Source organism: Tiliqua scincoides, chromosome 3 (assembly GCF_035046505.1).
Source record: "Tiliqua scincoides isolate rTilSci1 chromosome 3, rTilSci1.hap2, whole genome shotgun sequence".
NCBI lineage: Eukaryota > Metazoa > Chordata > Lepidosauria > Squamata > Scincidae > Tiliqua > Tiliqua scincoides.
This window is the reverse complement of record NC_089823.1, coordinates 219,059,008-219,347,365: the sequence shown is the minus strand read 5'-3', so window position 1 is coordinate 219,347,365 and position 288,358 is coordinate 219,059,008. Positions and strand designations below refer to the sequence as shown.

Genomic DNA, 288,358 nt, shown 5'->3' with positions numbered 1-288,358 from the left:
CCCACAGCCAGCCTCTTGTCCCCTGAAAGCCTCTGGCCCACTCAACTGTACATGACCAGAACTATGCTCCGATTGTGTCTGAAGAGTGTTCTGAGGGCCAGAGAGGTGGAATGAATGAGCCCATTCATTCATTTATTCACTCAGCTAAGTTCCAGCTCTTATTTATTTAAATTTTATATTTAAATTTTTTTTCCGGCCCTCCACACTACGCCAGATATTTGATGCATCCCTCTGGCCAAAATGTTTGGAGACCACTGGTTTAAATGGAGGCTGTTGCATCGCAGAGTAAGAATTCAATCTTACCAAAACATATTTTGGGCGGGGTGGTGTACCTGCTGGCCTGTGTTGGCTATAGTCCTGATGCCAAATGTTATGCTGGAAATGGGGAGAAAACTAGTGGCAGCTTGTGACTCAAAAGCTGTGATCTGAAGTCACAAAGAAGGCACTGAGCTGGCTCTTAAAAAATACAAAGACCTTCTTAAAAGTTGCCTTCAAAAGAAGAATCTGTAGCTGGTAGTATTGTCCCACCATTCTGACACTTGATAGGAAAGAAAGTAATTCAGTAATGAAGAGTTCAGTGTAGCTGTTTCTGGAATTAATGTTCATGGAAACTAGGCCAACAACAACAACAACAGTATTTATATACTGCTTTTCAACAAAAAGTTCACAAAGCGGTTTACAGAGAAAATCAAATATCTAATGGCTCCCTGTCCCAAAAGGGCTCACAATCTAAAAAGATGCAACACCAGCAGATAGCCACTAGAAAAGACACTGCTGGGGTGAGGTGGGCCAGTTACTCTCCCCCTGCTAAATAAAAGAGGAGCACCCACTTGAAAAAGTGCCTCTTAACCAGTTAGCAGGGGTTAATCTAGGCCAATCAACAGTTTGGAAAAGAAAGTAGCTTCAAATGTATTTGCTTACAACAAGTTAAGTAAAAAGAGAAATAAATTTGGGGAACATTATTAATAACCTAATAACCACACTAATAACCTGGTGACACTTTGTGCTACACGTTATATTTTATTTCATGCACTGCTAATGCAAATATTGCTATCTTATATGCCATGCTCTTAATTATAAAAAAAAAACCCAACATGACCCATCCTAGTAGTGTAAACAGTTGTGGTGAAGCAGTAACTGCTAACTTCGAGTAGCAACAACAGATCTTTAGTGGCAACTCAGCATTCCTTACCAAAGTAGCAGAAAGTAGGATATTGACATAAGCATAACACAAAATGGAAAGTTTATAAATGACAACAGGAAAATATTGAGGTCCTGGATCAGTAATAAGCTATAATTACTGGTCCCATTACACATATTTACACTGTGAACTTAGATTTGTAATTACTATACATAGGCTTTTAAGGTTTAGTCATGTGCCTGGTCATAAAATTGGAGAATTTTAGCAAAGTTGGAGTTAATGGAAATTAATATTGCAGGGCCAGCCTCATACCTAATTTTTGTCTACAAGAGTATAGTCAAGTCTTCAGCTTGAGATTCCATTTTGGTCAAGGAATGGAAAAAGATGAACTCCACCCTATGTCTACCAGGATCCTCTCTACCTCTTACTGGCCATTTGCTGTGGAATCTTCTGCCACTTTGTAAGCTGTCAGCTGGGAGCGCACACACTGTATTAGAAGCAATGTTTTGCTTCTTATTTTTCTGATTGAGTGCTTTTTGTATATGATTAATTTGAGTTGCCAGATCACCAGTTTTTTGGGCTGAGATTCAACTCAGGCTCTCCAGCTGGTTTTGGATTTTCATCTCCAGGGTTTTTCCTTCCAATGTTTTTAATTTTCCATTTTGTGGTTCTCCATTCTAGCCCTAGTTTTTGTTTCGGTGATTCAAGAATATGCAACTAATAGGGCTTCCCAAGCAATACCACCTGAATCCCAGGTTTGGAGTGTCTCTGACCTACAAATCTAAGCTAGCCTGTGTGTTCTGGTTTTTTTTCTTTTGGGGGGTGGGGGTGGGAATAGATTATTTCAGCTTGGCCTATTTCACTCTGTCAAAATGCCAAGTTAACTGTTGACTAAGTTACTAAGAGTACATTCATGGCCTGCTGGCCTATGAAGTGTGGTATGCCCAGAGGCTGCCTCACTGTACTATTGACTACCCAGCCATCCCTCTCGAATGCTTCTCAACAATGGTACTGTTCTCAGCCTCCTCCTTGGTGTAGTTTATCTCATTGCTATAATAGGAAGTGTTTATTTGCTGATTACTGGCCTGTTTCTCCAAGGAGCCATCTTCCTTTTTGAATATGTTTGAGGCTTTACATGGCCTTTAATTCAGTTTGTGTGGATATTAAGAATGGTCGAGGACTTCATGAGTGTAACCACAAAGTGGTAATAAATGGAATATACAGGGCACCTTGAGAAAATGTACATATGCCAGATCCTAACCCCCATTCGCAGGCTTTGCAGGCTTACACAAGCTGCTTGGATCCAAGTAGCCCCATAGGGCAGGCTTGGATTTGACTCAGGGTAAGGGGAAAATATCTCCTTACCCAAAGGTGACCTCCAGCCACCTTCTAACCTGACACTGCAGCCTGGCTGTACCGACACAGGTTGGGATTGGGCTGTTAGGTATTCAAGTGCTGTAGGTTTTCTGCAGTGAAGTATGTATGAATTGGAACTAATTAAAGTGTGCATGCGTGTGTGTGTGTTTGATACCCTGTATATCTATCTAAAATCAGTTTGGGGGGCATATTGTCAGCAGTTGTCCCTTTATAGGAGAGGATGCCCGAAATAAATGAAATACAGAAGTATTGTTATTTGTGGTAACAAATTCAGCTCAAAAAGCTGAATATAAACTCTGGAGGTTTTTAGACACTTAGAGGTTGCAAGGCTCTTCACAAAGTTGCCCACATTGTTCCCCAAATCATCCTGGTGGACAGATTGGTGGGATGTGGGCTAGATTATGCTACTTTTAGGTGGCTCTGTGGCTGGCTGATGGACCATACTTGGAGAGTGCTTGTCAATGACTCCACCTTGATCTGTAGGTAAGTTATGAGTGGGTTGCCTAAGGGCTCTGTTGGGCTTGGTGGTGCTCAGTATCTTTATAAATGACTTGGATGAGGGTGTAGAAGAGGATGCTCAACAAACTTGCTGATGACAGCAAACAGGGAGGAGTAGCTTATACTCCCCCCCTACCCACCAGACAAGAGCAGGATCCAAGAGGATTCTGACAGGATGGGAAACTGGGAAAATGCAAACAAAATGAACTCCAGTAGGGATAGGGATTAGTATAAAGTTCTTCATTTGGGTAAGAAAAACCAGAAGCACTGGGGACACTTGCCTGAAAAGTAGTACAGTGCTAGTGAAAAAGATCTGGGCATTTTAGTAGCATCTAAACCTTAGCTGGCAGTGTAATGGTGGCAGAGATGGTGAATGCCATCTGAAGTTCTAGGCTGCATCATTTAAAGAATAATGTTGAAATGGCGAGAAGTATTGGTACCACTGTATTCTTCTTTATTCAGTCTGCACCTGGAATGTTGCATCCAGTTTAAGAGGGATATTGACAAACTGGACCAGGTCCAGATGAGAGTGACTAGGGGCCTGATCCTATTCTGGGGCAGCACCAGTGGCTGCCTCACTGCCCCAGCAACCACCATTGCAAAAGTGCTGTAAAGCACTCCTGAACCAGCAATAAGCCTGCTGAGTTGGCACTGGGCCTTATTGCTGAGAATACACCACTGGAGTGGCTCTGGCAGTAAGTCCCCCCACCAGGTGGCAGTGAGGCTTTTTGGGGTGGGGGAAGTGGGGGAGTCAGAACTGGGTGGGGAGAAGATGGGTCAGAGGACGGGGTGGGACAGTAGCAGACTCTGCTGCAGAATCCTATGTCCCCTTTCTGGCTAGAAAGCCTGACATGGGCCTCCTTGGTTCTGTGCCAGCTAAATAGCTGGTGCAGCCCTGAGGAGACCCATTGTCCCTACTGTGTTCTACCCAGGGTAATGGGTAAATGTTCCTTTACCCCAAGAAGACTCTGAGGCTGTCCTCACCCCATGAAGCAACAAACATTTTGGTGTCGCTGCTCCTCTGGGTGTCACCAATACTTAGGATTGGGCTGCCCGATGGTGAAAGGGCCAAGAGACCATGCCCTATGAGGAAAGGTTGAAGGGTATATTTAGTTTGGAAAAGAGGTGGTTAAGTGGTGACATTTTTATAAATATCTGAGGGGCTGTCATATGGAAGATGGAGCAGATTTGTTTGGGGGGGGGATGGCTAGGAAAATGAGTTCAAATTTCAACAAGGGAGAGGTGAAAAGTGGTGTGCCCCAAGGATTTGTCCTGGGACCGGTGCTTTTCAACCTCTTCATAAATGACCTGGAGACAGGGGTGAGCAGTGAGGTGGCTAAGTTTGCAGAAGACACCAAATGTTTCCAAGTGGCAAAGACCAGAAGTGATTGTGAGGCGCTCCAGAAGGATCCCTCCAAACTGGCAGAATGGGCAGCAAAATGGCAGATGCGTTTCAATGTAAGTAAGTGTAAAGTCATGCACATTGGGGCAAAAAATCAAAACTTCACATATAGGCTGATGGGTTCTGAGCTGTCTGTGACAGATCAGGAGAGAGATCTTGGGGTGGTGGTGGACAGGTTGATGAAAGTGTCGGCCCATTATGTGGTGGCAGTGAAGAAAGCCAATGCTATACTTGGGATCATTAGAAAAGGTATTGAGAACAAAACAGCTAATATTTCAATGCCCTTGTACAAATTGATAGTAAGGCTACACCTGGAGTATTGTGTTCAGTTCTGGTCGCCACATCTCAAAAAGGACATAGTGGAAATGGAAAAGGTGCAAAAGAGAGCAACTAAGATGATTACTGGGCTGGGGCACCTTCCTTATGAGGAAAGGCTAAGGCGTTTGGGCCTCTTCAGCCTAGAAAAGAGGCACCTGAGGGGGGGACATGATTGAGACATACAAAATTATGCATGGGAAGGATAAAGTGGATAGAGAGATTCTCTTTACACTCTCACATAATACCAGAACCAGGGGACATCCACTAAAATTGAGTGTTGGGAGAGTCAGGACAGACAAAAGAAAATATTTCTTTACTCAGCGTGTTGTTGGTCTGTGGAATTCCTTGCCACAGGATGTGGTGATGGCATCTGGCCTGGATGCCTTTAAAAGGGAATTGGACAAGTTGCTGGACAAAAAATCCATTACGGGGTACAAGCCATGATGTGTATGTGCAACCTCCTGACTTTAGAAATGGGCTATGTCAGAATGCCAGATGTAAGGGAGGGCACCAGGATGAGGTCTCTTGTCATCTGGTGTGCTCCCTGGGGCATTTGGTGGGCCGCTGTGAGATACAGGAAGCTGTACTAGATGGGCCTATGGCCTGATCCAGTGGGGCTTTTCTTATGTTCTTATGATTTCAGTGAAATTAGGAAGAACTTTCTGGCAGCAATAGTGTTTTGCAATGGAACATTCTGCCCTACAACATGGTGAAATTAGTTACCATTAGTTTACTCTCTCGGTGAAATAAATCAGTGTTCTCAAATTTTTTAGCACTGGAACCCACTTTTTAGAATGACAGTTTGTTGGGACCCACCAGAAGTGATGTCATTAACCTGGAAGTGATGAAATGGCTGGAAGTGACATCATCAATTTAGGCTTCAAACCTAAACCACAATCAGCCAAACAGTGCACTTGTGCTGTTATTTTGTATCGCTCGGAATTCAAACATTCTAGCTTGGAAGTCAAAGTGGAATGCAGACTTTGATCCTTCTCCAACACAGCCCTGCCCCCTTTCCAGCATCCCATCTTCCCACTTATTCAGGGCAAAGTACTATACCTCTTTCCTACTGGGAGCCCATCCTGCCCAGCAGCTCTGTATCCTGTATTTTCAATGGCAGCTGAGCAAGGTACTATGCAAACCACCTGCAATTGGCCTGTGACTCACCGAGTGGTTCCTGTCCCATAGTTTGAGAAATGTTGAAATAGATGTTTCAGGGCTTGTTTGCGCAGGAGTGTCTCTTGGTTTGATATTTGGCTGAGAAAGTAAGTAAAGTTTTGCCATTCCTTGGGTGGTTCAGGCAATGTAGCCCATGTAAGCTCTGCCTTTGTTCTTGATTGAAGTGGAAAGATACAAGGTTGCAACACAACCCCATGTGGCTTGAGTGTTCACATAGTCTTGCTTAAAAGGTCCTAGCGTTGCATCAAAAGTGAAGAATGTAGAAAAGTATGCAGGTTTGAAAATGAATGTTTTCCAGTTCACTTGAACTGCAACTCATCAGGTAGTAGTGAGGGTTAAAGAAGTGTAATCCTGTATAGGTGGAATACATGAGGAGGCATGGCCAGAAACTTATTTATACTTTTGTTTGTTATGGAGCTGGAGCAATCTTAATTGATAGCACAAGAGGCCCCTTCTTATCCATGGGTTCAGCAACTCGATGTGGGTGCCATACACATGTCTGAAGGGCCTCAAGGACCTCTCAGACAGGACCAGAAGACACTTCTGGTCACATCCAAGAGGTCTTTTGAGGACTTTCCATGGATATCATTATCAAGGGCCCACTCTATATAGCTTCTGAAGTTTGGAGACCCTCTTCCTAGACATTTCATGGAATAGATTTATGAATGTGCTTGTTAGGGGGTTTGAATGCTTTTGTTCACTTTTTCTGTATATTTTAGGGTAGTGTCTATGGAAAGTGATGTTGGTGAGGAATTTTTAATTCAGACAAATCCTTTCTGGATCAACTGCAGCAGTTTTGCTACTGGCTTCACTAGAAAGAGGATCAGACTCTTACTGGTCTCACTTCCAGATTCGTATTTGTCACTTGGACACTTGTTTCTTATAAAAGCCTTGCGGTGTGTGTAGGGCTGCTTGCTTGCTTGCTTAGAATGCCAGTGCTCTGATTTCCCAGTTTCATGGTGTATTTCCCACGCTTTGGGTTACTGAGACTAGAGCGGTGCTGATAGTCTGGATTAGAAGGCTGTTTTCTCAACAGAAGTGAAACTGGTTAATGAAAGTGTGTGCATTCTTGAAAACACTTTCCAGGTTTTTATGAATGGAAAAAATTGTCACTTTCTTTTGTGCTTTGTATTTTCTAATGGACGGAGTTCTTCTGGGGAAATGGCTACCAGATGGTCAGACACAATCTATAACCAGATAGGAATAAGGGAGAGATGTCTTGGCAATTTTTCTGAAGGAGGAATGGGTGTCATGGTAACTTCCTGAGTGAGCATTACCCAGTCAACAGGGGAATGGGAATGATGGTGTGGGAAGCAACTACTTCATTTCCTTCTTCCACAGGATTTCAGTGTGGTCATGTTCCTAGGGTGGTGGGGGGTAAAGCTAAAGGGCAGCAGTAACATTCCACTCATCAGATTGAAAGTGATGGAATGGGACTTGGTTTTCTCATCACTCCTCTAAATATATGTATGAGTGTGGTAGATGGAAAATCTTTACTCTTAGGAAAGTCCCTATGGAAAGCTCCTGTAACATAATGTGGTGCTCGCATACTTTCGAGCCCAATCCTGGGCTCAGTGCGCCAGCCCACCGCCAGCTTGTACTGTCGCAAATGTGTCATATGGCATATTTGTGGGCACTAACACCAGGCGAGTGCTGGTGGTAGCCCAGCACTGGCCAACACCAGGCGGGCACCCAACTTCCACCACTTAGTGGTCGTGTGGACCACTGAGCAGTGGAGAGGTAAATGGGGACATGGGGGGGAGGCAGGGAGGAGGCAATCTGGAGAGGAAGGTTGGGTGGAGGGCAGGGGGAGGCGTTCTGGGGAGGCGGGGTGGGGGAGGCGTGCCGGCGGGAGGGAGGGAGGTGGAACCGGTGGAGCAATTCTTCACTGGACCCAAAGCCTCCGTGTTGGGCTGACCTTTTCGTTGGCGGTGAATTGAGTAGCCCCATTGTGGGGCTACTGCGTTTATCCAGGGGAAGGGGACAAAAGTCCCCTTCTCCCAAGGTGCCACCCGCAGCTGCTCAAAGTGCGCATGATGTCGCAGCACCATTTTCGCCGCAGCCCTGCGCAGCTCAGGATTGGGCTGACAGTCAGCTGTGGGCTGCCATTATGACCTCAAACCTGAATGTCCATGAAAGAGACTGATTGTGTGTATACCTACAGAATCACAGTGGCTGACACCTAGTCTAGGTAGAGCAATGAACCAGGAGGAAAAATAGTGGCACCCTGCTGGATTGTGTTCACACCTGTCTTATTGATCAAGTTGGTCCACCTGACAATGGCCAAGTTGTAGGGGCTGGCCTAAGATTTCCTGCCACTAGAGGAACTCATTGATCCTCCTGAACACCACAAAAGGGGAGGACTGGATTGAGAGGTACTGTAATGTGTTTTGTTCCTGTGCATGCAAAGTTCACTGTTCTGCCTCTCCAAATCCAGGAGGTGTTGTATCCTTGCTTTTTTGAAGTGCTGGTTCTTTTAAGGCACTCCTGTATGCTAGTTCAAATCCATATCTGCAATGTATAAATTTTTCACAGATGCAGTGACACTTCCCCTTTTGCTGTTTCTGGGTAACACCTGAAGTCCTTCTGTGTCATAAAACCAAAACAGTTTGGTATTATCTATGATGGAGAAACATGAAACAAAGATGGATTTGTAACCAACATCATGCAGCAACATCCACACCAAAAATATTGCTCATGTAGTTGCTGTCATTAATTTCATCTCTGCCAGTTCAGAAGTTTACTTTCTTTGGCACTGCTTTAATCTGCAGTGACATCAGGAGTACCGGAAACTCATTTTCTCTTAAAAGGGAATATGGTGACAGCAATCTAATAACAAAAGACATATTTTAACATTGCTAGGAGAGGAGTTTCATTGAACTTATGCTTTTAGGAAAACTCTTAGTTGACTTCATTGTACTGAAATCAAATGCATTTGTGGTAACATCTCATTGTTTTTTCTTATGTTTTTGTGATACAAGAACTTCTTGCTCAGGGTCATTTCAGGCACTTGTGAAGAATCTGCATAAGTACTCCTGGGACCAAGAATATAGGCAGTTCAATGGGAAGAGCTTGACTGGCTGAATATTACTGTTTCCCTAGAGCAGGGGTCTCCACACCCCAGCCCGGGGGCCGGATGCGGCCTGTGGCGAGCCTCTATCCAGCCTGCAGCCAGCCTCTGATCCCCTGAGAGCCTCTGGCCCAGTTGACCAAATGCAACCAGAGTTGTGCTTGTGGGGTGGGGGGATGGGGGTCCATTTAAGTGTGTGCTTTATTTCTTAGGCTGTGTTTGTATTTGAACAAGGCCTGGACATTTGAGCTCATTCATTTATTTATTCATCTAAGTTCCATCTCTAATGTATTTATTAAAATTTTTATATTTATTTTTTTTCCAGCCCTTGACACTGTGCCAGATATTTGATGTGGCCCACATCATTTGATTTGATGATTGATTTTTCAAACTTGATTTGAAAAGTTTAGAGACCCCTGCCCTAGAGCAAAGCTGTAGTCTTGGAGGGGGGTGGGGTGGAATAGAAGTACTCCAGCTTAAGTCAGCTGCAATGAGATGTTCAGCAGGAGCACTTGGGGGGCTGCCTTTGAATTCTATTCCCCCTCCCCCAAAGGACTTGGGTCTGAGAAGCATCATCAGATAAGCAAGCTGACATATTAGCCTAGGGGCATATGTACTAGTCTGCCCTGCTCTCAGATGTAACAAAATGATACATCTCCCCCCCCCCCCCAAAGTCTTGCAGGCATTGGAACATCCACATTTCATATCAGAGTGGATTGTACATATATATTGTCTTCTGGTCCTTCAAATGATACTGCCCTTTCTCCCTCTTATGCCTAGAACTACTGTACCTCCCAGAACACTTGCCGCCTTCAAATCTCCCCTCAAAACCCAACATTGTCATGAAGTTTTTGGCCCAACTGTCCAGTTCACATTCCCTAGTGTTATTAAGCTTAATACAAATACTTCAAATAATTGCATACGCTTCCTGTGTCCACCAGCCTCTGTCACCTTCCCCTTTCTCTGTTTTGCTCCCACATTTAGTTCTAGGTTGTAAGCTCCTTAGGTCAGGGATCTGTCCTCTTTTATACTTTTTTTTTTTTTTGTAATGTACTATGCACATTGATGGTGAATGTGTGTTCGTATGATGCAGTCAGTGCTCTTTATATGCAGGTTCGCTATTTGTGAATTTGATTATCTGAAAGGTACAGAATTGCTGCCTTCTCTTGCTATCTGTGCATCTGTTCTTGTTATCTGCTATGCAGAGACCTTTCAGAGGCTGCAGGGACTTTCAGAATGTTGCCTGTGACCAGCACAGGCTCCTTTAAAATGGCCAGTGAAAGCTTCCACCAGTCATTTTAAAGGGGACTGCGCTGGTTGCAGTCACCAATCTGAAGGTCCTTGCAGCCTCTGGAAGGTCTCTGTAGCATTTAGAGATATTTTGGTACTTCCTGCTGGCTTCCTCAAGGTCTCTGCTGAAGTCTTCTGATGGTACCCCTCCCCCCCCGGGGGGACCCCTTGCACCTAACCCCATTGATTCCATAGGATCAGTGGTTTGTTATTTGTAAATTCACTATATGCTAGAGTTTCCAGGAATCTAACCCTGGAGCAGAGTTATTCAAACTGGGGCATCACAGCGCCCCAGCCTGACAGCCCTGGCCTCTGCCCCCTTAAGGAGCGGGGGCACGGGGAATGTAGCAACTAAGTAGCTAAGGGGGGGGGCTGCAGGGACTGGGATGTACTCACCAGTCCCTGTAGAAGCCTGTTGGGGGGTGTGGGGAGCCCTGCACGAGCATCTGCAGGGCTCCCCAGCCTTCTAAAAGTGAAAGCGGGGTGATTGCACTCCACCTCTGCAAAACCGGAAGTGGGGTGCGATTGCTCCACTTTCACTTTTAGAAGGCTGGAGAGCCTTGCAGATGCTCGCGCAGGGCTCCCCATACCCTCTTTCCTCTTTCATTTTATGAATCCTCTTTCATTTTATGGTGGTACCAAATAAAAGGTGCGTTGGGGCAGGTTCTGATTTTACATAGATCTTCATTTTGACCTGACATGACTTTGATGTCAGCAAAGTAATTTGAAATTTATGTCTGTCATAGCGGATCAGAATCTGCTTTGGACCAAGGAGATCTGCTGAGGTTGTCGGAACAGTTTTAGTGGAAGGTCACAAACTGGAATGCTGCTAGTTAAGACAGGAGAGTATAAGGAAGGATAGACATAAGTAGTCTTTGCCATTGATTTCCCTCCGTCATGTTCCAACTGCAAACAGCTTCCTTTATGCATCCTTCCTATGCAACCTCCTCTATTTCCTAGGGAAAGCAATTCTCATCCACAAATTCTGGTGGGCATACTTATCTCCCCTCCTCTCTTGGCATCTCTACAAGAGCAGGGATGGCCGATTTCTGTGTTTTGGGGGCCACTCTGGAATGCTGGTATTAGCATACGGACACCTGCAGTATTTTTGTGGAAGCTTTTATAATTGGGACTCGCTTTGTATAGAGTAGACTGTGGTTGCCAATGTAGCCTGCGTGCAATCAGTTCTTGACAGTAGGGGCATGTCTGTCTCTGTCTTGGACAAATCTCCACCTTCTGTTTGGAAGTAGCGGTGTAGTCTGGTGTTCTTGCAGTTAATTATTCTGCAAAGTCTTGTCATCTCACCTCTAACTACACCCAATTACACAGGGGCAATTAAAGTTTTATAGAAGCATATTTATCTCTTACCGCACTAAAATATACACCACCCACAGATAGAGGCTTCTCTTTTCCCCCTGGCGAAATAAGGTTACAAGATCTGTTTAGCTAATTGCTAGGCTGACTAATCCCTAGTAACAAAAGGTAATGTGATTCCAAAGGCTTGAATCCAAAGACATTCTTGCTGAGCATCTTAGTGACATCTAATGTTTTCATTCTGAGTCACATTTCCATGCCATATCCCAAACATCCTTTCAGAAGTTTGAAAAGCAGTTTGAGATGGCACAGGAATCTGTGACTGTAAAAGAAGAAGTTGTAGATTTCACTGAAGATATCTAAGCACATCCTTGGAGCCAAAACAATGTCTGAATCTGATCCAATCCAAAGTATATTCACCAAGCCCAGATGAGGTTTCTTCTCAAGCATAAAGTGCCTCCCAAGAGGCGGTTTGTAAGTGTCCTAAATAAACACAAGCAATATAATCTGATAAAAGCAATCTTTATTTGTGAGGAGGGGGGAGAATGCAGAGAAAGCGGTTGATTAAGAACATAAGAACATAAGAACAGCCCCACTGGATCAGGCCATAGGCCCATCTAGTCCAGCTTCCTGTATCTCACAGCGGCCCACCAAATGCCCAGGGAGCACACCTGATAACAAGAGACCTCATCCTGGTGCGCTCCCTTGCATCTGGCATTCTGACTTAACCCATTCCTAAAATCAGGAGGTTGCGCATACACATCATGGCTTGTACCCCATAATGGATTTTTCCTCCAGAAACTTGTCCAATCCCCTTTTAAAGGCGTCTAGGCTAGACGCCAGCACCACATCCTGTGGCAAGGAGTTCCACAGACCGACCACGCGCTGAGTAAAGAAATATTTTCTTTTGTCTGTCCTAACCCGCCCAACACTCAATTTTAGTGGATGTCCCCTGGTTCTGGTATTATGTGAGAAAACCTTTTGTGTAAAACCTTCTATATTTGGGGAAAAGGCTGGAAGCATTTGGATTATTAGGCAGTCACTTTTCCAGTTGGATTCAAGCAAAGTATAAAGCACTATCAGCAAGCTTTTTATTTCATGGATTAGGCTATAAATAAATATGAATAGCGGTACCCGCTCAAGGTTATGCTTTCTCTCCTCTTTGTGTGAACAATGTAACTTTCAGCTATAGTTATTAGGTGAGACAAGAATATTATCGGCATATATTTTTGTAGACATGAATTTTAAAGTCTCTCTTTATACTGATGACATCACTTTAACTCTCATGTAACTTCAAACAGCATTTCCAGTTCAGTTTTGCAACTTAGGCACACCTGGCATAATGTGTGGATAGAAAGTAAATCACATAAATCTGAACGACTGAATTGCAATGATTAAAATGAATGTACTACTAAAATAACACGTGTGTGACTCTTCATCTAAATAATATGTGATCTAATGACACTTAACATCTAGAAAGCATTTTGTGATTTTACAAAATCCTACTGGAGTGGCTCCAGAGGCTTTGTTCAAAGAAGAATTAAGAAGGAATTGGTCTTCCCAACATAGAGCTAGATCAGTGGTTCCCAGATTGGTGGGTCGTGACCAGGAATGGGGATTCAAATCACGAAATGTGCGTTTTTTGCTGACTTGTGGACTTGTGTATCACAGATGGAAGACTTCGAAAAACACTTGAGTCAAGGGCCTCTTGACACTCGTCCCCATGCGTGCAGGGGATTTTCACACTGCCATCATTCAGACCGGGCGAGCAGCAGGGAGGTTCCAGCCATGAAGCAGGGAAGAGCTAATGTCTGTGTCTGCACCAAGGGTGGGAGTGAGCTCTTCTGCCTCTCTGAGAGAAAGGAAGGAACCAATGATCATTGGACCAAAGGATGGACTTCTGATATTTTCTTTGGCTAAGGGACGGCAGAAGGAGGATCCCAAGGGGGTTCTCGCCTTACCACTGGCTGAAGAAGCCCAGGGAGTAGGAGGGAAGTTTTCCCCTGGACGAATGAGGGGAGAAAGCAGGGGGGAAGCAGTTCCTAGCCATCCTGGAGAAATTCATGGCATGGCTCCAGTAGGCTCATTGAAAGACCAGCTGCAGTGGAGCTACTTCTGAGTAGAGTTGCCAAGGCTTGGGTTATCTTGGTAAGCCCCACAGCTGCTGCGCATTACCCTCCTCCCTCTTGCTGCTTCTCTCTTGGCTCTCATGCAGTCTGTCCCACCCCCTCCTGCCTTGTTTACAGATGGGTGGGGATAGCAGGGGAGTTTTTAAAGAGAACTCTCACTCACTCACTCACTCACTCACTCGCGCACACGCGCACACACACACACACACCCACCCACCCACCATTAGAACTTGTTTCTGAGTCAAGTCATGGGCAGCAGAGACTCTTGACTCAACCGCAGTCAAGCCATGCTGGATTTGTCTATCCCTGGTTGCGACCCACCAACCAGGGAAGCACTTAGTTTTGGCCCCGTAAGGGGCGGGGCAGGAGTATTGCAGCAATGCAATCCCCAAGGTCATGCTGCTGTTAGGGAAGGGGGAGGGGTTTCCTGGCTTACCTGAAGCCCCAAGCCTCAAAAATTTAAAACGAAAAACATGATCGGAAACCAGAAGTGACATCCTATCACATTTTTTATTTTCAAGACTTGGGCTCCCTGGACCAGGTAATCTCAGGTAAGCCAGGAACCACCCTCTTTCCTTAGCAGCAAGTGAGAAAATTGTGTTGGTGCAATCCCACTGCCTCCACAAACACTTAGGTTGTTCCCTCCACCAAAGGAGGACTTTGGAGCCACTCAACTAGATTATTAGGGCAGGAGGTCTGGTCTAGAGGGTTGAGCCTCCATTTGCCTGAAGATAACATCCGAAGGTTGCCAGTTTGAGGCCACTGGCACCGTGCGACCTTGAAGCAGCTGACAAGCTGAGCCGAGCTATTCCATCTGCTCCGAGCGTGGGAGGATGGAGGCCAGAATGTGCGACCAGATCAAGAAAGAAACATCTGAATGTTGTGGTTTCTTGAAAGATAGAAACCTTCTTTCAAACTGTAAAAATCCCTATGGGGATTTAATTTGCCTATGTAAACCGCCTTGAATAAAGTCTAAGGAGAAATCTGAGGACCAAGAAAGGCGGTATAGAAATACCTGTATTATTGTTATTGTTGTTGTTGTTGTTGTTGTTATAATTCTGCAGTGCATGCCCCATTGGCACAGCTGCACCAGCACTAGAAAATTGGATAGGATTTCTCACTGAGCTGAGAAAAAGAAGCCTACAGTATTGATTTATATTTGATGTTACTTAACAAATATGATATTCAATGCTTTAGAGGAGTGATCCTGTGCTTTTTAGCACTGAGACCCACTTCATACAATGACAATCTGTTGGGACCCACTTGGAGTGACGTCATTAAGCTGGAACTGATGTCTTGGCCAGAAGTGATATCATGTCAAGGAGGGAGTTTCTCCTTATCAGGCAGAGTAGCGGAATGCGGCTTCAAGGACGGAGCTGGCCACAGTGGTCCATGCCTTGGTAACATCAAGATTAGACTATTGCAACGTGCTCTATGTGGGGCTGCCCTTGAAGATGGTCCGGATGTTGCAGCTAGTGCAGAATGCAGCGGCTTGTGTGGTTGCTGGAGGTCAGCGGTTTGACTCTGTCACGCCGCTGCTCTGGCAACTGCATTGGCTGCCTGTTCTTTTCCGGGCCCAATTTAAGGTGCTGGTTTTGACCTTTAAAGCCATAAACGGCTTGGGACCAGTGTGTTTGAGAGACTGCCTTCTTCTGAATAGGCTGGCCTGTCCTCTTCGGTCATCAGAAGGGGCCCTGTCGGTTGTGCCGTCATCAAGAGAGGTTAGAGGGATGGCGGCCAGAAATAGGGCCTTCTCAGTGGTGGTGCCTGTATTGTGGAATTCCCTCCCCTCTGAGTTAAGAACAGCTCCTTCATTGTTAACCTTCAGGCAAGGCCTGAAGACGTTTTTATTCCAGCAAGACTTTGATGCCTGATGGCTGCTTTTAATTGCTTTTACTGCTGATTTTATTGCTGCTGGTGTTCTTCCCCCCTATTTTATTGCTGTTGTTTTAATGTATTTTATGACTTTTAAATGTTGTTAGCCATCTTGGGTGCCCTCTGAGGAGAAAGGCAGATTACAAATCAAATAAATAAATAAATAAATAAATAAAATAAAGACAGTCCCTCCTAACTTTCCTAAGCACTTGCTGATATATTAAAAAGAAATTCTGCAAACATGCCAAAGACTGCAATCCTATCCACATTTACCCAAGAGTAAGCCCTTTTGTCTGTCATTGTTAAAAGCATGTACATAGTAGTCTATTAAATGTACAGATCTGTAGTGTTTCCTCAAATGCAGTCACATACCATGGTAGCATCATTTAATATGTTAAAAATAAAATGCACATTGAAATAAATGGAGTCTACTCTTCAATGGACTGAGGACCTTTTAACTTTATCAACATTTGAATGCATGGCTTATAGAAGACAATTACATACAGATATATTTTTGGACACTTGAAAGCCCTTTAAAGAGATTTATGTATAAACTGGTTATTGATAAGTTTTGTAACCTATATTTCCTGCACATTGTATTTTTTCTCCTTTTTCAATTTCTTATGGTTTTGTTATTTTCTAATCATAAAGAAAGGAGGTTTAAAAGATAATGGGAAGGTGAGAATGAGGCGTGCCTGCTCTCCGCTTCAGAGTGAGTATTCATACACACAGAGGCAGCATTCAGAGTGGAATTCAGGCCCTGTGGGGGCATGTGCCACCCCTAAGAACATAAGAACAGCCCCACTGGATCAGGCCATAGGCCCATCTAGTCCAGCTTCCTGTATCTCACAGGGGCCCACCAAATGCCCCAGTGAGCACACCAGATAACAAGAGACCTGCATGCTGGTGCCCTCCCTTGCATCTGGCATAGCCCATTTCTAAAATCAGGAGGTTGCACATACACATCATGGCTTGTAACCCATAATGGATTTTTTGTCCAGCAACTTGTCCAATTCCCTTTTAAAGGCATCCAGGCCAGATGCCATCACCACATCCTGCAGAAAGGATTTCCACAGACCAACCACACGCTGAGTAAAGAAATATTTTCTTTTGTCCTAACCCTCCCAATACTCAATTTTAGTGAATGTCCCCTGGTTCTGGTGTTATGTGAGAGTGTAAAGAGAATCTCTCTATCCACTTTATTCTTCCCATGCATAATTTTATATGTCTCAATCATGTTCGCCCTCAGGTGTCTCTTTTCTAGGCTGAAGAGGACCAAACGCCATAGCCTTTCCTCATAAGGAAGGTTCCCCAGCCCAGTAATCATCTTAGTCACTCTCTTTTGCACCTTTTCCATTTCCACTATGTTCTTTTTGAGAGCTCAATATGGCACAGCACAAAGGTTGCATGTAGATCTCAGCTTTTTTAGTTAAATGATCTTGGGATCATAGAGATATATTTGCATAATGAACGAGTTGATAATACCTAAGGGACAATATCCTGTATTTTAGTTAAAAATATTAGGTGCAGAATAAAATCAAAGGAGGACATCTAAGGAGACCTACTTGAGCATATTGTAGCAAGAAACTATTCTTTAAAAATTCCCATTTTGATTACGATCACTGTGATTAGAGTTCTAGTATTAGAACATATTTTTCAAACCAGAATTGATATGATTAAAAACATAACAGATAGTGAGTGGATGTTTCTCTGGAAAAGAGGATTGACATTTTGCCTTGTACCGCCTTCATGAGAATTACTGTAAGATAATAGTAGGCTGGCATTTAATTCTTGGAAGTTGAAACAGATTTATCCCTCTGCATTGTCCAGCTGTTGGTGTTGCAAGCATTGTAAAGTGGGTCTAATGCACAATGGACTTGTCCTGAAGTATATGACTTCTGGACTCTGACTGGAAGAGGAGATAAGACAGATGACAGAAATTATTTCTTCTGGTCTGCTAGTACAACAGTTTTTAATCACGGTGCCATGGCACATTAGTGTGCCAAAAATGGTCTGCAGGTGTGACACAAGAGTTTGGAGGAGGGTCATTTTTTAGTAGGGCAATTGGGGGATGTGAGCCCCATTGCTGGCAGCATGGTGTGCCTTGTCAAAACAATTTATTTCGTGCCTTGACAATTTGACAACACACCTTGTCAGTGTGTTGTGAGATGAAAAAGATTGAAAATCTCTGCCCTCGTACATGTTCTCAGAATTTTGGCACAGTGCAAGATATCGCTTGAGATACCATACCACTTTTTGTTGGTTGCTAGGGTTCTTGGGCTTTAATATGAATGGTTAAGGCAGTGGTTCTCAAACTTTTCCAGCTCACGCCTCCCCTGATCCTTGTAGCCATTGGCCATGGTTCCCCATTTCAACACCTCACCTCAGTTACCCCCAAAATGGGGATGAAGGTGTAATAATTATACACTAGAAACAAGGCTGCCAGCACTCTGAGGCTGCAATCCTAACCACACTTACCTGAGAGTAAGCCCCATTGAACAAAATAGGACTTACTTCTGAGTAGACCTGGTCAGGATTGTGCCCTGAGTTTGTTAGCAGCACACTCGGAGGGTTTTGGAAATGGAGGGAGGAAGTGATGAATTTGCAGGAGGGGAAGACTTTGTTTTGTGTGTATCTGCTAATTGCAAACTGAGACCCAGAGACTGTTTGGCTGGAATCCTAACCTCACTTTCCTGGGAGTAAGTCCCATTGAACACAATAGGACTTCTGAGTAGACCTAGCTAGGATTGTGCCTTTTGTCTTACAATAGCAGCCAACAGAGAACCCCTCCCCCCTCAAAAGGAGGCAGGAGAAAAAAGGGGAATGGCTAAAAAGGAATGGGGATTTTTATTTTCAATCAATTTTTGGAGACAAAGCCATCAAGAGTGGCTTTTTTCTTTTTTGAAGGGGTGGGAAAGAGAAAGGTGAAGATCCTGGGTTAAGCTGACACAGACCCCCAAGCCTATGTGGGTCTACTCAGAAGTAAGCCCCATTTGAGTCAATGGGGCTTACTCCCGGGAAAGTTTGAAAAGGATTGCAACCACACCCAGCAAGATTATAACTCACCCCAAAGTAAATGGGGGCTGCTCGCTCACACACACACACCTAGCATGCAGATGCCACCCCTGTTCCCCCAGGCAAGACAGAGGGATGCAGGCTGAGGCATTTGGCCCCCCCACTAGGAGCAGAGGAAAGCGCTGCACTGCCTGTACTTACTCTTCCCTCCCAGTTTGAAGCCTGCCAGGAGCACCCCTGTGCTGATGAGATGCAGCACCTCCACACAGTTCTCTCCTTCAGCCTTGACTAATCCTTCAGCCCAGGGTGAGGAGCACACTGGGAAATGTAGTCCTTGGGGCAAGGTTGCACATGGAGAGAGCTCCATGATGAGATGCAGCACCTCTGCCTGCCCAGCCAGCCTTTTCTCCCACCTCCCCCCCACCATGTTTCACACTGCCCCCCCACCTCGTTCTCAGTTATGGAAAAGCAGCAAGTCAGGAGGCAGCCAGTGCAGCTGAGCTGAGCAGAGCTGCTGGCCACCTCTCTCCCCGAGATGCCTGGCGATGCCCCTGGAGGCTAGCCACGCCTCACTAGGGAGGTCGGACACACAGATTGACTATCTCAGGGTTAAGGGGTCAGCATTGCCTGATGGGTGTGGGCCCTTTGCCATTGCTCAACCTAACCAATTCCTTATGCTCCCCCATGGGGTAAGTGTTAGATCTTAATTAAAAGTTTAAACTTAATTATGGAAAGGTAGAAATAAAACCTGTATAAAATGTGGTTTGAGGTTTTTTTTCCACAATGGAGTTTGTTCAGTCAGTTCAACATAAAAAGTTAAGCTATTAAATTAGTACTAAATATGATTTTGTTAATGTGCAGTCAAGTATGTTAATAGATATTTTAATTGGATGTAAATCATGTGTGTAATGCAAATTTTTATTTAAAAATCTTCTGCACTGATTAAATTTTCTAAATGATTAATCAGTTTGTAGTCCTAGAAACTATAGCTTTCCTACTTCAGGAGTGGGATCAGGTTTTGGCCTTAGCAGTTTCTTTAACCACCTGCTATGTAGATAGGACAAGGAACTCTCTTGCAGTCTTCAGTATTACTTGGAATATATTCCATCATGAAAATGTTGCTGTCATTTTACAGAACACATTTTTCTAAAACTGGAACATTTCTTTGTGATTAACTAATGCTTAGATTAAAACAAGTGAAGGTCAGGAAGCAACTGTGCACCATAGTGGAAAAGGATCAGGGAAGAAACTTATGACTTGTGAAAAATCACAGTGCAAACCTTTGAGTCTATTAAGCAGCTTCTATAGAGAGTCTTCTTGAAACCAATATTATGGTATTACAATTACTATAAGTGTAATACACACAAGTAAGCAAGGGTGTAGTGATACATTTTGAAGTGCAGGAACTTTTCAGAATGTGTGACTAAGATAGGATATACATACACGAAGAAGAATTGCCTTTATTAATCAAACCTGAACAATTTCAACTCAACAATTCTAATTAGGTCTTCTCTCCTGGTTAGCAAGTCGTCTAGAATCACCATTATCTCCAACTAACCAGTACAAAGTGAGAGCCAGGATGGTACAGTGGTTTGGGTATTGGACTTAGAGGATCCAAGTTCAAATCCCTGTTCAGACATGAAACTTCCTGGGTGACTTTAGGCTAGTCACTATCTCTCTACCTGACAGGGTTGTTTTAAGGACAAAAGGACTGCCCTGAGTTTCTTGGAGGAAGGGTGGTATAAAAATGTGAAAAACAAAGTGTGTGGAGGTACACATCTGTATGATGTTTTATGAACACAGAATTCATGGATTCCCTTACCCCAAGGCCAAAAATCCATCAGTTCAGTTTCTGATAATGGTGGTGTTATCATTTTTTGTTGGCATCCTTCAGTCTCGGAAGACTATGGTGTCATGCTCTGAATGGTGGTTCTGGAACAGAGTGTCCTCTCCAGTGCGCGAAGCCTGGGTAAAGTAGGTATGGAGGATAGGCTGTTACCCATGCAGCAAATCCCCCCTCTCCACGTCGCTGAAATGGTCCAATGGAAAGGCAGAAGCCAATACGGTTGGTTCCAGCAGCGTCGCAGGAGTTGCCAGAACATGACTGTGTTCAGCCGTGAACCGCTTCAGGGACTCTGGCTCCTGATTTTGCCTCGAGGTTGACTCCTGAAGCCTTTTCCATAACTGGATGTAGCCACAAGGCAGTGGAGGTTTGGGATCAGAGTTTTCCTTCTCTCAGATGAGCTGCCTTCCCAGGCTGATGAGTCCCATCTACCCGGTGGCTGTATCAATGGTGTGTGGATATATGTGTTGCATGAATTCTGTCTCTGCTCCTCTTCATTTTGAGTTACTGAACCTGCTGAGTAAGAGTGCATTTTTTAGCTGCTAATTTCCCCTTCCAGCCAGTCCTAGGCCAGGAGGGGAGGCTCTTTTGTAGCCACCATCCCACTCTAGGGACCAGGCTCCTTCTCTGAGACTGGCATGCTGAAGTGAAATATGCATTGTCAAGCTGGCAGAATTTGGTGGCAGGGAGTGGGGAGATAAGAATGGTGCCAGTGGATGGGTGATGAGTTGAATACTGAGGGAGGGGGCATACTGCAGGAGACACTGGTGGCAGCAGGTGGACATTGCTGTTCACATGCTGTTCTGGATGTGCATGGACAGTCTGTTGCAGGCAGGCTCTCTCACTCACTGCAGGTGTAGGGAGGTGAGTTGGGGAGGGGCAGTAGGGTACCCTTATACTCTCACTTTCTGTTGCATGAAGGCCATTCCTGGAGCAGGGTGGGGGAGCCAGGAAGGAATTGGAGGACAACGGGAAGGGAAGGCAAGCTGTGGTGACAGTAGATGAGCTGCTCTGCTTTCTCAGGTAGTACAGGGTGTTGTACCTTCCCCCCCTCCACTCCACTCAGCTGTGAAGGAGAGCTTGAAAAATGACATTCTCTTCCCACAAGAAAAATCAATCTAATACAAAGACTCTCTCTGGTTCAGTTGGGGCCTTACTTTAAGGGTAGTAAAAAGGGGGCATTGCCCAACTTGCTCTTGTGCTTCCCTGGATAACACGTGAGTTGGTAGCACGTGCATTTCAGCTGCAGCATTTTTCATCTCCTTAGTCTTAGAAATTTAGTGCAGCATTGATCTTGGAAGGTATCTACAGAACAGTTCCAGTATCGCTTCTCACCAAGCCTTGCTTTAAAAAAAAGTGCCTGAAAATTACACTTTGCGATTATAGTACAGTGGTACCTCGCATAACGAATGCCCCCCACAGCGAAAAATCCGCAGAACGATAGCATTGTGCGAAGTTTGGTAACTCGCACAACGAATTTTTATGACTTATGCTTCGCATAATGAATTTTTGTTTTGTTTTGTTTTGGTTTGTCTTAAGGGGGGGATCTTCATGTCCATTTATGATCCCATCCACCCTAGTAAGGGGCGGATCTTCATGTCACTTTATGATCCCGTTCACCCTAGTAAGGGGCGGATCTTCATGTCACTTTATGATCCTGTTCACCCTAGTAAGGGGAGGATCTTCATGTCAGTTTATGTAAGTAAGTCCCATTGTGCTTGCTCCCAGGAAAGTGTACACAGGATTACAGCCTTCAAACTCTCCACTCAGCATCCCCCCCCTCTCACTGCCCCATTTCCTTCACGTTTCCCCCCATGATCACGGCAAAAGCAAGCAATTGAGTGCAGCTGCTCTGTCCTCCCCAGCTTAGAGCACAATCCTGTGCGTGTCTCCTCAGAAGTAAGTCCCATTGTGCTTACTCCCAGGAAAGTGTGCACAGGATTACAGCCTTCAAGCTCCCCACTCAGCATCCCCCCATTTTTGAAATCCTCTGTACAATATGTATGCCTTTAAAGAGCACTTAATAAACACTTTGTAAACCAAATTTGACTTTGTTCTGACTTTTCTTGCCCATAGGAACGCATTAATAAATTTCAATGCATTCCTGTGGGAAAACGCGCTTCGCAAAACGAAAAACTCGCATAACGAAAGGAGTCACGGAACGGATTAATTTCGTTATGCGAGGCACCACTGTACTTAGTATACAAGACAGCATGTTTTGGTTTTTAAATACTTAAAGTTAAGCTTATTTGGAATCCTTGCCACAGCTTTGATCCTCTTCATATCTTGTGGCAAATGGGAATGCACCAACAAGCCCCACCCTTTGTCCCCTCCACATTTATTTATTTTAAAAGTATATACCCTGCCTTTCCAGTTTTCTGGATTTTTTTCTTTTTGAACTTGCAAGTTCTGAATGTGTCTGTGTGTGTGTGTGTGTGGGAGGGGGGAAACTGAGGGCCAAGGAGTGGTCAGTGTGAGAAGTGTGACTTAAATAGCATGCTCATGTTTGCTGTTCCCCCCATTGGTCCTTCTCAGGGCTATAATGTACAAGGAAGGCTCTTTTAAGTCCATATTATTCCAGTGTTGAAGATAGCAGCTTAGGAAACCATTAAAAAAGAAATGAATAACCAGTGCACAAATGAGCAGAACTAGTGAGTTGGTAAAAAATATAGATACTCCTGGGGAGTAAAGAGTTGGGTTCTGAAACTGGGGACTGAGGTGGGATATGGGACAGCATTTCTCTGCCTTCCTTAAAAGGTGCAACTAGGGTTGATGAGGTTAACCTGAAGGCAACATATTTCTTCTGTATTGCGCAGAATCCAGGGGGATGGCAAATAATTCCTAATTCTCCACATGCTGTTTTTCTATGTGCAAAGGCTCGACTGACCTCCCTGCCATGCTAATGTTGAATGTTCAGGGCTTGGGGAGGGGAGCAATAAAAATGCCGCATCCACCTTCCCACACAACCTGTCGCCTGGTCTTGTCCAAGAAAAGCCTGGATAAGCCTTTCCTTCTTGATTCTCTTGGCTTTATCACTGGTGCTGAGCATGTTGTGCATGGAACAAAAATAAAGAGGAATATTTGTGTACAGGAGGTGTAGTACTCCTAGGTTAACAATGAGCCTCGAATGAATACTGCTACATTAAACTTTGAGTTCCCTGATGTTTGCTGGCCTCCTCCTCCTTTTTGCATCCACAAGTCTCAATCTGAGAAATGTCTCTCTTGTTCCCACTGCTAGGAGGAAGTGAGAACCATCTGCTAAGCCACAAGATCGCGTGTCTCTTTTGACTCATACTTTCTTTGCACTGCCTGAAAACTTAAAAACCTGGGCTGCTTTTTTCTTTTTTCCTTTCGTATGGCCAAGACAAATGAAAAGAATGGATTTGTGATAAATTGAAACTACCAAGCAAAAATGCTGCTTCCAGCAAACGCTCAAGAAGTGTGGGCTTCCTTATGGGAAACACACAGACACATAACGCCTTGTCTATCATGATGTCAAGAAACTTCCGTCTGCCAGCAACTAGAACAGCATTTCCCAAATTTCTTATAACTTGAGCCCCTTGCCTTTGTTGTTGTTGTTGTGCTTCCTGATTGCTGTGTTCTGATTGCAAAACAGCAAATGATGCAAAGGTGTCATGGTCAGTCTGCTACAGCTCTGCAAGAGGAGTGCTTGAACAATTCATCCAATTACACTGGTTGCAGAGACCCAGGTCTTTTTTGGAATTGAACGCACGGGAACACCGGCACCTTTTTTTCCCCCTCCTTTCTGCCACCACCTTTTTTCCCCCCTGTCTGCACCGCCCGCCCCCTTTTTTTCCCTCCTCCTTGCCCCCACCTTTTTCCCCCTGCCTGCACCACCCCACTCCACACTGCTGGTTAGGGAGGGATTCAAACCTCCAACCTTGTGCTCCACAGCCCAGCACTCTCTCCATTGGGCTATAAGAAAGCTTATTGTTAAAGTGTTCAGAACTAATATATAAGGTCTTCAGCCCAGCTGGTGGCTATCAGTGCCTCAAGTATTAGTTCCAAACACTTTGAGCCTAAGAGCTCTGGTGGCTCAATGGATAAACTGTAGGTCTGTGGAGCCAGAGGCTAGGGGTTCAAATCCCAGTGAGGAATAATATTTTTTTTTTAAGGTGGGAAGGTGCTCCATGGCTGCAAAATATAAAGGTTGGTTGCTAGTTGCCAAAAGGGGGGCCAGTTGAGGCTGCAAAACTCCTCAAAGTTCAGTCCCAGGCAGGCTCTTTTTTGAACTTTTTTTTTTTTAAGTCCCAGGTAGGATTTAACCCACAGCCTCCAGCAGGGGGCTCACTCCAGGAGCTTAACTGTGGGTTAAGTCCTAACTGGAACTTAAAAAAAAATAAAGGTCAATGCCTGTCTGGGACTGAACTTTGAGGAGTTTTGCAGCCTCAACTGGCCCCCCTTTTGGCAACTAGCAACCAACCTTTATATTTTGCAGCCATGGAGCACCTTCCCACCTAAAAAAAATTATTCTTCATAGGGATTTGAACCCCAAGCCTCTGGCTCCAGAGACCTGCAGTTTATCCATTGAGCCACCAGAGCTCTTAGGCTCAAAGTGTTTGGAACTAACACTTGAGGCACTGATGGCCACCAGCTGGGCTGAAGACCTTATATATTTGTTCTGAACTCTTTAACTACTGTATAGGCTTTCCTATAGCCCAATGGAGAGAGTTTCCTATAGCCCAATGGAGCACCTCCCCACCTAAAAAAAATGGGGTGTTTCACTTCAGCTGTGGCAGGAGTGCTTTTGCTATCAGGGAGCTCACACGGGATGGACGTGTGTGTGTGTGTGTGTGTGTGTGTGTGTGTGTGTGTGCGCGCGCGCGCATATAAAAAATGGTTTATAAATAAATAAATAAATAAATAAAAAGTTGTGAGTTCCTGCACCTATTTTTTTACAAAAAAAGCACTGCAGAGACCCATCCCCAAAAGAAGCTGGTGGGAGACATAAACTACCTTGATCATTTGGGTACTTTGAGCTTGTAGGAGTCTCCTGTGTGTTTAATTTATCTCAGTGTGCTAACATCACACACTGTGTGTCTGGCTGCAACAGTGTGCCCCAAGTTTGGGAATTATTTGATTAGATTTTTTGAATAGTTCTTGTCAGGGCAGCAGGGGAGGATAGCCCTTGCTTTCCCGATAGCAGAGTGGCATGGGAGTGTAGGGAGATGGCACAAGCAGCAGGCGATCCCAAACAGAGCCAAAGGAGCAGACACAGGCTTGTTTGTTGCAGAAGCATGTATTGGTAAAGGAGCAGGCAGAAGAGTAGTCAGTCAAATGGTCCAGGAGTCAGGGATACAGCAAGGCACAGGCACGATAAGCAGTCCAAGTCACAGAACAAACCAGCAGTACAACACGTAGAAAATCCACCACAGCAACCCACATTTGGCATCTGTTCTTGCCCCCATATATACCGGGGCCAGCCAATCAGAATAGGGCAACTTCATCGTGACAAGACAGTCTTGTGACCCACTCTGATTGGCTGTCCAGTGGTGCATTGCACCACTCCACCATAGCCTACGTGACTCTGCACTCGTCTCTCCCCAAGTCACGTGACTCCCACCTGCAACAGGTGCAGCTGATTACTAATCACATACATGTGCAGTGCTGCTGTTCCTTTGTTTGCATTTCATACCATGCCTGGACATCAAGGCCCCTCCTGCCACATCCTGGCTTATAAGAATTCAGGGCCTGGGATGCCAAAGGCCTGACAGTTCTGGATGTGTTTGTGAATCTGCTGAGACATGTTTCTAAAAAAAGCATGGTTTTAACTTAAGGCAAGCCTACACATGTTGTACGATCCAACATAAAAGCAGCCCACTAATCATGTGTTGTGGTCTGATGGGTGCTTGATAATCTCACAGCCCAGTCCAGCTCAACTTTCCAGTAATGATGCAGCCATGCCAACCAGTAGAGCAGCCAGAGTGGCCTTCTCTGTGCAAAACTGGGGTGTGTACATACAGGGACAGCCCATCTGTAAGCCTGACTGAAATGGTGGCTTTCAACATTGATTTGGGGGAGGCGGTAAACTGGCACAGGGTGGTACTCTGCCACCTCTTCTAACTGGTCATTTGCTTGTCCATTCCACCTTGCCACTGCCCCATCCTGTTCTCACATGCTCTTATTTCCTTCTCTGTATCCACCACTTCTGCACTTCTCTCTCCTTGGGTGGAGAGAAGGCCCCTGCCTTTTCTTTTCTTGTAAAGTGGCAGGATGCTGGGAGTGCAGAGATTCTGCTCCTCGGATCCTCCTAGCATTTTAAAAGAAGGCACAGTAGTCAAGAAGGAGGTGGTATTTGGAGGGTGAGGAAGAAGAGGGTGAGGTCAGTCTCAACTGCTGCGAAGTAGATTGCATGCCAGGCAGGGTCACATGCAGGTGCATACTAAGGAGAGGGACTTCTCTTTGGCCCCAGACCAGCCCTGCCTGGTATACAACATGCTCATCTCCTACAGAGTCTCAAAACACAGCAACATTTTCCACTCTCCCCCTCTCAGATAGGGCAGTGGGAAAAGCAACAACAGTGGTGGTTGCTTAGGGCAATCCGTCCCCCTTAGCTCTAGTGCCCTTCCCTGAGTGGCACCTCTGGAAGGGATGAAGAGGATGGCCATTGCACAGGCTTGGCTCATTCCACCCTGCTTCTCCCCCCATGGCCTGGTAGTACCATTTGCCCAGCAGTAATCATACACGGTGGTAGAATGTCCAGATGAAGGCAGAGCCTAAGACAAGGGGTCTCCAAATTTTTTGGCATGAGGGCTGCATCTTATATCTGACATGGTGACAAGGGCTGGAAAATAAATAATAAATACATGAAAAAGGAGGAGGGGAGAAGAGGGCAAAATTGTCTTGCACAGGAAGGGGGGGGGGATGGATTTTGAAAAAGGCTTCAACATCCATTGAATATTTTTCATCATTCTAAAGCAGTGATTCTCACACATTTAGCACCAGGACCCACTTTTTAGAAAGAGAATCTGTCAGGACCCACCTGAAGTGATGTCATTATTGGAAGTTACATCATCAATCTGGAACATTTTGAACAATCCTAGGCTGCAATCCTACCCACACTTACAACAACAGTATTTATATACCGCTTTTCAACAAAAAGTTCACAAAGCGGTTTACAGAGAAAATCAAATATCTAATAGCTCCCTGTCCCAAAAGGGCTCACAATCTAAAAAACCCAGGAGTAAGTCCCATTGCCTATCATTGTTAAAAGAATATACATAGTAGCTTGTTAAAAATTAAAAGGTCTGTAACATTTCCCCAAATGCAGTCACATACCATGGTAGCATCAAGTCTAATACATTAAAAATAAAATATTGAAATGAATGGAAACTCATCTAATGGGTCCTGACCCACCGTTTGAGAAACACTGTTCTAAAGACGAATGTATGTCAGGTGAAACTGGATCAAAAATTGTTGAATTATCAAATAAGGAAACTCCATTTCAAAGTGACAGTGGTTTTCTTTCGGAGCAGGGGCACCTAGGGTGAAGACTACATCATCATGTGGTATCATCATGTCACATGATTTTTTAAACCTTTCCTGAAGAATAAAAATGATACAGTAATAAGATCTTAACAAACTATGCATACAAAATAATAATGAAGAAGAAAAAAGAAACATAATCTGAAAAAGAATATAATAAATGCAGAAACCTTAGTATAAATCAAGAATCAGTGATGAACATTTATAAATGAATATACCCCTGCTAACTAAGTAAGAGGCACTTTTTCAAGTGGGTGCTTTTTTTAGCAGGGGGAGAGTAACTGGCCCACCTCACCCCAGCACTGTCTGTGATCTTTTTAGATTGTGAGCCCTTTTGGGACAGGGAGCCATTTAGTTATTTGATTTTTCTCTGTAAACCGCTTTGTGAACTTTGAGTTGAAAAGCGGTATATAAATACTGTTAATAATAATAATAATAATAATATTTTTAAAAGGTTTCCAGATTTCCATGAATTTATCCATACAAAATTGTCTTGTATAGACAATTGATTCAACTCTAAAGGAGAGTTCCTCCATCCATTGCGAAACAGGTTCGCATTAATCTTTCCAAACCTTCAATAAAAGTCTTTTAGCAGTAAGCGCACAGAGAATCTATTTTCACTGACCATCTGATAGCTTTCATAAAATAGGCAAGTAATTCAAGATAATATACATATCCACAAACATAATGATCTAATATCATATTCAAATAGTTCTACAAAAGGGCATACTAATTCACTTAGACATTGTCCACAAAGATATGTGTAAACAGGCAGGGAAGCACAAGGTCTCTTACAAGCAGGTGAGCAAATTGTTCTACTGAATGGAAGAGTCACCTGTGGTTCATAAGAGCAGAACATGTCACAAAAGAATCAAGTACCACTTGCTTCACCACCACTGTGAAGTAGCTTACAGCCCAATCCTATCCACACTTTCCTGTGAGTAAGCACCACTGACTCTAATGGGGCTTACTTTTGAGTAGACATGTATAGGATTGGGCTTTCAGTGAACTGATTCTGGGTCAAGCTGAATGGCAGCTGACTCTATAGCAGGGCTTTTCAAACTGGGGTGTCGCGATGCCCCAGCCTGAGCACCCTGGCCTCTGCCGCCTTAAGGGGCAGGGGCAGGGAGGAAGCAGCAACTCTTTCCCCAGGATCGTGTTGCTCAGGGGGCTGCAGGGGCTTGGCTGTACTTACCAGAGCCTCCTGGGTGTGCAGGGAGCGCTGCGCAACAGACTGCAGGGCTCCCCGAAGCTTAAGAAGTGAAAGTGGAGCGATCATGCTCCACTTCTGGTTTTGCAGAGGTGGGGCGCGATAGCTCCACTTTTGCTTCTTAAGCTTCAAGAAGCCCTGCAGACGGTCACACATGGCTCCCCGCACCCCCAGGAGGTTGCAGGAGGCTCTGGTAAGTAAGCCAAGCCCCTGCAGCCCCCTGAGTGAAGCAATCCTGGGGGTTGTGTCGCTGCCTTCCCCCCGCCCCCGCAAGGACTTAGAGCGGCTCAAACTCTCCCAGCGAGTTTGAAAACCACTGCCCTATAGTATTCGGTTAGTCCTCAAATATTTTGGGACAGTATGGATGAATCTGTGCACATTGTCTGAGAATCATCAGGTCAAGAGTTTCTTAAGGTTTTTCTCAGTTCAGGTTTGTGGGGTGGATGCACTGACTCAAACCTGGTGTTGTGCAATTGGGAACCAGTGCTTCCCAAACTGTGCTGCAGAGGCAAACTCACAGGGGTGCCATGGGATTTTTCCAGAGTTCCAGCTACGTGTAGGCCCTACAGCAATGGAATTGTATTGACACTGAGAAAGAATTACTGCAATGCTAAGGACACCATGACATGGTGTCCTTAGCCTGGGGGAGTTTGGGAACTGCTGCTATACACTGTTCTTTCCATTTTCCCTGATCGCAAAAATGCCTTAGATTAGAAGATCAGAAAACAGCAAGCAGAAGTGGTTTGCATTGCTCCATGCTAGCCTGGCCTTGAGACTGTAGCTCAGCCATTTTCAACCTCTGTGCTGTGGCACACTGGTGTGCTGCAAATGGTCCCCAGGTGTGCCACGGGAATTTGGGAGAGTGTCATTTATCAATAGGACCACTGGGGGAAGTGAGCCCCCACTGACAGCACAGTGTGCCTTGTCAATTATCAAAAAGCTGATGGTGTGCCTTGACCGTTTTAGTGCCTTGCCAGTGTGCCACGGGATGAAAAAGGTTTAAAATCACTGCTGTAGCTCATGGACCTAACTGAGATGTTACATCAGCTGATGTAGCATCTGCTGTTCCAGAAGTATCTGGTATTACAGGTCCTGGTTCATGACCATTAACCAATATATTAAGGATCACTTCATGGAGATTGTATAGAAGTAACTACAACCTCCAGCTACTAAAAGGCTGTCACTAGGACTCTACTGTTGCCCAAAACGAATTCACCAATTGCTTGTACAATACCACCTGGCATAGTGTCATCTCAGTGTGCTAGAATGTAGTGAATATAGTATGATCCTCCAGATATTCATCATCTTTTAGAGTTTCACAGGACAATCTCTAATATGATGGGTGTAGGTGCCTTTGTGCTTGATTTTGACCTAATTTTATCATTTTATCAATGGTTGTATTTGATGTATAACTGGATCCATATATTTTATCTTATCCTATTGTGATGGCTTTTAGCTAATACAATAAACAATTTTGACTTTGACAGGACAATCTTGACAAAGAGCTGAGTGCTAATGATCTGAAGCAGGGGCAGACCCAAGGGGGGGCCATGGGTGTGTGCCCCCCAACTGTCACACCAGTGGGAAGAGCACACACCAGGATGGGGAGCTGCTGGGTGCACAGCTGGGTGCCCAAGCAGCAAGCACAGCCGGGTGCCCAGGTCTACCTGGTAGGTAGTAGATCTGTGCTCCAAGTCTAGGCAGGAGCCCAGGTCTACCCGCTCAGCAAACATCAGCCAAGGAGGCCGGTAGATGTGGGCTTCAAGTCTGGGTGGAAGTCCAGGTCTAGTTGCCCAGCAAACCTTAGCCATGGAGGCCAAAGTTAAATTGGGAGCTCAGGTCTACCTGCCTGGTTGATCTGAGCTCTAGAGTTAAGGTAATACTCATACCCCCCTCCCCCAAACACTGAATCTTTCCATGCCCTGAAGAGCCAGGTGTTAGCCATTGCTGGCATCACTGCCTACAAGGAAGGCAGTATCCTGTCCTCTCATCCACACTCCTGGAAATTCTTAAAGGGGGCAGCCCTCCTGAATCTTCCATCAAATCACCAGTTTCTATCTTGAAATCTTAACTTGGTCCTCAAGTCTTTGACTAAGTTTCCCTTTGGTCCCATGTCTCCTAGAGTGGACTTTCAAGATGCCCTCACTGGTAGTCATATCTTTGGCTTGTGGAGCATTGGACCTCCATGCCATTGTCAATATATTTGCCATGGGGACAGGGTAGTGCTAACAGATGACCTGGCATTCATCCCTAAGGATGAATTTAAGTCTTCATTGCTAGGAGCAAAAGAAGGGTAAAATGATTGTGTCCAGCCTGTTGCACACATGGGAAAGGGACTGGCACACCTTGTCAAGTTCTTGTCAAGTTCTTACTTTGTATTCTCTAGAATGGCTGTGGGACAGTATTACAGAGGTGTATAAAGTCCAGAGGTGTATAAAGCACCTACAGGCATTATGACACATTATCTGTGGGGGAGGAACGGTCTCTGCAACAGAAGTTGTCTGTCTGTTGAAGAGTCTGCAAGGTGGCACCATGGAACTTTATTTGTGCCTTCATGGAGGTTTACTTTGTTAATGCATTTGCTGCAGCTGCTTCTGCCTTTGGCAAGTGAATTCTTCAGCAGGTGGTGCAGCCTTCCTTCGGCCTTCCTGCTCTAGGGTGATGTTGGTTTTCCATGTAGAGACTGTCCCAATTCAGAACCATAGGAAAATGGGGAAATTTGAGCTTACCTGGGAATTCCCCCTCTTTGTGGTTTCAGGGTGGGTCAGTCAACCCATCCTGGCTGGACTGGAGTAAGCACAAAACTACAGAAAATTTTGGGATAGGAAAGCGCTCCAACCTTTAGGCAGTTTGAGTCCAGTGGGAATGTCCTTTTTCCTGTTCTTTCATTTTTTCTTTTTATTGAGGTTGTTACTTTATTTGTTCCTATTACTACAGTAGGGGCTTTCCGGATTCTCAGTTCATCTGGGGTCTAGAGGGGAGTCCCACTCTTTGGTGTTAAGCTGCATAGGGCTCTTGTGGCTATCAAGAGGAGGAGCTATATCAATCTACCTTCAGAATGTTTCTAAAAAGCAACATATTCTCCTGCTGCAATGTTCACTCTATCCTTATGTATGCTGACTTCTTACTTCCACAGAAGTCTGTGACTTCTTTTCCACAGACTTCCAGTCCTCAATTTAAGATGCTCCATCCTTCATATCCCATCACAGTTGGACCAGCTTCATTGCCTTAAATGACTGTTAGCCCAATCCTGAGCTGCCCGGCACGCGGGGCTGCAATGGTGCAAAAAATGGCTGCTGCCGCATCCAGTACACTCCAGGCAGCTGGCAGCAGCTCCTTGGGAGAAGGGGACTTCCGTCTCCTTTTCCTGGGTAAAGTGAGTAGCCCAGCAACAGGGCTACTTGATTCTACGTTGACCCAAAGGTTGGTGTAGAATCAAGAGCCTTCGTGTCAGGTGGGCAACCCGATACGGAGGCTCTGGATCTGGTGGAACAAAGCTCCACTGGTCTTGCCTCCCTCCTGACCTGCTCCCTCCCCCCAGAATGCATCCTCCCCGCTCTCTCCCTGCCCTCCCTCTGCCTCCCCCACCCCGGAATGCCTCCTCCACGCCTCTCCCCATGTCTCCACCTACCTCTCTGCTGCTCGGTGGTCCGCATGACCCCAAAGTGGTAGAGCTCTGGCTCTCGCCCAGCACTAGCCCAGCGCTAGCCAGTACTGGGCTAGCACCAGCAGAGGACTGGTGCTAGGGCCTGCAAACATGCCTTATGGCGTGTTTGCGTCAGTGTGTGCCTGTGGTGAGCCGGCGTGCTGAGTTCAGGATTGGGCTCTGTATCATTGGTTGCTGTTTAACCATAGTAGCCAAACAGAACTTCTGTGGCCAGAGGCATGATAGCTCCCAGTTGTTCACTGCATCTGGCATTCAGAAAGATCAAGCTGTGAGCTTCCAGAGGCATCTGACTGTCCATGGCTGGAAACGGAATGCTGCGCAAGATAGCACTTTGGTGTGATCCAGTATGATGATGCTTATGTTCTTGTGATAGAAAGTGTCTCCATGAGCTTGCTTTTGCAACAGAGAAATGCAGCATTTAGGCTTTTCTTCCTTGGACTTCTCTTGCACACAAAATAGTAGATGGTGCAAAGTGGACTGGTGTACCATCATGTAAGGGTAAGAAGTAAGTGCTGCAGAAAAGAAAATCAGTGTGTAGAAGCAAGTTTCTGTATGTGTGGCTGATGTAACTGTTGATGCACCTCCACTTGCCATGTAACTGTCTGAATGCAGCTATTCATGTAGGTGCACATTCTCCCCCCCCCCCCGCATCACTGGTAGTTTTGTGTATCTGGTTGTGTGCAGATGGAGCTAGACTGCATCTAAGGAGTTGAAATCTAAGCTTCATTCTCTTGAGATAATAAAATGGCTAAGTAACTGTATTATATTTCCTTTTAAACATAAAGGTGCTGATAAATAATTAGTAACAGCAACTGTTACCCTGCACATGCCCAATCTTGTCTGATCTCAGAAGCTAAGCAGGGTCAGGCCTGGTTAGTATTTGGATGAGAGACCGCCTGGGAATACTGGGTGCTGTAGGCTTATACCATAGTCTTTCGAGACTAAAGGTTGCCAACCAGTAGTATTTCAATAACAAGAAAAAAGGGAGCTGCATCTGAATGAGATAAAAATTCAAAGGTGTCAAGGCATTGATCTACCCACTCAATGGGCAGCTGGCTCTGTAGAGGTTCAGCTGTAAATATGTATAAACTATATATGTACTATACAGTATTTCTAATGTATGGGACAGTTTAAGTTAGCATTAAACAGAACTAGCAGTGTTACTACTTAGTGGATGGTTCTGGAGTGGAAATACTCCATACAAGTAAATGTACTATATACTTATATTATATATTATGTTCTGTAGTGAAATAATCCTCCGTGTAGGTTTCAGTTTGTCTTACAGTAGCAAAGAAGTGAAATTTCCACTAGCCTTTTCTTAGAGGACTGAGAAATCTAAACTCCCCCAATCTGTGTATCTTTCCAATCAAATTTTCCAGGGGATGCCCTTTTGCTCAAGCTCTGACAGATACTGAATCCAGATCTCTCCAAGAAAGGACAATGGACTGAGGGCAGGCGATGACTTAAAACTGTGAGGGTGATTTGCCAGTGAAACAAGTTGCTCTGAAGTGTTTCGGTATCTGCCTGGTGCTGGGAAGTTTGCTAAAGATAGCTCAAGTTTAGATCATTCAGTTGTGGCCAGGTAGGGTGAAGTAGTATTCCAGGACCTTTCATCTCCTCTTAGCCTTAAATAGCTCTTCTTGACAATGTCCATCACAGGATGTGGTGATGGCCGCTAGCCAAGTTGGTGGCAAAAGGAGATTAGACAAATTCATGGAGAATGAGTCCATCAATGACTACCAGGCTCAAATGCAGCCTGTCTTTGAATACTAGTTGCTGGGAAACAGCTGTGGGTGAGAGCTGTTGTCTTTGCTTATGGACTTCGTAGAGGCATCTGATCCAACAGGGCTATTCTTATATGTCCACCTTGCCATTATTCCTTAATCATCAAAAATTGCATAATGCAATGCAGGCAATCATACAAACTCTTGCTCCTTTCCCGTAGATACTCAGCTGGTCACCCTCTTTGTTTCATTTCAAGCAATTATTAAAAACTAATTTTTCTCTGTTGTATTTAGTTTGATGTCTATTTATTCTTTTCTACTTCTAGATTAATTGTATTCTTTAACTTTTTCATTCTCAGCCAGTGCAAGGTTTTCCCCCTTCACTCCAACTTCCCCATGAGCTTATGAACCTGAAGACAGAAATTTGTGTTTTCTGTTTTTGTACAGTGTCTAGTGTACATTGTATATGTTTATAAAATAACAGATCGTCATGATAGGGGAAAAAGAGTACCTCAACAGCACCCATTCTTTCCGAGAGTTCGTGATGACAAATATTTCCTCTAGTGAAAAGCCTCTGAGAGAAAACTGGAATACCAAAACTCTTAAGGGCTGATGCTCCTGAGTCATTATGCTTGATTACTCAGCCCACATTAGCTTGTAGTTTATGAAAAAAAAAAAAACGGTGTGATGAATTCTCCTTGAGGAAATGGTGCACGTCTTATGTTCTTCTGCAATTTTTTTCCAAATTTAACTGATGGTTCAGACCACACACAAGCAACTTATTGGCAATTGGAGGATTGCACTTTGCCTGTCTGTTGACAGTATTTGCTATTGAATGGGGTGTCATTTAGGAAGGTCTGGAGTGGACAGTGGTTTCAGACAGACCACACATGATGACTTCTATAGGAACCCTTTGATTTCTGGGCAACTCACTGCTTCTGCATGCTGACTATTATTATAAACCAGAAATAGGAAGCAGGTACACCACTGGTAGAACACAGCTTGATTTCTCATAGGCTACCTCGTGCTTGTTGGTGGTTTTGAATTCTTGCAAATATTGACTCTCTCTGCAGAAGTGCACGTGGCCTCTGGGAACAAAGTGCCTCCAGATCAAAGTGCCAGGCAAGGCACAGCGAGTTTAGCCTCTGTGTGAGGAGAAGGCAAGTGGACCTCTGAGTTATCTGATGTGCTCCCTGGGGCATTTGGTGGGCCGCTGTGAGGTACAGGAAGCTGGACTAGATATGGCCTGATCCATTGGGGCTGTTCTTATGTTCTTATGACTATGCAGAGGCTGATCCACCAAAGTTCCATTTTTCTTCTTGTTTATGTACTGCATTTCACCCAAAAAATATTTGCAAAGCAGCTTACAGAGAATATCATACAAGGGTTCTCTGTCACCAAAGGAAAAGTGCATGCTTAATTTTACACAGATAACGTATGCCTTGATTGTGGAAAGATTCTAATTATGCAGTCTTAAAGAAAAACATTGTTGGATCAAGTGGGTTCTAGTAGCAAAAACCCAAAGCCACGCAAAGCTCAAGCCAGCCTACCCTCCCCCTGTTAAACCCTCCATCCACAGAAGGGAGGCTCTGAGGGCTTCATGCATGCCTTTTGTGCTTTTTTTTAAAGGGTGCTTATTTTGAACATTAATTAAAAATGGACTACTAAAAAAATAAGAAATCATAAGAACATAAGAACAGCCCCACTGGATCAGGCCATAGGCCCATCTAGTCCAGCTTCCTGTATCTCACAGCGGCCCACCAAATGCCCTCGGGAGCACACCAGATAACAAGAGACCTCATCCTGGTGCCCTCCCTTGCATCTGGCCTTCTGACATAGCCCATTTCTAAAATCAGGAGGTTGTGCATACACATCATGGCTTGTACCCCATAATGGATTTTTCCTCCAGAAACTTGTCCAATCCCCTTTTAAAGGCGTCTAGGCTAGACGCCAGCACCACATCCTGTGGCAAGGAGTTCCACAGACCGACCACACGCTGAGTAAAGAAATATTTTCTTTTGTCTGTCCTAACCCGCCCAACACTCAATTTTAGTGGATGTCCCCTGGTTCTGGTATTATGTGAGAGTGTTCTGGTATTATGTGAGAGGGTATCATTAGCGAGCGCTCTATTGCCTTTTCCAGAATGTTAACCTTGCATGCATCTGAGAGCAGGCCGATGAACCCAGGTGAAAATTGTTGCCTCTTCCCTGCCAAACTAACTCATGCATGTCAAACGCTTATATGCAAGTTTTCCTGTTCTCAAAGCAGTTTACAAATTGGATAAAAGGAAGGAAGCTGCTTGAACCATTCACTAAAGAGGCTATGCCATGTCTCCAAAACTAGACGTGATAGGGCAAAACAGATGCCATTTTTGGAATCAGTACCCCAAATATACCCAGGAATTGGTGTAACGTTTAAGGAATTTTTGGAATCAGCACCCCAAATTCTTATCAAACCACCATAAAGTTTGGGAAAAACTTTTCTGACCCTCAGTTTTGTAGGCCTGTGTTACCTGAGAGAATGGGTTGAATTGAATGGAAGGAGGCGGTCCCTCTCATATTCTGGATCTGAGCCGTACAGGGCTTTAAAAGTCAAAACTAGCACTTTGAATTCAGCCTGGAAATGAACTGGCAGGCAGTATAGCCACTGAGGCAGCTGAGTCAATTTGATAGGAAACGGTAGGATTTTAGATAGGAGAATTTCATCTCATTAAAATTAATTGTAAGGAGGTTGCCATGTTGTAACCATACTCTGCACACACTATGGAGGCTGGCATGTTCCTGACAGGTTTCTCCATTTGTTTTAATGGAAAATAGATAGAAGTGGTGTTAGCGTGGTGGTGGCTATGTTTTCTAGCTCTGAGCTCACCTGGAGAAATTCTAGCATGTCTGGCATACTAGAACCTGAAAAAAGAATATGACTTGAGTGCGCAGGAAGCACAAAAAACAAAAACAAACAAACCACCAACCTCTGTAGCTTTTCTGGTGCTAGAAGATTAAAAAAAACACCAGAGTTTTAAATATGGTGGTGTTTACGCTAACTGCTTCTGTTCTATATAAGATTGTTTCTCAGTAACTTTAAGTGAACTGCAGGGAGATGTGTTGACTTGCAAGCCCCCTTTTTTTCTTAAATCCTTCCAAAGCCCTCTTGCCAATTTAGCATAGTGAAGCTGTTGGCAGGAATGGCCTTCCCTTTACTCTCTGTGTGAAGCACCAACCACGGAAGGCCTATAAAATGCAGCAGAAGTAAATCCATTAGTCTCCAATTAGTAATGGGAGAATAGGTATGTGAACAGGGCAGATTTAAACCAAGACAGGAAATGGCTTATCAAGACTGGTCTATAGAGAGTACTTGTGAGGTACTAGAGTTAGGGAATGAGGGATTTCAGAAGCAAGGTTTTATGCATAGCTGTTTTCTCTGTGCAACTGAAATGACGGCAGTAATAGTATGGCATCTGTAGCTGGGAGCCGTTCTGGAATCCATCGAAACAGCAGGGAAAGTGCCATGCACCTTATAAACAAACAAAAAAGTTTACTAAGTGTTGCACTGACATAAAGCAAAATGACCCATCCAGAAATGGGATAAAATGATCTGCATTCCAGAAAGAATCATCATTAAATCATTGACAAAATTTTTCAGCTCCTCACCAGAGACAGTTCTGCTTCAAAGAATATTTATTTCTGAGTGCTTGTGATGGCAGAAGTCATACATGATAGAGCTGTTTGACTCTCTTCTGCTAACTGAAACTGCAGTTTGTGCATAAATCATCTGCGGATTGTGTTTTTGTACATCACATTTAATTTCAACCATTTCTCCAACAATGAATCTGACAGTAGATACAGTTTCTTTTGCCCAAACTAACAATGAATATAGAGATGTGGATTTTTCTTCCTTTGCCTATACAGGTTGAGACTAATTATTCATGTGGGTTCCATTCCAAGCACTCACGTGGACAACAAAAAACGCACTATAGCAAATCAATTTCAAAAACAAAGTTTCTTTGCTCCAGTGATTGAAAAACAGCCTTGCTGACCTTTTGACTCTACGATAAGAGTCATTAAGAAGACAATCCATCAGCACTTCACTCAGCCCCTCCCTTCACCAATGCAAAATGATAACCTTTCTTTCACATGCTGGGGGAAGGGAGGGGTCCACAGGTGAGAGGAGGATTGATGGATTGTCAGCCAGCTGCCCTCTCTCTCTCTCTCTCTCTCTCTCTCTCTCTCATTAAGGAGGCTGTTGTTAAAGGACTGTTCAGTTTTTAAAACTGATTTTAAAGAGATGCATTTTTCCCCTTCTCCAGGGATCAGCACGTTCTTTCTCATTTGCAGGGGCCATTTGTGTTGAGTCAAATCTGTGTATAAAAAATCCGTGCATAAATAGGCTGGACCTGTATGCCAAATTTTCAGAAAAGTGTTTCCTGAGATGCAGCTGCTTCAACTCTCTCTTTGGCTCCAGTGGTCTACATCCACATCTTACTGTTCTATCGTGAGTCCTTTGGCAGAAGCAGGTGCCATGCAACAACCGCCATGAGATTCCAGCTTCAGTTCTTCTTTACTGCCGTGTTTTGCGAGACCAAAGATAATCCCGCTCAAGGAGCGAGAGGACAATTCACAGATGATGTTAAAGTAGCGACTTGCTGAGAACATCTGCCAGCAGCCAAACATTAAACTAGGCTTCACCAGCTTTCAGGGAATTATGGTTTTCCCCTAATAGTTTTCAGGCCTGCTTCATGTACTGTTTAGTTGTAACTTTTTAAACACACTTAGACTGCAATCCTAGACATGTTTACTTGGGTATAAGTCTCATTTAATTCAGTGGGGCTTACTTCTGAGTAGACATGCATAGAATTGCATTATAAAAATCATAGAATGTTTATTTAAAGAATGTATGTTACAGCTGAAAAAGTCTATGAAGGTTATCTGTTCCCACACCTGCTCAATGCAGACAATTACTACAGCATCCCTAACTGGTGGTTGTGAACAAGAGAGGGCCCACAGCTACACAAGGCAGACTGTTTCAGTGCCAGGCAGCTCTTACAGTTAGGACTTTTTGCTTACTGTCGCACCCACGTCTACTTCCCTTAGTTCCAACTCATTGGTTCTGGTCCCCCCATCAGTGGTCACAGAGAATAAGTGGCCTTACTTCTCTATGATAGCCCTTCAGATTCTTAAAGGTGCCTATCATCTCACCCCTTATTCTTCTTTCCTCCAGGCAAAATATACCAAGCTCCTTGAACTGTTCTTCATGTGATTTGGTTTCCATACCCTTCTCCATCTTTGTTGTTGTCCTCCTTGAAACCCATTCTAATTTATGACTGTCCTTCTTGAAGTTTGGTGTCCAGAACCTGCCACAGTATTTCAAGTGAGATCTGAATAGTGCAGAATATAGTGGAACTATTACTCACATGGTCTGGACTCTATGCAAAGCGATGAATTTGTTCTTGAATCAATGAATTTGCAATGACGTTGTACTACAGTCTCATGTTTGGATTCTGAACACAAGAAGGGCTCCGCTGGATCAGGCCAAGGGTGCCTATCTGAGAGCCCAATCTTGAGCTCTTAGTGCCGGTCCATCGCTGGCGCTGAGTGTGGCAAACGTGTTGTAAGGCATGTCTGCAGCCCTCAGAGCCGGTCCAGTACTGGTGCTAGCTAAGTGCTGGCTCTCGTTGGGCTAACGCCAGTGGACCACCACTACTCTGCCACTCTGCGGTCGCCTAAACTGCAGGGAGGTAAGTGGGGGCGTGGGGGGGAGGCAGGGAGGAGTTCTGGGGCATGGGGAGGATGGGGAGGAGGTGTGCTGGGGAAAGGAGCAGGAGGCAGGACTGGAGGAACTCTGCCCAACATGGGGCTTCTTGATTCTACGGCAGCCCAAGGGTTGCCGCAGAATCTAGTAGCCCCATTGCAGGGTTACTTGCCTTACCCGGGGGATGAAAGCTTAGCATTGGGTTGCCCGTCTAGTCCAGCTTCCAGTATCTCACAGTGGCCCCCCAGATGCTTCTGGGAGCACTCAAACAACAAGATACCTGAATCCTGTTGCCACTTGTTTGTACATGGCATTCAGAGATAGGCTACCTCTAAAATCTGGAAGTTGCATACAGTCATCTTGACTTGTAACCTGTGATGAACCTTTCCTCCCATGAATCTGTCCGATCCCCATTTAAAGGCATCTAGGTCAGATGCCATCACAACACCCTGTGATGTTCCACATACTCATTACACACTGGGACAGGATCTTCTTCATAGACCATGGTGTGTTGCCCCAGTTGTGAATGATCTGTCCATAGACACTTTACTGGGGCTATCATTTGGCATCTGGTGAAGACAATTTTATATTTCTGTGTTTTGAATGGATAATTGTCCTAATTTGTTCCGCTGCCTTTATTGTTGCACTTACTGTTCTGATTTTTAATATTGTTAGCATTTGATTGTATTGTGTTAATGTTAAGTTGTTGTGAGTTAAACAGTCTTTTTGTTAGCTGCCTTGAAAGAAACCTTGTTGAAAGGCAGGATAGATTTTATTTTATTTATCCCAGCTGGCTGTGGCCTCCAGGCACTGTTTCAGAATTGAGGCTGCCATTCCTGGCTTCTTAGCTAATGAAATATAGGGCTGAGTGGCATCAGCACGGCAAATGACATTCACAGCATCACTTATGAAATGCACCCATGTGTCTAAGCAGCTGTTTTTGCTTGCAAAATACACACAAACAGCGACTAAGGCTGCACTCCTATTAGCCTTATCTGAGAGTAAGCCCCATTGACTATAGTGGGATTTTTGAGTAAACATATACAGTGGGAACCCAGCATCCGTGGATTTGATTCACCGAAGATACCAGCATCCCATTTTAAATGTCCTTAAAATACAAAACAAGTGCAAAAATTGAGTTTCCTACCTTCTCATGACAAAACCAAAACACACTAGATGTAGACAGACGCTCTTTTCCATCTCACATAACATCAGAATCAGGGGACATCCACGAAAGTTGAGTGTTGGGAGAGTTAGGATAGACAGAAGAAAATATTTCTTTACCCAGCATGTAGTTAGTTTGTGGAACTCTTTGCCACAGGAAGTAGTGATGGCATCTTGCCTGGATGCCTTTAAGAGGGGATTGGACAAATTTCTGGAGGAAAAGTTCGTTACAGGTTACAAGACATAGTAGGTATGTGCAAGCTCTTGGTTTTAGAGGTAGGCTGCCTCTGATTGCCAGATGCAGGGGAGGGCACTGGGACGCAGATTGTGTCTGTTGTCTTATGTGCTCCCTGGGGCATTTGGTGGGCCACTGTGAGATACAGGAAGCTAGATTAGATGGGCCTTTGGCCTGATCCAGCAGGGCTTTTGTTATGTTCTTATGTTCTTAATGAAATTATTAGTGGCTGAATGCGGTATAGCCCTATACTGATGCATTCTGAGGCAATGTTGGGAGACCTGGAAGAAGGTCTTAGAGCTATTTTTAGCCCAAGAGGCATGGAAATGGTGCAATTTTGCCATGCAAAATTAGGAAACCTGGTTTCTGTGTGCTTTTTTGTATTTAAAAGGACGTTTAAACTGAGACTGCAGTATCTGCGGATTTCAGTATCAGTGGGGGGTTCCGGAATGGAAGCCCCACAGATACTGAAGCCCCACCTGTATAGGATTGCACTGTCAGAGAGGGTTTTGCGATGAGCGCTGTGGTTTGTAACATGTGAGCACCCTTCATAAGTGACGTGATGTCTTTATCTTTCATGTTTTATCATCTGTTTCTGAGCACAAAATGAAATGAATGAGTAACCCTCAGGGTTTGGTGTGGAACAGGGGTGCCCAAACCTCGGCCCTGGGGCCACTTGTGGCCCTCGAGGCCTCTCAGTGCGGCCCTCAGGGAGCCCCCAGTCTCCAATGAGCCTCTGGCCCTCCAGAGATTTGTTGGAGCCCACACTGGCCCGACGCAACTGCTCTCAGTGTGAGGGCGACTGTTTGACCTCTCGCGTGAGCTGTGGAATAAGGGCTACCTCCTCTGCTTGCTGTTTCACATCTGTGATGCAGTAGTGGCAGCAAAGGAAAGGCCAGCCATGCTTTGTGCAAGGCCTTTTATAGGCCTTGAGCTATTGCAAGACCTTCATTCATTCATATAAATTCATCTTTAATATAGTCATTTATGTAAACTTATGCAAATTTATGCAAATTTTAAATGTAAATAAATTCTTTTTCCACCCGGCCCCTGACACAGTGTCAGAGAGACGAAGTGGCCCTCCTGCCAAAAACTTTGGACACCCCTGGTGTGGAAGAAAGAAAACTCCTCCTTTCTCTTTTAGTGTGCTTTAAGCTGCTGCTCTGATCTTTTGGCACAAGGTTTCTTGTAACCTACATGATTTTGTCACCAACAAAACAGGAACTTCTTATCACAAAGAATTCTGATCTTCCTCTATGCAGCACGATCTCCTTAAATCCCTTTGGGGAAATTTGAAAACACATGTTCTCTGTGAAACTGTACATGCATCTGACGCCTCGGTCCTGAACACACCTAGTCGGAGGCAAGTCCCAATCATGTGTCTCTAAGCAGTTGGTTTAGTTTGCAAAATGCACCCAAGCAGTGACTAACAGCCCAATCCTATGCATGTCTACTCAAAAGTAAGCCCATTACAGTCAATGAGGCTTACTCCCAGGTAAGTGTACATAGGATTGCAGCCTAAGGCTGCACTTTATTGCCCTTACATCCAAGTAAATATGTTTTAAATTGAAGTGCTAGTCATTTAAAAATAAAGAACTTTACAATATGTCTAGTTCCATCATCCTTTTTTTGCATTTTTTTTTTACTGGAATGCACCCAGTGAAGCTGTACTTCGACCACCTCCAGTCCTGTGGGGGTGGGAGAGACTTCTTGACTTCTTAACCTTTCCCCCTCAGGCTGCTGTTCTGCTTTTCAGTGGAGAAATGGCATGTGAGGAAGGGGTTATGAAGCCTCTTTCCAGTTCTCTGCTTCAAATTATGCTGTATTACAGAAAAGAAAACCAAAAAGGAGGGGGGGGGCAATCTGAGAACTACGTATAAATCAGCTTGCAGACAACTATTTCTGCTTCCTGTTATAGCCTTAAAAAAATGTACAGTGTACATGTACAAAAAAAAACCACCCTAAAACAAAACACAGGCAGCCTAGTCCTATACCTCAGAAGTGGTGTTCTGAAGAGGATAGGATATACTTCCAGGGTTCAGAGGATTTGCAGCTTGTGGAGACTTTGACATATCAACTCCCAAAAGGAGTCTCTCTGCACTAAACAGAGGACACCTTAGTAGTTAAAACACCCCAATATTTATTGACATGGGGGGGCTGTCTATATGCAACTCTAGGGATGGGCAATTTGTGGTACTTATTATTATTGGGGTTTTGATGAGGGTTTGGGGGGCTTCTGTTTTGGTGTACTAAGGTGTGAGCTAGTGGATGAAAGGAGTCTGGGTAAGCACTAACAGGATAAAGGGCGCATTTCTCAATGGTGACAGCCAAAATGCAAATGTACAAACAGACAAGAGGTCGAAATTTCCATTTGTATTAGGATACCACTGCCCCCCCCCCCACAAGTATGTGGCAGGCATGAAGTTGCATCTTGCTGCAAGCAGAGTCCAAGATGGTGTTTTGTGAGCCTTACCTGAGCTTTTGATAAAACAAGTGTCCAGAGTTCATATTATGGTCCATTGATGTTTATAGAGCAGCCTTTCCCAAACTGATGGGTCGTAATCCACCAGGGTAACCAGAAATGGGCCATTCCCTCTTAAAGGAAGTGGCCCAGGAATAGGTGCCCTGACAGTATGCGCTTTATCGTACCTGGGAGGGGGTGGTCCTGAATCAAACTGGGCTCTGATTGGCTGTGAGAGCTCAGGGCAGCCACATGATGGCTCACAGAGGACCCCAGGATGCTCAGGGAGGCTTCAGGACTCCCCCATATGATAAAACGCCCCTGTGTCTCTATGGTGCCGCAATCGCTGCAGTGCTATCATGGCCACCCCCCGCTCCCGCCCCACAGCTCATAGCGTTCCCAGCTCCCTTGGAGGAGTATGGAAACCACTTGAGAAAATGTTCTTGAAAACAAGAAAAAGCTGTTAAGTTCTATTTCCTGTGAACCTTTGTTTTTTTATATTAAGTGACCTGGCTGCCAGGAGGCAGCCTGAAGGACACTGTGAACTACTTTGCTCATAGCAACCTTGTTTAAAGAAGAATCTGCAGCTGTGCGGGGTAAGTCTTTGATGAATAGGGTGCAGGAGGATTGCGGGGCCTCTGCTTCCACGGAACTTCAATTATAGGATCCACGGATACAGGCCCCCCCTTTAAACTACAGGTAAATAGTTCAAAAGGACATGGATATTGGCAAATGCCAATGATTGTTGCAGTATAAAATTAATTCAGTTAATAACTTCACCCAAAAAAGTATTTCTGAACAAGACCAAAGCTTATGTGTAAGAGGTGCATTCCAGGTATTGCATCACCAGCATTTAGATTATGTAAATAACTTGTTACTACAAAGACACTAAAGTGTCCAATAAGCCCTAAAATAGTTTTTTGTTCTATTAAATACAGTATAAGATCTATAAATAATGTTAATATGTTATTTAATGTCTTTTTCCATTGGTTATACAAGATAGAACAATCAAGCTCTGCATTCTGTCTTGCTCAGTGTGGGGTGCGAACTTCACTAGGTGACACTGTCAGGGGGGTGACACCAGTATGACTTGTTGTAGCCCTGCCACAGTTGACACTTTCTGTGGTCGAGTGCAGCAGACTACATTTCCCAGCATGTCGTTTACCTCATGGTGGGCATGAATGGGAAGAGGTTGCCCTTGGGACAGGGGCTTCCTATTTCTTAAATGACACCAGATATTTGTACAAATATTGCAGGCTTCTTTTTTCCCCATTGAATTTAGGAGCATTTCTAAAAGTAATAGGTAACTCCTAAGAGTAACTCCTAGGAGTCACTTGTGGGGTGACTCCAACCTATGCCAGCTCTGGTTTACATAGAGTGTCTCTGGCCTTGGGGTGTGTTCGTTTTCTGAAGGGGGATTGTTGTTCTGTCGTTAAATTGTGTTTGATTTTTTGTGATCCCATGAATCACAACACCCCAGGTCCCCCTGTCTACCACTAACTTCTGGAGTTTGTCCAAATGCATTGCCTCTGTAACATTATCTACCTGTCTCATCCTCTGCCATCCCCTTCTCCTTTTGCCTTAAGTATTTCCCAGAATCAGTGTCTTTTTTGAGCCCTCCCTTCTCATGAGATGACCAAAGTATTTAAGCTTCAGCATCTGTCCTTCCAATGAACAATCAAGGTTGATCTCCTGTAGGATTGACTGATTTGATTCCCCTGGACTGCAAGGAGATCAAATCAGTTAATCCTACAGGAAATCAACCCTCTGTTCATTGGAAGGGGGTTAGGATATGGTGTATGTTGGCTCATCTTTGTAGCTACTAGCTCCCTCCCAAGTCACAACCCAATCTTTTGTCTGTTTTGTCTTCTCTACTGATGAAATTGTGCTGGTATCTGAGTGCCATCCAAGCTATGTTGGTGTAGCATTCTTCTGGCATAGCACCAGCATCTGTGGCATATCAATCAGTGGGCAGGCTTCTACACTGATAGGGCTATTGTGCTGTCATATGTGGAGATAACACTGCCATATCTCAAAGATATGGGCTTTTAAATCCTTAGTCTTAAAAAAAAAATCTCAGACAAATTTATCAGCTCTGGACTCTGTTGGTGTGGATGTGGTCAAAAAGGAGGCTATCTCTGCATCTGAACTCATAATCCATAATTGCTAGTTAGACATTCTAACATGTACATGATATCACAGTTATTATTTAGTTTAGACTCCTAGAATGATTGGGTGAAAGTCTTAGGGCGCAATCCTAACCAACTTTCTAGCACCGAGGTGAGGGCAGTGCAGCTCCAAGTTACAGGAACAAACATTCCCTTACTTTCTCCGTGACTGTGCCCCAACTGCAGGATGCAGCACATGCCCCACTGGCACAGCTATGTCAGTGCTGGAAAGTTTGTTAGGATTGCACCCTTAATGACCCAAAGGAGAACCCCTGTCATAAAGAACTTACTGCAAGAATGACCACAATCAGTCATTGGAAATAGGGGATTTTTGGGAAAACTTTGGTTGTTGCCCAGATAGAACATTCATAATTCATCAAGTACAACAAGTAAGTACAAAAAAAAGTTCTTAGAAATTTACTTTCCTTGGCTTTTTTTCTGTAGAAATCTTACCTTGAGGTCTTTGTTCACAACAATATGAGCTCTATTCTGATCGTTGTTAAAAACACACTTAATAGTTTGTGGACTGCTTTACATCATGGTTTGAGGAACGGTGTATGTAAACTACTTGTGCTTACTTCTTAACCCAGTTCAGATGATAATCTTAAACCATGATTTAGGTTAGCTCCCTCCAAACCCTGGCCTCCAGGCCAGATCTGGGATTTGGGTGAATCCTTCCTTCCCATGACCAGTGCTTACTGTTCCGACATGCTGCTTTTCATGTCCCCAGATAGGGATGACGTGATGCTCTGGGCAGTTCTGTCTGCCCGGAAATTCGGGTGCATTGCACTGTAGACGCAACTGCCCAGCGTGTCACATCGTTGCTATCTGGGGATGGGAAGAGCCTCAGCATGCTGGAAAGGTAAGTGCCAGTCACGTTGGAAGAAGGCGTTCCCTGTGTGCAGCAGCCTCCAGTCTGGAGACCGCTGGTTTAGATAGTCATTAATGAGCCTTGGCAAGCCTCATGCTCACATGCCCCCTCCCTTCTTAGCCCTGAAGAGATGGAATTGAATGCTTTACATAAGAACATAAGAAGAGCCCCACTGGATCAGCACATCTAGTCCAGCTTCCTGTATCTCACAGTGGCTCACCAAATTATTCAGGGAGTGCAGAAGACAACCTGTGTCCTGGTGCCTGCCCTGCATCTGGCAACCTGAGGTAACCTACTTCTAAAAACCAGGAGCTTGCACATAACTACCATGACTTGTAACCCCGATAAACTTTTCGCCCAGAAATTTGTCCAATCCCCTCTTAAAGGCATCCGGATAAGATGCCATCACTATTTCCTGTGGCAAGGAGATCCACAGACTAATTACACACTGGATAAAGAAATATTTTCTTTTGTCTGTCCTAACTCTCCCAACTCTTAATTTTAGTGGATCTCCCCTGGTTCTGGTGTTATGTAACAGGGAAAAGAGCATCTCTCTATCCATCCCCTGTATAATTTTGTATACTTCAGTCATGTCCCCCCCCCCCAGGTGCCTCTTTTTTAGACTGAAGAGGCCCAAATGCTGTAGCCTTTCCTCATAAGGAAGGTGCCCCAGCCCAGTAATCATTTTGGTTGCTCTCCTTTTCCATCTCTATTATATCCTTTTTGAGATATGGTGACCAGAACTGAATACAATACTCCAGGTGTGGCCTTACCATCAATTTGTACAATGGCATTATAATATTAGCCAATACCTTTTCTAATCATCCCAAGCATAGAATTGGCCTTCTTAACTGCCACCGCACATTGGGTCGACACTTTTATCGAGCTGTCCACAAGCACCCCAAGATCTCTCTCTTGATCTGTCACAGACAGATTTCATTTTCTGCTTTGAATAAACTTCAGATTCCTGTTACTTCTGCACTAGGTTGCAGGGCATGATCTGAGTGCATGTGGTACAGTCACTTTGCTAAAGTTAAGCAGATCTTCTGAGTAAGACATGCATCAGGCAACACAGGAGCAGGACAAAAAGCAGGGAAAATAGTAAGGAATATTTTTATAATAATCTATACAAGATAGGATGTATGAATGTGAACATCGTAGTATAAAATTAGTGACTTCTCAATGTAAGAAGTAATAAAAACCCTAATAAAAGCCTAGGTATTGCCATTCTGCTAATGATAGGAGTAAGCTGGCTGGGTAGGCTTCACTGGGTTGAAAACTGCATGGAGTATGCCATGCATCTGATTGTTATCCACCACATCTCAAAGATTCTGAAGATTTCTGAAGATTCCAAGGCTTGGAGAAATGTATGTCTGCCCACCAGTTGAGACCCAATGAACAAGCTCCATGCTTGGCAGATGCGTTGCTATCCATAGACAACTATGGATAGCAAAAGAACCTTTGTGGTCATGGCCTCCAAACTCTAGAAGCTTCTGTCTGAAAAAGTTAGGAAATCGACCTCTGTGTTAGACTTTCTGAACGTGTCCAAGAGCATTCTTTTCCCGTCAGCTTTAATCTCATTTGGAGTTCTCTGTAGCTCCTTACCGAATTTGTTTTGTTGCTGCTGCATTTTGGTTTTATTCTTATTTTATTTTCATGGTATAAACCATTTTGAGCTATTGGGAAGGTAGTATAGTATATGCATATTTTAAATAAATAAATGTCTGGCATTTTTCCAAACCTCTGAAGACCTGTTCTGGATGTAATCCAGACATTTAATGTGAGACATTTTGTATTTTTCAAAGTGGGTTCAGATAGTAATCAAAACACTCTTTAACTTCAAACAAATGCGAAATGGAAAAGTGTAAACATTTACTACCAAAAAGTAATAAATGATCTTTTAGTGTAGCAAACCGGCAGTACCATGGGAGACCATGAGATGGCATAAGTGTATAGAAATCATTTGCAAGATTATAATGACAGAGAATGATATACAGTCACAAACGATATTACCACATCAACTAAATTTTTTGATATAATTAAAATTTTAATTAATTTTATTGTTATAGTAATTTGACAGCATGGTTGACATACAAGCCAGTGCATTATGTTTCATACACTGGATAATCACAGGAAGATGCAATTATTTAACTTTTTTCAGAACAGAAAACACTGTTTATAATGTATTTGTATTGGCAACCTTCAGTCTCGAAAGACTATGGTATCGCGCTCTGAAAGGTGGTTCTGGCGCAGCGTCTAGTGTGGCTGAAAAGGCCAATCCGGGAGTGACAATCCCTTCCACACCAGGAGCAAGTGCAGTCTGTCCCTGGTCTGTCTCCCTGGCTATGGGCCTTCCTTCTTTGCCTCTTTGCCTCAGACTGTTGGCAAAGTGTCTCTTCAAACTGGGAAAGGCCATGCTGCACAGCCTGCCTCCAAGCGGGCCGCTCAGAGGCCAGGGTTTCCCACTTGTTGAGGTCCATCCCTAAGGCCTTCAGATCCCTCTTGCAGATGTCCTTATATCGCAGCTGTGGTCTACCTGTAGGGCACTTTCCTTGCACGAGTTCTCCATAGAGGAGATCCTTTGGGATCCGGCCATCATCCATTCTCACGACATGACCAAGCCAACGCAGGCGTCTCTGTTTCAGCAGTGAATACATGCTAGGGATTCCAGCACGTTCCAGGACTGTGTTGTTTGGAACTTTGTCCTGCCAGGTGATGCCGAGGATGCGTCGGAGGCAGCGCATGTGGAAAGCGCTCAGTTTCCTCTCCTGTTGTGAGCGAAGAGTCCATGACTCGCTGCAGTACAGAAGTGTACTCAGGACGCAAGCTCTGTAGACCTGGATCTTGGTACAGATCTTGGTGCAGTACAGAAGTGTACTCAGGACGCAAGCTCTGTAGACCTGGATCTTGTTTATAATGAACAAACGTTAATTCAGTGACTAAAAATCATTATAAAATTTAATGGCACTTACCAAAGCAACAATACCAACCTCAGCTTGGTCTCCTGCATCCAGTCTTCTTCAAATGAAAGAATCTGTGAAACCTCATGTCGCAGAATTATGTCTAGTAATTTTAATAACTTTAAGATTGCATAACTAGAATTACCTCTAGTAATTTTAATTATGTTTAGTCATTTTAATAATAATTTTAATAACTGGGAACTTGGGTATCCAAAACTTTGTCCTGCATGTACTTGCGTGCCAGTGAAGATCTTCAAAGTTTCTTCTGCTGGTCCTTCCACACCCAAAGGTCCTTACACTACCCTTTTGGTGATTAGATAGGTGGCTACTTGAAGAAGGACCTTTTCAGTGGTGGCACCCTAACAATGGAATTCTCTCCCTCTGCATGATTGCTAGGCACCTACTGTATCATCTTTTAGTTACCAGACAAAGTGTGTCTGATTTTTCTCAGGGCTTTAATAGCTTTTTATAATGTCTGTCTCCTTTTAGTTGGCTGACTGGCTCCGCCTTTAGGCTGTTTATCTTTTAGCTCCTGGCTTATTAGTGGCTTTTTAATTTGCAGCTTTATTTTCAGCTGTTTCATCGTGGTCTTGTTTATGGTTTATTGTATTTTTGATTATTTTATTGTTCTCTGACTTGAGACTATTGTGAAAAGCAGATTGAAAATTCCTCCAATGAGGAACAACAAATAAAATAAGGGCTCTTGAGGTGACTCTTGACCAGAGAGTTTAGTGTGCAGGCTGTCTGAACAAGCCTTTGTGGTGATGGTCTCTGCTAAGCCATTTGTGGTGGTTCACTGTTTTTGAGACCATCTTCTCTGTGCCAAAGAAACCTTTTCCATGGGTACATTCATAACAGGGAGCCATTTCAGCTGGCTCTTCTGTGAGTTATCCGAGATAACTCTGGATTCTGGGATGATTTGGGACTATTTTGACAGGGAAGTTTCACCACAAAGCAGGCAAATCCCTGTATTTTCATCCTTGGCACTTATTACACCACCATAAGGAGAGAGCAGCAACTACATGAAACCTTTCTGCTTTTTATTTATGTTTCACATTTTTATATACTGCACTTCCTCCAGGGTGGTGTATGTGTATCCCCTCTTCCTCACAACAACCCTGTGATTAATCATTGTTATCAAACCCTTCCTCTAATGCAGTGGTTATCAAACCTTTTAGCGTCGGGAAACACTTTTTTGACAGTCTGTCACAACCCATTGGAAGTGGTGTCATTAACCTGGTAGTGATGTCATGGTCAGCAATGACATCATTGTATTGGCAACCTTCAGTCTCGAAAGACTATGGTATCGCGCTCTGAAAGGTGGTTCTGGCACAGCGTCTAGTGTGGCTGAAAAGGCCAATCCGGGAGTGACAATCCCTTCCACACCGGGAGCAAGTGCAGTCTGTCCCTGGTCTGTCTCCCTGGCTATGGGCCTTCCTTCTTTGCCTCTTAGACTGTTGGCAAAGTGTCTCTTCAAACTGGGAAAGGCCATGCTGCACAGCCTGCCTCCAAGCGGGCCGCTCAGAGGCCAGGGTTTCCCACTTGTTGAGGTCCATCCCTAAGGCCTTCAGATCCCTCTTGCAGATGTCCTTATATCGCAGCTGTGGTCTACCTGTAGGGCACTTTCCTTGCACGAGTTCTCCATAGAGGAGATCCTTTGGGATCCGGCCATCATCCATTCTCACGACATGACCAAGCCAACGCAGGCGTCTCTGTTTCAGCAGTGAATGCATGCTAGGGATTCCAGCACGTTCCAGGACTGTGTTGTTTGGAACTTTGTCCTGCCAGGTGATGCCGAGGATGCGTCGGAGGCAGCGCATGTGGAAAGCGCTCAGTTTCCTCTCCTGTTGTGAGCAAAGAGTCCATGACTCGCTGCAGTACAGAAGTGTACTCAGGACGCAAGCTCTGTAGACCTGGATCTTGGTATGTTGCGTCAGCTTCTTGTTGGATCAGACTCTCTTTGTGAGTCTGGAAAACGTGGTAGCTGCTTTACTGATGCGCTTGTTTAGCTCGGTATCGAGAGAAAGAGTGTCGGAGATCGTTGAGCCAAGGTACACAAAGTCATGGACAACCTCCAGTTCATGCTCAGAGATTGTAATGCAGGGAGGTGAGTCCACATCCTGAACCATGACCTGTTTTCTTCAGACTGATTGTCAGTCCAAAATCTTGGCAGGCCTTGCTAAAACGATCCATGAGCTGCTGGAGATCTTTGGCAGAGTGGGTAGTGACAGCTGCATCGTCGGCAAAGAGGAAGTCACGCAGACATTTCAGGTGGACTTTGGATTTTGCTCTCAGTCTGGAGAGGTTGAAGAGCTTTCCGTCTGATCTGGTCCGGAGATAGATGCCTTCTGTTGCAGTTCCAAAGGCCTGCTTCAGCAGGACAGCGAAGAAAATCCCAAACAAGGTTGGTGCAAGAACACAGCCCTGCTTCACTCCACTTAATGACATCATTAAGCAGGAAATTGCTTAATACCCCCATATGGCAAAATCAAATTAAGTAAATAAAAAATTTACTTTTAAAAATTTGTTTAAAATAAAGAACCACCCTCCTTACCCTCCCAAACAGTTGCAGATCTGTTTAAAAAAAATTCTTCAAACATCCCAAAGGCTGTAATCCTTACCCGAGAGTGTCGGTAACATTTACTATTGTGGTTAAAAGCATATACATAATAACCTGTTAAAATTGCAGATCTGTAATGTTTCCCCAAATGCAATCACATACCACGGCAGCAACAAGTCTAATAGATTAAAAATAAAATACCCATTGAAATGAATGGTGATCTACCTGAAATTGGCTTGCAACCCACCTAGTTGGTCCCAATTCACAGTTTGAGAAACACTGCAATAACAGTGTCCATGGTTCTCCCGCTATCCATTTAATCCTACGACAATCCTGTGAATTAAATTAGTCTGAGAGATAATAGTAACAGACTCATCCAATCAATCAGTTTTGTGACTGAATGGAAATTTGAATCCACTTCTCCCTGATTCTAGTCTAGTACTCTAACCATTATGCCACACTCACTAGTTCATGATAATTTACTGTGTCCCTTCTGTGATTGTCTATTTTACCTTCTCTGGGCATATGTGTAAGAACAACCAACTGTCCATTCAGTCATTTCAGACAAACACAATATTCCAGCAGCAGTGACAGCTCAGCTTTGTAACCCAGAAGCCTGGTGAAATAAGCAGGCCTTGAGCACTTTTTTAGACCTGAAAGGGTGGTCTCTGAATGGAAAGAGGAATAATTGACAGTGACTTATTCCCCTCATAATGAAATCCCTTTATAAAATTGCTTGTATGAACTAACCCTTCATCTCTATATCTTAAACCGTATTGTTATCTTGGTCATTGATACCACAAATTCCTCAAGGTGCACCATGTTATCCTGATTTGAGGATGAACTAATGATTTTTGGCTGCACCTCTAGAAAAGACAATGGCTTCCTTGTACATTGCAGGAGAGGAATGAGTTCAGGTTTGCTGACTCTCACCTCCTTCCCTTGCTGTGCCTATTGATGGAAGAAAGTAGCATCCAGGTGAGAGGGGCGGGATCAGATTAGATAAACCAGATCCCATCTCTGATTGGAGTGGGGTTCATTCTACCTAAGCAATCCTGTCCCACTTGGTTGCTACACTCTTAGGTTACAAGGAGCAATATGGGATAGACTCTAAGAGGAGTAGCAGCCACACCACTTCCGTAAGACCCAACTTAAGTTGTGTGTTTAGCTCATAATTGTCTTTGTGGCATTGGATTGCCTCCTTTAACTGGTCCTCAGCTCTTTCATGTGCACTTGTTTGTTTTGTGTGCTAGCGCATCTGGGATCCAGACACTCTGGTGATGCAGTAACATTGAACTTGTAATAGCCTGGGAGTCCTGCAATGTTGCAAACCTGTGTCAGAAACTGGAGGGACCGCCTCCTTCCATACAATCCAACCTGCCCACTCAGGTCAAGGGGGGGGGGACCCAGCAGAGTTGAGGGGGGTGGTGGCAAGAAAGAGGGCCTTCTTGGTGGTGGCTCCCCGTCTGTGGAATTCCTTCCTCCTGGAATTGAGAGGAATCCTTGCCTAGACTACTGCCTGTTCCATGCATCTGCTACCACCCAAGTTGCTGCTGCTTCTCCCCCCAGCAACCATGGCAACAAGGTGGGAGGAGTAACTGGTGCTATGCTGCTGGCAGTGTGAGGGTGTCATACTCCCCACCCACAAGTTGTGTGACCCAACAGGTGTGGCTTCTTCACTGGGTGCATGCTCAGCTGTTCCATTTGGCCACTACCACCCAAATTGCTGCTGCTGCTGTTGTCGCTACTTCTTTTCTCCTGGTAATGGCAACAAGGTGGGAGGCGAAACTGGTGCTATGCTCTTGACTCCAGCTTCTCCTTCCTTCCCTGCCAGCATGTGGAGGGCTGCTGTTGTAAGTGTTGTAGGGGGTCTCTGTGCTGCTTTCTAGATAAGCACCAAGGACCAAGAGCCCTTTGGATCTTGCCTTTGGGTTGTGCCTCTGGCCTTGCCAGAGGTTTTGTACCTGGAAAAGCAAGGCAGGGCTCGTACATCAGTATCGTTTTCATCCCGGACTTAGCCTTAGCCCTAGGTATTCCTGTTCTCCCTTCCAAGCATTAATAGGTAACCCTTCCCCCTGTTAGTCTGTTTAATTGAGGGTTTGCTGTATTTTGACTATACTCCCTGAAATTATGGTCCTAATTGTCCATATTCATGCCATATCGGCTGTCTTGGTTTAAGACTACTGGTTCCATGGAAGTTTTCTCAGATTTATGGCAGAGAAAGTCAGAAGAGAGTCAAAACCTCAGGTGTCCTGGCCACAGCTGTTCTGCAGTGACTACCGATACATCACACTGCCTCAGGCGGAGAACTCCTGACTTACCAGAGACAACTCATTACTTCTCATTTGTGCTGATGGGCCTGTCTCTCACCTCCCTTCCAATTATTTCAGTGCCAGTGAACCATGGCAAATAAAGCGGAGCCACTGCCTGCCACTATAGCGGTGCTGTACTCTGAATGTCTAACCGCTGCACACAAGGCCAGCGGGTTAAACAATCTCCTGCAGCTTGAAAATGGCTGATTTGGGACATGGTTGGAGGACTTCCTGCCCTTTTCACTCTCCAGTTGCAGGGCTAAAACGGGACTTAGTGGTAGGCATTAGTGCCTACATTTAGCTTGAATCCCAGGAGTGGGTATTTCATGCAGGATTTAGTGGGGTAAGGTATGAAAAACTGCTGCTGCTACCACCCAAGTTAGCGCTGCTGCTTCTCTCCCCAGCAACCAGAGGGCCAGTTGGTATTTTTATGAACATTTATATACCATTTTCAGCAAAAAAAAAGTACCTTATATGTTACCTAATTTGTTTGTGTAGTGGAGCAGCAGCCCCCCTTACATCACCTGCAAAGTGGAACATATGAGCTAGGACTTTTACAAATGCCTGACCACATGGAGGCCCTACTTGTGTGATTTCCCCCCCCCCCTATTGTTTTAGAATGGAAATTGTATAATTAGGTATTCAAATGAAGGCCCCTTCATATGCAAAGACATCTGCACTGGGGAGGGAGTGGTGCTTTCTGAACGTGTTAATTAATAAATTGTACTGTATAATGGAAGTGATGCACCAATAATGCAGATTTTGTCACAGGTGAAAGCAACATTGGTGAGAATCTGGCAAAAATTACTATTTACACTGGGATTGTTTCTTTCTGTGGGTCGCTTAAAACCTAAGGAAAACATTTACAAGCCGTTGTGCTTTAGCAAAGGTTTAATCCTAGCAAGGTTTAGCAAAGGTTTAATCCTAGCAAAGGTTTAATCTTTTAGCAAGGATTAATATCTTAAAACACTATGCCTAGGGAGAGTTCCACTGAACACAGGGCAAATGACTTCCAAGTAAACATGCATAGAACTGTGCTGCAAGTCATTGATAAGATTACAGAATGAGTACAACCCTTTCTGTGCCTTTATGTTTGGAAATGTGCAGATACTACTTATGCATGAGAATTACTGTCTGCCCAGAGAAAGTCTGTGGTACATGTACCTCTAAATTTAGACACTTATTGAGTTACCAGAGTTTTTTTCCCCAACCTAGTATTTTATAAGATAGAATGAGCTGAAAAGATCAGCTGTAACTACAAAGGTTGGATCAGGAAATTGGGAGATGTATACAATGCATGCACAATGCATTCATTCTGTACATGTTCAGTAAATCAGGGTGGGTGAAGCAAGGTCATAACAGTGGTGTGAATTCTCCCTAAGTCCCTAATGTACACAGGGGCTTAATCAATGAATGAATGGAGCCTGCCTCCTTGCATATGTACACATGTGCAGCTTGCCCATGCAATTCAGAAGCCTGAGCGCCCCAGGGTTCCCAATTGTAGGGAGGAGCTGTGTCTCCCTGTGTTCTGCTGGACATAAATACATCACATAGGGCATGGCTGCTGTACATGATCCTGCTTTCCCTCATGATTTCACTGAATGTGGGCGGGGGCCTGAACGTGAATGAGTACTCACACAACATACATACCAAACAAGCAGTTTTATTCACAGATTCCTTTTTCCTTCTGATCAATATCTGTTTAGATGATTCATTATAACAAAATAATAGACATGAAGGACAAGAATGAAAACTAGCATTCATTTTAGAGGCCATCCCATTGGTAGTTTTCAGGCTTTTGCAAACTCTGAGTCACTTTCCAAAACAGACATTTTCCTCCCTGAAAGGGATCTAAAACATTTTGATTCAAGGAATAGACTGAAAACAGCATTTTCTCAGGACAGTGTGATAGTTGATCTCTGTGCTAGTTAGTTCCTTATTCAGACTGTACCCAAGAATAGTCACAGATGATGTTTTGCACCATTCATGCCAATGGATGCATCGCTTACACAATCCAACCAAACGCTCCTCAAGTTCAGCTCCAATAGCCTTACTCAGAGTGATCAAACACTGTTGGAAATGATTGCTTGGCACTGCATGATGGAGTTACCTGCTGCTCATTTTGTTTACAGAACCGGCTGCCCGTAGTCTACTATCTACAAATGTACTCGTAGATCTACCTTCTATAAATGCAGAAGTTTCATTTTTAGTAGTTAAGATTTGCTGATAGACCTCCACAAACATGAATACAGTAGTACCCCCCCGCCCATATCTGCAAGGACTACGTTCCAAGACCTACCACGGATGCCCAAAACCGTGGATAGTAGCAAACACCAGGGATGCCAATGTCATACAGAGTGCTGAAGTTATCATTCATAGTGCTGCTGAAGGCCAGGAATGACATCATTAAGCAGGAAGTAACATCATTAAGCAGGTGATGGCCAGAAATAAGTACTTTGTTTCACATAGAAATTCATCTGCAAATGACAGAAGAAAAAATGTGCAATTCTCGTTCATATTTTCAAGATATGAGAGAGCCCAATCACAACAGGGCACAGATAAACTGCTACCAGGGGGCAACATTCAGCCCGCAGGCCTTGTGTTTGATATGCCTGCTATATTCAGTATAGTATTTGCAGATTGAGGGCTTTACGTCTCTGAGGCATCATGCTTGATGGGCTGGTTGGCTGCTTCTGGTTTACAGTCTCTGGGCTGGAGGATGTGAGCTGCTTCAATCTACTTTTGAGGAGGAAGAAAGAACTTCCTCTAATTTTTTTTTTCCATTTTTGATCCATGAATAACTGAAACCTTGGATACAGTACTCACAGATACTGAGGGGGTGCGGGCCGGCGGGCTACTGTAGTTCTTAAGTCCAAGCCATTTATATGACCAACAATTGTGTCATCTTGTGGTAGTGACTTTCCTAAATTAAGAATTGCCTAACTACATATGTTTGTCTTTAAATAACCATCAATCTTTTTTATTGGATAACCCTAATTCTGGTCTGTTTGTTATATATTTTTCACTATTTACTTTGTCCTTAACATTGGGCAGCTTAGTTGTTTTCTTCTTTGCAAACTACAAAAACAAATCATTGTTTTTAAGCTCTTCATCATGAAAAGTCTCTCCACCTCCTGCTGTTTTAGTTGCCCCCTTATAAAATATTCTTTTCAGTTAGGCAGGACCGAACTGCAACAGTGTTTTAGATCTGGATGCACTACATCCATTTCAAAGTTGATTTTTTTCCTCTTTAAGATAGAAAAATCACATATACCTGCACCAATTTTTATCTGAAGAGGTTCTTTTGGAACTTTTCACAGTCAGGGTTTTACTATCTCTGACTATGTAGCATTATCTTCCAATGTGAACACTTTGCTATTAATAGCTGTTTAACTTACCATTAAGTGTTTTTTAAAATAGCACTGGTCTCAGCACAGATTTTGGATGTGGTTGCCATAGTCCATGCCTACTCAGAAGTATATCCCACTAAATTCAATGGAACTTACTCTCAATCCTGAGCTGCATCCAACATGTCCCAGGCAGCAGCTGCTGCCTCCTCAGGAAAAGGGGACTTTTGTCCTCTTCCCCCGGGTAAAGCGAGTAGCCCCGCAATGGTGCTACTCAATTTTATGATGACCTGAGTATCCGTGTAGAATTTAGAGCCTGTGTGTTGGACGGTCAGCCCGACATGGAGGCTCAGAATCCAGTGGAGCAAAGGTCCTGCCTCCCTCCTTCCTCCCTCTGGCACACCTCCTCCTGCCCTCCCTCCTCCGCAGCAGGCCTCCTCCCCACCTGCCTCTTTGCTGTCCGGCGGTAAGCCGGCATGCACTCTTTAGGATTAGACCCTTATTCGCTTATCTCGTAGCTGCCGTTCCCTTAGGAACCTTCCATAAGTGACTTTTCTTGAAATTTTTGAAGTCCAATATATACTGACTATCATATTGCACCCTGTTAGCCTTTAACATCAATTCCAAAAGGGCAGGGCCTTTCCTTGCAAGACTTCTACTTGGTCTATATTTTACAATGTGCTCTTCAACAGATTTCTCTTATATCACGTACAAAAGCATATGCTTAATAACAGCACAATCCTAGGCACATTTACTCAGAAGTAAGTCCTACTATTTTCAGTGGGGTTTACTCTGAGTATTGCAGGTTTGCAACCTAAGTTGCAAAAACACAATTTCATTTTAAAAGTTTAAAAGTCTGAATGAATTTTTTTTAAAATTGTTAAAAAGAAATAGATACACAGGCCATCTCAGAGTAACATGTGTAAGCAAGTCTGTTTGGGTGAGGAGGGGCACAAACTCTGGAAAGCCCTCTAAAATGCTTCTGCTTTGCCAGTGTCCTTCAGTTATCCTCAGTATCTCAGCAACTCTTATTTCTCTCCACGGTCCTTGGTGAATTATAATTGTGAATCAATTTGTGACCCTTTCCAATTTGGCTTTGATGTAAAGCCAGACTTTGGATGGGAAGTCCAAAGACAAAGAATTCCCTTTTGGGATTAAAGATGAAATCATGACTTTAACTTGCAATGAGAAAGGAAATGGCTGCTAGATGGATATTTTTGCAGAGGGCAAGTAGATTAGGCTAAAAAATCTGCTGCTCACTCCATGCTTTTCCCTGTAAAACTATGAAGGGCTGTTTCCAAACTATTTCCTTTCTTCTGGCAAACAAGCCCCTGCTGGTAGTTCTATTTCATAAAACACAGACTTTTAAAATACAGATTTCTTAATAGTAATGCTGAAGAGGGGCATAATCACCAATTTCCTCTCTCCTCAAGCAATTTCTGGTCAGATCTGCAAATGTAGGACAATGAATGGAGTGGAAATGAGGAGGCAGAATGGACTGTGGTACTGCAGCTGGCAGATGGGGAATACCAGGCATGAGAGAACTGACATGTTAGTTCCCCCTTAAATAAAATACTTTGTTGAGTTAGTGCACACACAGATCTCTTGCTGACAAGGACTACTCAGTTCAACAAACCTGCATAGCTGCCCGCTCTGCCTGTGCATGGAACAGATGCACTATAGGTTTGGACTCTATCTGTGGGTTTAGCACCTGCAGAATTGACTCAGCACAGGTGCTGGATGGCACTACCTGCAGAGTGACCAGATGTCCTCTTTTCCCAGGACATGTCCTCTTTTTTAGTCTTGGGTCCTGGAAAAGAACGTTAATGTCCTCCTTTTCCCCCTGTGAGTGGCCCCTGCAAGCAGGGCATAGCTGTTTTGTAATTAATAAATTATATGTAATAAATTATACGTTATATAGTGCTTAACCACATGAAATCAATATGAGTGTTTTTAGCTTTTATTTTGTCATGTCCTACGTTTTGGGGTGCCTTGTCCATGTTTGCAGTTAAGAACAGAAAAACAGCCCCACTGGATCAGGCCATAGGCCCATCTAGTCCAGCTTCCTGTATCTCACAGCGGCCCACCAAATGCCCCAGGGAGCACACCAGATAACAAGAGACCTCATTCTGGTGCCCTCCCTTGCATCTGGCATTCTGAGGGTACAATCAGGAGGTTGTACATGCACATCATGGCTTGTAACCCGTAATGGATTTTTCCTCTAGAAACTTGTCCAATCCCCTTTTAAAGGAGTCCAGGCCAGATGCCATCACATCCTGTGGCAAGGAGTTCCACAGACCAACCACACGCTGAGTAAAGAAATATTTTCTTTTGTCTGTTCTAACTCTCCCAACACTCAATTTTAGCGGATGTCCCCTGATTCTGGTATTATGTGAGAGTGTAAAGAGCATCTCTCTATCCACCCCCTGCATAATTTTGTATGTCTCAATCATGTCCCCCCTCAGGCGCCTCTTTTCTAGGCCGAAGAGGCCCAAACGCCTTAGCATTTCCTCATAAGGAAGGTGCCCCAGCCCAGTAATCATCTTAGTCGCTCTCTTTTGCACCTTTTCCATTTCCACTATGTCTTTTTTGAGATGCGGCGACCAGAACTGGACACAATACTCCAGGTGTGGCCTTAACATACATTTGTACAACGGCATTATAATATTAGATGTTTTGTTCTCAATACCTTTTCTAATGATCCCAAGCATAGAATTGGCTTTCTTTACTGCCGCCACACATTGAGTTGACACTTTCATCGACCTGTCCACCACCACCCCAAGATCTCTCTCCTGATCTGGTTATGACATCTGGTCACCATGCTCACCTGACCTCCCAGATGCAACCAGAAGCGCCTTCAAGTCATGTCAGGGAGCCTTTCTGAAGCCCAGGGAAGCTGCATGTGACCTCTCTGGACCTCAGAATATCTCTGGGCATGATTGGAAGTTGCTTCAGGTCATGTTAAGAGATCCCCTGAGGGCTCACACACAGATTCCATTATACACTGGTTTTGGTATCTGTGGAGTATTTGGGAACTGATCCCTAGCTGATACCAAGGGCCAACATGTATATATCTGGACTGTAATATTGGGGTAACTGCCTTTCATTGTCACTGGATTTCTCTTCTGACTTTAATCCAAGGCAGTTTAAACAGGCAGACTTTTCTAAATCCCTGTAAGGCAGCAGTTCCCAAACTCTCTGGCGGTTCAGGAGCTGCTGCTGGCGAGCGGGAATGCAATAATGCAATTGGAACGATCGTGCCGCTACCAGGGCTTTCAGGGGCATTTTTGCACTGACCTAAGCTTGTGCGGTCCTCTGGGGGGGTGTAGGGAGGCCCATGGACATCCCCGCAATGCTCCCCAAGCCTCATAAAAAAGTAAGATCGCAACCCACTTCCAATTTTTTATCATGAAACTGGAAGGTGCACAGTTAAGAGCTTTTTTGGCTGGGCATTATGATGCCCCAGTTTGAAAACCTCTGCCATAAGGAATTTTTACAATTACTGGTTCTAATCTTCCATGGAACACCTTCATTCTAGGTGGAATCCTTCTCAGTCTGGTATCTTTCTGGCTGCATTTGCCTCCCATGCTTAACTGATGGCAACTCCTTCACTCTCACTGAAGGTGGTCATTTCGCTCCTCTTGCCAACTCGGGTGACGTCAGCAGCTCTCCGATCCTTTCAGTCATTTTTAACTACATTCCCAGCTGTTCTTTGGGCTTTCATAGGCGATAGCTCTACCAATTCAGCCTGACCTCCTCCCCACTAACCTCCTGCCCACTAAATGAACTAACATGTCCATCTCAGCCAAGGCAAAAAAAAAGTGTTTAGGTACCCAATTGAGAAATGGTCTGTACCTTGGGCTGCAGGCATTTCACGCGTAGATGACTGTATCACAGGTTCTCCACTATGCAACAAAAAGTCATATCATATGAAAGAAATTTTTAATTTTTATTTTACATATTTATACATAAAACTTACAAGGTAACTCTTTGAACCCAACTGCATGTTAATAGCACATCTAAAAATGAATGTCAGGTAGTCAACATTCACAAAATGTTGAAAACTGATTAAAATATACATATTACTGAAAGCTACAACTTCACTACGAGGCAGGCATGTATGTTTCTTTTACTTGTATAGCACCGTCAAATTACAGTTTCGTTTGTTTAAAACTACGGTGAAACAATAAAAAGTAGTCAATGGTAAAATACTGTTCAACTTAAGTCTCTAAATAAACAAAATAAAAAGTTAAACTACCTTCTTTCTTTTTCTTCCACGTTTTGCAATGTTTATAAGTACTGTACATTTTGTTCTACAATAAGATTATTGAACTGCCCCAATATTTAGTGGCACAAGTAAAAAAAACCAGCAAATAAATTAAAAAGCATAGGCCAATCACCGGACATAAAGCTTCAGACATCGGGAACAATTCACCAAGCACTGTTGCTGGGCATCCACCATTTGTTTCAAGGGGGGCTCGTGCAGGGTTCCTGGTGCTTGGCAGACTGCACCCAGAATCAATGACTAACACTGATTTTCTTGTGCACCACCCGTGGAGCGTCAGCGTTTGTACAACCACAGAAGCAGAAAAGTTCTAGTTTGTTCTTTAGTCTGATGGCTTCCCATTTTATTTTGCTGGCATTTTCTCCGCCATGTGCTTCTGCTGACTTTCAGCGTGTCTGAAGGGAATTAAAGAAATCCACATTAATGCAGAGAAGCGAAACAGTGTTCTTTTAAAATGCAAAACTTCAAGGCTTCGTGAAAGAATGATATCTAGAAAGGAAGCATGATGGCTGTTGAGCCCAATTTAGTGCTATATTATTTTGTGATGCAATTATCTACCCGGCTGAAATGTTCTTATTAATCAGATTACTCTGGGCTACAAATCCAACCTAGGAAGAAATAATCACAATCTTCAACAACTTAAATTAAGATGAACACCACAGGGATTATACGGAAATTGCTTTAAAGAAATGCAATTGTAGGATGCAAGAATATCTGAAGGAAGTTTGTTTTTGAGTAGTGTGGGGAAGAGGAGAGCTTCTTTTCCTTCCTATGGAAAATTAAACTTGTTTGTCTTAACACAATTCAAGGATGTGACAAACTGACGCTGGCCTAGAATTAAATGCCTTCACACTGCAGCAAAATTTCACACACACGCACCCCCCCCCCCAGCCATCAACAATCTGTCTTGGCAAAACATGGTGTCATTCAGAGTATCTGATAGGCTAATTAAATATGTAAAACAATTTCATTTACAAAAGATGCAAACTGCTTTCAGCATCAGTGGGTGTTTTTTTTTTTTTAGCTGAGGAAAGAATTGATAGTGCATCAAACAAGTGCTCCTCTGATTAGAACAATCAAAAGTGCTACTTGTGCTGCAGGTTTCGTTCATGTATCAGTTTCTGAGTGCTGAACGCAAGCACTTACTGTGTTACTGAACCATTCATGATGCTGGTATAGAGGAGGGGAAACTGCTGCTTAGGCAACCAACAGGTTTTGACCGATTCAGGAAGATAGCGTACCATTTTCACATTTTGCTGCACTCAGCTGCAATCTGATCCTCAAAGTTAAACATATTCTAAGAAAATAAATAAAACACTGGCCCATATCTCTCTACTAGTTATCAACACCTGCCCAATCTCTGCATCTGTGTAGCGTGTTTTTCATTTTGGTTTCTACAGTCCTAACAAGCTCAAGAGCGGCTTTGATTCAACTTTGTTAATACTGGGGCAATTCACACCAGCCTTATAATGAGGCAAATGTGGGTACCCTGCCTCTTATAGCTCCCTGGAGGAAAAGCAGGCCTGCCTAACCCCCAACGATAGACAGTTAAGCGGAGCAACCACCACCCACAATGCTCCCAGAACTACTGGCTACTGCTCCAAGCGGGTCTGCTCTTTCCCCAGCCCTCAATAAAAATGAGAGCAGCAGACAAAAGCACTTGTGGAGTATGTTGTTGGAGGCAGCTCCCTTTTTGCAAGGCATTGTGAGAAGTGTAAGAGGGTGCAACCACTCAACTGTTCATGAGACTCTGGGAAAGAATTGCTCTACACACATTGCTACACTGTGAGGCAGAAGCATGAACTGGACTATTGTTGGTCTTCAGATTTGCAGCTGAAGATTTATGCAGGAATTGGCACACATGATTGCAAGTACAGTGACCCTTTGCTCTGGAAAGAAGCCCTCCAGTAGACATCAGTTTGGGGGGCACGGTATGCAAGACAGTAGGACAGACACATAACCACACACACGTTCAGGAGGCTTCCCAATAATCAGTGAGAGGCTTGCTTGAAATTCCATCTCTACAAATTCTTGTGAGCAGGAAGGCAGAGGAAAGGCAGCAAAGGTAAAGACACGTGCTGGAGCTGAGCTTGAACAAGGAGGATGTGCTCACAGGGCACAGATGCACTTTTTCAATTGGTGTTCATCTTATACTTAGCAGGGCGAGAGTAATTCTGCCTTTTTGAGTGGCTGTTTGCAAGTGTTTCTCTCATCTTCTCAGACCGAGAGCCCTTTTGGGACAGGGGACCATTTATTGATTTGATTTTATATGTAAACTACTATGTTGAAAAGCGGTATATAAATATTCTTAATAATAGTGTTTTGCAAATATATATAATACTAACATGGCAAAAATGAAGGGAGTTGTGCCGGATCGGGGGTGCAAATATAGTGCACTGTATCTAAAGAAGTGCAGCAGTACAAACCATCTATTACATTTTTACACTGCTGCATTGCTAATGCAAGATTTTTCAACTAGATGGATCTAAATTCAACTTTTACATAGGTAGCAGAATAGGTGGAACTAAACCAGGCCAGGACCTTTATCTGCTGGCATAGTTTAATGCCTTTAAAATACTCTGGCAACAGGATGCATTCATGAACTTAGGAATCTTCATCCTCCCTACAGTTAATTTTTGGTAAAACTCAATGACCAAATGAATGTTTTTAGTTGTTAAGACCCCACTAATGGTAGCCTTGTAAACTTACACGTTTGCTTCCAGCTGCCTCAGACAATGGTATTTAGTTGTGGATTTGGGTTTATTAGTGGTGGTGTATGCATGCGTGGACATTGCTTTTATCATGGCCACAGCCACACACAGACACACACACAGATAGTTGTGTGTAGGGTATATGCCATTAAGTCATATTTTACAGTCAAGAACGCATTGCTTAATTGCTACCCATAGATGGCATGTAAGCTATTTCTAATTAGGGCACCTAGTTTATATCACAGCATAGCCTACTTTTTTTTTTTACTTCTCCATCTCAGCAATAGTTATCACAGGCTCTGCCATTAAAAATTTTTTTTTAAAAGATCTGAACAGTTTTTTAAACTATTCAGCCCAGATTAACCACATGCCTATAGCCTCTGCTTCTGGTATGAATTAGAAAATGTACTTCATGTTCAGTGTATATTTTCATGGTTGAATGCTAACACACGTAAGGCAGGTTTGTGTGGTTATACTTGTATTTACTGTGCAAATACTATAGCCCTGCTCCTAAGTGCTGTAACCATGGAGAGTTTCTATGGTTACAGCACCTCTGTAAGCATGCTAGTAAGCCATACCCCCCACAGCTAACATGCTTCAAGTTCACCCCCCCCACTGTGCTTCTCTGATGAGGCATCGTCTCTATGTGGGAAAGACATCTGCACCTCTCATCTGGGAAGGGTGTGCGAAACTTCAAGGACATTGGCAACAGGGATGTGGCTTGCTGAGGTGCAATAATGTGGAAACATTACAGCACTTCTAAGCAGGGCTACTGTGACCCAACATCAGCACCCGTACTACAGGTCCTGTAGCATGTTTTGATGGTGAATATGAGCAAAAATGTGGTTGCCTTACATATTACAGAACTCACACTGAAAACACAGAGTGTGCCTTGTCAGAACTTAGATCAGTGGAAAGTGTAAGGGTAAATTTTTTTTGCAGCATAAAACTACTTTGCCTCCAACTCTGCCAGTAAGATCTTTGTGTAAAGAGTACTATATGGAAGGCTCAAAACTCTTTCAGCTCCTAAGCTACCAGGCAATTGGGGGAGCCTCAAAAAAGAAGGGGTGAGGGAGAAGAGAAAAATATAAATGGGTCTGTTGCATTTATGGCAGCCACAGCGGTGCCCCCAGTCAAGTGTTCAGCTCATCAAGGAACCCAAGTGTAAGCAGCAGGAGAACAAATTACAGTCATGTGAATCCAGTCTATCATTCTTTAGCTAAGAATGGGATTCACTGCATGCAAAAATTTAAAATATAGGGTGAGGGTTAGGGTGAGTAAATTTATATTTTTTAAAGTTCTGCAGTTTGGTATCTGAAGTTGCAAAGGTATAAATGCAGCAGAAGAGCTGGCAGACATCACATGACAGGAAGCTACAAGAAATGAGATTTAGCATTTGTTGCTGCTGTATTATTACAGAACCTTCCCTAACCAGACAATCCAAGGAACATAAAAGTTGCCTGGAACAGAGGGTGACAGAGGATTGAGAGAAGGGAAGAACATGAGGTATATACTGAATAAGGAAGGGTCTGGATTAAAGAGATCTGGATAAGCTGAGGTTTCACTGGATTTTACCTTGTCTGCAGCAATGGCGCTAAATTATCATGGTATTGATAGGGGGCCGCACTGTAAAAGAAATATTACAGATAAAATAGTTGGGTTTGTTTTGGTTCAATTAAGTCTCATCTGTTCGCAGATGAAGAATACATTTCTTCATCTAGGGTTTAAAAAAAAAAACTGGCACATGATGAAAAATGTTTATGGTCCAGCGATAGCAAAGTCATTAATTCTGAGTTGTTGCACATCTAGATGGTTGGTAAACTTCTGTGAATTAAAATGGAAACAAAAAACTTTACCCATCAAACAGAACTGTATCACTGCTTGTATTACGAAAGATATAAACTGCTAAATTTACCCCCACCCTAGTCCTATTTTTGCTTTAGACTCCAGTCTCTGGCACTAGAAATAAAACAGCTTTAGGACAAGAGACACACACAGTCACACTGGCCTTTTCACTTTAGCCCCTTGGAACCAGAACACCCAAGACTTTATTTTTCTGAGTCTTTCTGGGTTCTGAAGTTATGGATGATAGTCTTGCATTTAATCATTGCTTTGGATTAAATTTTTGCACCTTCGGGTCAAGAACTGGAAGTGCTTTGGTCTTTGTATTGCCAGCCATGGTCCCAATGGTTGAATTTGACAAATCCAGCAATGTTTTTTCCCAGTAGCAACAACATCCCAAAAGAAAGAAATCCAGGGCCATTTCAGTGCAAACAACTACAAGAAATAACCAGGTGCTGGATATTAGATATACATTAATACAGTGACCCAAGAAGCTTAATTAGGCATCTGGTAGGAATGTGTGAATCACCCAGAAATATTCCATCGTCCAAATCTAGAGGACATAAATGTCAAATAGCCACAGTGAGAGGCTACCCATACAGTTAGAAAAAAAGCAGTAATTGCAAAAAGGTCCTGCAATTGCTGGAGATTTGCATTATCTACACAGGTGTATATTTATGATCGAAGCAGGCATGTACCAGAAATAGTGTGATCTAGCTGTTAGTTGAGGATGTTGTAGCACTAGTAATTCAGAGAGCAGTTTTTCCAGACCAAGGATAAATCATTATCATCAAAACATCTTGAGATAGAGCTTAGGAAGAGACTTTATCAGAAAATATTACTAACCTGGTCAAATCTTCAATGTCTACCAGCATGGCATCCTGTTCTGTGTGCAATTCATCTCGGATAAGCAGCAGTTGCACCAATTCTTCATTCAAACCTGACACCAGAAGGGGAGGGGTGAAGGGAGAGTTAAATGTCATGATTTCACCATGTTTGCCTCCATGACTAATGTCTTGGTTTCTGCTGGTCATCATGGTACAGGAGGTCAACCATTCACTCAGAGAAACGTTAAGGTTCTGAAGGGTTCACTAGCGTTTGGCTGGCATATAAACAAAGCAAGCTATGAAGTAATGGATTCAGAACAATGACTAGCATTGTTAAAAACAAGCCTCAGTAAAATATCAAAACAAGCCCAAGTACAAGGGCTTATGACATAATCAAGTATGACTTTTTTAGTGTGGAATGCTCCTGTAACATTCTGTGCCTTAGAAGCAATTAACATCTGCCACACCCCAGTTGAGGAAGGCGACTGAAAATCCTCAATACTGGGTGTAAACCACCAAGGCTGTCCTTGCTTGGGGCTCTATGCTGGGATGATTCCCATATTTTTGCATATTTTTTCTGTATTCTTGGACACCTAACTTCCCAGAAACACCCATGTATGTTCTATAGAGCTTTTGCTCCTTCTGCAACAGCTGCTAATTAAGTGAGGAAGGGCCAGTTTTGTGATAGAAGAAAACTAAATGAATTTCACTCTGATCAGAAAATGTCCTCACTATGACCAGACAACAGCTGTTGTCAAATAGACTGCAAATAGTTACAGCTACTTAAAGTCCATTTGATTTCCATAGCATTTCCATGTGCCCAGATGTGATTTTAGTTCTTCTGTTTAAGAACATGCAAAGAACTAACCTTGAACTGTTAGGTTACCAACTACTACCAACTACATAAACAAACTCGTATTTATGCAGTACAATTTAAGACTGTTGGGTGTTGATGGCACATGCTACATTGCCCTAGTTTGGTTTTAAACTATTAGTAAATGGGTCTCTAATGTGTTAATTGAGAATATCATCAACTTATCTGATAGGAACATTGTCAAGACAAAGCAGAGGGCTGTATTGCAATGTGATATATTGGGAAGAACCAACACATCATTGGCATCCTTTAGTCTCTGAAGACTATGGTATCAAGCTCTGAAAAGTGCGCTCTGAAAAGGGAAGAACCAAACAGCCAAATAAAAAATGCAAATGTTGTGTGCCAGGATTGCTACTTGTTTATGCAGTCAGACAGCCAGCAGCAGGGTGGGGGCTATCCAGTGTTCTGCATCGAGTGCCACATGTATGATTATATGCCACTGGGGCATAAGTCATGGGTGTGTCCTCGGTGCAAGGAGCTCCAGGGTCTCAGGGAACGCGTCCGCTCCCTTGAAGCCTTGGTGGCTGACCTGGAGAAGCGCAGGCAGCCAGAGGAGGACCGTGGGGAGACTTCTGGGGACGATCAGGCTTCGTCCCAACCTCAGGCGTGGAGCTCCTCGGCTGCCCGGGTGGGAAGTCTCGGGACTGGAGGACGTCATCCTGGGGAGGAGGGAAACAATCCCCTAGGGGGGATCCCTTCTCCAGGGGATGGGCCCGTATCCGAGCGCACTCGGGATACTCCTCGGCGGGAGGGGGGTCGGGGGCTTCTTTTAGTGGGGGATTCGATTATTAGAAACATAGAGAGGGGGGTTTGCGACGGATGTGAGGACCGCATGGTGACTTGCCTGCCTGGTGCGAAGGTTGCGGACATCACTTCTCGTCTAGACAGGCTAGTAGACAGTGCTGGGGGAGAGGTAGCGGCTGTGGTGCATGTCGGCACCAACGACGTGGGCAAGTGTAACTGGGAGGTCCTGGAAGCCAAATTTAGGCTTTTAGGCAGGAAGCTGAAAGCCAGGACCTCAAAGGTAGCGTTCTCTGAAGTGCTACCTGTTCCACGCGCAGGGCCAGCTAGGCAGGCGGAGATCAGGGGTCTCAATGCGTGGATGAGACGGTGGTGTAGGGAGGAGGGGTTTAGATTCGTTAGGCACTGGGGAACATTTTGGGACAAGCGGGGCCTGTACAAGAGGGACGGGCTCCATTTGAACCAGAATGGAACCAGACTGCTGGCGCATAACATTAAAAAGGTGGCAGAGCAGCTTTTAAACTGATCCCTGGGGGAAGGCCGACAGGAGCCGAGGGGCATCCGGTTCGGGACTCCTCATCCCTATGGGATGAGGATGGGGAGGTTAGAGAACAAGACAAAGGCAGGGTAGGAGAAGAAATTGGGAAAGGTAGGGAGATGGGATGTGATAGACGGTTTGGCAAAATGAGAGGATGCGGGGACAAAGGAGCGAATAAGCAGCCCATCCTGGGGCATTCCGTGTATAAATGCTTTTATGCGAATGCCCGAAATCTACGAGCAAAGGTGGGAGAACTGGAATGTCTGGTGACAAGGGAAAATATTGACATAGTGGGCATAACGGAAACCTGGTGGAATGCGGAGAATCAGTGGGATACCGCAATCCCGGGCTATAAACTCTACAGGAGGGACAGGCAGGGGCGTGTTGGAGGTGGGGTGGCCCTTTATGTTAAGGAAGGGATAGAATCCAGCAAAGTAGAGATTGAAGGTGGGTCCGACTCCACCGTAGAATCTCTGTGGGTTAAATTACCAGGCTTGTGCAGCGATGTAATACTGGGGGCGTGCTATCGTCCTCCAGACCAGAAATCTGATGGGGACCTTGAAATGAGGAAACAGATCAGGGAGGTGACAAGGAAGGACAGGGTTGTAATCATGGGGGACTTCAATTATCCTCATATTGACTGGGTCAATTTGTGTTCTGGTCACGATAAAGAAACCGGATTTCTTGACGTGCTAAATGACTGTGGCTTAGATCAGCTAGTCACGGAGCCCACCAGAGGACTGGTGACTCTGGATTTAATTTTGTGCGGTACGCAGGACCTGGTTAGAGATGTAAACGTTACTGAGCCATTGGGGAACAGTGATCATGCTGCGATCCGTTTTGACGTGCACGTTGGGGGAAGAATACCAGGCAAATCTCTAACAAAAACCCTTGACTTCCGACGGGCGGACTTCCCTCAAATGAGGAGGCTGGTTAGAAGGAGGTTGAAAGGGAGGTTAAAAAGAGTCCAGTCTCTCCAGAGTGCATGGAGGCTGCTTAAAACAACAGTAATAGAGGCCCAGCAGAGGTGTATACCGCAAAGAAAGAAGGGTTCCACTAAATCCAGGAGAGTGCCCGCATGGCTAACCAGCCAAGTTAGAGAGGCTGTGAAGGGCAAGGAAGCTTCCTTCCGTAAATGGAAGTCTTGCCCTAATGAAGAGAATAAAAAGGAACATAAACTGTGGCAAAAGAAATGTAAGAAGGTGATAGGGGAGGCCAAGCGAGACTATGAGGAACGCATGGCCAGCAACATTAAGGGGAATAATAAAAGCTTCTTCAAATATGTTAGAAGCAGGAAACCTGCCAGAGAAGCGGTTGGCCCTCTGGATGGTGAGGGAGGGAAAGGGGAGATAAAAGGAGACTTAGAGATGGCAGAGAAATTAAATGAGTTCTTTGCATCTGTCTTCACGGCAGAAGACCTCGGGCAGATACCGCTGCCCAAACGGCCCCTCCTAACCGAGGAGTTAAGTCAGATAGAGGTTAAAAGAGAAGATGTTTCAGACCTCATTGATAAATTAAAGATCAATAAGTCACCGGGCCCTGATGGCATACACCCAAGGGTTATTAAGGAATTGAAGAATGAAGTTGCAGATCTCTTGACTAAGGTATGCAACTTGTCCCTCAAAACGGCCACGGTGCCAGAAGATTGGAGGATAGCAAATGTCACGCCTGTTTTTAAAAAGGGAAAGAGGGGGGACCCGGGAAACTATAGGCCAGTCAGCCTAACATCCATACCGGGTAAGATGGTGGAATGCCTCATCAAAGATAGGATCTCAAAACACATAGACGAACAGGCCTTGCTGAGGGAGAGTCAGCATGGCTTCTGTAAGGGTAAGTCTTGCCTCACAAACCTTATAGAATTCTTTGAAAAGGTCAACAGGCATGTGGATGCTGGAGAACCCGTGGACATTATATATCTGGACTTTCAGAAGGCGTTTGACACGATCCCTCACCAAAGGCTACTGAAAAAACTCCACAGTCAGGGAATTAGAGGACAGGTCCTCTCGTGGATTGAGAACTGGTTGGAGGCCAGGAAGCAGAGAGTGGGTGTCAATGGGCAATTTTCACAATGGAGAGAGGTGAAAAGCGGTATGCCCCAAGGATCTGTCCTGGGACCGGTGCTTTTCAACCTCTTCATAAATGACCTGGAGACAGGGTTGAGCAGTGAAGTGGCAAAGTTTGCAGACGACACCAAACTTTTCCGAGTGGTAAAGACCAGAAGTGATTGTGAGGAGCTCCAGAAGGATCTCTCCAGACTGGCAGAATGGGCAGCAAAATGGCAGATGCGCTTCAATGTCAGTAAGTGTAAAGTCATGCACATTGGGGCAAAAAATCAAAACTTTAGATATAGGCTGATGGGTTCTGAGCTGTCTGTGACAGATCAGGAGAGAGATCTTGGGGTGGTGGTGGACAGGTCGATGAAAGTGTCGACCCAATGTGCGGCGGCAGTGAAGAAGGCCAATTCTATGCTTGGGATCATTAGGAAGGGTATTGAGAACAAAACGGTTAGTATTATAATGCCGTTGTACAAATCGATGGTAAGGCCACACCTGGAGTATTGTGTCCAGTTCTGGTCGCCGCATCTCAAAAAAGACATAGTGGAAATGGAAAAGGTGCAAAAGAGAGCGACTAAGATGATTACGGGGCTGGGGCACCTTCCTTATGAGGAAAGGCTACGGCGTTTGGGCCTCTTCAGCCTAGAAAAGAGACGCTTGAGGGGGGACATGATTGAGACATACAAAATTATGCAGGGGATGGACAGAGTGGATAGGGAGATGCTCTTTACACTCTCACATAATACCAGAACCAGGGGACATCCACTAAAATTGAGTGTTGGGCGGGTTAGGACAGACAAAAGAAAATATTTCTTTACTCAGCGCGTGGTCGGTCTGTGGAACTCCTTGCCACAGGATGTGGTGCTGGCGTCTAGCCTAGACGCCTTTAAAAGGGGATTGGACGAGTTTCTGGAGGAAAAATCCATTATGGGGTACAAGCCATGATGTGTATGTGCAACCTCCTGATTTTAGGAATGGGTTAAGTCAGAATGCCAGATGCAAGGGAGCGCACCAGGATGAGGTCTCTTGTTATCTGGTGTGCTCCCTGGGGCATTTGGTGGGCCGCTGTGAGATACAGGAAGCTGGACTAGATGGGCCTATGGCCTGATCCAGTGGGGCTGTTCTTATGTTCTTATGCTCCCTTCAAAAATGAATCATTCAGCCAAGTTATGGTAGAATTGATTTCTGAATATTCTCTAAGTCTTTTACTGATGTTCTAACATCCCAGTGGCAATTCAAAAGCAGCAGCCTGTACTAAGAGACTTCCGGGGAGATTCATTCACATTTGGTTGAACATGGCTGATCTTCTCAGCAGCAAGCTGCAGGGAAGGTGCTTTGACTAATTAATAAGCACACATGGACATGGACTGTGGTTATTTCCTTTCTTTTTTTCCTCCACTTAGAGCCTTCCCAGTGCTCAACTACATTAATTTGTAACTCTGAAAGAGAAAAATGAAGTCTAGCAGAAGAAGCTCTTAGAGACAGAAAGACCTTATAATGAAATGAATGCTGCAAAAGTGAGAAAGACCACTAATATGAAGGCACATTCATTGATGCCTTTTTCTGAGATGCCTGAGATGGAAATTGTGAGAGATGGATACATGACTGCTGTATCCTCTTCCCAACAAACTTCCATGGCAAGATACACATCTAGCAGCAAAGGAAATAAGTTCCCTTATCATGCAAGCTTGAAAATGAAATAACCCATATCCAAGGTATTTTAATCCTATGAGGATTGTACTGAATACCCTGTTTCAGTCTTTTAACTGGTTCCCAATCATCTCAGCAGTTAAACTGGTGCCATAAAAACAATAGAAAATTGCATGCAGAAGAACTCTATTTCACTTACTTTCTATCTGTGAATGTAGATCATTGACTATTACTTGTAGCTGCCCAATGGTCATATCTCTCAGGTCTGTGGGTTTCAAGCTTCTTTTCATCAAGCATTCACTTATATGAGGCATATGTGGCAGCTAATGATAGAAGTGAAAACATTTTAGTTCCATGTCACTGCCAAGTATACATTTTAACATGAGTAGAAAGTTTAACAAACTTGCTAAGCAAGTTTGCTCTTATGAAATAACAATATAATGTGTTTTGAACACTGAGTGCAAAAGGGACATGACAATAATGTTGTGTCTATGTGCATTTTAAAACTGGGGGGGGGGGGAGATCAGGAACATAGCCACTGACTATTCCCCTCTGTGGTCACACATTTAGCACTGATGTGTAATGCCCCTACCATGCAGACAGCTGCCTTGGAGCTAGCTGACAAAAGGCAGCACCAGAAGCTTCTTACTATTTGGGAAGGAATGGGGTGGGGGTGTCTCTGTCTTTTTACAGGGAGTTTTTGGAAAATTAAATTTCACATTGTTCAACAAGTTTACAGACAACATAAGAACACACAGAAGCTGCAATGTGCTAATGCACAGAAGTAAGGACACACGTTGCTGCTATGACTGCAATGCCAGGGTACATTACTATAAAATCTGATTTTCAAAAATAGCAATGCAAGACTTTTTATGGCATGAAATGTATTTTCCCTGCATGATTTTACTCTAATGTGCTTATATAGATCTAAGAATTGCCTTCTGTCATATGAATGTATCCATCTCTTAAGATCTTCCGAGAGGCTCTTTTCCACATGTTGTCAATGAGCGCGGCTTGTTTGATTTACATGCAGGACACAGCCTTCTCTGTCACAGTCCACCTATGATATGAAACTCCTGCTTCAATAGCCCCCACCCTGTCCTCACTTTTAAAAAACCCCTGCTCTGTCAAATTTTGGGGTTGGAAAGCTGAGCTGCTCCCATATGTGCCGCTGGTGGAATGTCGTATATTGGTTGTATGTTTTTGTGCTTTCATTAGTTGCTTTGGGCCTGTCCAGTGAATGTGGAATAGAAATAAATAAAATAAGCTCTGCTTTTAATATCTTATTAAAGAAAATTTTAATTTTTTCATTATAGCTCATTTCTAGAGATCAAGGGGAGTGACAAACCTTTCACATCTAAAGAAAATAAAAGGAGTTTATGAAGTGTTGGTTGACATTAGAAACAGAAACCATTGGTAGGCATTTATTGTTTTGTTGTAAAATACATACAAGATCAGCTACGGGAGATTTTTTCCTGTTCTGCTTTTCCACCTCCACTTGCATCTTGGCCATGGGTTTTGCCATTGCCAAGGCCATTTTGGCTTCAGCCTGAAGTTTCTTTTGCCTTGTGAGAAAATCCATGTCATCAAGGGATTCAGATTCCTCTTCAGTAGTGTCTCTATCAGAGTAGGAAGAGCTCTGCTTGCTCTAGAAAAGAACACATTATGCACACACCCAGAGGTTAGCTCCAAAGTTTGATACATGCAACCAGAAACATGTAATTTAGCAGCAGACTGATTATTTCAATTAATAATCAAAATAGAATGATGTTAAAATAAACATCATCTGCAGGAATGGAAATGACATTTTAAATTTGTCCTTATAAACTAGAACTGAACTGGTGTGGAGGGTGGGTGGGTTCAAATGTGCTGAACCAGTTACTAAGACCAAACCAGATCTTAATCCATGTGAAACCATAGTAAGCTAAAGAAATAGTTAAAGATTTGATTCCTTGGTCGCAAGTTAGACCTCCTGGCAACTCTGATTAAAAGGATTTCAAGTACCAGTGGAAGGAAAGACCTCTCCCCGAGACATTAGAGGGGCATTTTAATATCTCCCCAAGACATTGTTAACTCTACAGAGAAGATTTATCTACTCTATTGAGTTGATAAGAATGAGGTAGATGGACTACTACAAGACACAGTATAAGGCAGCTCCTCATTCAGTTTGTATATGAATTAGACCCCTCCCCTTGCCTAAATTAACCATAGTGAGAAAAGTGCTTTTCCCATTATGAAAGTGATATCTAGTGCTGCCTAGCAACACTGGAGGGGGGCTATTTTCCCTGGACACACTGTCCCATGAAGGCAGCAGCAGGAAAACCAGATAGTTGAAGAGAACGTTTAATATCATGTTCCCCTGCATCTCTTAGCTGTCCCTCCATCAAAAGATGAGCCAGGCGCTGCATTTTTACAAAGTTACACAGGCTCTGTATTACATTTCCTAATCTGTTTTAAGACACCTTGGAGACCATTTAGGTTGAATGGCAAGATATAAATTTTTTTTAAGTATTAGTAATAATAAATGAATAGTATCATCATGACCTTAGTGCTAGTTACTGCGCCCTCTACAAATAACTTGTGAACCAGGGCCTACAAGTCACACTACAGATAATACACCCAAACAAGCCCAGGGCCCTTAATTATCTAGGTATGATGGTAAAAATATATTTTAAATAACGAGATTGTTGCTGAATTACCAAATATTTGAGCAATTTCCCCACTTCAACTTTTTTCCAGAGCTGAAGACCTTCAATAAGATTGCTATAGAGACTTACCATGGGGGACAAAGGGGTGTCCAGACTTGTTTCAGTCTTGCTGTCATCTGCATCACTATCTTTGTCACTACCGCTGTCATTTACAAAACAAATCTGCAAATTCATCCCACTTTGTAACCTTAAAAAGAGAGAAATTGGATAGGTGCATCAAAGCAGAAAAATACTCTGTCCCTGCTTTTCACAAAGACACAAGATGCATTTGTCCCTAGAAAAGCATTGTGAAGGCAGCCTTCCGATCAAGGAGGAATACCTCTCCCAGCTACATTACTCTCTCTCTCTCACTCTCACTCTCCAAGGCAACAGTGGTTTCAAAGCAGACAATCAGCTTAACCTTAACCTTCCAGTGGCACTATCAGATTGGCTTAGACTGAAATCACACAGAAACCCTAAGAGGAAAAACAATTTTTCTATTTAAAAGCATGGGAAATCAATCAAGAATGCTTACACAGTATTTGCCCACTATGGTGCCCATTGTTGCTGCTCTTAGATAAAGAAGGAAAAGCATAGTGTTTTTTTTTACCAATTGGTAAGTGAAATACAACGGACAAGCACTGCAGCAGCATTTTTAAAAAATCCTTTCTCTCTTTAATATGTCTCCAGTCTCTCTCTTGCAAGACAAGGTATCTGAAAAGCCCAAGCTCTACTTGCCTGTCCCCAGTGTTGGGAACTTGAGTCAGGTGACTTGGACTCAAGTCACGAAAATGCTTATTTTTTGGCTGACTCAGCGCCTCATGAGTCACGCATGGGAAAGACTCTGAAAAAGACCTGAGTCAGGACCCCCTGAGTTGGCACTTGTCCCCATCCCCACTTGAGTCTGCCTGTGTCTGGGGATGCCTGCTTCCTGTTTTCACCTCATGGAAAACTTCATGGGGTAAGCATTCTAATGGCAAGTTCCAGCCGGGAGGCAGGAAAGGGTTAATGAATCGGGCAGGAGGGGGGGAGGTGGGAGCAAGCTCTTTCCCCCCCCCCATCTCTGATAGGAAGGAACCAATGATCATTGGACAAACTATAGGCATTTAAATATTTTCATTGGCTGAGGGAGAGCAGGAGGCAGAGCCCAAGGGGGTTCTTGCCTTACAACTGGCTGCAAAAGCCCACAGAGGAGGTAGAAAACTCTTTTGCCCAGTGCTGCTTTCCATCCTTATGGCTTCTCTTGGCTCTGCTGTTGCTTGGGGGAGGAAGCCCCACTGAATGATCTGCTGCAATGGGACTACTTGTGAATAGAGCTGCAAGGACTGGGTTGTCCTGATAAGCCTCCCAGCTGCTGCTCATGATGCTACTCCTCCCTCTTGCAGCTTCTTTTCCGGCTCTTACGTGGTCCATTCCACCTCCTCCCACCTTGTATACAGATGGGCAGGAACAGTAGGGGAGTGTTCAAAGAGAGCTCCAACACACACACACACACACACACACACACACACACCCCAGCAGCAGTCCTGTTTTTTCCACTTTTTAAAGGGGGGCTTTTTAAGGGGGGACTTGACTCGAGTCTTTTAGAGTCACTAAAGGGTGACTCGGAGACTTGGAAAGTGCCCCCATTAGGACTCTTTATCGAGTCGAGTCGTGGGGGTTGGTGACTTGGCGACTCAACTTGAGTCAATATGACAATAAAATATGATCAATATTTTTTGTTCTGTCACCTCCATAAGCCTTGACTCTTTAAGAATGCTTTGGGAGAAAACGGAGTGGGCCTTTTCTCTGCTGCTATGCTGTGTGGGAGGCTAACTCCCTTTCTTCTGTTTACTGTAAAACAAGTGCTTCCTCTATTGTTAGCTGCTCTGAATTTTTATTTTGATAAGAAAAGCAGGATAATTTTGCTGAAAACAAATAACATATGACAGCAAGCAAGACAGCTTCTTTGGAAGTGAATATCACAAAGATGAGGCTACCACTGAGAAGGCCTGATTTCTTGTAATCTTTCACCTTAATCATAGAATTCAGAGGTGATTAAAGCAAGACCGGAGGAGGAAATATGGGGTCCATTAAGTATTCTCTGTGAATCAAGGGACCTTAGAGCTTAATAATCTGTAACAGCCTTATGAAGGTTCCTGAGCAGAGTGTTGGAGCAAAGAACCATAGCAAACAGTCCCAATAGTGCAGGACCTTAGTGCAAAAATATTTCATTTCCAATGAACAGCTACGTACTGCAGATGAAACTTGCAAGTTACCTTAGAGACACTCTCACACAGTCAGATGAAGGCAGTAAACCTCACAGAAGTCAACAGGACCTACGATGCATAAGTGTGGCTTTCTGTGAAAGACCCATCAGGCTTGGGATACTTATCAAGAACACTTTTCCAACACATATTTGATGTATGGGCTAGAGACAGATCCCATCACTGATGATACTTTTTCATCGGTTTCACAGACATTCCCTTTAAAGATAACATGTCCTATTGGATGTTAAGCTTCCACACTACAGGTGATGCAACTCAGTGTAAACTTGTTCATTGGTAGCCTTATAATGAAGCAAGACAAATCTCAACTTGTTTAATGTTGCAAATTAATTAATGCAGCAACTGAGCCACACAAAGCCTCAGAGACTTCCACATCCTTGTACAGTATATCTGTACAACCTCTTCCCGTTGCCCTTTTCTACCAAATATCTTGTATTTTTCATTTCAAACTTTTCCTCCCCACTTGTCCCCACGCATTCTGACTCAATTCTGCCTGTGCCTGGGTGTGCTTGCCTACTGTTTTCATGGTGTAAAAAACCTCATGGCGCCATTATTCAGACCAGACGAGCAGTTGGGAGGCAGGGAAGTGTTAATGTTTGCTTTTTCAGAGGGCAGGAGGGGGGAAGCAGGAGAAGGTCTCTGATAGGAAGGAAGGAAGGCTGGATGATCCTTGGATCTTTGGCTGAGGGAGGGCAGGAGGAGGAGCCCAAGTGGGTTTTTGCCTTACGACTGGCTGCAGAAGCCCAGGGAGGGAGCCAGTTTGTAGTGATCAAGCTTGCTGACCACATGGCATGGGCGCTGTAAGTTCCGTTGTTACTTAGAAGGACGGAGCCTCATTGAATGACTGGCTGCAGTGGAACTATTTCTGAATAGAGCTGCAAAGGATCAGGTTGTCCTGGTAAGCCTCATGCTGCATGTGACCCTCCTCCCTCTTGCTGCTTCTGCTTCTTGCAGTCCCTCCCACCCCTCCCATCCAGATGGAATGAGGCAGCAAAGGAGTCTTTAAAGTGAACTCCCACACATAAACACACTCACAGGGCCCAGCAGCAGTCTGGTTTTTTCGCGGAGGGCTTTTTAAGGGGGGGGCAACTTGACGAGTCCTCGACGAGTCAATAAAGGGTGACTAGGTGACTTGGAAAGTGCCCCCATTATGACTCTTTTTTGAGTCAAATCGCAGGGAGTGGTGACTTTAGACTCAACTTGAGTCAAGCCCTGCTGGATTTTCCCATCCCTGTCTAATACTTGCCAGTGCCCAGAGGAACTGCAGTGCCAAAATGGCAACCAGTGTATCCCGCAAACACTGGCAAGCTGCTGGAGGTCTCCTTGGGGGAAAGAAACTTTCGTCCCCTCCCCCTGAGGAAAGCCTCAGGCCCCACAATGGGGCTTCTCATGTCTGCACTGACTATTTTGCTGGTGCATATGAGAGTATATCAGGCTTTTCAGCCCAAAATGGAGAATAGGATCTGGCAGAGCCCTGCTCCACCAGTACCACCTCCCTCCCAGGCCAGTTCCTCCCCCTGCCCCAGAATGCCTCCCCCAGCCCCAAAAGCCTGCACTACCACCTAGAACTCTTACCTTCCTCTGGGCAGCGTTCTTCCAGCACTGGCACTGCTTTCTCTGAAGGTAGCGTAAACATGTGTTTACAACACCCAATGGAGCTCAGCACCAGTACTATGGCCCATTAGGATTGGGTCCTAAGTCTGCCCTAATTGCATTCTCAAGAAAGGACAGTGATTATCAGCACTTGAACAGAAAAAACAGCTCACGTATGTTCAGAGGACAGTTTAAAACTTTTACAGCCAAGAATTGTGCGATATCTATTCATACTGCAGCTATTCCATTATTCAACACACATCAGCATTTATCAAGTGTGAAATGTTGAGAAGCAGGCTATTTCCAAATTGTTATTTTCAGATATAAATCATGATGCAAAGTACGTATTCAATAACCATAAAAATGCATCTTTTTCTAGTCTAAACCCTGAGACAACGCAAATGCCACATCAAAAATCATAGGATACACTGAGGCTCTGAGACTAAGGAGTGGATTATGCATTTAGCAGAATTATATTATAAATCCCAGGCTTTAATGCTTTTGTTCCCCCTCCCCTCCATGATATTTGTGAATACTCATACTCCAAGAAAACCCCATTACATATATAAAAACAAGTATGTCAGTGAGAAGCGTTCTGCTCTGCCTTCGTCTAAGGATGTTATTTATCTTGGGCAAAGTGGAAGGTTTTAGGGATTTTAGCTAAGAAGCAGACTCCACCTTTTGACTTTAACAAGTGCTCAAGGAAGTTTATAAATACTTTGTTTTAAAAAAATCAGTAAAGATCATAACATGAAGCAACTAGAAGTATATTAAGAACAATAAAATGATAATCATAATAAAACAGCAGCTATAATCAGGAACTGTAAAGCAGAATAAACAGATCCTATGTACTATTAAAAGTCAAGATTTTTAAAGGCAAATATTTTCCTTTTTTAAAAAATTAAAATCAACCTGCCTTTAACCCATTGTGCAATTGGCCTCTAATCTCTATTGCTTTCACACTCTGTGCAGGGAAGGCTTGTGTGTGTGTGTGTGTGATTGCATGGAGATATGGGGATGAGAGGGGGAGATATGGGGATGAGAGGAGGAGATGTGTAGCAGGGATGCTCATCCAGGTGCTCCCCCTCCTTTTCCCTCCTCAGATAACTCAGTGCAAGGGCTGTTGGTTGGCAACTTGGTAGGTAAAGGGAAGAAAACATGACCCTTATCGTTCCTGGCAGCAGCAGGACCTACTTCAGTGTGCAGGTTGGGCAAGACAGTACATGTGACAGTACATTGATCACAGCATGGGGGGAAGCACCAGATTTCCCAGAGAAGAATGAGCTACTTCTTGGTGCTATCCTGGAGATCACCACTGTAAGGACACATTGGAGTTTGTGTGCTTTGCTCTTGATTTGCTACCCAGCTTCTTCTGCCAAGTGTTACTAGTTATTGCATGCAGTTTTGTCAAGATTTCTTCGGTGTCCATCCAGCCAAGTGAAGGCATTTTTCATCAGCCTGCTTGTGATCCAATAGTACAACACACACACCCCTTTTCCTTTGCTGTTGAATTCTGACTCCTTGCCTGCCTAGTCTATGTTCACAAGTAATTCGGTGAGTTGTCCTGTCTGATAGCTTGTGGGCACTACTGCAATTTGAATTTAAACAAGAATCATGGGGTTCTGTGCTCTCCTGGGAGAAGCAGTTTTTTTTTCCTTGATGATCCCCCTCTTCCTGGTCTCCTTAGCCTGGGATAGCGGGCAGCAGACTTTAACACTACCATTAAAGTCACTGACCCAGTAAAAAGGGAAAGTGGAGAGCAAGCAGGGATGTGCTTAGTGTGAACCACTGTTCCTCTTGGTCAGCCTCTATCTAGGCCCTGACCTCTGTAATTGCTTTATTTTCTCTCCTGGAAGTAATAATCAACACTTTAGTGCAACACTTTAGAAAATTTGCTGAACTCTCCAATCAGAAAATGATATTTCAATGTCTTTTAAAATTATCTTTTTGAAAGGGTAAAAGGTCTTACTATGTTTGCGGCTGTGTTCTGCTAATACACATTTTAGATATGAGAGGGAGAGAAGATTCTTAGCAGTTTATTATGGTAACATATCCCCTTTTAGAGCTATGCTTAATTAAAACACATGCACTTTCTCCAAATGAGCATTTATTTATATAAGTGATTTATATCCTGCCTTTCCCTCCAAATAAATGGAGTGCTCAAGACAGCTATGCTACATAGAGAAAAAAAATGCCACAACAGGAATGAAATATAAAGTGCAATAATCATAACAATAATAAAGAATAGCAAAAATTAAAACAAAATCCAGAACAGAAGCCCAAAGCAACTAATTAAGAAGGGAAGGCCTTGTTTGCTTTTGTCTACCTGAGCAGGCCTATACTTCATAAGGGTGCATTTGTATGGAAAGATATGACAAGTGGCAGATCATAGATGGAGCCAGCTACAATTGTTTTAACTTTAGCATCTGGAAAAACTAACTCTTAATGGAAATTGTCTGTGACCAATACAACAATCTGCCATTTCACACAATCAGTTTTTGAATGAAAACGTGAAAAGCTGAACTACTCAAACTGACCACATACACAAAATGTATTCGTGTGAGCTGGCCCACATGCGAGGGAGTTCCAAGGAATGAGCACCTCTGAGCTCTCCTCATGCCCGTTTTAGCGCTACATTTAACGTTTTAATTAAACATGCCTGTTTAAATACTACATGGCTAGCAATAGGCTGTTCAACACTAGTTCTGGCAGACTATTTTGGAGGCCAATAGAACAGTGCATTGTTTTCCCTCTAATTTTAAATGTACTCCAGTTTGGCATTTCTGGAAGCTAAAGTCACAGCAGAACTATGCGTTTATGCAGGTCTCAGGGCTTCCACCAAAATGGAATCCTCATAATGAGCTCTCCACTCTTCTCCATATCACTATGTCAGCACACCGTGCATTACTTCATTCCTACTCCACATTATGAACTGCTGTTGGCAGAGATAGAAAGTGCACAGCATGACTTCACCACAATACAAGGTACATGATACTACACTTTAGGGGGAAGAGGGAAAGAACTTGAGATGGGGGTACAGTTTTAAACTGTGTTCTGTCCAATAGCATAGCTAGGTCATTTGACGCCTGAGGCCCATAAATTTTTTTCACCCTCCCATATGACAAAATTAGTTAGTGGGTAAGGATGCCAACCAGGATGGGGAGGAAAATCGAGTGCCAGTTAGAATGGAAGCCCAGGTCTACCTCTCTAGAAGAGGGCTCCAGAGGGCAGTTGGAATGGGAACCCACATTTACCCAGCAGGTGGACCTGGGCTCCTAGTCTGAACAGGAACCCATGTCTACCTGCTCAGTAAACCTTGGCCACAGAGGCCAAAGTTCAACCAGGAGCTCTAGCCTACCTGCCTGGTTGACCTGGGCTCTGGAGTTAAAGTAGTGCTCATGCTCCCCCCCAACACAAACACTGGATCTACCCCTGGTTTCACCTTGCTAACATCTTATTTGTTCCATGCTGTGTCATAATAACATCTTATTGGTTCTTTAAACAATCAGTCTCATTGGTCCATTCTGAGTTAAGGAAATTGTACTTTTTATTACAAAGGACAGTTGTATTTTTGTTTTCTGGTTTTTTTGGCCATAACTTCTTATAGAACAGAGCTATTTCATTCCAGTTTCTTTTACTGCATTCTGCTGTAAATTACACATCAAATGGTATATAACATGATGATATTATTCCTAACAGCCGCAATTTTAGCAATTTTGATCACTAGTTGTGTCAGCCCCCTAGGGTGGCACCCAGGGCGGACTGCACCCCCAGCTACACCACTGATTCTGTCTAATATATAGTTCTACCCTTATACTACAGGTTAAAGTGATCCTACTCCCTACTTTTTCTTTTCTCATCATGTCCCAGACCAGAATATGAATGAGCCTCTGCAGGAAAGCCTCTTGAGCATAATTTCAATTACACTGGAGAGGCTAGAAAACATTAATTATTTCTGGTTTTACTTCAGCAGTCTTATCCTAACACTTTGAGAACCCTTGGTCTAGACAGATAATTTACTAGATTAGCTCAGAAAAGACATTACCAAGCTATAGCTATGCTAAATTTTGCATTTTGAAATAGCGCAATCATTCTTTTCAAGAAGGCAGATGAAGAGGGGGAAAAAAGTATTCATGCCAAGTATAGAGATTTCTACTCTGAAAACAGTTTACATGGTTGAGCAATAAATAGATGAATGTTTTTAAAACTTGAGCATCCAATTAACTTTTACCTTTTGATTTACAAGTGACTATAAAAGGGGAGACAAGCCAAGATATCTCCTCTTTACCTAGTTTTAGCTGTTGTCCCTGTGTCTTAAGCAGTAATTTTCTGTTCACCCAATTGGAGTGATCTTGACTTGGGCAGCAAGGCCAAAAACTTTAAAGAGACATTATTTTCTTTCAACGTTTTAATCTCTCCTTTTTATAGAATATTGAAAGTGGCAAACAAGTGTATACCGTATTTATCGGCGTATAACACGCACTTTTCCCCCCTGAAAATAGGGGGCAAATGATGTATGCGTGTTATACGGCGATGTCTCTTTAAGGGATCCCGTTCCCAATAGTGCCTAGCGGCGGCACAGCGTCGTGACGTGATGTCAGCGCTGCGCCCGCCGCATATTATCACAGCCGCTGGCAGCTGATGAATATGGTAAGTGGAGACCCTTTCTTTGGGGAGGGGAGGGGGAGGGATTGAGGTGAGGTGGCATAAGTAATGCTTTGGATGGTGAAGAAGATGAGCTGATTTATGAAGATAGTAGCAGTGAAAGCAGCAGTGTTCATTGCGATTTTGAAGATAGCAGTGAAGATGAAGAGTTTCTTGGTTTCCCAGATAGTGATTTCTGAGTAAACTTTTGTAAAAACAAAATATCCAAGTTTCTTTTGTTAAAACAGTTGCTTTTACTGTCCTTTTACATTATTTACCTTATATGTGGTAATAATATTAATAAAAAAAAGTTCTGAGCTACCCTTATTTTTTTCCTGAAATTTCCCTCTTAAAATGAAGATGCGTGTTATACGCCTGTGCGTGTTATACGCCGATAAATACGGTATATGCTAATAACAAAACAAAAATTATCAAGATAAAATTACCCTAAAACAACATCTAAAGCATACATTAAAATTCAGACAGATGGAATCAGGGTCCAGTTTAAAAGACACAACATAGCCACAAAATACCCGCTGAGAGAGGATTAGCAATAGGGCCAGGCACACTATTTTGGTAGGCTGCATTCCAGTATCTCAGCATAACAGAAAAAATGTTTGTGCATCACTTGTTCTACCTCAGGCATCTAGACCTGGGGTCGGCAACCTGCCATTCTGGAGCCGTAAGCGGCTCTTTCAGCCTTCTGCTGCGGCTCCGTGCGGGGCCAACCCGTGGGAGGGAGGGGCTCACCCCTCCCGCAACACACCTGCCCCTCACCAGCCTGAGCGCACTAGCGCAGCTCCCACGCATCCTGCGGCTGCGCCCCATAGGAGAGGGCGCGAACGGGCTGGCGGAGCAGCTCCTGCCCAAAGAGCCCGCACTGCCTGTTCCCTCCTGCCCGAGCCACAACGCAAAAGCAAGCAATTGAGTGCAGCTGCTCAGTCCTCCTGTGCAGGTCTCCTCAAAAGTAAGTCCCATTGTGCTTGCTCCCAGGAACGTGTGCCCAGGATTACAGCCTTCAAGCTGCCCACTCAGCATTCCCCCGTCACTCACTCACCCTCTCACTGCCCCATTTCCTTCACTTGTTTCCCCCCATGATCACGGCAAAAGCAAGCAATTGAGTGCAGCTGCTTTGTCCTCCTCCAAAGCTCAGAGCACAAACCTGTGTGTGTCTCCTCAGAAGTAAGTCCCATTGTGCTTAATCCCAGGAAAGTGTGCCCAGGATTACAGCCTTCAAGCTGCCCACTCAGCATTCCCCCGTCACTCACTCACCCTCTCACTGCCCCATTTCCTTCACTTGTTTCCCCCCATGATCACGGCAAAAGCAAGCAATTGAGTGCAGCTGCTTTGTCCTCCTCCAAAGCTCAGAGCACAAACCTGTGTGTGTCTCCTCAGAAGTAAGTCCCATTGTGCTTAATCCCAGGAAAGTGTGCCCAGGATTACAGCCTTCAAGCTGCCCACTCAGCATTCCCCCCTCACTCACTCACATGGTCACTGCTCCATTTCCTTCACCTGGAAACTTGAAAGGGTTTTGGAGACCCCTGCACCAGATGGTATTCTGTATATGTTTGTATACTGTATGTGTAACATACTGTATATGTAGCATCAAAGCATATTTCATTGTTGGGAAGTAATCACTGTTAGTATGCCTTTTATTTTATGCAGTTTTGAACTCTTAGCTTGTTTGTTCAGGAGCACCTTTGTGAACAGTGTTAAGTAGTACTAAGTGGTCTTGTTCAGAGGTAGTATTGTGCGGAAAGGCATTTACAGAAGTACAGAAGTAAATGACAGTAAAGAATGACAGTATCCTTCACAAGCAGTTCACCTGTGCACAATCTAAAACAGTTGTTCTCCAACTGTGGGTCTGGACCTGATTTTTAGTGGGACCTAGAAGAGGGAAGTGTATTATATAACTGTGACCTATAAGAGGGGAGCACAAACTATATATGCAGTGTATATATACTCCCCTGGGAGTGAGTCCCGTTGACTCTACTGGGGCTGACTTCTGAGTAGACAGGGAGAGGAGCCACTCGCAGGCTGCACTCCTGTCCATGCATCCCTGAGATGAAGCTGCGTTGACTCTACTGGGGCTGACTTACCTTTCCCCCTGTTTTTGCACTGGTATGTATGGAGATCTGCCCCCCCCCCAACTTCCATCTGTTGGTTCTGTGTGCAAGGGGTTTTGCAATGGACTTGCTGTGGTGATATCTATACAGAGATCTTCCCTCCCCCACACCTTTCCCCTGCTTTTGCACTGGTCTGTATAGAGATCTGCTCTCCCCCCCCCCCCCACTTGTATTGGAATCGAGGAAGATCTGGTGAGGAGGTAGATGTGGTGTCAGCAGTGGCCCCTTTAAGGGTAAGCCTGGGCATCCAGCAGAGTGTGCTGCACAGCTGCAGCCACTTGAAGGCAATAGGGCCCTCAGGGATATAAGAGCACCTGAGGCAGGAAGGGTTTGTGGGTTGTAGAAGGAGTGCAGGTTGACTTTGGAATCTGACCTGGCTTATTGACTTTGTACTTTGACTTGGATACTCTGACTGATTTGACTGACTTTGGAATCTGACCTTGGACTGTGACTTGGCTTATTGACTTTGGACTCTGCCCTGGATACTCTCCCTGACTTTGTGACTAAGGGACTGCTAGAGACACTGGAGTTTGAATTGCGGCTGCTGTGCCCAAGACCTGCTGACGATCCAGGGTCTGCTGTAGTGGTGGGAGGCTGCTGGCAGGAGAGAGGACCTCTGCAGGTTGAACAGGGGAGCTACCCTGGAGGTGGGGTCCAGCAGGACTGCAGGGCAGAACCAGGGTCATTTGTTGGGGGAAAGGGGAGCTAATTTGCTTAAAGTGGGCATAATTCTCCAGGCAGAGAATGGCCTTGGAATCAGGCAAAACACCATAGAGGACCAGGTGTCTGAAAACACAGGACAAGAATATATGATAAAACTAACTAAAAGCTACAAGAGGGGGCTACTTTATAAAAATGGGACCTATAAGAGCATAAAGGTAAAAAACAACAACTATATATGCAGTGTTATCTTCATTTTAGGTGTCAAAAGGGTTTTGTGGCTCCCGAAGTTTTTTTTCCTCTGGAAAATGGGTCTAAATGGCTCTTTGAGTGTTTAAGGTTGCCGACCCCTGATCTAGACTATTCCAACATGTTTATACTCAACCTCTAATAAGCGTATCAATATAAGTTCAAAACGCTCTTTTCTTACATCATTGTCAGGCATGGTTCTCTTTATTATATTTAAAAAAGGAGAAGGAAACTGAAATTTAAAAAAAATTGCCCCAACAGATATTTAATAGGAGTACCTGGAAAGTTTGGCCACCTAACTGAATTAATATTCTTTTAGAAAACAGCAATGGAAATCATGTGCCCAGCAGCTTCTATGAAACTACTTCTGCCTTGTGGCTGTAAACATCTTGGCAGTCGTTCAACAGCTCACTTTCTCCTCTTCATTCAAATCCCCTGGAGATCTCCCAAAGTGTGTCAATCAAGAGGTCTTAGACAGTACACATGTATTAAATCTGTTCACACACCCTCTCATCAGCTCTTATCACAATAATGACATGCAAATGCTCCTTGCCACATGACCTTTCCCTAACATCTTATTGTTTTACTGACTGTCTTCCTCATCCTCCTTTCTCCTACCTCCTCCCCCTACCAACATTGGCCATATCTTTTTTCTTTTTGACTGAAAGCTTTGGGAGCAAGGAAATACATTCTCTTTAAATGTATATATTTGACTCACATGTAGCCCCTCTTTTTTGCACTACAAAAACCTCACAGCAAAGGGATTTGATTAATGCAGTGTCTGAAGAGAGAAATCATTTTAGAAGCACTTTGAAGAGGCTGCAAAAATTAACAGTGTTCAGAGTTGTGTTTCTTTATCTGAGGTATGGGGTTATGTTTGTGGGGTACGGATTAGGATTATTTTGCATATTAAATCATATAGTATAACTCACAGCCATGCAGTATAGCAAAATGGGCTCTATGACTCACCAAAACTGGATGGTATAAAAATACAGTATTTTTCAGAAATTAAACTTTTCATTTAGTTCTGTGTCATGATGAGTGTACAAAAGCATCATCTAGTCGTGAGAAGCACCTCTCTATGTAATGAGACTAACCAGGATGCAAGTTCCCTATAAGGTACACTATTCTCCTAAGACAGGGGTCTCTAAACTTTTTGGCCAAAGGGCCGCATCAAATATCTGGCACAGTGTTGAGGGCCGGGGAAAAAAAATTGAATATAAAATTTAAATAAATATATTAGAGATAGAACTTAGATGAATGAATGAATGAATGAATGAATGAATGAATGGGCTCAAATGTACAGGATTTCTCCAAGCACCAGCACAGCACCAAGGAATAAAGCATACATTTAAATGGACCCCCATCCCACAAGCACAACTCTGATTGTGTTTGGTCAGCTGGGCCAGAGGCTCTCAGGGGATCAGAAGCTGGCTGCAGGCCAGACAAAGGCTCTCTGCGGGCCACATCTGGCCCCCAGGCCGGGGTTTGGAGACCCCTGTCCTAAGAGATGGCTCTTAAGAAACACCTGAGGACCTAAAAGAAACACCTAAGGCATCTATGTAGAACACGTTAAAGTGTTTGAAAGATCATCTTAGTCATTGTTACAACCACCATACAGACAAGAAGGGCCAGAATTGTTCTCTCTCTGTTTCAACCTCAGCCCCCAGTCTGAAACTAAAGCCTTCCTCGTTAAGAGCTGCATCTCTTACAATTATGCTTTACTAGCTGGAACTACAGGACAGTCTTCCAATGTTAGTGGATTATCCAAGGATGAAGAAGCAGAATCTTTGTGCTTGTTTAATTAGCAAACAATGCTCTAATATAGTCTAATGTTTACATGTGCAATGATTTCACTCCCAAAGTTGACCTTGATTTCACCCACAAGGCACTTTGTAGTGCTTCCCTCAACTTCTGAAATCCACTTCTCACGTGCAGTGTGTGGTAAAGGAACCCTAGCACTCATGAAAAGTTTAAGATTTACCTATCACACAGCTATTTGCTCATAGAGAGTGCATCTGCTAAAGTACTATTAACTTGCACGTAAGCTGGAAAAAAAGGTTCTTCTTAAAAGTGTTACTTCTTTGCTTAGTACTGATAGTCTGTCTAGTGCAAAAGTCTGTCTAGCGCAAACCCATTCTTCCATAAAGGTGCTTATTATTATTGTGGTGCTGTTATACTTCTGGCCATCTGGAGTTCCACTCAGCCATCTCTCTTGACAAAATTCCAAAACTGAATTATGCCAAGCCATAAAAATGCTAACTGTGATTTATTGCCAGTGATACATTGTAGACAATACAGAAGCTTACATTTTCCCATTCAGATACAGGATATCCATATGGTGATTGGGGTTTACAAGAAAATTATTCCTAATTTGTTATTTCATTAAGAATTTGAAATATTATGGAAAACTAAACATATAACAGATAGATATTACACGTGTAAGTAATAAATATAGCCTTTGATTCATGTGATCCCTTCTCAGCTTCTCCCCCTCCGCCAGATTTAATCTTGTATTACTCTTCAGTGGAAATGGACAGTAAAATATTATTTTCCATTTACTTTAATGGTTCTTTGGATGCATTATTAATATGCAATATATAATGAATAATTACATACTCACATTTTTATGTCATGTCTTTTTCTGCTGCACAAGGCTTTCAGTGGAATTTAGGCCTGAAGCATAGATTATAGCTACCTGGGTTGAGTATTTGGCAGTATATGCTGCTGTTCTTTGCTTTATTACAGTATTGTTTGAAAAGGGAAATAGGTTAACTTCTTGCTCCTTTGTATGAGTCATAGCATCCACTCCTATCTCATGCAAATGTGTGCCCACACCACAAAGCTACAATGTACAACATTTCAGCAAGCACAGTATAAATGAGAATGAAACTGCAATCCCATGCACTCTTACCACACAATGCAGTGGTGCCAGCAGAGCACACAATACACTGTATGGGGGGGGGGAAGACCAGATGGCCTAGGAAAGGTAAGTAAAAATATTTTTTACTTACTTCTCTGTAAGCTGCCTGACTGCCAATGCATCTCCAAGCACAAGAAGCCTCAGACTGGGACTGGGAAAGGGGGGATAGGATGCCAGCATGCACAGTTGTCGCCGAGATTCCACCTCCTCCTGATTCCAAACCCCCTGCCCACCTCCACTCCCCTTGCCTTGATCCTCCCCAGAACTACCCATGCTGCCTGTCAGAAGGTACAGCTTGAATAAATTGCACCCACAAAATCCTTTTCCAGGGATATGCATTTTGATAGTTCTGTACAGTATCAGTTCACCACATATGCAGAGATGTTCTCACTTTTTACAGTTATTTTAGAATAAATTTTCATCAAGAGTGAGTATTCATATATTTACTTATCACACCTACATGCAATTTTTGGTTTTTTTAAACGTTAACACGGACAAATGCCTTGGCAGCCACCATGTGTATGACATTTGCTGTTTTGCGACACAGGCAAGAGGCTGCATTTCTCAGTACAAGAGAGATTTGCATGCTATAAGGTTGCTATCACAAGTTTTTGTGATAAATCCCATAAACGGAAATTGAAATGGAATTATTCTGATCCAACTTAGTTCAAGTTAAGAATGAAAAATTTGGCCACCTTCATGAAAAAACCTTCATACCAATATAAAAATACAGTGTTCAAAACCCAGTTTTTCTTGTGATGGCTAATTTTCCAAGGCAGATCCATGGTCATTGAGACCATTAGCCACCATCTTCTCAAGAAGCATGAAGTTCCTTCAGAGCACCTGGATAAGAAGTGCTTTCACTGTTCATGCTGAAGAAAACCATATGTCAGGGTAAGGCTGAGGCACTAAGTGATTGTACCTGAAAGTAGATTGGGAGCCGGGGGGGGGGGTGCATTTCTCACCCACAGGTCAGTTGCTGGAGCTGAAAGCTGAAAACTGGGATATGAAGCCCAGCAGCGATAAGGTACTGCACTATGACAGAAGCAGAACCCAAGATTCCAGTATTTACACTAGGTCTAGCCATCAGAAACCCATGCTGCACTCCCCTGTTCCAATGCTGGCCCATTCATGAGGTCAATGGAAGCTGTTGCATCAGGCAACAGAAATGGTAGAGGGCAGTCTTCTCTGTCCACCTGCTTGCCTCCACTGCTTCTCCTTCTCTCCTTAGATTGGAAAAGGGAGAGATGAAGAGAAAATGTGGATGGGAGGAAAATGCTGAGTTAAGACATTGGAGAGGGAGAAGCAGAGGCTGGCACCTCATTGATAAGGAAGGGCAGCACTTGGATGCCACCTCAAGCAGCAGGAGGTCTTGGATTGGCTTTCCCTGTTCTCTCTTTTTTTCTGAGGCCAGACCAGAGACAGTGTTAAGTAGTCTAGGAAATTTAAAGCACGGCATGAGTTGGCATCAAGGTTATGCTGAAACCGTCCCCTAGCAAAGCAGCCTCTCTCAAATTGTTCATCTTTTTCCCCAGTGAGGTTCCAAGAACAAAAGCAATTCTTGCTGAGAGAAAGCAGCAAGCATGAAACAATGGAGGAGAGGAGGAACTGCAAATAGGGGAAGATTTGGCACCCCTCTCCCATGCTCTACTTTAAATCACACATTCCACCACAGCTGTAAAAGAATTTGACACAAGCTGCATCACATTGCTCAATCAATATATCTGGCTTGGCCCTTAGTTATGGGAAAAGGCTATAGCTTATTGGTAGAGCGGTAGCTCAGTGGCAGGTTGCCGGTTCAATTTTGGCATTTCCAAGTAGTTTTCGAAAGGACCTGGGCTGAAGTCCTAGAGAGTCACTGCCAGTCAATGTAAGCTGAGTAATACAATGTAATACCATGCTGGATGGACCAATGGCTCAGCATATGTCTCAGCCTCAGACTATGAAGTCCCTACACGAAGATCCAGAAGTCCTGGCACTATACATAGCTGATGGCTACTCACATACAAGATTATTTTTAATTCTGATTTTTTTATCCTGGAAGATGCCGACTATAAACCTGAGTATCAGAAGCACCCATGTGTTTGACTTTTAGCTTTTCTTACAAACAAAGCAACCAAATACAAAAAAAGAAATATGTGCAAACATAGTATCTTCCTAAACTAACAAATCCATTGTCTATTTTTCCTTGTTCTAGTGCAGGGGTGTCCCATGGGAGGCTGTGGAAGCTCTTTATCTGACCTGCAAGATAGTTGGGCCCTCTCCCAGCACCACCATCAACTACTGAGCTGTGAAGGGAAGCCTCAGCAGATGTGATACTGCCAAAAAGGCAGCCCGTGTGATAACTGGGTCTTCCATATCTTGAAAATACAATCAAGCTTTGTGTATTTTCTCTTATGTCATTTGCAGCTAATAAATCCCTAAGTGAGAAAAAAGTGCCTATTTCTGGTCCTCATTTGCTTAATGATGTCACTCCCTGCTTAATGATGTCACTTCTGGCCCTCAGCAGGAACCATGAATGTTATTCAGCCTGCTGTTTTAAATAAGCTTGACACTCCCATTCTAGAAGGGCCCCTAGAGGGAGTTGAAAATTAGATTCCAATTCCTGGAATTTGCTTGGTTTATTTGAAGATTTAGATTCTAGTGTTGAGAAGCCTCCTGTGTATCTGAGAAAACACATGTTTTCATGTGTGTCACTGGCAAACGCTTCAAGGCTGTCTCGTGTACTAGAATGGAAGTGTCCTTTACATATTACCAAAGTGGTATGAGAGCTGCTTTTTCCTGGATTTATCCCATGTTGCTATTATAACATATAAACACCAAGGGTCATTATCATGAGCTTGACTGAAATCTGGAGCAGGTAGAATGTACTCATGCAACTCACATAATTCACACTGTTGTAGGCCTTTAAACATTACAGCTATATTGTTTTGTGGTATGAACCCATGGAAGTCTGGCTCCCACATCACTGTGCTACACCTGAAGGGTACTCTAGTGCAAAACTATTTTGTGGAACTCAGTAAAAGAAGAAACTGCTTAAATATGTTACCATAATTCCAGTCCTTAGCTAGAACGGAATGAAGTTGAGTAAGAATTACAGGGAAGGGTCCTCCCTGCTTTCTTTGCACAACATTGTACAGAAGCTGTATTCTGATGACGGTAAAGATAATGGTGCTATTTAAATCTGTAGTAGGATTCTGGCTGGGGCTCACCACTATCAGCACAACGGACACACGGTCCTTTAGCAGATCAAGATGATAGGTAGAAAGACTTCCTAATGCTTTATAAATAGTTTTTAAAGCACCACTACATATTTTTAACTCTTCAGGAAAACGGATAGATTAATGATACTCTAGAACAGGGGTGCCCAAACCCTGGCCCTGGGGCCACTTGTGGCCCTCAAGGCCTCTCAATGTGGCTCTCAGGGAGCCCCCAGTCTCCAATGAGCCTCTGGCCCTCTGAAAATTTGTTGGAGCCCACACTGGCCCAGTGTAACTGCTCTCAGCTGAGGGTGACTGTTTTATAGGCCTATATTAGAGGCCTTGAGCTATTCCATGACCTTCATTCATTCATATAAGTTCATCTTTAATATATTCATTTATGTAAACTTATGTAAATTTATTCAAATTTTAAATGTAAATTAATTATTTTTTCCTTGGCCCCCGACACAGTATCAGAGAGATGATGTGGCTCTTCTGCCAAAAACTTTGGACACCCCTGCTCTAGAACAGGGGTGTCCAAACATTTTGGCAGGAGGGCCACATCATCTCTCTGACACCTTGCCAGGGGCCAGGGGATAAAAGAATTAATTTACATTTAAAATTTGAATAAATTTACATAAATGAATTTATTAGGGATGGAACTTATATGAATGAATGACGGTCTTGCAGTAGCTCAAGGCCTATAAAAGGCCTTGCATAAAGCAAGGCCAACCTTTCCTTTGCTGCCACTGCTGCATCACAGATGTGAAACAGCAAGTAGTGGAGGGAGCCCTCATCCCACAGCTCAGGTGAAAGGTCGAACAGTCGTCCTCATGCTGAAAGCAGTTGTGTCAGGCCAGCATGGGCTCCAGCAAGTCTTCGGAGGGCCAAAGGCTCACTGGAGACTGGGGGCTCCCTGCGGGCCTGATTGGGAGCCCCCAAGGGCCACATGTGGCCCCCGGGCCGGGGTTTGGGCACCCCTGCTCAAGAAAATAGCTGTCCCCCCTCCCAAAAATCCCCAAATTAACTATACAGGAAGTTCCATTCTTCATTTATACTTTTATACCTTACTTATCAGTCTCTCTGTATTAAGAAGTGCAATGCAGCAAATCTCATTTTGACAAGTGCTACCGACATTAACACCATGGCTGAAATCCTGTGCATGCTTTCCTGAGATCAAGCACAATTGAGCTCAATGGAACTTATTTCCACTGAGCTAAAATACTTCCACATGCCTAAGACTGGCTGCACAGCATTGCACAACAGACAGATTTGCAAAAGTGGATAGAACTACACTAAACGGAATAAGCGATGCTGAGGTTCAGCAGCAAGAGGCTGCATGTCCTTACATAAGAGTTGCAATGCGTAACCCAGTGGTTCCCAAATTGTGTGCTGTGGTGCCCAGGGGTGCTGTGAGATTTTGCCTCAAGTTCTAACTGCATGCAGGCCCTATAGCAATGGAACTGTAGTTGCACCACAAAACAATTACTGCGACTCTAAGGGTACTGTGACCAGGGTAGGTTTGGGAACCACTGGACAGCCCAATAAAAATGTCAAAAGGCTGTTAATCCAGTTGACAATTCAGAATAAATACCCAGAATCCAAACTAACACACTGAACATTCCAAAATACTGAAGACATTATTCACTGAAATATTACTGGCATTCCTTAAATATTTATATTCCACCTAGTTTTGAAAATATTTGCAAAAAGGAATACAGAACACAATTTCACAACACAGAAAAGCTCTATAACAGGGGTGCTCAAACCCCATCCCGGGGCCATTTGTAGTCCTCAGGGAACCCCAATCCAGCCCGCAGGGAGCCTCCGGTCTCCAATAAGCCTCTGGCCCTCCGAAGACTTGCAGGAGCCCGTGCTGTCCCAACACAACTGCTCTCTGCATGAGGAAGACAGTTCAACCTCTTGTGTGAGCTGTGGACCAAGGGCTCCCTCCACTGCGTGCTGTTTCATGGCTGTGAAGCAGCAGTGGCAGCGAAGGAAAGTCCTGTCTTGCTTTGTGCAAGGCCTTTTATAGGCCTGGAGCTATTGCAAGACCTTCATTCATTCATATAACTTCCATCTTTAATATATTCAATTATGTAAATTTATTCAAATTTGAAATGTAAATTAATTCTTTTTTTTTTCCTGTCAGAGAGATATTGTGGTCCTCCTGCCAAAAAGTTTGGACACCCTTGCTCTATAGAAATGGTTTATAGTAATGGCCACAAAATTTCAGATGGTGACAACTAGGTCACAGTTGCTAGAAATAAAACTGGTCAGAAGCTCACAAAGTGTTCCCGAGGACGCTGAAGAGTTTCTCTGTCATTAAACCCCACAGTGTTGAAGACGATGCCAGGCACTCTCAGATGCTTGGATGAAAGCTTTACACATGTGGTTGAAGCTCTCTGATAATTTGCCACATGGAAGCTATAAAAATGCAAAAAATGTTCACAGTGCTATTTTACTCACCGAGAAGAAAGGCTTGGCTTGCCACTTTTACTACAGCTGGTATAAATTCCTGGGCCATCATCAAAGAAACTTCCAAGTGCCAGTTTTTGCCTGATAGACTCCCGCTCATTTTTTTGAGCCTGGAAATACAGAAGAAAACAATTATCAACCCACCAATAGCAAACCACTTTCTGGAAAAAGGAGTAAACCAAATCCAGTGCTTGAGCTAAGATGAACAGATACAGAGGCATTACATATACCAGGCTACAGCATCATTAGCTCCCTTGACTGCTTTTAAACTTCGTTAATACATACCGAGTATTTTTCTCAGACTATTCACTCCTTGAAGATGATCACTGTCATCAGTTTGGACTTTAAAACAAAAACAAAATATCTGAAGCGCCACATTGCCAACCAACCAACCACACAGTCCATGCAAAGTTCTAAAAAAAATAAATCTTTTTTTGCAGCATCTTTTAGCCCTTGAGCTCACCCCAACCCACATTCTTCAAGTCCCTTCAATTACTGTTTTCCTCTATTGCATCCCCATCTTCATATCTACAAACTGGACACTTTCCAGGGAGTAGGTCCCACTGAAAACAATGAAACATACTTCTGAGTAAACATGCATAGGATTGTGCTGTTACTGTCTTTGTCCAACTCACTTCTATACTAAAGGCCAAGCCACACTTACAAAATACCTATCTTATAGTTTCCATACAGTAGGTCTACAGAGCTTGCGTCCTGAGTACACTTCTGTACTGCAGCGAGTCATGGACTCTTCGCTCACAACAGGAGAGGAAACTGAGCGCTTTCCACATGCGCTGCCTCCGACACATCCTCGGCATCACCTGGCAGGACAAAGTTCCAAACAACACAGTCCTGGAACGTGCTGGAACCCCTAGCATGTATTCACTGCTGAAACAGAGACGCCTGTGTTGGCTTGGTCATGTCATGAGAATGGATGATGGCCGGATCCCAAAGGATCTCCTCTATGGAGAACTCATGCAGGGAAAGCGCCCTACAGGTAGACCACAGCTGTGATATAAGGACATCTGCAAGAGGGATCTGAAGGCCTTAGGGATGGACCTCAACAAGTGGGAAACCCTGGCCTCTGAGTGGCCCGCTTGGAGGCAGGCTGTGCAGCATGGCCTTTCCCAGTTTGAAGAGACACTTGGCCAACAGTCTGAGGCAAAGAGGCAAAGAAGGAAGGCCCATAGCCAGGGAAACAGACCAGGGACAGACTGCACTTGCTCCCGGTGTGGAAGGGATTGTCACTCCCGGATTGGCCTTTTCAGCCACACTAGACGCTGTGCCAGAACCACCTTTCAGAGCGCGATACCATAGTCTTTCGAGACTGAAGGTTGCCAATACCTAATAATAATAGTTTCCATAACAATTATTATTAACTATTATTATTATGTCCCTCAAAGTATCATGGAGATTAGATATGGCAACAGGGGCCAGCTAGGATGGGCGCTAGCTGAGGGCCCACCACTGAAACTTAACTACTGGTGGGAATGATAGTATCACATGCACCATTGGGGGGGGGAAGATACCATAGCAGGCCCAGAACAGCGGTTTGCCCCATGGCCTCCAGCAATCCAACTTTGGCAGCGCTGGGGAATAAGGTCTGGTGAAAATGCTTGGGGATTAGGTTTGGTGAGAATTCTGATCAAAATGCTGAGCACCATCACAGATTTACAGTTCCCAGGTTCCCTGCAGAAGTGGAATAATGTATAGATATATATGCTTTAGCAGTTGGTATGTCCTAAGAACTTCCCCACTGAGCTGCAAGTGGATTTTATTGAGACTTTAGAGGTGTGATGTGGCCACAGGATTCACACAATTCATGCACTCTATTATTCAAAAAGCATGAAAGTCAAAGGAAAAATATGTACATTTTTACCAAAACAAGTTTCCAATCCTGTACACACTCTACAGTTGTTCTCAAACTCTCTGGGAGTCTGAGAACCCAGGGTACATACTTGAAGGGGCAGGGACTGGGATGGGAAGGTTGCCTCGACAGCGCCGCAGTGACTGTGGCGCTGCAGGCACCTAGATGCATTTAAACATACCTGGGGGGACTGTGCAGCCTCCCTGAGAATCCTTGAGGCTTGCAGCCCCCTCCATGAGCCTCCCCTCCGCTGCAGTGGGCTCTGATCTGCAGTTGGAGCACACTTCCAGTTTGTGGTTGCAGTTTCAAGGTGCGGACCGTCCGAAACTGGAAGTGGGCTCTGACTGCAAAACGGAGCCCACTGCAGCAGAGGGGAGGCGTGTGAAGGGGGCTGCAGGCCTCCAGGCCCATCCGGGAGGCTACACAGTCCTCCCAGGAATGTTTAAATGCACCTGAGTTCCTGTGGCACCTTGATTGCGCAGTACCTTTTGGGCACCCATTTAAGGGGCACTTCCCTTAAGAGGAAAGTTACCCATTTTAGGTTCCAATGGTGGGTCACGACCCACCACTTTGAGAACCACTGCACGATAAGATGATCCTAAGAAACAGCCCAGAATTCTGAGCAGATGGAGAAGTAAAAGAAAAGAAGAACCGTGCAAGACTTGAAGCTAAAGCTCACTGACAGAGCTGCGTGCAGGCCTGGCCCATCCATTATGCTGGGGGTCACTTCAGGCAGCAGATTGGAGGGGGGCAGCATCCATCTCTGTCTGCCAACTCACCCACTCCCTGGATTTGGAAAGGAAGAGGCAGACAGAATGGAACAGGAATTGTCTCGGATGCTGTCGTTCACTAGTCTCTTCTCCTCCATGTTTCTTCTTCCGCCCTGCTGTTCTCTTTCTTTTCCAATTCAGAAAGTGGGAGGAATAGAGGCTGGTGCACCACCAAGTAAGGAGGAACAGCAATTTGCACGCCACCTCAGGTTCCAGGAGGTCTGGACCAGCTCTGTGTGTGGGTATACTTGTATGAAATGGTCTTATTCATTGTACTCAGTATTGTTCATATTCACTGACTTCAGCTCTCCAGGGTTTCAAGTCAGAGAGAAGCCTTTTCTCAGCCCTGTTACCTTCTTCATGCATAGCCTGTCCTACACTGCTGAGCTATGGTACTTACCCATTAGGAGGGAGAGACCAGCATTTGCTTCCTAGCATTGCAATGTAAGAGACGGCAGACCTCAGGGCTGGAAAAAACCTCTGCCCAAGACCTGAGTCTGAGAGCCTCTGCTCATCAGGTTTTGAGGTACTTGACTAGACTAGCTACTGACCCGAATTCTACTAGTTAACCTGAGGAATATAATGTCTGAATCCCTACATGGTTTATTACAGTTGGAAACAGATGAATTTGGAGTAATTACAGCAATTACTTGCTTAGTTACTCTGAGTAGAATCACCATTAGTAGCACTCAATGATTTGATGCTACACCTAACTGAATTCATCTGCAGCAATATATGGGTCTTCATACATTTGGCATAGAGCTTTTCTGTCTCAAAAACTGCAGAGGTAAACAAACTGCAACATGAGGAAAAATCAATAGCTTTAAAAGCACATTTGCTGAACTTAATAACCTGGTATATTCATTTTTACTTTGCCACTACTGATGCTATGTCATCAAAGGAAACCTCAGGGGACTTCCTCATTAGATTTTTTCCCCACATCCAATCTCTTCCTTGTAATGTAAGATGCTTCTGTCTGCAATTGTGAGCCGAGGATGTGAAAAAGACATTGACATGCTACACCGGAAGGCAACCTAGATTGCTTTTTGTAAGTCAGTAACATCAGGACAAATACCGGCTAAATCACTCACTAATGGCAAATTTCTTGTGCTTTAAAAAAAAAAGGTTTTTTTAAAAAAATATATAAATTAAAATTACATAAGTACAGAAATGATTTATCAATTTCATTACATTTTCTCCTAGTTTTCTTCTGAGGAGTTAAGGTGAACATACCCTCTTCGGCCTCACAACAATCAAGACATATATTTCCATTTATCATATTAAAATCATCTCAAAATATCTGGGTAAAAGACTCTCAAAGGAATTATAGTACGTTTTGTTATTTTAAGAAAATGTTCTTAACATTGGATGCATGCATGCCGACTGAAGTAGCAAGTCTACCTTTTTAACACTGATGCCACTGAAGTAGTCTAGAACAGGGGTGTCAAACATAAGGCCTGCAAGCTGAATGTGGCCCCTGGAAAACAATTTATAATTGTTTATAACTGGGCTCTCCCAGCATGATAATTGGGTTCCGTCTTGAAATTATGAACAAAGTCTGCACAGTTTCTCTTCTCTCATTTGCAGTAATGAGTTTCTATGTGAGAACAAAGTGCTTAATTCTGGCCATCATCTTAATTTCATCACTTCCGGCCCTCAGCAGGCACCATAAATACTTTTTGGCCCACTACATGAAATGAGTTTGACACCCCTGGTCTAGAAAGTTGACATGTATTTGGTGATTTTGTTCATCATGTCCACAAAGAATGTTACTTCTAACTACCCAAGTCCATACATGAGCTTGATCTGCTGGAACTTTTGCAGACAAAAGATTTTTGTAATATTTGTAGACAATATGTTCAGGATATTACAGCCGAATCCTAACCTGCCCTGGAGCAGAGCATTCAGAACAAGGCTGGGCCTGGCCATGGCGCAACTTCCCCTTACCCCGAGTAATGTGGCAGTGGGCCAAAATGGGGCTACTTAGATCTGTGCCACCTAAAGAGGTGGTGCAGATCACAGATCTAAGCAGCACCGCAGAAGGCCATGCTGCCCAGAAGGGGGGTTACGATCGGGCCTAAGTGATGGATCCTGGTCCTGCCCCCTCCCAGGCCCGGTAGTCCCACTGGCCAACCTGCTGCCCACTCTACCCTGCCCTGGAATGCCCCCCATACCAGCAGCCCATTGCCAGCACAAACTTACCTTAACCCATTTCTGCCAAGCCCACAAGTGTACACATTTAATCCATGTCGCGTATATGCAACGTTGGGCAGAAATGGCAAAAGCTGGTGCTGTGGAGGTCTGATTCTGCCTCCAGACACCGGTGCACTTTTGTGTGATGGCCTGCCAACTCCCATGGTGGCGCAGAAGTGCTTAACACTGTACTTGCACTGGCCTAAGAATCCTTTGGATTGATTGATGTCAAGACATCCTTGATGTTTTAAATATTTTTGGTTTGTCTGCATTTTTAAACAAACAGAATTAAACGGTATTGAAGTTTTACCATCTGCATGTTCATACCTTGGCAACTATGACTTTAAATCATCACAATCAAATCATCACAAGGAGCTCATAATGCTTCCATGATTCCATAACACACATATTAATCCTTGCTTGCAGCCTTTGCACATTCATCCGTACTAGTCAGAGTACACAAGATTAATCCTGTCAGCTCTAAAAAAAGACTGTGGGAGACAGATTTCACTTTTCAGTGAAAAGTCCTGCTTTACTATATTTTCAAAAGGTTTCCCACACCATATTAACAAAGTGATGTAAGCCACTCCTTGGAGGCTTATAAGGGAAATAGTGTGGTCCAGGAGTGGATTCAGCAGAAATCAATAGCAATGGCTGACAATGTCACACACAAAAATGGGGAATAGGGTAGCACATAATGCTATACCTAGAACAGTCACATGAATGGCTCCGCATTTAAGGCAACAATATAGCCTGACCAACTATGGTATGGCCACAGCTGGAGCTTTTGCCCTGTGCTTTCCTCTTCACAACTAGACACCAAGTCTTACGGCACTTCTAAGGGCGCAATCCTAACTTGTGCTGGAGCAGGTAGGCCAGTGGGCCTGCGCTGCAGCCAGTGCAAGTTTGGGGGAAGAATCAGTGCAACCCAAGGTAAGGGGAAAACTCCCCCCTTACCCTGTGTCGTGCTGCACTGGCCCCAATGGTTCTCTTCGGATCTACTTGCAAATACAAGTAGAATGTAGCAGCCAGAGGCTTCCCCTTGCCACTCGGCAACAGGGTCAGGATCTGGTATAACCACTGGATCCGGGCTGTGCCTCCCACTCCCCGCCCCAACTCGGCCGACACAAACTTACTCCGCTGGGCCTGGATCTGGCATGGGGAGGCCAACACAACTCTTTGCGCTGGCCTCCCCGACTCCTGAGTCGACACAAACATGAATTTCAGCACATTTCCAACACCCCCGGTCTTGTGCCAGCCTAACCTGGGGGTTAGGAATGAACTGTAAATCAAAGAAAATTCCCCCACAAGCAATGAAATTTGTGGCCCATTGGAACTCTCCTTGCTTATCAACCTGGTATTTACAGAAGCAAGAACCTTTCAATTTATCAAATTATATGCACAATTCCCACCATTCCAGTCCATCTATAATGAAGAATTCTCCGTCAGTATCCATTGCAGATATCCAAAAGCATCAAATTGTCCAGCTTTCTTCTTTTTCTTTTACTGGCTTCCAAACAGGAATTTGTGATTATCAAAAAGCCACATGTTATTTGTCAGCTACTTAACAGAGCTTAGCTGCCTACCTCATAGCCCATGTATAGGCCAACTCTCCACTATAAATGCTTGTTTCAGTATCAAATTTGCATATTTCCCACATGTCCTCATTGTAAATTAAAACAAAAGGTGATGATGGTGGGGGACTCAATGAACTGGTTAGCTAGGAGTATGCCTGACCTGGACTGAGTTCATAACATGGGGATATTGGTAGACCCAGTTTTGTTCCTGGATTTCCAGCTACAGTGTAGTCAAAAGTACCTTCGGCTGGTATGCCAGATTTGTCCACTGCTAAAAGATAAGAGACTAGGCCACTGTCATTCATATTCTGGTGACTCAGACTGGACTATCATAATGTGCTTTACATGGGACTGTCTCTGAAGATGCTTTAGAAAGTTCAGCAAATGCAGAATGCAGTGGCCTGTCTTTTAACAGGTTTCAGTCAAAGTTATAATACATCACCTATTTTGAAGCATCTGAATTGGATGCCTATTTCTTTCCAGGGCCAAGGCAAAGAGCTGGTTTTTACCTGACATAACTTTTCTCCCTCTTGCTTTATAATTAAATAAAAGGTTTAAGGCATATATTGACTAAGGTTGCATTCCCATTATAATTACATGGCTGTGAACCCAACACTCTTACTTTGTTTATTATGGCCACAGATTACAAGATTTTAGGCCCTAATCCTGGGCAAACGTGTGTCATTATAGGTAGGGCTGTGACCTTAATATGGAAGGTATCAAAATTTTCCCTGCAATTATTAGCTCTAATTGCCCACCTGAACAATTTTCCTATCCCCATGACTTACCTTCAACAGATCTTGAAGTGAACAAATGTTCTCTTCAGTATATTTAGAATTTAAATGATAAGACCGAGGCTGCAATCCAATACACACTTACCTATGAATAAGCACCATTGAACATGGTAGAACTTACTTCTGAGTAAACATGCATACGATTACACTGTAAAAGAGCAAGGTTACTAGACCAGATGTGCAACATACAGAGGAAGCACTTAGCATTGCACTATATTGTGACTGAGGAAATGGAATATATGAAGCTGCCTTTTCCTGCATCAGACCCTCCTGGCTCAGTTTTGTCTACACTGACTGGCAGTTGCACTTCATGGTTTCAATCCCAACAAGAGATGCCAAGGGTTAAACCAAGAATCTTCTGCATGCAAAGTTCTTTCACCAACTGCAAGACCTTGCTTTATATTTCCAAAAAACATTCCTTGGTCTGGTCCTTCATGGTGATGCTTCTAACAAACTTTATTGGATGAGCTTTGCAACTTAGCTCTGTTTTATTATTCCTTTTTATGGTGTTTCAGAAATGCTGCTGACTTATTCCCATCATTTTGTCTGTTTTGTTAAGGGGAGTCTGAAACCCACAAAAGCTAGCAGGATCATTAACTGATTTCTCATCCAGCAGCAATAACACATCAGAGGATAATTTTATTGACCCTTTTAATGTACACTTTATTCCATATATTACCAATAAATGAGTTTTGTATTTTTAACAGTAAAATTCATAGTGAGCTTTATATTATATACATGCACACAGAACACACCAAGCTGACATTTAAGAGGACCTGGTAAGCCCCTTATTGGGCACTACTGTACATTTTTCCCCCTATACAAGGCTCTTTTGGATAGAAATATTAAGTGGATATTTTCACGAGCACATTCTCTAAAACACTTCAGCAGTCTGGCATTTACGGCACTTGAAATATGATCACATGTAGACTAATAAACAGAAATACAAGCCTGAGAATTTAGACCAAGTACAACAGCGTTCTTCTTCTTGTTTTTGTATATAAACTGCATTTCAATATTCTCTCTGTGTTAATGTATGTAGAAACAAACAAATAGAACCAGCACCCATATTAGAATGTCTGTTTAGCCATGTGGCAACACAGGGTCTATTTAAAAGCTGACAGGTTCCACCTTCTAGCTTAGAACCAGTATTCAAATTCTTACAGCACAGTCCTAGGCATCAGAAACAACTCCCACATAGTTCAATGGGGCTTATTCTCAGGTAAGTGCATATAGAAGAGATTCTCAAACTAGGGCGTTGTGATTCCCCAGCTTGAGAAACCCTGCCTCTGTCCCCTTAAGGGGCAGAGGAAGGGGGATGCCAGCAATGTGATCCCCAGGATTGTACTGCTTCCGGGGACAGGAGGGGTTTTTTTTTTCTTACCTGCAGCCAGTGCAGGAGTCCTGGGGGGCCCCTGAGAGGTCAAAACATCTAAAAAATGAAAAAAGGCGACGGTTTTCGTCGCAAAACTGTAAGTGCTCTTTTTTTTGTTATTTTTAGGTGTATGGAGTGTATGTGTATAGGTGTATGGACCCCTACATTGGCTGCAGGTAATTTTAAAAAAAACCCTCCTCTCCCCGACAGCAGCACAATCCTGGGGATCATGTTGCTGTCTTAGCTTCCCCCCCCCCCCACCTGCACACTTACCTTGGGTCTCAAACATCCCAGGAGTTTGAGAACCAAAGGCATACAGAATTGCAGTGTTGGGGTCCAGAATCAAAGTTTAAGAGTTCAACAACAAATCATTAGGCATCAGTTCTGGGAAAAAATAAAATCATTGGGAAAATTGCTTAGAATCCAGCATCAGAATTTGTAACACTTGGATCTTTTCCAACTCTGTTTTCTTGTATGGGAAAACATTTATTTTGATTCCAAAATTATCAAAATAATTTTGATTATTTTGATTCCATTTTGATTTATTTTGATTGGAAAGAATAAAGCTAGGAGGTGTGAATTGCCCCAAACAATGGCCCCTCCCAAAATATATAGCAAGCTCACAGTCAGCAAGGCAAGTATGAAAGCATTACTTGAAACCAAGGAGATTTTATAGTGTATCAAACTTCCACAATGCTGTCTGTAACCAGCGTAATAAGCTTTTAACAGATTTTCAGGCAACAAGTGTTGCTTTTGGAAGAAAAACATCAACAGTGCAACTTAGTAGTAGTATAAGGACAAACAGATACTTGTAATTTCAAGTATCAGTGAAGGCTTCAGTCATGCAACTAAAGTTATTTTTGAGTAGGTCTGTTATTACCAGACATAGACAATTACTATATTTAAAATTCCACATTGCAGCTGGTGTGCTTTTTAGAGACATGCCAATGTGGCAAATCTATATAAAACCCACCATTCTGGCAAATGCTTGGTGCCGTTCAATTTTAAAATGTTCTATTAAATGGGGGAGAAAGAAGGGGGGACAACAAAAAGAGAGGTTGATGTGCAAGTCTCAAATGTTTATCAAAGCAGGATCACAATGTGACTTCCACAATGTGGAAATTGTCTAGCTGATTACAAAGCATACCTGACACAATTACAATTACAAATAAATTACAAATTTATTGCTGACACAATTTTAATCTAGCATAGACAATGGCAGACAGATAAAATGTTTTATATAACATAACAAAAGGCAAATGGGCTGCACTTTTCTAAGCTGGAACTTAGCAGAAAGTTGGCATACATGTTCATCCTGACAACATTTCATTATGTAGCAAAATAAAGGGGCACTACAACGAACACACACATTTATCGCTCTTTTTTCAGCCTTCAAGGACGTTTTGAAGCAACAGGATACTGTGAATGCCTTTTCTGTTATGGACACCTGCTTAGTTTGATTTCACCCCCTCCCTTCTGCAAAAGCAGGCTGATTGTTCCAAGGCAAAACTGCTCTTTCTGTCTCTTACCTTTTTATAATTCCCCTCCATATCCAGTGTGGATACTTCAGTGATGATGTCATCCATTCCACCACTGTCCAAATGCATTCTTTAACTCTTAAAGGCCCCAAAGAAGCAAAAGGCCACTTTCACCTCTGTCTATAACTTCTTGTCCTCTACTCCAAATCTGTTTTTCCCCATGGATCATTCTTGGAACAACAACATCAGGTGGCAAGTAAGAATTATGCCTTCAATCTTCTTTTTCAATCAGGAAACTGACCCATGTATATCCCCTTGTTCCTTTCACCTTGATATGAGGATAACTGCCATTCTCCGAAGTTAAAAGTTGCTTCTTTGTTGACACTTGGACCTGTCAGGAGCCTGATCTTCTCACCAGCTGCCTACCACCTGCCTCTGAAGTGGGCTGCTACAATCTGCTCCAAAGCATGCTTCTTTTTTCCCTAATAAAGTAAAAGCTGCCTTTGAGCTATAGCCAGCTGATTACACTTCTGAGTTCACTGGTTTGCAGGGTGTGCATTACAGTTACCCAAGGAAAGCAGCAATCTTCCTCTGGCCACTGGTAGTGCAGGATAAAAATAGATGGAAGCCTGCCTAGCAGACTACATCACATCCAGGGGGGAGGGAGGGACACAACCCTGCTATTTTCAATGATATAAAAAGCCAAGGCCATACAGGCAATACCTAGAGGTGGAGAACCAAAACGCAAAGATAACTTATATGAGTGAGAGCATGCAATGGATTTCCCCAGGCTATGCCTTCCACTGGAAGCTCTCCTCTCTCCCAGGATCACCAAAGCTTGGGGCAACAGCACTGGAAACCTCTGATGCAGCATTAACTTCAAAAAATACCACCCACCCACCCACCTACACCCCCCCCTATGCATATACAGAAGCAAATATGAAGGTTCTTTTTTATTGTGGCTACAGAGATTACTATTAGACTTTTTAGAACCTCAGCGTCTTTCTAACTTAAAAAAAAAATCTGGTTTCTTAGACAGATCTACATGATAGTCAGTGCTTTATCCAATTAATGATAGCAGAAAGAAAACCAAGATGACAGGTCTAAAACTTGGCCCAATGTCACTCCAATTTGCAGACATTTCTTCCCTATACATTACTTCCACACACATAACCTTCACCCCTTTCAGGCATTTTCTGCTTCGGTTACTTACCCAGAAAACCGAAAAACTTAAAAAAAATCACTATTTCTCTTGCACAATAAAGGCATTTTTGAAAGGAAATGAACTTCAAACTGCAGCTCAGAACTGTTGTTGACAAATACAGCAGTGTTTTCAGAGGCAATGAGAAATCAACTCATGAAAAGAAAACACAGATACCCTCTGCCATTCATAGAGAGATAAAAACCTAATCACCAATAAGGCCTGAGTGATGAAGCGCTGAAGGGGCAACCTGTGAAAAGCACAGGGGCTGAGTGGGGCAGCACAGAGATGGCCGATGAGATCAGCAAAGCCCAGGTGGCCCAGCCAGGCAGAGATACCATGTTCAGGAAAATCATCAGCAAAGAGATCTCAGCTAAGATAATCTTTGAGGATGAGAAGGCGGGCAGGCAGAGGGGGATGGGCTGTGCAGAAGGGCAATGAACACACCTTATATGGACTTCAGAATGAGTCCTGCTGGGCTGGACTAAAGGTCCATTCAGGCCACCTTTCTAGCCTCATCAACAGTCAACCAGGTGTCTTTGGAAAGCAACATCAGTCCCATGTTTCTTGCTCTGTACCTCCTGGCATTCTGAGATATATCACCCTTGAACTCGGAGGCTCCATTTAGCTATTGCAGTAATCACAAAAGGTGATGTTAAGGTAGAGTGATGTTCAAGACTCCACATAAAAAGTGGCACATGGAATGCTGTGGCTTGGCCTCTCCTGTCCTAGTGGCATTAATGGGCAAATATATGCAGTTAGTTAGTTAGTTAGTTAGTTAGTTAGTTAGTTAGTTAGTTAGTTAGTTAGTTAGTTGGCAACCTTCAGTCTCGAAAGACTATGGTATCGCGCTCTGAAAGGTGGTTCTGGAACAGCGTCTAGTGTGGCTGAAAAGGCCGATTCGGGAGTGACAATCCCTTCCACACTGGGAGCACCCCCTGGAATTTAGTGAGAGTATAGGACTGCAAGCCTTAAAGCCAAAGACTCCCACATTCCCTGCTGTGTGTTTGGAGTCCATGTGATTTCTCCATAAAATTTTGGAGTCTTCTTGGAGTTAGGCTATACAATAATGTTGTAATGGTGGCTAGCTGATACCATGTCCCCTTGTCCCTTTCTTGTTCTCATGAAAACTCAGTTTTGAAATTTCAAGACGATCCTGGGCATGGTGGATGATGACAACATATACCCTTCTCATACAGATTCAGCTTGATGTTTAAATGCCAGCAGGGGACAAAAAAAAAAACGCGCTTGCAAGGAAATAACATTTATACCATGTGAAAACTCTGCAATATTTTCTAAAGGAACTCGACAGGAACTATACCATCTTAAGGGTAATCCAGGTGTTAGTAGTTTCAGACTGGGATATGGTCCCAGGCTTTAATGTGTGTGTGAGTGGCTAGCTCAGCCATTTTCAACCTTTTTCAGCTCACGGCACACTGTCAAGGCACTAAATTTGTCAAGGCACACTCCCAGCTTTTAACTTACATTAATTACTACATTACAATTAATTTTTAATTAATATAATTAATACAATTAAATCATTACATGACAAAGGGCACAATCATAACCAGGTATACTCAGAAGTAAGTCCTATTTTGTTCAATGGGGCTTACTCTCAGGAAAGAGTGGTTAGGATTGCAGCCAAAGACTAGGGGGGAATGTGCCTGTGGGACTTACTTCTGACTAGACATGCCTAGGATTGGGCTTTTGGTTGCACTCTTTTTTCTCAAATACAGGAGCTGGCAATTGGCACTTCTCTCTCTCCTCCTCTCCCCCACCCCACCCTGTCCCACAGGCACATTCCCTCCTCTTCTCATAATTGCAGTTAGCACCTCTCCTACTGTCCCTCCCCTCACTGGTCCACACCTTCCAAAGGTCCAGAATCACTTGCCTCACATTCCCCCCCCCCACAATTGCCTGTTCCTGTATTTCCAAAAAAAGTGTGACCAAAAGCCCAATCCTAGGCATCTCTACTAAGAAGTAAGTCCCATTATAGTCAATGGGGCTTACTCCCAGGAAAGTGGTGCTAGGAGAGGATCCTGAGAGCCAAGCTAAGCACAGCCCAGACATGTCTACTCAGAAGTAAGTCCCATTATAGTCAATGAAGCTTACTCCCAGGAAACTGTGGATAGGATTGTGGCCCAACACCCCTCCTCTAAAAGGCAAAGGCAAGGCAGGAGGGTCCCTTTGGGGAGCTGCAGGCAACTGGCAAGGAAAAGGGCTTTTGTGGCTGCTGGTCTCAGCAGACTTGCTGGCTTCCTACCTGCTCGCCTGCCCCCCCCCCTCCTTCTCACTCACTCCACCCAGACCTCATCTAGGCTCCTCTGGCTGCCCAATCAGCACATGGGGCAGGCAGCAAGGGACTTCATATCCAATCCTAGGCATGTCTACTCAGAAGTAAGCCCCATAATAGTCAACGGGGCTTACTTCCAGGTAAATGAGGATCGGGTTGCAGCCTTCCTCTTGCTGAGCAGTAGGAGAGGCAAAGCTGCTGCCGCGTAAGTGTCAAAGCAGCCGCTTCTCCGGCCCAAGGCTGCTGCCTACATCCTCTGGCCCTGCGGCACACCTGAGGCTGCCTCGCTAGTGTGTTGCGGCACAGCGGTTGAAAACCGCTGGGCTAGCTAGAATTATTTTTACTATACTGAGCATGTATGTAGTCAGCCTGTTTATGGTGGCAAAGATTCTAATCTAAAAGATTTCAGAATGGATTTAGGAGACTGATGTGTTAGGCTTAGATCACTGCCATGTGGAGAGGCTAGACTTCCCTCTAGTCTTCATAGCCTATTGTAATTAACAGCCCAATCCTAACCAAAGTCCCCTGCAACAATGCAGCAGCACCAATTCCTATGGGGGAATTTGGCAGGCTGGTGGTCTATGTTGCCCCATATTAGTGGATCAGGCCCAGAAAGGGGGGCAGGATTTGGCATGAACAGCTGCTGCCAATCCTGCCACCTCCCAGACCCAGTTTGCCCGCACTGCCCATTATATCCCCCCCCCCCACTAGTCAGTGAGAAGCTTACCTTCTCCGGTGTGCATTGCAGCCAGCACAGGTGGGATGGCACAGGCCTTCCTCACCAGCAGGCCTAGATTCTGCGCTGTTGCAGTGTGCTTTATGGAATGTTTGCAACCGCCTTTGCCAGCACGGGGCGGGGGTAGGATTGGGTCATAAGTCTAAGTACTTGAAATTGAAAAATTGTATATTCTTCCTGATCATTTTTGTCACCATTCACTTCCTTTCCTCTGTTGTCACCTCTACATTGAATTTTAGGTTGTAAGCTCCTTGGGACAGGGACTCATCCTCTCATATCCTGCAAAAGGTGCCATGCACACTGAGTGTACTACACAAATAAATAGTACTAATAAAGTTCCTTCCTGCTCTATGAAGAAACATTTATTTATGGATAAAACCTTGGAAAGGAGTCTTCCGTGGGAAAGGGTTAGAAAACCTAATGAAAGGTATTTTTAGTCACCACAGGAGAATGTATAATAGTATATTATATGTATACTGTGTATAATATGAGAGGATCACTTGCCACAGCTTCAGGGGTTTTGGTTTTGGTTTCTTTACTCAGCATGTGGTCGGTCTGTGGAACTTCTTGCCACAGAATGTGGTGATGGCGTCTGGCCTGAACACCTTTAAAAGGGGATTGGACAAGTTTCTGGAGGAAAAATCCATTACGGGTTACAAGCCATGATGTGTATGCGCAACCTCCTGATTTTAGAAATGGGCTATGTCAGAAGGCCAGATGCAAGGGAGGGCACCAGGATGAGGTCTCTTGTTATCTGGTGTGCTCCCTGGGGCATTTGGTGGGCCGCTGTGAGATACAGGAAGCTGGACTAGATGGGCCTATGGCCTGATCCAGTGGGGCTGTTCTTATGTTCTTATGGTTCTACAGCAGCAGCAATTGGAAATTCCACCAACTCATATATTTCACCAACTATATACTGTATTCCTGATAAAACCATCTATAATCAACAATGGCAAACTATGGAATCAGTTTGCCATTGTTGATTTGAAATGGTTTTATCAGGAATATTCTCAGGTCAGTAACAAGGTAAAGCACTTATGCTGCTGCCTGATAACATCTGGTCAGCCTTTGCTGGACTCCATAAGGACATTAATGCTCCCCAAGGTGCTTTGCAAATGTCTGTATTAAATTTCAGCTTCTCCCACAAAAGCACTTAAGATGATGAGACTACTTATATCTATGTATAAGTGCCTCAGTATTGGATAAGTGCCTAAATTTCTAAGGAAGCAACATTAAGGAAGATAATTTGGATGACCCACCCCAATGAAATGGTGTGACTGCATATCAAATTAATGACAACGTTGCCTTTGGAATCCCTAAAAAAATAATAATTTGATCCTACTCTAGAAAATACCAGCAACTCTAAAGAAACAAGACTATTTTAAAATCACTCAAGTATGCACTATTCAAAAATTAAAAAGAAGGCATGCATTAATATACGGGGCTAGCTAAATTCAATTATTTTCCTCGTAAGCTTCTATGTAATTACTTTCTGCACATAGGAATTATGTGTTAATATGCTTTACTTTTTTATGACTCCCATCCTCACAGCTGACTCAGCATGTCATTTTCTAGTGTTACTAAAATTAATTCTTTTTTTCCTTCAACGCAGTTCCTGTTCTTTCCCTGATAACACTGACTTATACCTAAAAGCCAATTATCTTCTGAACAAAAGGAAAATCTATTCATTTACTGGCTTGCAGATTTACCCAGCATGCTTTAAGTTGTATTGTGTAGCTGGGAACTTTAAATTATGACACAATGTTCACATGATGTCATCTCCCACCCCCCCAAAATGCTAAGTCACACCTCTGCCTGCACATAATAAGGACAGTGGGGGGGGGAGTAAGGTTTGCATTTCTCTGTGGGAGGGAAAAATGAGACACAATTTAACATGCCTGCATTATACAATTGAATTCATCTTTCACATATGTTCAGCTGACAACCTAGTTAGTAACCGTTAGAATCATCACACAGAACACTAGAAAAATACTGCATTATTCACTGATATTTGTCCTTTGAATATTGTGGGTACAGGAGCAGAAGCAATGACCTACTAAAGTAACTTAAAAACAGCATACATCATAGTTGGGATATGAAGAGGCCTATATACCCTTCACAGCCTGTAAGATCAGAGTAGGAAAAAAAGGGAAGTCACTTAGTGTGGGCTGGTTCACACATATATGCATGTTATGTGATCTTTCATCATCTGACTGGTCACTACTTAGGCTTCCCACTACTTGGGGCCTGGATTGTGCAAGGAAGGACCTGACAACAAATGAAAAAGTGGATCAAAGACAGCTATAAACTCACAACATACATAAAGATAGGACAGCTGTTAGGACTAATGTTTCCAATGTGTTTAAAGCCAAATCTTTATCAAGGGAATATTTAAAAACTTTATAAACCAGCACAATAAAATTGCATTGCAGTGACCTCTAAAAAACTGTTTGTTAAAAGTTACTGCCATGTGGGGAAATTACAAACTAAATTAAATTGTTTAGTTCAAATAAGATTGGGGGAGGGACATAACAGAGACATAAAATTATACATGATGTGGGGAAAGTGGATAGAAAGAGGCTGTTCTCTCTCTCTCATACTAAAATTTGAGGTTATTCAATCAAACTGGCTGGCAGCAGATTCTGGATATACAAAAGAATGTACTTCTTCCCCCACTGTGGAATTTAATATATTGAATCTACTGCCACTAGATGCGTGGATGGCCACGGACTTAGAGGACATTAAAAAGGGGATTTGAGTATTTGTGGAAGATAGGTATGCCAATCACCATTAACCATGATAGCTAACCCCTGCTAATTGGGTAAGAGGCACTTTTTCAAGTGGGTGCTCCTCTTTTTTTTTTTTTTTAGCAGGGGGAGAGTAACTGGCCCACCTCACCTTAGCAGTGCCTGTTCTAGTGGCTGTCTGCTGGTATTCTTTTGCATCTTTTTAGATTGTGAGCCCTTTTGGGACAGGGAGCCATTTAGTTATTTGATTTTTCTCTGTAAACCACTTTGTGAACTTTTAGTTGAAAAGCAGTATATAAATACTGTTAATTAAATACTGTTAATTAATAGCTAAGTAGAACGCTCATGTTTGGAGGGAATATGCTACTGAATATCAGATGTGGAGAACAGAAAGGAAGGGCTTCTGCATTCAAGCCTTGCTTGTGTGTTTCCCAGAGACATCTGGCTGGGCAATGCGGGAAGCAGAATGCTAGACTAGATGGGCCCTTGGTCTCATCCTGCAGAGCCATTCATATGTTCATAATACAGGCATGCAAAACTTAACAACCATTCACTTAACAATGGACCGCACATATGACCATATATGACCAGTGGTCAGTAAAGATGCTCTTAATGAGGCAATCAGGTCTCCCATAGCCTGCAGCAGTCTGTTTATACAACAAAGAGGCTCTTGATGCAAAGAAGAAGCAATCTCCAGGAGCCTGTGCAGTCAGCTAGTGTCTGACAGGGAGTGTCTGTTTACACAACAGGCTGGACTGAACATTCATTTAATGACCTAATTGCATAACAACAGGGATAGGAGAACATATCCGTGTCATTAAGTGGTGCACACCTGTATACGAATTTCTTCTATGGGCACTTTTAGCCTACTTCATGTGATGCAATATATGAAAGAGCATGTCTTACTTGCCCACTTGGCATGCTTTCCAATTTTATTAACTGTGGAGGTTGGGATTCATTGACCCCCTCCCCCCCATGCAGTTAACTAAAACCAGAAGCCATGCTCTGAAGGGAGCAAGTCATGCTTGTGCATGTCCTGTATTGAGAGTGGGTGAGTGGGAGGGCCAGTCAGACAGGTATCATTTAAACTGGCCTGGTGTTTGAGATGTTTTGTAGCTATCACCCAAACGTGAATAAAATATGTACAAGCAATTTCTACAGGCTTTTAAGGAAAAAGCACTCTTTCATAATTCTCTCCAGATTCAGAACACAATTAAAACCTCAGCATGCATATCAAGTCCACAAGTAACACATCAGCTTCCCTTCCAAAGAAAAAGGAAAAGTTCTTGGCTGTGTCCAGAACCAACAAATAAGTGATCCATAAAATTCATATGCGCTACTGACAATTCTGAAGTCAACATTTTTTAGTCCATCATTTCTGCTATCATGGCAAAAGAATCACGCCTCAAAAGGATGAAACATGTAGATAGGTAAATACAGAGTGTCTGAAAAAAAATGTACACACATTTTAATGAACTCTAAATTCACATATATTTCATTGCAGAAAACCTACAACATTTGAACATCTAAGGCAGTGGGTCTCAAACCTTTAGCACCAGGACCCACTTTTTAGAGTGAGAATCTGTAAAGACCCACCGGAAGTGACGTCATGATAGGAAGTGACATCAACAAGAAGGAAAATTTTTAACAATCCTAGGCTGCAATACTACCCACACTTACCCAGGAGTAAGATCTATTTACTATTATTGTTAAAAGCATATATAGAATAGCCTGTTAAAAGTTGGTTAAAATTTCCCCATTGTAGTCACATACCATGGTAGCATCAAGTCTAATATATTAAAAATAAAATATTGAAATCAATGGGGACCCACATGAAGTTGGCTTGCAATCCACCTAGTGGGTCCTGACCTACAATTTGAGAAACAGTGATATAAAGGAAGCAATTGAAGAGTTGTTTGGAACCATCCTAGCACATATGTTGGTGGCTGCCTGTAGATCCCTTAGTCAATGATATCAGCAGTGTATATGACACCAGTAGGGAAAATTTTGGGCACTTGGCTTAATTCATTAACTAATTAATTAACTGGGTCAAGAAACTGCTTCTGTGTACAAATGCATTATATGTGTGAATTATATAGCACAATAAATTTGACACTATAATGTATATGTACATCTTCTTGAGAATACCCTGTAGATCATGCCCACTGTCACATCAACTTGAATCTTGTGAGAAGTTGGAGGTCATATGGTAGAAATAATTAAGGACTACATCAGAGATAATTTATTGCTGATTAATGTGTAGGACTGCAATCAGGAACTTCAAATGGAGAACAAAAGGGGGGTATCTATTCTGCATATATTAACAAGTAGAGTTGGCAGTCATTTTGTATTAATAACGATCTAACCTTGGTTATGTGGCATTTGTCACCACAGATCTAGAACAGGATTCAAACTGAAATCCTAGAAGACTACATTTTTTTTTGGTCCAAATCCACAATAATGAATGCACAGTCCTTTTTAGATGTCTAAAGAAGACAGATATTAGAGTTTAAGGTTATAGTTTAGCCTTTTCAGTAGCAATAATGAGTTCTAAATACAGGCACCCATATCAGCAGATTCCATACCCACAGTTTCAATGATCTGCAGTTCAAAAATTCCCCCATCACACAAATTTCCACCCTCCTCCTGTGGCTGTCTCCTGTGTCTCTTGGCTGTCTGAAAATGCTAACAGGAAGCAGTTGGAGGGCTGAAAATAATAATCGTGTTATTTTTCAGCACTCCAGCTTGCTTCCTGTTAGCATTTCCTGCTTCCTGTTAGCATTTACAGATAGCAAAGAGCCAGTGAGACACAGAAGACAGCAACTGAAGGGCTGAATCATAGCCAGATAAGTTGATGGGGGATATTTTGAACCCCCCCCCATCACTTTAAGTAGGATTCACTGCTGTCTGTGGTTTCCTGTGTCTGCAGTGGCAGCTGGAACCTATTCCCTGCAGATAAGGGAGGGGGGGCTATACAGCTGTGCGCCGCTTAACAACAGGGATTGGGACCGCAATCCCATTGTCAAGCAGGGTTTGACACAATCTGGTCTCTCTGCAGGGAAGGGAATGCTCTGCTCCCCTCCTCTCCCCTCTGGAGGGTCGTCTGAGCATCCCAGAGGCAGTGCGCATCCGCACAGCTCAGAATGAGGGAAATCATGTCTTTTGTACAATTTCCAGTTTCACAAAGGAAACCAGAACTCACGTGAGAGATGCGATTTCCCTTAGCCTGAGCCTTGCAGAGACAGCTCACGGACGTGCGCTGCCTCTGGGAGGCTCAGACAACCCTCTGGAGTGAAGGGGAGTGGAGCTCCCTTTGCTTTCAGAGGGTTGGGGTGTGCGCCCCTGAGGACCATGTGACCACATGTGGTCGTCGGTTATGCGATCTCAGTGTAAGCTGGAAGGTCGCAATGGCACACACCTATATATCGTATTTAGTAATTAGCAGTTTTTCTTAAAATCATCAGCTTTTTACAATAATTTGTTAAAAGAAGTTTTCCCCCCCTTCTGGAAAAAAAAGCACATGGTACAACCAGAAGAAGGGTCCTTAGTGAACCGTACAACTACAGAAGACTGTTTACGTGTCTTGGAGCACTGAGAAGACTCTTGGCCACGGAGGGACAAAGTGACCCAAAACAGAACTAAAATAAATGGATACAGAGCATGTATATTCTGCACTATGGCATCCTTCAGTCTCGGAAGACTATGGTATTGCGCTCTGAATGGTGGTTCTGGAACAGAGTGTCCTCCAGAGCACAAAGCCTGGGTAGAGTAGATATGGAGGATAGTCTGTTACCCATGCAGCAAATCCCCCCTCTCCACGTCGCTGAAATGGTCCAATGGAAAGGCAGAGGCCAATACGGTTGGTTCCAGCGGCGTTGCAGGAGTTGCCAGAACATGACTGTGTTCAGCCATGAACTGCCTCAGGGACTCCGGCTCCGGATTTTGCCTCGAGGTTGACTCCTGAAGCCTTTTCCTTAACTGGATGTAGCCACAAGGCAGTGGAGGTTTGGGATCAGAGTTTTCCTTCTCTCAGATGAGCTGCCTTCCCAGGCTGACGAGTCCCATCTACCCGGTGGCTGTTTAGTCGCCTCTTACGACAAGTACAGCCAAACTGAGGGCCTATTCTTATCCCCCAGCCCCCAGGGGTCTGCACAATATATAACTGTGAGAAGAATGCTCACTGTACCAAGGGGACTCCTGCTGACAGAAAACTGCCATCCACTGTCTGGTCCTCAAGTTTTCTAATACTATCTTCAAGATGACTACTTCTAAAATGGTTTTGATAAAGTTCCTCACCAAAGGCTCCTGAGTAAAAGTGAGCAGTCACAGAATAAGAGAACAAGTTCTCTCATGGATGAATAGCAAGTTAAAAACAAGAATAATAGTACATGGACAGCTGACACAATGGAAGGAAGCAGTGCTAAAATTACTTATGGATTATCTGGTTTTTGATCAAACACAGAGATAGCCAGCTTTGCTGATGGCACCAAATTATCCAAGAAAGACATGTGGACGCTTAAGCAAAAGGATCTCTCCAAACTCAGTGAATGGGCAACAAATGGCAAATGAGATTCAATGTAGGTGAGTGATAAAATGTGAGGAGATGCACCTGGGGGCAGAATCCTTCTAATCACATATAAACTGATAGAATCTGAATAGGCAATGATCTCGGACTCAAGGTGAGAAGCTAAATGAAAATATCAACTTAGTAAAAACATAGGAAAAGCACTGCTGGATCAGGAGTGTATGCTGCCTGGAGTTCCATTACGGAGGACAAAATGGACATAAATCTAATAAATGACTGCATTGAAGGATACAATTGGAGGACACCCTGCCCTCATTACTTGTCCAATGTTTTTCTCCCTTGTTGCCTTTTCTGAAAGCATGCACAGTTTCTTCTAATTCCATCAGGTTTTTGACCAACTGTCTTGGGAGACTCTCACAGTTTTAGGAGACTCTCTAACAGGGTAACAGTGGGATATCCCCAGTGGCCCCACTTACCGGCTGAGTTGGGCATCACCGTATTGTGTAAAATCTTGTGACATACAAGATAGCAGCACCCAAATATCATGATTTGGATGCTGTCATCTTGGATCACTTGAGATCTCACAAGATTTGAGCACCACCATCATGGATCATTTGAGATTTGGGTGCTGCCATCTTAGATTAATCCTACTTGTGATGGAAGGTGGCAGGTAGGATGACCAGGGTGACATAGCATTTGAGTAAAAGCAAAAGCCACACTGCAAAAGTATAGAAAAACACAGTATAGAAGAGGCTGTTTGACTTAATTTAAAGGAAAAATTGAATTCTCACAGAGCTGCTTAGGCGTAAACACCTTGGAATGCAAATAGATAAAATTGCCAGGTAACGAGCAGATAGGCCCCAACTTGGCAGCCTTGGCAAGGACAGTCTGTCTGTGTTCATTTATAGTTTTAAATTGTTGTTCTTCCATGCTTTCAAAGGAAAAGACACATATAGGTAAAATAGTCTTTGCCCTAAAGCGTAACCAACATATATGGGGACATATATGGGGACAAAGTATGGGACAGTTTACTCCCGTACAATCCGGCTCGTCCTCTCAGGTCATCAGAGAAGGCCTTTTTACCAGTGCCGCTGCCTAAGGCGGTATGTGGGGCGGCGGCAAGAAACAGGGCCTTCTCAGTAGTGGCACCAACGTTATGGAACTCTCTTCCCCTTGACTTGAGAATGGCTTCCTCTCTTGAGACTTTTTGGCGAGGCCTGAAGACCCTGCTGTTTAACAAACAAGCCTTCTGACTTCATGGCCTTTTTAACATCTTTTATACATTTTAGTTGTTTTTTTTACAAGCCTGATTCCTCTATGAACTGCTGTTTTATGCTCTTTTTTATTCTGACCTTTATCTGACTACTGTTTTTATGGTTTCTGTTAAAGTGTTTTTAATATGTTTTTATCTGTTTGTTAAATTGTTTTAATCTGTTTTTAATATGTTGTAAGCCGCCCTGGGTCCCTTTAGGGAGCAGCGTGGGATAGAAATAAAGTTTATTATTATTATTATTAGTATTAGTATTAGTAGTAGTAGTCATTAGAAGTAAGTCTTAAGCAACCTTTGCTGCTTGATTTTAGAAAAGTCTTAAAAACAGACAAAAGCTTTAACATTGCAGGAAGGCTTCACAGGTGTTTCTATGTTGACATTAGCATAGGAGAAAGGCATGCAGAGAGAGATAACACTACCAGTCAAAGTACTTTGTGTCATCTCTCTAATAAGGATGGTAAGGAGACCTGTCAAGGAAGTCCCTAATTGGATTGAAGGATGTGAGTAAGGGTCAGTACTGGGTCAGTACTGGATAAAATGATATTATAGCATCCCCTGCTGGTTCTTGAAAACTTTGTAATTCAATATGTTTAATTGTTTAATTTCACCTTTTTTGGAAACCTGTAACTTGAAACTCACCTATGAGATGTCTCTAAGGTTATCTCTAGCCTATTAAGAGTTAGCCCCATCTATGATGTCAAATCTTCAGCGAATTAGAAGTCTAGAATTGAGGACAAAGGGCTGTGAGAGGTATAAAGGTTAAGGACCAGCATTCAGATGGAGCTCCATGCTTTGTGACATGAGTCCCGTGGGCCAATTGTATACAATTCAAACAAAAGTCTGTGAACCTTCACCCTTGAGTACCGAGTCGTTCTGAGTTGCTTTCTTCAGCCTTGCAATACATGGTGCCCGAGATGATCTTGTCACCCATCTTGGATTGATTCAAGAAGGCATGATCCAATATGGCACCCAGCTGAGCTGGGAAGAAGTGGCTGTGAGGGTGCATGACCCCAGTAAGTTTGGGGTCTTAACTCAATCATGTTCAGAAATATCCTAGCTGCACACCCAGAAGAAACTCCAGGCACTATTGTCGAACCAGGAATGCTTATGTTTGCGTTTGTAGAAAAAAGTCCTATCACTATTCCTGCTCTGGATACAGAACTCTGTCATCTTTCATTCTCTGAATGTGGCCATGATGCTGTGTGTTTTGGTGATCTCTTCCCCTGTGGAGGCCTCTTCCACTTTGTGGTGCTTTCTGTGCCACTGGGAGCTTTTATGCTATCTGCTTTGGCAAGGCTTTCCCTGCTCTGGGAATCATCTCGCTTCAGTAGTCACCCTCACCCTCAGAGGAGCTACTTTTCTAGGTCAAAGGAGTACCTTTTTGCTATGTTTTTCCTTTTTTGCAGAACCTGAAGCCATGCAGCCCAGTCTCACTGCACAGAAAGGCATTGTATGCTAGTCTAAACAGCAGATAAAAGACTGGTAACATCTCTTCTCTGTCTTCCTTTGATCCTTGTAATAACTCTCCCCCCTCCCTTCTGATAGCCTCCATTCTTGGTGCTTGTGTGTAAAGCCTCCTGCTGAGTTTTCCTTTTTGCTCATTGGGTCATCTCTGACTGAGAAGAAAACTGTGCAGGTGCAGCATGACTGTCACTTTTGCAGAGCAAGGCCCCAACTGGATCAGGGCCTTGTTCTACTCTTTATTATCTGTATTATTATTGCACCTTATATCTTCCTATTTTGGCATTTTACTGTTCCCCTCCCCTCTATATTATATGCTACACTGAGCATTCAATTTATTCAGAGGGAAAGGTGGGATATAAATCACTTAAATAAATAATAACTTTTGAGCTAAATGTGCATGTTAGTATTGAACTTTTCTGCCTTCCTGCCCCAAACCCACCAATCTATGTAGCTGATGCAAAATCTTACTAACATTTCCCAAGAGAACAAAATGCATTCCCAATGAATTCATTCAGAAGCTTTTTTCATATACGGATTGAACTCTAGTACAGTACTTAAAACACTCTAAACACCAGACAGTAAAAATTTTCTTGCTGCAAAGATGCACTAAGTCTAATGATCTTTCTAATGGCTGAAAGCTGCTCACAAGCAGGGCGTTAAGGAGTAGTCCCCACTCTCTTGTTTGTCCCCCAAAATGGGGAGCCTGGGGAATATGGCCCCTGATCACATAGGTTCCCTATACGTATAATGGCATGTAGATATAGATAAGTGGTTCCCAACCTTTAGGAGCTTGTGGACCACCAAGGCAAAAATTAGAATTATTATGAACCACATGCAATCCTCCCACCCTGATGCACACAAAAAATACAATTAAATTTGGTAGTCTGTGGGTTAGTGCTGCATGGACTACCAGAGAGAGTGGAGAACAGTTGCATCCGACACTTCACTGCCAGCTGTGGCTGCAGGTGGTCCATTCTCCTCCCTCCCTGGTGATCCATGGCAGAGCATCCTCTGAGTGAGTAGTCCCCTATGGACTAATAGAAAGGGCAGAGAACAGATCACCCACAACCGTAACTGAACCAAATGGGCAGTCCATTCTCTGCCTTCTCTGGTGGTTCATGGGGGAGTGTTCACTTGGCAAGATGCTAGAAGTGATAGAAGGCAATCTTGTTTTTTCCTAAGACCAAAAGGACCACCTCTCAGGGTCTCACGGACCACCTGTGGTCTGCAGACCACAGGTTGGAAGCCACTGCTATAGATAAAGACACTTATAGATATGTTATCCCCAAGTGTCCAGTGCTTTCTAAAGCCACCCAAGCTAGTGGCCTTCATCATACCTTGTGGTAGTGAATATCAGAAAGTAAGTCCTTTGTCAGGTCTGAGTCAACTGCTGGCGAGCATTACAAAGTGGCTTTGGGGCTTAGTATTATGATAGAAGGGAGCAATGTCCTGCTCTCTAAACTATCATACATTTTATAAAATGCCATAATTGTTAAGTCCCCCTTTAGCGCCACTTCACTCTTTACACCTACAAATGTAATGCATCATGCAAAACTCATCCCCATGACGTGGTTATTTCTCCTGTAAGTGACTATTTGCTGCAAGCAGTAGTTTTGGGACAAACCGATGCTTCATGGAGGGCATGTTTTGGCATTAAACTGGTAGGGGAGAAAGATTTCATTCCCCTATCTTGGTGTCTTCTTCCTCCAGAGTGCTGCAGCCACAGTTTGGTTCAGGTTCTCCCTCCCCCTAGGCACTTTTTCCTCAAAAAAGAGACATTTACACTTTTAAGAAAATCTCTTACTGACAGCTTTGTTATAATGCCAAGTCTGGCCCAGGTTGCTGACACATTATGTGTGCACAGGCACTTAACCAGCTTTATTTTCTAAAATGCAAAACAAAAACAAGGGCCTAAGGTTTAAGCTGCATATCTCTAAAAGGTGCAGAGCTCTGAGGTTAAAGAGCCAAAAGATGCTGCTCTCCTACGTGCAATTAAAAAGCTTCAATCTAGCTTGTGGTATGATGCAAACAAGGCATTTATTATTTAACCACAGATGGCACCAGCAGCAGCTCTTGACATTTTCCCATCCCCCACTGGGAGAAGCCGCCCTCGCTGCCTGGCCTGCTGCAATCCAATCATTTATGGCTTCCAGTTTCATCCTAAAATCCTAGATCCCACATAACAGGTGGATTAAAAACATGACCACAAGGTTAATGGGCTTGTTGGCTTTGTGTTTTTCCTTTTGCTGAACCACATCACCTAGACAGCGAGGTTTATGACAACAACTTTTTTTTAAATGTAACTCTCTTTCCACAAAGAATTCACATGTTATTAATATGCAGCACTCAGCATCAGAGAGTGCACAGAGAGAAGCCACATCACAGTGCAGCTTTGTCCTAGTCACACAAAACTTAAAGCACAAAATGTGTCATGAAGCTATCCATTCCAATATCAGAAATTGCTCTTGATGGCATTTGAGGTATCTTCTCTTAATCACAGTTCCCAAAGAACTGACTCCCATTTCAAAGGAAACAATAGGTGACCTTTAACCCCTCCCAGATGACAAAATGTGACTGTCAAAGCATTCTTTGTGTCACAGCAACAGTGCAATTTATTAAAATGCCAAGGGATGTCAAACCAAAGTGCCTATTTCAAAAGAGGCTCATGGGCAAAAAATATTTAGAAATTCCAAACTGGAGGAATAAAAGTGTTAAGAGACAAAGAATTGAAGAAGAAGAAAAAATCTTATGGCTAAATCCTATGCATGTCTACTTAGAAGTAAGTCCCACTGTGTTCAATTGAGCTTATTGCCAGGAAAATGTGAATAGGATTGCAGCCTTAATCCATTTCTGCTCAGCCCACAGGTGTACATATTTGATCCCTGTTGCATATACGCAACGTTGGGCAGAAATGACTTAAACATGGTTGCTTTAATGGAAAATCTGAAGTCTCAAAAATTAAAATAAAAAGACACTACAGTATTCAACTAACGGTGTTTGTAAATCTCATTAGTTTTTCATTTCCAGCATCACACTGTATAGAAACACACACACATTTTCTCGGTAGCCAGACCAAACATTCTGTTAGAGCAGTCCCTAAAACAACTCTCCATCTTGGGTCATCTTTTCCACTCTGTGCACTTGCAGTCTACTCCAAAATAACTGATAAACCCAGGATACTCTTACATGCATTTTATTCCTGTCCAAATGATACACAAGGGGGTGGATGGGAACAATACGCAACAAACATTTGAGTCAAAAGTAGCACTGTACTTCATTCCCAACATACCCTTTGAAGTACAAATAGGAACTAGATATTCTGAGCTTTGCTTTACATTATATATTGCTTTAACTCAGGATGTAGATGGGTAAATTCTCCCAGTCCCCAGATCAAACGAGACAACAAACACAAATCCAAGCAGAACCTGAACGGTTAACTCCTACTGGAATTTGGAAGCAGCTGTGTGAATGTACTACACAAACACCTAAGGTGGTAGTACACCACTTCTCAAAACAGGCTGGATGCTATTTGTTTCTTGGGCTTTTACAGATATAGCAAAGATGTAGCATTTTTTTTTTAAATCATCTTAAAAAGAAGTATCCTTTAGGAAACAAAAGAAAATGATTTTTACAAACGTAGTAATAAGTATGCTAAAGTAGTTGCTGTTCTACATACACAGTATGTGGATTTGCAAGAGACTATAAACCAAAAATATACATTGAGATATGGGCATCATATACTTAAATTGCTTTATCTCATCACAGTAAGAGAGTACATCACTCTATACTAAGTGTAAAGAAAAATGTAATGCAATATTCTGATTAAGACACATTTCTAAATGACAACCAGAGTCCGTCAGTTAACTGTTATCATCCTCCCCACAATATCATCCATTATATTGTATACGCCAAAGTCTATATAGTTTTATATCAGAACAAGATATTTTCAAAATTCTGTTTTGAAGTGGAAACGATGGTTTATAATGAGACACAGAACTGCTTCTCTTCCCCATGAAACAGACTCTTCAATTGGTGCTTAACAAGCCACAGTTTTAAAGCAAAGTAAAGATTCTTTGCTTTCTGCTCTACTGATTGCACCAAGGAGAGCGGCATTAAAATAGAACAAACAAAAACACAGCCCAGAAACCTTTTATTTAGAAAGGCAACCCAATATTGCAGGAGCTGAAGAGAAGCAACCTGCTGCATTGAAAAAGGCAGGCCTCTCCCCCTCTCTTCTCTTTGGAAAGGGCTGATGCCGATTATGGCAAAAGAGCTTTAATTCTTACCTGATACGAACAGTTTTCCTGGTGTACCATCTCAGTGCATCATACAGAAAGCAGTCACCAAAAGCCGGGAAAGGTTACAGAAGCTGCACACTTAAAATTTACAGCATCTGAAGGAGAAAAGAACGCCCTTGTAAGGCGAGAAGCTTCCTGCAGATTAAAATGGATGCTGTTTCTGCTGTTTCAACCTGCGCAATGGCACTGCCTTTGCTAGCGAGGAGTGTAGCAGAGCTGCTCTCCTCGGGGAACTCGGAATGAGAGTTAATAACATGTAGCCAAGACCGCTCTGGGAGAAGGGGGGCTCACTCATCACTAGCACAATCAGCCAATTATTTTATAGGCACAAAGGAAAAGATCACTGTGAAGGCTGGTGTGACCTTCTGGTGCTTTATGAAGGCAGTTAACTGATGTGGAAATATTCTAGTCCTCATTAAAGAGAAAAGGGGAAGCAAGAAGATAAATCGATACATTCCCTTGAAATGCTCACACTATTTCCCCTACAGTCATTTTCCTGGTAATACATAAGATCATTTGTGAACCCCGTACTACTGCAGTTCTAAGAACTATCAAAAAGGTAACATTAAACACACCAAAATGGAAACTTCATAGACTTTTTTTTTTTTTTAATCTTCCCATACATGTGCTCAGAGCAGTGGTATAGCTAACTGCACTGGGCAACAAGCTTTAGGGGGGCAACAAGCTGAGCTGGACACTAGTGGTCAAAACTGTGAAAACTTTGGTGTGTATGAATAATACCATCATGTTATATATCATTGGAAAGGTAATTTAATGCAGAATGCAATGAAAAAACTTCATTGGAATATCTGTATTCCATCAAAGGTTGTGGGCAATTAACCAGAAAATGAACATACAACTGCCTTATGGAACAAAAAGTGGATTTCTTTAACTCAGAACTACCTATGAGACTGATTGTTGAGAGCCAATGAGATATTATGATACAGCATGGAACTAATAAGAGGTTAATGTGAGTCAGCTCTCAATTCCATGAATCATAAGACACCCTTGCTAACTAGATAAAGAGGCACTTTTTCAAGTGATGCTCCTCTTATATTTAGCAAGGGGAGAATAACCATCCCTTTTCACCCCAGCACAGTGTCTCTAACCAATAAGGGACACACTTTGTATTAATTTACTTAATTTAATTAAAATGTGATTTTGTTGTGGGGCGAGGCTACAAAGTCTTCTTTGACTCCAGGTAATAGATAGATGCCTTAGCTATGCCATCGGCTGGGGGGAAGGCAGGATTTTCCCTGATTTTCACTTTTTTAAAAGCCCAGGTGTGACATCACTTTTGGTTGTGCTGTCACTTCTGGGGCATAATTTTGAGCTTAGCACTGGGCTACACAATCATTAGCTATGCCACTGACTCAGAAAAATGTCATAATAAGGAACAATTTTCCATTTGTAAAAACTCAGAAATTTGCCTGCAGCAGAACAATGGTATGGTTTACCAATTAACAGCAAATAAATTAACTAATTCAATAGTCATCAGAAGATCATGGTTGCTTACCTGTTACTATAGGAGTGGTCATCTGTACAGACACATGTAGCTGAGTTATGTGCATGTGCAGAGCCAACTTCAGAAGCTTCCAGAACTTTGTCTAGTGTTCTACCCCTGTTCTCGAGTGAGGGAAGCCCTGTATTCACTGTGTGCTTTGAAGGTAGGAAGAAAGACCAATCCCACAGTTACTCTGAGAACAGAGAGATCCAACAGTTGGAGCCAGATCTGCAAGGTGGACAATCAGCTGGTTGTGGGTCTAGGATACCAGCAAAGCAACCTGACCTCCTCAGGGCCGGCTTCATGCCAATTTGACCAATTTGGCTAAATCAGGCCCCGTGCCTGGAAGGGTGCCGTGTGGGGCAGCGTGCAGAGCACCCACACCTGCAGCTGGCACCTCACACTATAGCCGACACTCTGGCATGGAATCTTCCATGCTGAGGCATCACAAAGAGAGAACAATGAGTGGAGCATTGCCACGTAAGTGGCTTTCCTGCCTGTCCCTGGATTCAACTGGCTCAAAATCCCTTCCCCGAAGCAGTGGGGAGGCAGCGACATCATCACATCATTCCCACCTACTACTGGGTGCCATGCTTTGCATGGGGCACCATCAGCCTTGGGCTTGCCACTGCCACTCGTCCTGGTGAGTAGGGGGCCCACAGGGGGTGGAGGACCTGCAAAAATTTTTTGCATTGGGCTTCGCAGCTCCTAAGGCAAGCCCTGACCCTTCTCCTTCACGGTCTCTGTAGGCACATGTAGTGGAGACTAGTTAGCATCCCTTTACCTAGAGGTAGGTGCAGATCAATCAGGAGATATTCTGCAGAACAGCATTCCCAGAAAAGGCATTAGCTCTTGACCTCATGTCCAGGGTGCTTGATAAAGGTGGACAGACTATGTTGCTGCTTTGCAGAGCTCTGGGAGTGGGAACACCTCTCAGGCTCATGGCAGAGGGAGAGACCACCGGTGGAATGTGCAGCCAAGGGAGCTGGTGGCTCCTTCTTAGCTGGCAGCTACATTTTCTTAGCTGGGTAAAAACATTCTGCCTTCGAGGGGCCTGTGGTAGTAGATAAACAGCCTGTTGTCTGGCCAGAAGGATGTAGTTCTATTAGCATACAAAGAAGGGCTCACTAACATCACCTGATTAAAATCCACCTTGTGTAGAGTTCCTTCTCTTTCCGAAGCCGGGTTTTGACAGACCACAGGGATTATCAAGTCTTAATTAATGTGGAATGTTGGGTACTTGATTAGGCAAAAAGGCAATGTCAGGCCTCAACATCACTTTCTATGGCTAGAATCTGAAGAATGGAGGGTCAGAATGTAGAGCACACAGTTCACTGGTCTTCTGTGCTGAAGTAATGACTATTAAAACACTACCTCAAAGAAGAGCAGGTGTAAATTCACCATAGCCGTAGGCTTGAAAGTCTTTCCAGAAAACAGAATAAGGCCAGGAACAAATGCCATTATGGGACGTCCGAAAGATGGATATGTATTGGGTGCAGCCAGCGTGAACCTACCTCAATTTGGTGCAGTGGAGGCTGGATGCAGCCTCCGTGGGCCAGTGTGCATCCCTGCGCTGGCCCAGCTGATACACAAGGAGGCGCAAACATGCTTTATGGCACGTTTGCGACCCTTCCAGGACAGCACAAGAGACTTACACCAGTCAGACGTGAGGTTTGGATTGCGCCCTTAAATATGCAATGCATTTCCTCACCCAATCAGAAGGGGGAGCAGGGTACAGAAATACATAATATGATGATGTCGCAGCACAGTAGGCGATACCACATGTCACGGCAATGGGGGGGGGAGAACTTGACTGAGGAATGCAACTTTCGGTGACAGCTCTGTAACTCATGTGACATGCAGCTCTGTACAGTGTCATGTTCATGATCCTGCCCTCCCTCAAAGAGACCAGATGTGCAAAAGACATAGGCCCAAGATAATTTTCATCCAACGCTTCCTCTCATTAACCTGCAGCTTCTAAAAAGCAACCAGCCCCTGATTTGTTGCAGCCTGGCATCACTGCAGTGCAATGTTGGGGCTGCTGAGCTATGCCATGCTTACTCCCACTTTTCACTCCCATCAATAGGCAACCTTTGTGCAGGATGGGAGTGGAAGTCTACCACTGCATGCCTGGCTGGACAATACAGGGTCTGTGCCTATGTCATGGCCTCACATGCTTGGAATTCTGATGGGGGTAGAAAGGGATAGCTCGCCACTTCTACACTGCTCTCTAGCTCTGGATCAGTTCGGATCTGCGGAATCAATAGGGGAAGGATTACTGAACCAACTGCGGTGCATCTTATACATTTTAACAAAAAGTATCTTTTGACCTACAGAATTATGAGAGTACATTTACACTCCCTTTTTCTAACTTACAACCACCACAGTGATTCCCCCCAAATTCTTATATGGTTCAGAATGGCTACTTTACATAGTAACTGTGGTCGCAGAGGGCATACCAGCATTTCCTGAGGTGAACATAGAAAGTGTGCATGACTGACACAAATGCACACGCCTGTGAGTACCTAGAAATTTTCACGTGGGCACCTACGAAATGAAATTATTTTTCATCTCTGCAGAGGATGTAAGAAAACGTAAGAAAAATTACGTTGGTTCCTAAAATGTGATGTGCTCTAGCCATGAATATATCTTTTGTTTGTCACACAAAGAACAAATGTATTGTGTGTCATTTTTTCTCTCCAAACAGAAGTGCCTTGATCCAGAGATCAGAATACATTTGGATGTCTCAAGCATACACGGACCATTCAGTCACCCCACAGAAGGGTCAGGTCTGCATGAGTGATGCTTATACAAATACACACTCAAATTCACTGAATGAACATTCATTGTCACTTTTAATACCCTTGGCTTTAACAACCAAATTGTATCCACAAACTTCAATGCTGGCATTAGATTGCTGATGGCCCTGGGTCAAACCCCTGCACTGAGCTCCTGTGGGGTACTGGGTGCTACTTCTTTCACCTATACTAAGGCTCTAGGGGTCAAGTCCACTTGTATGGATTCCCTGGTAGATGTGCATCTTGGACAGTGCCCAATTTGGCAGATTCCCAACAATCAGAGATTCAATTTTACAGTAGGGACTGTAAATGGGGGCACTTTTTCTAGTTAGCAAATGAGTACTAGAAGAGACCTGTATTGTTGAAGCTCCCAAAAAACTGCTAAGCAGCATATCAACAAAAAAAGTCATGAGCTTTAAAAGGATCGGTTACTGTTGCCAAGAAGCTGATTTTTGAAAAATCTTGGGCTTGATGTAGATAGTATAATTCAAATCACTGCTAGCCCATGGTTGAAGCAAATCACAAGAGAGAGAGGAACAGGGAGAAGCACATAAACCCTGATATTCTCCTAGGCTGCAATCCTACACACACGTCTTAGGGAGTAAGTCCCAATTAACTCAGTGGTACAGTTGGCACTCCTTGCCCACAAGTTTGGCACCCAGTAGTAGTTGGCAACCTTCAGTCTCGAAAGACTATGGTATCGCGCTCTGAATGGTGGTTCTGGCACAGTGTCTAGTGTGGCTGAAAAGGCCAATCCGGGAGTGACAATCCCTTCCACACCGGGAGCAAGTGCAGTCTGTCCCTGGTCTGTCTTCCTGGCTATGGGCCTTCCTTCTTTGCCTCTTTGCCTCAGACTGTTGGCCAAGTGTCTCTTCAAACTGGGAAAGGCCATGCTGCACAGCCTACCTCCAAGCGGGCCGCTCAGAGGCCAGGGTTTCCCACTTGTTGAGGTCCACTCCTAAGGCCTTCAGATCCCTCTTGCAGATGTCCTTGTATCGCAGCTGTGGTCTACCTGTAGGGCGCTTTCCCTGCACAAGTTCTCTATAGAGGAGATCCTTTGGGATCCGGCCATCATCCATTCTCACGACACGACCGAGCCAACGCAGACGTCTCTGTTTCAGCAGTGCATATGTGCTAGGGATTCCAGCTCGTTCCAGGACTGTGTTGTTTGGAACTTTGTCCTGCCAGGTGATGCCGAGGATGCGTCGGAGGCAGCGCACGTGGAAAGCATTCAGTTTCCTCTCCTGTTGTGAGCGAAGAGTCCATGACTCACTGCAGTACAGAAGTGTACTCAGGACGCAAGCTCTGTAGACCTGGATCTTGGTATGTTCCGTCAGCTTCTTGTTGGACCAGACTCTCTTTGTGAGTCTGGAAAATGTGGTAGCTGCTTTACCGATGTGTTTGTTTAGCTCGGTATCGAAAGAGTGTCGGAGATCATTGAGCCAAGGTACACAAAGTCATGGACAACCTCCAGTTCATGCGCAGAGATTGTGATGCAGGGAGGTGAGTCCACAACCTGAACCATGACCTGTGTTTTCTTAAGGCTGATCATCAGTCTAAAATATTGACAGGCCTTGCTAAAACGATCCATGAGCTGCTGGAGATCTTTGGCAGAGTGGGTAGTGACAGCTGCATCGTCAGCAAAGAGGAAGTCACGCAGACATTTCAGCTGAACTTTGGACTTTGCTCTCAGTCTGGAGAGGTTGAAGAGCTTTCCGTCTGATCAGGTCCAGAGATAAATGCCTTCTATTGCAGTTCCAAAGGCATGTGTCAGCAGGATAGCGAAGAAAAACTCAAAACAAGGTTGGCGCAAGAACACAGCCCTGCTTCACTCCACTTCGGATGTCAAAGGGGTCTGATGTGGAGCCATCGAAGACAACAGTGCCCTTCATGTCCTTGTGGAAAGATCTGATGATGCTGAGGAGCCTGGGTGGACATCCAATCTTGGGAAGAATCTTGAAGAGGCCGTCCCTGCTGACCAGGTCGAAAGCCTTCGTGAGATCTATGAAGGCTATAAAGAGTGGCTGTTCCCTGCATTTCTCCTGTAGTTGTTTAAGGGAGAATACCATATCAGTGGTGGACCTGTTGGCTCAGAATCCGCACTGCGATTCTGGATAGACGCTCTCTGCAAGTACCTGGAGCCTCTAGTGCAACTTGGCACCCACAGTTTGGCACCCACAGATTTGAATAAGGTCAAACTTTGTGGGGAGGCAGAAAACCAGAAGTGCCTTCCAGACACATCCAAGAGGCCTTCTGAGGCCTAGAGAACCCACACCCCTCAAAACACCTCCCTGATACTACCAGAAGGTGCTGGAAGGTATCCCGGAGGTCCTGTTAGGCCCTTCCACAGATTTCATTATCCACAGAAATCAGTATCCAGGGGACATCCTGGAACAGATCTCCTGTGGATACTGAGGACCCACTGTACTTTTGAGTTTACATTCTTAGAAATGTGCTCTTGGGGCACAATCCTAAGCCACTTTCCAGCACTGACATAAAGGTAACGCAGCTCTGAGGAAAGAGAACAAGCATTCCCTTACTTTGAGGAGGCCTCCGTGAATGCAACCCAACTGCAGGATGCAGCACACATCCTATTGGCACAGCTATGCCAGTGCTGGAAAGTGGGTTAGGATTTGGGCCTTAGTCTTCTAACCACAGCTTGGGAATCAGGAATGTTATCTTCACTGGATCATTTTAATCAAATGCTTTAATCTGCATTTAAAGCATATTAAATATCCCCCCTTGTTTTTTTGCAAAGGTATTAAAAGGCACTTTCATTTTAGTGATAAACACAGAAAGTTTCTTTTCCCCCCAATATCCATAAAAGTGACTGTTTGCAGAGGTTCAACAGAATTACCAGAAACATGATGCAATTAGCCCTGATTAATGGTTACATTTTCATGCAAGAACTCAGTCCAAGGACGTGTTTTCAACGTTAGGCTGAGAAATCATTCCACTTTTGGTTGCCACTCTCATCTTGGCAAGTGGGCAGATGCCCTTTGGTACAGGTGATGAGTAAGCTTGGGCTCTGCACAGACAAGGCACCCTGGACACTTCTGCTGAGCACAGCCAGGTCTCACACATTTCTCTCCAGCTCCAGAAGAGGTGAGGACAGGGTGGGAAAGGGGTCACTGTGCCACATAGCCAAGGTGTCTTGGACACTTTGGTCAAGTACAGCTGAGCCTTGTGCTTCTCTATATACTGCTCCAGACCAGGAAAGAGAGGTGAAGGGGGAATTAGGGGCTGCTGTGCAGGTGACCACAATTGTGAGTTGGCAAGGAAATCCATTCAACCATTAAGGAGTGCTGGGGCTGAGATCTGGAACATGTAAAATAATAATACAAAGGAAAGTACCTGGGCATATTAAGAACCTCATGTGCTTCTGCAATGTATCTGTATACTCTGAATTAAGTAGCAGGACATTTAGAGAGATGACATGGGAGCCAGATAGGAAGTGAACATGACTGACTGCTCTTCTGGTACTCTGTGAGTTGCTCTGAAGAGGTTAAATGCAAGCTGCTGGCAATTCAAATCCAATTAACATCCCTGTGTGCTGTCCTATCCCTTTCTCTCTCTGCACCCATCCCCCCTTTCTCCATTTTCATTAACAGGCACTGATTACATTTAAGATTTTGTGCAAATACAAACCCAACCCCTGCAATACTTTCTTTTTTAAAACTTTCTTAGACTCAGGGCCCAATCCAACTTTTCAGCACTGATGCCATGCCAAGGGTGCATAGGGTGTGTGCTGCATCCTATATACATCGTGAAGTCCTCCTCAAAGTAGGGGAATGTTTGCTCCATTACCTCCTGTGTGATTCAGTAGGTGCATATAGAAAGCAGATTCAAACATTTCTTCAGCTTCACAGTGCCTCTCTCAGTTTCCTTTCTTTAAACATGGTGCTGAAGGAAATTTTTAATACAGTTTTTATGCTATTCTATAGTATTCTTACACAAAGCATAAAAGTACCAACTGGTTTGCAGGCGAAGGAGAGAGAGAAAGTGAGCCATACAGGTAACATTATGTACCCTTTTTTAACATATGCTGTAGTTTTTTTTTTTAAACTCTCATGTTATATAACCTCATGACAAATATAGATATATCATAAAAAATCCTAATGAAATTATCCCTCGCTTCACACTTTATTGGTCTATCAACAGCTGAAGTGACTCAGAGCTGTTTCACACCCCACAAATTTCTGACAACTGTGGCTTGCATTTTGCTGGATACAGCTTTGGTGTGGCAAGGTGTGAACAATGAAATAACAGCCCACGTAAACGCTTTCCCTTTTATGGACATCCCTGACGGATGGGCTTCCTTTGAATTTCTTTCTGCAAAAGATTCAACATCAACCATCTGTGACAAGCCAGTTGAAGTGGGTTGTGCTAAGATCTGAATCCTGCAAACTCTATTACAACTATATTTATACATTCTGGACCATACAGTAATAGATGGCCTTTTAAATACTTAGACCTCATACAGGTTAACTATCTAGCACAGTGGTTCTCAAACTGGTGGGTTGCGATCCATCAGCTTGTGTAAAGCTTCCCCCAACCCTTTAATGGGTGGGGGAAGGGGGGAGTTAGCAATGCATCCCCAGGATCATTTCACTAATGGGAATGAAAGGGGGCTATTTTTACTTACTTAGAGCTGCTGGCAGCTGCAGGAGTTGCGGGGAGCCCCAAGCAGCCCTCCGCAGGGCTCCCCATGCTTAGAATGTTGAGAAAAACCAGTCACCGAACAACCAGGAGAGGGCCTTTTAAATACTAAGATCTCATACTCACACAGTTAACTACCTAGAAGATAGGGCCACATGCACCTTATTTTTTACAGGTACATGTAATATATGTGGCAGATGCGCAAAGCATACAAACAACACATGACACCGTCACTGGACATAACAAGGTATGCAGTTTAAAAGTAACATGCCAAACAGTCAGTATAGGGAGGAAAAGAGTGGCAGGATACTGGCAGAAGCCATTAGTTATTTGATTTTTTTCTGTAAACCGCTTTGTGCACTTTTCATTGAAAAGCAGTATATTAATAACAATATCAGTGATGGGATTATGACAACACCATTACGAACCAACATGTTGAGAGTGCTTGTCAACGGAACCCCCGTGGATAATGAGGATGGCCCTGTAATTATTACAGCAACCCTGTCTCTTAGGCCCATATTACTACCACCACCTCACTGCAAATGAGGGGCTGAGGCCCTAGTTTTTCAAGAATGACCCAGTGAGTTTAGAACAGTGGTTCTCAACCAATGGTCCATGGACCACAAGTGGTCCACGAGACCTTGAGAAGTGGTCCACGAGCTCTCTCTCTCTCTCAAAAAAAAATATTACGTTTGATCACTTCCAGCATCTCACCAAGCCTGCACTCCCCCATGGCCACCCAAGAGCTGCAGAACGGACTGGCTGCAGCTGGCACCTCCAGTGTCTCACCAAGGACTACCAAATTCAATTGTATTTTGTGTGCGAAGCAGTGGGGGTGGAGAGTTGCTTGTGATCCTGGACAATTCCAATTTTTGTCTCAGTGGTCTGCAGAGTCCTAAAGATGGGGAACCACTGGTTTACAGTAAGCAGTAGGCAGGGATAGATCATTCACTTCAGAGTATATCTCCACCTGGAGGCCTAAAGTAGTATAGCACAATATAAATCAATTAAATTGATAGCTACAGTACAGGTTCAGACTCCTTATTCGCAAGGGTTCCGTTTCCAGGACTCACATGGATGGCAAAAATAGTATTAAAGCAAATCCATTTAAAAAACAATGTCCCTTTGCTAGGCAATTTAAAAACAGCCTTGCAGGTCTTGGTGATGTAAGACAGAGTCATTAGGCAGACAATTCGACAATCAGTCTCTCTCCAGGCACTTAGAAAGGCTTCACTCTGAGCCAGTGACCCCTCCCTTCACCCAGAGCACAGCGCTGGGAAAGAATGCAAAGTGATTATCTTTCTTTCATGTGCTCAGGGGGAAGGGAGGGATCGCTTGCCTTGGAATGAAGCTGTTCTAAGCGCCTGGAAAGAGAATGATTGATGGATTGTCAGCCTGCTGCCTCCTCTCGCATTAACGAGGCTATTATTAAATGACTTTTTTCCTTTAATTTAAAGGACACTTCTCATTGCATTGAGATAAAACATCGGATTAAAAATCTGTGGATAATTAGGTTATACCTGTATACAGTAGTATTTTTCTCCCTTCAAAATGGCAATTTGCAGCCTACATAACTGCAGGCCTTTGGATTATCAAAGGTGTTTGCACTTTCAGATTTTGCCTGTGGGGTGGCTGGCTGTTGACTGCTCAGTTTCCTATTTTGTTTTTTTTTAAATATGTTAACAAACTAATTTGAAATATATCAGAATTGATATATTGATTAAAAAAAACCTATAGTACAATCACAAATTTTTCTTCAAAAACTTACAGATATATATAAAGAATGAACCTTAGATACTACTCGCAATTATAATTAGTATTAACATGCATTATCTGGGCCTTGCGCTGATGGAACTTGAGTTCCATCATTGTTAGGACTGGTGCTGACAGCCACTGTGAAGACACACAAGTTGGGGATGCTAGCACAAATGGCTGGCAACCCAGGCACATGTTGATGGAGCACCCAGCACACACTGGAGCAGGTAAGCTGGCAGAAGGAGCATTCTGGGGTAAGATTGAGGCTGGCCAGAGATATGCAGAGGCACCAATATCCTATGACCCTAGCCTGGCCTCAGTGTGTCCCCATCAAATCATTGGCTGGATTTATGCCAGTCAAAGATCTGGTACAGATTCAAGTAGGCCCATCGAAAAATATGGCATGTCAGAGCAGGCAAGTAAAAAACTTTTTTACCTACCTCTCTATTGCTATCTGGTCTCCAGCCAGACCACAGCTGCACAGACTGCGCCATCACTGCTGCTTGCTATGGGCCAGGCCAGGATAGGATTGGGCTGCTAATTGAGCAACATTTGTTGTAAGCCCATTCTGTTAGTATTTAATGTTTTCCCCAGTTATATTTATGTTTTCCACATATTTTTTTTTAACCTTCCCTTATTTGCATATAATAGGTACATTTCAGATATTTCTTAAGAGACCAGCATTTCATTTTCCAGTGAGTGACAGAACTTCTGCTTTCTTTCTGTATTTGATGATTAGGATCCTGACAGCCATTAATAATGGAACATTAACTCAATTGTTTGTTTTGATCCAAATCACATAATCTAACATTATGATGAAAGGAATCTATAATATGAGCCATTTCAAGTTGTTTGTTTCGAGTTTGAACGCCAAAGATTTACAGTTTAGGACATCACCTTGACATTTGGTCAGCTACCGCTTCTGAAATGATATTAGGAATTCTTCACCTCTACTAATGCCAACAGGAGTAAAGAGACAGCTGCCCTGAATTGTAGGTTGAGATGGAGATAGTAGGGAAAATTTTGTATATTTTTCTTTGCGAGGGGATTAACTGAAGGGAAATTTATTTGTGCTGGGGTCTGTCTGGGGAACACACTGCTTTATCTCCCTATAAAATGGCTGCTGTGTTGTAACAGCAAATGTGGGGTCCACAGACTGGATTGGTGCAAAGTGGTTTCCACCTATGTGTAACTTTAATAGTTCTGAAGGTACAGGAGAGAAACTGACTGGACACAAGAGGCTGCCTTATACATAGTCAGATTATTGTTCCATCTAGTCAAAGATAGCTAATGAGTAGACGCTCTTTTGGGTCTTAAGTATGTCATTACCCAATGCTCCCCAAACTTACCTGGCCAGCGATGCTCCCATCGAGCTCTGGACCCAGAAGAAAGTGCTGATGACATGCAATAGGCTGTGGCACTTACTTCTGGGTTGGGGGGGAAAAGCCTCAAAATCACATTAAACTGGCCAGGGAGGGAGGGTGAACCTTTCTATGGTTCTGTAGGCAGCTCAGTCTGCCACTCCAGATGCTGACACATCACTCTGTAGTTTTAGGTCTTACTCGTGCTGCTGAGTGGCTTGGCCATTGCAGGTCCCATGACACCCCCAGAAACACATCACAATGCCCAGTTTGGGAACCTCTGTCATTACTCACCCTTTTTTAGATTGGAGGTGCCAGGTTTTGAACCTGGGACTTGTTGCAAGTGAAACATGAGCTCTACTACTGACAGGGCTGGGAACTTGAGTCAGTGACTTAGGCTTGAGTCATGAAAATGCACGATTTGGAGTGATTCGTGAATCATACGCATGCAAGACTCTGAAAAAGACTTGAGTCAGGGACCCCCTGACTTGGTACTCATCCCCACGCATGCCGCCTTGAGTTTGTCTATGTCCGAGTGTGCTTCCTTACTGTTTTCTTAGTGAACAACCTTGTGAGGCCAGCATTCTGACAGGGCAAGCAATAGGAAAGTTCCAGCCAGGAGGCAGGAAAGGGCTAACGTTCGCAATGAATGGGGGAAGACGGGACTGGGCTCTCTTTTCCCATCTCTGATAGGAAAAAAGGAACAGATGATTGTTTGACAAAGAATGGGCATTCTGATATTTTCATTGGCTGAGGGAGAGCAGGAGGAAGAGCCATGGGAAGATTCTTGTCTTACAATTGGCTACAGAAGCCTAGGGAAGGGGAGGAGGCTGGGATGTGGGGAGGGAGTTCATAGTGATCATGTTTACCATCATGGCTGGTGGGGAGGGGGAAGCCTCATTGAATGACCAGATGCAATAGGACTACTTCTGAGTAGGGCTGCAAAGGATCAGGTCATCCTGGTAAGCTTCACAGCTGCTGCTTGTTACCCTCCTCACTTTTGCCACTTCTTTCCCGGCTCTCTCACATTCCCTCCCATCCCCTCCTGCCCTGTTTACAGATGGACAGGGACATCAGGGGAGCAAGTGAAGAGAGAACTCCAACACACACCCACCCTTCAGCAGCAGCCCCATTTTTAAAGGGCTTTTTAAAGGGGGGGGGACTCGAGTCACTAAAGGGTATCTCAGCGACTTGGAAAGTGTCCCCATTAGGACTTGTTTTTGAGTCGAGACACAGGTGCGGTGACTTGGCAACTTGACTCAAGTCAAGCCACGCTGAGTTTTCCAACCCTGACTACTGAACTATGAGAAAGGCATGTCAAGTGGGCAGGCCAGTAGGGAGAAGGCTGTAGTAGCCTAGAGGGTGGACGGTCTGAAGCTTTTATCAAACTAGGGGCATTGGAAAAATATGGTAAGCCAGATATAAACAAGATGAGGTTCAAAAAATGCAGTTTGAATTGTTCCTTTTATTAAAAAGAGAAAAAAGCACAAACCAAACCACAAACCACATAAGACTTTTATATTCAATGAGACGCAATTTACTGTTTCCTAAAGGCCGTAACACTTTCTTTAACATGTCTGTCACTGCCAAATTATTTCAAAACTTTTAAAAACTCTCTTAACACATTTGTGATGACGTACACATTATACAGCACTTATAAAGTCAGTCCCCCTGAAACATCTCAGCCAACACATTCTTATCTCTTCTACTCTGAAAAATGTGATGGGAGAAGAATACAAATAAGTACTCTTTCAGGACTTAAATTTGCACATGCTTTGAATTCACCAAGCCCCCTGGAATGTTTCAGAGCCCCGCAGGCTCAACTGTTACACCCTATCTGGAATTTCAGGTATTTCAATGACTTGAAATTTTTAATCCTCTAAGCAGCTGAAAGGCACAAAGAAGGGATATCGTTTCTGTGAAAGCAGCTAATACGCAGCCTGTAGAAATAACTCCACAGAAAAAAAAATCTCAAGAGAAATTAGTTCCCTTTAAAAAAATTATCCAGGAAGAAGTGGCATAACATGCACAAGATATTAGGACTCATATTCCATTACCATGGAATGCAAACTAGGAGAGTATCACTTAGCAGCTATAATCCTGTGACCTGTGCATAAGCTGCAGTCATTTCCTACTGTAAATTCATTGTAATTATGAACACCAAGTCCCATTTTACCTTCTGCAGTACAATCTTGTAAGATACAGAAGTTTTACTTTGTTCATTGGAACTAAGTTCCTAGTTCAGTGGATCTCAAACTTTTAGGGATCTTTACTCCCTAAGTAATTCTTTGCTGGGGAGGGGCGAGGGCAGTGACACAATCCCCAGCTTTGGGTCGCTAAGGGGGGGGGGTGCTTTCACTTACTTTCACTCACTGTGGGCTACTGCAGGCTCCAAGAGGTGCGGGGAGTCCTGCGCAGCCATCTGCAGGGCTCCCAGAGGCTTAGATCCCGTCATCTTCAAATGACGGGATCTCAAAGCACCTTCTGGAAACCAGAAATGTTTTGCGATTGTGTTGTTTGAAGATTCTAAGCTTCGGGGGGGCACTGCAAAGGGCTGCACAGGGCTCCTCGCATCTCCTGGAGCCTGTAGCAGCCCGCAGTGGGTGCAAGTCAGTGAAAGCATCCCCTTGCCCTTCCCTTAGCGACGTGATCCTTGGGATCGCATCACTTCTCTCGCCCCTTCAAGGGACCGGCTGATCTTTACACAAACTGGTGGGTTGTGATCCACTAGTCTGAGAACCACTGTCCTAGTAAGCATGTGTAATATTGCAGACTTAAATATTATTGGAACTCAAAAGATATAAAAATGAATGTCCCTATTGATGCACAATTCAGAATTTATTAACAGTATTTATTATTGACAGTATTTATATACCACTTTTCAACTAAAAGTTCACAAAGCGGTTTACAGAGAAAAACAAATAACTAATGGCTCTAATGACTATTTTATTGCAATTTATTGCAAGTTAATGCATTTTGAGTCAAAAATACTGATGGTAATGGAATAAACTTTTTTTTTTAAGCCCATACGTATAGTATCAAGAATATGCTAAATTATTGATAAGGGTCTGTGGCAGCCTGATCTTATATACTACTAAACAAAAAGAAGACTGAGCAATACAGTGTAAACAGACAAGTTGCCATTTTGCTCTGATGCTGAAAACCACTCCTGTTCTCAGCACCAAGGCACAGATGCTGCTCAACTAGCAAATTGCATCCGGATATTGTAAATTCATTTTTATGGTCATAATCATTAAATAAGACCTGTAAACTCACTGGAAACTATTTAACCTCAACTGAGAGTCCCTGCTTTATTTAGTATTCATTTACAGCATGTCCTCACTTAAAGGTGTTGATAGGTTCTTGGAAACTGCAACTTTAAGTAAAAACAACTTATAATGAAACCAATTTTAATGTAGGCTAAATGATATAAACAAGAATTAAGTTCCTACAGCATATTTCTGGTCACCAAAAACATCACCAAACTTCTAAATAAAGACCCAAAACACTTCTAATATTACATTGAAATAAACATGAGCTTTCCAGACTGAAGAAAACCCATGCAGACATAGGGAGAATGTGTAAACCACACAGATGGTGGTCCAGGCCAGGAATCAGATATTTTTTCTCTCATCAACTTCATAACGAAATGGCTTAAAATTAAACAGCTTAACTGAGGACTTGCTGCATTTATTTCCAGAACGTATATCCCACTTTTCAGTTTAAAAACATTCCAAGGCAGCTTTATATTGAACGTTTTACTTGAATGACAGCGCTTAGTCAGGGACAGTTGAACTATGGGCTAAGTATGCTATGGAGTGTTCCTGCTGTGGTTTCATATTAGGACTCCTGCCTTATGCAGCTTATTTTCCTGCTTCCATTGCCAAGCTTCCATTCAGCACAGTTTGGAATATCTTCCGTTATGAAGTAAGGCCTTGGCTGGCTGGGACCACCTGCCATTTGACTTCCCCCCTCCCAGAACCTCCTCATATTGTTCAAACCTGTATATTGTATGCCAAGCAATTTGCAGATCTGAAAAGGGAAAAATTTCCTTTTTGCTTTCCATCCTTCTGAAACATTTCTGGTAATACAGGGAGGGTAGGGTTTTTATTTTATTTTATACAGCATGGCAGGTGCAGACACACCCAACCATCCATAGCCCACCCTTCCAGGATACTTTCTATAAACTCTTAGGGGCTTGAGAAGCCTCTCCTTCCACCCTTCATGTTCTGGTGTATTTTCTTCCATTTTCAACATTCTAGGATTTCACTGTCCTCACCCATGCATTTAACAGGCTCATACAGCCTGCCTGCCTCATTGGATCCTTTAGACCTGTTTAAACCCCCCTTTCCACAGGATGGAAGTGAAACCTGTTCATAGATAACTGCAGGAATCCAAGACTTCAGCATAGCAACTGGGCAGCAACAGCATGTTCCTTATCCACAAAAACAAGAGACAACAGTAAATATAGAAGTTACCCCTCTTCAAACAGCAGGACAAGTTATTATAGCATTTTCTAATCTCTATACTCACAACATTCTATAAAATCTTGGAGGTTCACAGAACAATTTGAACTTATAAAAAGAAACTCTTCTGCATACCAAAGGAAATGAACAAAACATGTTGAATTGCTACCTGATTTTGGGTGGCACTGCCTCATTGCCAAATGGGTGGGCAGCTCAACAACCTGTCCTCTATTCATAGATATGATTAAAGAGCTGATAACTCAAAAATGTGTACAGTTTTTTTCCTTTCCCTGTCTGCTTGTGTGCCTTGTCTCTTAGGCATTAATTTGAATTGTAAACTGCCTTTAATATTTTTGACGGACAAGCTGTAAATTAAATGTGGTAAGTAAATACAGAAATAAAACAAATGAGAGGGCTATAGACTGTGACGAGGTTCCTGAGAAGAGGTAATGCCACAATAACACCAGATAGCAGCTCAAACACCATAAGAACACTAGCCAGGGCCTCTATATGCCCTGTAGTCCAGCCTTGAACCTCTGAGCTCACATTCTTCAAGCATAAAATCACCAAATGTTTGTGCTCAATTATGGTCTGGAGTTGGAGGTATTCTCCAAGGGGCCTCCAGGAAGACAACTGTAGCATTAAGTATGAATTTCCTCTCTCTAGGTTTTCAGCACACACCCATACTTTATCTTATGGCTGGGACAGAAATCTATGCTTCCGCTTCTTTTTTAAACTGTAATAAGACATGGGAGAAACCATAACAAATTAGTCACTGGCTGCTCATTTATGAGACATAATAACTACAACACTTACACAAATGACACACTGCATCTTGCCATGCATACCTGCCCATAATTAGGCATAGAGCTACTTCTTTCTTTGCCAGAGGCTAGAGTTTCCAGAAATACCAGAGGAAATGTATTTGAACACGAGACAATGCCAACTTCTGAGGAACTAAAACGTTCTATGGAATAGTTTGAAGATATATTTTCTTTTGTGAATGGTTCAGCAGTGAATCCACCAGCAAATAATGTAATTTGGCTGAAACTCCTATGCTATTTTTATATACAGGTCCAGCCTTGTTATACATGGATTTGACTCAACATGAATGGCCCCTGCAAATGAAAAGGAATCTGCTGATCCCTGGAGAAGGGGAAAAATGCATTCCTTTAAAATCACAGTTAAAAAAAAACTGCTTTTTACTGTTGCAACTGATTACAGGTATAACCTCAGTATCTACAGATTTTTCTATCTCAGAGATGATGAGAAGGGCCCTTTAAATTAAAAGAAAAGAGTCATTTAATAATGCCAGAGAGGGCAGCTGACAATCCATCAATTATTCTCTCTGCAGGCTTCACTCCTCCCTTCCCCCTGAGCAGGTGAACTAAGGCTAAATGGCAGCAATTATCACTTTCTCATTCTTTCCCCCTTGCTGGGACTCCTGACCAAGAGAGGGATTGCTGCCTGGAGAGGCTGAAGGTTGAAGTGGACTTACTCAGAAGCAAGTCCCAATAGCTATCAGCAGAATTCCTGCTGAATAAACCAGATTAGGACTGACATGCAAGCTTTAGAAAATAGAATACAAACTTATTTTGTTGTATACAGATTCAGACAAACCTAAGGATTTTGGTTTAAATCTCTCCTTCATAGGGAATTGTACTGTTGCAAGGTCAAAAGCAAACTCAGTAAGCAAGAGTGGTGATCATCTGCAAGCTTTATTTCGTTGCCAGCAAGGGGCCTCTCAAAGACTCCTTGTCCAAAGCAAAGAGAGCAATGAGAGCCATGTGGGAACTCTCAAAGCCCTCAGAGAGAGGGTGCCATTTCCCACAGTGTGAGCCTTTCCCTTACATTGGATTCTGGCTCCTTTGTTTGAGGAGTCTTACATTTCATTGGCTGATGTGTGACATCAGAGATGGAGGCCTTCTCAGGAATCGCCACAGATAAGCCATCTGCTTATCTATTCAACATTCTTTCTGCCTGGTCTCATTAATCACTGTAGGCTTTCTATCATCCTCTGTTAAACCAAACCTTTGGTTTTTCCCTCTATTCCTTGTGTGATTCTCTATTTGTGATGTATAGTGGTATAATTTTATTTAATACAAGACAAACTAACTTCTTATTAACCCCTGCTAATTGGGTAAGAGGCACTTTTTCAAGTGGGTGCTCCTTTTTTTTAGCAGGGGGAGAGTAACTGGCCCACCTCACCCCAGCACTGTCTGTTCTAGTGGCTGACTGCTGGTATTCATTTGCATCTTTTTAGATTGTGAGCCGTTTTGGGACAGGGAGCCATTTAGTTATTTGGTTTTTCTCTGTAAACCGCTTTGTGAACTTTTAGTTGAAAAGCGGTATATAAATACTGTTAATAATAATAATAATAATAACAACAAGGAGTTTAAGAAACTTTCTTATTTCAATTAAATCTAGCCCCTCCTGTCAGCTTTTAGCTCTGTCAGAGGCTATTCATGAATGTTTGGCTTAATTAGGGGATTTTCCCTTATCTGTTTTTGTCTAGCTGCTATTTACAGGTGTCTGTATCTCTGTTGTTACTCAATTATATTTCTGCCTGCCAAAGAAGATAAGAAGTTGCATTACTAAGACTTTCTCATTAAGATGTTTCTAATTGGGTGTTTACTCATACTCTGATTTATGTTGCCTCTTGGTGCCAAGAGATATCTTCCTTCCTGGCTACTTCTTATTTGTCTTTCCTGTATGTTGTAAATCTGTCTCTGAGTTGTAACTCCTTAGTTCCTCATTAAAAGTATCTAAATCTGTCACTTTGAGTCTACAGAGGAGATACAGAGTTAGGAATGTTTTGACTAAGATAAGAGTCTTATCTGTGAGATGTTGTTTTTCTCACATTCCAGGTCTATGAGTTGTCTGTGAGGCAGACCCTCTAATTTCTTGCTAAGGTTGCACTTTGAATTACATTTGAGACTTAAGTCTTTTTTAATTTAGCTTCCACTATTCTGTGTATTTATGCTTTGATCAAACTATTTTAACAACTGGAATTCACTTTGAACTACCATACATTGCTACTAACATTATTTACACTCTTAAAGACACTAATCATTAAGCATTAAAAGCAAGCAGCCATCATACTCTCTTTGACATGAAACTTCGCTATATTGGTTCCTCCCAGCCTTCAATATATGCATACATGACTGTAATTTTGATTTAAAGAGAAGCCTAATAAAATAATGTTTTAGCAATCCAAAATGCTTTTTCTTGCCATGATTTAAGGAAGCTTGAATGCAAAAATCCCTTTTCCTTTTTAATTCTCTGTTCACTTGTTTTGACATTCAAGCTTGGGAGTGTATTTTTGATTTAAAATGAAACTAATCTGTTCAGTTTAGTTTCATTTATCATATTACCAATTAGCTTGACAGGTGGAAATTCCAGCTTGTACTCCTTTTTTACAAACAGTGTTAACTTTATCTGATGTCCTTGACAGTTCTTAAGAAACATTCCTTAATTTACAACCTGTCTACTGGCTGCAGCTTCAGAGACCAAAAATGCTTTCTTTGTTCCAAACATTGCTAAACATAATATTTTTCCTATTTCTTGAACATAGAAACAAATAACTAATTTAGCTATAAACACCCATAACATAGCATTAACATTATTAACATAAGTAAACATAAATGATTACTTTTAACTTAAATGGCTATAAACACTCATAGCATGGCATAACATTTGATTCATTAAGCTTGTTTGTTAGCATAAGTGAACACTTTCCCATTAACTGCTAAACTAATAATATATTTTAATTGCATAGCATAATCACTTGCTAAGTTTAATTTTAAACATATACATAAATGGCTGGCTTTTATGGCCTTGCTTCAGTACAACAAATAGCCCTTTTTATCTTCCTCTCTCTTGCAACTGTGTAGTACCAAGGTGAGTTGGGCTTCAAGAAACCTGTGTAATTTAGAACTGGTCTATGCATGCAGCCGACTGAAGTGTTAGGATAATACAACTTAAGAGTGCATACAGCAAAGAAGCATTTCTTCCTGCTAGTTTTCTACTTGCTGCAAGGATTGTTTTTTAAACTTATAGGAGCATTCAAAAGAGGCATTTCCCCCACCTGCCACATGAAGTGGTACAACAAATCACTCATTCTGACACATATCAGGTCCAAATCTGAACCCACATGTATCATGTGGGTTCATATACAATAGACCTTCTTGCACCACAAGTATCTTCCTGCAGGACAAGTACGCATGCATGTTTTTCTGTTGCTGTCTCAGGAAGCAGGTTAGCAATGCCAAGTAATACCATGCCAAGACAGAGTTTTCTTAAAGAAGTCTACGTACCCAACCTACCTTGAACTGTAATGTGAAATACAGAGCATTGTATTTCAGAGTAAGTGCAATGAAGAACACATTTTTCTGTCTGCATAATATATTGTAAGTACAGTGTACTGTTTAATATTGTTTTATTGTGCTTTTTTTTGCATTTTGAGCTAAACTGCTTTGGACAGTTGAACAAAAAGAGGCATAAAATATTTTAAACAAGCTGGAACAGTGTTTTATTATAACATTAACCCATTTCTGCTCAGCTGACAGCTGTACACATTTGATCCCTGTGGCATAAATGCAATGTTGGGCAGAAATGGCTTAAGTCACTGTTTTCTTTTATACTATTCTCTGTTAGCAACCATACCTTTTCTCTTGAAGCTCCATAGTGTTCTCTCTTTTCCTTTCCAGCAAGAATGAAACAGTGCAACCTTTCTGTTCTACAACCCAATTTTCATCATGTTTTAGAATTTTTTTTTTTTAAATGAATGAGGCTGAAATCAGAATAAAGATACCAATGCTGCATTTTGGCACATCTAGGACACATCTCAAGCTGGACAAAAGCAGGTAAGGCAGGATGATAAAGGATAAGATATGCAGTGAGCTAAAGCCTCAGGAAGTGCCATATAGTGTAAAATCTGTTTAAAACAGAACAATAGCATACTTATTAACCAGGACAGCAATTCTATCCGATTGCATACAGGGGTGGGTGTGAGAACACAGATCAAACATTAAGTGGATTCCCCCCTCCTTTTCAGCATTCCATAATGTTGAGCTTGTTGCTTCCTTGCCTGAATGGGGGGCCTCTTCAAGGAAGCTGATTACAGTTTTGAAGTAACATTCAAAAAGCTTTTTAAATGTAACAAAATTTACCACATGAGGAAAGTAACTGTGCTGAAATCACAATTTATTACTACAAAATTAGTCATAAATTAACATTAACATTAATTATTCTGGGATGGGGTGTATTAATGACTGAGTTCAACAGAAATAAATCATGAGCCAGAGGCCAACAGGTAATAAGCGTAGTTTTGTTGCAAATCATTAGTGCAATTTACATTAGGAATGCAAACCTCAAATCACTGTGAGGTTCATTTTTACTAAGTTAGGACTGCATTGCTACATTAACCATAGAAATATATTGCTGTTACAGTTTTATCTTAGAGACCGCCTACTCCCGTACAATCCGGCTCGCCATCTCAGGTCATCAGAGAAGGCCTTTTTGCAAGTGCCACCACCCAAGGAGGTCCAGGGGGCGGCTGCAAGAAATAGGGCCTTCTCGGTAGTGGCACCAACATTATGGAACTCCCTCCCCCTTGACTTGAGAATGGCTCCCTCTCTTGAGAGTTTTCGGCGAGGCCTGAAAACACTGTTGTTTAAACAAGCCTTCTGATTTCTGGCCTTCTTAACTTTTTTATACATCTTTTAGTTTTACAGGCTTGATTCCTCGGTGATCTGCTCTTTTACTCTTTTAAGCTGACTACTGTTTTTATGGCCTCTGTAGTGTGTTTTTTAAATGTTTTTATCTGTTTGTATTAATGCTTTTAAAATCTGTTTTTTAATATGTTGTTAGCCGCCCTGGGTCCCGTTAGGGAGAAGGGTGGGATAAAAATAAAGTTTTATTATTATTATTATTATTTAACTCATTGTTTTATGTTTAATGTCTGTTGAAGCAAATTCATTCTCTGAACCCTATGACGTACTTTTTCTACACTACTCCCTGTGAATCTGTTGCTCTGTTAACACTCTCCTTTCTCTGTCCATTCCATAGCAATCTCTTTCCTCCTTGAAATTTCTAGCTTGTTCTCTCTCTCTCTCTCGGCACAATCCTAACCAACTTTCCAGCACTGGCACAGCTGTGCCTATGGGGCATGTGCTGCATCTTGCAGTTGGGGGGCAATCATGGAGGCCTCTTCAAGGTAAGGCAATGTTTGTTCCCTTACCTTGGAGCTGCACTGTCCTTATGCCAGAGCTGGAAAATGGGTTAGGATTGCGCCCTCTCTCTCTCAGCCCAGTCCTACCCTAACCCCCCTCCACAATGCCAATACAGCAGGGCAAGTGCAGGCCATGCTGCATCCTACAGGGGAATTTGGCTACTGGAGGTCTCCTTTGTCCCCTTACCCCGGAGAAAGCCCCAGCTGCCACAATAAGTCATACCTGTGTGAGATAAGTATCTGGCATAAACCCAAGTGGATCCATGTCGGTGAATCAGGCCTGGGAAGGGGGATAGAGTTTGGAGCACATGGATGCTGCCAATGCTCCCCTCTCCTGGGCCCAATTTGACCACTTCACCCTGTTGCTGCCCTTGCCCAGCCCCCAATCTCCCTCACTTCTTCCATTCCATCTCTGCACTGCTCGGCATGGACTCACCTTCCACAGCACTTGCTGCTCCTTCGGCCCATACAGGCCTTCACACTAGCACTGGAAACTGCTATACCATCACAGAGGAGGCTGCACAGGCCACATGCTGCAGAAGTCTGTGCTGTCCCTCTCTCTCTCCTCCCTCATCAACTGAGGCTACATCCTCATCTCTCAGCTACCCCCTTTCTTCTCTGTCTGTGTCCTTGTCTACAGGTCTCTGCAATGCCGTTTGTCAAATCACCCTCTCTTTTTCTATATGCTCTCTTTTCCCCCACCAGCATCTTGGAGCAGCTGCCAAGGGCTCAGACAGAAAGAGCCACTGGCCGCTCCAAGAACACTTATGTGTTCAGACCACTTGTGTGGTGGTGGCAGAGTCACTCTTTCAGGGCCCACCAGGTAGGATAGCACCCATGGAAGACAGTTTTGCCAAGGACTCCTGAAACCTGAACCTGAAGTCAGCCCTGTGTACACCCCTAGCAGTTTCTCCAATGTTTCTGGCTATCTGCCCTCACAATTCCCCATCACTCAGTCACTTCCATGTCTTTTCCTTTCCCCCCACAGAGTGCTGTAGGGTGTAGATAGAAAAAAAGAGGGGGTAGCTAAGAAATAGAATCTCAGAGAGACCTGTGGATTGCCAGGCTATTTCTTAGCTACCCCCCTCTTTTTTTCTATCTACACACAGCACTCTCCACCACAATAGGCCTCTTTGTACCATCCTCTCTGTTATCCCCCCATTCTTCCTCTACCCCAGGGGTCTCCAAACTTTTTGGCCAGAGGGCCGCATTAAATATCTGGCACAGTGTTGAAGGCCGGAAAAAAATTAAATATAAAATTTAAATAAATACATTAGAGATGGACCTTAGATGAATGAATAAGTGAATGGGCTCAAATGTCCAGGATTTCTCCAAGTACCAACACAGCCCAAGAAATAAAGCATACACTTAAATGGACCCCCATTCCCCCACCCCACAAGCACAACTCTGGTTGAGTTGGTCAACTGGGCCAGAGGCTCTCAGGGGATCAGAGGCTGGCCAAAGGCCAGATAGAGGCTCTCCGCGGGCTGCATCTGGCCCCCGGGTCTGGGTTTGGAGACCCCTTCTCAACCCAATTTACCCATTAAACCAGTAGGTAACTTTGGGCCAGTCAATATATCTCAGTCTAACCTGATAAAATGGGGGAGCATGGACTTTATGTGCTGACTTTGGAGGAAGAATAGGGTAAAAATGAAATATAATAAACCCTTGAGTTCTTCGGTCATTACATTTTCAAATTTATTTGGACCAAATAATTTGATTTGAAATGCATCATTTTTAGAAGACCAAAGACCTTAGGGTTGCATGTGGTTTGCAGCTTATACATCCATCTAGACAGTGTTTCTCAAACTCTGGGATGGGACCCACTAGGTGGGTCACAAGCCAATTTCAGGTGGGTCCCCACTGATTTCAATATTTTATTTTTAATATATTAGATTTGATGCTCCCATGGTATGCAACTGCATTTGGGGCGATGTTACAGATCTGTACTTTCAGTAGGCTATTATGTATATGCTTTAAACAATGACAGTCAATGGGGCTTACTCCTGGGTAAGTGTGGGTAGGCTTGCAGCTTGGGACTGTGAAAAATTTTCCTGCTTGATGGTGTCACTTCTGATCACGACATCACTTGCAGCGGGTCCTGACAGATTCTCATTCTAAGAAGCAGGTCCCGGTGCTCAATATGTGAGAAGCACTGCTCTAGGACAGGGGTGCCCAAACCCTGGCCCTGGGGCCACTTGCAGCCCTCAAGGCCTCGCAATGCAGCCTTCAGGGAGCCCCCTGTCTCCAATGAGCCTCTGGCCCTCCAGAGATTTGATGAAGCCCGCACTGGGCCAACGCAACTTCTCTCAGCGTGAGGGCAACTGTTTGACCTCTTGTGTGAGCTGTCGGATGAGAACTCCCTCCACTGCTTGCTCTTTCACATCTGTGATGCAGCAGCGGCAGCAAAGGAAAGACCAGCCTTGCTTTGTGCATGGCCTTTTATAGGCCTTGAGCTATTGCAAGACAAGTTCATCTTTAATATAATCATTTTTATAAACTTATGTAAATTTATCCAAATTTTTAATGTAAATTAATTATTTTCCCCCCAGCCCCCAACACAGTGTCAGAAAGATGATGTGGCCCTCCTGCCAAAAACTTTGGACACCCCTGCTCTAGGATAAACAACATACATACACAGCTATCTTTCGTCAACAAAGAACCACAAGCAGGTATCTCACCCTTGTTCTCCTGACTAGAATTATATGCACCAGAAAGGCACGAGGTACTTATCTGATGGTTTACCATAATCCACATAAGGCTGTTTTGAATGCCTTGCAAAATCACTATCCTCTCTGCAAAATGAAAATAAGTAGATTGCTTCAAGGATCTGTCCAAGCAAAGGCTTGACGGTAAATGTTGTTTCACTGTAGTGCACAACATGTTTTCTCAACTCTTCTGTTCCAAGATTGCATGCTTCTAAAAATACACAATTCCCCTGATACTTCTATAAGTACACAAACTTATGTACTTATGTAATGCGGGCTCTCATTGGCCCAAAACATGTTGGGTACCTTGTTAAATAAATATGGGTTTTTTTGTATTGTTATCAATATGCATTGTTTTGCTATTGTTTTGTATCAATAAATTTATTGTTCCATCATTCACTTTTTTTATGCTGCATTTATTCTGGAAACTTTCCTTTTGCTAAATCCAGTAAATGTTTATCTTAGATTTTAGGACAGCTGAGTGTGTGTTTGTATACTTATAGAAGTCAAAGCCAAAGCCACAGAACTAGAGCTGCTTCATACATTTCAGTTCCAGGGCAATATTGATATTAGCTGAAGATTACTTCTATACTCGCATCAACGGAGTGGGGAAGAGTATACAGGACTAAGAGTGCAATCCTGACTCACCCTTGGGCTGGCGCAAGTCCCATGTGCCGGTCCAGGAGGGTCACAAATGTGCCATAAGGGCATGTTTGCACCTCCTTTAGAGTTGGCTGGGCTGGCATGCAGAGGCTGAATTCAGCCTCTGCGCAGATGGAGGGAGTGAGCCTTGCATCGGCCAAGCTTGTCAGACGCAAGGCTGTGTGGAGGGCGGGGAGGAGGCGGGAGGGAGGTGTACTGGGGTGGGGGAAGGCGGGTGGAGGGTGGTCCTGGGGGTGGGAGGACGGGGAGCGGGAGCTGGGATCCGGCTATTATGCAGAATCCTAGCCCCCATACACGAGCAGTGCAGAACGGCTTCAAGTCACTCCGCTCTTCTCAGACTTGTGCCACAAGTCCGAGGAGACCCATAGGGGCTGCAGTGGCTTACCCATGGGTAAGGGGAAGAGTTTTCCCTTACCTTCAGCTGAGCCACTTTGCAGCCCTAACTTGTGCTGGATACAGCGTAAGCCTCCTGGCTTGCCTGTTTCAGCGCAAGATAGGATTGTGCTGCATGTGAAAGAAGCTCTGTGCACCAGTGAGGGAAATACTCTCCCCGCCAATGGTGGAATAGTCGTTATCAGCACTGCTGTACCAGCATTCTGAAAAGGTACTACATGGCGCAAGAAAGCTGGGCCAGAAATCCTTTAAGTTTAGTCCTCTTAGCACCAACGCAATATTGCTATGTCTAGTTTCAGTGTCAGTACGTCTCTGAATGCCAGTTGCAGGGGAGAAATGGTGGGAGAGAACTGTGCCTTCTCTCCTGCTTCCAGGCTTCCTGGAGGCAGCTGGTGAACCACTGTGGGAAAGAGGATGCTAGGCTAGATGAGCCTTTGGCCTCATTCAGCCGATCCACATTTTCATATGCTTGCAGAAACAGAATGCTAATTTGTCTCTTCTGGCTAAAGCAGGACATAAATCAGAATGCCATATCTCATTATATGAAGACGTGAACACAGAATCTCTATTTACCTTGGCTATTGAACTAGCTAAGGATGGGGGGGGGGAGAGAGAGAGAGAGAATATCTGCCCCATATAAGTATGCAACAAACCATGGTGCCTGTGCTACTTCTGACATACTTATTGCAAACTGGTTGCCTGAGGTCACCATCATGTTAAGAAGAAAATGAAATCTAAGTGTATACTATGTACTTAAAGTATAATGCATTCTTGCACTGACTAATCAACTTGCATGTATCCTCACTTGGAAAAGACAATGGCAGAATAAAAAAAAGCATTGTTTCCCCCAGCAGCCATGTGCACCCTCTACCCACTCTTAAGAAAAATGCCGATTATCTCTAATAAGGTGATTTTCATTCATTAAAAAAGAGAATGAAATAAACTGAATTAATTCAGCAGATGAATCACATGCTACAATGAGGTTACCAGAAAGAACATGCACAGGAAGAATGGAAGAGAAAGGAACATCATCGTAAGGTTCTAATGCAGCATAATTAAGTCAAATAGTGCACAATAATGTATTCTCTAGGTTCATGCTGCTGCATAAAATAAGCTTATAATGGTAGATTGTCAGAATGAAGCCAGACACATAGGCATCACCTCCAAGATCAAAGAATGTAATGCAGTCTTAATCACTAGAGGTCCCTATGACACAGCAATAAAACAGAGTGCTTAAGCAACTGGAAAGGAACAAATAGATTTTAAGCTGCTCGTTTCCTAAGTAACAACAGTTAAGCTTTACATTGATCAGCCAAGTTTGATAAGCATACTAGTTTTGATGAATAAAACTTGAACTAAATGTTTTGCATGTGTGCTTTAATGAAAACTTCTTGCTTTCTTGTACTACCTGATGTTACAGAACAGCAAAAGAACTCACCTGAACCAAGAAGCAGAAGAGTCTTTCATCACCTTTTATAATGTTAGCAATCAGAAGTCCAAACAAGATTTTAGCTATCTTTACCATCTTTAGCCATCTCTACAGCAGCTTTTCTGCTTTTATAACGTGCTACACGATGCTGGTTGATTTATACAGTAGTTGGAACAAAATTAACTGCTAACAGTTGGGACAAGTGGATTGTCCACCCCCAAATTTTAGGGAATTAAAGGGAATGTTCATTCTCTGGCCCAGCACACAAATTTGAGATAAGATTATACTGTGGGTAATTAAGGGCCAACATAAGTTTCATATGGTAAGATGGTCTTCGGAAAGTTGTACAGTAGAAAGTTGTCATGACCCCCCCCCCAAAGGAAACGCTGGAAAACAAAAGAGAGACCAACTCATATAGCTAGAGGGAAAGGGAAAGGGCTGGGTGGGCCAGAAATCCTTTTAGAGCTTGATAAGTTGTAGAGCTCAAAGGAGTGACCTGCCAAAAATGAGTGGCAAGATTTAGATGAAAAACATCACTTTACTATTTCACAGGGTTGGGAGAATACAGTACTTATAGCCAATACAGTCAATTCTCAACTACAGAAAATGATACACCATGAGGGGAACATGGAGTTCCAAAAGAAAAGAGCAACAGAAAATACATCACACTTTACAGACACCTGAAAAATTCACCAATAAGAAATTGAATAGCCTGAGTGAACTTAAGTTTTTGATAAAGTTAATTTTAATATATCTTCATATCTTTCTACAAAGCATCATTTGAAATTCTATTGCCCCTGTAGTTGATGAATTCTGGAGGGGCAGCTACTCTGGTCTATTCCAGCAAAAACAACTTTCCAGTTTCTAGCAGAAACTTTCAGTGACTACAGCTTACTACATCAAATGCATGAAGTGTTATCGTCAGCTGAAGCATACCATATATTTACAACAGCAGTCTCTGTGATGTAGTAATATTCTTCTGGATATGGTAGCTGATAAATGCTACTAAAAATTCCAGAAGTAAGCTTTTAAGTGCTCCAGAACTGTTCTTCAGACTGCACGTTAATCAGAGCAAGACAAAAACAGAGAGGCTGTGAGAAGAAGCTGGGCACATAGCCCCAAAGTTTACAGTTTCTAACAATCTTAAAATGGAGTATAAGACAACACACACAGCTTGCCAAAAGCCAACATGGGCAGTATGTGCTATTATGTGCTGAAGCGTTTGCCAGAACAGTTCAGTCCTTAAGTAAAATCTACTAATACATCCTTAAGTGAAAATTGTAGCAGTCCCCAGTAGCCAAGATGATGATAGTCACTCAAAACCAAAAACAGAACAATGCACATATTATTGAGCCTCTCTGGAACAATGCATGTATTTGGGAAACAAAAGAAAATTCATGAGATGCTCCCAGAAATATCATATGAATAAAAGAGTTTGTCGCTTTGGAAAGGTGGGTCTATAAAGCAATGAAATGACTAAAGCTTAAACCACAGGAAGAAGGAAGGGTGGGTCTGAACCAAGCCCGTTATATCTTTGAACAAACAAGGGAGTGTGTATTACTTATTCATGCTCCAGCATGAACACCAAGATGACCAAGATGTGACGTCTTGTTTTCCATGCTCAAGTTTTCCCTGTTAACTCATCTTAAAAGATTTTCTCCACTGCTCACCAAATCATTTCCTGGTGCTACTTTTGATTTTTTAGCTTATATATTTGTGCAAAATTCTTCATGCTGTTATACTGCCTTTCAAGTTGTTCAATTTTTCCATTACCTTTTTTAGTTTAAGTGTTGAAAAATACACAGTATTAATGATGGCTGATGTCTATTCACCTCACAAGCAAACTACAAATTAAAAAATTCAGGCATCTCCATTATTAGTTACCCCCCCCCAAATAGAAAAACATTGTCCATTCAGAAAAGAAGGATGGAATGGTCATAGATGGACATTTATTTTTAAATACATCTACCTTTCTCGCCTATCAGGCAACCTGAGATAGCTTACAATAACATATGGCAAAACCAAAACAGAAATGAAAACACAATTCAACAAAAACAAAGGCAGCATAACACAACTCACCAAAACTGGAAAACTACCAACTAAATAACTCCACCTCCATTGCCAAACATCCTTCCCCTCCAAAAGTTGAACAGAAAAGCCAGATCATATCTCCTGATGGAATGTAGGGTATGATGCAGCATATCTTTATAGGAAAAGGTATCCTATAGAATCAGCACCATGACAAAGAAAGCTTTGCTCCTACTGGATGCCCACTATGCCTCTGCAGGCAAGGGCATCCGAGTGAGGGCTGAGATGGTGATCAGAGGAGGTGCATGAGTTCTTAAGGAAACCAAGTCCCAAACTATTTAAGGCTTCAAAGATCATATATAACCAGCACTTTGAATTGAGCCTGAAAAGAAACTGGTAATTAGAGCAATTCACAAAGAACTGGAGTGATATCATACTGAGCAGTGCTTGCTAACAACCTGATTGCTGCATTTTGTACACATCTCAAACTTCTGGACATTTTTCATGGGCAGTTCTATGTACAGTACAGTGCCTTCCAGTGGTCCTATTTGAGGTGACCAGAGCATGGATAACAGTAGTTAGATCAGATATATAATTGAAATTCTTGGATCAAAAAGAATGTGTGATGTATTTTAGAAAAATAGTGTATCCCTAATGATTCTAACTGATATGGGTATCCCCCAAAGAACGGGATTTCCAAGTAACATAATGGAATGGACTGGGGAGGAGAGCCTATGTGTGAACAGCTTACCTCAAAATATCCCATGCTGCACTTGCCCGAATAAATCACAGAAAGGAAGGATTCTCCTTTAATCAACGTTGTGGTTATGATTGACTTGTACTTGTGTTTGTACAGCTCACAGGATGTGTCGGTATACAGGTAGGTGTATTTGAAAAGAGATTCACACATACGTGAATTAATGGTGCATGAAATGTATCTTTTTGAGAATGTATGCATCAGTCTGTGTGCCCGCCCATGAGCACACATGCATAGACTTCATTTTTTGCTTGGTGCTACCAAGTGGCAGTACAGCACCCCCAATTTCCAAGATAGCCATTAATAACAACAACAACAACAACAACAACAACAACAACTACTTTATTTTTACCCCGTCTTTCTTCCCGAAGGGACTCAATGCAGCTTACAACAGATTAAAAAACATAATTTAAAACAAATAAAAACATATTAGCATTACATAAGTACTGGGAACCTACAATAAAAGCATCTTTTCTCCTTTCTTCTGAGATTTAACATTTCTGCAGAAACAGATGGGGAATGTTGGAATCTCCAACAGAAGTAACGCTTGGCACAGAATAGCACAAGGCTTTTAAGTGCTAGTGATCAAGCACATTAAGAACATAACTAGCACTCAGACTGAAATGAATCATTCACACTGCCATCAGAGAAAATCCTACCAATTCCTCCACTTGTACAGACAAGTGAGTGCGCCACATATAGGTCAGACACACATTCTCAACCCATCTTAGGGGTGTAAACATTTTGCATTGAAAGATAACTTTCAGGAGTAAGTTGGGCTTCCTAAATTTTAAATGTGGAAAATTAGCAAGTCTCAAAAGCAACCAATATAAAACTTCAAATGATTGCATTTTCTTTAACTGCTGAAGAAGGATTGGCTTCAAATAGAAACCAATCAACAAAGCAGGATGGCCTTGCATTAAACAAGTATGTAGCTCCAATATTCCCCAAGTCCCAGTTTAATAAATACAAGTTACATTGAATAAAAGTATGTTTAAACTAAATTTTTAATCACACACTAAAAGCATTTTTATTCTCTGAAGAGCAGATGCACCATTGAAGCAAGCCATTTTGCATGCACAAATGGTGAGGGCTTTTGACACCGTCTGCTTCAGCCGCTATTGCTAACTACCAGACTATTTAAGTCTTTCTCATCACTCGGTCCTGGCACAGCTCTGAGCTACAGGCATTCCCTTTTTTGAACCACAACTTGCCAAGTCTTGCATCAATAAAACCTACTGCCGCTGTCCAGATTATTTGCCAAGACCGGCAAAGTTAAGCTGCAACTACTCCATTCTTCCAGGGCAACTTTATTCCCTACTAGCACAGCTGTCTTCTTCCATCTTGCTCCTTTGACTTATACCTTGGCAGAATGTATAAGCATGGAATTGGAAAGACTGGTCCAGAGAGTAGCCCAAAGGCACACTAAACTAAAAGGCACTGCTGAAACTAAGCAGAGCTGTTTCTGGATGAAAGTTGCCTGGATGAAAAGCAAAGTATTTTCTTTTCTAAACAAGGAATTTGAGTCATATGAAATTGCCTTCTATACAGTCAAACCATTGGTCCCTTTAGTTCAGTATTATTTAGACTGATTGACAGCATCTCTCTCTAAGGTCTTATGCAGAGTTTTTTTTCCAAAACAACATGAGATCCTTTAACAGTAGCTCTTTTGGAAAATCCTTAGGGCAATATGGAATTAGACTTGCCTTAACATCTAGCTAACAAGTTGCTGCCTTCTGTGCCAGTTGTTGAGACCCATTTTCAGTCATCTGTATTCAGCACAAGATCCCAGCCAACGTGTCTTGAAAATGTGTTCTTTCTGCCAAAAGGTTCCAGGTTCAGTTCCTAGCATCTCAATTAGAAGGATCTCATGTAGCAGGGATGGAAGACCTCTGAGACATGAATGTTCTGCTGCTAACCACAGTAAGTACCGACTTAGATACACTGACGTATAAAGCCGTCTTATATGGAGTCACATCATTATCCACTGAGCTCAGGATTGCACTGCACTTAATGACAATGGCTCTTGAGGGCAGGGGCATCAAACATAAGGCCTATGGGCTGGATACAGCCCCCAGAAGTTTTTTTTATCTGGCTCACATGATTATTGGGCACTCCCAGTACTGCTCTTTCAAGCAGTAACGCTTCTGCTGAGGTTCTGGGAGGGAGAGACAGAAGGAGACCTCAGAAGTCAAAGTCAGCACTAGGGGGGAAGGGGCAGGGCAAGAGAAGTGAGAGAGGGAGATGATGCCAAGGTACTAGGAGAGCCCAATTATCATGCCAGCTGCTCTTTCAGCAGCACCACTTCCTTCAGGGTGTCACTACACAGAGCATCTCTTAGCCACTGACCTGCAAAATGATGCCCCGGCAGAAGCAGTGCAGCTGAAAGGGCAGCCCACAAGGTAACTGAACTTATCTTGAAAATATTATTTGCATATTTTTTTCTTCTGGCATTTGCATCTAATAAGTACCTAACAGAAAACAAAGTGCTTATTTCTGGTCATCGTGTGTTTAATGACATCGCTTCCAGCTTAAGGTTGTCACCGCTGGCCCTCAGCAGGTGCCCTAAATGCTATTTGGCTTATGGTATGAAACTAATTTGACACCCCTTCTCTAGGGTTTCGGAGACAGCCCTTCTCTAGGGTTTCTAACTGAAGAACCAGATAAATTTTTCAGCTTTCAGGATTTTAAATTATAACTCTGACCAGTGAATGGTGTATATTGGATTTTTTTTACTACACTAAGGCCCTGATTCTACCGGGCAGCAGTGCCAGTCTTCCGCATGCTGGGAAAAGGATGGCTGTTGTGAAAGTGCCTTAAAGCACTTCATGGCAGCCAGACGGAGAGAAGCATCAGTGGGCAGGCACTGAGCCTCTGTGCCAGTTGGAGGAGCCCTGGGAACGGATGATGGTGAGTATGCTGCCAAGCAGCCAGGGGCATTACAGGGTGGGGGAGGATGGGGGAAGGCAGGGAGGAGGGCAGTTCAGGCCTGGGAAGGGGCAGGGACAGCGAAGGTGGCCTCCACAGGTTCCTAACCCCCCTCCCAGGCCTGAAAGACCTGCATGGGGTTAATCAGTTCTGCATCAGCGATTGAACTGGTTCAGATCTGAGTTGAGCCACTGTGCAGGCTGGAGCTCAACACTGTGCAGGTTGGGGCTCAAGGAGACCTTTGGCTGCCTCCCTGCCCCCACAGTATACAGCGGTAGCGATTTCGGGGCCACTATACTGTGGCACAGGTATCCTCGTTAGGACTGGTCTGTAAGGGTACAATCCATTATTGCCTGAGGCAATATTTAATACATCGTTATGTCTGGGGTTAGACAAACTAAAATTTCGATGTCTTAACACATTCTAGTGGATACAAGGATAGTTGAACGGAATGTTAAATGAGATAAACCCAACCAATTTTAACCATAAACCTCATTACAGAAGTTTAGAAGTTAGATTTGAGAGTATTCAAATTTAGGATCACAATATAACCACCAAGCCAATTGCAGCCCACCAGCTTCACTATGGCCTGCCAGAAGCTTGACAATCCATGTTTTATAGACTAATGTGGGCTACAAAAACAAAACGTTTATTGAGCTCCTGGTGAGCCACTCCACATAACTAAAATTCAGCTCCATTGCAAGTTGTGCTGGTCTGAAATTAGTAAAGTATTTGTGAACTTGATGCTCATAATAAAAAGCTATTATATAGAAAAAATTCTGTCATAATAAGGCATAAACCAGATTATATGGAGACCAGAATTTTAAATACCATTATTGGAATACTCCAGATATAGGCTTAATGATTATCATGTTGCTGATCTCTACACTGCTCCATTTCTCCAGAAGGGAAAGTTCATAATAGGATCATGTATCCATAGTAACTCAGTGACTACAACAACAAATGTCATGGAACACAAATATATACTTGCAACAAACATATACAGTACTTGCAAATCCTAAAAGCTGAAAAATTTATCTGGTTCTTCAGTAGATTTAAATAATTTGTTTTATGAAATCAGAAAACTATATTATACCACAGTGAACAATGAAAGGTCACTTAATTTTTTTTCATTGTCTCCTGAACAACATTTGCTTTTAATCTCACCCAGTGAACTGGGATATACCTTGGTTACACAAGATAAACATTGTCATTCACACACCTTTATACACCCAACATTTCCGTATAAAGCCTCCTAACCTCCCCAAATCATATTTTCATAATGAGGGAGGGAATCATATCATTCACACAATTTCAAGAGGAGACAAAGATTTGCTAAGCTTGTATTACTTCTAATTTCAAAACATTAATAGTACCTTCCACGCAAGAGCAATATGAATTGCCTTAATTCTGTAAAACTATCATACCTACATTTCCTAATTTATTAGCATTTTTCAGTAATATATTTTGTCATGTGTATTCTTATAAAAAATTAATGAGCTTCTTCCTTATGAAGAAATTTATCTTTATTACTACATAATATTCATGACAATCAGTCATCCTTTAGCTAAAATGGGTGGCATGACTCCATTGTGGATCAGCACATAATCTCACAATGTATTTATTTATTATATTTATAATCTGCCCTTTGTCTGAGGAGCTCAGGGTGGCTTAAGTGAGATATGCTCCCTGCCTCCTCATTTTATCCTCACAACAAGGTAAATTAGGCTGAAAGAGAGTGACTGGCCCAAGGTCATCCAATAAGCTCCACAGCTGAAATTTCAGAAAGATCACAGGAGAGATGGAGTACATGGAACGTGCACATGCCATTATACATGTGTCCCTATCAAGAGGGGACAGCAAACACTCACCAGGCCTTGGGGGTGGTGTCAAATCAGGGCTATGTAAGTGGCAACTCTGGGGGTCCATTTCAGCAATTTTGAGAAGTGGAGCAAAACTTATTGGCAGTGTTCGTTTCAGAACTCCCAACAGAGTAACACAACGTCAGCACACAGCATTAATCTTTTATTTATTCTAACAGATCTATCAATGTACACAATATTTTGCACTAAAAGAGAGAACCAGGCTCTGCCCCAAGGAGCTAAAAATCCACACAGATGTGAAGGAGACAATAGAGGAAGAAGAGGGAATAGAGGCAGGGATAAGCAGGGGATGAATATGAGATGGTCTCAGCTGTGCACTCTTAAGCTTAGTTACAGTTGGGAAAGAGGGCCCAATCCTACCCAATTTTCCAGTGCCAGTGCAGCCATGCTAATGGGGCATGCACTGTATCCAGTGGTGGGGAGGCAGTCACAGAGGCCTCCTCAAGGTATGGGAACATTTGTTCCCTTACCTTGGGGCTGCATTGCAGCTGCACCGGTGCTGGAAAATTGGATAGCATTGGGCCCTAAGACACTGATCAAAACAAGAACATGTTTACTAAGAGGATTATTTATAGTAAGTAGACAATGCGAAAAAAATACCATGTGAAACAACGCAGGCAGCAATAATATCCATTACCTGATCAAGGAGCTGGTGAGAATACCACAGGGAGGGAATGACGGCATCTGTGGGGGGGGGATTAGCATGGAAGGAAGATGCAGCACTATGTAAGTGCTGAATCACCTGGGAGCAAAGAGCGATAGGGCTCAAGGGACAGAGAGAATAACAAAATAAAAACATGCCGGGGCAGTCAGTTTTGGCCCGATTTGACACTGCATCAAGTGCTAATTTGAGCTGCAAATTCTTAGATGTTACAACTCAAGATGCTACTAATATTACAAATCAAGATTATATATTCAAGATTTGGTTTTAAAAGTCAGGAGTTTTAAAAGTCACTTTTTTATTTTTTCCAGAAGCTATTCATATTTTTGCCTCTAGCAATAAGAAAAGGGCAAAGTCTCAGAGACAAGAACATTCACATCATACCTTCTTGAAAGGAAGGAGTTAACTATTTCATTTTATTTCATTCTAAAGAGTAGAAGAGGAAGCCGGACGTAAGACTGGGGCAGTGGAAAACAATCCTAATATAATCAGTGGTTTTTGGAATATTTGCCAATTTTAGTTGACACAGTGATGAATTCTTGTGACAGAAACTTCTTTTTTTAAGGAACAGATAAGCTGAGTCACTTGAAGTTTTATCCCTTCAACAAGAAATGTAAAATTGCCATAAGGAAGCTCCTTATTTTATTAAACTGAAACTACTTAATACAGATTTATGTGCAGCTAAATTCTGCAATGTAATATGGACCTCTAGTTTGGTCACTAGTTTTAATACAGAAAATTTAATTTCTTCTTGGCCATACTAAGTGCGATGTGGTGCACAGTGTCTGATGCCAGAGAGAGCTACTTTTAAATTCCCCCACTCAACTTAAAACACCCCTATTCAACCACAAAGCTTAGGGCAAATAGGGTCCAGCCACTATCTTCCAGACTGACATATCTTGCCAGATTGTGCAAGAAAAACATAAGGGCAGCTCAGAGTTCCTTGAAATGCAGTCTCTCCCCATAGAAACAGCTGCTGCTGTTTCACATGCAACCTTTCTCCATCCAATGGCAGAAATTGGTAGTCTAATTAACATACACAAGACACAGAGATGGTGAAGCCTCAACAGAGGAAGTATCGAGTTTGGATGTGACAAACTTGTAATAACCTAGGAGGGCAGGTTCTAGTGTTATTTTCATAACAACACCATATGTCAATACAAACCCTCAAAAAAACTTGTGTCAGACAAACAGCCCAATCCTGAGCTGCCCAGAGTGCCCAGCTGCAGGGGCGCAGAAAATGGCTGCCACCGCACCCTGCGTGCCCAAGGCAACCGGTGGTGGCACCTTGGGACAAGGGACATTCGTCCCGTTCCCCCGGGGTAAACACAGTAGCCCTGCAACAGGGCTACTCGATTCACCACCAACCCAAACATGGGCGGTGAATCAAGAACCTCTGTGTAAGGCAGCAAGCCCTACACGGAGGCTTTGGATCCAGTGGAGCTACCCTCCCTCCCCGCTCCCTCAACCCGGAATGCCGCCACCCGCCTCCCCGGAATGCCTCCTTCCCGCTTCTGCTTACCTCGCCACTGCTTGGCGGTCTGTGCGACTGCGACTGAGCAGTGGAGGTCAGGTAGCCCAGTTGGGTAGCCAGTGCTCGGCTAGCAGTGGTGCTCACCCAGTGGTATGACTAGCAAACACGTCTTACAACATGCTTGCAACAGTGCACACCGGTGGTGAGCAGGCATGCTGAGCCCAAGATTGGGTTCAAACTAAGCTATTCCATTAAACATACCAGGCTTGATGACTCAATAAAAGAACCATGAATGTATTTTTTTACGCAAAGATACGGGGGCCACAATACAACTCATGTTATGGGTTTTAAGTCTCAGTGAAAGAGGTAAGTCCCAGAGCACAGGTGGTATAGTTAGCTTGCTGAAGTTAAGGAGGTCTCAACAGGTGGCCTGTGAACCCAATGTGTATCTTTTTGATTGAGTTCCATGATGACAAAAGGGCTGAATATAAATGGAATGGAATGAATGAGTACTATTTCTGAGTATGAAAATATGGGGTGGTTGTACCTGTAATGATTATTTTAATCACTGAGCATTTGGTGACAGTCAACAGGCTGTATTCTGTTAATACACCTATTAACAATATATAACCTTAATAAACATTAACAAGCGTTATTAATTTCTCAAAAAGAATTATCCAAGATACTTTGACTCTGAATGCAAAGAATCTTTGCATTCAGAGTCACAATAATCTTTCCTAAAGTGTGACCACTTACAGACACTTCCATTTCAGTCAGGGCTTCCTGATCATCATAACAATTCTGACTGTATCTCTACATAGTGTTTTACATTAGCAGGGAAAGTTGTTGAAAGAATAACTTGAAAGCAAACATTCTTGGAAGCACATGACTAGGAAGAACATTTGATTCTGAAGTTCATGAAATCAGTAGCTTAACATATGGTCAAAGGAACTGTTCTCAGAAGATAAAGAACAAGTGAGAAATGTGTTCAGGATGCTGACTACAAAGAACAACCAATGGTGTTATTCTGTCTTTAAATTATTTTTCCCTAGCCTGGTGCCATACTTTCCTTAACCTGGTGCCATACTTTCCTTAAGTAAGCAAAGAAAGTCACAAAGAAGTATTTCAAAAACACAGGCTAGTTCTTGTGGAGGCAGTAAACCTGTGTCTGAGCTATTCCACTTCAGACTGCAGATGGGAGATCACGTAACTCCACCATACAAAACATGCACATAAAAGAAACATCCCAAGGGCAAAGATAGGGCAGAACTCACTGTTATCTAGCTTTACATGGGAAAGGAATTTTTTAAATGAATAATTTTGAACAAAGGATTATCTTCCTCTAGACCAGGGGTGCCCAAACCCCGGCCCTGGGGCGGCATGCGGCCCTCAAGGCCTCTCCATGTGGCCCTCAGGGAGCCCCCAGTCTCCAATGAGCCTCTGGCCCTCTGGAGATTTGTTGGAGCCCACACTGGCCTGATGCAATTGCTCTCAGCGTGAGGGTGACTGTTTGACCTCTTGTGTGAGCTGTGGGATGAGGGCTCCCTCCACTGCTTGCTGTTTCATGTCTGTGATGCAGTAGCGGCAGCAAAGGAAAGGCCAGCCTTGCTTTGTGCAAGGCCTTTATAGGCCTTGGGCTAGTGCAAGACTATTCATTCATATAAGTTCCACCTCTAGTATATTAATTTATGTAAACTTATGTAAATTTATTCAAATTTTAAATGTAAATTAATTCTTTTCTCCCCCGGCCCCCGACACAGTGTCAGAGAGATGTTGTGGCCCTCCTGCCAAAAACTTTGGACACTCCTGCTCTAGACCAGTGGTTCCCAAACTTTTTAGCACCAGAACCCACTTTTTTTAAACACCACTCTAGGTTTAAGTGACCCACCTAGGTTTACCAGACTTTTTAAAAAAGGAGATCTAGAAAGAAATAATATTTTATTTGTTTATATATAAGTAATAATAACCAGAAAAAGACCCTCAAACACTTATATTTTCACATCCTTGCAAACTTCAGGAGCTGAGCTCAGCTAATTGCAGAGCAATTAACAGCTATCTTGCAAACTGCAGGAGCTCAGGTCTTTGCAGGGTAATGAACAGCTCTTTGATTTTTGGACAGCCTCAGGGCTTGAGGCAATTAGTTATCTGATCATCCTTTGGCATCCCACCAAAAATCAAGTTGTGACCCACCAGTGGGTCCTGATCCACAGTTTGGGAACCATTGCCTAAACTCTCTTAGCTCTATCAATATCAAGGATATAACAGTGAACTAAAATGGACTATGGGACTCACCCCAACACAATGATTTCTACAATTACAATGTTTTGTTATGATGCTCTCTTTCAACTGATATTTTCAGAATAGATCTCAATTATTTTTCTCTTTGAGCAGCACACCTTTCCTCTCTAATTAGGGAGAAACCATTTAGAGTTTTAAAAGTTTTGAAGCAAATAGACAGTTGTGACATTGGGATGCATTTCAGAGCAGGTTTGTCCAATCTAGGATTAGTATTATAGGCTCCATAAAGAGGCCAATGCAATAAAGGCAAGTGGAAGTCTTGCTTCAGAGGTGTTGTATAGCATGTTATAGCAACAGCAATAAAGCTGGATGTGGTTGAAATTTTTTAGTTACTAGGCAATGCTTGCTCTAATTCTGAACAGAAAGAATACACAGTTTCCACATAATTTTTTTTTTAAAGGTGGGGTAATTTCATAGGAGTGAGACAGAAGCCTTGTAGCATTTCAGAGATTTTTTTTAAGGCAAATATATTTATAGATATCTTTGTTCATCTTTCATCTACAAAGGAAATTAAACATATTTTTAACAAAAGTTGCAAAACTGCTCAGGAATAAGGGCAGGGCAGCTGCAAGTCATAGCTAATAGGTGCCCATCATAATAATTTCTCTTCCAGAAAAACATTCAGCTTTTCCTTGGTTCAACCTGAACCACCCTCAAAACTGGCATCATTTTTTTCTAGTGTTCTCTTTCATATCAGAAAAAGTATATGTGCATTTAAAAGCCACAATGGCACTAGGTCCTGTCTTCATCCTAAATTTGTGAATTAGCTGTTCTGAAAAATCTTCTGTAGCTGTATGTGGGCCACCACTGCCATTCTGTCTGTAATATTTATTTTATCATGTTGTGTTAGGCACCCTAAGGACTTTCGGCATGGTGAATCATATTTATTATTTACAAGCTTTGTCAGCAGCAGTTAACCTGTTTGCTCTGGACATGCAATTATTCCCAGTACAAGACCAGCCTGGCATTTTCAATACTGATTGCTACATATGGAAGATGCTTCATGCTTCGCTGAAACTACATTTTTAATAAAACTACTCCCAGTTTACAAATGGTTATTAAAAAGACTTTACTGTGCAATTTTATATTATGGCAGGTGTCGTGTACACTATTATGTTGTTGCAACACAAAATTACTACTTCACTTTCATAACAATTTTTCCCCCATCAACAGTAAAAATAGTAGATTTGTATTGCATAGCCAGTTGAAAGCATTATAAATCGTACTCACTAGGTTATGGAAGTCGCTAATCATATGCAGGATGTAAGTGCAGTGGCTGGTAGGCTATGTGCTCCCTCCACTTTTTAAGGCAGTATGATTCGGAATACTGCTTGATGTGAAGCAAACAGAAGAGTGCTAGTGCCCTCAAGTACTGTTTGGTTTGTGGGCCTCCCAGAGGCATCTATGACCACTGTGGGAAGGAGCATCCTTGACTAGTTAGCTCTAATCCAGAGTTCACCTCAGGCTCTTTTCTGCCTGGAATTCTCATGCAGAATATTTACTTGCTGCCAAATCTCTTTCCCTTCCTCTTTGCTTACAAGCTACCTATTTCACAAACCTGCTCTGAAATCTCCGACACTCTTTCTCTCGATACCAAGCTAAACAAACGTGTCGGTGAAGCAGCTACCACGTTTTCCAGACTCACAAAGAGAGTCTGGTCCAACAAGAAGCTGATGGAACATACCAAGTTCCAGGTCTACAGAGCTTGCGTCCTGAGTACACTTCTGTACTGCAGCAAGTCATGGACTCTTTGCTCACAACAGGAGAGGAAACTGAACGCTTTCCACATGCGCTGCCTCCGACACATCCTTGGCATCACCTGGCAGGACAAAGTTCCAAACAACACAGTCCTGGAACAAGCTGGAATCCCTAGCATGTATGCACTGCTGAAACAGAGACGCCTGCGTTGGCTTGGTCATGTCGTGAGAATGGATGATGGCCAGATCCCAAAGGATCTCCTCTATGGAGAACTCGTGCAGGGAAAGCACCCTACAGGTAGACCACAACTGCGATACAAGGACATCTGCAAGAGGGATCTGAAGGCTTTAGGAGTGGACCTCAACAGGTGGGAAACCCTGGCCTCTGAGCGGCCCGCTTGGAGGCAGGCTGTGCAGCATGGCCTCTTCCAGTTTGAAGAGACACTTGGCCAACAGACTGAGGCAAAGAGGCAAAGAAGGAAGGCCCATAGCCAGGGAGACAGACCAGGGACAGACTGCACTTGTTCCCAGTGTGGAAGGGATTGTCACTCCCGAATTGGCCTTTTCAGCCACACTAGATGCTGTTCCAAAACCACCATTCAGAGCGCGATACCATAGTCTTTCGAGACTGAAGGTTGCCAACATCCAGCTCTGAAATCCTTTGTCTTCAATCCCAATAACAGCTAAATTTAGGAATACATAATAGCATCTTGCTCACATCCCTCCTTCCCCTTGCCTTCCAATTCCCTCAACTTCTTTTTCACCAGTACGCTTGAAATTGTAAGGTCCTTTGAAGCAGAGAGCCTTATTTATTTATTCAAGTAATTCTGTGTTGAATACCCTGCTGCCTAGAACAGTGGTTCTCAAACTTTCAGCATCAGGACTCAGTTTTTAAAAGGAGAATCTGTCTGGACCCACCAGAAGTGATGTCATGACCAGAAGTGACAACATCAAGCAGGAAAATTTTTAACAATCCTAGGTTGCAATCCTACCCACGCTTACCCAGGAGTAAGTTCCATTTACTATCATTGTTAAAAGCATATACATAATAGCCTGTTAAAAGTACTGATGTGCAACATTCCCCCAAATGCAGTCACATACCATGGTAGCATCAAGTCTAATAAATTAAAAATAAATTGAAATGAATGGGGACCCACCTGAAATTGGTTTGCGACCCACCTAGTGGGTTCAGACCCACAGTTTGAGAAGCAATGGCCTAGAGAGCTTACAGCACGATAAAACCCACAAAAATTGAAATAACTTAAAAAAACCCATTTCTTAAAAATAAAAAACTTAGAGGTACAATTAAAAATGCAAACCTAAAAAGCATACTGAAAGCATTAGCAGAAAAAATAAAGTAGAATAGACTTCAGCCAGCACCAAACACCTTCCTGAAAAGCCAAGTTTGAACCAGTTGTCAAAATGACGACAGAAAGGTGGCTAAACATATTTCTAGTGGTAGCATATGTTTTCTGACAAACTTTTTATTTATATTTTGTTGCTCACATGTTTGTTTGCATGTGTATATGGTGTTGGCTATATGCCAGGAGAACATGACCCTGGCCAGTCTCATGGCATTTAGACTGGAGTGAGGGCAAGAGTCCTCAGGTTCCGAAGGAAGGCCACAACTTTGGTCTGTCAGAAAAATCAGGGTCCCCCCCCTCAGGAACTGGCTGCCCTGAAAGAAGCCGTGCCCTCTTTTTCATTTCTTCAGAAAATTCCTAGCTGCATGAGTGACTACTGAATATATTATACTGCATTTTATTTTTTCATTCCCCCTAGCAATGGCTGAATTATTATCCCCACAATAAAAGTTACCTATTGTTGCACCTGTAACCTTGTCACCTTCCTTCTCATATGCTATTGGCCACTATTGGTTCTCATATATGAAACAGATTTCCCTTGTGTGCACACATTACATGTGTCCTAAAAACAGAGAATGTGCAATTAAAAGAAGGCACAATTCCATGAACCATAGTTCTTGCTCCTGTAAAAGCCCAGATGCTAATCAGTGCCTCCACTGTTCATCTAAAGAGAAAAAGGAAGAGGCATCACTAAAAGGTATGCAGGTCCCAGATTTTGAAGGGTTTTAAAGATAATCACCAGCATTTGTGTCCAAAAGCATTCAGCAGCTGCAATCCTAACCCACTTTCCAGCACTGACATGAGGGCAATGCAACTCTGAGGTAAGGGAACAAACATTGCCTTACCTTGAGGGGGCCTCCATGACCTCTTCCCAACTGCAGGATGCAGCACATACCCCACTGGCACAGCTATGCCAGTGCTGGAAAGTTGGTTAGGATTGTGCCCAGCATCTCATATGGTTGAGCCAGAACAGAGTGAGGAGTTCCTTGTGCTCTCTAACTGCATTTGAACTATAGCATTATCTATAGCTTTTGGTCTACCTCCAAAGGCAGCCCTACATAGTGTGTGTTGCAACTGTGACACAAGAGGTTACCAAAACATGAATGACTGAGGCCAGCTTCTTGTCAGACAGAACAGTATGCAGTTAGCTCACCACAAAGAGCTGGGTGAAGATATTCCCTGCAACATCAAGCCCAGGTGGAAAGCACATCAATACTCAAATGCAAGGGTGTCAAACGCATTTCATACAGCGGGCCAAACAGCATTCATGACTCCTGCTGAAAACCAGAAGAGATGTCATTAAGCAGGAAGTGATGTTAATAGGCAGGTGATGACCAGTCATAAGCACTTTTTTTCTCTTAGGAACTTTCATTGGTTGCAAATGACAGAAGAGAAAATATGCAAATCTTGATAATACTTTCCAGATATGAAAAGCCCAATTATCACAAAGGCCACACTTTCAGCAGTGACACCTAAGCAATTGAGAGCAGCTGATAATGGTGCTGGGAGAGCCCAACCATCACACAGGCTAGATAAAGAGCTTCCGTAGGCCCCATCCGGCCCATGGGCCTTATGTTTGACACCCATGCTCTAGTGCTATCCTCTGGCACTAACGCATCTATTGAAAGTGAACCACAACCACACACTCTCTCTTAATCCTATCCAGGCCTTTTAGAATGAGCAAGTGGTCAATCATGTCCAAAACCACTGAGAAGTCCAGAAGATGGAGCAGAATTATACTTGCTCTGTCACTATCTAGCAACAAAGTAAGGTTCAGGACTACCAATGCTGTTTGTGTCCCAAGCCCTGACCTTAACTGACCAGAATGGATCAAGAAAATACATCTAATCAAAGAAAATCTGGAGCAGCTCCACCACTATCCAGTCAATTACAATGCCCTCCAAAAAGGAAATTTTAAACAGTTTGTAATTCTTCAAATCAAGCAATTTGCTCACTTCAACATGTTAGAAAGCAACCTCTCCTCCAAAAATGTATTTATCACAGTTGTCTCAAGCATATTTAACCAGAGCCAAGTAGATTTTACTCATCAAAATGAGCAAGAGTTGATAAAACAAGAGATGGGCCTCTTGTTCTCTTCCTTGGGCAACAGCATTTGAAACATATACCTTAAAATGGGACAACCAGATTTTGCAAACTCTGTATGCCATAATACACCATATGCATTAATGATACTGTGTAAAATAACCCATTTTTAGCTACACCCCTCCCAGGCGACTTAGCTGGAGTGGAGAAATGCAGCTGAGTGCCATGTGCCAGGCTGCATGGCAGGGATGTCATTAATAAGCACAGGTCACCTAGGAAATTAGAAGACACTGGCAAAGCTCCTTTGGGCAAACAAGGGCAAGGGTTGCAGTTTCCAACCCATATGAGGGGCTGGGTTGGCAATCAAGGCATGAGAAGAGGAAAATAAAAACAGAGAGATGGAAGGAAAGGCGAAGAAAGAAGGAGCCAGAGATAATAGGGGAGCATTGAGACCTCAGGGTGAAGGTGAGGAAGGAAGCCAAATAGGAGAAATGGCAAGACAAGCAAGGCAGAAAGGTAGAAGAGATACAGGGTGAGACACAGAAGAATCTCACGGGGGGGGGGGGGAAGGAAATTGAGGCTGCTAATACAGGTGGCAGGGCAAAGAATTCCCCAACTGGAGTCACTTCTTGGGGAAGGCTAGTTTGAGGCCACACGAATGTGGGAACAACACCCTCCAGGACATGAGGGGGGGCCTCTTATCACTCAACAATGGATCAGTTGGGCTCTCACCATCCCCACTGATCCTTGCCAAGAGGTGGCCAGTGAGCCTCTGCCTAACCCTGTGGCCCAGGAGTGCTACATAAAACTTAAGGTTGAAGAAGCCTTCCAGGGTGGTGATAACTATGTTTCTGTACCTCAATCTCTCAAGAGCTGAGCATCCTCCTCAGCCTTGCTGCCTGATTTGTCCTTGAACACAACCCTTTTGCAGCACAGCAGACCCCTGGGGCAAGAAGGATGAGATCCCCATGATCATATCTATCACAATAATCCTAAGAACAGAAGAACAGCCCCACTGGATCAGGCCATTGGCCCATCTAGTCCAGCTTCCTGTATCTCACAGTGGCCCACCAAATGCCCCAGGGAGCACACCAGATAACAAGAGACCTCATTCTGGTGCCCTCCCTTGCATCTGGCATTCTGACATAGCATCCTATATAGGTATGGCCTGTATCCTATACAGGTATGGCCTTCTGTGCTTCCACTATGTTATTTTATGCTTGGGATTCTATGCTTGGGATCATTAGGAAGGGTATTGAGAACAAAACGGTTAGTATTATAATGCCATTGTACAAATCTATGGTAAGGCCACACCTGGAGTATTGTGTCCAGTTCTGGTCGCCGCATCTCAAAAAAGACATAGTGGAAATGGAAAAGGTGCAAAAGAGAGCGACTAAGATGATTACGGGGCTGGGGCACCTTCCTTATGAGGAAAGGCTACGGCGTTTGGGCCTCTTCAGCCTAGAAAAGCGACGCTTGAGGGGGGACATGATTGAGACATACAAAATTATGCAGGGGATGGACAGAGTGGATAGGGAGATGCTCTTTACACTCTCACATAATACCAGAACCAGGGGACATCCACTAAAATTGAGTGTTGGGCGGGTTAGGACAGACAAAAGAAAATATTTCTTTACTCAGCGCGTGGTCGGTCTGTGGAACTCCTTGCCACAGGATGTGGTGCTGGCATCTAGCCTAGACGCCTTTAAAAGGGGATTGGACGAGTTTCTGGAGGAAAAATCCATTCTGGGGTACAAGCGATGATGTGTATGCGCAACCTCCTGATTTTAGGAATGGGTTAAGTCAGAATGCCAGATGTAGGGGAGAGCACCAGGATGAGGTCTCTTGTTACCTGGTGTGCTCCCTGGGGCATTTGGTGGGCCGCTGTGAGATACAGGAAGCTGGACTAGATGGGCCTATGGCCTGATCCAGTGGGGCTGTTCTTATGTTCTTATGTTTAACAAGAGTTATCTGATCACTCATATTAAAGCCTGAAAAAACCCAGTTTCTTCCTGAAAACATGAGACTGTAAAATCATCTCAAATGACACATACTATAAAACATAGCTTCTGTCTAAGTATGCTAGAGAGGGTGCAATCTGAAATTGTTAATGTGATTGGGAAGTTTTACACTGACTTAGGGAAATGTAAAGTATACATATATTCTGCTTTCAGAAAATAGAAAGACGAATAATCATATATTGCTTGTGAAATATATTTCCATTTTAATGTAATGTTATTTCAGCAAAAAGAGTAACAGTATTCTCTATCACAAACCACATTTAGATGACTTTTATTATAGATGCAACTCTAATAGTTTTATCAAGCCATCCCTTAATATACAATCTCTCGCTCTACTATATGAAATCGTCACTTACCCAAGGATGATGAAGTGCAGTCAACTGATTTGCTTCCATATTGTATAGTCAATAGACAATTTGCAGAGTATGCTTATGTAGCCAGTCTCATCCATTTATAATAAGTCTCTACTTAACACACAACGTACAACTTCTGATAGGGAAAGGCTACACATGCAAAAGTGAATGAGTCAACATTTTATAACAATACCTTAATCACCTATGCTTTTGCTACATGAAACTTTAAAAATCTTTAAAAAGCTATGATAATTTTTTAAGAAGACTTTTCACTTAACAAGAAGAACCTTAATATAGGTTCTTCTTTGCCAGCCTCATTCTATACTTTGCCAGCCTCATTCAACCTTTGAGCTGCATGAAGAGTGGCCAAAGTACACCACATGTGCCCTCTATTACATCATGTCATGTTAGTACAACTGATCTAAGGCATGAAGCTGCATTCCTTTGCGCTGTTACGCAGGACAAACAACCAAGATTAGATGCTTCTTATAGAGGGGGTGATGGAAATAAGTCACTGACTGTTCATAACAGCTTGTAACATTTACTATCAAGAGGGAAGAAATTTATAAATTTAAAAACAAAATTGTTCAAGACATTTGATGGAGAGAGGATGCCATTTCGTATTTAAACAATCATACTGCTAACATTATGGCCTTGGTGGACAATTAATGTGCCAGTGTGCTGTTCTGTTTGGGAGACAAATATCTCCTTTCCAAATAATGACAACATAGCCAGCTGCCCCTTCTCTGTACCCCATTTCAGCCTGAAAGGGGAAGGGCAAATGGCAAGCCCAGTTTTGGCTTGAGGTGGCTATTTGCTGGTCCTTTAAGTATGGACAGGAGAGGGGTCATAAGCACCTGCACTCCATGCAGAAAGTCCCAGGTTCAATCCCTATCTAGGTAAGGCCAGGAAAGGCCTTCCTCTGAAATCCTAGACAGCTTCTACCAGCCAGCATGGACAGTACTGAGCTAGATGGACCAATGGTCTGACTCACCATAAGGCAGGTTCCTATGCAAGGGTTTCATTCAGTTATTTAAAATCAGGTCCCACTGTCCAAATGAGAATAGTGCTGAGGTTGTTTTTATCTCCTCCAAATCAAACTTGCCAAATATGCACTTATATTTTTATTTATTTCCACTTTGCAATTGCTGCAGTGGCAACACATTTCCCTCTAAAAGAGAAGTGTTGTTTTTTTCTCCAGCTGAATCCTTAACCATGAAATATTCTCAAGACGATTTGGGGTTAGAACCACAGACAGTCAGGAGTTCAACACAGAAACCAGGAGGGTTCCCTGAAAATAATCATTATTTAAATGATGCAAATACTACACAAACAAGCCCCAAGTATTTTATTTCTTTATTCAGAGATTTATATCCTGCTTTTCCAGTTTCAAAAGTGAAAATACTTAGAGTGGCTTAGATAACTAAGAACTAGTTAAAAGAATTGCAAACAATAATTAATCAATAACAAAAAGCACCAATAAAGTACTAGAAAGAACACTATGCAGCAGATAAATCAAAAGCATGTCAGAGTATGTCTTCAATCAATAGCAGATTAGAGGGGGACATTCAAGCCCTATTCAGACATACAACAATCATTGATGCTGTACTCAGGCACAGCATCCACAAGAATACACCTGAAAGTCCTCCTCTGTGCTCTGAATCACCCACACATACACACCCTGGCCCACGTTTGCCTGAAGCTACAGCACTGTATTTAGACCCTCTTTCTTTGAGTACAGCATTTCAGGTGTACTGTTGTGGATGCTGTACCAGGATGAATGTATGAATAGGACATGAGACTTGGCAGATCGGGAAATCTGAAGGGGAAAATTCTTCTCCCTCCACCAAATTATTAGAACTTAGGACCTCTCAGTGAAATTAATTGGCAGCAGATTCAGGACAGATAAAGCAGTGCTTCATACAGCCCATAAATCAGTTATGGAATTTAGTGGCAACCTAAGCACTAAACATCAGGCATTATTTACTAGAGGTGGGTGAAATTTTTGTGTGTGTGCAAATTTCAGTGTTTTCCAAAATTAGAAGTGCAGATAGTGGTGTTATGTGGTTTTATTCCAAGAGGGCATTTTTATAAATTTTTATATACACACACAAATTATAATTGTTTTAAAAGTGACCAAGGTAGGTGATATCGGTGGTACATGTGAACCCTTGTTATCCATGAGGGTCCCTTCACGGATACCGAATTCCACATGATATCAAATTACACGGATTTTAAAGGTCACTCCTTTAAAAGGAGATTAGATAAACGCACGAGTCTACCAAACGCTGTAAGCCTCAATACATAACTAGAACTATGGAATACAAATGGCTGGGGGTGCAATAGCAGTATAAGGTTGTTTGATGCCCTGCTTATGGACTAGATGGGACTTTAAGACTGGTCCAGCTAGTTCACAAATGTTTCACTCAGTGTGAAAATGTCAAGCTCCTTGTGGTTTGCCATGTGCAACTCAATGCCCTTCTTTGGTTCTGTGGGTAACCCAGTCTACCAGTTATGTTGGCCTGACCCTCAGCCTCAACTACCTGTGAATAAACTTATATTAAGTGCAGTTCATTTAAAGATGCCAACTTTCTCCTTTTAAATGTTCCCATTCGCTAAGTTATTTGCACATGTATCATTTTCAGAAAATAACAAGTCTATTGATTATAATTATCAACCATGAGAAAATGATGAAAAGGAGACAAAAGCTATTAAGGCTAATGTTGATTTTGTTAGAAAAATATTGATGCTGAGACTATAAGGGGGTTATTTCCTATTCACACAAGAAGATCTTATTATACTCACTGCTAAGTATAATAAATCATGCAATGACACGTTTGCTATTCCTTCTAATGCAAGCTAAAAACCTGAAGTTGACTGAAAAATAATAATGGCAGCAGCTTCTGATATTACTGCAGATTTGTTTTCACAAAATGTTAGAAAAAGTTTTCTTCTGGAACATGGAACCCTTCTGAAAAGTGGAATACATATGCCCTATACATTATATATTTAGACATGCTAACCAGGAATGCTACAAGTTCATGTTTCAATACAAAATAAAGTTGTGCAACTTCAAAACTGTGATGCTGACACATCTGTGATCCTGACTACAGCTGAGGGAGTCCAAATACAGCAAAGCCTGCTTCACCTGCTTGGTGGGACCAACTGCCATTTGGCTCCTTCTCCCCTAGAACTGTCTCCCACTATTATATGACATTAAGTAAGAAATGATATCTAAGGGTCCAATCCTATCCAACTTTCCAGCGCCAATGCAGCCATGCCAAAGGGGTGTGCACTGCATCTTGCAGTGGGGAGAGCAGTCACACAGGCCTTTTCAGGATAAGGGAATGTTTGTTCCCTTACTTTGGGGCTGCATTGCAGCTGCATCAGTGCTGGAAAGTTGGGTAGGATTGGCCCCTAAATCTGTTTATTTTTCTCTTTCCTTCCTATCCTTTGTCATTTCTATTAGAGCAGTGGTTCTCAAATTTTGAGGAGTTTTACTCCTTCAGTAAGTTCTTGCAGGGGAGGGGCTAGGGCGGCGATGTGATCCCCAGGATCACGTCGCTAAGGGAGGCAAGGGGGGTGCTTTGCACTTACTTCCAGAAGGCAGGGCTGCAACAGGCTACAGGAGGCACGGGGAGCCGTGTGCAGCCCTGCACAGCACTCCCTGAGGCTTGGAATAAGCGAAGAAGCGGGCGCAAAGTACCTCCTGCAAAGCAGAAGTGCTTTGCGCCTGCTTTTAGCTAACGTTCCAAGCCTCAGGGAGTGCTGCACAGGGCTACACAAGGCTCCCTGCACCCCTTGTAGCCTGCTGCAGCCCTGCCTTCTGGAAGTAAGTGCAAAGCACCCCATCTTGCCACCCTTAGCCTCCCTCCCCTTCTCCCGCACCTTAAAGGGACAGGGGAAACGTTACACGAACTGGTGGGTCACGACCCACCAGTTTGAGAACCACAGTATTAGAGAATATGTTGTCATTTTATATTGTAAACAGTTTTTAGTGCTTTGGCAACTAGGAGGTGTACTGTATAAGATTTAGGAAATTAAGTAATTGTATAGTTTAGGCTATGTCAGGAGAGAAAGGCACTTTGGAGAGAAGTCCTTGTATTGTGCTTAAAACCCCAATCTCAACATAAGATCAATTTCATACCTTGCAACAGCAATTTGAAACCACTTTCACCTGGTTTTTGTTTAAAGCACACCACCCTGTTAATAGTTAAGTGAAGGTATTATTGGGGCACCAGGGCCAATTATGTGGTTTCTACCCGCATTAACATCTCTTTAGTTAGGACATAGGGCAACAATTGGGTGGGCAAGGAAGCACGTCAATGGGCCTGCCTGCAAAATTCTTATATCCAACCATTACCAGAATGGTGTGGGAAGATGATGCAGGAAAGTGGTTCTTATGCCACGTCAGTAATGTATTTCAGATGGTGTGAGGGCAAAACTTTAAGATTTGACTAGTGGGTGGGTGGTTTCACAGCATCTTTAAAGTAGAACAGATTTGCAGCATGAGGGCTTGGTTCAATACTTCATACAGCCAATGCTACAGTTAGCAGATCTGCCCCCAAACCATCTCCCCCACAGAAATGACAAGCTTGTCAATTCTTTCTCATGAATCTAGAAAATTACATATAAAAAAGGTCTGTCTGAAGCTGTTCAGCTTCCCAGTAGCAATAACAAGGTTGCTGAGAACGTGACATCTTGTACAAAGTTGAGAACAACATAGGCTTAAAGGCACTTCTGCATATCTTGACTCAACGTTTACTTTTTGTGCAGCACAGGGTTTCTCAAACAGTGGGTGACAACCCACTTGGTGGATCATGACTTGTTTGCAGGTGGGTCGTGAAGCTGAAACCGACAAACAGCCACCTGAGAAGGAAAATGTATGGAGCCCTATGGAAAGTGCAACTGAGCCACATCACGTGTTTACTCATGAGGAGGCAAACATGCCTTAGTCCATTGTGAAGGGCAGGCCAAGAGGAATCCAATGCCACAAGAATGGTCCCAATCTGACCATTGGGACCCCAAAAAACACTCAAAAAGGAAATCTCTCCCTCCAAGATAACAAAATTATTGAGCACTATGGAAAGCAAAACTAAGCTACACATTTGCATTTACTCATGAGTAAGCTAATATGCCTTGGCTCATGTTGAAGGGGGAATAAAAGGCCACCAGAACAGTCCCAATCTGATGAAAGTAGAGTAGAGTTCAACAAATGTTCCAGAATGCAGCCGCCACCCCCACTATAAAATAATAAGCACCCCCTATATAAAATCACTTTTATGCTTTACCATGGAGCAAAAGAAAGTGCAGGTGATGGCACAGGGAGTCACAACCAGACAGGAAAGAGACGGAGACTGAGATGAGTATACAACTCACACACTGTGCCAAACACAACACAAACGAGTTCAGTGAGAACACTCCACTAAAGTTGCAATTCTATGTATGCATTTCTTGGAATAAGTCTCTTGAACAGAATGGGACTTCCTTCTGAGTAATATGCAGAGGACTGCACCTAAAAGCGCAACCAGTTGTGCTTAATCACTGCCCTGAATTAAACATAAGAATATGTCTTATCTACTATTCAAACCATTTTTTTAGTTGAGAAAGTTTTTAGCACAATAATTCAGAAGTTATGCCAAGCCCAGTCTTGCCTCATGGAGATGCAAGTTAGAATCACATGACATTGAGATGAATGCTCAATAACAGGCTTTTGGGACCCCTCAGATGTAGTTATTGAAGTCATTTTGATGAGTTGGCAGACTTCTAGCTGCAAAGGACCGATTATTAAAAAGTTTTAGTAGAGGGCAGCAGAAGACCCATTACTAAATTCACCAGAAGTAAAAACTGACCTGCTGCAGATGCTAAATTATTAAGTCAGCAAAGTTACTAAACCCTATTTCACAAAACATCTGATGGTTAGAGTAGGATTAATGGAGATACAAGCATACAGATACTAGGAATTAACCATACTGTGCACCTGAACTAGCTGTCTCCAAGATGGATTATTCCTGTCAAGCGTTGGGTGGAAAAGTCAGCAGCAGCACCCCATCCACATGCGTGTACTTTTCCAGCTAAGTCAGTATATTCTCCATCACAACAGTCACAGAACCTCCAACCACTATGAAAGGAAGAGAAGCTGCCAGTGAGAGACACCCTCCTCCCCACCCCCTTCATATATCTCTTTTCTACTGTAATGATTTTCTCACTGGTTTATTTTTGGGGAGCCTTGTCAGCTGAAGAGAGGAGTACACATGCTTACATAACTAAAAAAGAAACCTATTCTGTCTGAGGCACTCCATCTTCAATTTAATTTGGAATTGCGAGAGAATAAATAGTTTGATCCAAAAACCTCATGGCCTGAGGCTGGAGCTTACAGAGCTACCTGGAACTGTGTGCCTTCAACATCAGTCCCTTAGGCATCAGGCATTATTTACTAGAGGTGCCCAACATCAGGCATTATTTACTAGAGGTGGGTGAAATTTTTGTGTGTGTGCAAATTTCAGTGTTTTCCAAAATTATAAGTGCAGATAGTGGTGTTATGTGGTTTTATTCCAAGAGGGAATTTTTATAAATTTTTATATACACACACAAATTATAATTGTTTTAAAAGTGACCAAGGTAGGTGATATCGGTGGTACATGTGAACCCTTGTTATCCATGAGGGTCCCTTCACGGATACCGAATTCCACATGATATCAAATTACACGGATTTTGGGGTCCACTAAGCTCTGAAGATGACCGGAGCCTTACTCCAGTCGTGTCCTGAGGCCGAAAACTGGAAGTGCCCTTGGAGGACCTCTGGGCATAGCCTCCACAGGCCTCAGAAGAGCATAGCTCCGGTTACTTCCAGAAGCTTCAGGTTGGGCCAAATGTGGTTCAACGGGTGTCTGGACAACCCCCATTAAGCCAAATCTGCAAATAAATAGGTTCAACCTGTACAGTGTCAGCAGATACAGCCACATACATGTAGAGGTGTTAGAGAATGGCTTTATCTTTTTGCAGATTTCACAGATTTGGGGTTTTTATTTGTTTTGTTAACAAAAATGAAAAGTGCAGAAAGCAGTGTTATGTGTTTTTATTTCTTTCTCACTGAAAAACCCACTTCTAATACATATGGGTGATAAATACACAGTCCAGGGCTATACCGCACAAGCAGTCTGTGCTTGCCATGATAGAAATGTGCCTAGCTTTACTTTTTTATGGCTTGCATATAACAAAAGCAAATATGAAATCTCATTTCCACTGTAACAAATATCAAGCATGGTTTCTCTGTACTAAAACACTCCGTTCGACAGCTCTGGCAACTTTTCCCTGATCCCTCCAGTTATTCATACAGCCTGTCACACTTTCTAAAGATTACGTTTTTTCCTCATCTTAGCAAACTTAAAGCCTTGGAGCATTCTTGGGTTCTAACTGCACATTTTCCTCCCACAGTTTTGATGCCTTGGAAGCCTTTTGCAGCCATCTCTGGAAAATTTCCAAAGTTCCTTCTCACCTCATCTCTACTTAAGTCTATACATATGCTTTGAAACACTTCACTGATTTAAAATACCCTGTTTCAGTCTGTGCAAATCCCTATTCTCTCAACTCCTGAATGTCCAAGATGTTCCAGGAATCAACTGTTTTTGTTTAAAAAAAAAGACCCTGTTCTCACAATCCCCTCAGCGTGAAGGAGTTCAAAAGCACAGGGCGTGCCAATCTCCATGCTGTCAGTTTAAATCCATCCCAGTTTTGTAAAGTGCAGGTATAGATTTTATTTTGTAAACTTTCCTCACTAAAATTTTATTATAAAATATGAATTATTTTTAAATGCACAAATAATACATGGGAATCTTCAAGAACCTCCTTAGCAGTTACAGACCTTACCACTTTAACACTACATTTTACAACAGAATAATAATAATAATAATAATAATAATAATAATAATAATAATAATAATAATAAAACTTTATTTTTATCCCGCCCTTCTCCCTAACGGGACCCAGGGCAGCTAAATAAATGGCAGATCAGGCGCCTCTAAATATTGATGTGATGTATCTGGTAATGGGGTCTTTGAACCTTTCTGCAAGGATTTCTTTTGCTTTCTCCAAGGAGTTCAGGATAGTGTGCATAGTTTTTTTGACCCCCCCCCGTCCCATTTTATTTTCACAACAATCCTGTGAGGTGGGTTAGAATGTGACACAGAATTGAATCACTAATAATTTGCAGTTAGTTCTGGGTCATCAATATTTTAAACCTCATTTCACCAACTTTAAAAAGTATTTTGGTAAGTGGTATGAACACTTTGAACCAGTTTAGCTACGCTTCATGCAAAATTACATCAAATGAATAATGGAATGAAACCTGTAAGAAAACAACTGAAATTAATTTTGCTGCTTTTATGCACTCAGGGACAGCATCAGCACATGGCAATCTCAGGGAAATACTGGGACCAAATGTTCACAGTCTTTTTTTGCTATGTAAACTGCTTTGTGAATGTTTTTTGGAGAGCTGTGCATAAATATTCATCATCATCTGCAATGATTCTATTATTATTAATATAACACCATCTATGTGCATGGTATTTTCCACAGAGAGAAGAAAATCAACAGACAGGTGTCCTCAGCTAGTGGCCAGGAGGGAAAAGTTTTAGGTCCAATCACTGAGGCCTCAATCAAGGGACTATTTTGGTAATTAAATTAAAACTGATAAAAAGGTCATCCCCCCACATTTACAAGTGAAGCATTCTTTCCTCTCCCTCTCAATCTTACAACCTACTTTCTTCAATAATATTCTCTAACCTGAGCTCCTGAGGGCTCCATTTTTTTCCCCCAAAACAATTTACTACCTTAGCAAAAAAGAATTTATCCTGTTTAGAAAGAATGCATGAGATTTTATCTTCCAAACAAGTTAAGTTAGACTAAGTGGTAGCAAACAGCCCAGAGTGAAATTCATGACCAAGTGGGATCTGAATCCAGGCTTGTGTAGTCAAACTCCAGCAGCCTGTTAAAGATCAAATGTAGAATAGTAATAAGGAGTGATTGTTATTCCAAGGAAACATAAGATGTTTCCAGCAGCCTCTGTTCAAGAGTCTTCCATACTGAAGCCTTAAGGCTGAACAACAGTCTAAGAGGGCAATCATCTTCTTATGAGGGCTAGTAGGCTGTGCCCACCAGTCTTTTTTTTTGTTCCTCTTCCCCTTCTTTACAGATGGTTCACTGGGAAACACAGTCTCTCCAAATATAGCCAAAGCAGAGAACTCTTGTCACTCTGCAAAAGAATCTTCAATTCTTTTTATTTACTGATGACTGAACTGGTTTCCAACTGGTCTTCATCTTCACTTTTTCTTCAGGTTCAGTTCACTGAAAAAACCTGGCTTGGGTTTCCAGTTTAGATTCAGTTTAACTTCTACTGAGAGTGACTGGACAAGGATCATCTCATGACTGAATGGAGACTCGAAGCTTGCTGTTTCTGGTCCTAGGCTGACACTCTAAGGGGCGCAATCCTAACCCCTTATGTCAGTGTTTTCCAGCACTGGCATAGCGGTGCCAGTGGGACATGTGCTGCATTCAGCATTTGGGTGTCACTCATGGAGTCCCCCTCAAAGTAAGGGAATGTTTGTTCCCTTACCTCAGAGCTGCATTGCCCTTAGTGCTGAAAAGCACTGACATAAGGGGTTAGGATTGGACCCTAAACCAGTGATTCCCAAAATGTAAGCTGTGGTTGCGGAACCAGCCAAGGAAGTTGTGGAATCCTTGCAAAAAACCCTATGCCGTATACAATGTATAGAGTGTAGCCTTGATAGGGAGCTACAGCCAATGGCCCAATAGATCAAGGGAGCCACTAGTCAAAAAAATTTGGGAACCACTGCTCTAAACTGCTGTACCTCATACATATAGTGCCTTTCCTCTTCAAGGCAGAAGTATGTACTACCAGGGGTGCTAACATTTTTCCCTACCACTCTCTACCCATATTATTTGCTGTGTCTTGTTGATATCATGCTGTGCATTTCTCTGCCATTGCTACACATCACTGGCTGCTGCTGGCCCACTTTTATAAACCAGGGAAGAAGGGGGGGGGGAACCACAGGGCTGGCTCATCCATGAAGTTGACTGAGGACACAGTCCTAACCAACTTTCCAGCACTGGCATAGCTGTGCCAGTGGGGTATGTGCTGCATCCTGCAGATGGGGGGCAGTCATGGAGACCTCCTCAAGGTAGGGTAATGTTTGTTCCCTTACCTCGGAGTTGCATTGCCCTTATGTCAGTGCTGGGAAATTGGTTAGAATTTTGGACTAAGAGGCTTGCCTCATGAAGCATATTGGCTGGGGGCATCCACTTTCATCCATTCACTCACTTAGACTGCTCCTCTTCCTCCCCTGACTTCCTGAATTTGAAGAAGAAGAAGAGAGGATCCATGCGGAACAGATCAGACTAGACCAGCCATTTTCAACCACTGTGCCATGGCACACTGGTGTGCTGCGAATCATCCCCAGAAATTTGGGAGAGGGTCATTTATTAGTAGGGCCATTGGGGGATGTGAGCTCTTAGGCAATGGAGAGGGAACACCAGCATGCTCCACCCCCCTGACCCATATACATTAGGCTGAGCTATCATGCTATCAGTAAAGCATTGGTAGGTTTGCAGATATATAGTACAGAAGATAAAATTCACTAAGTTGTGGCATGCTTTGACTGTTTGCAAAGGCCACTCATTTGGTATTGGGTGGAAGGATGAAATGCATGCTGGAAAGGAACACTTATCAGAAGTGGGTAATGTCTGGAACTTTATGCACTTTTGTTATGATTGCACTACTTAACAGCTCTCATTGTGCACTATCTGTTCTTACAGCAGGAAAACTGTAAATGGTGTAAATCTTTACTATTTCCTCTTAACATAATGTGCACATTGTAAATCATGATTCCTGTTTATTTATACTAGCATAGTTTTTTGTAAGAATACTGTGCCAGTTAGATCCAAGTCAGTAATATTTTGTACAGCAGGTACTCTTCTTGCTATGATCACCAAAAAGCACTCTGTAAGCATACTATGTACAAATGACATGAAGCTTGGCCAAAAATCATTCCATGATTGGTTTCCATGATACTTTTAGTGCATGCCTCTGCATGTTTACAGATGCACATTTTCCCTCAAAAGCACTCAATAGGTGAGACACACACCCCTGCAATAACAGGTGAAAAGGCCAATAAGACAAAATTATTTAGCATCTACACCTAGAGGTTATTGTGCTTTTTGCATGATGGGGGACAACAACTTTGAAGAATGGCTGTTCAGGTGGGGCCTCTGTATCCACTGATGCAGATCTAGCTCAACACGGGTCCCCTGGACCCATGTTGAGCCAAAGTTGGCCCAGCCTGAGCTCTCTGGAGGCCCCTGGAACTGCCCTCGGAATGCCTTATAAGGGTAAAAAAGTCACTTCCAGTTTCCCTTTGGAAACAGGAAGTTGCTTTTTTTGGCCAAAATGGCCATTCTGAAGCCTATAAAGGCCACAGGTGAACAAGCGTGTGGCCTCTGCAGGCTTCAGAAAGCCCTCTGGAGGTGACTGGAGCACAGCTCCTGTTACCTCCGGAGGGCTTAAAGGGACAGAAACTGCAGGTTTCATTATCTGCAGTTTTTGGTATCCATGGGGGGGGGGGTCCAAGAATTGATCCACCAGAGATATTGAGGCCCCACCTGTTTTAGTAGATATACTAGGCACAATCTAGCCTAAGTTAAGTCCAAGTCCCAATGATTTCAAGGAGAGAGTTAAGTCTATGCTTAAATCTCTTCAATTCAATAAGATGTAAAAGGACTTAACTTTTGCTGGAGCACATTCATAATTATTTAGATATTTATGCCTCTCATTACTCTGGCTGCTTGTTCCCATAATGGCCCTTGGGACGGCTATTGCTCTGCCAAGTTCATATGTGTACATCAGGGGTGTCCAAAGTTTTTGGCAGGAGGGCCACATCATCTCTCTGACACCCTGTCGGGGGCCAAATTAATTTACATTTCAAATTTGAATAAATTTACATAAATGAATATATTAAAGATGAACTTATATGAATGAATGAAGGTCTTGCAGTAGTTCAAGGCCTATAAAAGGCCTTGCACAAAGCAAGGCTGGCCTTTCCTTTCCTGCTGCTACTGCATCACAGACGTGAAACAACAAGCAGTGGAGGGAGCCCTCATCCCACAGCTCATTCGAGAGGCCAAACAGTTGCCCTCACACTGAGAGCAGTTACATCGGGAGAGTGTGGGGTTCAACAAATCTCTGGAGGGCCAGAGGCTCATTGGAGGCTAGGGGCTCCCTGAGGGCCACATAGAGAGGCCTTGAGGGCCGCAAGTGGCCCCTGGGCCGGGGTTCGGGCACCCCTGGTGTAGATGAAGAATGAATTCCTTATGGATGAAGCTGCCGCACAATTTAGCATTACCCAAAAGACACATAAAAAGACATTTGCACAATGACTTTGGTGGCTTGATACAGTGCACCTCCAGTTTATTTAAAAAAAAAAAGAGAGAGCTAGCTATATTATTACCAAACACTGCATGCCAATTAGGGATGCACTGAAGCAGACCATTAATTATAGTTTTTAATTTTCTTTACACAAAGTTGTTTACAAGGCTGATTTGTCCACAAATAATAATGTTCATTAATCTGCAATTATTTCTTAGATATAACTTATGATTGACTGATTGTTTCCAAAATGTAAATTATAGCTAACCAAGTGAGAATATTTGACTGTCAGTTTATGGGTTTAAATAGACCTTCAAGTAGTAATTTCAACATTAGTTAATAGAAGAATCTACAAATAGACCAAATGTGAATATCTTCTAACACAATTAAGAAATTAGGTAAACCTACATTATTACCACCCTATCATGCTAAACCAAATTTTGGAAAACACAGGCTGAGAAGAAAAATACATCTCTACCATGCTGACAAATCTACCATTCATAAATTCTTCCTTGAGGTGATTTATACATTGCAGCTGAACAAAAAGGAATTGCTTGTCCTCCGGACTGGAGCCAGAATGCTACAATTGTTGTAGGAGACACAGATTAAGTGGTAAAAGGAATCTTGCCAGAGGAACATGAAGAACTGTAATCTCCTTCCAGCACAGGCAGCAAAGCAGGGAAGTGAAGGGGATCCAATTCCCTTGTGCAATATAACTGAGAAATGTTTGATTTTCTGTTTTTGTGTCTTCAACCAGCATTTACTATTTCAGTTAAGGAACAACCACTATTACATTTTGTGACAGGTCAAACTCTAACATGTAATATCCCAAACACGTGGCAAACAACAAGAACAAAATACTTTCTATGTTATTAAACAGCAGCATCAAACAACACAGACACCCAAGAGAAAAGCTATATTATCCCAGTGTCTCAAGACATGTGATACAGTCCCCTTGCTTGAAGCTGAACAGAACTAGCTTAGCCTGCACCTGAATGTGTGACCACCAGGAAGCCCAAAGTATACTGCTTTGAGTTGCTTGATGGAAGAAAGGTGGGATATAATTACATAGGCCAACACACATTTTGCTTCCTTAAATGTTACACTACTTCCTGGGTATATTTGGGGTGCTGATTCCAAAAATGGCATCCGTTTTGCCCCAACACATCTAGTTTTGGAGACACAGCATAGCCTCTTTAGTGATTGGTTCAAGCAGCTTCCTCATGAGGAAGCCTACACCATGGCTTCCTCATGAGGAAGCTGCCTGAACCATTCACTAATGAGGTATATCCACTCACTATATCCAAAACTATTTCCAAAACCATTCACTATATCCAAAACTAGACATGACTAGGCTATCCAAAACTAGACTAGACCAGGCTATCCAAAACTAGACGTGATAGGGCAAAATGGATGCCATTTTTTGAATCGGCACCCCAAATTCATATCAAACCACAACAAAGTTTGAGAAAAACCTTTCTGACCCTCAGTTTTGTAGGTCTGTGTTATCTGAAGCTCAATATGGTGCACCTTCATGTGATGCAGGTAGGGGAAGCCAATATTTTCAAACTGCTCCATTTTTTAAAGCACTTATCCATGTGAAACTATCATGTTAGAAAAATAGACTAGAAGCTTCTCTTTGACATGCTACTTTGTATGTTCAAGGAGTTTTCCATATGGGAGTCTATGTAAATATTTGATTGCTTCTCCTATAGTTTGAAGTGGTACATTCCAACAATACACCCTTACAGAGGTGAAAGCCATAAGACAAATTCATGGAAGACAACCAACTACTACAAGTTAGATGAAACCACCAAATTCAGAGGAAGCGTACCCCTGAATGCCAGGTGGCTGGACCATACCGACAGCTCTCACCTTCATGCCTTGCCTATGAGCTTCCGGAGGCATGCAGCTGACAGAAAGCCGGACTATATGGTCTTTACTTATATCCAGCAACTGTTACGCTCTTAAGGAAAAGTACAACTGTTTTCACTGATGCTGTAAAAAAGCAAAACATGAACATTCACTTTATATATTAAGATCCATAATGTTGACCCTGGGTCCAAGGAACCTGCAAATTTCCCTTTAGACCAGGGGTGCCCAAACCCCGGCCCTGGGGCCACTTGTGGCCCTCGAGGCCTCTCAATGTGGCCCTCAGTCTCCAATGAGCCTCTGGCCCTCTGGAGATTTGTTGGAGCCCACACTGGCCCGACACAACTGTTCTCAGCGTGAGGGCAACTGTTTGACGTCTCGCATGAGCTGTGGATGAGGCTCCCTCCACTGCTTGTTGTTTCACGACTGTGATGCAGTAGTGGCAGCAAAGGAAAAACCAGCCTTGCTTTGTGCAAGCCCTTTTATAGGCCTTGAGCAATTCAAGACCTTCATTCATTCATATAAGTTCCATCTTTAATATATTTATTTATGTAAACTTATGTAAATTTATTCAAATTTTAAATGTAAATTAATTCTTTTTTTTCCCTGGCCCCTGACACACTGTCAGAGAGATGATGTGGCCCTCCTGCCCAAAACTTTGGACACCCCTGCTTTAGACCAATATTTTTCAAACTGTGGGTTGGGACCCACTAGATGAGTTGCGACCAATTTCACGTGGGTCCCCATTCATTTCAATAATTTATTTTTAATATATTAGACTTGATGCTACCATGGTATGCGACTGCATTTGGGGAAATGTATAGCCCTACATGGAGGTGCATAGTTATACACTTTCACATAATCCCTATGTTCTCCTGCAGGCAATTACATGCCAGCCACCAAATATTTGCTGCAGGCTTATGAATCTATTACTTTATTATTCCCCCATTTACCATAATCTTTTCGTTACCTTCTGTTCGGAAGACTGGAGACACGACAGCATTCTAGCGCTTAATTTTTATTTTTGGAATGAGTTTCTGTGACCTCAACTGAAGGATTTAGACCTTTAAAAAATTATTATTATGACTGCCTACAGGTCTTTGGTGATGTATTTTAATTAGTCTTTAAATGCTACAAATGACTCTGTGAAAAAGTTTTGTGGTTTTAAAATTAAATTAGGCAAGACTGGCAAACTTTTTAATGCTAGCTTGCTTGGCATTCCCTTCTTCTCTCCTGTTCCCTTCTTCTCAAGAAAGAAATTTTGGTTTTATTGCTTTCAGTGGGTGATTGTGTGAATCACAGATATGCAAAATGGTATAGGGATATGATCTAAAGCAGTGGTTCTCAAACTTTTAGCACTGGGACCTCCTTTTCAGAATGACCCACCAGAAGTGATGTCATGACCCGAAGTGACATAATCAAGCAGGAAAATTTTTAACAATCCTACCCACACTTAACCCAGGAATAAGTCACATGTACTACCATTGTTAAAAGCATATACGTAATAACCTGTTAAAAGTGCAGATATGTAACATTTCCCCAAATGCAGTCGCATACCATGGTAGCATCAAGTCTATTATATTAAAAATAAAGTATTGAAATGAATGGGGATCCACCTGAAATTGGCTCACAACTCACCTAGTGGGTCCCAACCCACAGTTTGAAAAACATTGGTCTAAAGGGCTCACAACACCATAATTTGCACAACTGAAGCAACTATATAAAATAAAGGGAAAGTTGTGGCCCTGCACCCGGAGGCGGTAGGTTGTGCTGGCCTGGGCAGACCAGGCCATCCCACAAGAGATGGGAGAGGGTGGAAGGAGGGACAAACAGTGGTGGGGAGAGCAGCCTAGGGGGTGGATCAGGCTCAGAAGGGGGTGGGACAGGCCATGGTTGTCAAGGTCAGATCCTGACCCCCGTCCCGAGCAGTATTACTTGGGCTGCTCAGGTTTGTGCCCGCGAAATCTTGGGTGCAGATCCAAGTAGCCCCTTAGGGTTGCCTGGATTTCTCGGGGTAAGGAGAAGGAAATCCCCTTAGTCTGAGTTGCACAGTAGCCTGCACCAAACCCAAACTGGGTAAGCACTGGTGAGTCAGGCTGCCTGTTTCAGCGCAGGTTAGGATTGCGCCATAAATCAGACAGTCAAGCATGTTTGTAGGAAGGAGGGAGGAGGAGCCAGCCAGGAGTATAAAGCTAGGCCGGCCATCGCGTGAGGCTCTCTGCAGACGCGTGTGGCCTCTGGGAACCAAGTGCATCGGGAACTAAGTGCCAGGTAAGGCACGAGAGTTTAGCATCTGGGCGAGGAGAAGGCAAGGAGACCTCTGAGTTTTGGAGAAGGAGAGGAGGAGGAACAGGAGGAGGAGGTAAGTGTACTCATTCTAATGCTTTGTCTTTCTAACTCCCTGTCTTCTAACCTTAACCTTACCTTTAAATCAACCTTAAATCAAAATTGAAAGTTAGCACCTAAGGGAGGTACATAGGTCTACTCTGAGCAGGAGCAGAGTCCTACTCGTGAGTAAGAGCCCAAGGGTCAGGCATTTAAATCAAAGTTGAAAGTTAGCTGCACCTAAGGTAGCACCTAATCGAAGGAAGGGAGGAGGATAAAGTGAAAAGCAGGTTTTTCTACTTGTTTAAATTAAACCTATGACATCTGCAAGAGGGATCTGAAGGCCTTAGGAGTGGACCTCAACAAGTGGGAAACCCTGGCCTCTGAGCGGCCCGCTTGGAGGCAGGCTGTGCAGCATGGCCTTTCCCAGTTTGAAGAGACACTTGGCCAACAGTCTGAGGCTAAGAGGCAAAGAAGGAAGGCCCATAGCCAGGAAGACAGACCAGGGACAGACTGCACTTGCTCCCGGTGTGGAAGGGATTGTCACTCCCAGATTGGCCTTTTCAGCCACACTAGACGCTGTTCCAGAACCACCTTTCAGAGCGCGATACCATAGTCTTTCGAGACTGAAGGTTGCCAACTAACTAACCCAGGTTAAACTTAATCTAAGTTAGAACATAACCTAAACATGTCAGTAAATTGGGACACAGGATCTAGAGAGCAATAAATAATTAAACAAACCCAAATAAAAACTAGCTTGAGGTTACAAAAACAGTCCAGCCTAAGAAAACAGAACTAGGAGGGAAAGAACCTAGTAAGGGGCAATTCCCAACCCATTAAGAGCCCCATTAGGATAATCCAAGCAGTCCATTCAGGAGCCTGCAGAGTAGGTCACGCCCATCAGCAGCCTTGTTGTCTTCCTGAGCTTTTGTAAACTCACCTGGGAAGGCCAGCCCCCTTTCAATCAGGAAGGAAGGAGGGAGGAGGAGCCAGCCAGGAGTATAAAACTAGGCCGGCCATCGCGTGAGGCTCTCTGCAGACGCGTGTGGCCTGTGGGAACCAAGTGCGAGGTAAGGCACAAGAGTTTAGCATCTGGGCGAGATCAGCAGCAGGGCAAGGAGGCCAGGGCCCCATACACTGCCCTTCCTCTTCCCTTGAGAAGAGGGCTGCTATCCAGTGTACGGTTTTTAAAAGGACCCCTAAATAAAACAACAACAACAACAAAAAAGCTATGCAGTCAGACAGCCAGCAGCAGGGTGGGGGCTATCCAGTGTTCTGCATCGAGTGCCACATGTATGATTATATGCCTCTGGGGCATGTCATGGGTGTGTCCTCGGTGCAAGGAGCTCCAGGGTCTCAGGGAACGCGTCTGCTCCCTTGAAGCCTTGGTGGCCGACCTGGAGAAGCGCAGGCAGGCAGAGGAGGACCGTGGGGAGACTTCCGGGGACGATCAGGCTTCGTCCCAACCTCAGGCGTGCAGCTCCTCGGCTGTCCGGGTGAGAAGTCTCGGGACTGGAGGACATCATCCTGGAGAGGAGGGAAACAATCCCCTAGGGGGGACCCCTTCCCCAGGGGATGGGCCCGTATCCGAGTGCACTCGGGATACTCCTCGGTGGGAGGGGGGTCGGGGGCTTCTTGTAGTGGGGGATTCGATTATTAGAAACATAGAGAGGGGGGTTTGCGACCGATGCGAGGACCGCATGGTGACTTGCCTGCCTGGTGCGAAGGTTGCGGACATCACTTCTCGTCTAGACAGGCTGGTAGACAGTGCTGGGGGAGAGGTAGCGGCTGTGGTGCATGTCGGCACCAACGACGTGGGCAAGTGTAGCTGGGAGGTCCTGGAGGCCAAATTTAGGCTTTTAGGCAGGAAGCTGAAAGCCAGGACCTCAAAGGTAGCGTTCTCTGAAGTGCTACCTGTTCCACGCGCAGGGCCAGCTAGGCAGGCGGAGATCAGGGGTCTCAATGCGTGGATGAGACGGTGGTGTAGGGAGGAGGGGTTCAGATTTGTTAGGCACTAGGGAACTTTTTGGGACAAGCGGGGCGTGTACAAGAGGGACGGGCTCCATTTGAACCAGAATGGAACCAGACTGCTGGCGCATAACATTAAAAAGGTGGCAGAGCAGCTTTTAAACTGATCCCTGGGGGAAGGCCGACAGGAGCTGAGGGGCATCCGGTTCGGGACTCCTCATCCCTATGGGATGAGGATGGGGAGGTTAGAGAACAACAAGACAAAGGCAGGGTAGGAGAAGAAATTGGGAAAGGTAGGGTGATGGGATGTGATAGACGGTTTGGCACAATGAGAGGATGCGGGGACAAAGGAGCGAATAAGCAGCCCATCCTGGGGCATTCCGTGTATAAATGCTTTTATGCGAATGCCCGAAGTCTACGAGCAAAGGTGGGAGAACTGGAATGTCTGGTGACAAGGGAAAATATTGACATAGTGGGCATAACGGAAACCTGGTGGAATGCGGAGAATCAGTGGGATACCGCAATCCCGGGCTATAAACTCTACAGGAGGGACAGGCAGGGGCGTGTTGGAGGTGGGGTGGCCGTTTATGTTAAGGAAGGGATAGAATCCAGCAAAGTAGAGATTGAAGGTGGGTCTGACTCCACCGTAGAATCTCTGTGGGTTAAATTACCAGGCTTGTGCAGCGATGTAATACTGGGGGCGTGCTATCATCCTCCAGACCAGAAATCGGATGGGGACCTTGAAATGAGGAAACAGATCAGGGAGGTGACAAGGAGGGACAGGGTTGTAATCATGAGGGACTTCAATTATCCTCATATTGTCTGGGTCAATTTGTGTTCTGGTCACGATAAGGAAACCGGATTTCTTGACGTGCTAAATGACTGTGGCTTAGATCAGCTAGTCACGGAGCCCACCAGAGGACAGGTGACTCTGGATTTAATATTGTGCGGTACGCAGGACCTGGTTAAGAGATGTAAACGTTACTGAGCCATTGGGGAACAGTGATCATGCTGCGATCCGTTTTGACGTGCACGTTGGGGGAAGAATACCAGGCAAATCTCTCACAAAAACCCTTGACTTCCGACGGGCGGACTTCCCTCAAATGAGGAGGCTAGTTAGAAGGAGGTTGAAAGGGAGGGTAAAAAGAGTCCAATCTCACCAGAGTGCATGGAGGCTGCTTAAAACAACAGTAATAGAGGCCCAGCAGAGGTGTATACCGCAAAGAAAGAAGGGTTCCACTAAATCCAGGAGGGTGCCCGCATGGCTAACCAGCCAAGTTAGAGAGGCTGTGAAGGGCAAGGAAGCTTCCTTCCGTAAATGGAAGTCTTGCCCTAATGAGGAGAATAAAAAGGAACATAAACTGTGGCAAAAGAAATGTAAGAAGGTGATACTGGAGGCCAAGCGAGACTATGAGGAACGCATGGCCGGCAACATTAAGGGGAATAATAAAAGCTTCTTCAAATATGTTAGAAGCAGGAAACCTGCCAGAGAAGCGGTTGGCCCTCTGGATGGTGAGGGAGGGAAAGGGGAGATAAAAGGAAACTTAGAGATGGCAGAGAAATTAAATGAGTTCTTTGCATCTGTCTTCACGGCAGAAGACCTCGGGCAGATACCGCTGCCCGAACGGCCCCTCCTGACCGAGGAGTTAAGTCAGATAGAGGTTAAAAGAGAAGATGTTTCAAACCTCATTGATAAATTAAAGATCAATAAGTCACCGGGCCCTGATGGCATACACCCAAGGGTTATTAAGGAATTGAAGAATGAAGTTGCAGATCTCTTGACTAAGGTATGCAACTTGTCCCTCAAAACAGCCATGGTGCCAGAAGATTGGAGGATAGCAAATGTCACGCCTATTTTTAAAAAGGGAAAGAGGGGGAACCCAGGAAACTATAGGCCGGTCAGCCTAACATCCATACTGGGTAAGATGGTGGAATGCCTCATCAAAGATAGGATCTCAAAACACATAGATGAACAGGCCTTGCTGAGGGAGAGTCAGCATGGCTTCTGTAAGGGTAAGTCTTGCCTCACGAACCTTATAGAATTCTTTGAAAAGGTCAACAGGCATGTGGATGCGGGAGAACCCATGGACATTATATATCTGGACTTTCAGAAGGCGTTTGACACGGTCCCTCACCAAAGGCTACTGAAAAAACTCCACAGTCAGGGAATTAGAGGACAGGTCCTCTCGTGGATTGAGAACTGGTTGGAGGCCAGGAAGCAGAGAGTGGGTGTCAATGGGCAATTTTCACAATGGAGAGAGGTGAAAAGTGGTGTGCCCCAAGGATCTGTCCTGGGACCGGTGCTTTTCAACCTCTTCATAAATGACCTGGAGACAGGGTTGAGCAGTGAAGTGGCTAAGTTTGCAGACGACACGAAACTTTTCCGAGTGGTAAGGACCAGAAGTGATTGTGAGGAGCTCCAGAAGGATCTCTCCAGACTGGCAGAATGGGCAGCAAAATGGCAGATGCGCTTCAATGTCAGTAAGTGTAAAGTCATGCACATTGGGGCAAAAAATCAAAACTTTAGATATAGGCTGATGGGTTCTGAGCTGTCTGTGACAGATCAGGAGAGAGATCTTGGGGTGGTGGTGGACAGGTCGATGAAAGTGTCGACCCAATGTGTGGTGGCAGTGAAGAAGGCCAATTCTATGCTTGGGATCATTAGGAAGGGTATTGAGAACAAAACGGCTAGTATAATGCCGTTGTACAAATCTATGGTAAGGCCACACCTGGAGTATTGTGTCCAGTTCTGGTCGCTGCATCTCAAAAAGGACAAGGTGGAAATGGAAAAGGTGCAAAAGAGAGCGACTAAGATGATTACGGGGCTGGGGCACCTTCCTTATGAGGAAAGGCTACGGCGTTTGGGCCTCTTCAGCCTAGAAAAGAGACGCTTGAGGGGGGACATGATTGAGACATACAAAATTATGCAGGGAATGGACAGAGTGGATAGGGAGATGCTCTTTACACTCTCACATAATACCAGAACCAGGGGACATCCACTAAAATTGAGTGTTGGGCGGGTTAGGACAGACAAAAGAAAATATTTCTTTACTCAGCGTGTGGTCGGTCTGTGGAACTCCTTGCCACAGGATGTGGTGCTGGCGTCTACCCTAGACGCCTTTAAAAGGGGATTGGACAAGTTTCTGGAGGAAAAATCCATTATGGGGTACAAGCCATGATGTGTATGCGCAACCTCCTGATTTTAGAAATGGGTTATGTCAGAATGCCAGATGCAGGGGAGGGCACCAGGATGAGGTCTCTTGTTATCTGGTGTGCTCCCTGGGGCATTTGGTGGGCCGCTGTGAGATACAGGAAGCTGGACTAGATTGGCCTATGGCCTGATCCAGTGGGGCTGTTCTTATGTTCTTATTGTATGCACTCAGACAGGGCAAGACAAAAAACAAATACTCTTTCACTTATATGAAAGAAGTGACCTCCTGGCACCTGAACCAGCATGCCAAATGCTGCTGCCCTTACCTGTGTGCTACCCTTACCTGATGTGCTAGCTCCTTTCCCTCCAACATCCTAGACCACTGGTCTCTAAACCATGACCCGCTGTGTCTCCAGATTACTCGTTTGGGCATGGTGCAGTGGTAGCAAAGGTTTTCTGTTCCATGCTACAGTCTCCACTTTTCATAGTCAATCTCAGAAACTTGCACCAGGCAGCCACTTCTGCTGCCCCTCACCCCAGCAGGCTGTGCACCCCGATTTCTTAGGGGAAGCGGCTGCTCAGTGTGAGTTTCTAAGAAGATCGGCTGCAAAAAGTAAAGGCTACAATGTGGAACAGAAAGCCTTTGCCACTGCCGCACCCAGACAGGTAATCTGGGGATGTCAGATCTGGCCTGTGTGCTGGGGTTTGGAGGCCCCTGCTCTAGATCACTGCTTGCCTCTCCTCCTGCTCTGTTCACCTCTTCATTTTTCAATCAAGCAAGAGGGAGAAGGAGGAAAAAGAACAGGCATCACATCAATGCAGGCAAGTAGGTGGGCAGAAGTGGGCACCCCCTGCCAATCTGCTGCCTGAGGCAACCACTTCAGTTGGCCTTATGGATGGGCTAGCCCTGACTTACACATATACAGGAGAGAGAAAAATCTCATCTTACCACAGTAAGCTGCCCCTCTCATCCGCAGTCTGCTGCCGCCACCCCACAATCACCATGCACCCCTCATGCACCCAATCATCTCTGCAGAAATCAGGAGGGTATAACAATGCAGGGAACAGGTGGACTAACGATCAAGCAAACAGGATGCATTCTGCGAAAGCCACTGGATACAATACTGCTGTCAGTTGCTCCCATGGGGCAGTTCTACCTTGGTTTGACTAAAATGCATAAAAACTTAGAAGAGAGTTTTGAACCTCATGAAGCCCAGCCTAGGAGTTCTTTCCAAGTTGCTGTCCAGCTTAATTTCACTCCAGCCTGGGATATTGTGGTGAGAGAAACCACTGGTGGCTAGCAGGTGCAGGTATAATGGCAGTGGACAGCAGGCAGCAACTGTCAAGTGTCCAGGATAGCAGCTATAGGACACAGGAAGTGTTACCAGGTCACATGGCAGAGAGCACGTGTGTGTACACACTGATCACAGTGTCTGAGCCATTTGCACCCTCGGATGCTCTCCTCCATCATTTGTTGTTGTTCAGTCGTGTCCGACTCTTCTTGACCCCATGGACTACAGCACACCAGGCCTCCCTGTCTACCACTGACTTCCGGAGTTTGTCCAAATTCATGTTCATTGCCTCGGTGACACTATCTAACCATCTCGTCCTCCATCATTGGACTTCACACCAATGTGCCCCCACTTACAGGTATGCTTTGGTCCCAGTTTCAACCCCTGACACTGTGAGACGCTATCCACAGTGACAGGGATCTGGGGGGGGGGGATGGTGTGTGGTACGCCATTTATTTTTGCACTCAAAGGTCTTTGCACACAGAGGTTTCCTAGCATGCACAACCTAACTATTGTACAGAAAATAATGTACTGGTATGCTAGTGCACAGTAAAATGTCTTTGTGTGTGTGTGTGTGTGTGTGTGTGTGTGTGTGTGTATGTACTTGTAGCTAGAAGTTAGAGAATGTCTGAAGGCATCAGAGAGTGAATAGGGATCTCCCTCTCCTTCTCTCCCACATAAGATTGTTGTCACAACTATAAGAGGAGGGAGCTGACCGTTTGCCTATTCTTTGTATGTATTTAAAAAGAAATCCTGCACTTGTCTCAAATATATATATTCCAGTGACTATGTCTACCTGAGTTTGTAGCACACTTGGATTTTAGATTTGTTCTGTTGTAGAGGCTCCCTCTGTGGCAAGCTGTGACCAACAGCTATTTGTAGGCAGTATTTTTAAAACAGCAGTTTTTCTACCTTATTTAGCCTTCATAATGGTAGCCAATGAGCCACAAAGACACAGTCATAGCTATGACTTTTATACATAATTGGAAAACGGAGTCAAAATATTTAGTCTTTAGTTTATAACAAGGAACTCCCAAGTTCATCACATTTATAACCCATCTTTCTTCCATCACAAAATGCAAGGCAGCATACATGGAGGTTTCAGTTACTTTGTCCAAGTGAGAAGGTCAGTTGTCAAGGGACAACTGCTGATCCCCAGGACCAGCTGTGTATCTATAGCCTTCATGTAGGAATGGCAGAGCAACTGTCTCAGGGCCTCCAAAAGTTGGAGGGAGCCCATGGAGGACAGTTTGCTGAAGGCCCCCTGGAACACGAAGGTACCCCTGGGAAGTGATCACCCATCCAGATATGGAGCAGACCTAGATTTACTTAGCTTCAGCAAAACAGCTGCAGCATGTACCCTCAGACAGTGTCCTGTAACAATGCCTTAATTTTTTTATTTATTTAAGGGAAACTGAATGTAGCTATATTTTCATTTGGGACCCATTGTGAAACATGTCTTATCCCCTTCTATCACACCATGTCAGCTGACCAATCTCTACTTTTAGCCTATGGCTCCTGTAACATACTAGGTGACCCACATCCACTGCATGAGGGAACCCTATGCAAAGTAAGCAATTTGTATGTTTGCCTCCCAATACGCAGAAGACTGTCTTTTTTCCATTATGCCCTTTTCACAATCTCCAAGAGTCTCCTGATTATTCCACCTGAACATCAAGTCTACATAAGGGACCAGCTCTTAGTGCAACATCAAAGTGATGGAATCCCTTTCTCTAAAATCTCAGAGGCTAGGCATCTTCCAGAAGGCTAAGTTCACATGCATACATATTCATAACGGAATAGTTGTGGTGTCACAAGACTGTGGCCATCATAGGTCAAACACAACAGTTTTGTATCACTTCACCATATAATACATTTCAACAGAGAACATTCTCACTGAGTGATATCAAGGGATACATAGTTTTTGCATATACTGTATGTATCAATCTTAGGATATTCTACTTTGGGCCAAATTTCAGGCCAAACCAATTGTTCAGAACCTAATGTGTTACTCCTGAATGATTTTACCAACTTAAGATTTCTCATAGGCCATTGATTGTTTACAAGCACCTCCCAGCTAAATGTGCAACTCATTAAAGACTTAGCTTGCCCCTTGGAATGGTTCAGGTTTTACAAGGATCCCAGTTTTCATAAGTTGAATGTTTTCTGAATCAGCCCCTGTAGTCACTGTACAAGAACTTGGGGTCAGCATGTAAGTAGAATTTTTTTGATGGAATATGGATGTGATTTTATGGTGCATCTCTGTGAAAGTCATATCTCTAGGGTTGATTTCTCTTTCTGCAGAGTGGTGCTGTAACAAACTCTGAATAACAAAGGTGAATAAACCAAATAAATTAAAATACTACCATTTTGTGAATATGTTCACACACAGATTTACATTCAGCCAATACATTAAGGCCCCTGACAGGAAATGAATTGTTTTTGTACTGCCTAGTCTAGAGTTCAAATTCTGACTCAAATTCTGAGTCAGGATGCCAGTGCAAAATGAGTCAACATTCTTGTCCCACTCATTAACACATACCCGCATATCTTACAGATTAAAAGCAAAATTTCACATCTACCACTACAGCCTTGGCCATACAGCACCTGCCTCAGAGTCTTCTAAGCCAGGAAACAGATAAATGCTTTTGTTCAGCTGGAAACAGTCCATTTGCAGAACTATGTCGCATATCTTGTCCCAGATGCAAACAAAAAGCCAGACATTATAGTTGTTCAGTTATCACTTAGAATTCTCTTATCTACAGGCAAAACAGCCTTTCCCAAAACACACATATACTTAAAATGCAGTGTCATCAGCATCTCTTGCTGCTGAATCCAAACCTCACTGAATGGTAATATTGCTACAGTAACAAACCCTGGGACGCACCGCTATATTATTTGACTTTACACTTGATTGGGCAAAAAAGGATTTTAAAACAAAACGCAGAACCAACCCAAAAGGACATGCCTTTACCCTTGGATCTGGCGGGGTGACTCCCCCCTCCCCCCAGTTCCTACTTAAAAGAAAATGTACTGGATGCTGAGAAAAAGGGCAGTTAGGTAGTAGCTATCAAAAGCAGACATGTTGACACGGGGAGATCTTTGTCAGCAGTTCTGTTCTATTAGGGGAGAAACTAAACAAGTCCCCTTTTTGTGCCCTTCCCTTGCTGGAAGCAGTTATGCCAATTACACTGCAAAATGAAGTTACTTATCCTCATGCTCCAAAGTCAAAGTGCACTGCACCCAATCTCCAGAAGCTGGAGGCTCTGGATTCTTAAGTCACACCCCAAGGCAAAGTACCAAGTGACAAGCATATTGTGATGTTAGCATACTCATTAAGCTAGATTAAGTTATGCATCCTTAATAGGCCAAGGTGCATATTTTTAAAAACCCTGTCAACCGAAACTACTGCAGTATCTTTGAAAGGCAGCTGCTACATAGGAAATCATGCATCTAAGAAGTACAAACCCTTTTCACTGGGGCAAATCCACACTGGGACATGTACCAGCTTGATTAGGATTCCTGCTTACGTTTCTCTCTCCTCCTCCTCCTCCTCCTCCCTTGATGCAACCCACACTGTCTGGCTTTTCTGAATGCAGCCAGGTGTCCCTCCAATAAGAAACAGGAAGTAGCTCTGAGCTCCCCCTTCCCCCAAATTGCCACACAAAGGGTCACCAGCCTGATTCCTCCTTGTTTTTAATCTTCAACGCCAGGTCAAGTCAGAGTCAAGCAACTCCCCCCTTTTTTGAACAAAGGGTTAGGCTGCAACTCTCTTTCTAAGCCCACTGGGAAAAGAGACAAGAGCTATTTCTCTCTCTCACACACACAGCTTCTCTGCAAGCATCAACAGTGACTTTTTTGGAGGGGGGGGGGATGACAAATCATCCCCAAGGTAATGGCAGTTGTCCATTTGCAGTGCTGTTTGGAAAATCACCATCTATGGGAAAAAGAAAAACCACCCAACAGGGGAAATGATTCATAGTCTGCTGTCCCTAACTAGCCATTCAGCTGAAATGCACACTTCTCTTGCCATCTCCCCACCAACAGCCCTTTGAATGGAAAGGGACCAACTTACCGAGGTGTAGTTGCTCTTCTGGCTCCGGGTCTCCTGCTCCTGGAACTGCAGCCCTGCCAGGTGCCTCTCCAGCGCTTCCCAGTCCATAGTGGGCAGCTGGGGCTCTTGTTCTTTCAAACCAGTCCGTCCTGTGGAGTTTTCCAGCGGGTGAAAGGAAACCAGGGGTCCTCCATTGCTGAGCCTGCCTGTGCCCCCCGGCTGGGCTTTCTGGAAGTGGGGGGCTTTGCTGTAGCCGGAGCCCCCTTTGCGCCCAGGCCTGCGGCTAGAAGGCACCACGTTGGCATTGTGCCGGAGGTCCAGGGGGTGGGGGCGGTGATGAGCAGCAGGGGGGTTGCCGTTGGGAGCCGGGGGTGGCATGGTGGGGGTGGCAGGGCTGGTGCTCCTCACCTCCTCCAGTTCCTGGGCTAGACTCCTCCTGGCAGCAGCGGTTTTGGCATAGCAGCGGGCATAGTCCCCACTGTCCTCCTCCTCCTCCCAACCATCAATCACCTTCCTCTTGTACACCTGGATGTCCTCCTCCTCCTCCTCCTCGGAGTCCTCCAAAGCAGCCAAGTCCAGGCTGGTGGGTGATGGGGAGGATTTGCATTCCGAGCAAGGGGTCACTTTGCTGGAACTCGACTCGGAGCTGGAGCGGCTGCTGCAGGGGTCGCTGCCTAAATCCATGCCATCCTAGAGGGGGAGAAGAGACAGAGAGAGCCGGTCAGTGCCTTCTCCGAGAGCAGACCTGGCACCTCTTCGCCTGCCTGCTGCTGCTGGAATCACATCGCCGCCAGGCACGGATTCTCCTCTCCAGATGCTGCTGCCAGGCTGGGAGGAGGAGCCCTGCTGCAAGGGGGTCTCCGCCACTTCCCCGAAGTTTGCAGCCCAGCCCCAGGGAGGGCATCACCACGGGGGGGGGGGGGCTCTGCTTCTTCCTCTCGGCGTGGCACCGCCTGGTGCGCGCCAGCGGCAGCAGCAAGTCCTGCCCCGCAATGGCTCCGGAAACTTCCCGCGCCCAGCTGGGAAGGCGGCAGCGCAGGAAAAGGCTGGGCGGGCGGGGGAGCGAGCGAGCGAGCGGGGAAAGTGGAAGAGCCCTGGGAGCCGGCCAGCCCCCCCCCCCGCTGTCCGTGAGACCACATCGCCCCCTGCGGTACAGCTGGGGAGATCCCGGCAGAGGAGGCCGGCTCGGGAGAAGGGGCACGGGGGTGCAGAGGCGGGCCAGGCACTGGGGGGGATGCCTTCCACCCAGAGGCTTCAGTCCTCCACATACTTTCCTGGGAGTAGGGTCCGTGGAACGCCACTGCATAGGGCTGGGCCAGGGTGACCAGATGTCCTAACCACAAAAGAGGACCAGGCACCCCAAAATGTAGGGCGTCCAAGGAAAATCTAAGGCAGTAGTTCTCACACATTTAGCCCCAGGACCCACTTTTTAGAGCGCCAGGACCCACTGGAAGTGATGTCATGACCGGAAATGACATCATCAAGCAGGAAAATTTCTAACAATCCTATCCACACTTGCCCAGGAGTAAGTTCCCCTATTATTGTTAAAAGAATATACATAGTAGCTTGTTAAAAGTACAGGTTTGTAACATTTCCCCAAATGCTTCCCCACGGGAGCGTCAAGCCTAACGGATTAAAAATAAAATACTGAAATTAATGGGGACGCACCTGAAATTGGCTCACAACCCACCTAGTGGGTCCCAACCCACAGTTTGAAAAACACTGATCTAGGGCATGACCAAATAAAAGGTAAAAACCAATCATCTATTGATTTCATGTGGTTAATTTCAACACTATATTACTTATTATTAAACTTAAAACAAAATTACATATAATTTATTAATTACAAGAAGACTATGCGCTGCCACAGAGGCCCACTCACAGGGGAAAGGAGAACATTTAAGTTATTTTCCAGAACACAAGGCTAAAAAAAGAGGACATGTCCTGCAAAAAGAAGACAAGTGGTGACCCTAGGTTGGGCCTATGCTCTCTTTGCCAGAAGGCCATTCAAGCAAGCTTAAGCCACTTCAGTTCAATGTTGCATATATGCAACAGGAATTAAATGCGGACACCTGTGGGCCAGGCAAAAATGGGCCTGGGAATACTCATAACTGTGGAGCACGTTAATATCCCCCCCAGCAGGGGGCTGCTCTACCTCCACCCTCCAACTTGCCCATAGTCTCCACTAGCCAAGAAGTGGCCCAAGCCCCCAAAGCACCTGAGGCAGTGGACTTCACTGCCTCTTGCTATTCCCCACCCCCCACCCCCGGGCAGCTATAGTGCATTTCCTTCCTGGCCAAGAACCTGGGAAGCAATTGGGAAAAAAAGGCCAACCAGGTGGCCAGCGGAGACTGTAAATAGGCATGGGAGCACTTCAGTCAGTTTGCGGACTCCTCCAGCCCAGCAATTGAAGTGGTCATTTCACCCCTCCTTGTGGGCAGGCCAACTCTGGCTTGGCCATTCTCCATGCCTTAGCTGGACCTGCAGCCTCCTTTCACCAAACACTCCCAAGACCCTAGGAAATGACTGGGGAGAGTAGGTGCCTGCAGCAATCACTCCTCCTGCCAGGCAAAAGCCAGCCAGCCAGCCAGCCATCATTTTCGGCCACCAGCACCTTCAAGGGCCATCACTTCCCCTTCTTGATTGCACTCCAGAGAAGGAGGAAGTGCATGCACACATGTGCACACTGCCAGAAAAGGAGGTGGTGGGCAGACCTGCTGATTGAGGTGAGCTAGGTGCTGGGACCATCCTGGGTTGTTCTTCATGACATCATTATATCCCTTTCTTCCAAGGAGCTCTAGGCAACATACATTTCTTCTCCTCCCTTGTTATCTTCACAACCCTGAAAGGTAGATTAGGTTGAGAGAACAATTGGCCCACGATCACTGTTTCTCATCCTCTCTCATTGGCAATTGGGAGGATAAAGTGGCTGTGAGGAAAGACCCACCAGAACTCCTCTGAAGAAGGGACAGATAAAAATGGCATCAATAATGCAATTCTTGCTGAGCTCTGGCTGGTATATTTACACCAATCTTTCAGATAGCAACTGCCTGCAGAAAAACCAGATGCTTTTGGTGCTGTACTGGTCACGTAACTACTTCAGTTGGGGATTCATTAAACTACTACTGTTTCTTTTTTCCTTGCTTCATTCTGGGGTGGGGAGGTGGGGAAGAACTGCCTGATGCCCTCACAAGTAGGGAAGTGCCACCTTTTGGAGTTGTACAGAAGATTTTTCACTTTGGAGTCATGAGAGTAACTCCCCCCCCCCACCTTGCCAGCACTCTCTTCTCACTGATCCTGTAGCAATAGCTGTATGTTCTCAGCTGTACAAACATAATGCAAGAGAGAGCCTAGCAGAGCAGGGAAAGCACTCCCTCACCTGGGGGGGGGGGGTGTTGACTTTTATGTGGGCCCCATATTCAAAGTTGCAGTCCGCTGCATACTTACTTGGCAATAGGCAATACTGAACTTTACAGAACTGGCTATGAGTAAATACGCATAGAACTGCACTGGATGTTTACTCATGAGTAAATGCAATGGCAATCAAGAGGGTTTAATACGTAGTATTTAACATTTGTTACTTTTCTGAGTGTGCAAACCACTTCACATGTACTTCCTGAAGTTGTCTTTAGAACAAACCCTGTAAGGCAAGGTAGTACATTTTTGAAATGCAGGGGCTCGTCATGACACCCCCCCCTCCAACTATACAATAACAATATCAACTTTAAATTTCTTCTGTAGAGTATTTTCTTCTCTTGTCATATATTCCTTCTCTGAAATGTATGCCTCATGTAACAATCTAGATCAGTATTTCTCAACATTTGTTCTCCACCGTACCACTTCACATGGTTCACCTATTTGAAGTGCCACCAGAAGTAACTGGAGATGATATCATCACCAGGAACTTCTGAAATGGGAGGCTACATGTGAAGCAACAAACACCGGTAAGAGGCTCAGGGTAGACGGGAGGGCTTTTTCAACTGTGGAAAAGTATGCTTCAGAGCTGTGCCCAATGAGATGAGCCTTCTACTGTTGTTTGTTGTGTTGCAATCCTGGTCTTATTGCCAGGTGGCAGGTGTCCAGGGATCCCAAGAATACCATCAGACTCTACCTCAAGTACCACTAGTGGTACCCATACGCTGGTTGAGAACACTGATCTAGATAACTTCATCCCAAATTCTTGGAGTGGGTTGCAATAAAATAAATGCATAACATTTGAAAAATAGAAGTAATAGTATCTCAAAGCACAAATGGTATACAGTATTAGATGCTATGCACATTTACTTAGAAGTAAGTCTCACTCTCTTATATAGAATTTATTCTCAGGTATGTTTGCAGACAATTAGAGCCTTGGGCTGCAATCTTCTCCAGACTTCAGGTTTCAGAGAAGCATTTTATCAGGGGGTACAAAGTTTCTTTTTGGCTCCTTCCCAAAGGGGGAGGGGATGAAACAGAGGTGGAAGGGTTGGGACAAGGGTGGGCAGAATAGGGGTGGAAAGGGACAACATGGGGCAGGGGGAAGGTGACAACAGCTAGAAAAGTATTTTGAGCCCAGGTGTATTGGGCTTCCTAGTGCAGAGCCCAGGTCTACCTGCTCATGCAGCATCAACAGCTAAATATAGTAATATGGAAAACCAAATGCACTCCTAAGTCTCTCTAAAATCTTTTAAATATAGAAAATCATTGCTAGAAAATCAGCATCATTGTATTGAGGCTCACACTAGAATGGAAATTGTCCTATGAACACCAAAACGGACTTCTGCAGCAGCTGTAGCCCTGTGGCTGTATCCCCGAGCTCCCATACACTGTACATACACTCCCATACACTGTATCCCATACAGCTCCCTTCATGGTAAGCGGATCTACACACCACAGAGCTACTACAGCAGGCCAGTTTTCTGCCAGATTTGACACTGTGTTAGGGAGTGTCATGTACACATTCCTTGGTCCAGCATATATGGCTTTCGGTAGCAGCACCAGTCATACATGCATTATCCCATGTGGGCAGCGAGTCCAGGTGAGATAGGAAAATACTATAAGATCCCAGGAAATTTCAGGGTCCCCTCCTTTGGCTCCCGGGCCTCCATTTTTACCCTGGCCCGGGGAACAAATTACCTCCTTTACCCACCTCTTGTGGGCCCTGCCACACCTACCTAGAAGTAAGCACCATAGACTATAATGGGAGTTACTTCTGAGTAGATATTACTTCTGAGCCCATAAGATTGGGCTCTTAATGAGCCACATACTGTCACTCAAGTAGCCCTTCTGACATACAGTGGCTTCTTAGACACTAAGATGTGACCCCAGGCAAATTTCTCAATTTGCTTCCTGCTGGGCCTGATGGCTACAGATCTTTGAAAAGTGTCAAAAGAAGCACTTGAATGTTGCTGCGGATCAGTGGTGTAGCTGATATGGGGGCAGAGGGGGCGGTCCTCTCCAGGTACCACCCTTGGGGGGTGTAACACCACAAATGCCCCAACATCGCTAACATCATGAAGGTTAGGAGTAACCCCATCATGCTATATACCGTTGGATGTGGAATTTCCAGAGAAATGCAATGCAAAAAACCAGACTGAAATATCTCCTTTCCATCAAACGTTATGGCCAAAATTCCAGAAACTAAAAAAAAAAAGCATTGAACCCTATGGAAAATGAAACCGAGCTATCTCGTGCATTTACTAGCGAGTAGGCGAACATGCCATAGTTCGTCAGAAAGGGCAGGCTGAGAGGAATCCAATGACACCAGAATGGTTCCTATCCAATGAAAGCAGACCCCAAAAAACACCCAAGAAGGAAGTCCCTCCACCCAAGCAAATGTATTGAGCCCTATGGAAAGCGAAAGTATGCCACACGGTAGCATTTACTCGCAAGTAAGCAAATGTGCCTTGGCTCCTGGTCAAGTCAGGGAAAGAGGAATGCAAGGCTAGCTACATGGTCCCCACCTGATGAAAGTGGAGCTCAACAAATGCTCCAGAAGGCAGCACCCCCCCCCCCCAAAATAAACCAGAGGCTTGAGCTGGTAAGGTGGGCAATGGGGAGGGCTGAAAATCTCACTGCTTTATTGGGGGGGGTGTTATTGCAGGCAGCAACACCCCCCCCCAAAGAATAAACCAGAGGCTTGAGCTGGTAAGGTGGGCACTGGGGAGGGCTGAAAATCTCACTGCTTTATTTGTAGGGGGGTGTTATTGCATGCAGCAACTCGCCCCAAAAGAATAAAACAGAGGCTTGAGCTGGTAAGGTGGGCACTGGGGAGGGCTGAAAATCTCACTCCTTTATCTGTGTGTGTGTGTGGGGGGGGGGTGTTATTTCAGGCAGGCTACTGAGAAAATTCACTTGTTGAAACAGGGCTGGCTTCCCCTCATTTATTTGTTTTTCTTTAATTTAATTATTTATAATTATTTTGTTTGGCTTGATGATGTCACTTCCAGCCATGACATCACTCCCGGTGGTTCCTGGACATTCTAAAAAGTGGGACCCAGTGTTAAAAATTTGAGAACCACTGCCTTAACTCAAAACAGGCCAATTAGACATGGGGGGGTGACACCCTAGTGACCAAAATTCTGGAAATCATGGCTTTTAGGAATAATACCATCATGTTATATACCATTTGATGCAAAAATTCATCCATTGCTTGTGGGGAAATATTCACTGCATTTATTTTTCTGGCCATTATTATTATTAATTCCATGTCATGACTATTACTATCTCTGTCTCATTTGTTAATGTGGGTGGCAAGATCTAAGAGTTCAAGGGACTGGGTTGTGGAATCCTATGCATTAAGAGATAAGATTAAGATGAGAAGTATCTCATCCTATTCATATAACTAACAGCCACTGGAACAGTGATGTGTATCAGGTTCACAAGAAGAAGAGGTTAACACTTTCTCCCCTTTCTGCTGAAAATTGTGCCTCCTGAAGGAGTGGTTTGCGCTTACAGTGACTAGAACTGTCTATATGCAGCATGGAGGACAGCCCTCTTCCAAGGTATCTTTTCGTGAAAGAAACACTTCTTCTTTTAAGCCTGTGCCTTAATGATGGACTTAACAAAATGTGTAGTTTGGCCCTTGGTTCCATTTACTTCATGGAGTCTTTGAGATAATTTTGTTGGTTTGTGGATTTAGCTAGAATTATTTTTGATATCAGATCTTTGTTGTGCTTCCTAGGACAAAATCTTAGCAGAACTCAGAAAGCTCTGCACTTTTACAGGTGTTAACTCCTCAGTGTGAAGACAAATTGAAAAAAAGTAGCTTGTGAAGGTTATTTTGATTTATACAAATCAATTTTTAACATACCTATCCAGAGCTCTGGGCATCTTGCCAGGGTCTTTTTTTTTATTTTCTAAGTCAATCCACAGCATATGAAAAATGCCAGCAGATAACTTGGCACTCATAATAATAAAGCACTTCTTAAAACAAGTCAATATTGAGAAAATATTTCAACTTCTTCCAAAATAATAATAATAATAAAAATTTGCAAGTAAGGAAAAGGAAAAATCACACTTCTCACCTTCTCACAAGAAAGCACAGCTTCCTCTCTCTTGCTCCCCGCCCCTCAAAACAGCCTGAGGAAATGGATCAGTTTTGCAACATGCCCAGAAGGTCAACAGATTCAAACTTCTTATAAATCAAGAGAGTTGCACCAAAGACATCTTTGTTGCTTGCAAAACAGCTGTATAACTCAGAGGCAACTCCCAACAGGCAGGCAAGCCTGTAACATTCAGGAGCACGCAGCTAAAATCCAGCACTTTGATCTCTAGCAAAAATCAGCGGGTAGCCAGTAAAACATTTTCATGAACGCTGTACAAGGCAGTCATGGTAAGAAATAACACTGTTTCTAGAGGTTCCGGCAGCCAGCACTCTGCTTTAATGACACCTTTAATGTCAAAACTTCGCATTTTTAATGTTAAATATATTTTTACACAGGGCTGACCCAGCCATGGGGCTTAGTGGCCACTGGAACTGGAGGCTGAGGGGGGGGGGGCAATAAATTGACAAGAGATACACTGCACCTCATGTCTGCCCACCACCACCTTACGCCAGCTGCCTACCGAGCTGTTTCAATCGGCATTCAAAACCTCTTCTCATTCGCTACAAGCAAGCATGGAGAGAACTGAAGCAGCAGTAACTTCCTCCAGTATCACTACCACAAGCAATTGCAGCAACAGTGCTCCAGGAAGAAGCAGCTGGGTAATCCTATTCTGGTTGCCTGTTTTCCATGACTGATCCAAACAGGACCACTCCACCTCTAGGTCCTGCTTGCTTGCCCAGGCAACAAGGCCAGGCCAGCAAGAAGTTGAAAAGGTGGAGTGCCCTGCTTCCTCTTCCTTTTTAACTCTAGCCCATCTTACATCTCCTGTTTGTTTCCAGTCATGTTCAAACAAACATTATGGGTGAAGCATGCTGGCAGTGGCAGCTCCACTTACCCTGTTGTTCTGAACACAGCTGGGAGCAAACAGTAGGAGGTGGCAGACAGGAAGCAGAAGGAGGTAGTAGACAGGAAAGAAGGAGGAGAAGACAGTGGCAGGGGAGGGCGAGCTCCCCATTCCTTTCCTTGCCTGTGGGCTGCTTCCATAAAAAGCCAGAGAAGGAGGCAGCAATGGTGGGGCAGACACAATTTAAAAAGAGGGGGAATTACAAGGGGGTGCACTGGTGGGGGGGGGGTAAGATCTGCACCAATTCAGGCAGCAGATCAACTTGAACTGCTGCTGTTTTTACATTTGGATCTAAAAATCTGAAATTTTCACAATCAAACTACACAACGTTATACATGTAGTTCGGCCCTGTCCTTTTTTATAGCTGTGTGTGTGTGTGTGTGTGAGAGAGAGAGAGAGAGAGAGAGAGAGAGAGACAGACAGACAGACAGACAGACAGACAGACAGACGAGGGTACACAGTACACAGGGAAATGAGGTTAATCTCTCATGCAGTGGTCCAATGGAAATATGGCCCCTCCCCCCAAAAAGGTTGCAACTTGCCTTGGGTAGGAAGCTCCCACTGGTACTAACATAATGTATAGTTTGGCCCTAATTGTTGCTCCCAAATACCATACTACACTTGAGCTGTCATCCTATACACACATACCTGGGAGTAAGTTCCACTGATTTCAACTGGGTTACTTCTGAGTAGGCATTATATAGATTGCATTGCTAAAACTTTAATCCTCGTATCAGTAAAAAGATGGTAGCATTCAACCACCCCATTAACTACATTTGAAAGGTGTGCTTCAATAATAAGTACAAGTTAGATATACCCAATCTAACTTATCATCTATTTATTTCATTTATATCCTGCCTTTCTTCCATCACAGAAAAGAGGATTCCCACATGAACCCATACCCAGTCACTGGAGAGATCTTGACCTTCAGCAAAGCTGCTGCGTTGTGTAACTTCTAAGTGCACTCAACTTTAAAAAAAAAGTATTTGAGAGGAATGGATTAGTATCTCCCAACAGAAGAACACAAACCAGTTTAATCTTAAATGGTTGTCATACTTGCAGCTTGATTATATACGCCATCAAAATATTGGCTATAAATATTTATAGCTGGATGGTGAATTGTAACCTATAAATACAGGTGATACTTTCTGACAGTCCATCAGAGACAGCTTCTGCTCTGTGCTGCATTCGGTCTGATTTATACTATCAGCTTTCCCCCAACTTTAGCTATATGTTTCCAATACCGAGAGATTCTCACTGTTACACTATGAGATGTGGTATCATATTGCCTTGTTGGTGGCAATATGCACCAACAGGTTATTGCAGATTGGTGGACATATTTGACCAGGAGTGGCCAAACTTGCTTAACGTAAGAGCCCATATAGAATTGGGCTGCCTGGGTGTGAGCTATGAGCTAAGAAACAAGTCCCTAGATCAAAACTTTTGGTAGCTACAGGTTCATACAGAGATAAGATTACAGTGCCTACACTGAGATAATATATCAGAAGTGGTTTCAACAATTCAGTCATGCTACATAAACTGCTATTACTTGAAAATACAGTTGGCCCCTGATATCTGCAGGGGATCCATTCCTAGACTGTCTACAAACAACGATATCTGCAGATAATGGAATCCTCGAGGAGGGCCTTAGAGACCTCCTGGACAGGAGGTGTTGGAGGCCTTCTGAGGCACAGGGAGGACTCGAATGGCCTTCCTGCACCTCAAAACCCCTCAGATGTAAGTTTCGGAAGTTGCGCCCAAGAGGTCCTTGAGGCCCTTCAGATGCAGGTACCAAACCCACAGATCAGAAGGGTCCACTGTAACCCTGAAAAATATATTCATTTTTTAAAGAAAGGTTTGAAAATACTAGGAGGTTACCACTAATAAACCCTTACCCAATTTCCCATGATAAGAAATGTACGTGTATATATGTTCATTTCCATTGTATGGTGCAAGCCTCTAACCCAAGTCTTTGATACTGTCCTTAGCATGTCTGTAGTTTTCAGGATTGGGCTGTGCAGGAATTATAACTCCAGGGATACTGAATGCCAGCTGCACTAGAGGGTGTAAGTATAGGTACATCCACATAATTATCAGTTTGCACTAACTTGGTGATTTATCCAATTTTTTTTAATTGCAACTAATTACCAGTAGCCTATAAATATCACAGTTAAAAAGCTAATCTGTTTTATTATATCTTGGTCCACTGAAGCCTGCTCTATAATACAAATTTGGAGCCTTCAAAGAACAGTGCTACAAAGGAAGGCTTTTCATAATGTATATTTAATTCATCTTTCCATTTCAGCCACAGCAACACTTTCATAATTACATTTGGAAAACTGAAAATGATGTGTGTGAATAGGCAGAATGTTCTAGGTTTATAATTCCGGTGTGTGTGTTTATCTTGAAAACATCAACGTTTATTATAAAATTATATAAAGAGAGGCTGTTGAAGACTCCTTTGACAGCCTGGGGATTTTTCTGATAACAAAGCCGCATTGTATCCTTACTTCTGGTAAACTACAGGCAGTCCAATGCAACATAAATCCCCACACAGCAAGTGTGTGGCCAGTGTAGGCTACACTGCATTCCACCGGGATTTTTGGCTGCTGGAGGTCTCTTCAGGATAAGGAGATATTTGTTCCCTTGGGTAAGCCGCAGCAGCCATAACTGATCAGCTTGGACTTGAGCCAGTGTTATCACTGGTGCAAGTCCACATTGATCCATGCATGTGGCTCAGGTTGGCACCGCCGATCCCATCCCCTCCCAAAGTTCCTAAGGCCGGGGTTAAACACTCATAAGGCAACAAAGGCAGGGGAAGGAATCACTGAATTCTCCCCTGTTGGCATTCAGGTGGCACTGAGAGAGGAATGTGCAAACTGGTCCAGAGGGGACAGTGTCTGTGCCTGATTGTGTAAGCACTAGCACCAAGGATGCCAACAGAACACCTCAGAGCCTGGGACTAACATTGATAAAGTGGCACCACGGCTGGGGATGCTCCGTGCACCAAGCACCCGATAAAGACAAAACTCATTGCGAAGGAAGAAGGTGGCATCAGATGTCAGCCTCAATGACCATAAGAGGCCCCACCTGGCTTGGCTTTTCCTGTATATTCCCAAGTACTGGTCATGGTTTGAAGACTTCCCACATTCACTAATGGGAAGAGTTGTAGGAGCCCCCATCTGTCACCATCACCTATCATCAGTAAACCTGGGGAAGACCTAGTGCTCAACTTTGCCCCAGGACCTTCAGTAACCTGGTCCCAGCGCTGAAAGAAAGATAACCTGTCTTTTGTGAATGGAATGATAAAACACAGATAATTTTAATTACTATAAAATAATAGGAATAGCCACGATGAAACTGTTGTGGTTATCGTGGAGGATTTTCTCTCCAATTCTGAGGTGCTTCAGGTTCCAAGGGCAGGTAGTCAATTAGAGAGCTGGGAAGGCAGGGCAAGAAAAAAGATCACCAGGTTTGAGGAGATTTTCTCTCTCTCTTCAGTGTGCTTCTGACTGGGCAAGACAGGGAGAGCCCAGTCTCTGGGAATCAGAGTGGAAGGCTACTGGGGAGAGCCACGAGAACATAGAAAGAGACCAAGAATCAGCCAGGAGCATTAGGTTCTGTTTATGTTGGTCTGTCCTCCCCCTCCAGACATTGGGAACTCTTGGTGCCCTCCGATCAGCTAGGCTGGGTTGGGATCCAGGCTCTTGGCACCTGTGAGGCTTTTCTGCAGAGCCAGCACCATTCAGGGGATGTTTATTTATGAGAAACCAAGCCTGTTTACATTGTTTTCTCTCATCTGTTAATGAAACCCAGTGGCATCACTAGAGTTTGTGTCACCCAGTGAGGGAGGCCAGCGTGCCACCCCCATGATGGACCTCCCATGCAGTGGATATGGCAAAACCCTGGGCATGGCAACACATCATCACCCTGCCCTCACTGGTTTTTTGCCTGTAACTTTTGATAGACAAGAGATATTTCAATGCAGTATGTTTGATCGCATTCTGCATGAAATTACACAACGAATGATACATAACATGATGGTATTATTCCTAAAAACCATGATTTTAACAATTTTGGCCAGTTGTGTGTCACCCCTCCCCCCGTGTGCATCACCTGGTACAGCCCACACTCCCCTAGTGACGCTACTGATAAAACCTTTTTGCTTAAAACCTCTGTCGCGTTCTAGGATCAGTGGACTAGTCAGCCTCCAGAGCATTTTAGCCACCCTAAATAGCATTCTTGGGGAGGGGTTTTGCCCAGGGAACCCCTCTGGGAACAGGATCACTTGGGCTGGTGGCAGCGGACCACTAAGATCTGCTACGTCTTATCAAATCCAAGTTAAACCTATTAGAAGAGGGGTGTGTGGGAAGGGAGTAAGCACTTGGTACTAGGCATCATTGCCCTGGATCAGCGGGTGTCACTAGAAGTCCTCCCCCTTTCATGACAATAGCCTTGAAAATAGAAGAGCGCCTGTGGAGTGCCAAAAGGTAGGCTTTGTTGAGTTATTGGCAGTTACGCTGCCCTGCCTATTTGGCTTGGCCTCAGCATGCAAGGACTGCAGTTTTAGATGGGAGCAAAGGCCTTCAGAGCTTGTAATGGATGCTCTTTTATGGTTCTATAAAGTCATATGGTTTCATGACAGTACAGCTTCAAATCATTTTGGGCATATTACACTAATTACATGATCTTCAGTATCTGTTTATAACATGCAAGGCAATTAATGGCCATTAGCACATACTCATGGGCTCAAGAAAGAAGCTTGACTGCAATTTAAGTTGGATGATATTATTGTATTTTAAAACGGTCCTGTCCTTTAGAATAATGGAGGATTTAATGTTACAGTTTTTATATACAGTATTTAAACTGCTGACTGTGCCTAGAATACAATCAATATAACCCTCAGTTACCCCAACAACTAAATAGCTGCTGAAATGAAGATGTTTTACTGTCCCATCATTGAAAAATCATGAAAACCATTGGTTTCTATTTTTCTGTAAAATAGCATATTTCTAATCTTTCACAGTTGTGCAGCAGTGCATGGGTAGAGGAACTGAACTTTAGTTCTCTTCCTTGCTTCTGCCCTTCTTCCCCTATTCTTACCCTACAGATCTACTCCCCCCCATATATTTTGGGTGAATCTCAAAAGCACCTTCCCTTGTTGTGGTCCCATGTTCAGACAAAGTAAAGGGGCCATAAAAGTCAGCTATATATGCCCCCTTCTAAAACCCAGGTTCTACAATGAAGCAAGCACCAAGTACCATGTGAACTTTCCTACACAATTAGATCATCATCATGAGGCCCTGCTCTCTGTGTCCCACTCTGCTGAGTGGCTGTGCAAGTCAGGGCCTTCCCAGTTCTAGCACACAGGCTCTGGAATTCTCTCCTGCAGGGTGCCTGTTTAGTTCCCAATTCTCCTGATTCAAGCAGGAGGTCTGGTCTGATCAGGAGGTCTGGTCTAGAGGGTAGAGCTTCCGTTAGCCCAAAGATAACATCAGAAGGTCGCGGTTTGAGGCCACTGGCAGCTCCCTGAACGGCTAGACCTTGAAGCAGCTGACAAGCCGAACTGAGTTATTCCACCTGCTCTTCGGTGTGAGCGAAGAAGCGCCTTGGCTGCCCTCCATGTGAGAGAAGAAGGAGCTGCTTGTCAACCTGCATGGGAGGCAACTGGAGGCCAGAAGTGAGACCAGACTAGGAAGATCCATCTGAAATGGTTCTTGAAAGAGAGAACCTTCTATGATTGTAAAAATCCCCTCGGATTTAGAAATGCCTACCTATGTAAACTGCCTTGAATAAAAGAAGATGGTGGAGGCCGCCAGCACAGGCTGAGCGGAAGGCGGAGGTGGTGCCCCTCTCCCTGCTCTTGGCCTGCTCCTCCCTCTCCCTCCATCCCTCCCCACCGGCTCCAGGTGTTGCAAACATGTCATAAGAAGGGGCCACTGGCATTGGACCTCATTGCTGGAAGAGGATGCAGCAGGAGCAGCTGGTGGTAACCATCACCCAGTGGTGAGGGTGGGTAGAAGGCCGGGTAAGGGAGGATTGGGCCCAGGAGGAGGACGGAGACAGTGACAGCTTCTGCCACCATATCTTGTCCTTCCTCCTGGGCCAGGCAGCCCAACATGGGCCTCCTCGACTCTGCACCCACTCAAAAATGGGCGCAGAGCTAAGGAGATGTATTGGCACTGTGGCAGCGTTACCAGGGGAAAGGGAGCAAACACTCCCTTCCCCTGAGAAGATTCCTGGCACCCATAGGATCCTGCAGCAGCCATTTTGGTGCTGCTGGAGCTCTGGCTGCTGGGTTAGATAGGATTGGGCTGTTAAACATCCGTGATATCTGAATATGTTCCATCTCTTCTTATTACTGGCTTTTCTGCCATGTTCTATTTTGATCGATACTGTTTATCAGTTGATATATTTCTATATGATTTTACTGGAGTTCGCCATTTTGGGGGTTCCATTGGACAGAAAGTTAGGATATACATGTTTTGAAATAATTAAAGAATGCAAGTGCATATCATTTTTCTGATGTGAACAGTTTACGTCTGCTGTTTCAACTAGAAGTGACTGTGTCTCCCTCCCTCTCCCAGAAAACACATACTCATGGCCTCAAGAAAAGAAATGGAAAGATTGTGTAAACCTACTGCCACGTGCTTTTAGCACAGGTTAAGATAAACCCTAAGGACAGCCCATTCTGAATGCTGAAACTCATTCATGATAGCAGGTTTATAGTAATATTAGTATTTGCCATTGGCTGCACCCTATTCCATACGCAGTCTTCCTCATAATTGTGTGAATGGACCCCAAGTTGGCCTTTTTTTAAATAAAAGAAAAACAAAAAAGCGCCATCATTTCAAACTTATATGTAATCTCAAACTGATTACTGTTAGATGGTCAGCTGCCTTTTCCATAGCCTTGGAAAAGCACATTGCCACACTTTAGTGTGAGAGTAGAGTACAATAGCTTGATGAGGTGAATGAGACAGGGTTGGCTAAAAAAATCAGTGATGAAAGTTTTGTAACATAAATAATGTGTCTATTCAAAGGGGAGACTGATGGGAAAATAAAGGAACACTGTGAACAGATGAATCCATTTATGGGGGGAAATGTTTTGCCTAAACAGAGATAGTGCTTGATGTTTACAAAAAAAATGCTATTTTGCATTTGTAGTGTTTCCGTTGCACCAGTACGGTATAGTAAAACCAAAGCACAAAGATAGCTGCTAATGCTTAGACACAGGTTTCATTTAAAAAAATGTTCAGAACTAAACAGTTACTATATTTAAAGTAAGGTACTAAAAGCAGAAAATGCGAATAACTGTTGGGACGATGAGATGACTCAAACCATAATTCCCGCCCACTAATTATTCCAAGAGCATTTTTGTCTGTGATTCATAAAGATGTCATGGGATCGGTTTTTGTTCTCTTACAGTGAGTGACATAAGGAGGACTACCATTCAACTGTGACATCATCTGTCTCCCCCACCTCACAACATTAAAAGCCACATGAGAGATGATGCATCACATGCTCAAGTCTTAGAAGAAAAGAGTCTCAGTTACTGAAAGTCCTTTGTTAATCAGAAGACACAATACAGGAATTCTTTCCAGGTTCATAATTCATCAGCAGTAACAATGCACTTTAGTACTTGAGGTCACCATTTCTCCCATCTCAAATGGCAAATTGGGCAGTGGAGTACAATATCTTTGAATATCAGACGCAATATGCAAATGAGTACCAGCTGCTGGGGAGAACAGAAGGGAAGCTTCATTGGCTTCGAAATCTTGAAGAGCATCCACAAAATACACCTGGTATACAATACTGCAGTCCAGCTGTTAATCAGGACTGCACTTTGGAAACATATCAGAATACATCTGCAGGATCTGCATTGGTTACCTATTTGTTTCTCAATTCAAGGTGCTGCTTTTAAAGCCCTAGACAGTAGGGGACCTTAAGGACTGCCTGGTCCCATACATTCTGCTTCTTACATTTAAATGGTCATTGAAGCCCCTGTTGTGGGTGCCCAAATCTTCAGAGATACAGTAGGCATCTACCAGGAAAAGGGCCTTCTCCATGGTGGTATCAAGTTTACAGAAAGCTCTTCTTGTGGAGATTTATTTGGTCCCCATATTCAGGCATTAGGTTAAGTATCAGTGGGTTTCTGGATTCAGCCTTTGCAGGCACTGAGGAATAAGCAGGACAGTAAAAATCCAGCCAGGTGGAAACCTCCAATTTGCCTATATTCTATTTTTAAGCACTCTACTATAACTACATGTGATGTTAAATGTATCACTGATGATGATGTGCTTTAATCTTTCCCAGTAAATGGCAGCCAGGTTGGGACCCACATGGGTCAGTACAATGGTAGGTAGAAGGGGGGTTCTAATTGTGAGTACAAGAGTGGTTAAAACACATTCATCCATATTATATTAATCTGAAATAGATTTAAAAGATCTGCAAAACACACTTCAGGGAGATATCTTTTAAAGATACAGAATACTTGCACTATCAGTCCTGGCTAATTTGTCTCCAAATCCTGAAGCATCAGCAGCTGTGCAGGTAGGAGATCTGTTTAATGTGCTCATTATGTAAAAGCAATGCAGATTTGGGTATTCTCTTTATGCAGTAAAGACACACATGGAAAGATCATAGCACCTCTAAGATTTTTGAAGCTTTGGATTTTTTTTTTTTTGAATGGCAGACCTTAACAGTTTTCTTGAATCAGTTTGTCACAGAATGATACTCTGGAGCTAAACTAAGAAGAGAGATGTGAACATTTTTTCAGCGTTTCAGTTTTACAGAAGTCCAATTTAAGTCCAAGAAAGCTTGTGTGGGTCGGAGCTTTCATATTCTGTTCTGTCAGTAAACTATTCCCTTCTGTATCCCAAATGAGCAAGCAAGTAAAAGAGAAAAATCAAATGTCTTCAGCTCACAGAGCAGACGCTGGATTCGAGGAATGTCAGTGGGTGAGGAGAAGCCTCGTGTGATTAATATGTTTGAAAGTATCACATTCTTGTCTTTCACAGATAGGTATCTGGAGCACTTGTGTTTCAAAATAAATATCCCTTGGTATCTTCAGACAGATAAATACTTTCAAAAGAAATGTAAGGAATTTTAATACAGTTTTACTCTCTCTCCCTAGCACAACAGCTGCAGAGAAACTCCTCATCTTTGAGTGATTTATGACACCTAAGCCAGACAACCCCCCCAAATACAGAGGAAAAAATAATAAAAGAGAGAGATGATCTAGAAAAGAATGTAAACATTTCGTTTTGCTTTCAGTTGATCTGCCTGGTATTTTCCTTAACTGTTGTGTTAGCAACCTTCAGTCTCGAAAGACTATGGTATCGCGCTCTAAAAGGTGGTTCTGGAACAGCATCTAGTGTGGCTGAAAAGGCCAATCTGGGAGTGACAATCCCTTCCACACCGGGAGCAAGTGCAGTCTGTCCCTGGTCTGTCTCCCTGGCTATGGGCCTTCCTTCTTTGCCTCTTTGCCTCAGACTGTTGGCCAAGTGTCTCTTCAAACTGGGAAAGGCCATGCTGCACAGCCTGCCTCCAAGCGGGCCGCTCAGAGGCCAGGGTTTCCCACCTGTTGAGGTCCACTCCTAAGGCCTTCAGATCCCTCTTGCAGATGTCCTTGTATCGCAGCTGTGGTCTACCTGTAGGGCGCTTTCCTTGCACGAGTTCATCATAGAGGAGATCCTTTGGAATCCGGCCATCATCCATTCTCACAACATGACCGAGCCAACGCAGGCGTCTCTGTTTCAGCAGTGCATACATGCTAGGGATTCCAGTTCGTTCCAGGACTGTGTTGTTTGGAACTTTGTCCTGCCAGGTGATGCCAAGGATGCATCGGAGGCAACGCATGTGGAAAGCGTTCAGTTTCCTCTCCTGTTGTGAGCGAAGAGTCCATGACTCGCTGCAGTACAGAAGTGTACTCAGGACGCAAGCTCTGTAGACCTGGATCTTGGTATGTTCCGTCAGCTTTCTGTTGGACCAGACTCTCTTTGTGAGTCTGGAAAACGTGGTAGCTGCTTTACCGATGCGCTTGTTTAGCTCAGTATCGAGAGAAAGAGTGTTAACTGTTGATAAGGGTGAATTTAAGGAGTGTATAGCCTGCCTTTCGAATATACTTCAAGGCCACTAACACCATCACATAACATGAAAACAACAGACAAATAACCGGAAGTGCAACAAATTGAAACAGAAACAATGAGAGCAGGGGAGGGAGCAAAATAATAATCCAATGAAAAGATGCCAGATGTAATAAAAGCCATCTAATGCCATCTAATGCCATTAAAAACCTGAGAGAACAGGATGGACTTTGGCACCTGAAAGATAGCAGAAATGGCACCAGGTGAACATGCCAAGAGAAGGAGTTCCATTATTTGTGTGCCACCACAAAAGAGGCCCCCTCTGGGTTTGTTGAACATGAATGAATAAAAACAAATTTGAACCAATGTAACACAAACCAGTTAATGGTATCATTAATTTTGGAAATGCTGGAAGCTATTCATTTAAAACACATCATGACTTTACTCTCCGAGTTGATTGGTTGAGAGCTGGAAAAAGAAAAACTAACTGTACACATCAAGGGTAGTTCTTTCACTTTTCTCCTGACCTGCAACCCAGTTGTCCAGGAGGAGACTGAGGAAGAAGAACTGCCCATGTGAAAAGTTTATCTTCCCCTGCCAAATCAAGTTGCTTGGGTTTCTCCGAGGGGTCCTCTGCACACAGAGACCCGTGGGGAGCAAGCCAGGGCAGCCAGAAATATGGTACCTAGCAGGCTGCCTTCACAACCATCATTCTAGATAAGTATGCGGGCAGAGGAAAGCCAAACAAGGTTGGGGGGAAAGGGAAACCACAGGTGGGTCCTGGGTTTGCACACAGTGGGCCCAAATACATCAAGGGCCCAGCACAACTTGGTACCGACCCTGGCCGCTTTTGCTGGATTTAAATAAGAGAATCCCCATGCTAGTACCATATCTACTGCTGTCAAAAGTGTATGGAAGGACTTCATATAATTTGGACAATCAGGCTGGTGATAGCAATGTATTTCTGTGATAGAGCATCTGCTATGCATGCAGATGTTTCCAGGTTCAATCCCTGGAATCTCAAGGTAGGACTGTTAAGGACACATGTCTGAAACCCTGGAGAGCCCCTACCATTTGAGCGATATGGACCAATGGCCTAATTTAGCATGAACAGCTTCATTGTGGAATCCTGCTATGCTTCTCTCTAGAATTTCTGAAATCAGGCAAAAAACTCTGTCTTTACACAGGCCTTTGCAACACAGGTCTTTAATCTCTCCAGCAGTTAGTTGCTTCAAAACTGATTTTTTTTGGATTCGGCTGCCTGTCTATAACTTCTGTCTCCCATTTTCTAATTGTGACATTTCATTGTTTTTGTTGGAAGATGGGTATGCTGGCTGTATAAGCATCTGTGACTGTAGATGGTTCAAAGGAAAAACCCCAAAACAAATAATTCATTGTGCAAATCAGTGCAAGTGTACAGTGCCTCCTTATCACTCACTATGCTTTGTAAACTACTGAATATCCTGACTGTGCACACATCATTCATCTTCCTTCAGACAAGTTCTGATCATGCAGCTTTTTTCCGAATCATCAGTAGTTCCAACAAATAAACTGCTTAATACATTATTTACATTTTCCAAAATAGCCACTTTGAGCACTCCAAGCATTAGGATCTTGAGACAGAGAGAATGCCCTGGGGATAGTTTTCTAAAAAAAGTTTTACACAGCAATGCCATGCATGTCTATTGAGAAGTAAGGTCCACTAGATTCAGATGTGTATACAATTGCAGCCTGATGGCCAAATCCTATGAGCCATTGTGGTGGTGTTCTACTAGACCTGCCAGTACTATGTGGTCCTGCTGGCATGGCAGCCTCACTGCTGATCTGCACCACGCTGCTGCCACACACCCCACCTCCCTCCTCAATCCTATCTGGGACAGCAGGAGTCTGTTTGTGCAGAGCCAGCAACTTTCTGCTTCCAGTGGTGACCAGCCCGAGTGCTCTAGGTGTCTTTAAGATAGGGGTATTAGTTCTCCAGGCTATGGTTGTAAAAGCAGTAAGTCGTATTTTAATGTCAAAACTTTTCAGTGCTGCCTGAATCCTTTGCTCACTGCCACCTCTGCATCCAGGAACTCACACACACCCCTCCTACAGAGGGTAAGCAGGTAAATGAGTGGGCACATTTCTGTCCCCCCTTCTTTTTCCTTACAAAGTGCATATCACAAAGCCTTTTTTGTTAGCACTTCATCTGCTTGAAATGAATAAGCACAGAGAATGTTGGGAACCCAGCATCCCTAGTTAATATTCATTGCAAACAGAAGAGGGGCAGGAGAGGGAGGCTGTATGCAGTGATCTTGGTATGGGCTGGGAAGTGATGGGTGGCTTCCAAATCACCTTCCCCTGTTTGCTTGGTGCTTTGTAGGCAGAGCTGGAGGAAAAAGGAGGCTGCCACTGCTGTGATCCTCTTCTGACCAGCTCCCAGCAAGTCAGAAGAGGATTGGAATGCCCACTGGAGTGGGGGGCTGGAGAGAGTGATGAACAGATGGGGGGGCTCATCCATTTGCAACCCCTCTAAGGGTGCTATTCCACATAAACACATTGGGTGGCCTCATGGTTAGTTAGTAGGAATAACCAGTACTTAATAGAACAGTGGTAATATTGTCATACAGAGAACCTCAGTAAAACACAGTAAAACACTCCTACAGAATCAAACTAGGGTGGATTGTCCTCTACCCTTAACTAAATCTGAGATAGAGAAATCTGGTTGTGAGGCAGGTTTGAACCTGATTGAAGGCACTAAAAGTAATGGAGTATCTTTGATGTGTAACAAGCTGGCACTTTTGTGAGGCTACCAAATAGCTTCCCAAAAGTATCAGATAACTCATCAATATTATTCCAGAGAGAGAGAGAGAGAGAGAGAGAGAGAGAGAGAGAGAGAGAGAGAGAGAGAGAGAGAGAGAGAGTTGTAGAAAAATGCACGGTCTGGGTGAGTCCCAAACACATTTCTAAAGAGAACACCATTAGAGAAGCTTGTATAGCCCACCCACATGGATTGAGCCCACATTCTTCTTCTCCAGCTTATTGCATAAAGGGCATTGGAAAGGGTAACTCCAGATGGGGACTGAGGAATGAAGTGTACAGGCACAGAATTCACATTTTCCAGCTCCAGGTACAAATCTCTATGCCGTGTACTTTCTCTTCTAACCCAACTTTAAAAAATACAAACAAACAGATGTGCCTAAATACTAAATGCTGCCTGAGGATAAATCTCAGTTGAGAAGGTCTCTGTCAGTCACCTGTTCGTGCTGCAGAGCACTAAACAGAAGGCAGGCAGATAAAAGCCCCGAGATGCTTCATTGAAATAGCAAAGGGAAGATTTGTTTTAAAGGTTTATTCAGGGCAGGGCCAGAGATGATTGTGGTTTGCAGCTAACCTTCTATTTAGGAAAAACAAAACAGAAAACGTGATAACATTTAAAAATAATTACAATGCCTAGGAGAATGAAATACATAATTACAACATGTATATTTATATCTCGGTGGATAAAATCTCTTTCCTGATGAAAAATTGTATTTTTGCTCAGAACAGATGCAGTCAGCCCTTTTTTATTCTAGTCCCATGCATAAATTACCATATTTGCCTGAAAGCTACTGTAGGCGTCATTGTATTTCTGTTTTTTCTCCCCTTCCTGCATAGAGTTAAATAATGAGAAAGGAAGTATAGAACTTGTTTTCATGTGCAATACTTAATCCATGCATTATCCTCTTTAGGTGCTGCTGGCTGTAGGGCAAAGGAATCTTACACTCTGCTGTATTTAAAGACCAGGAGATTCAGGATGCCTGAAGTCATGGGGCTGGTACTTCACTACAGCTGGATCCTACCTCACTGCATCCATGCTGGAATCCCTAGCATGTATGCACTGCTGAAACAGAGACGCCTGTGTTGGCTCGGTCATGTCGTGAGAATGGATGATGGCCGGATCCCAAAGGATCTCCTCTATGGAGAACTCGTGTAAGGAAAGCGCCCTACAGGTAGACCACAGCTGTGATACAAGGACATCTGCAAGAGGGATCTGAAGGCCTTAGGAGTGGACCTCAACAGGTGGGAAACCCTGGCCTCTGAGCGGCCCTCTTGGAGGCAGGCTGTGCAGCATGGCCTTTCCCAGTTTGAAGAGACACTTGGCCAACAGACTGAGGCAAAGAGGCAAAGAAGGAAGGCCCATAGCCAGGGAGACAGACCAGGGACAGACTGCACTTGCCCCCGGTGTGGAAGGGATTGTCACTCCCGAATCGGCCTTTTCAGCCACACTAGACGCTGTTCCAGAACCACCTTTTAGAGCGCGATACCATAGTCTTTCGAGACTGAAGGTTGCCAACTACAGCATCCATGTTTGAAGGAAGGGATTTTGTAGGTCCCCAGGATCATGTGGGTACTTATCCATTTCAGCATCAGCACCCCAGATTGGGAAAGTATTGACATAATGTGATCTCCCTCTCCTGCCATGCAGCTGGGGAAAAGGTACAGAAGAACCAGTTTCATACTGGGTCACACCATTGATCTATCTAGCTCAGTATTGTCTATTCCGAGTGTCAGTAATTCTTTCTGAGACGGAGTAGGTCTCAGTCAGGGTCTTCCCCATCAACTTTTCCCAATGGCACCACAACTATGGAATTCCCTACCAGGAGAACTAAGAACTGCTCCCTCCCTCATCGTCTTGAGGGCTCAAAACATTTTCGTTCCCTCTTGCATTTATGTGATGTGTCATTTTTCTGCCCCCTGTGCCTCTGTAATAGTCCTTTGGTTATAAACAGTTGCCCTCCTCCAGTTGGTTGTGTTCCCTTATTATGATATTATTTATTGCTTTTATGTATTGTATATTTTAATCTGAATTGTAAGACGCCTTGGGCATTTGCTCCAACATAGGAAAGGTGGGATAAAATTGTTTTAAATAAAAAATAAATACTGCCATCTGATCCTTTTAACTAGGGATGCCAGGGATAGATTTTGGGACCTTCTGCATGCAAAGTCTATCCTCTGCAGATTACAGATGCAGGAAAACAGATCACTTTTGAAAATCAAAAATATCAAATCCTAAATCTCTAGAATACCACACAATTATGGTAGGAACCGTGCTGCTGTTTATGTAAGTGATGAGAAGTGAAGTATTTTCTAATATTATGTAAAAAGAGAGAACAGCAAAGGTATTGAACCTAATTATGTTGTTAAACTGTGAGAGTTTCTCCAGTTTTTCATAATCTCATTTAGTGCTTCTGATGTCAAGTTAAATTATTTTTAATTGCTTTTATGAAAAATATCAGATGCATTAATGGTTTTCAGAACTAGCTCTCAAAGTGCAATTTTGTGAGAGAATTTTTTTTATCTTCTCTAAAGGCTTTTACTTAATGTGCATGTATCAGTAATTGGAGTGATTAAGCTGGTAAGTAATCACTGTGTTATTACAATTAAGGAAAGCGCACAATGTCACACTATGGTAATAGTCCTCCTCCACACAGATTCTTGTTGGGCAGGGTGGCAGTGTTAAACTACATAACCCCTCCTCTTGTTCAGTTTAAATACCTAAGGAGTCATTTACAAACTAAAACAAGGGCACACTTGCATGTCATTAAACCTCCTACACTCCCATGATTCTAGGGAGAACAGAGGGAGTATAAGCAAGGGTGATGGTTAAGTAAGGGGAGTGGGGGGGGCTTGGAGAGGGCAGGGAAGAGGCGGGAGGCAGATGTTCCAAGGTGTGGGGGAAGGGCGGGAGACAGGGGTTCCCAGGGGTGGGCAGGGAGCAGGAGACTGGCCAGGATCCTGCACTTATGCTGGCCACTTGGTTCTGCTAGAATCTGCACCACCTCATCAGGTGGTGCAAATCTGAGCAGACCCATTGTGGCTGCTGCAACATGACACAGGGGTAGGGGGAAAGGCTTCCCCTTACCTCCGGCTGCGCTGCTTTTGGCCCCAAACATGCGCTGGATGCCCGCTGGCCTGCCTGCTCCAGCGCAATTTAGGATTGGGCTGTGCAGCCCCAATTGTATCCACAGTGATGTGAGGGTGAGCAGGCGTATCACTGCTATCCCAGCAGACATTCATTACATACCCTTTTGTTGTATTTAGTGTTACGGTCAAAGACCAGCAAAAACAAACACACAGTACCGCCCTACAGCAGGCGGAATTTAAAATTTCAACATTAAAATACATTCAGCATTAAAATGCAACATTAAAATACAATAAAAGAGGCATCATAGTATTATGAACAAATAAGAAGGAGTAGCTATTAAAATTTCCTCTCATTATTAATAATGCCTATCCGGGTTTTGTAAGCAGCAGCCAAAAAACTTGCAATCGGTCTTATAAGCTGAGAATTAGCACCTGTAAGAAGTTTCTTGGCCATTTCTGCTTGTGGACAAATCCAATAATTTTCTGCTCAGGGGAATAATAAACTTATCTCAGATCCCCTGATAAAATGGGCAACAGAACATGACATGCTTGTTTGTCTCAACCTCCCCTGAACCACAGGGACACAGCCTTCAGAGATGGGGATCTTTCTAAAGCAGCCCTCAACAAATGCCAAAGGAAGTGCTCTCCATCTAGCTAAGAAAAAAGCTCTTCTCTGCCCAGGAAGCTCTAATAATGAAAGATAAGTGGCCGGGGCAGCTATATATACCCTTTATACTGTATGTATAGGCCTTCTTACTTTATAATGGATCCTCCACATCAGCAGGTTTTGCATCCATGGATTTAACCATCCACGGGTACAGAGTGTTCACATAGTTGCCTGCCGATGCTCCCTGAAGCCTCTGGAGGCGTCTTCTGAGTCATGCTGGATCTGCAGACCACTCTGTTGGTTTCCAAGGGCCTCAGAACAGTCCACAGAAGTGTCTGGAAGTGACTTCTGGTTTTCAGAAGCAAACTGGAAGTTGCCTTCTGAAAACCAGAAGTCACTTCTAGATGCTTCTGCTGTCCATCCTGAGGCCTGTAGAGGCCAATAAAGTGGGTTGTGGGACTGGTGCAACCCAGAAGAGGCCTCTGGAGGCTTCAGGTAAAATTGTGGGTGCTGGACTTCATTATTTGTGGAATACCTTTTCTATGGGGGGGGGGAGTTCTAGAACAACCCCACATGGGTAAGGAGAGCCCACTGTATTAAAATTTCCAGTAATCTTTAGAGCCTGCATGGCTATGTATTCTGCATGCCTCAGATGGCACATTATTGAAGTGTTCCATAGACAGGATTTACCTTTTTGCTTCCCCGCTCTAAATCAGTCATTTTTAATGGCCTCTTGAGGAATTGCACAAGTACACACCTGAAACAGCCTTTAAAGTACTAGGCATACAATGGTGCAATATACAAGGCAGTGGTGTCACTAGGATTCGCGTCACCTGGTGTAGGAGGCCTGTGCATCACCCCATGTAGTGGGTGGGGCAACACCCCAGGTGGTGGGCGTGGTGATGTACCATCGCCCTGCCCCCACTGGTTTTTTGGCTGTACCTTTTGTTAGAACACAGGTATTTCAATGTGGTTTGTTTCATTGCATTCTGCATGAAATTACGCATTGATTGATATATAACATGATGGGATTATTCCTCCAAACTCTGATTTTAGTGATTTTGAAAACTTGTAGAGTCTCTCTCTCTCACACACACCCCGTGTCAACTTACTAACACCTTATTGCAGCAGTTCTCAAACTATTAGCACTAGGACCCACTTTTTAGAATCTGTCCAGGACCCATTGGAAGTGATGTCATGGCCAGAAGTGACATCATCAAGCAAATAAAAATAAATAATTATAAATAATTAAATTAAGATAAAAGAAATAATTAAATAAAGGGGAGCCAGTCCTGTTCCACCAAGTGAATCTACTCTGAAGTAAGTCCCATAGTGGTCAATGGGGCTTACTCTCTGGAAAGTGTGGGTAGGATTGCAGCCTGTCAGCCCAAGCCTATGCATGTCTACTCTGAAGTAAGTCCCATAGTGGTCAATGGAGCTTACTCTGTAGTCTGCCTGCAATAACAACCCCCCAAAAAGAATCAGTGAGATTTCCAGCCCTCCCAGTGCCCAGTTTAAAGTTCTTCTATTTCAGGCATATCAAGATAAAGACCCTCCTGGCTTTGCAAGTGCAAAATAGAAAACTTCCCCTTACCAGCTGAAGCCTCTTTTTGGTCCTTTTTAGTGGGGGGAGGGGGAGGCTGCCTTCTGGAGAAGCTTCATCGGATTGGGACCATTCTGGTGTCCTCACATTCCCCTTTGCCTGGCCTGACCACCAGCCAAGGCTCATCTGCCTACTCACAAGTAAACGTGACCATGAAGCTGCTTTGCTTTCCATAGGGCTCAACAGGGCAGCTGGGAGGCAGGGACCTCCTTCTCGGGTGTTTTTTTGGGCTGCATTAATTGGATCAGGACCAGTCTGACGTCCTTGGAGTCCTCTCAGCCTGCCCTGTGTCCTGTATATTTTTAATATATTAGTTTTGATGCTACCACAGTATGTGACTGCATTTGGGGAAATGTGACACATCTGTACTTCTAACAGGCTATATATGCTTTTAACAATGATAGTCAATGGGACTTATTCCTGGCTAAGTGTGGGTAGGATTACAGCCTAGGATTGTTAAAAATTTTCCTGCTTGATGATGTCACTTCTGGTCATGGCATCAGTTCTGGTGGGTCCTGACAGTTTCTCATTCTAAAAAGTGTGTCCCAGTGCTAAATGTGTGAGAACCACTTTTCTAAACTACCCAGTGGTGTTGCTAGAAGGGGGCAAAACAATAAGTACTGCAGGTGCCACAACATGGAGGGTAAGCAACCCCTCCCACTTGCTGTTGGAGCCATTTTGGGCAGTGACGGCAACGCGCAGGAGCTGCCATTTGGTTCGGCTAGTGCCTGCGTGTTGCTGCCTGGAATGGCTCTGAAGGCAAGTGGGAGGGGGTGCTTACACACTGCATGGCACCACCTGCAGTATACTTACTATTTTTCTCCCTCTAGCTATGCTACTGAACCCACCACTCCCCTTTTCTCTCCTCCACATTTCCTTTTCCAACCCAAGGAATGGGAGGAAGTGGAGATACAGTGGAATGGGTGGGCAGTTAAGAGGCAGGTGCCATCTGTCATTCTGCTGCCTGAGACAACTCCTCAGCTGACCCATGGATAAGCCAGTCTTGCTAAGTAGCATCTTGTGGGTGTATATATTTTCTCACTTAGGGTTGCTGTAGATTGTTTCTTCACAGGATTTTTTTCTTACACCTTTTATTTTTTCAGCATACCTTCTATATTGTGAACACCACACACAGCATATATGCTTCCAACCAGCTGCATGCAAATGTCTCCAGAAAACAATATTTTAAAGAGTGACATTTTTAAATCACTGTGAATTTCTAATAGACCCGGAGGGAGGTTTTTGATAAAATAGGGACTGTTCCGCTTCACGTGGCAGTGCTCTCCAACTGATGGCCTGGGTACAAGCACTCTATTTCTCTGAGCAGTTCATGGTAGCTACTATTGCAAATCCTTACAGCTACATATTATGATAAAAGCCTGGCTTTGGTTCTTGTTTTATTCTCTCTCTCTCTCTCTCTCTCTCTCTCTCTCTCTCTCTGTGTTTGTGTGTGTTAAACAGCACACAAGAGATTTCAATTAAAGCTTTTAAAGCAATGTAAATAGCATGCAGTCAGGGTAGAACCTGTAGCAGGAGCTAAGAGCGCAAACCTATCACCATGGCAGTTTTGCAGCATTTTGCAAGCCCTGCCACCACATCAAGGGCCAAACTCACATGTTGATTGTAATAGGCAGTTTGCAAGGTCCACCTACAGTACAGAAAATTAGCTGCATCATTTTCTGAAGCTTCCTTATCCTTTTATTTTCCTTATCTTTAATTTTCCTTATCCTTCCTTGTCCACTCTGCATAGCCTTACCTCCACGTGGGTGGGTGGGTGTCAGCAGCAGCAGCAGCAGCAGTGCTGCTACCAAAAATAACACAGTGAAAGTGACAATCCACTCCCCTTCCTTGCACAGTCCTTTTGAATGAAACTGAGTTCTGCACTTCCTGCTTTATTTAAAGAGACTGAGCAAATCAGGAGCTAGATAAAGAGGTAGGGAAACACATTGCCAGTTTCTGCACAAGTTTTTCAAGCAGCAGCAACACACTTCCCTATCCCTGAGTCTTTCCATTTTCAGTCCCTTTAAATAAAAAAGGACACGTGAGATGAGATCACTCCCACCCCGTCCCACACTTTCTGCTTTATGTGATGGGACCATATGAGGAAGGATGGAGGCAAGGGGATAGGGAAGAAGAACTGTGTGGCTTCATCCATGGCTGGTGGAGGGAGCAGCGGCAGCAGATTCTGAGTTAAAGGCATCCTGAGCCTGTTTGCCACTACCTGCAGTCTGCTGCTTAATCACATCATTTGCATCATCTATGGGCCAGCCCTGGCCATTTGGCCCTTATCAAGTCCTCTTTTCCCACCCCCTGGACTGGATAAGGAAGAGGGGGGTGGAGCAGAAGAGGAAGTGTGGAGGAGGGAAGAGCATATCCCACATTTCCTGTTCTGCTCTGGCCCCCTCTTTCTTTTCCAATTCAGGGAGTGGGAAGAGGAACAGTGGAAGTGATTGGGTGAACAGGGATGGGTGCCCTCACCAACTTGCTGCCTGATGGGACTGCTTCAGTCAGCCTCATGGATGGACCAGCCCTGCTATCATGGTTAGTAATAATTAGTTCTCCATGAATGTCTGCATTCCTCTTGGAAAGCATCTAAGTCAGTGGCCATATCACATCTTACAGCAGTGAATTCCATAAAGTGTAACGGTGTGTTGCATGAAGAAATACTTTATTTTATCACTGGGTTCTGAGGGCACATGAGACAGCCACCTTGGTGAAGCTAAGCAGGTCTAGATCTGGTCACTGTCTAGATTGGAGACTACTTGGGTACCCCATGAAAACCATCTTGCATTGCATGATGAAAGATAGGACATAAAATATGTGTGGGCCACAAACTAGAGAAGCATTCCATTGGGCCTGTGCATTGTTTCTGTAGTGATCACAGCAACACATGTGCCAGTGGGTACACCATAACATCTTTCAAATCAGGGTTCACATGCTGCTTTGATATTGTCAGGTGAATGATAAAGAAGTATGCTGCTTAGGAATCCCTGTAGCATGGCAGTTATGGGACCCATGTCCAGTACTGCCAAAAAGAATTCTGGGAGGGGATTTAGGGGCAACTCCAGTTTATCCACTCTTTTGGAGCTGAGTGTCTCTGGGGCAAGGATATCAGACTTTGATGCGGATTCAAAGTGGTTGTAGGACTATGGAAATCTTAACAGTCTTGGTTGTCAGTAGCCTCTATTGAGTTTGATGGGACAAAGGTTGCATTTGGCTTTGTTGTTTGAGAAATGTGAAGCTCTTACCACTTGGATGGCAAGTGGCAATTGTAGTCCCCTCCTTTGGCAGTATCCCCGAGTTGTTCCTGTGGGAAAAGGTAGTGCTGCACTTGGAAACAACATTGCAAAATTGACTTAACATATCTGACTGAGCACAGGCCTGACATCCTTTGCTATAAAGCAGCTGTGTTCCATATGCCTGTCTGCAGCAGGTCCCTATAATACACAGGCCCAACTCCTCCACACTCATCCATCACAGTGGCATTTTCCTAGTAAACAATAGCTATGCACAGCAATGCAATGCAACAACCCTTTGTTGACACTGCAATATTATTAGCTCAAGAAGCCCTCTGCAGGATGAAAAGGCACAGCTGGAAAGAATCAAACCACTTCTTTAATCGGTAGCCCACATGAAATCAGTCCAGTCTGACACATAGTGATCACTGTGACAGAAGAATGAGCCCAAAGTCTGGGAAGAAGTGCATGGCAGTGAGGTGCCTAGACAGTAATAACTTTCTTAATGCTGTCTAGATTTTACAGCATAAAATCTTGAAACCAGATAGGTGGTAAACCAAGATGTAAAGATGGAGATCACAACTAGTTCTGCAGTCCCAGTGGGGCTTGCTTTTCTGAAACAGCAAATCTCTTATATGGCAAACTGCTCTTGAAAATGAGGAGACTTTCCAAGGTAGTTTGTGTTATGGCATGGGGGTTAATTTCTTTTTCCGCCAACTAAAATTTACAGTGCCTTTGCAGCAGTTAGCACTGGCAAGAGCACTAGTTCCACCAGCGCTAAAGCCCAATAGAATTGGGCTGTAACTGAACAAATGTGTGAATTGATGCAACAGCAGTTAGAATCTGTCCAGGTGAAATATTAAGTATAAGTGAAGTATGAATAGAAAGTATTCACTCTCTTACAGGCATTCATGGCTAACATGTTGAATAAATCAGCACTATCTCTGGAAATGCCTTCATAATCAGTATTCAAAGTGTGGTGCTTCAATTATATAAGGAGCAGTACAAATTTAAACCAGCTCTTGATAGCTTTATCTATTTACTTTACACAGCTGTTGCAAAGCTGAAGTTTCACCTCTCAACAGCTCCTGAACTGCAATGTAGGCGGATTGCATATTTTGGAAAGTGCGGCCAGATGTGTGATTTCAAAATTTGTATTCCTTTGTAGGAAAATTGTTTCATATAGATGAGCAGAAGTATATATTTCAATAAGCACTCACCGTGCAAGATACAGATCCAACTTTATATGAATGGGCTGGCTGAAGCCATCATTCATGATATGTCAGATCTGTAGCACAAGAAGTAAGTGTGAATATAAAAAGACCACTGGAGCAGCATGAAAAGATGAATTTGGTACAAGGGCTGGTTCCCCAGTTACCTTTTAGAAGCTAAACCACCCTCATGAATCACACCCATGACTAAAGATATATGAAAAAGCAGGGTGAGAATTACTATCCATGTATCAATATTGAAACAATATCCATGTATAGCACAATTCTGTAATTGGCTTCAGAAACCACATCTCTGTATCTGAAGACTGTTCAGCGTATGTTAATTCTCAGATCACCTCTTACTTATTTTCTGCTATCTGTGTAGCTCATGTTTTTATAAAGCTAACACAAGCAGCCCAAGATGATCCTGAAGGTTATTTGAAAGAGAGAGCTGAAATCATAGCACCAATCTCCACAGATTTTTTGTTTGAAAAACATGACTTCCTTCTCCATCTTTCCCATTTCTCTAAAGAGATATTCACAGCAATGTCATCACATTAACCCACTTGGGAACAGTCGCTGTAATGAATCACATAGGGCCATTGTAGCAATGCATGCTTGGTCACATTTAACCAATTTAACACCAAGTCTCCATTCTACTTGTCCGTGCTTCTTGTACTGGTTCTAGTGGCCACTTTCCTGCACTCTATGAGCAGAAAACAGCAGAGTATATACAATGGCTCCTCAGAGTGCTCTAGTGAAGGGGTGTCAAACATAACCGGCCATCAGGATCTCAGCTGCTGAGGTGTTACAGCTGAAATGGCAGCCCACATGAAAACTGCGCTTTCCCAAATCTTGAAATATGATCAAGATTTGCGTACTCTCTCTTAATGAGAGAGTTAATGAGTTTCTATATGAGAACAGGGTCTGGTTTCTGAAAATTAGCTGCTTAATGATGTCACTTTCTGCTTAATGACATCACTTTCGGCCCTCAGCTGGAGTCCTGAATGCTAACTTTCACCCTCTGTATGAAACGAGTTTGATATCCCTGATCTAGTGTAACCTCCCCTCTCTCACTTTACTGCATCTTAACTGGGCTTGCTGCAATTGATCCAAACACCCAGGAATGTGGAGGACCAGTCACTTGAAAATGAGTCCCACCAGCACATGTGCAGCTTCATCAGCTTCCCTTTCAGGTTTTTGTATGCAGGTTTGTGATGGACGTCCTCCCCCCTCCCCATTTTTCCTTATGTTTGCACTCTAACCCCTTAGAAGCTTCTGTGCTCGTTCAGTAACCTGAACATGCCTGAACAGTAGCCCAGAGCATGCTCTTGCAGCACTCCTGGTCCTGTGTTTGAAATGCCATTCCCAGATAGGCATGTGCTGATGTGGATTTGAGTCCTTCATGTTTGGAGTAGCCAAGCCTCCTACTTCAGTGTTTCTCAAGGTTTGTCCCCTGCTGTACCACTTCACATGGTCCACCTATTTGAAGTACCACCAGAAGAAACCGGTGATGACATCATCTGGGTTGGGAGGCCAGATGCAACACAATGAACACCAGTAAGAGGCTCAGGGTGGATAGGAGGGCTTTTAGGAGGACAGAAAAGCATGCTCTTCCCCTCCAAGCCAAGCCTCCTTTGGGCCGGCCTAGGAGGGTTGCAAATGTGCCTTGCGCCTTCTCATGGGTTAGGCCTGTACGCAGAGGTGCACCAGCCCGCAGAGGCTGAATTCATCTCCGCGTTAACGGAGGAATTGAGACTTGTGTCAGCCAAGCTGAGCCGATGCAATGCTCTGATGGGTGGAGAAGGAGGTGGGGAGGAGGCAGGAGGGAGGCATTCCAGGGTGGGGGGTGGCCCTGGGCGCGGGCAGGTGGGGAGTGGGAGGCGGGGCTGTGTCCCAGCAGTTATGCCGGATCCCAACCCCATTCCTCGAGAAGCGCAGAGAAGCTTCAAGCCGCTCCGCTGTCCTCGGACTTGTGCCACCTCAGAAGGTGGCATAAGTTTGAGGAGACCCATAGGGGCTGCAGTGTCTTACCCGGTGGTAAGGGAGTTTCCCCTTACCTTCGGCTGAGCCACTGTGGTGCCCTATCTCGTACTGGATACAGTGCAAGCTTCCTGGCTTGCTAGTTCCAGCACAAGATAGGATTGTGCCCTTAGATTGTCATGTACCTGCTGTCATGTGCCTGTACTTACTCTCCTGTACATGCAGAGAACGGAACTCCTGGTAATGAAAGGAGCTAGCAATAGGACTGTAATCCTAGCTACATGCATTGATGGAATTAATTTTGTTCTGTTTTCCTGACTCAGTCCAAGCCAGTCTGCAAATTTCAGCAGATTAGAAACAAGTTGGGGTTTTGTGTACTTTGAGTGGCTTCCTAGCTTCATCTGCTGGGCATTACTAGTCAATGTATCCAACTGGATATCAAGCTTTTACTTTGTGTCCATCTAGTCTAGTCAGGCATTTTCTATCAACCTGATTATACTTTTTTCTACACCTCTTTCCACATTTGATTTAATTTCTTTTTGTTTTAGGTTTCCAATAAACCAGTTATATTTTTACTCCTTGTCTGCCTAGTCCATGTTCATGGTAATGTAGTGTGTTGTCATGCCTGATGGCTTGCAGATGCTCTTGACATTTGATATTTAATAACAACCCCTGGGGTTCTGTATTTTCCTGGGAGGAGGGGCTTTGCCAGATGGTCCCTCTCTGACTAGTCACTTGAGCCTGGGATGGTGGCAGCAGACAGAACTACCAGTTTTTCCGCATTCAGCTGCTAATCCAGTAAAAAGGGAAAATGAAGAGTGGGAAGGGGTGTGTGAGCATTAACCACTAGGCTCTGCTGTCCTCCACTTGCAGCCTTCTCCAGCTAACTTCCTGACAATGCTTCTCTCAGCAGTTGCTAGGAATTGAATCAGGGACATTCTGCATATATATCACATGCTCTATCACTGAGCTATGCCCAAGTAAGTGTACATCCTTAGATATACTGGGGACAGCAGGAACTGCTCTACCATGCATACTACTTAATTTATCAGTTCATATACATGCAGAGGTCTTCAAACATTTCAGCAGGAGGGCCATGTCAAATATCTGGCACAGTGTCAAGCTTCCTCTTGAGGAAGCTGCTTGAACCATTCACAAATGAGGCTATACTATATCTCCAAAACTAGACATGATAGGGCAAAACGGATGCCATTTTTGGAATCAGCATCCCAAGTATACCCAGGAATTGGTATAACGTTTAAGGAAGCAAAATGCGTGTTGGCCTCTGTAATCTGTTTAACACAGCCATTTCACTTGCATTACATGATCTCCAGAATTAGTGATTAACTGCATGACCCAGATCATTTTTTTATACATAAAAGCCACAATGCAGCAATGCCAAAGCACACTGACTAATAAAATGTCTAGTCGTAGGCTGGAGTGACAATACAAATATTGAAAAGAACCAAGGCCATAGGGCACAAGTAGTATGAATATGTGTGTCTTTTCCCAGAAGGCATATACCTGCAGCCCTCATTGCATGAGCTGCATCGCAGAATAATAAAATTTCACCTTCTCCACTTCCTTGGCACAGACTTTCCATTCTACTGAACAACAAATGGAATTGCTCTGCCCAGTCAGTCTGGGTGTATTTATATCTCGAAAGTAGGATAAAGCTTTAGAAGCACAGCCTATCTTAAAATAACATTGACAGCTGGCCCTGAAGAACTACTGGGGTGTTCGGAGACTATTGACTAGATGCAGGATATCTGATCTACTTGGATTTACAGGATGCTACTGTGCAATAGGTTAGAGAGGTGGGCTACAGACACAAAGAAGGACGGTAGTGTAGTACAGGATGTAGTAAAGTGTTCCGCTCTCATAGTTATTGTTTCTTGCTAATGAGGCTAAGCTTGCTAATGTACCTGCTGGCATCTCTGAAAGTACATTTGTGGGAACAAATGCACACAAATATGGGGGGTTGATTCATGGAAATTATTATTAAGAATATGTATACAGTATACAATGCTTTTTAAGTAAAAAAATGTTCAAAGTGGTTTCTGTGACAAAGGCATGAAAAATGGTTCCATGGACCCAAAGGGCTCACAATCTGTGTGGCCTTTGACTGTCGTGCTTCCTGATCTGGTTGTGGACCGGATCTCTCCTGGCTAACCCTCAGAAACTGTTTTTAATGTCACAGTTGAGTCCTGAATCGTGTAGAGTTATATGGGCTCCTAAACACATGCAGAATGCATTCTCTTCCACCAGTAAGCAACCACCCACACCCAGAGTTTTAGACAGCAAAGCTACCAGGTGGGAAGGTGTCGTTTCCAAGTAAGCATTTTGGTTTTGGTTCTTTTAATGGCATAGGAGGGTGCGCACATCTCTATTCTAGAAATTAAGTAATGCAGAAATACACAAATGTTAAGTAGACATGACTATTTAGGTTCTAGAAAACAACAACCTGTTCAAAAATACTATGTAGCCCTGAAAAAAACAAAACAAAAGAAAGCGCTAACAAAAAAAAACCCATCTCCAAAATAACAAAAGAGGTAAAAGGTATAAAAATAAAACATAAACAGTAAAACAATACAAATCCTCAAACACACAGACTCACATTCAAGTCCTCAGAACAGGATGGTGGCTGCAACTTAATATTCAGTCTGAATTACTATGCTTGAATAATATATCAACACCATTTAGTAGATGCCTGACCAGCAAGATATATTTTTTTTAATGGCATGAGTATGAATGGGAGGGGGTGGAAGACAGTTGCCTCAGGGGTATAATCTTATCTCCAAGTATAAAGATTTATGCATGACAGCTTCAGCACACCCAGATGAGTATATATCCCTAAGGCTTTTCTAAAAGTCTATACAGCAGAAATTGCTTTATCATTCTTGGAGATAATTACTAACCCCAAACCCAATAAATGTTGCGGCTGCAACGTACCAAGCTTCTTACACTTTCTTACAATCTTGGCAGTCTGCAAGCATATAAACTCTGTTTTAATAAAGAAAAGGAATGTTGGGAGGGGGTAGTTTTGTATGGCACAACTGCACAGATAGGGCGCTACATTTAAGAGCATATGAGCCCTGCTGGATCAGACTCAGAGAATCTCCCCGTCCAGTACTGAATGTCCCACAGTGGCCTGCAAGACCTGCAAGCCAAAGCTGGACATGAAGACAACAGCCCTTGCTCACTGGTGCTTCCCAGTAGTTGGTATTTAGGGACTGGACAGATTTTTGGAGGAAAACGCAATGGCAGGTTACAAGCCATGTTGGGTATGTACAGTCTGAGATTAGCTGGTTGCTTATCATGACGGCCAGGTAGGAATTCTTTTCTGTCACCCAAATTGGCAGTAGATGGCAGTTTTTTGCCTACCCCAGACTGGCAAGGGTGGGAAGGTGTGTTCAGTAGGTTTCATGTTTTAAAAATTGGTCACTTGTATTTAATATGGTAGCCCAGTTAGACACAAGCTGCAGTCTATTGTCTTCACGGGGGGGGGGGGGAGGGAAGTGCAAGGGTAAATAGAATGCCAGATGCAGTGAGATGCAAGTATCTTGTCTGTATACTCCCTGAGGCATTTGGTGGGCTGTTGTGAGATATAGGAAGCTGGACTAGATAGGCCCTAGGCCTGATCCAGCAGGGCTCTTCTTATGTTCTTATAGCAGTGGTTCTCAAATTCTCTGGGAGAGTTTGAGTGCCAGTAAGTCTTTGCAGGGGCGGGGGGAAGGCAGCGGCGCGATCGCCAGGATCGCGCTGCTCAGGGGGCTGCAGGGGCTTGGGTGCACTTACCCAAGCCTCCTGCAGCCTCCCTGCGGTGCGGGGAGCCCAGCATAACTGCTGGCAGGGCTCCCCGCAGCAGGGAAAGTGGATGCAGAGCGATCGGGCCCACTTTCCCTTCTGCCCTGCCAGCAGTCGTGCCAGGCTCCCCGCACCCCAGGGAGGCTGCAGGAGCTTAGGTAAGTGCACCCAAGCCCCTGCAGCCCCCTGAGCGGCGCAATCCTGGCGATCGCGCTGCTGCCTTCCCCTCACCTCTAAGCTGCGCCCGCCCCTTAAGGAGGCAGAGACCAGGGCCCTCAGGCTAGGGTGTCGCGATGCTCCAGTTTGAATAGCACTGTCTTATAGGGTCATACCAACACTGAATTTGAAGGTTGCATATTGCCATCATAAGAACATAAGAACATAAGAACAGCCCCACTGGATCAGGCCATAGGCCCATCTAATCCAGCTTCCTGTATCTCACAGCGGCCCACCAAATGCCCCAGGGAGCACACCAGATAACAAGAGACCTCATCCTGGTGCTCTCCCCTACATCTGGCATTCTGACTTAACCCATTCCTAAAATCAGGAGGTTGCGCATACACATCATGGCTTGTACCCCATAATGGATTTTTCCTCCAGAAACTCGTCCAATCCCCTTTTAAAGGCGTCTAGGCTAGACGCCAGCACCACATCCTGTGGCAAGGAGTTCCACAGACCGACCACGCGCTGAGTAAAGAAATATTTTCTTTTGTCTGTCCTAACCCGCCCAACACTCAATTTTAGTGGATGTCCCCTGGTTCTGGTATTATGTGAGAGTGTAAAGAGCATCTCCCTATCTACTCTGTCCATCCCCTGCATAATTTTGTATGTCTCAATCATGTCCCCCCTCAAGCGTCTCTTTTCTAGGCTGAAGAGGCCCAAACGCTGTAGCCTTTCCTCATAAGGAGGGTGCCCCAGCCCCGTAATCATCTTAGTCGCTCTCTTTTGCACCTTTTCCATTTCCACTATGTCTTTTTTGAGATGTGGCGACCAGAACTGGACACAATACTCCAGGTGTGGCCTTACCATCGATTTGTACAACGGCATTATAATACTAACCGTTTTGTTCTCAATACCCTTCCTAATGATCCCAAGCATAGAATTGGCCTTCTTCACTGCCGCCGCACATTGGGTCGACACTTTCATCAACCTGTCCACCACCACCCCAAGATCTCTCTCCTGATCTGTCACAGACAGCTCAGACCCCATCAGCCTATATCTAAAGTTTTGATTTTTTGCCCCAATGTGCATGACTTTACACTTACTGACACTGAAGCGCATCTGCCATTTTGCTGCCCATTCTGCCAGTCTGGAGAGATCCTTCTGGAGCTCCTCACAATCACTTCTGGTCTTTACCACTCGGAAAAGTTTGGTGTCGTCTGCAAACTTAGCCACTTCACTGCTCAACCCTGTCTCCAGGTCATTTATGAAGAGGTTGAAAAGCACCGGTCCCAGGACAGATCCTTGGGGCACACCGCTTTTCACCTCTCTCCATTGTGAAAATTGCCCATTGACACCCACTCTCTGCTTCCTGGCCTCCAACCAGTTCTCAATCCACGAGAGGACCTGTCCTCTAATTCCCTGACTGTGGAGTTTTTTCAGTAGCCTTTGGTGAGGGACCGTGTCAAACGCCTTCTGAAAGTCCAGATATATAATGTCCATGGGTTCTCCCGCATCCACATGCCTGTTGACCTTTTCAAAGAATTCTATAAGGTTTGTGAGGCAAGACTTACCCTTACAGAAGCCATGCTGACTCTCCCTCAGCAAGGCCTGTTCGTCTAGTCATGGCCATCATGGCTAGTAATCTTTAATGAACTTCTTCATTAATTTGTCAAATCTCCTCTTGGGACCTAATGGTCAAAGCACATACTACTTTTTTCTGTACAGTACATTGCTGGTAGTTGGCTCAGATATGATGTGGGTGAGTGGCTCAGTATCAAGAGCTCCCCCCCCCCCATGTATAGCATGTCATAAGTAACTGAGAACATACGCGAGAAAAATACATCCCAGAAGGTATACATCCCTACATTACAGAAGGTCTGTGTGGGCAGAGGTAGGAGAAGTCCAAGACTTCTTTCATGCACCATTGCCTGCGCAGGCTGTTCACTGCATGGCAGAGTGAACTAGCCTAGGCGTCAAGATTTTCATTAGCTTCTTGGCATTCAAACCAAATATTGCAGATAAACATAAATGATGGTTTTACAGTTGCTGAGGGCCTTTCCATTCACTGTAGTTTCTCCAAGGGGACTGCACAGCCAATATAGATTCAAGCTTATCCAGGTGATGTTGCCCCAGCAAATCCTTCCACTGAGGCATTAATAATTGTTAACTGGCAGCCCAGACTATCATCTCAAGTAGGTAGCAAACTATAGTTTTTGTTCTAGCAAAGTCAGTTGACATGATTAGTTCTGCTCTAGGATGGTGGTGGTGATTTGAGCTAGAAAGTGTCTTTATGGTACTCAGGATCAATAAAGTATAGCTCAGTCAAAAGTAAAGGGGGGACATAGCTCAGTGGCAGAGTACATGTGTTATATGTAGAAAATCTGAGGTTCAATCCCTTGTAAATTCTGTTTCAGTCTAGAGCAGGGGTGCCCAAACCCTGGCCCAGGAGCCATTTGCAGCCCAATCAGGCCCACGGGGAGCTTCCAGTCTCCAATTAGCTTCTGGCCCACCAGAGACTTGTTGGACCCTGCACTGCTCCAATGTGACTACTCTCACCACAAGGGCCGACTGTTTGATCATTCGCACAAGCTGCAGGCCAAGGCTTCCTTCCGTTGCTTGCTCTTTCACATCTGTGAAGTGGCAGCGGCAGCAAAGGAAAGGCCAGCCTTGCTTTGCACAAGGTCTTTTATAGGCCTTGAGCTATTCAGAAACCTTCATTTATTCATATCAGTTCCATCTCTAATCTATTAATTTATGTAAATTTATTCAAATTTAAAATGTAAATTAATTCTCTTCTTCCCGGCCCCCAACACAGTGTCAGAGAGATGATGTGGCCCTCTTGCCAGAAAGTTTGGATACCCCTGGTCTAGAAAGTCACTGAGGCATCAATGATCTGACTCATTATAAAGCAGCTTTAGCATTTTAATATGTAATGCATACTCATTTTGACAGCATTTGTTAAAAAATGAGCACATCTTGCTGCACACAAGTATTCATGCAAATATTATTATTAGATTGTCTATCTAGCAAAATTATAACATATCTCAACTGACTGGAATTCTGTTCAGTGTTTGTGCAGGGAAATCTTGAAGTGCCAACACAAAACTCACAGGTATCAACAGACACTGATTTTTTTTCCACTTCTTATACAGATAAGCATTCAAATATTCAAGATACTGATAGTTTTTTTGATTTCCCTACATCATGTTATCAAGAGCAGAGACACAGAGTGACAATGATTGCTGCCTCCAGAGCTAGCTAGTTTTAAAGGGACTTTTCCCTGCAGTCTCACTTGTTAACATTTGCAGACATTATGCCCTGTATTAAGGGATCTGAATGCCAGAATAGAAACAAGATAATATGGTGCATTAAATTACTATTGGCACATTTTTCATGCTCCTTTATTGTGGGGTGCTAAAGGAGATAAATAACTTGGGCCCAAATCCTAACCAACATTCCAGCACTAGCATAACTGTGCCAATGGGGTGTGTGCTGCATCCTGCAGTTGGGAGGCAGCCATGGAGGCCTCCCCAAAGTTAGGGAATGTTCGTTGGAGCTGCATTGCCCTTATGTCAGTACTGGAAAGTGGGTTGGGATTGCGTCCTTATTTATAAAAAACAAATGAATTTATATTTATGTATTAGTCTAGAACATCAGAACATAAGAAAGCCTTGCTGGATCAGACTAGTATACATCTTGTCTGATCCAGCATCCTAACCCAGCATCCTGTTTCCAACAGTGGCAAGCCAAATGTTTCTGGGAAGTTCAAAAGAAGAACATCAGCCCTCCTCTATTCCAACATCTGGCATGTAGACATGAGCTGCCTCTGAACATGGCAGTTTCATTTAGGCCAAAATGATACATTATGACAAAATCATAACATGGAGCTCTCTCTCTCTCTCTCTCTCTCTCTCTCTCTCTCTCTCTCCCCATTCACCAAATGGGGTGAAAGAGTAGTGGAAGTATTGGGGGGGGGGGCTTTAAGATTCTGCCTCATCCCTACACAGCAGTTCCTATTCTAATTGTTTCCACCCGTTCTGTGTGAAGCTGCAATTGAGGTCGAAGCTGCAATAGGGTAAAGTCCTAGAGCCCCCCTACTCCCCCACTACAGTTTTGCCACTTGTGCCCCCCCCCCCTTAATAGTTAGCAAAAGAAAAACTCAAAACACACAGGCCACATTGCACTTTTGCCACAAAGCGTAGTTTGACCCCTTGCAAAAATTTCCTGTCATACATGTTTGGATATCAGTTTCCATCTCGTCCCCTTTGGAGGAAGCATCCCTCCAGGCCCAGATATATAAGTCCTGAATACATAAGTAAGGTGCATTCTATTTGTCCATGTATATACACTTGGCAGGGGAGTCACACACACAGGTTTGATAAGCAACTGCCCATTTCATTAGATACTTGAGGTGGATTTAGAAGGTTTAGGCCAGCGATTTTCAATTTTTTTCATCTCATGGCACACTGGCAAGGCACTAAAATGGTTTAGGCACACCATCAGTGTTTTGACCATTGACAAGGCACACTATGCTGCTGGCAGGGGGCTCACATTCCCCAATTGCCCTACTAATAAATGACCTTCCCCAAATTCCTGCGGCACACCTGCAAACCATCCACAGCACACCAGTGTGCCATGGCACAGTGGCTGAAAATAGCTGGTTTAGGCATTGCTGAACATACATCCAAAAATGCCTGATACTGCACTATGCCATTGGTCCATCTATGCCAATACTGCCTATTTTGATTGGTAGCTGTTCTCCATGGTCTTGGGAAGTGCTCTCTCTCATCACTAACGATCAGATCCTTTTTAAAGTGATGCTGCAGGGTTTTGAAACTTGCCAAATTCCTTGCATGAGCCAGAATCTTCTGGATGCAAAACGGGTGCCCCACCACTTGGCTGCAGACCTTCTATATTTACACATGCAAAATGTTTCAAAATTCTGTGACAATATAACCCGCAGTCTGCATCACTGACAACTGAAGTTTGTTGCCAGTATACTTTATTCAGATCAAGCTCACTGGCATGGTTTCACTTATTTTGCATAATTCATTCTGTTTGCATAATTCACTCATGGAGAGGGGCAAAGAGCTATGCAGAACACTCAGTCCCTGCTCCCTTACCACTGAAAGCCTTATTGAGTCCCTGCCTATCCTTTGAGGCTCCACCAGGCACAGTGTAGATGAATAGAGTACACAGCCACTGTCAGACAGTATTCTTTATATATGGGAGAAAACACCTTTCCTGAAACCTTTCCTGAAACCTTCTGAGACAGAATCAAATTTGTTAACAAAATCTAATACTGTATTGTAGCCTTGTGTTCAGATAACTATTTGATGGCATTCTGTTTTAGTACAGCAACCATAATCAGTGATGAAGTGTTCAGAGAGATTACTACAGTCCACCATGGTAATTTTAAAGATGTTTTTAAATATCAGATGTGTGTCTGTTCTTGCGCTGTAACTGTCAGAATGAAATGCTCTTTGGCATGGGCCAAGGGACTGTCAGTAGGCAATGGGGGTTTGTAGTTTTCTGTCATTCTTCCTTTAGCAATTATATGGGTCTTCTTCCATTTCCACAGTTAAGTAGAGTGGCCATACAAGATTATAGTGACAGATAGATGTTGAGGCTATAATATGCCCAAAGGCATGCCACACCAGGCAATTTTATTTATAGTTATATATTCCTTTAACAAATATTAATTTACTCAGAAATTCTGTGTCAAATCAATCTCTTGTGGCTGGATTAATGAATTATCACTCAATGTTTGCTGGTATACAGTATCTACAATAAAATAAGGAAGGAACTGTGGGTGAAGAGGAAGGTACAAGAAGCAAATATCTCATTGATGGATTTGGACTGTGAATAAAAGAGGAAGGAAAACTAATTCTGCAACAGATGCTGAGGGTTTAGCAGAAGGATGAACTGGTTGTTGCCACACAGACTCTGGATTTCCAGGAACAAATATTGACTTTCAACAATACACAACTTTCAACAATGAGAACTTGCATAGCATAATGGCAAGAAGAGAGAGAGCTGAGAAGTCTTCAGAACACATCATACCTCTGCCATAAACTATGTTGCCTGAGGCATGCCACAGTTCTTTCTGCCTCAGACTGCCATCTGCAATACAAGTACCATAACAATGACCTGCCTTACACAAAAGTATGACTCTTAACTTGAGAAGCGTGTGGATATTGCCTTAAGTTTTGCTCATGGAATCAGTAACTGTATAATTGTAAGTAGCAAAAATAAATAAATAAATAAATGACTAGCTGTGGGAAGTCAGGGATATTTTTAAGTGGCATCCTGAAAGTTTTTTTTTTTATGTCAATGTTTGAGTTCATATTAAAAGGTTGAAGAATGCAGAGGAGTTTTTTACAGGGGGAATTTCATCTGCGCATCAGCTCCTATGGAAATACAGCTGCACTACACATATTGATTTCGTGGACGTTTAACGTTGTTTCAGCTAAATGCACAGTGGCTGATGCACTGGTGTACTTCCTCCTATAAACTGCGGTTTCAAATATGACATGTGTAGGTGCTATCCTAGACATGTTTATTCAAAAGTGAGTCCCACTGTGCTCCATGGAGATTACTCTCAGATAAGCATGCACAGGACTGTATATATAATTAGCAGTAGTAGAATATGGATCCAGCTAGAAGTGAGGTGCTTAAGAGTTTTTATTCCAAAATACACTGTAAATCAAGTTTCAAATGTGTTACCCAGAATAACTTCCACTGCCAAAATTATAGGATCACAAAACTGCTGAACTAAGGTCTGAAAACTAATATAGTACTATTATTTTGTTTCCGTAATACTTACATAAACGGTTTTTAAGGTTTTCAAACCTTATAGTAATAGTTTTCAATTACTCAATATTTAGAAACAATTCAAGTTATATAACAAACCAGATCAATTCAGCAGAGAAAAGCACATTTATGAATTAGGACTTGCTCCCAAGTGCATCTTGCATATATTCTGTTTGCTCAGACTGTTTTCTACATTTCCCCATTTTAACACTGTTTTGCTGTCCATAATTAGCAACTGCCCTTCTAAATAAGCATAGTTGCAGGCTTCTGTTTTCTCCCTGTCAAAGTTGCAAAGCCTGCATAATTGATTATGAGTAGCAATAAACCTTAATTTTGCTATTTGCTTCCCACCTTACAAGCAGCTTGGAAAAAAAAAATTAACCAGGGTATATTTTTGTACTGGGCCACTTATGCATTTGAAATTCTAAAAATAAAAGTGCTCTCTTGCAGATTAGGTACCACAGAGATGCAATTAAAGAGTGCTAAATCGGTAATGCATTCAGGGTGCCAGGGATTGTATTTGTTCTCATGTCTTCAATTCAGTTCAGATACAAGGCAAAGATATCTGTGAACATCCTGAAAAACAAAGCCAAGCAAAAGTTCCAGTCTAAGAGGTTAGAATAGTCTATGCACTGTTTAAAGAGTTTACTTCCTGCAATAGCCATTGTTGTCAGTTTAAGGGGAAATCAAATGACCATTATTCAAGTCAAAAATCATTTGAAAGTACTTTTTTTTCTTTCAGCAATACTCACATTCATCTTCTGCAAACAGACCTTCTCTTTCAAGCCATTTTGTAAGGAATTCCAGTCATTTCAATGGAAAAAATAGAGTCCTGTTCAATGTACTGGCTGCCTGTGGTATTGTTTATCGCCTCCCTTTCCCTTTGATAACCATTTCTTCAGGAACTGGAAGTTGAGTTCAGAAATAGACTCCAATTCACTTGGCATCAAACATTCAGACTTCAACCCTTTCCAGCAGCTGTCATGCTCCCACTGAACCCAACCTGGTGCCAATAGATTTCACTATAATCTTTTCCTGGAGTGACGAGCCAGTGCTCTGCGTCTCATGAACTTGCCTTAACCCTCCAGATGGATGGTGCTCTCTCAACAACACTGAAAGAATATGAGCTGATCTGTCCTAAAGCCTTGTCTTTTTCATTCATCGACCTTGGAGGAAAATCCTGTGCCGCCTTTGAATTATTCATGATCCCTTCCACCACTCCCAGTATACACTTTAAATCATTTAATACAGCATGACTTTTTCCATTCCATCATCTTCTTCTTTTTTTTTTCAAACAAAACACCAAACAAATCCATGACTTATGTCTTCAGAGGTAGTAATGTCAGTTATTTTATTGATTTTTTTAACTGCAAAATAAGTGATGTTCATTAAAAGCTTCTCCAAACTGCATTTCTCAGGCTGGAATTCTAGGCACATACATTTGGGAGTAAGTTCAATGAAACACAGTGAAGCTTACTTCTGAGTAAACACGCATAATCAGAATAAGATCACCTGTCAGTAAAGCAAATGTCATGTCAATGGAAGAGGAGGGGCTGGGGGGGAGAAAGTAGATTAAAGTAAAATGTTGATTCTGATTCTATTTCAGGCAGAACAGAATGTGTTTGGAAAGCCGGAGATCTCACCCATTTTGTTCTCAGAGCTCTCTCTCTCACACACACACACACACACACACACACACACGTGCAGTGAGAGAGAGAGAGAGAGAGAGAGAGAGAGAGAGAGAGAGAGAGAGAGAGAGAGAGAGAGAGAGATTCACCATAGGAGAATAAAGAAATATTCTACAAGTACTGTGCTGTCCTTTGCTGAATTATTCTAATATAATCTGCATTATGAAGTCACATCTAGCATCTCTGCATCACAGCTATTGGTGTATGAAACAAAAAAGCAAATAGTCATTCCGGATTAGAAACATGCCAGCAAGCAGAATATATTCATCCATTTATGCAAACTTTGGACACCTCACATTAAAAGATTGCACCACACTATAGGAGCAGCCAGGGGCTGGAAACAGTTTTTGAAGGGCACTGAAAGAACAGTAGTATGAGAGAGAATGTAACCCTTTTCAGGCATTCATTGAAGTTGCCAATCCCTCATGATTGCCCTGAAACCTCCAGGAACTGGCATTGATCCGATACTGAAGAGCAATCCTGGAAATTTTAGCAGGGTTTCTAGAAATTTTCATTACATCATTTTGGAAAGAAAAAAAGTCTTCAGAAATAGCTTCAGTCAGAGTTTGCAGATTTACCGGGAAGAGCATCATGACAAAAAAAAAAAAATCCACCTTCCTGATCTGTGTATCCTCATCTGCCCAGAGTCCCCATTCTTACATCTACACAAGCAGGGAACCTGTTTAGTCAATTCAATAAATACATATAGACAGTGGTGTAGCTAGAGGGGCAGACCGCACTGGGTGACACCCTTGATGAGGTGACACCACCAAGTGGTCCAAACTGTGAAAACCTTGGAATTTACGAATAATAATAAGAATATACGAATATCATCATGTTTTATATCGACAGGTAATTTAATGTGGAATGCAATGAAACAATCCATGTTGAATTATCTGTATGCTTCCAAAAGTTATAGCCAAATAAGCAGAAAAGGAAAACACAACTGCCTTATGTAATAAAAAGTAGATGTTTTTAACTCAAAACTTACCAATGAGACCAATCCTTCAGAGAGCCAATGAGATGTTATTATGACATCTGGGCAAAGAGGGTACCCAATGTAGAGCCACTTTTTCAGGTGGTGCTCCTTTTAGCAGGGGGAGAGTAACCGTCCCTCTTCACTTCAGCATGGTGCCTTTTCTAGTGGCTGTTTCCTGGAGTTCTCCTGCATCTTTTTAGAAATTCAGCCCTTTAGGGACAAGGAACCATTCAGTTATTTGATTTTGGGTGCAATCCTAACCAACTTTCCAGCACTGACATAGCTATGCCAGTGGGGCATATGCTGCATCCTGCAGTTGGGGAGGACAGTCATGGAGGCCTCCTCAATGTAAGGAAATGTTTGTTCCCTTACCTTGGAGTTGCATTGCCCTAATGTCAGTGTTGGAAACTGGTTAGGACTGAGGTCTTTGGCTACAATCCTAACCACACTTTCCTGAGAGTAAGACCCATTGAACAAAATAGGACTTACTTCTGAGTAGACATGGTCAGGATTGTGCCCTTGTCTGTAAACAGCTTAGGGTGGAATCCTAACCCATTATGTCAGTGCTTTCCAACACTGGAAACACTGGGAACACTGGAAACGCTGGAAACACTTTCCAACACTGGGGCGTGTGCTGCATCCTGCAGTTGGGTGTCACTCATGGAGGCCTCCCCAAAATAAGGGAATGTTTGTTCCCTGACCTCAGAGCTGCATTGCCCTTATGCCAGAGCTGAAAAGCATTGACATAAGGGGTGAGGATTGAGCCCTTAGTGAATTTTTTTTTGTTGAAAAGTGGAACATAAATCTTCTTCTTATTAATAATAATTAAAATGCTAACACTAGAAATCCTATTCAGTTGTGTGCGTATCATTAAGTTGGTCACTCGTTAGTGTTTGTTGATTAGTGACTTGTTGGATGACCTGCACTGTTATATAGTAAAATAAATAACATTAATGGGGGTGACACCATGAGTTACCATACCAAGGGACACCAACCCTAGTGATGCCACCGCATACAGGTTGGGAGAAACTGTATTTAGAAGGTTATGGGAGACATGCTCTGATTAAAAGTGAGTGCACTTGTAAGGGGGTACGGCATAAGAGCCCCCTTACATCCCCCCACAATTTGAACATTGCTCTGATTTCATCTCCACCTCCTCTCAAAGGAGGGGGCTCAACTCCCAGGGACTTGCAAAGCTAGCCTGTCTTCTATAATGCAGCCCAGACAGGACCTCCAGATGTATCTCAGATTCCAAGCTGCCTGCTTGGCCCAGAGCTCCCTGTAAGGGCTGGGTCCAGGCCTGCCAGGTGCTGCCTATTCATCTCCCACCTGGACAAGGGTGGGTAGCAACCGGTGGTGTCATCAGCTGCCATCCTCTAGCACCTCCCTTGGCTGGGGACTCCTCTCCCGGGTAAACAGATATACACATTAGGGGGAAGGACATTCCTGCCATACATCAGGAGAACAGATGGAATAGTGCATGGAATCTTTCACAACAGCTTAATTCCAAAATGTGCAATCAAAATGTGGCAACCAGAGTTGAGCTTAGATATTTTGGCATTCTGGGTGATGCAGAATCTTCACTTCTATCCCAGCAAGCAACCAATATTGCTTCTGGATCAAAAGGAAACAATAGGGAACATTTTTGTTGCTCAGCAACCACACACACACACACACACACACACACAAAATTCAGCTTAGTTCCTATACTTCTCCCCTCCAAGAGTCTTCCATTTAGCTGGCATAAGCCAGGTAGAATGTTATGTGACCACCTTTGTCATCATCATTCCTGCTACCACCCCATGATTTAAATCCGGGGATTCTTTTAGTACTGTGGGACACGAGACAATGTTGGAGGAGTGCGCTGACCCAGCATTCAAGACTAGATTGTCCCTTGGCCAACGAACTGGCATTGTTCTGGACTGTATCAATGTGGGTGGGGTGTTTTTTTGTAAGCTACCCACATCTCCCCCCCCCCCGCCATGTAAAATATCATATGAAAGGAAAGGTTTTGTGCAACCTTCCTAATGTGCCCATTTAGTACATGCAAGGAGCTTCATTCTTGGCATTCAAATTTCACACGCCCACAACCACTTGTGAATTGAACTGCTATGATCCAGAATGGCCAAAGAAACATCTCAATCTGCCAGCTCATATTACATAATATGTAGATAGGCTCTTGGCTGTTTCTAGCACGTCTGCTGTCATTCCAAGACTGTTGATGATATAAATATGGATCATGAAAAATTGCTGCTGAGCTGAATTTAAGGGCGAGTTGAACCTGAGCAACAACACTTGTAAAATTCATTCTCTGATATGTATTAGAGGGAACCCCTCCGTCCCTCCCTCCCTCCCTCCCACCCAGATAGATATAACTACACAGAGAAAATAAAATTCTGCTAGTTTTTTGAGGAACAAAGGAGCTGCATACCCATTCAGTGGTTTTGCCTTCTTGTTTCTGGCACAGTTGCTGAGCTTAAACAGAATTACCTTGCCTTATATAACTGAGGTATATCCCAAAACCACCCACATAAGTTTCTTAACGTACGTCTCCTGGAGAATCGAAACAATCACCATAGCAACTGCATCCTCCTCATACAAAACCTCTACGTACTCGTCTCTGAAGACCTATAAGTTTCTTCTCATACACGGATGACACTTATTAATTTAAAATAAGATCTAACAATTAGCTTGTCTACAGGAGGCTAATGCCTCCTTCAGTCCCTGCTGTTCAGCTTATGACTAGACAGTTTGAAATCTTGGCCATGTTTTCTGAAGAGCTAAACGACATTTCACCAGCAGGGAATTCCTTTGAATAAAATCACAGCCCAAACTCACAGTTTTTTTATTATCAATTATATTGCGTTTCTATACTTTGTGTGGATTTATTGCAAAGTTTTTTTGGACTGCTGCATGAGTGAAATTTCTGATGTAGCCATGTATGCCATAACTTCATTAGGAAGAGTTTACAAGATGTGCCTGCCTGTCGTGTTGCATTTAAGAAACATTTAAAACTTCAAACACATTCATTTAGGATATAAAATAAATGAACCACAGACGGCAAATGGAACTCATAAATGGGGGAGGGGGAGAAGATGTGACCCATGAGGCTGATATAAGAGTTGGTGTTTCACAAGAGTCTCAAAGTCTTTGATGTTCATCTGCACTGATCAGAGATTATTAATTAGAGATGAACGTGGATAACTCAGGGATCTAATAACACAGTGAAAGCCAGTATACACTTGAGAATCCTAGAAATGGTTCTGAATAATATGGCATATTTAAATGTCAACTTGAACAGTAGAAGTTGCTTCATATAATATGTTAGGATACATCCAAAAGACTCTAATAATAATAATGAGGTTAATGATAAAATTTATAACCTTCCTTTCCACTCTCAAGATGGGAGTGCTCAACAGTATGTTAAAAGCAATACAGGCATGCCCCGTATCAGTGGGAGTTGCGTTCCAGAACCCACTGTGGTTACCTGAAACCGTGGATACATGTTAATGCCTCCCTCCACCCTCCGGAGTCCAGCATCTGTCTGTGGCTTCTGCTGGGTTCAATCCGAGCCCTAGAGCTGAAAAAGTCACTTCTAGTTTCTCCATGAAACTGGAAGTGATGTTTTTCAGCTCTAGGACTCAGATGATCCTCTGGAGGGGCCGCGAACCCAGGGCCCCATGGACCTGATCTGTGGATAACTGAATCCGTGGATATGGGGCCCCCTGTATAATAAAATGCCATCACTCAATACCAACTCAAAACACATGCACCAGAACAATGACAATCAGAAGTGTCCTTGTCAAAGCACTAATCAGAAGTGGAGCTAGAGGGGGCGGTGGTACATACGACATGCTCTGCAGTGTGCTATGTAAGCCCCCTTCCCCTTGGTGTAGGGGCCATTTGGGGACAGCATTGGCAATGTACTGTAACTGCCCTGAATGGCTCCTAAGCCAAGGGGGAGGGACATGGCGCTTTGTGGTGCATGCCGTACTTACAGCACCGTCCTCCCTCTAGCTCTGCTTCTGGCACCAATCAGTGTGGGCACATAAGCCTTTGCCCAGCACAATATAATGGCTTACATTTGTGCCTGTATGTTTTTCCCTACAAAAGAATAGAAGCTTGGGGAGAGTGATTTGTATCACAGCCAGGACAGAGGTTAGCCCTATGTGGCCAACCTTATTTCCCTGATCCAGTTCCAGCCCTTTTACGTCTTTTTTGAAAAAGAAAAAGAGGCTGTGAGTTTTACCCACGACACTTTCATATCATGTCTAAGTTTGGCCCTCCAGGCCATCATGTCTAAGTCAGCCCAACCAGGCTGGAAGGGGCCTGAAACCCTTCTCATGGGTGACAATGAACCTCCTTCTCACTTGCTTCCCTTCACACATCACAGGAATGAAAGGACCACTTTCCCACTCACAGTGGTTCATCTTTTATGCAATGTAGACCAGTTTTGGTCCTCATGGTATTCTTATACCCCTCCCCCAAGTCCTACCCACTCTCCAGAAACTGCCCTTCTTTGATATGATACTCTCTCAAGGATTAAACCGAGGTGCCGCCTAGTCAGGTTGCACATTAGGAAACACTATTAACAACTCCCAAATGATTAAAAGAAACTAATAATTTCTCTCTTTTTTGGGATTGGTTTCCAATATTAGTCCCAAGCCTTGTCCTGCCAGCTTCTTTAAAGCTCCCTCAAGCCCGGCCAAAAGCACACAAATCAGATTTTTATCTTCTCCTAGAATCCATGGTATCAGCTTTTTTCGCAGAGCTATTTCTCCTCTGAGCTACCTTGTCTCCGTATGTCTCCCTCTTTAGAAACCAGAATTTCTCCTGTGCCAAGTTTAACTCCATAACTTCCAACAGCATGTGCCAGCCTGACTGTTTTAAAAAATGCTTAGAAACTGAAAACATGGCCTGATCCTATTCTGGGCCAGCGCTGGTCCACCGCACTGCTGCCTCTCCCCTTCCCCCACCCCTTAAGGGGCTAGGGCAGTGGTTCTCAAACTCTCAGGGAGTGCGAGGGGTCAGGGGTGCGAGGAGCCCTGCGCGAGCATCTGCAGGGCTCCCCAGCCTCCAGAAAGTGAAAGCGGAGCAACTGCGCTCCACTTCAGGTTTTGCGGAGGTGGAGCATGATCGCTGCGCTTCCACTTTTAGCAGGCTGGGGAGCCCTGCAGAAGCTTACGCAGGGCTCCTCGCACCTCCAGGACACTGCGGCTGGGACTGTTGAATGCATCCCAGTTCCTGCAGCCCCCTTAGCAACGCAATCCTGGGGATCGCATCACTGCCTCCCTCCCCTGCCCACACAAGAACGTACAGTTTGAGAACCACTGCCCTGGCCCCTTAAGGTGCTGGGGAAGTGGAGAGACAGTGATGAGATAGCTAGGATCCCTTCGCTAAAGGGCACAAGGGGGGATGCTTTTATTTGGAGGGCTGCTGCAAGCTGCAGGAGTTGTGGAGAGCCATGCGCAACCTACTGCAGGGCTCCCCGTGTCTTAGAATGTTGAAATAAAAGTGATCACAAACCTGGAAGTGGTTTGCTATCGCTTTTTTCAACATTTCAAGACTCAGGAAGCCCTGAAGAGGGCTGCGTGGGGCTCCCTGCAATGCCTGCAGCTTGCAGCAGCCCTCAGTAAGTAAAAACAACCCCCTTTTCCCCCATTAGCAATAGGATCCTGGGAATCACGTTGCTACCTTCACCCTCTCCCCTGCAAAGACTTACCTTGGGAGTTTTACTCTCAAAGAAGTTTGAGAACCCCTGCTTAGTCCCTCACTACATGTATGGCAATGTGTTAAAACTTGTCTTCTCATAATTCTGCCCCAGGAGGTCTCCACACACAAACAACCAAGTGGAACCTCTACCTCACCATTCTAACAGGGGAAGCAAGCACAATGCACTCCACACTGATAAGCATAGGAGGGGAGGGAATACCATACTGCAACATATTGATGCTGCAACTCTGTCTCATGTCTCTAACCTCTCTATTCTGACCCTTCAGGATTAGCAAATGTGTCTCTGCTAAAAACTGGGTTGCCTAACTATCCCCTCGTCAAACAGCATCTAGGAGCAGGGAGTGACCACTCACTTTTGGTGAATGCCAGGGGCTCCAACCATTGCTCCTCCTGGGCCAAACACTCAGCTGAATCCCTTTTGTTTTTCAGGACTGCATCATTGCCACAGGTAGCTGAGCTTTGGTCCTCTGCAGAATTCCATTGCTCCCCCCCCAGGGAAGGATACTGTTCGAAGCCACCATGATCTCACCCCCAACAGGCCACCATTGCATATTCAGTCAGGAGGCACCGCTCTCCCTGACAAACACTGAGTATGCTTGTCAGTCCAGAGAACAGGTGTGACTGATGCTGTTGTCAATTCCTTGTTACTCCCTATGTGTTTTTTCTTGCTCCCTCCAGGTAGCTTTCCCACATTGTGCAGTTTCCAAAGGAAGCCCACTTCCTGCCTGCCATTACACCAGGCATCACAGACAGACATGACACAGGGCACAATCCTAACCAGGTCTACTCAGAAGAAAGTCCTATTTTGTTCAATAGGGCTTACTCTCAAGAAAGTGAGGATTGCAGCCACAGATGCTGCACGGGCATGATGCCAATGACCACAGATTCAGGCTGAGGTGGTGCCAATGTCAGGATGCTATTCCATGGGTGAAAAACTGTGTCAGGGTTTCCATGGACGCTGTTGGTGTTGCTGGGAAAGGTTGAACTGGCATTACTGGAAGGGCCAAACCAGCATACTAGGAGGACTGCATTGGCATGGCATTGCCTAGACAGGCTTAGAACATGATGTTTGTGCAGTGTCCTAATAGGATTGTGCCATTAGTTACATTTCTATCCTGTCCTTTCTCTAAGTAGCTCACGGCTGTATACAAGGTTCTTCTCCCTGTTTTATTCTCACAGTAACCCTGTGAGGTAGGTGAGGGTGAGAGATTGTGACTGGCCTCAAGTCACCAAGCAAACTTCATGACTGAATAAGGATTTGAACCTAGGTCACTACACTACACTGGTTCTCTAACTATCAGGGATATTTATCTTCTGCCTTTCTAGTTCAGAAATTGAACCACTCAAGGCAGGTAACAAACAAAAACTTACAAGTAAATACAGAAACAGAAAGCATATTAATAAGCACCACAGACAAAAATTATAATAAAAAGAGATAACTGAATATGAATTGTTACAACAAAGTCAGACCGAATCAGCAACAGACTGAACAAAATGGCCACAATATAGAGGAAAAGTCAACAAGATTCAGAATGGATCCAGTGTTACCTTTAATTGTATTAGATCAGTGATTTTCAACCTTTTTCATCCCACGGCACACTGACAGGGTATTAAAATGGTCAAGGCACACCATCATGTTTTTGACAATTGACAAGGTACACCATGCTGCCAGTGGGGGGCTCACATCCCCCATTGGCTCTACTAATAAATTACTTTTCCCCAAATTCTGGTGACACACCTGTGGATCACTTGAGGCACACCAGTATGCAACGGCACAGTGGTTGAAAATGGCTGCATTAGATAGATACATTTGTGTATGTATGGGATACTTTTCATCACCTGTAATTATTTTTTAGTTGAGCAGAAACTTAACCACTACGCTCAGCTGATGTAAACTGTAAATTCCCTTATTTCTATTAGGATTGGCCAAGTGACACCCTGCACACATTTGTTAAGTCACCAAGGGACACATCTACAAAGAGGCTTTTGCTGCAAGGGTTGGGATATGCACCGAACATGGCAGTACTGGGATTTGCTTGCTCCTTTCCCCAGTATTTATTTTCCACCTTTCTACAAGCATTAAAGACAGCTAACATTTTTTTAAAAAAATGCAACAAATCAACACTGCTCCTTACTGACAGCACACACTACAGATGCAATCAGTGCTTTTCCTCATCCTGTAAACTGGCTCACCAACTCTGAACTAGATCATCAGACATTGCTCTTCTCCTCTGACAGCATGTCCTAAGATACAAAGGCAGCCAAGATTACTTGGGGTTTCTGTTCTCCAACTAGTTTCAGCTTCCAAGCAGCCTGGTTTAAAAAAAAAAAAAAAAAGGAAGAAGCTGCTACACAGAGGTGTGAACTGTGAATGGAAGGAAAATAGCCACTCATGCCTTGCTGCAAACATGCACATAAGAGCTTGTGCAACAAGTCATCTTCATGATTCTATTTGTACAAGCAGAAGAACTTATTTGGATACAGTCTCACTTTTCTTGCACAACACTAGTATGCAAAATAAAAGCCCTTTTGTGAGTCGAGGACGCCTTCTGCAAGCAGAAGGACACCTTTGAACTCAACAGTTAGAGCACCATTTTCAACCTTTTTCAGCTCACGGCACACTGACAAGGCACTAAAATTGTCAAGGCACACTACCAGTTTTTTACTTACATTAAATTACTACATTACAGTTAATCTTGAATTAATAAAATTCACTACAATTAAATCATTACATGACAAAAAAATTGACAAGAAACGTGGAGAGGGAAATATATGTGGTTTCTGAAAAAGAGGAAAAATCCTATGTTCAAATTCTTATCAAGAGTGCCAGAAAGTGTTGGCAAGGACAGGGCAGGTTGATCACATAGTGGGTGAGGGGCAGTGAGGAGACAGGATTGAAACAAGTGCAGGATTAAACTGGAGGTGGGGGAGAGAGAGAGGATGTGAGGCAGTGATTCTGTATCTTTGGAAGGTGTGGACAAGTGAGGGGAAGGACAGTAAGAGAGTTGCTAACTGTGATTGTGAGATTTTTTTGGGGGGGGGAATATGCCTGGGGAAGGGGGTGGGGTGGGGTGGGGGAGAAGAGAAATGCCAATTGCCTGCTTGTGTATTTGAGAAAAAAAGAGTGCAACCAAAAGCCCAATCCTAGGCATGCCTGCTCAGAAGTAAGCCCCATTATAGTCAATGGGCTTACTCCCAGGTAAGTGTGGATGGGATAGCACCCCCAGAGCCCAATCCTATGCATGCCTGCTCAGAAGAAAGTCCCATTATGGTCAATGGGGCTTACTCCCAGGTAAATGTGGATAGGATTGTGGCCCAGCACCCTTCCTCTAAAAGCCCCAAAGTGCAGGGAGGGTCGCTTTGGGGTGTTGCAGGCAAACTGGCAAGGAAAAGGGACTTTCAGGGACCCCGAAACCTTAGGTTGGGGGCCTCAGCAGACTCGCTTGCTGTGTACCTGTGTGCAGCTTCTGGCTCCCACTTCTCACTCACTCCGAAGCTCCCACCTCCTGGCTCCTCTGGGCTTCTCTGGTTGGGCAATCAGCATGCATGCAGGCAGGCAAGCCTTCATGCCCAACCCTATGTATGTCTACTCAGAAGTAAGCCTCACAGTAGCCAATGGGTCTTACTCCCAGGAAAGTGAGGATCAGGTTGCAGCCTCAGTCGTGCTCAGTAGCAGGAGCAAGCTCCAAGCGGACTCTTCAGCTGCTGCATGGGATGCAAAGCAGCCGCGACCAGCCCCTTCCCTGGCTGTTCCCTTGCTTGTTCTCCCTGCTGCAGGAGGCTCAAAGCAGCCACTTCTCCTGCACGCGGGTGCGCAGCTGCTGCCTGCCTCCTGTGATCTCGCAGCACACCTGAGGCAGCCTCGCGGCACACTAGTGTGCCACATCACAGCGGTTGAAAACTGCTGAGTTAGAGGTACCAAAGCCCTTTGCATTATAGGTTCACAGGGTCACTCCTCTCTTTAGGTACACCTTTTTCCTCAGCTTCTTTCGGTCCTGAATTTTTCCTACCAGTAGGATCCTCCCCCCTCTCTCTGTTCCTTCTCCTTACCTGACTGCCTCATTCAGCAGACTCTTCCCTTGTACTATCTAGATCAGGGATGGGCAAACATTTTGGCAAGAGGGCCACATTACCTCTATGACACTATGTCAGGGGCAGGAAAAAAAGAATTAATTTACATTTCAATTTTATACATTAGAGCTGGAACTTAAATGAATGAATGCATTTTACTGAGCTTATTTATAATACTTTCCACATGCGCTTTCCACATGCGCTGCCTCCGACGCATTCTCGGCATCACCTGGCAGGACAAAGTTCCTAACAACACAGTCCTGGAACATGCTGGAATCCATAGCATGTATGCACTGCTGAAACAGAGATGCCTGCGTTGGCTCGGTCATGTTGTGAGAATGGATGATGGCCGGATCCCAAAGGATCTCCTCTATGGAGAACTCGTGCAAGGAAAGCGCCCTACAGGTAGACCACAGCTGCGATACAAGGACATCTGCAAGAGGGATCTGAAGGCCTTAGGAGTGGACCTCAACAAGTGGGAAACCCTGGCCTCTGAGCGGCCCGCTTGGAGGCAGGCTGTGCAGCATGGCCTTTCCCAGTTTGAAAAGACACTTGGCCAACAGTCTGAGGCTAAGAGGCAAAGAAGGAAGGCCCATAGCCAGGGAGACAGACCAGGGACAGACTGCACTTGCTCCCGTTGTGGAAGGGATTGTCACTCCCGAATTGGCCTTTTCAGCCACACTAGACGATGTTCCAAAACCACCTTTCAGAGCGCGATACCATAGTCTCTCGAGACTGAAGGTTGCTAACAACAATTTATAATACACATGAGAACTATAATACAGGCATGTAGAACCACATGAGAACTATGAACTGTTTGCCACACACATCTTGCACAGTGAAAATATACAAAACAAGCCAGAAACACATGGAGACATAAGTTGTTCAGAGGCAATTGGGGGGGGGGGCATTAAAATAATGCCTAGAGCAGTGTTTCTCAAACTGTGGGTCGGGACCCACTAGGTGGGTGGCAAACCAATTTCAGGTGGGAACCCATTCATTTCAATATTTTATTTTTAATATAATAGACTTGATGCTACCATGGTATGTGACTGCATTTGGGGAAGTGTTACAGATCTGTACTTTTAACAAGCTACTCTGTGTATGCTTTTAACAATGACAGTAAATGGGACTTACTTCTGGGAAAGTGTGGGTAGGATTACAGTCTAGGATTGTTAAAAATTTTCCTGCTTGATGATGTCACTTCCAGTCAAGACATCACTTCCCACTTTAGATTCTCATTCTAAAAAGTGGGTCCTGATGCTAAATGTGTGAGAACTACTGGCCTAGAGAAAAGCAGAAAACACGAGACTATAAAAGGTCTTGCACTAACTCAGTCCGCAGCTCGCGTCTGGCAGTCGCAATCCGCAGTCTTAGGCCAGCATGGGCTCCAACAGTCTCTGATGGGTCAGAGGCTCATTGGAGACTGGGGACTCCCTGTAGGCTAGATTGGAGGTCTCTGAGGGCCACAAATGGCCCACAGGCCAGGGTTTGCCCGCCCGTGATCTAGATTCCTGGTGAAGAGGCTACAGCACAAAATCTGTTGGGCAAAAAGTTGCCAAGAGGACACTGGAGCCTGTCCACACATGCGTGAAAAATACTTGATTTGTCATAGTTTTGTTCACTTGATGCTTGATGATTTGCAGGTGGTTGTGTGAACTACCTCAGATAAAAAGCACTGAGTGTGAGGTCAGACATGATGCAATCAGAAAGTTTTATCTTTGGTATTTGATCGTTGGTGGTAAGTCACCACTGCATGCTTCAGTGGTTGTGATGAATATGCTCATATATATCAGCCCTGTTAATGTAATCCTGCACTTCATTAAATGGTAGCCTGAACGATAATGGCAAATGAGCAGTTTATTGCAATGGAGAGAAAAAAGAAATCAAGTCATTAATGTGTTGAATTTAATTAAATCAAGCTCCAATTCAGTGGTATTTGGGTGAATCTTGTTGAACTGTGCTGTGGGGCTAAATGAAAGAGATGCAAAGTATAAAAGAATTGAATGTCTTTTTCCTTGCTCAAAAGTCTCTCTCTCTCTCTCTCTCTCTCTCTCTCTCTCACACACACACACACACACACACACACACACACACGGGTGTGTGATTAGGATTGAAACCACAGTACTGGGAAAAAGGACATAACCCTTCTGTGTGATCTCACAATTTAAAACACCCCTCCCCCCATATACATATGCATCTTTTGTTCCCTGATTGACTAACAGGAGCTTTGCAGGGCAAGTTAAATTAGGGAGAAAGGGTTAACCTCCCAGTGCCATAGCCTCAGTCTAAATCAGTCCCCCCTCCCCTCCATTTCTGCTTTTAGACAAAGAAAAAATGGTTGGGAGTATTGATCACAGATGCCCTGAGCCATGCCTACCTTGGCCTTAAAGCTGCATGTGCTTGTTTATTGATCTGCTGCAAGAAGAGAGGCGCTTGCTTGGTTATTTCAAGTCAAGTATAGTGAACAATTCTGAATGAATAATCTATTACATGAGTTTAGCTTTTCTTCCACAGGGAGTGGAATATCTGGGAGCAAACTGTGATTTCCTCCAATTCATTCACTTCCTAGAAAGAATGGTTTCACAGTTTCCTGGATTTCATAACTCCGCACCACGAGTGCCAATACTTAGAGGAGTTCCAGAGTGTTGTTTTATTTGTGATGCTTCAATATGTATTGATTTCATTTCTCTGATTGGGTGACTATGGAAGAATCTCTCCTACAACTAAATACCTGCTAGGCTCTGCAATTCGTTCCCCACATCGAAATCTAAACCTCACATTCACCACACATGGAAGAACAGAATAATGACTAGTCCAAAGTTCTGTAGCATTGTTACTGTTTTCACTGAACTTGGAAGTGAATCTATGGGGAAGCATTTGGAGTTTGCCAGCACCAGATGTGTCAGAGAGCTTTTTCTTTTTTTTTAAACTCCTAGCATGCTACGGATACATTGTTTTCTAGGTTCTAGCATGCTAACCATGCTAGAATTTTTCCTAGCGAGCTCAGAGCTAGAAAAGATGGCTGCCTGCATTTAACAATGCTATCTTATGGCTCTGCTTTGAGGAAATTACTGATCGCAGCCTTCTTGTATAGCAAGTAGTGGAGATGGTGGGGAGGGGGTTTTGAACTTTCACACAAGGAGCCATCCATTCTTGAGATTGTAAAAGCAGTATACAGAGGTAAATAACGTTAAGGTACCTTTATTGACTGGAGACAATGATTAAATGTTGCAAAAAACACCTCAAAACATTCAGCACTATTTGACCTCCGTTTCCAAAAGAACCTTGCTAGAATCGTGCTGGAAACATGCTAGTACCATACTAGAAATATCACTTCCTCATATTTACTAGGCAACAAAAGATCACAGCCTCAGAGGGGCTTTCCTTGGAAGAGAAAGGGGGCTTCCCACAAAGGACAATATATGCGACTGGGGCACCATGGCAGCGAATACAAAGGCGCTCTGCTTGTAGATTCTTCTCAAACCATGAACTTCAATCACTATACCACTGCCACTTGCTTGGGCTCCCCTTATGCTACAAGACACCCCCTTCACTTTTTGGAACCCAAGAAGAAAGATATTGGTAGATCTGGACAAAAACCACCAGAGCAGTGGTGGTTTAAAGCAGAGCACATATCTATCTTCATCAAGCTGACCCCCTGAGGCTGTGGCCCTGATTTAAATACTTCCAGGGTAAGAGTGTACCAGGAAGGATGGAGTTGCAAAGCCTACTTTAAAAGAGTTGCTGGTGCAGCACTTGTGCTACCCAGCACCTTGCTCTGTGCTTCAGTGTCCCCTTGACTGCACAGTCAGCCTGCTATTTCAGCAAACATGGCCTAGAACTTGGCTGGAGTGCTAAGCTTGTCTTAGCTGGACAGCTCCCTCATCTCTTTTGCAAACAATAACTCGAAGCCCTGACTTGGCAGCCACAGAACAGGGAAGCGGATTAGGTTGAAAGTGATTGGTGAAAGCCTACTCAGCAAACTCAACAGCTAAACAGAGGGTTTGAACCTACATCCTTATATCTAAAGATATTTATTTCCCTGCCTCCCCTCTCAGCCTAGGTGGCATGTGGTGCCAATAAGGAACACGACAAGGATGACACAATGATACCACATAGTCTAATACTGCAGTTTTCAAACTCTCTGGGAGTTTGAAACATGCAGTAAGTTCTTGAGGGGGCAGGGGGAGGCAGTGGGGGTGGGGGGAAGGCAGCGATGTGATCCCCGAGATCGCGCCGCTCAGGAAGGCTACAGGGACTGGGATGAACTCACCAGTCCCTGCAGCAGCCATCCTGGGGTGCAGGGAGCCCTGCGCGAGCCTCTGCATGGCTCCCCAGATCAGCTCCACTTTCAATTTCTGCAGGCTGGGGAGCCATGCAGACGCCCGCACAGGGCTCCCTGCACCCCAGGACAGCTGCTGCAGGGACTGGTGAGTGCATCCCAGTCCTTGCAGCCCTCCTGAGCGGCACGATCCTGGGGATCGCGCTGCTACCTCTTCCCTGCCTCCTCGCTGACCCCACCCTTTAAGGGGGCAGAGGCCAGAGCCTTCAGGCTGGGGCGTCATGACCTCTGTAATAATATATATGCAACAGCAAGTTGTAATGCCTGATATGAAGAGCTCTGAGGCAGCCAGTGAGGATGGGATGCCCCACAAAATTAACAACTCCTCCCTGCAATTAAAATATATAATTTTAACAGCCTGATCCTGTCCTGGGTCAGTATGCAGGGTGCATGGTCATTGGAACAGCATCGGATGTATCCTGCATGCTAATCAGCAACCAGGCTAGCTGGAAGAAGCAAGAAATGAAAAGCTTTACTTACCTTCCTGGCAGCCACATGGTCCCTGATGGGACTCCTCAGGAATACACCAGCTCTTTTCCTGGTGTAGCTATGAGGAACCTGCTTGGAGTGCGTGTGTCAGTCCCAGGACAGGAGTTTGGATACAGCAGATGCTGGTGTTGCTGCGATCCACCCAGTCGCTGCCCTGATCCCTGTTGAATGTTTTTCTCGAACTTGTTCAGCACTGCTGAAAGAAGACTTTTGTTTTTCACCATCCTTTGCAAAACTGTAAATTTCTTTAAATTTGCCTCACCTTCAATGAATTACCATACACGCCTTTCTGGCTTCCATGTTGGCAGAACCCCACAGGCAGCTGTTTGCACTGCACTGCTGGAGACGCATGTTTTACCAGCTACTGCAATGGTGGCCATGCAGCAGCTGCCAGCAGAGAGTCTGCTGCAACAGTAGGGCCCTGGTTGTGCCAGTGTACCTGGCAGAATGTTGGTATAACCAGGGAATTGGATTGGGCTGTAAATAAACTAAAAAAAATACAATCACACAGCAGCAAGGGGGAAAAAAACGTAGATCAGTGCTGAAAACATATGTACCAGGCAGCTTAAAGGGCTGCTGAAACCAAAACGTTTTCAGTAGGTGAAGACACAGTGGAACAGTTTCTTAGCTACATAAAGTGTTTGGTTGTGCATCCATGTCTAAGTTTATTTGGGGAGTAGTTGCCACAATATGGTTATTTCCATAAACCAGCTTAGCTTCAACTCTCCCTTTTAAGTAGCAGCAATTTTGCCCCAGATTCATCCCCTTCAATTTCCTGGTTGCTGTTTTCAAGTGCATTCATCTGACACAAAAGATTTGACAATTTGCCTTACAAGATTTCAATCCATGATGGCTACTGATAAACATTTGAGTTTTTCTGAATGCTATCATCACCACTGCCGCCGCCATCAGTTTGCTTGTCTCACAAACTTTTCATCCTCAAAGTGGATAAATCATACTATTCTCTTACCGGGATGCTGTGAGGATATGATTAATTAAATATTTCTAAAGCATTCCGAAATCAAAATGAAAATGCTATAAAAGTGCAAAGTACTGGGTTTTTTTTGTTGTTGTTTTTTTTGCACTATCTGCATTATTTCTGTTCAGGGCTGTAAATTACAAAGGTTTGCTGAGCTTCAAATGTTACGTATAAATACAAACAACAAGGCAAGCTCTCTTTGCCAACATGTTTTAAACATGACTTGTGCTATTGAAATTCAAAGGGAATACTTAATAATTGTGCTGGTATTTGTAATTTCCCCCCCCCTTGAATATAACCACTTATTTCTTATCACTTGACAGTTATCTCTTAGGGCTGGTTCATACAATATACTTTCATTTTCATGACCTTCCATGGGTAGGCACCCATATAAATAAAGATAATGTGACAAGTAATCCCAGGTATGGCTGTCAGCTTTTCCCATTACTCATGGTACCCCGGGGGAAAAAATTACTGCTGCAGTCAACACTGCCATGAGCCATATCTGTGATTGCCTGGGACATATGTTAAAGCTGTATCCTTTGCAAACATACCAAATGTAAGCCCCACTGAACACAGTGAGGAAAGAGAGGCCATAGCAACATGCTTGCTTTGCAAAAGGAAATGCCAAACTCTGGCATCTCCACTGCTGCAGGCTTTCCAGCAGGTCAAGACCATTTGATTCTGCTCAGCTGGTTTTGATCTATCTGGCCATATCTGTTGTTTTAGGATCTGGTTGCTGCAGCTGTGGCTTTTGATTTCATTGGTTTTTATTGTTGCTTTTATTGTCTGGTGAGAGAGCGAGAGATTGACAGTGAGAGAGGTTTGGAGTGACGAGAAAGAGAAGAATGAGTCTCCAGGAGACAGAGCAACTGCCTCCTACCCCGAACATCTAACCAGCAGCCATGCCAGCACTAGCAGCAATATCCCATCCTGGGACAGTAAAACTGCAGCCAACTTCAAAAGGTCTTGTTTGGGTCCTATCTGGAGCTGTGTTCAGGCTTACGTACTTTTAAAAGTGGACATTTGTTTGCATAATTTGCTTTCTCCTTTTGGATCCCTGCCTTCTAACAAATCCTCAATGTCGGTTTTATCTTTATATTAAGTTGCCCTTTAGTGTGTGTTCCCAAATAAAAAGAATATTCCATCCAGAATGTTTTTCCCTCGGCCCTCTCAGAATCTTCCTTCCATCTCCCCTCAGGGCCACTCATTCCATAGGATTACATACTGTAAGCCACACTGAGGATCTTATTATGAGGTGAAAATAATAAGTTATTATATTATATGTTGTTTTAATATTGCCTGCTGCACCTTGATTGTTTTATTGTTCTATTTTATTGTTATGCATATTTTATGTTAGATAGCAACTGTTACCCTGCACATGCCTGATCTTGTCTGATCTCGAAAGCTAAGCAGGGTCAGGCCTGGTTAGTACTTGGATGGGAGACCGCCTGGGAGTACTGGGTGCTGTAGGCCTATACCATAGTCTTTCAAGACTGAAGATTGCCAACCATTTTATGTTAACCACCTTGAGTGTCCATGGCGGGGGGGGGGGAAAGCAGGATAAAAATATTTATAATATTCATTTATTTATATTTATTTATATTTGCTTGGAGGCAGGCTGTGCAGCATGGTCTTTCTCAGTTTGAAGAGACACTTGGCCAACAGTCTGAGGCTAAGAGGCAAAGAAGGAAGGTCCATAGCCAGGGAGACAGACCAGGGACAGACTGCACTTGCTCCCGCTGTGGAAGAGATTGTCACTCCTGAACTGGCCTTTTCAGCCACACTAGACGCTGTGCCAGAACCACCTTTCAGAGCGCGATACCATAGTCTTTCGAGACTGAAGGTTGCCAACAACAAAAAATTTATAGCGACTAAGCTATAAGAGCGACTAAGAGAGCGACTAAGATGATTACGGGGCTGGGGCACCTTCCTTATGAGGAAAGGCTACGGCGTTTGGGCCTCTTCAGCCTAGAAAAGAGACGCTTGAGGGGGGACATGACTGAGACATACAAAATTATGCAGGGAATGGACAGAGTGGATAGGGAGATGCTCTTTACACTCTCACATAATACCAGAACCAGGGGACATCCACTAAAATTGAGTGTTGGGCGGGTTAGGACAGACAAAAGAAAATATTTCTTTACTCAGTGTGTGGTCGGTCTGTGGAACTCCTTGCCACAGGATGTGGTGCTGGCGTCTAGCCTAGACGCCTTTAAAAGGGGATTGGACAAGTTTCTGGAGGAAAAATCCATTATGGGGTACAAGCCATGATGTGTATGCGCAACCTCCTGATTTTAGAAATGGGTTAAGTCAGAATGCCAGATGTAGGGGAGGGCACCAGGATGAGGTCTCTTGTTATCTGGTGTGCTCCCTGGGGCATTTGGTGGGCTGCTGTGAGATACAGGAAGCTGGACTAGATGGGCCTATGGCCTAATCCAGTGGGGCTGTTCTTATGTTCTTAGGTTCTTATAATATTTATTTATTATTTATTTGCATTATGGGCTGCTTTTTATTATTTATAATAAAAAGCAGTCCATAAATGCAAATAAATAATAAAAGATTTTTTATTGCCAATATTGAAAGCATTCAGAAAACAGACAACTCTCCGTGTTCACCATGGATCGCAACACTACGTAACGAATCAGATTTGGCTGTGTAGTGATTCATTTTAGGTGAGGTAAATTTAAAGAAACTAACAGTTTTGCAAAGGATGTTGAAAAACAGAAGCATTCTTTCAGCAGTGCTGAAGAAGTTCAAGAACAACATTCACCAGTTTCCACTTAGCCCTAATACCAAGCAATTTATATAAAAGAAAGTTAATGCTTTTAAGCATTTCCTCAGATATTGGCAGTAAGAATTCCCATTTGGAGTGCGAGTGGGGAAAATGAAATAGTACTTCCTTTGAATGCTAAGAATTCTTAACGTAATCCCCTAATGCACAATACATTATTACTGGGTTGTGGTAAAACACAAATTATTTTCATGGTCTTTCTAATGAAAAAGCCATCAAGCAACGTCATAGGCTATCATATAGCAAATTTGCCATAGTAATTCACTTCCATTGGTTATGCAGGATAAACCAGCCAGAGGTTTATGAAGATATACAGTGACAGCAGTGATCAGATATTAGTCAATTATAAATCTCCATCCACAGTTTTCGTAGGGGATTATGATGCAATTCTCTTTATTCCCTACACATTTGATTAGCTGCAATGCCAACGTGCAAAAGTCTGAAAAGCTAGAATCCTTAATTTTGGCTTATATCCTTACTTTTAAATCAATTTGGTACAGTGGGTTTACATTACGATGCATTAGTGGTAATGAGAAATTGTTTCTTATTTCATGAGAAAGTCATGAGAAATTATTGGTTTAACACACCAGTTGTGCTGAGCAAAAGAAGTGACGACCGTTGCTACATTTCTTTCATGTCCATCTCATTTTCTGAAATGTCACTTGATTGAAAGAGTATTCTTGTTTTACTTTTGTCTCTTGTTGTTAAACTTACAAGCAGGTCGGTATAGAGATCAGTGTAGAGTTACAATAGAAGAGACAGTCAATAAAACCAATATTATAAAAGGACAAAAACAAACTAAAATACCATATAGTCAAAAATAAAAAAGTAATGCCCAACAGGACTTCATACACTCTTGTTAAATCAATACACGCCCTTTAACATTTATTTCTTTCTAGAATGAATATCCTTCCTTCTTGCCTAACTCTCAAGGCAGCTAAAAACAATAAAACAACAAACAGCAAACAATTATCATCCCACACAACGAGAAACAGCAGATAAAGGAAATAAATAGCTAGCAATAAAAATAAACTTCAGTTAAAGGGAGAAAGGTAAATCAAATAAAATACAGTTAAAGTATTAGCATAAGAGACCAGGATGGAAAATGCCTCTAGCCTAAGAGACAGTAACAAAAGTGCCAGGCAAATGTGTCTTGGGAGAGAATTTAACAGTTTGGGCGTCACCACCAAAAAGACCCTTTCTTAGGTAGCCAATCTTTAAACTTAGGGTTGAGTCATATGTCGGCATCTGTGGAGAAACTTGTGGTAGGCACTGAATCTATGCTGACAGGATTGTTTGATTGCCAAATGCAAAGCATTGTGAAGAGTGAACTGAGGTTGGGATTCAAAGACTCTAAATGCAAGCAAGTGATTCCATACATGCATCTGGGACTCTCCTTCACACTACTTTGGAGGTTATTCCTGAAGGTCTTCTGAATTTTGAAAACAGGCCATCTGGCAGTGCAAAAGACTACACCGGAGTCCTTTGGATCATGTCCAAATATTGTAGAAAACAAATGAACGATTGGAAAATGCAAGTCTTCCTCCTCAAGAATATTTGCATATGTGCTGTCTGATCCTAGGCATGCTGATTGAACTCTGAGTTATTATTATTAATTAATATTAACAGTATTTATATACCACTTTTCAACAAAAGTTCACAAAGTGGTTTACAGCGAAAAATCAAATAACTAAATGGCTCCCTGTCCCAAACGGGCTCATCATCTAAAAAGATGCAAAAGAATACCAGCAGACAGCCACTAGAAAAGACACTGCTGGGGTGAGGAGGGCCAGTTTACTCTCCCCCTGCTAAATAAAAGAGGAGCACCCACTTGGAAAAGTGCCTCTTCCCCAGTTAGTAGGGGTATATGAGACCCAGTTAGCAAGAGTTCCATGAGACACTTAGTAAGAGACTCCTTAGTAAATGTGTTTAGGATTACAGCCTTGGGCTGCAGCCCCATTAAACACAATAAGATTATTTCTAACTAATATACAGGACACTGCATGAAGGGAAGAGAGAGTTGGGCAAACTAGACAGCTTGTATTAGTCCTACAATGGTCACTGTGAGTCATGTGGACCTCTAGGGGGCATACTTTAAGAATAAACATGCACTGTGTTACAAAGTTGCAATTCTATATATATCAGGGGTGACAGCAACAACTACCGCGGCATCTCTCTCCTTAGCGTTGTAGGAAAGCTGTTTGCCCGAGTTGCACTAAAGAGGCTCCAGGTACTTGCAGAGAGCGTCTATCCAGAATTGCAGTGTGGATTCCGAGCCAACAGGTCCACCACTGATATGGTATTCTCCCTTAGACAACTGCAGGAGAAATGCAGGGAACAACGACAGCCACTCTTTATAGCCTTCATAGATCTCACAAAGGCTTTCGACCTGGTCAGCAGAGACAGCCTCTTCAAGATTCTCCCTAAGATCGGATGTCCACCCAGGCTCCTCAGCATCATCAGATCTTTCCACAAGGACATGAAGGGCACTGTTGTATTTGATGGCTCCACATCAGACCCCTTTGACATCCGAAGCGGAGTGAAGCAGGGCTGTGTTCTTGCGCCAACCTTGTTTGGGATTTTCTTCGCTGTCCTGCTGAAGCAGGCCTTTGGAACTGCAACAGAAGTCATCTATCTCTGGACCAGATCAGATGGAAAGCTCTTCAACCTCTCCAGACTGAGAGCAAAATCCAAAGTCCAGCTGAAATGTCTGCGTGACTTCCTCTTTGCCAACGATGCAGCTGTCACTACCCACTCTGCCAAAGATCTCCAGCAGCTCATGGATCGTTTTAGCAAGGCCTGCCAAGATTTTGGACTGACAATCAGCCTGAAGAAAACACAGGTCATGGTTCAGGATGTGGACTCACCTCTCTGCATTACAATCTCTGCGCATGAACTGGAGGTTGTCCATGACTTTGTGTACCTTGGCTCAACGATCTCTGACCTCTTTCTCTCGATACCGAGCTAAACAAGCGCATCGGTAAAGCAGCTACCACGTTTTCCAGACTCACAAAGAGAGTATGGTCCAACAAGAAGATGACGGAACATACCAAGATCCAGGTCTACAGAGCTTGCGTCCTGAGTACACTTCTGTACTGCAGCAAGTCATGGACTCTTTGCTCACAACAGGAGAGGAAACTGAGCGCTTTCCACATGCGCTGCCTCCTACATATTCTCGGCATCACCTGGCAGGACAAAGTTCCAAACAACACAGTCCTGGAACGTGCTGGAATCCCTAGCATGTATTCACTGCTGAAACAGAGACGCCTGCGTTGGCTCGGTCATGTCGTGAGAATGGTTGATGGCCGGATCCCAAAGGATCTCCTCTATGGAGAACTCGTGCAAGGAAAGCGCCCTACAGGTAGACCACAGCTGCAATACAAGGACATCTGCAAGAGGGATCTGAAGGCCTTAGGGATGGACCTCAACATGTGGGAAACCCTGGCCTCTGAGCGGCCCGCTTGGAGGTAGGCTGTGCAGCATGGCCTTTCTCAGTTTGAAGAGACACTTTGCCAACAGTCTGAGGCTAAGAGGCAAAGAAGGAAGGCCCATAGCCAGGGAGACAGACCAGGGACAGGCTGCACTTGCTCCCTGTGTGGAAGGGATTGTCACTCCCGGATTGGCCTTTTCAGCCACACTAGACGCTGTGCCAGAACCACCTTTCAGAGCGCGATACCATAGTCTTTCGAGACTGAAGGTTGCCAATACAATATACCTGTAAGTCAGTGGTTCTCAAACTTTGAGGGAGCTTTACTCCCTCAGTAAGTTCTTGTGGGGGAGGGGCTAGGGCAGCGACGTGACCCCCAGGATCGCACCGCTAAAGGGGGGCAAGGGAAGTGCTTGTAAAGGGGCAAGAGGAATGCTACTTAATGAATACAGGGCAGCAGCAGGCTGCAGGAGGTGCAGGGAGCCCTGTGCAGCCCTCTGCAGCACTCCCTGAGGCTTGGAACATTTGGAGAAAGCAGGCGCAAAGCACCTCCTGCAAAACGGAAGTGCTTTGTGCCTGCTTTCTCAGAACATTCCAAGCCTCAGGGAGCGCTGTAGAGGGCTGCGCAGGGCTTCCCACACCTCCTGCAGCCTGCTGCAGCCTTGTCTTCATAAAGTAAGTCACAAACACCACCCGTCACCCCCTCCATACTGGCGCGATCCTGGGGATTGCTTCCCTGCCTCTCCCCTTCCCCCACCCCTTAAAGGGATGGGGAACCTTTACACATACTGTTGGGTCGTGACCCACCAGTTTGAGAACCACTGCTATAAGTAAGCTTTTAAGAGAAAGGACTGCAGTGGAGAAGACTGTTTATCACATTATTTCAATGGAAGAGATGAAACTCATGTTCATAAGAATTTTGCAAAAGACTTATCTTTTAAAAAAGACTATGCCACTTTCCTTCTGCTAGGAATTCAAAGTAGCTAACAGCAGAAAGCAAAAGCTGATTGAAGGCCTTCACAGATGGAAATGCAACCCTCAAAGGAAAAAAAAAGTACAAGAATGTTTAAAATAAAAAATACTAAAACAACAAAATCAGGAGTCAGAAAAAACCAGCAGGCAAAGAAATACTTCTCCATCTCATCACAAGTAAAAGACCCCTATTGGCTCAACCTTTCCTAAAAGCTTCCTTGAAGAGTTTGATCTTCACCAGATGCTGAAAGACATACAATTGTGAGGCCATATAGGCCTTCCTAGTGATGACATTTCAAACGGTTGGTGCCCTAACTGAAAAGGTCCTGTTCCTTGTTCCCAAAGAACAATGTGTCACTGCAGCATAACTGAAGGGGGACATTAAAAAAGACCCCCAATGTTAAAAAGAGCGCAAATGGGAAAAGGCTATCCTCTCACTGAAATCAACAGCATTTAAAATGGTTCAGCTTTTACTGAACCATGCCCCAAAGAATAACCGTGTTCGTCATGGTAGATGTCTGGTACCAAGATAGACAGAGGAAAACAGTGCATTCCAGAAAGTCAAACACTGCACAAAATAGCACTATAGAATTCACTGTCAATCTAATAGGCTAATTTTCTATTTGGCCAATCTAATTGGCCTAAAATGCACTGCTTCCATTGATTAGAATAGCTGTTGATCATGCTGGGACAAGGAACACTCTAATAATCAGAACTCTCTAATAAGGAAGTAGTGTTATCAGAAATATTACTGTATGTGGGTAATAAGGCTACAGAATGTTATTTGTGACATTCTGGATAAAGTTAGTAGCATATGTTACATTTTTGAATGTAAGACACATGTGCACAGCAATGTAAGCAAATCAAACACACACAAATACACAAAACACTAGAACCAACAACTGAGTCAAAAGGAATTGTTAAAGCCTGTCTTTCCTCTGGCTCTGACAAAGTTCATGGCAGCTGCCACATCTTTTGCAGCTCTGGATAAGTGAGATCTGACATCTGATGGACAGAGTTCCATGAACCTTCTTGACCCGAACCACAGAATGCAACAGGAAGGAGCATATTACTCCATTTTAAAAGGTTTATTGAGTAACTCATCTCTGCCATCTTTTAGATCAAACAAAATGCAGAACAATTTACTCTTGACATAACCTCAGTGTTCTGGGAAATTACCTCTGCAATGCCATTATTTGAGACAGTTAAGAAGAAAATATATGGTGGATGAAAACAGTTTGCTAGGAGCGTCAGACAAGGGGTAACTGATGGGTCTAATAATACCAGGGTATTTTATTGCAGATTTTCATGAATAAGGTGATATCTTACTGGGTCAGGCTAATGTAGAAGCATACACTCTCCCTCTCAATTAATCTCAGTTGTGAAAACACAACTGTTTTTTAATGCTTGAAAAGACAGTGAGTTTACAGGCATTGCCCCAGCCATTGCAATAGGGCTACTTGGATCTGTGTCAGCTAAATCGCTGGCGCAGATCCAAGCAGGCTGGAGTTAGGCCAGGCTGCTTGGGAGCAGGGTTAGGATCTGGCCTAAGTGCTGGAGGTCAGTCCCACCCCCTCCTGGGCTTGCCCAGCCCACTGGTCTACCTGCCCTCCCCTGCCCCGAAACGCCCTCCCCCGCCCTCTGCAACCCACTGCTGGCGTGAACTTGCCTTTCCCAGGGATGGCTCTGGTGTGGTGAGGGGAGACCACCATGCATCCTTGTGCTGGCCTTCCTGATTCCCATGGTGGCATGAATGTCCTTTACAGCACATTCTCGACACCCAGAAGCCAGCCCAAGGGACTGGCTTGAGTGCTCTTCTGGATTGTGCTCTATATCCATCAACAGGTAAATTTCAGAGCAAAAGGATCTGTTGCCAGTAGTTTGCTTCTCTGCAGAAGCTCCCATGTGAGTACTGTAGTCCAGCTGGGTAAAACAGTTTGACTCCCTTGCAACACGTTACACAGATGTCTCAAAGAGAAATTCTGTACACATTAACTAAAAGAGCTGAATGCCAAGAGTGATCTGTTTTTCTGCAATGCATCACTTGATGATGCTAAAGCTCATGAAATAAAGTAGTAAATGCAGCTTGCATTTGGCATGCCATTGGAATGTTCCACGTTGTTCTCTTGCAAGTGTGCCTTGTCCTGCTTTCAGACTTGTGTTCCTGGTTGTCTTTGTAAATCCTACCCCCAATCTCAGATAGATTCAAATTTGTGAAGGGAATTTAAAAAAAAAATAAATTCCCATGTGTAGTTTTTACTTACTCTGTTGGAAAGTTGACTTCCTATTATGCATTGGAACCAAACTACTTTAATTCACTTTTTATCCAACATTTTTTAAAACCAAAAGCAGTCTCGGGACCATGCATTTTAATGGAAGAAGGGTTGCTTTGCCTCTCAAAATCACCTTCCCAGATCCCTCCCTTCTCCACAAGGAGAAAAGCAACTTTGGAGACTCTGAACAGGAAAACAGCCCTAAAGTAAGGATTTTACAGGTTCCCTGCAAAATAGACAATATTCAATAAGACAACATATTTCTACTCAGTTATAACCTCTGAAGGCTGATTTTGATTTTGTAAAAAAAATCAGAAGAAAAATACAGATGTTATGGCATGTCATGACTAGTTTGGCCTTTGGAATTCATGCCTCAGATATTTAAAAAAATCAACATTTCCATGTTTGCATCAATTTCAGTTTTCTATCTGTTGCTGAAGCACTCTAACAACTTTGACATACTCCCATGAATCAGTGACATCCAAGCTCCTTTATACATAAAATGCATAAGATAAAACTGGTCCTTAGACTGTGGAGTAGGCATTATGTAAGCATTTATGTTTTGGGACATCTTTTGAAAGCTGAAAGAGGGAAAAAAAAAAAGAGACTGATTACAGTCTTTGTTAAAGCTGCTGAGGCATGCAAGGCAAAAATAGCTATGTTCTACTGAGTTAGCGAAGTATCAGAAAAGGATTGACTAAACAAACAACCTCCTGTATGGCATCTAATAGGCAAGCTTCAATGAACAAGTAGCTTTTTAACAGGCTAAACTATAATGTAGAAGATCAGAAGTCCCAGCTGGTCGCTCTGTGCATCTGACAAGAAAAGACAGTTCTCTGCAGATACATTTCAACTCGTTTTAAGAACAGCAGTGCCATTCCACCCCAAGTGGTCCTGCAGCACAGCCCACTTGCTGAGAGGTAGAGTTAAGGTGAAAGAACCGCAGAAGATCTAAATGTCTTCAAAACATTTTCCTTTCTAAAACTGACACATTCAGGCATGTTCTGCTTTTTTCAGGTTATTGGAAACTGCATTAGACAGCTGGTGGCCTGATGCTAGGCAGTTCAGTCTTATACTTCTCTGTGCAGAGGCAGTACGGCCTAGTGTCCTGCAGCCCTGAAGCAAAGGGACTAGGGATGTTTACGGAATTGGCACCTGCTGGATTCTGCCCCAGATTTTGAGGCTCCATTTTTATGGATATGTTTATCAGAGTGGAAGCCAAAATGCCAGCATCTGTTATTCCTCTAGAAGTGCATTTACCCAGGAGGGGGAAAAATTGCAGAGTGCATTCCTCTGCTACTAACTACAGAGAATCTTCACACAGCAGAGATTACTGAGAAGCCCTTCCAGATCCAAGGGGCTGGGTACCCCCCAGTTTCTCTCTCTCTCTCTTTTTTTTTTTTAGAAATTAAGCCATGAGAGCTCAGCCTGTAACGGCCTGACTATTCTGTCAAAAGAACCAAAACAGAAAGGACTGTAAGAGTTTCAAAAGCAAGGGGACCAATTTCCAAAAACAAAAGGCTTGTCTTATACCAACAATCATGTTTTTGTGGACCTTTGAAGCAAACTAGGCTGCAACCTTACATACATTTTCCTGTGAGTGAACCTCACCAAACACAGTAGTGCTCACTTCTGAGTAAATATGTAAGGATTGCATTACACAGGATTCTTTGACCAATCGTGATGCTCATATCTCTCTATCTTTTGTTTGATACAGAAGTAGTCAAACTGTAGAGTCCTGCAAGTCACATCCTTTCTGTTTATTGCTGGGGTTAGAGATACAGGTGTATCACATGGGTTCAAAATCCTGAAGTATCCTTTGGCTTCTGAAGGAGAGAAATGAACAGAACCACCTTTCACAGGCAAGTTAACAGCTTGCACCCAAACAAGCCCAATCAAAAATTTATACTGTTTATCTTTGGGAAGGGGAGAGAAAAAAAAAATCCTCCTTCCCTTGTGCCTGTAATTCATTATTAAAAAGCTCTCAGATGGAGCATTATCAATATTCCTAGAGCAGCTGCTAAAGAACGGACAGCATGAACAGCATGACATAGAACAAGCACACTGCCTCAGCTTTGCAAAGAATATTGCAGAATCCCGGAACCAAGGTGAAATTTGACAAAGAAAAACAAATACAAACTACCACCACTTGATATATTATTAAATACTTTTTCAAAAGGAGACTGAGTATTTAAAAGAAATAGCTAAGGAGAAGAAAACACAGGAATGTGATTTTCCTGTGTGTTGCTTACATGAGGATCTGCTCATGTTAAAAAGCTCCAGTTAGAACAGACATCCCTCCACGTTCTCTGTTGTCACTTTCCATTGTCAAATTGTAGCTATTAAGTTCCTTGGGACAGGGATCATTGTGGTGCTTATCCTTCTCTGAAAAAGAACTCCAAACCTCCAACTTTCTTTATAATACTGCCCCAATCTAATTAACTAAACTTAGGCTAAACTGAGCATGTGCTTGTGTGATTCTGAAGTGGACATTGAGAGGGGTCAGCATGAGGCACAGCTCATACCGTTTGCTATAGAGCAAGAATGAGAAAGGGCTACTTGTCTTCATCTCCTGTTGTAGAATTCCTAGAGGCATCCAAGTGTTCAGAATACTAGACCAGATAGCCCTTTGGTCAGTTCCAGTAAGGTTTATTTTATGTTCTTATAATTTAGATGAGGTGAAAAACTGTTTAAGGATAAAGAGACTTTAAAAAGGGCATCCTCCTTGGGTTCTTCCATGCTTCAAAAATGAACTGACATAGGAGCATACCAGTAGACTGAATACTGGTTCAAGTCACCCACTGGGCCCATTCCACCTCCCTGCTTCCTCATTCACTGCTGCCTCTTCCTTCCTTCCTTTGCTGGGGAAGGTTAATGAAGTGGTCTCCCCTTTTTGTCTCATGAACCTGGCTGTGAGGTTCTAAGTTTCTACAGACCGAAGAGGAGGAAGGAGAAGGAATGGAGATGGCAGCAAGTTAACAAGAGTAGTACAGCCCAATCCTGAACCCAGTGGTGACCAGAGGAGCAGCGGTTCCAAAATGGCAACTGCTGCATCCTGTGGGTGCTGAGGCTACTGCCTCTGCCCCCAAAATACTTACCGCCCATTTAGGGCCAAATCAAAGGTTATCATGAGTAATGCTTCCTTTTGTTTTTTCATACCCTCTGGCTATATAACATGCCAGGGGGGCCAAAATGGTGTGAAACAGTGTGTTGGGGGGGGGAGTAAGGGACTGAATCTCTTTGCCCCTCTCATGGTTCCCAGATAACCCACACACTATTTTAATTGGGGAAAAGCCCTTCCATTGGCTTTGAACGGAATGTTTTCTTAGGTTAAAAAAAATGTGCATGGGGACAGAGGTAGGATAAAAACCGAAGTGGGCAAAGAGCTTAAGGGCCCAATCCTATTCAACTTTCCAGCTCTGGTGTAGTCACAATGCAGCCCAGTACCTTGAGAAAGCCCCCGGGACAGCCCCTCCACTACAAGATGCAAGTGCACACCCCACTGGCATAACTACACCAGCACTGGGAAACTGGATAGGACTGGGCCGCCCTATTCCTCATCACAGCTTTGTACCATTTAGGGTTCCACTTTTGTGCTTTATTTAGAAAAAATACCGAGAATAAAGGGTCATATTATATCCGCATCTTATTCAGCCCTCATATACACACAAGTCCATTCTTTATCCGTTTTCTGGGGAACAATGTTGCATCTGGTATGCCTAGCACTCCTCGAAAATAGATTTTGCCTGCTAAGATCTCCCCTGTGTTTTAATCAGATTTGAGTTAGGAGGTTAGCTAGCTATTTGCACTGTATCTGTGTTCCTTGTCAGTGAGGCATCAGCCATAAAACCTGCCATGCAACAACAAAGAGCACTGGTGTTCTGTAACAGACTGTATTAACAATGAGGAGTCCTGTCCTCTCACCTTTCAGAGATTAACCTCAGTGGATTTACAATGCTTCTCCAGAGTAACAACTCCCACGCCGCCAGAGGGCAGACCCCAGTATTGGGTCTCTGGCAGTACGTGTTTATGCCTGAATTGTACTCATTTCTATGTATTCTGTGCTGACCTTTGTTCTCTGAAGGGAGAAGCCAGCCAGCTCCATGCATAGACTCTCTCACTTCTCTGCAGTTACAATTGCTGTAACGGATACTGTGGGAAATTCCATGGGTCCTGAACAGGAACAGTAGGTAGCATTTGAGGGGTTACCCACTACCTTTCTCCTCTTCTGCACCTCTTTTCACCTCTTCCCTGTTTTCAGTTCATTCACAGTTTCAGACAGCAGGCTGTTTGGGTTACCTGATTATTATGGATCTACTTCTGTAACATGCGTTTCGCTATCTGAAAATCTACAGTTTGCTTAAAAGGGGATTGTGGAAACTTTTGCCAGATTGTTTTTTGCTTCAGTCTGGATTTAAAACACTCAGCCACCTTGTTGTGAAACAGCTTGCCCAAGCACCTCAATGTTTCTGGTTACAGTATATTGTAATCAGTGAAATATTATAATCAGGAAAATAAAAACAGGTATTCTTTGCGATTCACATTAGGAGTATAAGAACACAAGAAGAGCTCCGTTGGATCAGACCAAAGGCCCATCTATTCCAGCTTCCTGTATCTCACAGTGGCCCACCAAATGCATCAGGGAGCACACGAGGCAACAAGGCACAATCTGCGTCTTGGTGCCCTCCCCTGCATCTGGCACTCTGAGGTAGGAGCCATCTAAAAACATACCTATCATGACTTGTAACCTGTGATGAACTTTTCCTCCAGAAATTTGTCCAAATCCCTCTTAAAGGCAACTAGGTAAGATGCCATCACTATGTCCTGTAGCAAGGAGTTCCACAAACTAATTACACGCTGGGTAAAGAAATATTTTCTTTTGTCTGTCCTAACTCTCCCAACACTCAACCTGAGTGAATGTCCCCTGGTTCTGGTGTTATGTAAGAGGAAAAAGAGTGTCTCTCTCTCTATCCACTCTATCAATCCCCTCCATAATTTTTTATGTCTCCCCTCAGGCACCTCTTTTCTAGACGGAAGAGCCCCAAACTCTGTAGCCTTTCCTTGTAAGGGAGGTGCTCCAGCCCAGTAATCATTTTGGTTGCTCTCTTCTGCACCTTTTCCATTTCCACTCTATCCTTTTTGAGATGTGGCGACCAGAACTGAACACCATACTCCAGGTGTGGCCTTACCATCAATTTGTACAACAGCATTAAAATATTAGCTGTCTTATTCTCAATGCCTTTTCTAATGATCCCAAGCATGGAATTAGCCTTCTTCATTACTGGGTCAACATTGGGTCCACACTTTCATCAAGCTGTCGATGCACATTGGGTCCACCAGCACCCACCAGCACATTGAGCAGCTCCATGAACACAACCAGAGACTTGCTTTAGCCCATGAAATCGCATGCCATGATAAATTCTGTTAGTCTTTAAATTGCCATTATAAACTCTCATAAGTTTATTGTATATGACTAAAGGTCTCTTTTCTTTCATACTTCAGTAGACCACTCTATTTTTTTTCACATTTTTATATCGCCCTTTCTCTAAAGAGCTCAAGGCAGTGTACACAGCTGCTCCCCTCACAACAACCCTGTGAGGTAGGGAAGGCTGAAAGAAAGTGACTGGCCCAAGGTCACCCAGGAAGCTTTGTGGCTGAGGGAGGATCTGAACCTGGATCTTCCAGGTCTAAGTTCACCTACCAAGCCACTACACCACCCTGGCTCTCAGGGTGGCTTTAGGAATGTCTAAGGAAAGAGCCAGGGCCACCAAAGCTGGGACAGGTTTTGTAGGTTGATAAAAAACCCAAAAAAGAACCTTCTAAATGCTGTTTACTTGAGATGACAAAGAGCTAAGCATACACACCATGAACAGAAATCCATCTTTCAAACTACTCCCAGTCCCTGCCAAACCAGTAGTTGCCTGTCTCTAACCTCAGCCTGTTTAACCTTCCTGCTATGACTTCATTTACTGCCCAATCTTGTCCACTGCCACTTTATAGCATGCAGCCATCCCACTGAGACTATGCTGCATGCTATGTGAGGGGAGGGGAGATGATTGGACAGCCTACAGGAGAAATACCCCCCAATAGGTTGCCTAATTGCCTAAGGGTCTCCTCAGACCCATACTAGTTATATAGCAGGCATAAGTCCAAGGAATGCCAGGGGGTGGGGCATGCAGAAAAATGGGCATAAGATCTGGGTATGCAACTACAACCGGATCTGCTCCCTCCTCAGACACATACCCTGGTTCCTCCCCTAACAGGTCCTTTTATTCCCTCTTCCCACCCATGGCCCACCCACACCTGATCCACCCCCTCCCTCGCCTGACATGCACGCTGGTTCCTCCACCAGCACACTCTTTTATTCCCCCTCCTCACCCATGGCCCATCCCAACCTACATACACTACAAAAACCTGCATGAATCATCCAACCCTCTTGCCGTTTATGGCGGCGGCCTGGCAGCACACAGCAGCAGCCTGGCTTTTCTGCTGCCATAAAGGAAACTGTGCTGCCAGAATACTATTTCTGACAGCACAAGGCTTCAACAGGATTAGGGCCTTAGTATTCCATGGGCTTCATGTTCAAAGGAATTTCACTGAAGCAGCACCCTCATTCCACCCAGCCTTTTCTCCATGCACAGCAGTTCAAATATCTCAAACCCCCACCACCACCTCTGTCAATGAAATCAGGAGCATCTGCAGAGTACTTTAAACATGAGATATGACTAAGGGCGAAATCCTGAGAACTAATTTGGCCAGAGTAAGTCACGTTTGCGTCTCCTCAAGAGTAAGTAAGTACTCGTGTGCGCCGGCCTGCAGCAGCTGACTTAAGCCTCCACGCCAGTTTCCTTGGCAAGGCTTGCGTTGGTCCGGCTGGGCTGATGCAAGCCTCTGGGGTGGGTGCGGGGGGAAGAGGTGGAGAGGAGGCGGGAGAGAGGCATTCTTGGGCAGGAGAGGGTGGGCAGTAGGTGGCCCCGGGGGGCGGGCAGGCGGGAGGGGAGCAGGAGGCAGGGCTGGGATCCAGCAGTTATGCTGCATCCCAACCCACATTCCCAGGAAGTTCGGAGTGGTTTCAAGTCGCTCTGCTCTCCTTGGACTTGCACCACCTCAGGAACTGGTGCAAGTTTGAGACGGCCCATAGGGGCCAGCGTTACTTACCCGGAGGTAAGGGGGAAAGTTTTCCCTTGCCTCTGGCTGAGCTGCTTTGGGCCCCTATCCTGTGCTGGATACAGCACAAGCCTCTTGGCTTATCTGTTCCAGCATAGGATAGGATTGCGCCCTTAGTTCAGTAAGACATATGAGGTTAACACATTTTGGGGACCTGGGACAACTAACTGGAGTTAGTGAAATGGTCTTCCCCCAGACACATAAGCTGGGCCAAGTTACAATTAGAGATGGAGTATCACTGGGATTACCTTGAAGTTTATGTGGTGTGCCAGCACCAAGAACCAGACAGAGAAGAAAAGATGGAAGAATGTGACCTTTCTCCTTTCCTATCACTGTTGCTGGAGTGCTGCCAATGAGAAGTAGGTTTAAAGGGATGTAGCGGTGGAGTTTTGTGGCCTGGGTGGGTAGCTGAGTCATCTGCAAATTCTTCTGTGGTTAACCTGAGCTTAAGAAGAAATTGGGACCTTGCCATGTTCACCTCTTCTATGAGTCATTATGAGCCCCTGAGCTCATTTTCAGATCCAAGCATCTCTAGTTACAATCCAGTTTACAGAGTAAAAATATTGTTTGTAGGCTCAAGTACATCTCCGACAAACAAAAACCCATAGAATGATCTGCGGTCTTTGTTCACCAAAGGTCAAAGATTACACAAACACAAAGACAGAATTATACTTTTGCTCCAGAAGAGATGGGTTTCTGGAGGTTAGTATGAAGGACATTTGATGGAGTGTGAGAAAGTGAATTGCACAGACTGTCAGCTAAGCAGAGCATTTCGGCCTCTCCAGTGCTGTCAATCCCTCACTTTTCATAAGCAGCAAGGAAAAAAAATGGCAGAATTCCAATATGCAGCAGAAAGGTTAAGACACTCAAGCATGTACCTCTGCAGTAAAAGAGAGAGAGAGAGAGAGAGAGAGAGAGAGAGAGAGAGAGCCAGCCAGCCAGCCAGCCAGCCAGCCAGCCAGCCAACCAGCCGGCATTGCTGCTGGTTTTAAATGGAGACATAGGGTTTGCCCTTAGTATGCAAACTTCTATGCATAGTGCATGCATTCAGTGTACATATATAAAATGCATCAAGTCAGAATCCAAAACAAATTTCCTAGCAAGAAGCACAGAATTTGAACATGGTGTATGGCAGTTTCTTAATTGAAGGTCTTTGGAGTCTTGACCTGTCATAAATTGATAACTCAGACTACTTGCCCTGAAGTAATCTGCATATATATTTTATCAAGTCACCTTTAAAACTGCTGAAACTGCTGTGTTTAGTGTATGCTGTTAAGAATATACAGTGCTGTGAAGGTTGTAGGATGAAAGCCTGAGAGAGCATTAAACACTGCAAAATTTTGTCAAGTTCATTCCTTTGCTGACATTTGTCCCAAAGAGGAAACCCCTCCCCCAAACCAAAGAAACAAACCCCAAAGAATATTCACTGTAGATGCCCAGGGGACCTCAGCAGGAAATAAATAGTGGGGAAAAAGAAACACTCACTGAAAAACACACAGGTATTCTGGAGAACCTGAGGAGAACACTGAGACACGTATTGGACACTGGAGAGGGAGGCAACACTACTCATACTATTCTTATTTCCAGAGAGTCTCTCTTCTTCATCATCACTCAGCCATGCCTTGTCTGTTGACGTGTAGTCTTCTAGACCAGGGGTGTCAAACTCATTTCATACCAAGGGCCGAATAGCATTCATGATGCCTGCTAAGGGCCGGAAGTGATGTCCATAGGCAGGACATGATGTCATTAAACAGGTCATAACCAAAAATACTTTTTATCACTTAGGAACTCATTAGCTGCAAATGACACAAGAGAAAATATGCAAATCTTGATCGTATTTCAAGATATAGGAGAGCCCAATTTTCATGTGGCTGCCCTTTCAGCAGTAATACCTCAGCACTACTCAGCACCTGAGGGCCAGACAAAAGGTTTCCGCGGGCCACATCCAGCCCCCAGGTCTTATGTTTGACACCCCTGTTCTAGACCATTTGAATAGCAAGAATAGCTTCCATATCAAAGTGTCAGAGAACTAATAGATAGGCAACGGATCTTTCCACAGGTTTACTATGTATAACATTCAGAAAGCGTTTCCAAACCAAGCCTGTGCAACTTTTGCTATTACATCTAGATTCCACCTTTCTTTCATCAGGGAATTCAAGGTGGCATATGGGTGTGTGTGTGTTCCCAGATAGTCACATATCGGCACTGTCCAGACTTCATCAAGGGGACTGCAACACTTAAATACGCTGTGTCTAACTTTTGACCCAGGAAGTTGAATGCAGCCCAGCATCCATGTATTGTGGCTTACAAAGTGCCTGAGAAGCCTCACTGACACTTTTGCAATTCCAGGCAAACAGCAGAAAAAAGGGGGCTTAACAATCCTTTGGTGTGCCATCCTACTTGGTTTGCAGGCTGTCTTTTTGCATTGGTCTCCTGGGTCTACAAATTAAAGCCTGAAAAAGCTTGGACTATGCCTTTCTCTCCCCACACAATGGCCATGGGACACAAACCGATGAGCAGGAGAAGAAAAACAGTTTATTTTAGGTTACTGCTTTTATAGACTTTTGATGTGCGTTGTCTTGGAGCCTCTTTGGAGGCCAAAAGCAGAATCAGAGTTGGAAAGGACCTCATAAGTCATTTAGTTCAACCCCCTGCTCTGTGCAGGCAACAGCTACAGCATTCCTGACAGGTGGCCATCCAGCCTCTACTTGAAAATCTTCAGCTCAGGGGAACCAGCTGCTGCATGAGGCAAGCTGCTTCAGGGCTAGACTGCTAGACGGTTAACCAGTTCTTCATTATGCTTTGCCTATATCCATTTCCCTGTAATTTCAACTCATGAAAAAATGGGGTTCAACTCATTAATCACCTCCAGAACAAACAAACAAACAAACAAACAAACAAACAAACAAACAAACAAACAAAACTAGGTTGGATCATACCAAAGCTGTTATGACCAGAGCATTAGTGTTTCTCCATTCTCATAGTGCAAACCATTTACCTCATAAGAACAGCCCCACTGGATCAGGCCATAGACCCAACTAGTCCAGCTTCCTGTATCTCACATCCGCCCACCAAATGCCCCAGGGAGCACACCAGATGGTGCCCTCCCTTGCATCTGGCATTCTGACGTAGCCCATTTCTAAAATCAGGAGGTTGCACGTACAAATCAGGAGGTTGTACATACAGCAAACCTCAGCATTTGAGGTCAGGAAAATAACCATTCCCCAGCCTTAGAACCAAGCTCCCACACAAAGAACGGAAAGTTTATTAGCTATTGATATAATTAGAAAAAAAAAAAACAAGTAACAATTGTTACCCAGAGGGGCTAAGGGAGTGTAAAGAGAAAGACTACAGATGGAAAATTCAAGCACTTCAGTTTGTTTAGGGATATATATATAAAGAGACATAGATAGGAGTCTTCCCCCCCCCTTTTTGAGTTGTAGTAACTGGTGCTATATTACTTTAAAAACAGTTTAGAGGCTGTTTAAATATGTCCATGCATATAAGGGTTTAGTTTAGTTATTAAACTAAGGGTTTAATATAAGGGTTAATATAAGGGTTTAGTTTAGTTATTTGGATTTATTTCCTGCCCTATGCAAGGGCTTAAAGCAGGATATGTCATTTGCTTATCTCATTTCATCCAGTGTAACACTGTGTATTCAGGTTGTTTGCAACTTAACATGCTTCAAGGCAAGGTGTACGTTAATCCTGGGTCTTCTATATTTATACCCAACACACTGTGCTTCAGAGCAGGCAGGCTTTGAAGAGACAGTGAGAAGGTAGGGCGGCTTAAAAAATACAAAGAGAAAAAATAAAATACACTATGTAAACTAACACTTTAGTGATATGCACCACAACAGAGTAAGAGAAATTCTGCTTGGAAGAACTTGAAGATTAAAACAAAAAAGAATTACTGAGATAAAGAAAACATTTAGGAGATGATACCAGGGTTGGGAACTCAACTGGAATGACTCAGACTTGAGTTGCAAAAATGCATGTTTTTCACTGACTCAGCAACTTGTGAGTCACGTGCGTCGAAGACCCTGAAAAGACCCAAAACTTGAGTCAGGGATTCCCTGACATGGTGTTTCTGGGTGTGTTTGCTTACTGTTTTCAAAGTGGGAAAACCTTGTGGGGCCAGCATTCTAATTGGGCGAGCAGCAGGGAGTTCCAGCCACAAGGCAGGGGTTAATGTATCAGAGTAGGAGGGGAGAAGTGGGAGAGAGCTCGTTTGCTCTTCTCTGATAGGAAGAAAGGAATGGATGATCACTGGATGCAGGATGTGAAGTCTGGTATTTCATTGGCTGAGGGAGGCCAGGGAACAGGACAGGCAGATCATAGCTACCACACTTTCCACCCCATAGAAAGGGAGGGAGGAGCCTCATTGAATAACAGGCTACAGTAGAACTACATCTGCGTAGAGCTGCCAAGGATTGGGTCGTCCTGGTAAGCCTCCCAGTTGCTGTGCGTGACCCTCCTCCCTCTTGCTGCTTCCATTCCTGCTCTCTCGCTGTTCCTCCCACACCTCCTGCCTCTTTACAGAAGGGCGGGGACATCAGGGGAGTGTTCAAAGAAAACTCTGACACACACACAGCCTGGAAGCAGTCCCATTTTTTCCACGGCAGGCTTTTTAAGGGGGTAGGGCGACTCGACGTCCTTTAGAGTCGCAGAGGCGTGACTCAGCAACATGGAAAGTGCCCCCTTTATGACTCTTTTTTGAGTTGAATCATGGGGGGTGGTGACTCGGCAACTTGACCCGAATCAAGCCATGCTGGATTTGCCCATCCCTGGATGATACTAACTACCTCTGCAGTGGAGTAGCTACGGGGGGTGGCGCAATAAGTGCTGCAGACACTGCAAAGCGCATGCTGTAAAGCAGCCCCTCCCATTCTGGGCAGTGATGGCAATGCACAGGAGTGCCTGCAGCATTATGGTACCTGCGGTACTTACCACGTCACCCACTGTAGTTATGCCACTGCAGCTCTGCTTACATTTTTCACATTACTGCTCATTTCCTCATGTGCTGCTAAAAGAGATCAGCAGCACTATGAAACACTATGAAGGAAAATGTGGCCAACTTTTTCTCTGCACCTTAATTAAAATTTGGTGGTGGTGGTGGGGTAAATAAAGGTTCTTCAGGGGCCAGATCCAACCTGAGGACTGCCTGTTATTTAGACCAATCATTATGTCAATGAAATTACAAAAGTACCTACTGATTCACTTTTAAGGTTCTGGACTCTTCTGATATCAGAAAGTCAACTACAGAGGGAATTTTCAACCTTGCTTTCTAGGAAAAAAATATACAGATCCCACAGAATGAAGCCCTTTGCTGTTAGGTTGCTGAATTACTGGAAAAGCCAGGAAGCGCCCTTTCAATGCCACCTGAACTGAACATTGACAGATATTGCTCCATATTTAAGATGGGAACATGGAAAAACATGCCACCAGTAGCAGTGAATTGTTCCTTCTACCTGAGTACAAGGTCAGGATTAATTTTCAAGCAATAATAGTGAAGTCATTTATTCTAATAAGAGGATAGCAGGTTGATGGGCAGTGGTTACCTCTGAAATGTGTGCATCATTCCTTAATTTTCCCATAAAGCTGTATTTTTTGATGGCCATGAATGAGATCCATCTGCAAGCCCAGAGGAATAATACGTACATTAGGGATCAAGTGCAAAATCCTGACATGCCAGGGATCAGATTAATCAGGAACATGCTTTTTAAAGGTCTTATCTAAAAGACATTCAGTTCTGTGAAAGAATACATGGTTATCTCTTTAAGGAGGAAGAAAAGCTTGTTGGAGAAAGGGGGGATGGGTGGCAGTTGACAAACATGGATACCGTCTTAACTAGACATTTAGAATGTCTGATGCTCGAGATATGAAGTGGCTCATAAATTATAATAAAGCTGAAAGATATCTTTGGATTTTCAAGAAATGGCTGGAACCACATCTGTCAGGGGTGCTTTAAGTACAGATGCCCTACAGCAGAACAGATTAGATACAATAATCCATTAACTCTGTTTCCAGCCCTTCAGTCATGAGTTTTATTTATTTATTTGAAATATTTATATCTCGTCCTTTCTCCCATAAAATGGGATACCCAAGTTGGCTAAATACAGAAGCTGAAAGATACAAACATGAAAAATACAATAAAACAGAAATCACAACAGCTGAAGCAACCTACAATTACTCAACGGACTGAGGGCCTTTTAACTTTATCAGCATCTGAAAAATTGGCTTACAGATGACAACTACAAATGGACATATTTTTGGATATCTAGAATCATTTATTTATTTATTTTTAAAAAAGATTTCTACCCCGCCTTTTTTTCTGCTGAAAGTGGATGCCCAAGGCAGCTTACAATTTATAGATTAAAAAAAAATACAACATACAGTAGAGTAAAAAAAAATAGAAAATACAATACAAAAAAAGAAAAAGGAAATACAAAGGGGGAACACAAAGTGGAGGAGGGCAAAAATAACTTTTTAGATCTATATTCATTGTTTATGGATTATTATCCATCATATATTTTGCTGAAATTTTTAAAATATAACTTGTTAATGTCTTTTTTTTTTCCCGTTGGTTGCATTTGAGGTGTTTCCAAGCCTTTTCATCTCATAGCCTATTGACACACTGACTAAAGACACACCATCAGTTTTCTGGCAAATGGGAAGGCAAACCATGCTGCTAGTAGGAGGCTCACATTCCCAATGGCCCTACTAATAAATGACCCTCCCTCAAACTCCCATGGCACACCTGTAGACCATTCAGGGTGCACTGGTTGAAAATCGCTGAGCTAGAAGAAACCAGCATACCTGTTTGTTAAAATGGTTGTAGGAATTCTTTATCTGCACTTAAGCACAGAGAAAATTCGGGATTCAGACAGAATGGGGTAAACCTAATGCTGCTTTGTGCAAACTTGGGTTTGGGTTCTTTCTGTCTCACCCCAGCATCTAGCTCTTTATGGAGCTAAGGAAAAGGCAATTTGTGGTATATTCTGCAACTTACTCACACCCTGTGCCCTTTGAAGGATAATGCTAAGCAGCACTAAAAGCCTTTCTATGGGGTAGGTAATTGGGTAGACTTATTACTTTAAAGAAAGCAGGCAGATCTGTTCATTTCTCTAGAGGGAGAGATTAAAAACCTGGAGAGCTATAAAATATCCTCATCAAAGAGGATGTGAAAGAAAGGGAGAAAGATATTCCCAAGACTTCTATATAATGTAGAAGAAGCTTTATTTGGGGAAGAAAAAAAGCTGAAGTTGTGCTTGTTAGAACAAAACAAGTATTTGTCTTATATTGGAACACTTTGGAGGAAAAGCACAATGGAAAGCAAGGACCACATAACTTAATATAGTCAATAACAGCTAAAACAAGTCACTCTGAATTATACCTGCAATTTTTACAGCCCTGTATTTTGAGCTGCATCTTTGTGTCTCTCTGCTGTTTGGCAGTGCACACCTGCAATTAAATACCAGCTTTGCTGAAGTCAAAAGCAAATTTAAACAGCACCATTCAAAGGCAAAAAGTCAAATGCAAAATTTTAAATTGAATATTGTGTACATCAACTGATGGACAAATCTCCCATGCTTCTCTTGGAAGTATGGCATATGAGTCTCTCTGTATGTCATCTCTACATCATCTCTACAAGCGGATGATTACTAGGTTTTCTGACTCAGTGCTAAAGTGGGCACACAAGTTCTGTTCACAAGTATGTTCACTGAAGGGGAGGGGGTGAGCAACAGTACACTGATGAGCCACTATTTCTGCACTGATATGCTCACTAGCCAATGCTCTGGGTGTTGGCATGTTCAGCAGTTGTCCAGACAAGACAATGCTGAATAGAAGGATTACGGCCTAGGGGAGGGAGTGTTCCTCAGTGTAGAGCAGTCTTTTGTATGCATTCTGATGGTCCCAGGTTCACTCTCCAGCACCTACAGATATGGCTGGGAAAGATTGGGCTTATTGCAATCACAGTGTCAGCGTTCCCCCACGGACCCCAACTTATCAGGGCAGGGGTCCCAGAAGGCAGAGACCAGCAGCCAGGGCCCCATACTGGGTCAGTGGATACCAGGGGCGGGGCCAGGAATGCCTAAGGGCCAGCAGCTGCCAGCAGGTACTCCTTTTCAATCCCCCAGGCAGGAAGGGAAGGGACAAGAGGAAGCAGGAAGCCCCATAAGAGGCTGGTGATGCCTGGCAGAGCAGAAAGAGAGGTGAGGCAGTGCAGTAAACAGCACCTGCCCAAGGCCAGGGCAAACCAGCCAAACCAGGGAGGAGGACCAGGGTGCCTGAATCCACTCCCCCTGAAGCAAGTCTGAGGCCTCTCACTGGGGCATGCCTGCCTCAAACCCCTACATACAGTACAGGCATGGGATCTAATCATATCATTTAAATATTTTAATACAAATTTCCCTATCTGGCAACACTGCATCAAAGTGGTGTAAGTTCATTGGGGATGTAGGTTGCACTATACTGATGAATTCAACTGATCAAGGATGATGGATACATCATTTGTTATTGGTAATTCATGCAAAAATTTGAGATATTTTAGGAGAAATAAATGAAGAAATTCTGTCTGTAACAACTTTTCTCCTTATTATGAACAGAGTTCTCTAAATATGAAATTATGAATGCGTGGTGACCTTGCCTTCCAGCTTATAGTGTCACTTTGCAGGAATATGCTAAAACCTATCAAGTCTGTCTGCTGGCCCCCATATCTAGGGTGAGAAGACAGATGTTCCTGTTAGAGCTAGGATTTTGTAGCCACGTCATGTAATTGGGAACAAATCCAACAAATTCCAGATACAATTTCCCCATTAGCACGTGTCTTGGAGGCAAAAAAAAAGGGGGGGGGGGCTGGCCTTACCATGCAGCAATGTGTTGCAATTACTTCATCCAGGCAGAATATCTTCCCCACAGTCGTTGAAGCACAGCTTAATTCCTTGCATCTGGTATTAGGCAGCAGTAGAGTTTACTAGACTTCAAGCTGGCCCATATGCTAGTAAAGTGGTGAACATCCCTGATCAGACTTCTATTTGAACAGGGCTTGGCAAACCAAACTATTTGCCCCAAACTCTGAAAAGATCTGTTTATTCTGAGTACAAATGAAACCAATTATGCTTCCTGTGATGCCACCAGGAGTGTGGCAGAATTCAACCTCTCTCCGCCACATAAATGAGTCTTGAAATCCTCTATCACTTACCTGGTTGACCTGCATCTGACCTGACAGAGTAAGTCAAGTGTCTAGGTAGAAGGGGGGTTGGAGTTAAATAGGTAGGAGAGAAGCAGGGAGAAAGTTGCTTAAAGTTCCTCTCTGATCTAAATTAAAATCCAAGCTGGAGAAGAACTTCTGGGACCGCAATCTTTGCTTTGTGTTCTAGCTGAGCATTATAACCTGCCAATCCTATCCCCCACTGCATTATAGTACGTAGCCATGCCAACCGAGTCCGTGCTTCATGCAATGGTGGGGAGGCAATCAGACAGCTTGCAGGAGGTTTACTTACTTCCTGCTAGGCTGCCCAAAGCCTATGGGTCAAACCTACACTACTGTTTGCTAGGGGTTGGAAACCACCAGGTTGGAAAATGGGGGTAGGATCCAGTGAAAGCCTCTGTTGCCAGACCAACCACTTCCCACCCTTTACTTGGCCTCCATTCCACCCCCTCTCCACCTTGTTTCTTCTTCTGCCCCCTGCCCAGAAACTGCTCCCTGCACCAGCCTG

The 288,358-nt window shown here is 43.7% G+C and overlaps 1 protein-coding gene across 6 annotated transcripts; it reads right to left on the bottom strand.

Annotated features, from left to right (window-relative positions):
• Positions 1 to 62,309: 62,309 nt before the first annotated feature.
• Positions 62,310 to 244,722, bottom strand: SCHIP1 (schwannomin interacting protein 1). 6 transcript variants are annotated; one of them, XM_066619261.1, is made up of 9 exons: positions 244,472 to 244,722; positions 199,916 to 200,584; positions 96,722 to 96,840; positions 76,681 to 76,798; positions 75,354 to 75,551; positions 74,103 to 74,226; positions 68,066 to 68,159; positions 66,953 to 67,003; positions 62,310 to 63,061 (listed from the first exon to the last, which is right to left on the bottom strand). In XM_066619261.1, the coding sequence occupies exons 1-9, from the start codon at positions 244,475 to 244,477 to the stop codon at positions 63,010 to 63,012; spliced, it is 1,431 nt and encodes a 476-aa protein (XP_066475358.1). In that variant the 5' UTR covers positions 244,478 to 244,722; the 3' UTR covers positions 62,310 to 63,009. The 6 variants fall into 6 exon arrangements, with proteins under 6 accessions (XP_066475358.1, XP_066475359.1, XP_066475361.1 ...); XM_066619262.1 differs by lacking the exon at positions 66,953 to 67,003 and having other exon boundaries at positions 244,472 to 244,719; XM_066619264.1 differs by lacking the exons at positions 199,916 to 200,584; positions 244,472 to 244,722 and adding an exon at positions 125,307 to 125,502.
• Positions 244,723 to 288,358: the final 43,636 nt, after the last annotated feature.

Excerpts from the sequence above, each read along its gene's own strand:
- SCHIP1 (XM_066619261.1), bottom strand. Across the intron at positions 76,799-96,721 it reads AAGCCAAGCCTTTCTTCTCG|GTTACAAAGTGGGATGAATT; the intron begins GTGAGTAAAATA and ends TCTCTTTTTAAG. Across the intron at positions 68,160-74,102 it reads TCTACATTCACAGATAGAAA|GTTTGAATGAAGAATTGGTG; the intron begins GTAAGTGAAATA and ends TTCTGGTGTCAG.